Raw genomic sequence first — 288,358 nt, 5'->3', positions numbered from 1 at the left:
TGAACACTGATATACCCTGGAAACCCCGTAGGGTGAAAACTAGCAAACGCTTAATCTTATTATTAAACGCTCGTGAGGGTTTTCACCCCTCACTCAATTGCTTATAAGGGATTCCATCCCTTAAATATTGTTATAAAATTATTACAATGAATTATCATTAAGTTGTCACATAAATAGCTAAAAGCTAATACATTTTCCATGTAACCCTTTACTTACATACCTCCACATGCAATATTCCTTGTGGGATGATTGTTCTAGCAATGTATGATTCTGCAGCTCGTACTCATTTGCGTGGAGCACTAATCCTTTTCCTGCCACAATGTTAAACATCTCTTTCCTTTGGCACCAACCGCCTTCGTTTGCTGTCAATGTTGACGCCAACAAGCTTTGTTAACAAGATTAGATACAACATTAATCAATCAATACTCAACCTCTAAAAGTGATCTTTTAACATATACTCATGTGCATGAGAAAGCACGACATACTAATTAACTAGTACATATGTTCAAGTAAATACTTGTTTTACTTCCACAATGTTTATTCACATTAATGCATAATTCTCTTTAAGAGATCTAACCCATTAGTTCTACTAAAATGTATAACACAATAGTTATATCTTCATATATGTAATAAATTGTTGTTCCTATGTTTATGCACATGCGTTCTTTTCACATAGTTATTTTTCGAGAACTCGACATAGTTTCTCTAATATACAAAGAACATAACTCTATATCACAATGACTATTCTTTGTACATACAATAGCTTATCATAATAGCCCTTCTTTAATGTATGCAACACATGTTCCCTTCACTAGAATACTACCATCATTTCATGTAACATTTCACATACTTCTTTCTTAAAGGAAGTCTTTATAACCTCATCTCTCTATGTTCCTATATGTAAGTTTCTCATGCTTCCCTTTCAAGAAATTTTATTTCGTTTAGTTTGACCTATACCTATCACAGAGGATAGTTTGTGAAATGGAAATGGTGGTGCATTAATTCCTTTATGGATTGTGACTAGTGGAAAGAAATCCATATGGGGGTATCATGATCATGTGTTTCCCTGGCCTAATGACTAACTAAATGACACATTTATTACAATGATTTTTTATTTGTGTTATGGGTTATGTTGAATTGTATTGTTGTATAATGCATTGGTCCTTCACCTATTTAACTTCATCCTACCTAGAACTCACTTGAATATGAAAGAAATAATGTTAGATCTTAAGAGATTTACTTTTTTGATTGTAATTATTATGGCACACGTGCTGAGTTTTTACTAGCTCCATCACTGGAATTCACATGGTGTTCACATTCACCCACTCATGGTTCTGATCAATGGTGAGGGTGGCCTAGTTTGCATCGAAAGGTCGAGGTTATTTTTGGGGTTTCCATTTAACCCTAAATTTGTTTTCCTGAAGCTCCTTTCCCTCTATTCCATCCTTGTCATGTTGTAGAGCACTATTATAGGGAAGAAATGATTCCTTGCAGTTGTGATGTATTACAGAGGATATCCACTTCCCTACCACCTAGAGAGATAATGTTCTAGCACTTGGCACTCACCAAAACCATCGCACCACATATTCAAGTAGAAATTGTAAATTTCTCTCTGCATCAACTCTTTAAATTTGCAAAATGTGTCAGTTGGTACCCTACTCTAGCTAGTACTTTGGTTGTATTGCTTTCTTCCTCTTATTTTACCCCGTCCACTTGGGTTTGACTAGTTTCTCTGCTTTTGCTTCTATGTGTATTTTTTTTCATGGGGTTCACCTTGGGTTTCTGAGATTTACCTTTCTTGTTCCAGTGGAACCCAGGCTTCCTTGGCTTAAATGAATGGAGGTACTCTTCGGACATCCACTTTCATACTTAACATAATTTTTATCTTGGTATAACCATTTGCAGTTTCGCTTATAGAAAATATGGGTTTTCATTTTGGTGTTACCAAAAATATAGTGCACCCTCTCCCATTCATTTTAAGATATTTTCTCTTCATTTTCCCCCTATTCCTTTCCTAAATTATGGTAGCAGTTTCATACCTGCTTCTAAGGAAAAATGGAAATTCATTGTTTTTTGTTCCAATTCCTCATAGTGAGAAACAAACCCAACTATGTTGTTGCCATGGCAAGGCACCAACCTTTTTCATGCAATAGAGTGTACTCAACTATTTTACTCAGTTGTTTTCATTGAATAATAACCTGTTTTAATTAATTCAACTTGGCTCTACTTTTCAATTTTAATTTTTTTTCATGCCTACATATATATATTTGGCGTGAAAGTTATTGAACTCATTTTTTTCTTTCTATTTTGGTGCTACGGGCTCTTTGGATAGGATGCATTCATCTACATCCCATGCAATAAAATAACTTCTTACCTTTACGCACATACTAGTTCTTTTCTACATAGTTTAGTTTTCTTTAACCAGAACTCTTGCTTATTTTTTACTAGTATGAAATTTTTCATTAGCAAGGCACAAATAAAATGAAATTGTAAGAGCTTCCATATTCCCTCATGTATTGAAATAATTTCTCCATTCGTTTGGTTCCGAGGTCAGCCTACTATGTCGAGGTTATTTTTGTTTCAATAGTGCATTCAATACACTTGTTAGTTATTTTCGTATTACATCTATCCTAGCGGATTCAAAATGTTAGGAATGAGTTTCATTAAAGTGGGTTGTGTGTATAAAGTGTAATTATATTATTTAAATAAAATGGATGCTCCAATTCTGACGATAGTATTTAGACATGTATTTTGGAATATTTGAACAAAAGGGTTTTATAACCTAGTGAACAATTATACAATTTATGTTAAGTTTCATATTTAAATGAAATTACTAGTTTCTGTACTTTTTTCGCAACTAATGGCACTCGAAGGTAACTCACTCTTGATAAATATTATTGTTGGTAGTAAGTTCTTACTTGACTATAATATAAAATATATATTGTACGTATTTGGCGATACTTGTATATCTAGTATATTCACAGTTTGTTATACCATTTTCTTGTATCCACAGTTCTCAGAGCAACTAAGTATTGATAGTTTCAATGTTTTATTTTATATTCTATTTTATACAAAGTTAGCACACATTATTTACTGGTTATTTGCATCGCATATAAGTTATATGGTAGAATATGAGGAATGCTTATATTCAGTATGTTGGTAGTATGCCATAACTAGGATTTTGGATTTTGATTCTTTTGCTTACAGGCTGTAACAAATTGTGAACCTTTTTTTCTTATTTGATCACAAATTTCATAGTATTTATGGTTTGCATTGCATATAGGTTTTTTCGATATGATTTATCTTCATTTTCACAGCACACGGTCATGTAGTCCAATATTAAGTGTAGTATTAAATAAGATTTTTTTCTTAATTATCTCTTCCCCAAGCATTATTAAGGGTATAATGGGTTTGTCCTACATTGAATATTGAACACATAGTTTAGAATTCTTATGGGATTAATTTATCACCTGACCCTACTTCCTCTCTCAAGTCATACCTACTTCTAAAGGGGATAACATGTATTCTCATCAATCTTAAGTCCTAGTGGAGTTACAACCTGTATAAGTGATGTTAAATCTTTCAGACCTATTGTATGCATAAACAATAATTCTAGTTATGATCACATACAAATAATATTTCTCCAACTTATTTAATACCTCTAAAATTCTATAGAACCATTTAATCTTGAAAGCATGCACTTGCGTATGTAAGGAAATTAAGAAAATCCACAACGAGCAGTGAAATCTAACCCAGAACTACATAGTAGTCATCAAAACATATTAAGTAAGGTGTTTACCATGCATGCATCATTGATTGAGTACATATACGATTCTACTTCTAGAATACACATTCATTTATTGATGATCATCTAAAAAGAATAAATAAAACATATAAAATATGCCTAAAAATTGTCAAAGACTTTTAATAAAATAGTATAGCTAGAATTGTAACCATATTCACTACTTGAAAATTACCCAAGATTGAAACACGTTCCTCCTAGCCATGAACCACCTCCACCAATTTCCCCAAGCTATGTTATGTTCGCCAATGGAATCAACAAGCCACATTGATTCCTCAGTTATTTCTTTTATAATTTTCTTTTCGAGTAGATTTTCTTTTATCATTGTCTTGCCTTTTGGGTCTTTCAATTCATTTTCCTAGTCCTTTTTGTCTTTTTTTTTTTGAAAAAAGGTTAGTTTCCTTTTTCCTAAGGTCTACCTTTCTCTCCCACAACACTTTTTTCACCCCCAATTATTATCTTTCTCCAACTATGTCATTTAATAGATATTTCTTTTCCATCATATTAAATCCTGTCTATTTCTCCTAGGGATTTTTTTTTTGGAGATATTTAGGGAATATTTATCTTGAAATTTAACAACCAATAATTGTTTCCTTCTTGGAAAGAATCCTATAACTATAATTCTTACTTTCTGAGTAATTTCCATCATTTTATTTGTTGATAATAATCTATTAATTAGATCACAATAACATTATTGATCACCTCATTTCACAAGTCTATCATGCCTTCCTAGCCATTCAATCTAAAACAACCCATATCGAAAAATAGACAATCATTAACATAGAAAACTAAGGGGTGTTACATCTTCCCCACATTTTATTAAAAAATGACCTCAATGTTGGATGTTCAATTTCAGTCCTTTTATAATAGTTTTGGAAAGGCCTCCTACATTTTTCTCTCAATCTCTGAGGTGACCTCCTTAGGTGTAAAGTGTGTCCACTGCACTTTAACATGAGTGATGGCTCATTTCCATAGTAAGATCTATCTCCTATATAATATAAGAAGTGGTTCTATGAGGAAATATCCTTCAAGTTCCACCTTTATCAAGTTTCAATCAATTATAAGAGAATTATCATGGACATATTTTTTTTAGTAAAGATACATGAAGGACATTGTGTACTTTATGTGGCTAGGAAATGCGAGCTAATATGCTATTGGTCCAACCCTATCCAGAATCTCAAAAGACCCTCAAAACTGTGGTGCACATTTGGCAAAGGTTCCCATCCTTAAGGTTGTTTTTCCTTGGTTTAACTCTTCTGTATACATGCTCTCCAACCCTAAATTCCTTGTGGGTTCTCCTTCTATTAGTATAATTTTTTTGTCTACCATGTGCAGTTTTTATGTTCTACTTAACTTTTTTCACTACTTGTTCCATTTCTTGTAATGTGTCTAGTGCCAAAATTAATTTGTCCTCCAACTAAATCCAGTTGAAAGGTGTGTGACATTTTTTGTGGTATAAGGCCTCGAAGGGAATCATCATTATATAATCTTGATAAATGTTGTAGGAAAATTACACTAAGTGTATGAATTGCTCGTATTTACTCGGTGTGTCTGTTAAATACATTCTTAACATATCCTATAATATTTGATTGATCCTCTTCATCTGTCCATCAATTCAAGGGTGATAAGCAGTACTGAAATTAAGTTTTGTCCTCATTCCTCCAAACAAAGCCTTCCAAAGTTTGGAAGTAAATTTATCACCTGTATCAGATTTTACCATTTTTGGTATCTCATGTAGTCGAAAAATCTTATTCATAAGAATATTTGCAGTCTTAGTTATTTGACAGGTAGACTATAGAGATAAAAAGTGTGTTGCCTTCCTTATTGTGTCCGAAAACACCATGATGGAGTCATGTTGAAATCTAGTTTTTGGGAATCCTGTAATAAATTCTAACGAGATCACCTCCCATTTACATTCAAGGATGGGTAGTGGATTCAATAGTCTAGTTCGGTGTTTGTGTTCTACCTTCACCTAGTAACATTCTAAACATTTAGACAAATATTCTATTGTATCCCTTTTCATGTGAAGCCAATAAAAATCCTTCCTTAGTGTCCTTATCATCTTTTGACATTCATCTAGCGTAGTATTTCTTATGCTCATCTAATATCATTTATTTTAGAACACTTGCATCTAAAACAAACAATTTATTTTTCTAGGTTAACAAATTTTCTGAATTTTTAGTATAACCTGTAATTTCTACCAATTTCAATTCATGTTGAATTTGGTTATAGATTTGATCTTCCTGTATTGAATTTCGGATCTGTTCAGTGAAATTTGTAATGGCACTGCTAGCAAAAATTTCCATAATAGAATTTGCATGTCTACTTAAGATATTTTCTAGTTTATTTTCTATACCCTTAATGAGTTTTATATCAAATTCAAAATCACCTAGAAAATCCATCCACCTAGCTAGTCTAGAATTAAGACCTAGTCGATTGAAACAAATATTTTAAGCTAATGTGATATGTTATCAAGCTAAACTTTTTAGACAATAGGTAGTGCCTCCACATATTTTAAGCACATGCGAGAATAGCCAACTCTAAATTATACAACACTTAGTTCCTTTCACATGGTTTTAGTGCTATAGGGATTAACGGACAGTTAGTTGTGGCTAGAATACCATCAAGGATCTTCTTGGGATCCAAGGTAGACTATTTCAGATTAAGTGAAACTTTCACAAAGTAGTATAAATATATCTATACCAATCCATAATAATCAATAATAAGAAGTGATATTACCTCAGTCCTTGGTGCAACCCTACTCAAGAACACAATGTAGCAAAGCAGAAGATGCCTTTGTTATCTCCTAGAATAGCACCTACACATAAAAAAGATGGAGAGTAATCCTACAACATATAAACTCTCGTAATCAAGGCATTCATATATAAAAATATAAAACAACATGAATCTAAGCTAATTATAAATTATGGTATTTAATCAACATGTATATAAACACTACATTAACACCATCAAGTAGACAACACAATAAGAGATATATATTATTAGACTGAAGAATAATGATTACAAACAACTTGGCTGGATCAACCTTCCTCTAGTCCTAAAGCTTCTATGTCTCTGACTCTCTCTCTCTCTCTCTAAACCTCTTGGCATCATAACAACTATATCTCATACAAAGTTTTGACAATCATTTGACAACCATTCGACCTCCATCACAATGCTGAAGCCTCCAATATACAGATGATGAGAGACTTATCCTTGCTAATTGTCTCACAGGCTCCATTGAGTCAAAAGGTAGGATGTTTCCTCACTTTATTACTCTTTCCCTTTCCATGAGACTCCGTTAAAAATAACATTGTCCTTAGTTAGGTCAGAGGTAGATGTGTCCTACTTTCTGGGGCTGACATTTGAGTGAAAACCGGAGTTCTAATCAGTCAACTCATTCTTTGACCTACAGAATCTCACGAATCTTGGTTAACCCTGCCCTTTAGGCAAAAAAATGTTAAATCCTATGGACTAACTCCCTTGGCTAGTGCATGGGGAGCATCCTAACTCCTCTTTCCTGTTTCTGAAGGGCATTACCTTGGAAAATAGGCCTGTGAATTAGGTCATGTCTTTAACCAAACTTTATTTCTCCTCTAAGCTAATGAGGAGGTCATTTTCTTATATAACATATGCCCCCTAAAGTGTGAGGTTAGAGATGAAGACAATGGCTGAAATACTTTATAAATTTTGTTTGGAAAAAGATAGAAAGGATCAAAGATTTAGGACTGCGGGAAACCTGAAACAAACCACATATGACAAAAATATAGTATCTTGTCTTCAGTCAGGCATTCCCATGCTCAGTAGCTATTTCAAACTGATTTCTCAAAAGAGGTATGACAATCATGTCCACCGATAAGTATAATGTGGAACTGTTTCATAATATGATGATCCTGAGGAGCTGTCTCGGAAAACAATATACATAGCTTGGGAGTGGAAACAAGTTTGTGTGAAGCGAACCTCTACCCAAGGTCTTAGTCATGGATTTATTTGAACATCATATTTCGGCACATGTGAATAAAGGAGTTGATGTCGAACATGTGAGAAATTGTGTGATTAGCAGTAAATAATGAAAATTGTTAATAGACGCGAGGATGGACATTAGTAATGATGATGGTCTCCAAGATGTCCAATACAATCTGGTGAGTGTGAAGAATGATGTTTTCATCAAAAACTCATAGAATCATTCAATTGGGAGCCAATGATGAAAACCCCCAATAAAAAACAAGGTAACCTGTGACTAATAACTGTAATTTCCAAGGTAATTATATGTTTTTGGATCTGCTTCCTAGATAGAGTGTTTTAGTCGATAGGAAGAGACATGTTTAAAGGTAGGAAATAAGGTGTCCTACATCACTCGAAATGAAACAAGACAAGAATGATTTGTTTTGGAGATAAATTTTGAGAAATGGGTCAAACAGACATAGGGAATGATGGAAGTATATGATCGATGGTTGATATAGCAAGCAGAGGATAGGTGGATCCATTGAACAATACAAGGCATGACATAAAGGTTTACCATGAAGCATAAACTCATGAAGTATAAATAAATTATTTTGACCTCCATATAAAATAACATGATCTTTTTTACCAATTTTAGAGAGATGTAACATAATTAAAGTCAAAAAGTGTAAGAAATATGTATGTTACATTTAAAAAGTGTTTCACTATAGAATATTAAAAAACTATTTGAATGTTCCCATTACTAATTTATTCCAATATCAACTATAGATATAATTGAAAGTAAAAAAAATAAACTTAAGTGAAATGGCCGAGGGCGGAAATTGTCATGAAAAGAAAGGGAGAAAATGACATGCATAGGGACATGTATGAGATTTCAATGCTACCCACTATTGAAAATTGACAATGGATTAGCAAAGTTCATATTTTTTTTTACTCAAGTGGTATACAGATTAATATATTTCTTGTGGTAATCAGATAGCTCATTAGATAGCTCAATCGGCATTGGCCATAGAAATGAAGCCTTGGTGAAGAAGTCTTACGTTCAATTGTTGTGCTATCACCATGATTGGGTGAGAAGTTGGATATGATTAATATGTAGTCCTACCGAGCTTACAATATATATATATATATATATATATATATATATTTCTTGTGGTCAGTAGTTTCAACTTCTAATAAATCTTAAATCCCTGTGATGGTATTCTTCCACAACAACTCAAATATATTAGGTATCTAACATAAATGATTTGATTTATTATTTTGATTACTTTTTACTTCTATTACATTTCAAATGAAGTCGGCATTATATTTTATTATTTTTTTTTTTATGTAAATGTTGAAGTACATTAGCTAACATTATGTTGTTTTATTATTAGCTATTGATTTAATGCTTCATTGTTTCATGTCAAGTCCCACTACAACATATCCGTATATCACAATATTGAATTGTAAAGCACCTCTTGGTACAATAACATATTTTATTTTATGAAGTATTTTCTAATAGATTATTTCAATTTTTTTAAAGAAATATTTAACTTGAAAAATATTATCTTGAAGAATATTTCCTATTTTAGTTCATCTTCTTTCGTAAAAATGGATTAAATAGAAAATAAGTAATATTAATTATATTCTTTCTTTGTTAAGATAATGCACTAATATTACCAGACATCTAAAATACATGATGTTACATAGATATCCAAACAATATGTGGAGGATTCATGGATCTTGAGCAAAATCTCACAATCACCATTACCTGGGGAAGCTCAGAACCATAGAGACTAACACACCAAATCCTCATTTTTCGGGAGTCACTCAAATAAATAGGGATCATAATTTTTCTAAAGTCTCTTTTCGAAGTGGCCATACATACATACAAAAAAAACCCATAAAGTTCCATGCTTTAAGGTTAAAAGGGACATTCCTAAAGCTATGTCATTAAGCAAAAAGAAAATGAAAATTTTATACTGAACTAAACATCCAAAGCAAAACATAACCAATATTTTGCAAACTAAAAAGACTAGAAAATGAAATCAAAGGTAACTAGAGAGAACACCATGCAAACAAGAGTTGAATAGGCACACTAAATTCCCATCCTAACCCACTAGTATGTAGTGTGAAGATTCTCCATGCCACTGCTCAACCAAATGCATTTTCTCATCATTCTCAAATGAAGAAATAATAGCAAGAGGCCTTGCACTAGATCCAATAGGATCCATCAATTCCATGCCATCATATTCACATGGAATATGACTTTCAGTATGGGCGAGTTGAGACTTGAATATGTCTAAACAAAACCTATCATTCTTTAACATTCTCTTCATCTCATCCATAGAATTGAAGATGTAACATCTCTCGAATTGTTTATTCCTCAAGACTAGGCCAAGGAGGGTCTTCATTTGCCACAGGAGTGCCATCGAATTGAGGTATTACTTCTTCATGTCCTTGGAAAGCCTATGGTCGAGAACCCAAGTTGGCATGTCCTACATCATTTCTGAATTTGAAAGTGATTTTCTCTATGGTCACCTTTGTCTCAAACTTGCATATTCCTATGTAGGTTTCTCGTGGAACAATGTTAAAAATGGTGGAAAAAGCGTTGAGCACCATGTTGCCCATGCAAGGCACACCCACTAACACCCATTTTATCTCGGTTCCATGGTAGAAGCATGACCCAAGACTTAGCACCTTTTGTATGAGCCTCTACCTCCAGAGGGACAAAAAACTAGATTGGACCCAAAGATGGCCTAACCAATGAAACAAAAAGCTAAGTTGTCCCAATACCTCCATGTAATTGGACCCAACTCCAGACACACTTTGAATTTGACAGAGAAAGAGTTATGATCTCCTCCCTAGAATTAACTACATAGATCATTGAACCTCCAAATATAGAAGCCAAGACTCAGATCTTGTATTATCTGAAAAGACAAAACCACCCCACTACTACAAAACCCTTGATTTTAATCACCCAAGGACCGAATAAAATCCTAAAAAGCTCTAAGGAAAAATTTCAACCAATATTATAATTCTAAATCTATCCTCCACCTCTACAAATGCTTGTTCTAACTGTAAAGTGACAAGCTTCAAATTAGAAGAAACCTTTAAATCTCCATTATCAACGCATCAATTTATTTTTTATTTCAAATTCCTAATTTCTTTTCTTTTATTTGATTAAATAGAATCCAAATCCAACCAACATATATATTTAAATATATATTTCCTCCTATAGTTAGATTCTTTTGTAAATTTAAAATGGAGGGGCCTTTCACATCCATTAGGCAGGTCAAACAAATAACATAAAGAACAAAATTTCTATCCCATTCATTTATTCTACCATCCACGGAGGTGTAATTCCTTTTATGTACCACAGGGTAGAACGTTTGATGGGATAGGCGGGTTAGGTGGCTACCTCTACGTCGCTGATCTGCTAGGCAATCAATCCAATGGTTGTTGTTGATTCAAGGGAGGTGTAATTCTTTTTGTTCTCAATCATAAATAAAAAAGTCGTTAAGAACTATAATCTAAAAATAAAAATGAATATACAATTTTTATTAGCATTAATTATTATTTAAAAAAAATACTAATTTCATTCTTATAATGCTCAATGATAATATTAAAATTATGAAGAAAATGTCTTCTTTGACTCTTAAGTATAAACATAATATAGTTTTTTTTATCGATTTTAAATCAAGATAAAGTAATTAAAAATTAAACGATCTTATATTTTTTAGTTTTGAGTCTAAGAATATATATATATATATATATATATATATATATATATATATATATAAAAATATTTTTTAAAAAGTATTTCATACTTTTAAAATATGTTTTCTTATCGAACATAAATAAATTATTTGAATATTTATATTATTAATTTATTTCAATATAAAATATATATAAATCATAACAAATTATTTTAATAACTAAAAAGATATAATTTAAAGTGAAGAAGATGAACTTTAAAAATAATAGGAAGATATGTATAATTCATTTAATTATTAATAAAAATTTAATATGTAACATTTAAAAAGTATCAATTATAATAAAGAAACCAATGTAGGTTATAAATAAAATATTTTAATGTTATAGTTAAGTAATATTAATTTGTGTCTAAAAATATAATAATAATTAAAAAATTATTTTAGTCTCATCAATATAATGGGTGAATAAAATGTTTCAATGCTTATGTTAAGTAAAATATTCCAATGTCAATTATCTATATATTATATATTGTTAAAAGAGAACAACACAAATATTATATAATGTAACTAAAGAAATAGTTTATTAAGGTTAAAACATTTCAAATAGGTTAATTATTTTATAATTTTGCCAAATTTTAAGAGTTTTGAAAGCAATAAAAATTAGTTGGAATTATAAGTTTAAGACATATAGTCCATAATCCAAGTGTCCATGAAGATTTCAAGAAGTTTAATCCATTTATTTATTAAAATATATAATTTAAAAAATGAAAAATGGACAAAAGTGATCAAATCCCTGAATATGTAAACATTTTTTCAAGTTTTTCACTCTAAAAGATGTTCTTACCTAAAGAGATTCTACTCTTTTCAGGGTTTGCTAGATCCATAACCCTAGACCCGTAGCTAAAATCTATATACATAATTGGAAAAAAACAATATGTAAACTTGGAGAGATAGAATAATTATAGGTACTTACCTGGTGAATTTGAAGATGGTGTAATATAATGAAATATAAGAATATGAATTGAATTTCCAAATATGTAAATTTTATTTGTGGAAATTGCTTTTAACGATGAATTTTTTTATTTTTTGAACATTAGTATGTTAATTTTCATACAAAATATAATCCATATTATTTTGTTGATGCAATTTTGATTGTATAAATCATGGAATTTTAAACATAAACTTTTGTAATTGTAATTTTTTATTTTTATTTCAGATTATGAAAGGCATTATATATTTAAAGTTACAAAGATTTCAATCAATGCAACCTAGACACATCATACTCTTATCAAGCATTCTTTTTTGTTTTTGGATTTTACATTTTAATGTCCTCTCCTACATATTATAATTCTTTTCCAAATGATTAATTCCCCAAAAAATTATTGTGGAAATATGCTAGGGGTGTATTTTAATATTTTAACTCAAAAAAAAATGTATTAAAATAAGTGAAAACTATTTTTAAAATATTTTATATTTAGAATATGAAAAGTGGACATTATATGGAATTTTGATTGTATAAATGATGGAATTTTTAACATAAACTTTTGTGATTGTAATTTTTTATTTTTATTTCAAATTATGAAAGGCATTATATACTTAAAATTACAAAAATTTCAATCAACCCAAGCTAGAGAGGTCATACTATTATGAAACATTCATTTTTGTTTTTGGATTTTACATTTTAATGTCCTCTGCTACATATTATAATTATTTTCCGAATGATTAATTCCCCCAAAAATTATTGTGGAAATAGACTAAGGGTGTATTTTAATATTTTAACATATGTCAAAAGAAAAATGTATTAAAATAAGTGAAAATTATTTTTAAAATATTTTATATTTAGAATGTGAAAAGTAGACTTTATATGGAATATTGATTGTATAAATGATGAAATTTTTAACATAAACTTTTGTAATTGTAATATTTTTTTTTTTTTGATTTATTATTATTATTTTTTTTTTTTCAAATTATGAAAGGCATTATATACTTGAATTTACAAAAATTTCAATCAATGCAAGCTACAGAGGTCATACTATTATGAAACATTCATTTTGTTTTTGGATTTTACATTTTAATGTCCTCTACTATATATTATAATTCTTTTCCAAATGATTATTTCCTGAAAAGATTATTGGGGAAATAGATTAGGGATGTATTTAATATTTTAGCCTATGTAAAAAGAAAAATGTATTAAAATAAGTGAAAAATATTTTTAAAATATTTTATATTTAAAATGTGAAAAGTAGACTTTATATGGTTATATAGTTTGATAAATAACTAATTTCTCTAATTATTGTAAAAATAATGTAAAAAATAAAAATATGTATCCTTCAAAATTTGATGTTTTCACGTTGTGAGAGCCAAACCACTAGGTAAATAATCTCAAATCTACATGCGAAGAAACAAAGTCTCTGTGCACTTAGCATTTTTACTAGAAAAAATTAAATTAAAAAAAAAATGTGTCCATGTTATTGGTGTGTGTTTGTTAAGAGTGTGTGTATTCATCGCCTAAAAAATGCATGCGGATTTCTTGTTGTATGAATATGCACTTATTCGTTTACCTAGTGACTTTAAAAGATGGAAGATGGGTCATTTGGGTTTTGAGTAATGGGTAGCCTGAGTAGGATAGAGTAGCCGAGTAAAAGAGGGGAACGGTGGGGAAGAATGATGGATGAGTGACGAGAGAGTGAGTGATAATCTAAAAGTGATATGGAGGAAGAGAGAGATAAAGTTGGAGGGGATGTTGTGAATGTGTGATTGTGAGAGAGAGGGAGGATATGTTAGTGAGAGTAATGTATAGGATGATATAGAAAGAGAAAGAGACAGTGGAGTGAGGAGGGAGAGGAGGAGGAGGAGGAAGAGTTAAAGACAATGAAATGATATGGGGGAAGAGAATGAGAGAGAGTGAGAAAGGGAGAGGTATGGAAGGATAATGAGAGATAGAGAGTGAGTGTGTGAGAAAGGTAAAGGGAGAGATAGAGAGAGTTGTTTTCAAGAACATACTATGTGAGGGAGGGAGGGATATAGAAATAGAGGATGGGGAAGAGAGAATGACGAGATGGAGTGTGAGAGAGAGTGGGATGTGGAGAGAGTGTGTGTGCATGTATGAATGAGGAGGCAGGGGGTGGGGGTGGTTGGGATATAAACAATGTGGGAGGGGAGTGAGGGATATAGAAATAGAGGATGAGGGGGAGAGAGTAGGGGGGTGGTGAAGTGTGTGTGCGAGAGTGGTGGGGGGAGAGGGGGATAGAAACAAATTAGGAGGGGATGGAGTGTGTGAAAAAGTGAGACGAGGATGGAATAAGAGATAGAGAGAGATATGGAGAAAGAGAGAGTGGAGGTGATAGAAGAAATGTTGGTGGGGAGGTAGTGATGGAGGGGGAGGGAGTGATGGAGAGAGAGTGAGGGAGGGAAAGAGAGATATAAAGATAAAGATGGAAGGTGGAAAGAGTGAATAAGAGAGAGAGATGAAGAGATACAATGACAAAGAATGAGAGGTAGATAGAGAGAGAGTGATTGTGGAGAGAGGGAAATAGATAGTGATGGAGAGAGTGGGAGAGAGAAGGAGGGAGGGAGGGAGGGAGAGAAATACAGAGAGGATAGAAAAGACACATAGAAATTATATTAGTTGAAGTAGATAGATGGAGAGTGGGGGGAGAGAAAAAGAGAGTCAAGGAAGGAGATAGGGAGGGGAAGGAAATTTCTAGAAGGGATGGAGCTTGAGAGAGGGACGAGAGAGGGAGAGAGAGTGGAAGAAGAGAGAGACAAAGAGGGAAGAAGTGAGAGTGAGGTTGAGAGAAAGAGTAAGAGAAGGACGAATGGACAGAGTTGAGGGATAAGGAGAAACAAAGAGATAGAGACAAATAGAAAAAAGCGAAAGAACTAGGGTGGGAAAGAGAAAAGGGGACATAGAGAGAGATAAAAATGAGGAAGGGGAGAGAGAGAGATACACAAAAATATGTAAATGAAAATAGAGAGATAGCGAGTTGGGGGTGAAGAAAGAGAGAAATTGGGAACTCGATGAGGGGAAGGATAGACAAATAGGGATATAGCATGGAAGAAGAAAGGGATAGAGAAGGAAAATGAAAGAGAGAGAGAGATAGACCAAGAGATGGGAGGATATGGAGAGTGAGAGAGGAGAAAGGCAAGGATGGAGAGAGTGGAAGGTGAATAAAACATAGACAAATGAGAGAGGGAGGGGTAAATATATGGAGAGACAATGATGGCACATAGGGAGAGCGAGAGATATAGATATGGAGAGGATAATATATAAAGAAGAGGATAGGGGGGGATGATACATGGAGACAGAGATAATGAGAGTCATATAGTGAGATTGAAGGAATGAGGGAAAGAGATGGGGGCAGTGAAGGAGGGATATAGATAGATAGATGGAAGAAGAGATAAAGAGAAACACATGAATATGATAATGGAAATAGACAAATGGAGAGTACTGGACCAATAGAAATAGATAACGATATATGAATAATTGAAGGAAAGAAGGATGGTACAAATGGTACTAAGATTACAAAAGGAGTGATAGTGAGTGGGAGGGAGTGGAACAAGAGAGAAATAGAGAAGGAAAAAAGAAAGAAAGGTGAGCATAATGACAAAGGGAGACGGAGAGAGGGAGAGATGTCCAGAGAGTGGAGTGGGGAGAGGAAAGAGATAGAAAAAGAGTGGGAGATATGGAGAGACTTAGAGAGAGTGATGGGTGAGAAGGGAAGAGCCATAATGAGGGGGACAGAGAGAAGGAGATAGAGATAGACATGGAGGATGCATAGGGATGGATGACAAAGAGTGAGATGGAGAGAATAGGGTGAGAGGGAAAGGAGGGAGGATAGAGAGAAGAGAGGAGGGAGATTAAAAGAGAGAGATTTGTCTAGCCTACAAAAACATTGTATAGTTAGACACCCTTCTACTTCTACACATTCAGCAATTTCTTGAAATTTATCTGTCCGAAAAAACTAATGTATCTCTATTGGGGACAGAATTTGCAATGAAGTTCACTCTTTCAGGTCTAAATTGAAAGAACAGTCTTGATCATTCTTATCGAGGATATCCACTATAAAGCATAAATAATTCATTCGCTTTAAATCACAACAGTGAATCTAAATAGAGATTTATTTCTAATTGATTTGTCTAGTAGCCAAATTTCAATGCAAACGTTTTCAACGATAGAACAAGTGATTTTTCACAACATTACTCTGTTCATTCAGGGAGCTCTTTGGAGCCATAAAATTTACAGCATTTCTCTGGCAATGGGCATGGTTGTCATATGTCAAGGGCGGTTACCATGCCACCTCTTTCTGCACAAAATATTTCTAAGCGTGGAATGCAGCCATCCATTAAATCTCTTGGTTGAAATCCACATTCCATTGCTGGAGAACGACAATCTTACCCATGTTCGCATCCATGGTTGCTTCCATCACAGGAACGGCGTTGTTTCAATTCCTCTACCAAATGCACCCCTGAACTGAGACTTCGAGTCTAAGGTAGGCAGGCCAACACTGGTCACGAGTGCTACACCTAAAATTGCTGTTTGACAGACAGGTGTAGCACAAAGTTCGAGTTCTGCAGCAATTTGTTTAAAGCTTGACATAGCCTTTGCTTCTTCACTTCTTGATCACAATCAACAGATATGGTAGGATTCACCAATCTGAGAATAAGCAATCTAATTTTACCATAGATATACACTCAACTTGATCTTGTTTTCTGCCTTCGATTCATAATGACATGTGCATAGGATATCGCGGGTATTATTTGTATGCAAAACTTACTGCAAAGCATCCGTGACTCAATTTGTGCAACCGCATCAACCATTTAAAATTCTCAGCTTGACATAGGATATTAATATACATATGATATTCAAATACTAAGCTTCAAACATGAAACCAGCAGATGAATCAAATTATGGAACTATGAAATCAAACTTCCAAATAAAACCTATGATAAGATTTCTCATAGAAAAAGGAAAGATAACAAAACAAGAAAGATAAGATAATACCAGACACAATGTAATACCAGAGACAAGAAATTTGGGAAAAAGAACTCAACCCACAAGTTCTTACGCACTTTCTCTTTCATCTTTTAATGATACAAATATATGACTTAGTTGAGATAGGCGTTCTAAGCAACCTAATTGCAGGTGCTCATACGGCCTAGGGGTATCATAAAATTCAGATCCTCGAAGATTCTTTAAAATAAGAAATAACCAGTAACTGGATCCTATATTTCATTGGTGAGCGTATTCTTGAATACAGTGCAATTATGGACCTGGGTAACTACAACCGGGTTCATATCCGAAGCAATATTATTGAATCCCTCTATCTTTTGCCATGGCTTTCTTGAACCTCCCATCCGGATCCATCATCAATGCCGACAGTACTGATCATAACGTTCAAGAAAGCCGTGGAAAAATATAACAGGATTCTCGGCGTGAGTACTTCTTTATTTCATCTGTAACAATACAAAGAGTGAAATAATATTTAAGATAAGAAATAACCAACCAGTAGCCGGAGCCTATATTTCATCTGTGAGCATTGTGAGCCTTGAATACTGTGAAATTCTGGACCTGGGTAACCACAAACGGCGTTGATAACTAAAGCAATGTTATTGAATCCCTCTATATTTTGCCATGGCTTTCTTGAACCTCCCATCCAGATCCGTCATCAATGCCGCCAGTACTGATCGTGACGTTCAAGAAAGCCTGTGGAAAATTATAACAGGATTCTCAGCGTGGGTACGTCTATATTTTGCAACTGCGTATCCTGGGTTTGAAGGAGGGCCACCCAGTTATTATCTCTAACTTTTCTGGTCGTTAGTCTGGCTCCCGTCTAACTCCAGATAATCGAGAAATTATTGCGAGCAATATACCAACCCTGTTGCCCATCCGATTGGAATCATTGTGGCTGCAGGGCTGGAAGCAATACACCAGATGTGCAAGAAGATATTCAAGGATCAAACTGTCAAACTGATGATCAAAGGTCATGGAAGAAATGAAGAAATATGTTCCTCATTACTTGAAAAATAACCATCCATTATTCTTATTTATAATAGTGAAAATAAGTTTCACCATTATGAGAGGATGAGTTTTACAGTGTAGTTGAGAAGTTCGGTACCTAGACTTACAGCTTTTAATGATTTTTAATTAGAATTCTAATATTTTCGAAGGGTTTTATCATCATTTTCATAATTATAGTTTAAAAAGTTTTTGACTGATATATAAATAAACAAGATTATATTTATCTTAAATTTTCATTTACCAAGTTTTTAGAGGGATTAAACTTTTTTTACTTTAAAAATTGTTTTTATATTAGAATATTTGATCTTCGAGATGATAGGTAAATTTAGGGTTAAGATGGCTTTTGACTAATTTAACTATTAGTTATAATTATTAATTTTATTTTTTTTTTTTTTTAATAATTCGAAAGAATCAAAATGTTAGAGAAAGATTTCGGCGAAAATCAATCTCATTTGTCGACGCTTTTCGAACCAACCATTGTGTTCATCGTCACTACAACTTGTCCTCACGATGAACCACACACTTTGGTTCGAAACGCGTCGACAAATGAGATTCCATGTGATTTTCGCCGAAATCTTTCTCTAACTTGATATGGATCAGACAAGCCTAAACTCGATTATTGAATCAAAATTTTTTATTGGTAATTATTATTATTTATTTTTTTAGCATTTTTTTGTTTTTTGTTTTTTTAATGTAATTTGATGGAGTCAAAATATTTAACAAGACATTACATTACAGTATCTATATTTTACATCACAGAGGATAGGATTACTACGTCAACTTACAAGTTTGAAAAACCTTTTAGTAATAACGTGAAGATAAACTTTAGAACTCAACCAATAAGATTCGTACATTATTAATTTTATGTTTTTTATTTTGTTTTATTTATTTTTATGTAATTAGAAAGAGTCAAAATGTTTTATTGGTAATTACAATTATTATTTTTTTTTTGTTTTTATTTTTTAATGTAATTTGATGGAGTCAAAATATTTAACAAGATATTACATTACGGCATCTATATTTTACATCAAAGTAGATAGGATTACTACATCAACTTACAAGTTTGAAAAAACCTTTTAATAATAACCAAAAGATAAACTTTACAAATCAACCAATAAGATTCGTACATAAATTTACAATTTTAAATACATTTTTTTGGAACTCTAACATTTTCATGATCCTAGTCATCATCATCTTCATAAAAAAATCTCTTTGCTCGTATCTAGAAGATAAATTTTACAATACAACATGTAATATTACCATATAAACTCACAAGTTTTAATGACCATTCAACATCGGTCCCGTCACCTAATCTCAAGAAAAGAAAAAAATAACTACTTAAACATATAAATTTATTTATTATTGGAACTCAAACGTTTCCAAAATCTTTACGATTGTCATTTCTATTTTCTTGAAAATATTTTTATATTTTATAATATTCATTTCTTTTTCACACCTTTTTCTTTTCTTTTCATTTTATTACTTGTTTTATATGTGTGATGACCCCGGAGAATGTAAATATTGGAATTTTACTGTGGTAAAAGACAGAATTGGAAGACTTCTTTAAAAACTTTCATCGTATTTTTTTTATTTGTGAATTAAAATATATATTAAAAATATATACTTCTTGAAATGCTGGCAACTTCTGAAAGGAAGTTGGAAGAGGAAATCAGTTGTGAAAACTGCACAAAAACTACCTTCCCTAACTGGAAAGGCCTCTAGGGAAAAAGGGAAGGGAGAGACCAAATTATGGGCTGTAAGGACAGGAAGAAAGAAAAAGATTGGTTAAGTCTGGTAAGGATGATATAACCAGGCACAAGTTGCATGCATCTTGTTGAGGGCTTTGGGCCTGCAAGATAGCTCGGGGGGAGATCCCAGTCCTGGCGACGGATCTCATGGTTGGGTGGTCAAGTGTAAACAAAGGATACACGTGAACTTCTGTAGCGCATCTACAAACCCAGGTGGACCAGGTAAGTAGAAGCTTCTGGAGAAATTATTTTCAATAGTGAATATACTTCCATGATATTATTGTCAAATGAAAATTACAGTAGCCAAAATACAGTAGAATAGCAATGAAGTTATTTGAAAATATACATTTCTTTTATCGTTATTATGCATGCTGTGATGCTATCTGCTTAAAACAAATATTACAGAGGTACCAATAAATGACTGATAAGAAGGGCCTAATTCTGTTACAGTTATTAGTACTTCAAAACACAAAACAGAAATCAATCATCACTGTATAGAATACTGAAGAGTTAATTTACACATATAAAGAAAACAAAGAAGCAAGTTTTCGATGAAGATGAGTCTGTTAACTTTAGCAGAGGGTAAGGTAGCAGGTCCCGAGCCGGGATTACCAGAACTGTCGTAGAAAAAATCATCAGAACTAATAACCTTAACAACCATAGAGTGGATGTCCATTAAAAGAGTTCGGGAGCCCATACGAAATTTTATCATATATGGGAATATGCACAAACTGTAGAGCGGATATAAATAAAATAAACAAAAAATACATACCGCTAGATAAAGGTAACTGGTAGACAGCGAAGGGATGAGTAATCCTAAGGGGGAGGTTCGAGAAAGCAATGAACCAGACCCTAACTATATCATTATTTAATAAAACATCGAAGTTGCAAACTGCATGTTATCACCATAATCACAGTAGCAAAATGCGACAGCAGTATGGAAATCTACCATTCGAAACCAACTGTACATTTATTTTCAGTAATAAACATAACCCTTTCATCATAATTATTACATCTCAATAGTAAGGGACCCCAGCAGTTCGAAGAAGAAAATTAAGTCGAAACAGAACAGAAAGCCTACGTTTTTCTTAAAGACAATGGCAGTTCTGCTGTAACATAGAACTATGAGAAAATATACGACTCTAATGATATTATAAACACATAAATTACTTTCAGAAAGTCGAGTTCACAAAGTACCGGAGCCAAGGCTCTCAAGAGTAAAGTTTAGTCTGCTATTAAACTTTCCTGAAGAACCCCAGAAATAAATTTACATATACAGAGTTAAGTAATCATTCCAGGGAGCTGCGAATCCGAAATAAACAATAACATTCATTGGAAAACAGAGAGGTTCCATAATTCTCGACCCGCTCCAAGCTAGTAGTCTTTACTACTCAATTTCTTAAATAATTACAACTGGATAAATGATATATGAAACACAGAAAGGAAATTGAGATAACTTAAACTACTGGGACTTCCAAGGCACCTCCCGTTTGAAAGGAACTGACTAGTTCCTCACAACCCAATCAGGGCCAGTCGAGACAACAAAGTTTGAGAGTAATAAAAGCACGAGTAGCCTCGGAGGCAAACCCCAAGGACTCTTTCCTAGGTACTTCTGTCAAATTATGGAAATCTGAAAGCAGGCAAAGAAAAACGAGTATGTATAAATCCCGTAGCAGCAACAGTCAAAAAGGAAAACCCAAATACCTGCACCCAGGAATCAATTGAACAGGGATGCCTACCTAATATGCGGCGAGGTAGGCTAGGTTGCTGAGGACCTGTCGTTCTGCATATCGGAGAATTCCATGGTTGTAGCATCCACCTTCACACAACAAATAAATACGAAAACCATTAACATATACAAATTCATCGGTGTGACCTGTAGGGAAAGAGTATTCATAATAGAAACAACCGTGAAACTGACTGTGAAAGAATGCCATTACCTGCACAGGTAAATCCTGGGAAACAGTTGAATAACTCTTGCGTAGCGGATGGAGCCTCAGTGGATGAGTGAACGGGAGAATCCCCTGTGCGCAGAGAGACAAGCCAAACCTCGGAGCGATGCCAGGTCCAAGTGAGTTGAACGAAGACTCAGAACAACTTAATATGAACTCTAAAACCCTCTGGCAAACCTCCACCCTTGGATCCAGATCGGTTGATCCGCACCGTTGAATTGGAGTGGGAACCAAAAGCGCAGGGAATGAGGGTATGGGGCCATGTCCGTTCACATGGCTGAGCAGAAAAGGCAGGCCAGTTGTACTGAAGAGTAATAAACAACTATCCTTAAAATTTATTGCAGTTCAACAACTCAACATCGAATTATGACTTCGGTCACCATGTAAACAATCCAGCACATTTATCAAGTTGCCAAGTAACATATCCGATGCATACAAACAAAACCATAATTACAGATATTTGACTAGACTTTCGATGATCCGAATATTCCCTAACGATATTTGATGATCCGAGTAGATTGTTTGATGTGGCAAAGTGTGTGCGGATTAAAAGGGGTATGGTAAAGTTTATGAAGGTAAAGATTAATAATTTTCTTTATATATCTAGGGTAGGATCATGACAAATTGGTATCAGAGTGAGGTTACAATACTGTGACCTCTGGGACAACATGTAAAGAAGTTCAAACAAAAAAAAAACTGGAGGAAAAATAAACAAGCAATGTACAGTTAACCATCTTATTATATTTGTAAGAAAAACAACTAATATTGCTAACTCCTCTTCTGGTTCCATTTCTTAGGTTGAGACAAAAGAAAACAACAGCAATACAATAGACAATAGACAGTAACAGTAAGTATGTAGAGAGCTGGCAGCGCTCCGCACAGATCGATAGCAGGTCAGGAACCTGCAATAAATCCTAGGGATAACCCAAAGCTGTGGGTACATCTTAGCGAGGAGACACGTAGCACGAACCTTGCAATATAAGAGATGGTCCAGGAACTAAAGAATGAAATGGCACGATTACGAGAGGATAATGCACGACTGACGGTGGAGCAAGAAATAATTTTAAAGAGTTTGTCTGACAGGCAGAACCCACCACTAGCTAATCCCAGCGCGGAACAACAAACGATGTCAGAAGAAAAAACCTATCAAACAGAGCCTGGAAAATCAAAAGAGGGGGAGGACCATTCTGACAATGCATCCGAAGAGCAGACTTCAAAATGTCAAAGAGTGGAACTACAGGGAGAATTTTGAAAAATTAAACCCCCACACTTTGATGGGGAACAGGAGGAAGCGGCTGAAGCATGGCTAATTAACATGAACAAATATTTTGATCTGTATGAATATGACCACAACCTGAAGGCATGACTGGCCATCTTTTAGTTACAAGGAAAAGCAACCCTGTGGTGGGAGGAAAATCAAGTCCCTATTGATAGAAGATGATACAATGATAAAAGTTAACAATCATTATATTAGTGATTTTGTAGGAAAGAGGGATCATTGGCATCTCTATTGTCAGTGATATTCGGATAGATGAAAATAATACATATTTCATTAAAACTGGAAATATTTTATTATAAGGACATCACTAGAATTGAGTTTTTGGTTATTTTCAAATTCTAGATCCATTGTTTAATTCCAAATTTAATGAAATATGTGTTAAATGATGAACTTCCTATTTTCAGTGATTTTGAAACAGGTAGAAGAGAGATAATGATGACAATCAACCTGTCAGCGAAAGCTACAAAGAGAAAACCAGTAATGATAATAGCCATAGTATCAAAGTTTTTACCAAGAGGTTTGAAAGAAAGGAGGATGAACATAAAATAGGTTTCGTAGAAGTTTTGGACCTTTTCTCATAATGGAATGATTGGTACACTGATGGTGAAGTGGATAAAAAAAATGCATTTTTTTCCTCTTATTTAAACTCGTGCAAATGTAGCTCATAAGAAAAGATTCATTTCTTAAAAGTGTATTCCAAGGAAATTAAGATAGAGCTTGTAATATTAGAGGATCAACAAATTTTTCCATATCAAGATAATTCTTTTGGAATATCATCTCAACCACAATGAAAATACATATTTCTTCCATCTGTTATTGAGAGCGTGGAATTTTATGTTTTGGATTATGAATTTGAAATAGAAAACATTCATAAAATTTTCAACCATGATTATGAAATCATTCATTACCTTAAGGGTCATTAGATATATCATCATTTTTATGATGCCATAGTTGACTACATGGAGGGCTTTTTCAGTTTCCATTTTCAGCCATTTTTTCACTATGGATACAAATTACATCATGAGTTTCCTTCACCACTATACTGTCTAGTTTTGATCTTGATGAAGGACAGTAGTGTGGTAGGGTTGACAGGTTGTAGGGTTACAGATTGGGATCAAACCAATGGATCATGACTCTATTCTATGGGGTCTTTGCTTCTATCTATGATTGCCAACATCCCTATGAAGCTAACTGTTATCACATTAATTCTATTTTTTATTGTTTTTAGAAAATGCTGACAATTTTAGTATCGGTATTTTAGTTGTAATAATCAGGGAAATCATTGATAGTGGGGCTATAAGAGATTTTGTGTTCCAATAATGTTTTCTATATAAATTTGATGACAACATGATTATCAATGTTTTTCTATAAAAATGCTAGTTAAAAACTCTATTTTTCCTATACAACACGGTAATTTTGGGAATACTTTTTAGAGAAATGAAAAGGAATTTTACGAAACTGAAAAAGTTCTTTTCCCACAACAAAGCCATTTACAAAAAAATATCTCAGCTCTTTAACAGGAGTTACATTTTGAAATATTAGAACAAATAATTGAAGGTTGCTTTTCAGGATTTTGAAATCTTATTTTAGTATTTGTTTTCAAAATCATATCGCAGAAAAATGTCAAAAATATCTTTTTGTCCACAATGGACCCATTTAAAGAAATCTCTCTTTACTTACTAACACCTATCATGGTTTTGTATTTTCGAAGGGATCATTGGACCCTATTTTTTAGAATTGCGTGAGGAAAAAGCTCATGGATAATTGTTGACTTGGATGCCACCTCACCAAATTCGGCTTGTTGATCGTTATCTCTAGCCATGAATCTATAAACAACATGATATTTATTTGCAGATAAGATTAGGAACTTTTCTATATGAATGTATTTGATAAAGTACATTGTTATTTTTAGATTTTGTAATTAAAACTTTGTTAAAACTACTTTTTAGTTAGTATGTCTTTTCTATAAAGACATGGACTTCTTAATGAAGAGAGGTTGGACTTTATTGCAAAAACATTACCATTCTAGTGTCTTTGAGTAGATCTTAAATATATTACAGTTTGATGAACATTTCCAAAAAAATCATCTGTTGTAGTTCCATTTCTATTATTTCTCTGTCATGAAAATCTTCTTCATGTCTCAAAAATGTTAGTATCTAAGATTGGGAATCATTGATGGCCCTTTATAATATTTACCAATCATTAGTACTTGTTCTTCCTATCAACTACATTTATGTTTTATTTTCATCCTTCTTCTTCCAAATTCCTCAAATTGTTAGAGAATTTATTGCTACCCTACTTTTTGTGTTGTTCTCATTAGATCTGTAGCATCATTTGATAAAACTAGACTCCATGCCCAATGGTGTGTTTTATATACAGCCCAACCAATTTTCATCCTACAAAATAAATCTTGCCACATAACTCAATTGAAAAACCTACTACTACAGTGTCGTAGAGTAGTTCAGGTTTAGGGAGAGATCTCTCTAAGTTGAAGGGCCAACTTTCAACCTAAAAGAGGTTTGAGGTTACCTTCGAGGTTTTCTCCCAGCTAGGTTTCCTCTAAGTGATAATAAGTGGCATGATCAATACCATAAAAAAAAGCGCATGAAGGAGTAGGCTTTCACAGCTTAGGAGTAGTTGGAGTTGGTTTAGGTGCCTTGTCTTTGGTTCCATTCTTCTAGGATTTTCCCCACTCACCAAATAGTTTCGTAATAGGAGTAGGTTCCTCTTAAGGTTGTTGTGGAACTGAAGCAAATGAAGGGGAAGGAAAAAGAGGTTTAATCGTGGTCAAAGCAGTGTAAGGTTTGAGTTGATCAGGGGGAGGATTTTTGGAGGGATCAATGTACGAGACTAGGATCCCCCTGGTAATGTTAGCCATGACAGTTGTAGAATAAACTCCAGGGAGCAGGAATAAGAATGATACCTAAGAAGAATGGTAATGACCTAGGGGAACTACTCTCAGATGGTTCATACTTGGGAAATGGTTCTAGGTTAGAAAGGACTAGGCAAGAAACCAACAAAAGGAAATGGGCCCTTAGGAGTCATACCTGAAGATTGGTTTGAGTTGGGAACAACAGGTTACAAAGGTTCTAGTTGTTTTGAAGGCATACTAGACCACTTGTAGGTAGCCCATGATGCTTTAATCATGCAAACATTATAAGAGCTAGGATATGAGGTATTATGTGGTGGGACATAATAAGCACCAAAAAATGTCGAATCTTTGTAGAATCTAGGTGAGACATTGGTGAGGGACGAGACAATCCTATTGCCAGTGATCGATGAGATAGTGGACTAAGGGGAAGTATGATACTCAGGATCATATTAAGTCCATTGATTGGTAGTGATGATATTTCCATTATGAGGAAATAACATCTTTCAAAATACCATAGATGCGACAATGGACATGGCATATGTGTAACTATGACTCAAGATAATTTTATAATATAATCAGGCGTTGATGACCTTCATCTGAATCGAGACTGTCTAGCTGATAATAGTAATTCAATAGTTGCGATATAAGTCGGGGGCTATGAGGGATGACCATCCCAAGCATCGAGAGTGATGGTGGATAGGGACAGGTCAAGTGAACCAACTTGCTTCGAAACACTAGCAACCATCACATAGGTGTAGACACCTTCGTCTATAATACACCGCTGAATAGTGGTGTTTCTTATGGAGACTGGTATTTAAAAGGAAAAGAATGAAGGAAGGAGGGGATGTTCCACTTTGTCAACGTCAAATACAATCATATGATCATCAAAAGGATCCACAAGATAAAAATAAGATAGTATAGATTTTCGTTGGGATGGGCACGTCTGGAGGACCTCCAGCATTGACATGGAAATACGACACTATGCAAAGTAATTTACTATCCTATAGGTATGGGTAGCTTTAGAAGTTTAAGTGTTGGGGATCTTATTGATAAAATCTACCTTAGGCAAAGGGATCTGTAAGGTACCATTTGATGATGACAAAGGATCCATGGAAACATAAGGTTGGGAATCAATTTTTGACCTTGCAGGAGGCTCATCATATTGAGGTGACAGAGATTTAAGGTTGACTTGTTGCGTACAAAGTTTGCCAAAATTAATCATAAGAATCTGGTAATCATGGGGACCATATTGTAAAGGTGGAGGAGTTGTATGACCTTGTGCAAGTTAAGAAGCAATATATCCTTCATGAGGAAAAGGATTGGTAAGCACAACCAGTTGAGATGAAGCAAGAGGAGGAGGAGGTGGATCCATGGGATAAGGTCCTTTAGAAGAAGATTCCTGAGCTTCCCATACGTGGTGCATCTATGTTAAAAGGGGACATTCATGAATATAATGACCAAATACATCACAGTAGGAACAAGGATTGTTCATACGAAGGGCCTTGTTTTTCTTGGGTTTTCTACCTTGTTGTTGGGTGGTGGGATTATGCTGGTTTCATTTAGCGGAATTAGGCAGTAGACCCTAGTTACCTTGGCTACCATGAGATGGTTGGTTTTTGTTACCTTTCCCCTTGTTCCTTTTCTCAGGGTTAGGGGGATTTTTACGGTTTTTCTAAGCATACACTTGACAAAGGTGGAGGAAGCATGGGGGGCTAAATAGGAGGGGCTGGAGCATTAGGCAGTGCATATAGATAGTAAGGAGAGGGGGAAACATTGGGATAAATAAGTAGAGAAACAATTATCCCTAGCATTTTTATGAGAAGTATTGTGATGGGGATATGTGTAAGAGGAACTGGTATACCCCTAGGGTTGACCAGAACTCATCAGAGGTGGAGTGTATAGTGGAGGAGTAGGGTATGAAATGGATCTAACAATACCATCAATGACATGAGATTCCCCAGATGCATTAGAAGTACCAGGCTGAGGAAGACTGGGGATGACAGTATAAACATATCGTGATTGTGTATAGATCAAGGCATATTTCAGAGCTACTTGGAGTAGATCCTCCTCATAATAGGGGAAGTAGGAAGTGACATCCTTACCAATGGGGTCCAGAAGTGATCTAAGAAACAAATCCATATAGACACTATCTTTGAATTCATGAGCTTTACGTATGTTTCTCCTTCTATGCCATTCTTGAACCTAGTCAGATTGTGTTGGGCCGCCAAATTAGCATACACTTTGACTCCATTTTCACCTTTTTCCTCATTTTGTCACCTCATTTCATCACATTATCATTATATTTCCATTACCATATGGGTTCATATTTTCATTTTCCAAAGCTATTTATTTGATGTATTAAAAGTGAATTTATGATTAGAATCTAGAAAAATAACATGTTTTTGCTTATACCTGAAGGTGGAATGAGTTTTGTAACATGTGTAGGTGATTTGGAAGGTTCCAAGATAGTCTTATGTGGCCTCCAAGACTAAAATTCGAATTCTCTTGAAGATTTGAAGGAGATTTGGGATAGGGGTCAAGCACATCTCATGGAGAAAAATCATGTATAAAAGAATATGTGTCTCATATTGGTTGTAACCATATGAAGGATTTGTGGATCCAGGAGGGATTAGTACATCCCCATTAATGAGTTGGTTTCTTATGTTTTTGTATAAATAGGAGTACCTCTTCCATTCCAAAGGGAGGACTCTTGGAGCATGTATCCTAACTTATGATGGAATAGAATAAAGTTTTCTTTCTATAGCTTTAGATATAAATTGTCTTAATGTAGTATATGAATTTATGGAATAGTTTGTCACTTTCTTATTAAAAGAATTGATCTCACTCTAAAAGAAACAAAGAAACATTTTATTTTCATTTAATTACTTAGATGTTTGAAGATTTCTCATTATTAATGAATTAATTTTAGTTTAAATCTTATCAACATATGAAAGGACAAACAGGGGTTTAAGTTAGCCTCTCTTCCATTTGATATAAGTAATAACTGAAATTCATTCTCTTTTTCTAGTTTCAAGTGATTTTCTGAATTTCCAGTTTTCAAACAATGACATTAATGATGAATGAATTTGTAACGAAGAACAACAAGGAACTCATTAGTTAGGAGCCTCTTCTATTATTTGTTTATGCATATTATGCTATTGTCCATTAGTGGTTTTTTATTTCTGTTCATGAAGTAGTATTTTAGAAAAAAGACAAGTTTGGTTCTCCTAAGTTAGGAGCCACTTCTCCTGCTTATTACATAATCAATTAGAAACTTCTTAGTTAAATTTTATATTTGTAATATGCACTTCTAATTAGTTTATAATTTCAATGCCTTCAGTTTCCATAACCTATCTTCTAAAGTTGATTATAGTTGCATCTGAGGTCCCATATATTTTGGTTTGCATCTATGTTTTACGAAACCCCTGGGTTGAAAATTAAATCATAGGGATTTAATAGACAATTAAATCACCCAACATTTTGGCGTCGTTGCCGAGGAAGAAAACTTAGATGTAACTAAGTTAGGAGGATTGTTTAGGAAACATTTTCTTTTAAGGTCATTTTCATTTGGGGTTAGATTCATCTAGGAATTTTCATTTAAGTTTATTTGCATTTTCATATAGAAAACATAGACATTAAAATCAAGAATCCTGGTTCATTAAAAAAAATAATCCAATTTGCAAAATCAAGATCCAAAGAGCTTCATGCTATGACAGTTGAAGAAAACAAAAAAACTAAAGATCACATTCAAATTTGATTTCAACTACTTAGTCTTCATGATGGTGTCCAAGAACTCAATAGGGTTTACTTTTCAAACTTGGATATGAGTCTACTCATGATCTTGTTTGCAAATGGATGCATTGGAAATTCTCTTATGCTTAAGAAAATTTTTGATTTCTTTTTCAATAGAATAGGTCTAACAAATAGAAAAACCAGTTTTTGTGTTTTTTAAGACAAATTTGCAATTTTTTGGTGTAGTAAGAACCACCCATTTACTAACCCTTGGCAGGAAAAGTTTGCAATAAGAAAAATAGTTGTGAATGAAGGGCACAAGCGAAGTTTGAAGAGCGATAATTTCAGGTGTGAGATCGATTCTTTTCATTTTATTTTCTCCATCCAAAAAAAAATGATTAAAGAAATCTTGAGTATGCTCTCCTCCTAGGCTTTGTGTGACCTAGAGGATCAAACAATCAATTTTCATGTTAGTATATCTTTTGTTAAAAAATAAATAAAAATAAAAAATAAAAAATTTAATTATTCTCAATAAAAAATTGGTTCTTCTCTTTCATTATTTATTTCTTTTAATATATCTATATATATATATATATATATATATATATATATATATATATATATATATATATATATATAACTGAATGGAACACATGTAAATAAAAAATAAAAATAAAAGAGACTTTCTTATTTAAACAAAGAAATAATAAAAATAAATAAAAACACAAAAACGAAAATAGGAATAAAGAAAATTTAAACAAGTAAAAAAAATCATGGAAGACAAAACTAATTGCTACAAATGTTATTTGTGATTTTGAAGAGATTAAAGATAGCTGTGTATTCTCGTGATTTAAAAAAAAAAAGATAAAAAGAGAAAAAAGAAACCAATATTACCTAGTAATTACTTGAGCAGAGGCCAAATTCCCAGAGGTTAAAAACGCCATTTTTAAAACACATTTTCTGACCAAATGAAAACAAATCCCAAAAATATAAAACATGGGTTTTTCTTAGAATGGCATGAGTTATGTTTATCATGGAAGATTTTCTCAAAATTCATAACCATTTGAGAGAGTTTTTAGGGTTTTCTGGAGCATTTTTTGCGAGGTTACGTGAAAAAAAGTAGTTTTCAATTAAATGTAGCCAGCAGCCAAGGCGAAGGCCATGACCATCCAATGACCCAACCACAAAGTCATGGAAATCCACCCAGCAATGTTGGAAAACTGCAGCAAGAAAAGAAATAAAGCAATAAATTAAAAAAAAATAATAAAAATAAAAATTTTAATAATTAAATAACAAAAAGTTAATTATTAAAAAAAAAAAATCTTACTGCAGAAATTTTCAGAAATGATATTTTCTCCATGCTTAGAACCTAGAACAAAAATAAAAATAAAAAACTCTTAAACATTTCCCAAGCTTTTATAAAATAAAACTTGGTTAAAAAAATCCACTTTCTAGGCAAAAAAATGAGTTCAAAAGATATGAAAAATGATTTGGAAAATATTTTGGAATTCCATTTTCCTAAAATCTTGGAAATGATGAATTCAAAAGATATGAAAAATTATTGGAAAATATTTTGGAATCATAGTTTCAAAAAGATCTTGGATTTAGATTGGCCACTTGTCAAGTTGTTGTTTCAATTTTTATTTTCGGAATAATTAAAACTTCCAGAATTTGATTAAATTCATAAATTTGACTTGTGGTCTACTCGTAAAACATTCAAATTGCATAATGGAGATCATGAGTACAAATTTTGTGGGATTAGAATTTGTTAATTATTCTACAATTTTGACACAACATTAATTAAACAACAATTTTGCCACCACATGGCAGCACAACATTGGCTAATATTGTACATTCATCGCCACATCATCAGTAAAATAGTCAACATGTCACATCATCCATTTTCCATGTCACCTGCTGCCACATCACTATTACACAGTCACCCTCCATCTACCAGCTCATTTTTCAACACTGAAAATGGATTAAGAAGAAGAACGATAAGGGTGTTTCATCTATAGGATTATTGTTTTGCAAAATGCCTTGAAGAGAATCCTGTAGATTGAAGATTGAATCCTCTAGACTTGTGTTTTCGTTTCTTAAAGTATTTTTATATGATCATGTTTCTTTGAGTCTTGTAGGTATAGAAGCCAACAACATCACAAACTGGAAAATTTTATGTGATGGCTTAGTCAAAGAAGATAGGCAAGATTTATAGATGTAGGAAGGGCACAATCCTGCAACTGAGAAACCTTATGACAATCTTCACTGTTTCCCCCAAATTTCAAATAAGCACAACTTTCTCATACAACATTAGATTTCTACGATTCAAGCATCATTGGAAAGATCTCAATGAGATCTACATAATGAGAAAGAGATCATCAGAATTTGAAACATTTAAAGAATGAAGAAATTTCTGACAAGATATAACAAGTAAAATCAGGCAATAGTTTCGACATAGGTATAAATTCTTTCGGTTTTTCTTTCATGAATTTTTTTTATTAGTACCAATTCTTATTTTTTTTGTAAATGTAATAAATAAATAGATTGACCACCTCTCTCTTATGATAAACTTACAATTCATTTCTAAAAAAGACCTAAGTTTTTGCAGGTTCCAGGAAGATAAACAAATGACCACAAGCGAACATTATCTTTTAAAGGCCCCATTTCAAGCATAAGGACATGATTTTGTGTAAGCTAAGGGGGATAATGTCATCATATCTATCAAATAATTGAAAAGCCTCTCAAAGACCACATTTCTTTCACAAGAAAATGATCAAAGCCACAACAAAGATGAAACATCGATGCATGAGCACATTATGTCAGATCAGTTCCGTCACTTGTAAGCCTTTCAAATGCCAATGTCTCTACTGCATCCATTCTTCTTCAATCAATAAAACATTCACTTCAATTCCCTTTACATTCATCATTGTATTTCTCCTTTTTCAGTAAATAAAAGCTTCATTGCATTCTCACTTTTTTCAGTCAATAATTTTTTCATTCAATTTTTATTTTCATGTTTTCAAATAAAACCTTGATCAATTTTTCATTTTATTTCACCGTCATTTTCCTGCCTCACTTTCACTAACCTATAAGCCATCGATAAAAACATTCAGCTCCTCTACAAAGCTAATTCACTAGATTTCTTTTCATTTTTCTAAATAAACCTTGATCCACTTAAAATTTTCTCATTCATAATTCTTCAAAATTATTATTTCATGCCGGAGTTAGATGGTGGAGGATTCCTCAAGGCCTTCCTTCTAATAGGTCTTGGCCTATCGACATCAGCACATTATCTAGGTTCAAGTCTAGAGTCCTTAACAATACCTTGAGGCTTGTATGCCTTAATGAAAGGCTCTCTCGCTAGCAATAATTGGTATACACCAATATACATTGATCGTTGGATCTTGCAAGTGGCTCGATATTAGCTCATCCATTCACCCTTCGCAAGATGTACATAGGTACCTTAGCACTCATTGATATTAATGGTGAGTTGCATCGCATTTGTTAATGACATGCATCAATGGTCGGTAATGCAATGAATTCTCTTCATGCTCGACATTGACACAATTATTCACATGATTAGAATTGTACCATCAGGTGTTGTAATGATTGAAGACTATATCATTTTAACAGTTTGCAATAGATCAATTTGTTATAGTAGCAATAAAGATTCAAACCTTGTCATCAACAAAGATAACACATAAAAATATCCAAATTCCTTTGTTTACATACTCCATGATCCAACAACGTCAACAACCACACTCTTAAACATCCACAACTCATGTACATTGAGGGTAAGGGAAGGCATGTGGTCTTCTAATTTTTAGTCATGCAATTCCTTAATATGCTTAAAATTTTAACTTTAGAAATTTCCTCACTTCCTTTTCCACATTGTCATCTTTGTAGTTAGAGGGGGAATTCATGTTCATACCTCATATTCACATTTAGCGATAAATATAACATTCATATTCCATTATCACCTTTGATATGTCATATATTTCCTTTATACGCATGTCATCCTAACCAACATACTTCTCAAAACAACTACTATTGCATTATGGTTCAAAACGTTACGTGTTTTGCAAATGATGATCATATAATGAATGGTTGATTAAATTTTTTCAAAGTATTTTCATGCAACACAAAAATAACAAAAGAATTATTACACAAGAACCAATACTAATAAGATTTGGTTGCCACAGAAGATCCAACCTAAGTAATATGTTTCAATCAAATATTTTTCAAAATGACACTTTGCAAAACGAAAAAAATTATCAAATGATTATGTGAAGACGAAAGAAGAATTAACATTAACCAAAGTTCATATAAAAGGAAGACAATTCAAAAGATCAAATCATCATTAAAGTAAATCAATGTAATATATTGCATAAGGACATGCAATAACCTAAGTTGGGGGGTAATTGGTGTACACTTTCACTCCATTTTAACCTTTATCCTCATTTTTTCACCTCATTTCATCACATTATCATTATATTTCCATCACCATATGGGTTCATATTTTCATTTTCCAAAGTTATTTATTTTATGTATTTAAAGTGAATTTATGATTAAAAGTTAGAAAATAACATGTATTTTCTTACATCTAAAGGTGGAATGAGTTTTGTGACATGTGTAGGTGATTTGGAAGGTTCCAAGATAGTCTTATGTGGCCTCCAAGACTGAAATTCGAAATCTCATGAACATTTGAAGGAGATTTGGGATAGGGGTCAAGTGTATCTAATGGAGAAAAGTCATGGATAAAGGAATATGTGTCTCATATTGGTTGTAGCCATATGAAGGATTTGTGGATCTAGGAGGGATTAGTGGATCTCCATCAATGAGTTATTTTCTTATGCTTTTGTATAAATAGGAGTACCTCCTCCATTCCAAAGGGAGGACTCTTGGAGCATGTATCCTAACTTATGATGGAATAGAATAAAGTTTTCTTTCTATAGCTTTAGATATAAATAGTCTTGATGTAGTATATGAATTTATGGAATAGTTTGTCACTTTGTTCTTAAGAGAATTGAACTCACTCTAAAAGGATCAAAGAAGCACTTTATTTCATTATAGATTTATTTCATTATATATTTTATTTTCATTTAATTACTTACATGTCTGAAGATTTTTCATTATTAATGAATGAAATTTAGTTTAAATCTTATCAGCATATGAAAGGACAAACAAGGGTCTAAGTTAGGCTCTCTTCCATTTGATATGAATAATAATTGAAATTCATTCTCTTTTTCTAGTTTCAAGTGATTTTCTGAATTTTCAGTTTTCCAACAATGGCATTAACGATGAATGAATGTGTAATGAAGAACAACAAGGACCTCCTTAGTTAGGAGCCTCTTCTATTATTTGTTTACGTATCTTAAGCTATTTTCCATTAGTGGTTTTTGATTTATGTTCATGAAGTAGTATTCTAGAAGAAGGATAAATCTGGTTCTCTTAAGTTGGGAGCCTCTTCTCCTGCTTATTACATAATCAATTAGAAATTACTTACTTAAATTTTATATTTCTAATATGCACTTGTAATTAGTTTATAATTTTATTCCCTTCAGTTTCCATAATCTATATTCTAAAGCTGATTATAGTTGCATCCAAGGTCCCATATGTTTTGGTTTTCTTCTAAGTTTTATGAAACCCCTACGTTGACAATTAAATAATAGGGATTTAGCAGATAATTAAAAGACCCAACAGATGGGTGGGTGGCAGAATTTTGATGGAAATAGGTGAAGGGTTTGATACCAGTGTCATCAGAGAGGTAATTGGAAGTATGATAGGATTGTTTTGGCTAGAGTCACAAAGCTCGAATGAGAGGCATGCAGTTGTTACACATACCACTTGGAAGCATCTCCAGTAAGGTTGTGTTGGAACAAACAAAGATGAATGGAGTCTTTAGTAATGGAATTAGATGATTACTGAAATGAGAAAACATGACTTGTGGTATTTTCTCTAGGATTACCTTTGGAATTATGGGCGTCTGAAGGAAGCTTGGTAGGAATAGCAGGCCAACTAGGTTCATGAATAATATATTCATTGATGAGTTGGATGAAATAAGGGAGGATCAAGCCAACCAAAAAAGGAAGTAACGGAGTAAGAGTGAGCATATTGATAGATGTTCTACTTGTCGGGATGCCTGGGTTACCACCTGGGTTTCCCACACCCATGTTGGTGCATCACATGGTTGGGAAAATGTGCAATCAAACGAAGAAGTAGAAGAATCCATAAAACTAGAGTTAAAATGAGGACTTAATGGAGGACTAGGAGGATGAAATCTAATCTTGTGGGGAGGACTAATATGTCGTAAAGGAAACTTGGGGCGAACACCAAAAAATATCTGGGACAAATGCCTAGGCGGTACAATTATGTCAAGACAAATATGAATCAATAAACCAAAGGTTGATCATAGGACAAAAATAGAAGCAAACAATATGAAAAAACCTAGTGTAGTGTTTCCAAGTGTAAACTAACTATATTAAGATGCTACTCTAATTCAAGCAAACATGTCCTTTCAAAGAAAATGACCACTAACCTATAGTTGATCTAAATCCTCAAATAAATCTCAATCTTCACTTTTAGATGTCCTTCCAAAGAAATTACTACGTGATGAAATATGATCCCGACATGATCTGAATTTTTAGAAACCATGTTAATGCTATGCAAGATCAATATTAAAAAAATGTGTTTAGGGTCTTCTCCAATTAACCAAAATGTGAGGAATTATGTGTCAAGTATTGAGTGTCTTTTATGAACAATTTATGAGGTTAATTAGTTGTTTAAATCACATGTACAACAATTAAATTGCATATAAGTAAAACACATCAACTCATAACACAACATTGATAAAGGAGATCACCCCTCCTAGGCTACATCTCCTTAGACTTACTTCAATGGCTAGGCCCTCTTTAGATTAATGGTCAATTATATAATTACATGCATGCGTATTTCTCTAATGGCTTTGAAATATACTCCATTTGATTCAGAAGACACAAAGACCCAAAAATTGACCTCCTCTGATCTAGGCATGACCTCCTCTCCCAGTGGTTGTAGGCTTCCTTAAATTTCAATGTAGAAAAATCACATACAGAAGTGCCTTTCTAACTCTTCAACCTATTCCATTGTGTTCATAGCATCCAAATCATCTAGCAATGACTCTTTCTGAGCCAAAACTGGTTGAAAATTGAATAAATTATGGTCTCTTCAGTTTTCCCTAGGAAAACTCCACCAAATCTAGAGAAACTCCAGGTAACCCCACCAAAAATGAACCAATTGCCAAATTTATTGACATGTCAAACTTCTGCCAAGTTAAATCGAAATTAATTAATGGTTATTCATGGGTTGATTAATGCTAAAATCCACTTAGAACGTTAATGGCACAGTTAGCACTAAGTGGCAGACCCTGGTTTGTAGTGTTGGTCACATGCAGAGGGGTTTGGCCCTCTCCTCCCCCAATCCACCACGTTTCACTATTTAAATAGAAATCACACCCATAGATTGTTAAGTGACATGGTTGTGGAATAACGGTAGTGTGTGAGGCTTGTGTGGGCGAGGTCACGGGTTCAACTCCAGCAGCCTCCAAATAACATTTTAAATGACCTTTGAGAGGGCATGTGGCAACCTTTGGGCTTGCCACATGTCAACCTCTCATTGGTCGACCTCAAATGTTCTAGACCAATAATATGCCGAAAATTTTTGCAACCCAATTAAGACACCTATGGGAATGTTCTGGGATTATTCCAAGGAATATTACTTGCAATATTATTTTTGTTCATTGGGTTGTACGAATGCCTAGTCAGCATCCTATTTAGCCTATACCTAAAATTTTCCAGTTTGATAAACAATTACAAGGTGATATCTTTCTCATACGAGCTCCATTTTTAGTGACATGAGTTGCATTGGGATTGTATCACTGAGACGGACGTGGTCATTTAGGTTTTGAGCTATTCTGAGCACTTTTGTTTTTGAGAAAATTTTTGCCTTATCCAAATTCCAAGTATCAAAAGTTGATTTATCAAGAGAAAGGTAGGGTAGAGGACCAACTACTGCCCACAGCTAGTCCTGTAAAGTGTTTTCCTATGATCGATCACAATGGTTACCTTCATCCCACATGGGTGGTCGAGTCTTGAGCTTCTTGAAGATCAACCACTACATGTGATTTGCTACCATGGGTTGGGTAGCCTCAAGGATAACAACTCCCACGTTGACCTAGCCTAAACTCCCCTCTGAGATGGGTTTTTGATCTATTTTGGCTTTGTAACGTGGGACGATAAAGGATTTTAAGCTCCCTAATATGTCAACTTCTATGTCTCAATGTAAGTGATTGATCAATGTCATTGGAAACCCATCCCATCAATCCTACACCTAAACTACATAGATTATTTCGCCTTGGTGCCCAAGTGGGGTTAATCTATGTGTGTTGAATTATTAAGGTGTAATGTTTCAAGTCTAGGCATGGTGGTGTTAACCAAGCTCACATTGGCTTAGGGTGCGAGTGAGCGAAAATGATGTGTCAAGTGGATGAGTTAATTGAGCAGGTTTTATGATGTCATGTGCTGTTGAAAATAATGTGTTGAAATATTGTAAATAATTTTGGAAATGTATAGAGAAATAAACAACAAATCAAGCACAAAAAACCCCACCCAAGAAGTCTATCAAGCAGTTATGAAAGAGAAGGCAAATAAGCTACTCAAAGACACATAAATGGCTGAAACTATCTAATATCAAAGGGACCATGATCTAGAGGCACTAATATGTTGTAAATGGTGTAGACACAACAAAAATCATAGGTGAAAAATTTTGCAAAGGATAGGTAAGAAGCTCCAAAACCTAAGATACGCATGGGGATCCTAAGGGAGAGAAAGGGGGAATATACCTATCCTAAAGCATTGTGAAATAATGGATTAGTCCTTGCAAACTAGTGGTTGAAATTTTTTTACCATAGACTCGTCAACCCAGCCAATCTCTTCCTAAAACGTTGCAGGTGTAATTGAAACACTAGGGGTGTTTTTCCTTCCTAAAAGATAAAACTAAGATAATCTAGGCCTAGGGGAGACTCAGAAAGAGATAATAAGCCCTTCCTATTCCACACACAACACACAACACTCAACGAAATTAGGGTAATTATTTTCCCTCTCCCTTTCCGACGGTTTAATAATTTTCAGTGGCATGTTTGTGAAGAGAGACTCTACAACTATTAGACCCTAGCTCAAGGTTTCTACCATGCCTTGGCTCTACAAGAATATTTCTCTTTAAATTCTTTCTATGGCTTATTTACCTCTGAATATATCCATGGAAACTTCATCATTTCGATTTGTATTTCTAGGGCTTCCTTACAACATGCAAGGGGTGATGTTTTCATTCATTTTTGAACAGGGGCCCTATGAGGTAATTCCCCTCCAACTTCTTTTTCTTTAAAGAGTTGCCTCCTATCACATTGCTGAAATGACTTATTATATTCTATGCCCACATAATGGTGACATGCACCTTTTCAAAGATCTCACTAGTTCCAGGTAGTGTTATTACTCCACGATATTTTTATTTGGCTTCATGTTGTTTTTTAATTGCTATTTCCTTTAAAAATCCCTTTAATCTTTCTCTCTATGACATGTCTACATAGAGGGGGGATATTATAATTCCAGTTAGATTCTGCCTTTCAGCAACACCAAGTTTTTGTCTAAACTCAAAACTCTTGTTTTGATAGGTTTTATCATTTTGAAGGTTCGACCACGAGACTATAGGGTCTAGTTACAGCATAGCCTTTGGTTGATGTTTTCTATGCCTATTTATATACTCTCAAATGTTTTTTGGTGATGTTCCGACTAGTGTTTCCAACCTTTAGGTTGGGTGTTGCTTTAAAACTCTACTGCTTATATTTTGTATAATTCTGGTGCATTTATTGGACACCCTTTAATCTTAATACCCTAGCCAAGGGTTTGTATTGGAACTGTAAAGTAATCAGTTTTCCTTTATGAGCATATATTAATATTATCAGACCATCTTTTTCGAATATTGTTAACAACAATTTAGTTTTACAATATGATAATAATATTTCGTTACGGATTACGGTGTTATGTTGATATCCATTGTTAAAGGTTCTAATTATTTTATAACATAAGTTACTTCTTAGGTGACACAACCTACATGGGTGGGAAGTAAGTTTTCTTAGGTAGTTTTGTGACTGCAAACCTATTTTAAGTGACTGGCCCCCCGCACAATAATTATGAATATGTTTACATAGTAAGGGTTGTGTTTAGCCCCCTTTTTTATGTCATTATTTATTTACCAAGTATTGAAAATATTAATCATGTATTTCTTCATTTAATCTTCTGGGTTTGTTCCTGACTTTCTTGATTATGTCCCTTGTTGTCATTCTTGTGCTTTATTTTAAGTCATTATTTACTCATTAAAGCTTATATAATATATATATTTTTATGTTAAGAACAGTCTAGGTTTAACAACATTTGGTTCCTATTGGGACCTATTTCACTCGACTAGGTCAAATTATTCATCTAAGCAAAGGATTGTCCTTCTCATTAAATTTTGTTTTATAGGTGGACTAACTAGGCTTATTAATTTAGAAAATCAATAAAGGAATTTCCTCCTTCCTTAGCTTAGTCTCTTCACCTCTTACTTGAGCTTTAGTTTGTCATAGTGTACGAAGCCATTTATTTGATATGATATACAATCCTCAAAAAGGTTCTTTCTGTTATATCATAGGTCACTATATCCACTTTAACTTTACTTTCAATATAGTACAATTCAATAATATATGCTATATCATTTTACACATACAAAAAATAATAGTTTACACTAAAAATTTATTATTCAAGAATACATTTACTCTCTTATTGTCATTTCAATCAATTTTTCTATTAATTTCCTTCTTCTAAAGAGAATATCATAGCTTCATATGACAACAGAAGAACAATTCTTTTAAAAGTAGATGTATACTTATCTTTGTGTTACCAAGAATCATAGGAATTCAGCGAGGGAGAGACCTCAACTCCCAACCTCTGATTAAATTGATTACGTCCAATACTCCCCTGATCCCTTTCTATTCCAAGTCATTTATTAGACAATATTAAGTAAAATCTATCCCATATTATCAAAATGGTACAATCCAATGAAGAATTCTTCAGACACACAACTCTAGATCAAGGCTTCCACTGTATCATAGTCTAGCTTAAGAACACCTTTAGCATTGTACTTCCAAAACTTGTAGGTTGCTCCTTTCAAATTTCTCCCTTTTCTCCTCCACCAAGATGCCTCTAGTCGTTTTCCTTCTTGCCTTCCTAAACCTCTTTTCTACTGTATAATTTTATCTTTTCATGAGAGAAAACAATATTTGTATATAACTGTCTGATAGAAGGAATTTTTCATTTAGAGGCCCCTTGCTGTCAATCCCAGGATTTGTCAAATTTCCTTTTAGAAGTAAACTAAAAATTTATACAGAAAATGTTTCACAAATATTTTAACCTTAGCCTTTACAAATTTCTTCATAGTAAAATAAAGTAACACAAAATTTACAATAACTGGGGGTGTTACGTCTCCCACCCTTGAACGAAACAGCATCAAGGGTGTTTATTCATTCCCACAGTAGAACGTTGGGTAGATCTCTCGCATTAAGCCTTCATCCTCGTAGGTGGCCTCTTCTAGGCTAAATTGCTTTCACTACACTTTAGACTGGGTCATGGCTCACCTCTGTAGGATTATTTCTCTCTGATTGAGTATACATAGAGGATCTACAAGAAACTATCTGTCTAGTTCAACTTTTCATAGTAAAAAAAATGACATTAACTATCTTGTTCATTATCAAATTTGATACATATATATTTATATCAAAGAAATTTCTCATTTAAAAACATACCTACACATCCTACCAGTTAATAATATTCCTAGGGTCATACACTTACTTCTTTAATAGTGAAACGTGGAATGCATTATGAAATTGTAGATGACTAGGTAGTGCAAGCTTATAAGCTATAGGTATAATTCTTTCCAAGTTTTTGAAAGGGTCACAATACCAACGAGTTAGTTTGATATAACCACCCCATATAAACGTTCTTTTATTAGGTTTAACCCATACATAGGCCTGATCTCCCACTCAAAATTCTCTATGAGTCCTCTTTTTGTCAGTATATGATTTTTGTCGCTCTTGAGGATCTTTCATATTCTCGATAATGTTCTTTATTGTTTCTCCCATTTCGGCTAACATATCTGGTGCTAATATCAAAATCTCTTCTTAAATTCTCCAATTGGCCAGTGTCCTACATCTCCTTCCATATATGTTTTCAAAAGTGCTCATTTTTGGCAACTCATGATAGTTATTATTGTATGTCAATTCAACTAGGTGGAGATATTCTTCCCACTCGGTCCTCCACTACATAACCTACATTCTTAACATGTCTTCAAGTAACTGATTCACTCACTTGGTCTAGCCATCCATCTTTTGGTGATATGCAGTAATAAATTGGACCTTTGTGCCAAGTCCAATAAAAAGAGCTCTCCATGATGTAGGAGGGAATTTTACATCCCTCTTGAAGACAACTACTTTAGGTACCATGTGCAATCAAAATATTTCCTTCATAAAAATGTTAACAATTTAGACACTTTTATATGTAGATTGTACAAGGATAAAATGGTTTTCTTTACTTAACATGTCCACTACAACCATAATTGAGTCATTTTGTTTCTTAGACTTGGGAATACCTATGATAAAAGAAAATGTAATTGTGTCCCATTTCCATTCAGGTATTTTTAACAGATGGAGTAGTCCAGCTAGATGTTCGTGTTCAACTTGATCTTGTTGACACTCCACACATTTGGACAAATATTTTGCAATTTCTTTCCACATACCATGCCAGAAATAATCACTCTTTAGTGAAGAAATAATTTTATGATACCCTGAGTGGGAAGCATAAGGGCTCCTATAAAACACATTTAGAATTATTTGTCTAATATCCAACTGCTTAAAGACATACACTCTTCCTCTAAATATCATTAAATTATCCCTATTAATACCATAATCAAACTATTTTCCAAATACAATTGCTTCTTTGGTTTGTTTCCACAAAAGTTCATATTATGGCTCTTTTATTCTAGATGCTTTAATTTGATCCAAAAATTTAAATTACACTTGACTATAAGATATTTCATACGCACAATGTAATTTTCAGCTTAATGTGTCATCTAATCAGTTCTCCTTCCCCTTTATATGTTTGATTTCAAATTCAAACTCACTCAGAAAAACATTCCATCTAGCTTGACGAGCATTAAAATTAGGTTCTTTAGGAAGCTAGTGAGACTGTTATGATCAGTCATTAACACAAACCTTTTACCCAATAGGTGGTGCCTCCATAATTTTAATGCATGTTCCATATGTGTCAATTTGAAGTCATGATAATAGTACCTATGCTCGTTTCCTTTACAAACTAAGATTCATATGTGATCACCCTTCCTTCTTGCATCAAAACTCCTCCTACAACTTCATGACATGCATTTGTTCAGACAAAAATTAATTTCTCGGGGTCAACAATCCTTAATACCAGGGATACGGTTAAGAGGTTCTTCAATTGTTGAAAAATTTTCTAACACTCCATTCTCCACCTCAATTTTTTCCATTCCTTTTACAAGGAAGTCATTAGGTCAACAATTTTAGAAAATCCTTCTATAAACTGATAACAGTATCCAATTAGGCCCATAAAGGATTGAATTTCTAATACATTCATAGGGATAGGTCATTCCATAATAGCTCTAATTTTCTGAGGGTCTACTATTATTCATTTCGATGATATCACATGCCCCTTATATTGAATCTCGTCCTTATATAACTCACATTTTATATATTTAGCATATATCTTATGTTCCTACAAGGTTTATAGCACTATCCATAAATTCTCCTTATGTTCCTCGAAACGTTTCAAAATAAATAACCATATCATCTATGAAAATAAAAACAAATATATCTAAATATGAGTGAAAAACAAAATTCATTAGGGCAATGAATGTTGTAGGGTCTTGAGTCCTAATGGTAAAAAAAAAAATTCATAATTATCGTATAATATTTTGAATGTTGTTTTACAAATGTCTTCTTCCTTTGTTCTTATTTAGTAATAGCCCAAATGCAAGTCAATTTAAGAAAAAAATATAACAGTTTTGACTTCATCGAACAAGTCATCAAATATTGGCATTGAATACATGTTTTTTTATAGTTAATTTGTTTATATTCCAATAGTCAATACACTATTGCAAGGTCTCATCTTTATTTTTAACGAAAAACACAGTGGCTTCCTAAGGCGATACAGACAGGTGAATAAATCCTTTATCAAGTAGTGCCTATAGCTATCTCTTTAATTTAGTTATCTCAAGTACACTAATATGATAGGGGCCTTAGATGCTAGGGTAGCTCCTGAGACTAATTATATTGTGGAATCAATCTCCTGTTTAGGTGGAAATATTAATATCTCTTTTGGAAATACATCAACAAAGTCTTGTAGGAGAAGAATATTTTCTAACGTACTTGTTTTATCCTTATAGTTAGTGTACCCCACCTGTACAATATATATTTGAAAACCTTTCCTGCCACACTTGCCTAACTGTGACGATGTAATAGTGCTTAGCTTGATAGGCCTCTTTACCCCTTGAATTTATTCCCTACTACCTTCTTTATTAAGGAATTTAATGGTTTTCTCCTTACAATTAACTAAGGTCCAGTGTCCTTCTAACCAATCCATCCTAATTGGAATATCTTAAAATTATAGACAACATATTTAAATTCTCCCTAACTTGTTATGACACAATTTCAATAAAGTATTTTTCTACTTTCTCAGTAACATTTCTCTTGGCTCCAGTGGCCAACTGTACCTCACAGAGATTTTTAAACCTACAGGATTGTAAGTAACACTTAAATTCTACTATTTTAGGGTTCATATAACTCAAGCTAGCCCCAAGATCTACTAAAACAGACATAGGACAACCGAATAATGTAGAAAACTAAATCAACTAATAATAAAACACACAAAGAATAAATAGTAGAAATATACAAAAACCAGACATGGCAGAAAAGGCCTCAGCCTTACAACATTCCTCACATTCTCATTATTAATCAATCCAATCCAATGTACAAAGAATGACAATAGTACAAATAAATACATGAGGAAGTTGGTCTCAGGATAACACATCTATTTTGGATGCTATGGTTGAGAAACTATCTCAAAAACACACTAATCTAGGAGCCTAACTAGTTGGAGAGAATCTCTCAACCAACTAAGCCTAAACTGACCCCTAACCATGAGGAACAAACTGCATCTAGAAAGGTATCATTCAATCCTAACTTTCATGTTTTTAATTAATTTAGTTATTTGGACATAGAATTGTTTTTAATGTGAGAGTGAGGCTAAAAGATAACTTACATTAAAATTATATCATAGTAGGTTCATGTTCTACTTGATGGTCCTCCGTGGCAATATTGATCATTGGAATGTTTTTTTCCTTCTCAGAAACTGTAGAAGCTTCTTGAAGATTAGCCACCTATTTTTCCTGCCACAACGAGGACAATTTTTGTAGTAGTGGTGTTCTCCACAACCCCAACAGTGTAAAGTGGGTTTCGGACTTTGACTAAATTCTAGTTTACTAGATATGTACCCTAGTTTAGATTCACCTTGGACTAGAAATGTTTGTTGGCTCTTTCTAGGAAACTTAGTGTGTTGGTTTTATTCAAATTTTTATGACTACCAATTTTCATGCCCTTACTGTGATGGAAGTTCCTTTGCCCCTTCTTTCTAGACCCATTTCTACTTCCTTATCCTTTATACTTCATTTCATTGTAACAAACTCGAGCTCTTCGAATATCCTCATCCATTGTTTTGGAGTTACCAAATTGCAGTCACTCTTTCATAAATCTTGGTAAACTTTTGATAAATAATTTCACTTAATATTTTTGTTCATAAATGTAGGGAACATATCATAAAATTGATGTAAACTTGGTTATAGGTTCATCCATAGATAATTGTCCCAACCTTAAATCATAAAATTATTTCACCTTGTCGTCATAGAATCATTATGTCAAATATTTCTCCCTAAAATGTTTTTGGAAGTTTTCCCAAGTTGATTCTTCTATGATCCATATTAACTTTATGAGATATTTTTCGGCGTAAATCACAAGATATTTCATTTGTCTACGTGTTTTGAACCAACTAGTGTGGTTCATTGTCAGGACAAGTTGAATGAGCAGATTAGGCTTTGCATGTTAAATAGATACAACAGAAACTCCAACGGATATAAAACGGCTATATTGACAACGGCTAGATTTGATTGGATTAGTTAGTACCAGGTTAGGGGTATAACCATTATTTAATTAAAAGGTAACATTGGTTAGTTAGACTCATATTAGAAAAAAAAGTAAATGGTCCATTTTTATCCACTTATAATTATAAATATATATTAGAAAATAAATTATAACCAAAACTAATATACATTAATAGTTAGTTAGTTAAAAAAATTAATAAATATATAAATATACCTAAATATCTATATTCAAACATAAGTGTAAGGGGTTGTTCCATATATTAATATATAAATAAATATTAAATTAATTATGAACTAAATTAATATTAAATAATAGTTACTTATAGAAGTTTAACAAATATATATAAATAATAGAGTAATATATATATATATAAATTAATCTAAATTAATAGAAAGTAATCCAGGTTATTAAATCTAAATATAAGAGTAGTTAGTTATAAAAGTTATAAATATTAGGGTAATATATAAATAGTGGGTTATATAATTTTATTAAAAAAAGGGGGGGACAGATTATACCCTTAATATTCTAAAAATATATTAAGATAAATTAGTTAAAAATAAATTAATTTTAATTCAATAGTTATCTATGAAAGTTAGTTAAATATATAAATATTAGAGTAATTTAGGGGTTAGAAGGAAAATGCTAATATTTGAAATTAAAGGTTTATGTAAGGGTTAAAATAATCAAAGATTAATCTCAAGCTTATTTTCTTTAAGTTATATGCATGAATAAGAGCTACTACAAGAACTTCAAGGAACAAAGGTCCCAAGTAAGAGGAAACTAGGGGGAAAAAAATGTTAAAAGACAACAGGAAAAAACAAAAAAAAGGGAAGGGTAGGTAGGAAGACCATGACTAGGAGGAGAGGGCTGGGACCTAGCAACTACTGATCCCCAGCCATCCTCTCTATTGAGATTGTTCGACCTTTTTTCAATCTCAAGCGCTTCCCTAAATTTACGGTGATAGAATTAGGACACTCTAGCAATCACACTAGCCTCCTCGATGTAAAAATGATGATTGATTTTCTCAACATCCTCTGCTAAAGAAAAATACTTGGCTCTCCTATGCTCAAGGTCAACTGCGTGCTCACTAATCCTTTGATTAATGGAGCGACTAGTCTCACCAATATAGGGGGTCCCACATGAACAAGGAATAATATAAACCCCTTTCATCTCCTTGGGGTCGATGGGATCCTTCACAGATCTGAGAGACTTACGAATGGTGTTGAGAGGTCTAAAGGTCGAGGGGACATTATGCTTCTTAATAATCCTCGCAATTCTTTCCGTAGTCCCCTGAACAAACAGAAGATGGACATTGGGAATCCTCTCCTTCTTATCTCTTTTAGCAACTAAATTCTTAGCTGCTTTGAGGAAAGCCTTCTGACCCAAGTGCCTACTATAACCATTCTTAGCAAAGACACTAAGGAGACAAAATTTCTCCTCCTCGAAGTTCTTTTCATCAGAGATCCTTAAGTCACGAGTAGCAAGGGTGTTGAGAACCCCCAACTTCTGAGCTGGTGATGTGACCTAGGCCATGCTTCCACGTAACCTTGGTTATCCACCTGTCCAGGATTAATGATGTTGGTGGAGTCAGTTTGTTGTTTTGGTGGTTGATTGAAAATATGACTATTAGATAATTTTATTGGAGTTTGTAAACATTAATGGGGCGTTTAAATGCCAACCTACCAGTACCCAGCCTTAGGCTTTGTCCGCCTGTTTGATCTTTTACGCAAAATATTTATGCGTCCCGGTCTTTGTGAGGGTTCTGCTCTATTATGGAAACTTTGTGAGGGTTCCTGTAAAAGTGTTTGGTCTCATTCCTATGCTTATGGCAAACTCTGGCTTTGGGCATGGCTGTGAATGGATGCTGGTCTTCCGAACTTTCTTGTGCTATTTGCAAGGATTTTCCCTATTGAACGAACTTGTCTCGGCTCTGGAGGTTGGTCTGCTCGAACTCTCTTACAATGAGTTCTTTTTTGTTTAATCTGCAGCTACTTAGACTCGAAGTCTAGTCTCTCAGGCCACTGGTTGTTCTTTACTGTTGTTTTTGGTACTCTTTACTTCTGCTATGGTGTGAAAGTCAATTTAAGCTCAGGTCCCAATGTGCACAGGTGATCGCACAATGACTCTCTCAGCTACAAATCAGGTAACTTGTCCCTCTGTGCTTTATACTTGCCCTCTTTTGGTGTAGTAACTGACCAATGCCTCCTCCTCTTATCTTAGGCTTCTTTTGGTTGTCTGCAGGTCTATTCTATGATATTATTGGTCCGGTCATGCCAAGGTATGCTACGCTTTCCCTTTGCTTTTGTTATGTCTCGGTTCAGGTAACATTGAGCAATGTATGCTAACTATGACTCGTTTGGTTTATGCAGGTCAAGGGTTCAACCTAGATGCGAGGACTTAACACAGTTTGGTCTCCAAGCTAGACAACCCTTTGTTGGTAGGCTCTGTCTTCCACAGTTAGTAAACTTGCAGTTAGGGTTCTTGTTTCTGTAGTATTTGATCCTCACTATCTGGTTTCTATGTACAAACTGGGTCATTCTCATGACTTAGGCTTGAGACTGGTTTCAGTTACGGTTTTGGTTTGGTTGTCTGGTTGAGGTTGAGGGTTTCTTTGACATCAAACCCTGGACTAGGGTTTGTCCATTCTATCGGACGATGTGTAGTTGATTTGTTTTGGACAATGTAATACTTAATTTTCATGGAACAACAACAATGTAAATATAAATTAGTTGTCTCTATTTGCTTACGAAAAAGTGTGAAAGTTTGTCCAAAATTACCTCTGTTGCAATTTGTTTCTCAGGTGCTTTGATTCTGTATTCCCTTTTCGATCGATTCACTGTATGTCACTTTTCTAACTGTGAATTCAATTTGCTTTCCTGTTCGCTCTGGTTGTGGGATTTATATGCGTGTTACAATGTTTCTTTCTGTCAAGAGAGGAATAAAAAGCACAACCTATAGTAGTAGGCCCGTACTCTGTCTATTATGACTGAATTCAACTAGTTAATTGATAAAACGTAATGGCACAACATGTAGGCAATGATACCGATGGACGGTAGGAAAATTTACCTCCTATCTCTTTTTATTTCTCATATCTGGAAATGTTGAACCTTTTACATGTTTTCCATCTTTACGTTTATACATCTTCGTTTACAGTTAATGAAACTGTAGTTACTTTCAGTTATAGGCAGTATAGTTGTATAACTACTAAATTCTTAGTTTTGTTTTCATGACAAGGTTTACATTTAGACATTTTTGTCTTTTATTTTTAATTTGATAGAACAATTACTAATCTGTTGTTTATTAAGGTCAGATACATAACAACCCTAATCGGCCAACTAACTTTTCACTAATACAACAATTAAGAGGGAAAAAAAAATCCTACCTCCTACTCTGATAAACTAAACATGAAAGACAATCCAAGTGCTAAATCAACTTTCTAACCTAGCAGAGACATCAGCCACTCATGGTACCCTAGTTGGATGCTCATGTATCAGGCTCCCTGGGAAAAAAGAAATCATGGATCCAGTCCATGAGCTTCTTGATTGAAGAACTTGTCTGCTCAATCTGCCTAGCATCAAGCCATGAACTGTCCTCAATAGGACGGTTCTTCCACTTGACCAGGTATTGCAGATACTCCTTCCACCGAGTTCATTTAGCCACCTGAGTGTTGAGAATGCTCTCGATCTCAGGAGGTTGAACGTAAGGAATCTGTCTCTTCCAAGCTTCTCCTCCATCTTGGGTATTCCATGTAGGCTGCGTGGTTCCATCTTCTTCCTTTTCTTCTAGGTCAGCCGTGTAGAGGAACAGGTCTGCTACATTAAAGATAGGTGAAATGCCTATTCCGAGTGGCAACTATATCTCATAGGCATTCGCCGAAAATTTCTAGATGACTTTGCAGGGTCCTATCTTCTTATACTTTAACTTATTGTATGTACCCTTAGGGAAGCATTATTTGTGCAAATGCACGAGGACTTCATCCCCCACATTAAATGCTACTTCCCTTCTCTTCAAATCTGCTTGCTGTTTATAGTTTAGGTTGTTGTCCTTTAATTTAATTTTTACTTGTTCATTCAAATCTCCCATCGCGTTAGCAAAATCTTCTCGATCTGTGCTTTGCCTTTCCTGCAGTCCAAGATCCTCCAACTCATGCATTCCACGAGGATGCATGTTGTACATGATCTGAAATGGGCTGAAGCCTGTGCTATGGTTAGGCAAGTTGTTATAAGCGAACTCTACCTGTGCAAGCACTCGATCCCAATCCATAAATTCTCTCCAAACAAGTTTCATAGCAGGTTTCCTAGACTCTTGTTTACAAGCTCTGTTTGTCCGTCGATTTGCGGGTGATAAGCAGAACTACAACTCAGCTGTGTGTCCATTTTCTTCCACAGGGTACACCAAAAATGTCCCATGAACTTCACATCCCTGTGCAAAAAGATAGACTTAGGAAACCCATGTAACCTAACAATCTCTATGAAAAACAAGTGGGCCACATGAGTGGCATCACTGGTTTTTCTACAAGGGATAAAATGCGCCACTTTTGAGAATATGTCCACTACTACCATCACCGAGTTGTAACCTCACTATGTCTTAGGTAGACCTAAGACAAAGTCCAAGCTGACTGAGTCCCATAGTCTACGTGGAACAGGTAACGGTGTGTATAGTCCCATGTTTTGATTGTGACCCTTCGCCAACTGGAACACTTTACATCTAACCACAAATCATTGTACATCCCTTGACATCTTTGGCCAAAAGTAGAAATGACTGAGCTACTCAAGTGTCTTGTCCATGCCAACATGTCCAGCCAGGCCTCCACTATGCTTCTCCCGAATAATATTCTCTCTCATCGAGCAGTCAAGTATGCACAGTTGTCCTCCTTAAACAACAGTTTCTCTTGTAGGTTGTAGTCCAACCATGGGTTGTTATCTCTCACCAAGGGATTCTAACATGCCTCATATGCCTCCTTAAAGTTTGTATCAGCCTGGTATAAATTTTTTAAGTGCTCAAAACCCAACACTTGCACAATACTTTCTTGCAGAAGTAAAGCTCTCCTACTTAGTGCATCTGCCACCTTGTTGAGCCGCCCGCTGATATGTTTCAACACGAAGTTGAAACTATGCAAATACTCCACAAATTTTGTTGAAAATGAAACAAGATGATGGAGCTTAGTGAAAAGAATTCACCTTCACTAAGTGGGCCCCTGTAGGCTATTTTTGGCACAAAGTCTATTTTTAGACTATGTCTAAATTTAGACATATGGATCATGGTCTATGAGTTGCAGGATGCTATTTATGGATGATTGGTCATGTTGGTAAAAATAGATGGACCTATATCTTTAGACATATGAGCGGAGTTTATTTTTAGACTACCAGTCTAAAAATAGAATAATCGAACATTATTAACTCTTAATAATATTTGGACTATAAACATTATCTTATCCTCTTGCAGCACTTCAATTCGAGCTATGGATGTGGCACATGCAACTGCCAGAAGGAAATATGCTTTTATTATGGGTTATTTGAGCTATTGCATGATGGACTTTAGTTAGAACTCAAGTGATTGAGTTTGGTGGAGTTGATTGAGGAGTTGATGGAGTTGTGTTCAGTTTGACTTAGTTGAACTAGTTGTATTTAGTCTAACTGCCAAATACAGTAGTGATGAGTGATGTGAATTAATTAATAACTAATTCACTAATTATTAACTCATAAATCAACTAAATAATACATCAGTTAACTCAGTGCATGGACAGTTCAGTGGAGACAAGTGTTAGAGGTGGGTGAAAGAGTGAGACTACTATCAGTTGTGACTATAGCTGTGCATAAGATTTGCACAATCATTGATTGAGATTGCCAATGAGGATTCAATAGTACAAGCAAAGGAATTCGAACTGGGATCTGATCTATTCTCAACTTGGATTGCGCAGTAGAGGCAGGCAAATAGTGGAGGATATTTGAACCTTTGACTTGTTTAGATCTGAGCTAGTTTGCATGTAGCAGGTGGAGATAGTACTGAGTACTTGTGAGGAGTATTGTACTATGTATTGTTACATGTTCTCTATCATTATAATATATAGATAGTTGGGGGTTTTCATCTGTATGCTTTCCCATTACATACTGTGTTGATATGTGTGATTGATGTTTCAATGTGCGCATGCGATTGTTTTTAATTCCGCAAACTGATGATCAATAGTAGAGGATGTTATGTATTATGCATGCATTCCGCAAATAGTGTATAATCAGGATAATCTTTGTGAATAAGTATTATATTATTCAAAATTTCTACATGGTATCAGAGCAGAGTTGATCATCAGATCTATTATTCAGAAAGTGATTACATTTGATTTCTTCAGGCAGAGTTTGTAATCGGGCCAGGTAGCCTCTGGATTCATCCTTCTTTTGGAAGGTGAGATATTCAGTAAATGCCCATACAATCAATATCTGTACGAGAAATACTTTGTTCTCATGAATTTTAGATCGGAAGCGGTTGAGTTTTGAGCTGATGGAATTCGAATTTGGAACAGTGTTTTCCTGGTGACGAAGTTGAAATGTCTTTCAACGGATTGCGATTGGAGTATGCCCTTGAAGGCAGCTCGAATTATATTGCATGGAAAGACAGGATGGAGGGGGTGTTAGATGACAATGGGTTGAAGGAGTTCATAGATGCTGATGTCCCAAAGCCTACTGATGCTACTCACATTGAGGCTTGGCAAAAGATGACAGCAAAGTTTCGAAGGATTCTGTTGGAGGGCGTGAAGGATCACATTGTATCCAGCGTGCATGGAAAGGATTCTCTATACTTGATGTGGAAAGAATTGACAGATTTATTCCAAAGCAAGATCGACCAGAGGAACTTGACGCTCAAGGATAAACTCAGAAACATTAAGTGTGAGAAAGGAGACAGTATGCCCAAGTATCTCACGAAGTTCACCCAATGTCGGGATGAGCTGGGAAGTGTGGGGGTGACTGTCGATGATGAGGACTTGGTGAGCTTGTCTCTCCTTGGTCTTCCAAAGAGTTGGCATTCCTATTAGGACTCTGTCAATGGTCGGGAGAAATTTCCAGGATGGGAGAGACTTTGGTCAGATCTTGTGCAAGAGGAGATCAGGCAAAATACCAGGGACAGATCTTCATCAAAGGCATCTGATGAAGAAAATTGTGCTTTGGCTGCCAAAGAAAAGAAGGGGAAGAACAAGAAATATTCTCATTATGGTGCGAAAGGCAAGAATTAGGACACGTCCAAGGTGAAGTGCTTTCACTGTCATCAACACGGATATTATGCCACAAATTGTATGCAAAAGAAGAAAAAATAAGCAAGTTGCTGGATCTGCAGCGAGAGAGGCCTTAGCCTCGCAGTTTGAGCTGGATTTTTCGTTGATCGCATGCTTGGTATCAAGTGTTATGGGATCGGTATGGTTCTTGGACAGTGGTGCGTCCTTTCACATGATAGGAGATCGAGATTTGTTTTCTGATCTGGATGAGAAAGATCTTGGAGTGCACATCGTGATGGGCGATGATGGTAGATATAGTGCGACCAGTATCAGTACCATTTCCTTTGAGAGGGAGTCTGGTAAACCCTTTGTATTGAAGGAAGTGATGCATGTTCCAGGATTGAAGAAGAATCTTACCTCTATGGAAATGTTAGAAGACAAGGGATATGATGTTGTATTCAGTGAGGGAAAGGATTTCCTGCACAGTAAGACAACTTGAGAAACCCGGAAGATAGGGGTTTGAGTCAAGAACCTTTATCAATTGCATGTAGATGACTATGCAGCAATGGCATGCAAGGTAGGAGTGGTGAGTGGGGATGAGGGCGAGCTGTGGCACCGAAGATTGGGCCACCTTCACCATGGAGCTTTGAAGATATTACAGCAGATTTCTACTGGGCTTCGTAAAGGCACTCTTGCCCAGTCAGATCAGTGTAAGGGGTGTACTTTAGGAAAATTTGTGAAAGACACCTTTCACGAGAAGGATAGTCATGCCACAACAATCCTTGAGAGAATTCACACAGATGTGTGTGGACCTCTCTTAGTAGCTTCGACAGCAAAGCACAAGTACAATGTGATCTTTGTTGATGATTTCTCTCGAAAGTGCTGGATATTCTTCATGCATAAGAAGAGGGAGACATACTCAAAGTTCTGTGAGTTCAAAGCACTAGTTAAGAAGGAATTGGGGAAGAAGGTGAAGGCTCTTAGGAGCGACAATGGTGGTGAATTCATCTCTGGTGAGTTCAAGGACTTCTGTAGCACAGAAAGGATTCGATGAGAGCTCATAGCTCCCCATAACCCACAACAAAATGAGGTTGCTGAGCAGAAGAATAGAACGATCGTGGGTGCTACATGGGCGATGTTGCATGATCGGGGCCTACCCCTTCACTTGTAGGTGGAGGCATGAAATAATACACTATATGTGTAGAACCATTGTCCTCACAAGATACTTGGCATGAGTACACCTGAGGAGGCTTATTCTGGTAAGAGGCGTGATATTTCCCATTTGAGGATTTTTAGTTCTCTTGTTTACATGCATGTAACGAAGGATGCCAGGAAGAAGCTGGAGCTGACCGTAGAGATCGGGATATTTGTGGGGTACACTGATACACCCCACAACTATCATGTGTATTTTCCAGATAGTCACAAGACTGTTGTGTGACGGGATATCAAATTTCAGGAGGAGAAAGCCATGAAGTGTTCGCATGAGAGGGAGTTGTTGAGCCTCAAACCTGCACCTTCCTATACACCCTCTCAGCCTTCCTTTTCCACTTATTGCATCCACCCAGCTGTTAAATCATTGCATTGTAGTTTAAAAAGAGCTCTTTACATGGTTTTCTGACTATGCTTATGACTGTTGTTTGGTTTAGTTTTTTTGTTCATGCAGCTGCGGAAAATTGTCAGTTTCCGCAGCCAGCACAGGTTTCCGCAGCCAGCATAGGATTCCGCAGCTATTTTGTTAAAATCTGTGCTGCAGGTGTCCTATGAAGAAACGAGCCACATGGGCAAGCTCCAAGTGACGGATACATGGAACGTGTCCCTTCGAAGCAGCCAAATCATCCATGGAAGGTCACGGTCAACGAAGGTCAAAGGCAGAGCCAACTAAAGAGTTCAGCGGTGGCACGTCTCTGTTTTGAGCACGTGAATGTTACGTGGCACAGTCCTCAGCTCATGAAGACACCGTCACACCTGGAGATCACTTCTGTAACCAGAATCTAACATCTACCACTCTAGAGATTTAATAAGACATGATGACAGTTACGCTAGATCTCGGCTGAAGGGATCTACGTGTCTTTGGCAACACCGTCAATAGCGTAGGAGTTAGTTAGCAAGTTTCAACATTTTGTCATTATAAATAACGCGTCGATGAACGCTGTAAAAGAAGTTTTTTTGATATGTAATTCTGAACTGTTGTGTTATCACCCCACTTTTTATATATGTTGCTGTTTTAATATATGAGAAGACTTTTCTGAGCTTATTCGTGTGACAACTTGTTGACTGGCTGAAGTGGCAGAGGGCCCCTGCGCGCTGAAGCCTTGTAAAGTTTTCATTTGGCTTTATTATGTTCTTGTATCATTAGCTTGTACATAACCCACTGTTTGATGTTTCTTAACTCACTGCTGTTTATATTTTCACCTCTGTTTTCTTATAACTGTCAACTGATCAATGCTTTTCTGCAGGTTTTCTTAGGCAGCCCGGGCAAATTTTTATCTTTTTGATAACTATTGACATATGAGATCATCTTGTCCTTCCTTCTAACTTTCATTTTCTGAAGTTTAATTTTAGCACTGTCTTTTTCAAGTTGTGATTTGCTTACTTATTTTTTTTTGTTATTTAGATATCATACTGCTCAACAATTTATAGTTTCTTTCTATAGTGAAGTGACTCTATTAGCAAGCAATCAGAATATTACCAACTGTAGTGTGATTTAGCTATCATATTGCTTAAACTTATTCATGATTGCTTCCCACAAGGTAGATTGAGCTGAAGGGTAAAGGATCAGAAGAGTTGAAGTAGTGTGATTAGTTTCCTTTCTGCAATTTAATTTCTTGCAATTTAGTCATCATATTGCTTAAACTTATTCATGGTTGCTTCCCACAAGGTAGATTGAGCTGAAGGGTAAAGGACATAAGAGTTAAAGTAGTGTGACTAGTTTCTTTTATGCAATTTCATTTCTTGCCATTTAGATAGCATATTTCTTGACTTATTCATGATTACTTCCCACAAGGTAGATTGAGCTGAAGGGTAAAGGATCTGAAGAGTTTAAGTAGTGCGAAATAGTTGCTTTGTTTTTGGTTTGCTTTAAGTTTAGTTTTTACTTTCTTTTTATTCAGCAGCAAGGATACTGGGCCATTGTCATTAGTTCACTGTTTGATGCATTTACTTTCTCTTAAGAATTGATTTCAGTTTAGTTGTTTTGAAGCTTCCTTCTTGATCACTTTCAAGTTTCAGAAAATCACTGTAGAAACCACCATCACCATCCATACTTCATACTCCACTTTCACTTTCACCATCACACATTTGGGAAAGATAAATCCAAAAACAAACTAAAAAAAAAAACTCAAAAACGACAAAAGATTAAGGAAATGGTTATCTAGTACATATAGTACACTTCACTTAATCAGTTTACAAACCCCGGATTGACATTTTAAATAGCAATTTAGATCACACTAAATTGACCAAACATTTTGGCGCCGTTGTTGGGGAAGTGAAACTAGGTAGCCAATTTCTTAAAAAAAAAAAAAAAAATTCAAGGAAGGAAAATTGATAACCTCTCAAAGTATGCTCTGCTCTTGCACTTAGTGTGATCTGGAGGATCAGAAAGGAGAAATTTATTGGTTTAATAGTTTCTTGAGTATGCTCTCTTCTTGCACCTAGAGTGACCTGGAAGATCAGAAAGAGAATTATTAGCCCGACTTGAAGAAAAATAAAAAAAAATGACATGCATAGATCAAGAGATTCTAGGGGAAGGTTTTTAGCTAGAGCCAAGAGTTCGATTTTTACAACTCCATCTACTTCAAGGAATAGACAAGAGACACCTCCGTCATCTCCAACTTACACTCCTAGCCCTAGGATTCTTGGAATTCAAGAGGCAGTAGTTGACTCTCCCACACACAATTTCAGTTGGATTCTGACATTGAGTGTCTATCATCTAGACACATGTCTCTTTTCTCTATGGAAGAGTTTGGTAGTTCCACCATTGAGATTTTTCCAGGAAAAACATTGAATATCAACAAAAACTTGGAAAAATCACAACAGGAAGAGCTAACCAAAATCTTGCAAAAAAATTCTACTGCATTTGCATGGGAGTATACCGATATGAAAGGTATTGACCCTAAGACTTGCATTCATCACATCTACATTGACGAAAACAGTAGACCAATCAGACAACCTCAAAGAAGGATGAATCCAAACCTTAGGGAGATAGTGAAAGAAGAGCTCCAAAAGTTACTTAATGTAAACTTCATTTATCCAATTTCAGATAGCTGGTGGGTTTCTCCTTTGGTTATAGTACCTAAAAAGAATGGTAAATGGAGGGTTTTCATTGATTACAGAGAATTGAACAAATCAAATTTGAAGGATCACTTTCCTTTATCCTTTATTGATCAGGTATTAGATACTTTAGCACGCAAAAAGTATTTCTCATTTTTGGATGGTTTTAGTGGTTACAATCAAATTCAGGTAGCACCTGAAGATCAGGACAAGATCACATTTACTTGTCCATGGGGAACTTTTGCTTACTGAGTACTTCCTTTCGGATTATGTAATGCACCCGCAACATTTCAAAGGGAAGTACTAGGAATCTTTTCTAATCTAATTCATGATTGTGTAGAGGTTTATATGGATGATTTTACAGTTTATGGTAATTCATTTGAAGAGGCATTAGAGAACTTGGAAAAAGTCCTTATAAGATGTAAAGAAACAAACCTTTCATTAAGTCATGAGAAATGATTTATGATGTTTACTGAAGGGATTGTTTTAGGACATCATATTTCAGGGGATGGGATTAAAGTTGATAAATCAAAAGTTGAAGTCATCTCCAAGTTGCCTATTCCAAATTTTCAAAAAGATGTTAGAAGTTTTCTTGGATTTACTGGATATTATAGAAGATTTATTGAAAAATTCACCAAAATAGCACTCCACTCTTCAAATTACTTACAAAAAACTATGAATTCAAATGGGATCCTGATTGTCAATCTGCATTTGAAACTTTGAAAACAAGAATATCTGAAGCACCCGTTTTGAGAGGGCCAAATTGGAAACTTCCTTTCCATATTTCTACAGATGCTTCAGATACAGCTCTAGGAGCTGTGTTGGGTCAAAAGGATTTAGTTCCTTATGCCATTTACTACACCAATAAAAATTTGACTCCCACTAAGTTAAATTATACTGTAACTGAGAAAGAGATCTTAGCTGTCGTTCATGCAATCAACAAGCTTAGACATTATATAACGGGCTATGAAACTTTTGTCCATACTGATCATTCTGCAATTAGATATCTCATGAACAAACCTGTTACTAATGGCAGAGTTACAAGATGGCTTTTACTTTTACAAGAATTCAATATTACTGTGTTAGATAGACCAGGGAAACAAAATACAGTAGCTGATTTCTTGTCTAGAATCCAAAATACTAACGAAGATTCTCCTGTAGAGGATAAGTTTCCAGATGAATATTTGTTTGTAGTAACTACTAAGACTCCTTGGTATGCAGATATTGCTAACTATTTGGTTACAGGGAAGCTACCTCCACACTTATTTCCTAATGAGAAAAGGAAAATTATTCAGAAGAGTTCAAATTATTCATGGATTTCTAATGAATTGTTTAAGACAGGGCTAGATTGTGTGATCAGAAGATGTGTTCGGGAAGATGAAATACCTGACATCCTCAAGGCATGTCATGATGAACCATGCGGTGGACACTTTGCTGACAAGAGGACGACCTATAAAATCCTTTCTTTAGGATATTATTGGCCTTCTCTCTTCAAAGATGCAAAGCAATATGTCAGAAGGTGTGACAGCTGCCAGAGAGTTGGGAGACCGACTCTTTCAAATGAAATGCCATTACAGCAACAGGTACTCATCGAACCCTTTGAAAAATGGGCTTTAGATTTGATTGGACCCATTAATCCACCATCTAGACAAAAGAAATATATATTGGTTTGCATTGATTATGTCACTAAATGGGTAGAAGCCAAGGCATTGCCTTCTGCCACTGAAAATTCAGTTGTTCAATTTCTTTTTGAGGATATTTTTATTTGTTTTGGTGTCCCAAGAGAAATTGTGACAGATCAGGGAAGTCAATTCACATCTAATGTGATGGAGAAGCTGATGGAAGAATACAAAATCAAGCACAGAAAATCTACTCCTTACCATCCTCAAGAAAATGGTCAAGTGGAATGTACAAACAATGTTCTTGAGAGCATCATCACCAAAACTGTTCATCTCCACAGAAGAGATTGGGCAGAAAGGCTCCCTGAAGCCTTATGGGCCTATAGAACTACATGGAGGAACACAATAGGACATTCTCCCTATGAACTTGTTTATGGGAAAGAAGTCCTGCTCCCCATTGAGTTTCAAGTCAAGACTTTCAAGATGGCAGTTCAGTTGGGGATGAATCTATCAGAAGCCCAAAAGCACAGAATGGAGCAGCTGAATGAGCTAGATGAGATCAGACAAGATGCAATTTTAAGGACTGATCTAGTTCAACATCAAAGAGCTAAGTGGCATGACAGATATATTAAAGAGATAAAGTTTCAAGAGGGAGATTGGGCTTTACTGTTTGATTCCAAGTTTAAAGACTTCAAAGGGAAGTTTTAGACTCATTGGCTTGGGCCAAATGAGATTGATAAAGTCTTTAACAATGGAGCAGTAAGAATCAAGACCATTGATGAATTTCAGACTCCTCTTATTGTGAATGGCCACCGATTGAAAATTTATCATAAGCCACTTTCAAAAGAGGAGTTTGTCAAAATGTTCCAAGAGAATTCTGCAATAAGGCTGGTGGAGAAGAATCCTTCTCTCCCACCAGCCTAATCTTGTTTCTTTCAGTTTTTGAAAAAAAAAAAAAAAAAAGAGAGAGAAAAAAAAGAAGAAAAAATGTGTATAAGCCTGAAAACCAATCCCAGATTGGCATTCTTATGCAGAAAATATAGAGTGAAAATCAGGGACACCTGACACTCTATATTTTCCAAAAAGAAATCTCCTCTCCTTCTCTTTCCATCTTCACTTCATCTCACTTGTCATTTCACTTCACCTCCATCTCATTTTCATCTCCATTTCACCTCATTCCACTTCATTTTCACTTCATTCCACTCATTCCATTTCATTTCATTAATAAAAACCCCTTTGAGGACTATTTTCATTCAGTTAGTTCTTTTCTAACTATCTTTGTGCAGACAAGGGGGTGCTGTCTCAGTTTCCACAGCTGGGAACCGTTTCCGCAGCCAGAAGCAGTTTCCGCAACTAGAAACGATTTCCGCAGCCAGCATCACTCTGTTTTCAAAAATACAATCAACATTTAGTGCCATAATCATCAAATGCAGGTGTAATTGAGCTAAATACATCGGGCATCTCCAAGATATCAAAGAAGAGCAACTGGTTAGAAGCCTTGAGAAAAAAATTGACAAAGTTTCCAAAGGTATGATCAAAAATATTTATCAAATAACAATTCAAGTCATAATTACGTATAGTTATTAAACCATAACAGGCTCTCCTATGTGCAATGATTTTATAGATTAGCCCACTATCACTCTTATTGCGCGATATCACTCCACACACCTCGCATTCATCTCCCTAACGGTCTCATGATTACTCCGATTTTGAACTCAAGTATGACTGTACTTCTAGTTATTACCCGTACTCTTGAGATGTGACCTATTGTGTTATGGCTCTTCCCAGCTGTAATTTCCGCAGCCGCCTGTTGAGACGTGTAAAATCTCATACACAGTCATCTGACTCGAAAGAATCCTACCGTTACTCCACTCGCTTATCACTCCACTCATACTCCACTTATATCATACTCCTTACATGCGTCCACATTTCATTTTTTTGAACTCGTTTATCACTTCTCACCCACTGTTCCTCCCGTAATTCGGGTATTCCCATTCACTGTTGTCTATTTCCAACTGCAGTCACTACAGTTTGCTCTAAACCCTGACTACCGTCACTACCGTTTATCCTAAACCCTGTAATAGAGCTATTTTTTTGCCTTAACGCTCACACACAGAAGAACTCTCAGTGGAATTTAAAACAGAGGATGGGAAAATTACTAAGAGCTGAGCCGGAAGGACCGAAATACTTGGAGGGTTATCCTCAAGTTAAGGAATTGCTGAAGAAAGCCAGATGGCTATGATTTATCCAAAAGTTTAAAGGCTATAACAAGGAGGTGGCCAAAGCTTTTGCAAGGTCCTTTAATGGACAAACAGTGGAGGTTGGAGATTTAAAATTCACAGTGATCGAGGCCACAGTAGCAGCTGCCACAGGCCTACCTCAAGAGGGTGAAAGGTGGTTTAAAAATAGAAGTGTGGAAGATCAAATATGGAGAACCATGCTACAAAACCAAGGTATGGATACCACCGTATTCACAAGAGGCATCCCTGTTCATGTATTAAGAGAGGAATGGTCTAGTCTACTGTTAGTCATCCAGAAATTTATCACGTGTAAAGGTCATTTTGGCTCTATGTATACGTATCATGTTAGACTGATGATGAATTTCATAGATGGTCACACTCTTAATTTGCCTCATTTTCTGCTATCAAGTTTGAAAAAGATGAGTTTTACAGTTCAAAAAGATGTGGGCAATATTGAACCTCATCTTTACCATCATGGGCTCATCAAAATTCTTATTGAGGATCAGTTGAAGAAAACTAAAGATACTTGGGGGCAATTCTTGACAAGAAACTACTTCCAAGAGCCGTCTGAGGCCTCTGGAAGTAGTCCACTAAAGATTCCAAGGAAAAGTAGGAGGAAAGAAAAGAACATTACAATCCAAGACTCCCCTACAATAGAAATTCAAGAAACAATCCAAAAAGAAAAAGAAGATAGAGCTAGAAATAAGAAACAGAAGAAGGAAAAAGGCAAAAGAACCATCCAAGAAGTCTATCCATCCCCTGAGCAATCCATAGAAGAGGATTATCAACCTCTATCAGAAAGATTAATAGATCTTCAAGCCACTGCCATAGCCAAGAAAAAGCAAAAAGGAAAACAGAGTGCACAAGAGAAGAGTACAAGTTCATACTTAAGAAGGAGCACTAGGCTAAAAGGGAAGGGGAATAAAACCAAAGAAAAACAGTCTCACTTTATTGATTTAGATGAAGAGACACTTGAGAAATCTCCAACTCAGCCAAGCATTGAGTCAAGTCCTCCACGTGAGGAAATCCCTTTTCGGCCGGAAAGAGAGAGCAATTCTCCTCCACCAGATTTTGAGTTTAGGCCGAGAAAGACACCTGAGGTAGATTCTCATCAGCAAGAGGCATACAATTACCTGGAAACCTTAGAACAATCAGTTGCAAGACCAAGTACCTCTCTGCCACCTGATGCACAAGTTCAGTCTTTGAAACAAGAAATATTTGAGTTAGAAGTCCTAAATAGGCATATCATACAAGAAAATGAAGCACTCAAAGAGCAGAGTAAAGTAGACAAGATTATCCATGATAATACTATCCTCCATTTAGGATTGTGGCAAAAGAAAAACAAAAAACTGAAGAAGAAGTGCAAAAAGTTAAGCAGAGAATTGATTAACCTCAAGTTCAAATGCCTACTCAGGAAGCCAAGGATGATGTTAGCATCAAGGAAGAAGAAAAGAGGGCTAGATGTCCTTACAGAAGCATCAAAACATATGGATTAGAGGGAAATAACTCAATTTTGGTTGCATGACGACATGCAACACCTTCACAGTGGGGGTATGTTGAGCCTCAAACCTGCACCTTCCTATACACCCTCTCATCCTTCCTTTTCCACTTATTGCATCCACCCAGCTATTAAATCATTGCATTGTAGTTTAAAAAGAGCTCTTTACATGGTTTTCTGACTATGCTTATGACTATTGTTTGGTTTAGTTTTTTTGTTCATGTAGCTGCGAAAACTTGTCAGTTTCCACAGCCAGCACAGGTTTCCGCAGCCAGCACAGGATTCCACAGCTATTTTGTTAAAAGTTGTGCTACAGGTGTCCTATGAAGAAACGAGCCACATGGACAAGCTCCAGGTGACGGATACATGGAACGTGTCCCTTCAAAGCAGCCAAATCATCCATGGAAGATCACGGTCAACGAAGGTCAAAGGCAGAGCCAACTAAAGAGTTCAGCGGTGGCACGTCTCTGTTTTGAGAACGTGAACCTTATGTGGCACAGTCCTCAGCTCATGAAGACACTGACACACCTGGAGATCACTCTTGTGACCGGAATCTAACAGCTACCACTCCAGAGATTTAATAAGACATGATGACAGTTACGCCAGATCTCGGCTGAAGGGATCTACGTGTCTTTGGCAACACAGTCAATAGCGTAGGAGTTAGTTAGCTAGTTTCAGCATTTTGTCATTATAAATAACGCGTCGATGAACGTTGTAAAAGAAGTTTTTTTGATATGTAATTCTGAAATGTTTTGTTATCACCCCACTGTTTATATATGTTGCTGTTTTAATATATGAGAAGACTTTTCTGAGCTTATTCGTGTGACTACTTGTTGACCGGCTAAAGTGGCAGAGGGCCCCTGCGCGCTGAAGTCTTGTAAAGTTTTCATTTGGCTTTATTATGTTCTTGTATCATTAGCTTGTACATAACCCACTGTTTGATGTTTCTTAACTCACTACTGTTTATATTTTCACCTATGTTTTCTTATAACTGTCAACTGATCAGTGCTTTTCTGCAGGTTTTCTTAGGCAGCCCAGGCAAATTTTTATCTTTTTGATAACTATTGACATATGAGATCATCTTGTCCTTCCTGCTAACTTTCATTTTCTGATGTTTAATTTCAGCACTGTCTTTTTCAAGTTGTGATTTGCTTACTTATTTTTTTTTGTTATTTAGATATCATACTGCTCATCAATTTATGGTTTCTTTCTATAGTGAAGTGACTCTATTAGCAAGAAATCAGAATATTACTAACTGTAGTGTGATTTAGTTATCATATTGCTTAAACTTATTCGTGATTGCTTCCCACAAGGTAGATTGAGCTGAAGGGTAAAGGATCAGAAGAGTTGAAGTAGTGTGATTAGTTTCCTTTCTGCAATTTAATTTCTTGCAATTTAGTCATCATATTGCTTAAACTTATTCATGGTTGCTTCCCACAAGGTAGATTGAGCTGAAGGGTAAAGGACCAGAAGAGTTAAAGTACTATGACTAGTTTCTTTTATTCAATTTCATTTCTTACCATTTAGATAGCATATTGCTTGACTTATTCATGATTACTTCTGACAAGGTAGATTGAGTTGAAGGGTAAAGGATCTGAAGAGTTTAAGTAGTGCGAAATACTTTCTTTGTTTTTGGTTTGCTTTAAGTTCAATTTTTACTTTCTTTTTATTCAGCAGCAAGGATACTGGTCCATTTTCATTAGTTCATTGTTTGATGCATTTACTTTCTCCTAAGAATTGATTTCAGTTTAGTTGTTTTGAAGCTTTCTTCTTGAGCACTTTCAAGTTTGAGAAAATCACTGTAGAAACCACCATCACCATCCATACTTCATACTCCACTTTCACTTTCACCATCACACATTTGGGAAAGATAAATCCAAAAACAAACTAAAAAAAAAAAATCAAAAATGACAAAAGATTAAGGAAATGGTTATCTAGTACATATAGTAAACTTCACTTCGTCAGTTTACGAACCCCGGATTGAAATTTTAAATAGCAATTTAGATCACACTAAATTGACCAAACAGGAGCCACACTTGCATGCAGATGAGGAGCTATCAGTTCCTAAGGATGAGCTTCAGGACTTGGATCATCCACAAGATGAAGTTCAAGGAGTGGAAGAGACCACTCATGTAGCGCCAATCATCAGAGGGCGAAAGCGCACTACAGAAGCTGAGCGACTGGCTCAAGATGCAGAGAAGGTTGTAGGACCACCTACAACACAGCGTAGATAGAGACAGTCACTTGATTAGTACACTAGATACATGGCTCTTGTGAGAAATGTGTCGTGACTGAGCCATCCTCTTTTGAGGAAGCTGTGGAGGATCCCGCATGGGTAGATGCCATGGTGGAAAAGTATGATTCAATTTTCAGAAATAGTGCATGGGAGATTGTCCCAAGACCAAAGGGTAAGTTGTTGATCATTTTACTTTATGTAGATGATTTGATTTTGATGGGAGATGAGCTGTTGATACTTTCATGCAAGGAGGATCTTGCTAGATAGTTTGAGATGAAGGACTTGGGCCTCCATTATTTCCTGGGATTGGAAATTTTGCAGAGCAGTGATGGACTATTTGTTACTCAAGGTAAGTATGCCCGGGAGATACTGGAGAAGTTCAACATGCATGGCTGCAAGCCTGTTGATACTACTCTTCTTGGATGTTGGAGGAAGGAGGATGCTACTTCAGCGGAGCTAGTGGATGCCACTGTTTATCGACAGTTGGTGGGGTCGCTTATGTATTTGGTGAATACATGACCTGATATATGCTATGTTGTTAACCAGCTTTCACAAGCTATGGTTAAGCCAACCAAGCTCTTCTGGAAGGAAGGCAAGAATGTATTGGGTTATCTCAAAGGCACATCAGGATATGGATTGTGGTACAGACAGGAGGATGAGGTGAAGCTATGTGGCTTCAAGGATTCATATTGGGCAGGGAGACCAATGGACAGAAAGAGTACATCTAGAGGGATCTTCAGTATCAGGTCGACAATAGTTTCTTGGTACTGTAGGAGGCAGAGATCCGTGGCACTCAGTTCAGAAGAGGCCGAGTATATGGCAACAAGTTTGGCTGCATGCGAGGCTATATGGATGAGGAAGATCCTGGTCGGGTTGTTCGGGTCACACTTGGAGCCTACTGTGATTTATTGTGATAACCAGAGTTGCATTAAACTCTTGGCTAATCTAGTATTTCATGATAGATCCAAGCACATCGACATCATATGCCATCATATCAGAGATTGTGTGCAGCGGAGAATCATGTTTCATGCATTCCCATGGAGGATCAAGATGCTGATATCTTGACGAAGGCGCTCACCAGGAGCAAATTCGAATACCACAGAGGCAGGATAGGGGTTGCAGATAATCCATATCTTGTTGAGAGGGAGTGTTGAAAATGCAACAAGATGATGGAGCTTAGTGAAAAGAGGACACCTTCACTAAGTGGGCCCGCAGGCTACTTTTGGCGCAAAGTCTATTTTTAGACTATGTCTATTTTTAGACATATGGATCATGGTATATGAGTTGCAGGATGCTATTTATGGATGATTGGTCATGTTGGTAAAAATAGATGGACCTCTATTTTTAGACATATGGGTGGAGTCTATTTTTAGACTGCCAGTCTAAAAGTAGAACAATGAAATATTATTAGCTCTTAATAATATTTGGACTATAAACATTATCTTATCCTCTTGCAGCACTTCAGTGCAAGCTACGGATGTGGCACATGCAACTGCCAGAAGGAAATGCACTTTTCCTATGGGTTAGTTGAGCTATTGCATGATGGACTTCAGTTAGAACTCAAGTGATTGAGTTTGGTGGAGTTGACTGAGGAGTTGATGGAGTTGTGTTTAGTTTGACTTAGTTTAACTAGTTGTATTTAGTCTAACTGCCAAATACACTAGTGATGAGTGATGTGAATTAATTATTAATTAATTCACTGATTATTAATTCATAAATCAACTAAATAGTACATCAGTTAACTCAATGCATGGACAATTCAGTGGAGACAAGTGTTAGAGGTGGGTGAAAGGGTGAGACTACTATCAGTTGTGACTATAGCTATGCATGAGATTTGCACAATCATTGATTGAGATTCCCAATGAGGATTTCATAGTACAAGCCAAAGGAATTCGAACTGGGATCTAATCTATTCTCAACTTGGATTGCGCAGTAGAGGCAGGCAAATAGTGGAGGATACTTGAACCTGTGACTTGTTCAGATCTACGCTAGTTTGTGTGTAGCAAGTGGAGATAGTACTGAGTACTTGTGAGGAGTATTGTACTATGTATTGTTACATGTTTCTATCATTATAATATACAGACAGTTGGGGGTTTTCAGCTGTATGCTTTCCCCATTGCATACTGTGTTGATATGTGTGGTTGATGTTTCAATGTGCGCATGCGATTGTTTTTAATTCTGCAAACTGATGATCAATAGTAGACGAGGTTATGTATTATGCATGCATTCTGCAAATAGTGTATAATCAAGATAATCTCTGTGAATAAGTGTTATATTATTCAAAATTTCTACACATTTGGTGTGTTTGTGGTTCGACTTGTGCTGTTGCATAACATACTGTAGTGCAAAATTATCTGAAAATAGCACAAATTCGTTTCCCAACAGATAATGCCTCCATTGTTTTAATTCTTGTATAAAAACATAGAACTCCTTGTCATAAGAAGAATATTTATGTCTACTTTCATTTAGCTTCTCACTAAAGAATTCCATAGGATTATACTCCTAGCTGAGCACAGCTCCAATAGCCGTACCACTAGCATTACAGCGAACCTGAAAAATCTTCTTGAAATCTGACAATCTCAGGATTGGCCTCTCAGTGATCTTTCTCTTTAATAAGTGGAAACTTCTCTCCACTGCCTCTATCCATCAAAAAGGCTGACTGTCCTTCTTAATGGTATCCAACATAGGTGCACAAATTTCGCTAAAATTCCTTATGAATTTCCGATAAAAACTCGCTAGTCCATGCAAGCTACGTACCTCAAATAAATTTTTCGGAGATAGCCAATTTACTATTCCTGCAACCTTCTCTGGATCCATATTCAGTTCATTTTCTGCTACTACAAAGCCCAAATAGATCAACTCCTTCTGTAGAAAGATACATTTCTTCAAATTTATTAGCATTTTATTCTGCTGTAATTTTTCCAGCACTTTCCGTACGTGTTGAAGGTGCTCTTCCCTTGTCCTGCTAAAAATTACTATGTCGTCCAGGTACACTATCATAAATTTCCTGATGTACTCCTTCAGCATCTCATTCATTAACCTCATAAATGTACTAGGTGCATTGCTTAGTCCAAATGGCATGACCAACCATTCGTACAGTCCCTCATTCTTCTTAAAGGTTGTCTTCCATTCATCCCCTTCTCGTATCCGGATCTGATGATACCCACTCTTCAAGTCTATCTTAGAGAAATATGTTGCCCCGCTTAAACAATCCAGCATGTCATCCATCTGTGGCAATGGAAACCTATACTGGATGGTGATTTTGTTGATGGCCCTTGAGTCTGTGCACGTCCACCACTCTCCTCCCTTCTTGGGAGCGAGAACCGTTGGGACTATGCAAGGGCTCAAACTTTCCCTTATCAATCCCTTGTCTAGCAGTTCTTGCACCTGCTTCCTAATCTCTTCATTATCCTTGGGACTCATTTGGTATGCCCCTTTGTTCAGCAAACTGGCTCCGGGTATGAAGTCAATATGATGACTTATGCTTCATTTGGGGGTTAATTTGTCTGGCAAGTCATCCACCACTAAGTTTGTAAATTCCTGCAACATTTGCTAGATTCAGTAGGTAAATCTGATACCTCTATATGCAACAACATTGTTTTTCCTTTCTTTGCAATTGCATAACCCATCTCACTGTCCTCAACTTGTTTCAGAAACTGTTTTCTGCTAACCAACAATTCTCTTGGTTCACTTGTCCCTGTTGTCCCTTCCTCTTTGATGGGCACAAGTGTATGCTTGATTCCATCCTTGACAAACTTGTAACAGTTCATCAATCCATTATGTACCACGTTCCTATCATACTGCCAAGGCATGCCTAACAGTATGTGACATACATCCATCGGCATGATGTCACAAATGACTCGATCCTTATATATGACTATTTGAAACTCCACCTCGCACTGTTCATCCACCAGCAACTGATGGCCTTTTTGCAACCATGAGACTTTGTAAGGGGTTGGATGTTTCAAGCACTTCAATTCCAACTTTTCTACCATTTTGTGGACACCAAGTTATCTGTACTACCACTGTAAATAATTAACTTACAACACTTACCATGTGACTTACAAACTATTCTAAACAAAGCCTCCCGCCATGTCTATTCGGTGACCTCTTTGACTGGTTTTAACAACACCTTGTGCAGCACTAGGGCTTCCCCTGTCTCGAGCATTTTCTGCTTCTTCAGGAGGTGCCACTGCTTCCTTTGGTTGTGCAACATGTGCACCCCTCTGTCCAGCTTGATCTACCTCTGGAAATTCAAATGATCTGTGTCCCCATTTATGACACCTATAACACTGATAACCAGCCCCTCTACATTGGCCATTTCCCTGCCTCGCTGGGATGACCTACCGCCTCTCGCATTATCACCTCTGTGTGTTGAGCCGGGAGCTCTGGAACTGCTACCTTTCTCATTGCTATTAGTAGTCCACCCTCTGCCATATGACTAGACTTTTCCCCTGCCGGCTCCTCGTCCTCTCTGAGCACTCTGCCTTCTAGTAATTTTTTCTTCAGCTTTCATCGCACTCTGATATGCTTCTTCATTGTTTTTCGGAGATAAAATACTGATTTCATCTAAAATTTCTAATCTTAACCCATTTACATACCTGGCTGTTCTTTCCGCGGTATCCTCTATATATCTGGCTCTTAAGTTCACTCAATAGAACTCCTCTGTGTACTCCCTTAATGTCATTCCTTTTTGTCTCGGATTCTGCACTTGCCTGTGTAGTGTGTTAGCACCTAAATCTGCCCTAGGTTGAAGGAAGCCAAAACTAAGGGTAACCACAAACCATGCTTAGTCTGGTAGCTAGCCTACCAGAATAGGAGAGGGCTCTCTCCGAGTCACGCTCAGTGAATAGATAAGCAAAAAATGGTTTGAGATGACTTACAGTGAAGTATTGATCTTAGGCTAGTAAGTGAATAGGGATACAAGAAACAATTTCTATGAATGACTGAGCTTCTGGGATGGTATGGGACCAACAGTCAGCAAAGAACAGAGAACTTAATAAAAAGGCACAGATTACTTCGTGAGGCAAGGCACACAAAAAGTGTAGCAAGTTTGTTTGGAATAACACAAAATGGAGAGATTACTGAGGAGTGCACATAGGAACATGAATCCTTTTCAACAGAATAAGAACACTGAACATGAAATTTTCGCACAGCAAGAGCAATAAAATTGAATTCCACCTAATCTCACTCAGAAAATTTCACTGGAAATGAACATGAATTGAATTATGAAACATAACGAAATACATATGAAGACATAAGAGACACATTTGCTACACTCACAACCACAAGAATCTCATGAAACACAGATGTTTCCTTTCATTAATTCTTTGTCAAAAATACACAGTGAAGAAACAAAGTTTCTTTCCCACAGTCTCTTAGAAGTTACAAGCCAACCAACCCTTTGAAAATAGCTTACATACAATATATAGAATGTTCCATGAAGAGATATAACACCCAAGGGTTTGGGAGTTACTCGAATCATTACAAGATGGAGATGAAGAGCCAACCATCAGCTACAGGTGCAGCGCTACAAACATGACATTTGGCTTGGGTGACCGTTTGCCTTCCTTCGCCACTTGGAGAGAAGTCCATATGGAAAGAAAATGCTTTAAATGCCACCTTTGGTGCCAAAAAACTAAAGTGTAGATGAGCGGTCCCACTCGGAGAAGTCGGGAATCGAAAATTCGCGAAACGGAAGGAAATATGACAAATTTTCCTCTGTGCGCTGCGCCATTTTCTCTGTGCGCCGCACTACTTTGGGGCCCATTTTGGGGCACTTTAAGGTGTCCAAAATGTGCCCAAGTTGGCTTTTTAGAAAGCCTGTCCTGTCTACTTTCTAACCCAACTAGAATTTCTGAATTTGGTGCTCATTTGCCCCTCCAAATCTTCATTCTCCCAAGACTGCTTCCTGTGTGTCAAAAAAGGGGCACAAAGACCATTTTTTGGGTGTTTTTGACCTCCCGGAGACTCAGATCTTGCCCAAATTTCTTGTCCAAGCACCAGTAGTCGTGATTTTTCATAATGAATCCAAACATGCAAACCATTCCTCATTTGGAGCTCTAGATTTTTAGCGCTCGCACAGTGAGAAAAACCCTCTGTTTTGCCCAAAAATTTGTCATGTGACCAAAAATTCCCCAAATTTCTTGAAATTTGGGTTGGAGGTTCTCTATGGGGTGTTATGATGGGAAAAGGAAGCCTCAGCCAAGATTTGAAGCTGATCTTTCTATTTTGCCTCTTTTGCCTTTCTTGTTGTTTTCCTTAATTTTGCATTCAAGCTCCTTATTCGGGCCCTTGCACTCATATTTCGTGTCCTATAATGATAAGCCATGTGTCTCAACAAGGAAAGGTCTTGATCAGCCTTGTCCAGTAGCCTCTCCAAGTGCATGTTCATGCTCTCAAGATGGGCCTCCTGATCCTCATTGATCTCTTGCTCCAATGATGTGATCTCAACTCTTCTCCTTTGAGCAACTTGGCGATGCTCATGAATGTTTTGCAGCTCCATAATTGCTCACTGGTCCTCAAGCTACTTGTTTCTCTACTCCAGGTACTTCATGTTGGCCCTCTCCAATTCAAGGGATAAGGCCTTAATCACTGATTGCTACTCCTCGATGATATCTCCAAGCTCTGCATTTGTTGGTTCTATATCTGTCTCATCATCATTGAGGAGAACGAATTCGGTCTTGTGTTCACCTGATGGCCCTTCCTCCTGCACTAGCTCCTTACCTCTACCCTACTCATGTGATGTTGATGTCAGAGGCGAGGCCCCTTCCACCACGGGTGGAGATAACACTCTCTTTGCTGCTGCAAACAAGTGCCTATTGCCTCTCTGATAGGTGATGGATACTGGCATAGAAAGAGGGCATGCCTGCAATTCAGTGAGGGTGTTTGGATCATCCCTAACATGCTTTCCACTCCTGTGATATCTCCTGGGAGCCTGTTCTCCTAAAGCTATATCACTGTGAGTTTCCACCTAATACTTTGATGAATGGTGTGATGCCATGACTGCTGTGTGTACTGTACTTGGGCTGCCCTTTTGGTGATGGTGTGAAACTAGGTTTTATTGTGATATCTTCCACCGAGAGAAACAATGAAAAAGGGAGTATTAGGAGGGGAGTAATGTGATGGGAATAGGGGTTATGGGAATAAATTTGTTTAGGGATATGTAGGGGGTTTGGGTATTTGATAGGGTAGGGTTTTTGGGTTTTGACAAGGTAGGGTTTTGGGGCGTTATGTTGACAAATAAGAGGAGGGATAGGGGATAGGGTTTGGTAGTATTTTAGGGTAGGGATAATAGGAAAAATGAGAAAGGGAGGATAGGGATAAATGGTAGGAGAGGGAAAAATGGTAGGAAAACAGAACCTTCGCCTCAATACCTCAATTATGCAACCCTAGCCACCATGGTTTTGATGTTTTTTGAGTGGTTGGTCTTATGAGTTTTTTGGCAATTGAACATAGCAAAGAACCACCATATCATCCATAAAATTTGATGAGAAAGCCATGATTTAAACCCTACCTAGAAATTTGGAGGCAAATTTCAATGAAATTCAGGCATTTTAGCCCTGTGCGCCGCGCCAGTGTAAATTTACACTGGAAAATTTCTGCCAGTGCGTCGCGCTCTCTATGTGCATCGCGCCCTTTTCCAGGTGACTTTTGGAGGCTTTACCGGTGTCCAAATTGGGCATAGGATAGCTTGTTGGAAATTTATTTGAATCTACTTTCCAAACCAACTAGATTTTTTCAATTTAGAGTTCATTTTCCCTATCAAAAACTAAATCTCCCAAGACTGGTCAAAATGTGCCAAATGAGGTTGCCTAAAGGGAGAGTGTTGTTACAGTAAACTTTTGAATGCCTTCCTCAACTCCAAATTCAGCTCATGATAGCTCATTGGAAATATAGTTGTGTCTACCTATCATTTCACTCGTCAAGAAAGTCATTTTTCCAACTAAGCTAGGATAAAATTTGATTTTCCTAAGGTCAGTCCAGAAGTTCATCAATTCTCCCGAGGCAACTATATTTTTTTTAGTTTTCCAAAACCATGACACCTGTGTGGAAAGTGAAGGAGGTTTTTTGTCCTTGGCATGTTTTAGACAAAAACCGCTCTCAGTTGTCCCAAATTCATCTTTCATTTCTCAGAAACCTCATTTGAGTGAAACCTATCCCGATGTGTGGAACAAGGGATTTGTCGAAATGAAGCGAAATGAAGGGGATAGGGAGTTTCTAAATTATTGAGGAAATTTTGGGAAGTAGGGAGGGATGTTAGGAAGTAGGGGAAAGTGTAATCGCAAAGATCAAGTGATGTGAAGGGGTTTGTTGTGGGGAAAAGTATCCGACTCGGAATGACCCTATCCCTACTCTAAGGGTGATAGTTCCTTAGCAACAACTGAAAGTAAAGCTTTGATATTTTTCCTTTATGAAAGTACAGAGAAGGAAGAAAAGATTGACCAACCGATGTCTTTCGCTTTTGTCGATCCTGTCTTCTCTCTTTGCCTCTTGTTCCCAGCTCCTTGCTCCCTTTGCCGGCCCAGCTACACAAAGATCCTGCAAAAACAAGAGAGGGAAACTACAAGAAACATGTACTCATAACTGATGCATGGATTAGAATGGATCAAATATACAGATAAAAACAATACATCATTGCAATACAAGTATATAGGAGAACATCAAAAGCTTTATTGATAGAAGAAAAAGGTTCTGAGAAGGTTACAACCATAAATGGCTCCAATCCAGCAGCACCTCCCCAGCAGCAAGAAATCTCCTCTTCTCCTCTATAAAAGCAATCACCCAATAGTTCTAACTGTAAACCAACAGCACTTCCTTGCTTTGCACAAAATTCCAGCCTCCCTAGACCTCATAGAAGAGCTCTATATATAGGAGATTTGGAGAAAGGATGAGTCAGCTTGAGACTGACCTAAAGCTGCCTTGTGTCCTCTCCCTCTTCAGTTAAACTTCAGTTCTTGAGTCCACTTGGAGATCCTTGCTTCCACATGGAGATCAAGTACCTCTTACTCATCATAGGGCGAATTCCTTGAACCAAGTGTCAGTTTGGAAGCTTCCTGGGTAGTTGACACCTTGCAGAATGACTGTGCCACTTGGCCAATCTCGCCCAGCGCAGGTAGCCTTCATTGGTTTTGACTTTCAGTGCAGGTACAAGGAGGAGCAGTTGACATTCAGCGCAGATGCTCAGTGGAGCAGCTGACATGATCCAAAAATAGCCTATTTTTGAGTGTTTTCAGGTGGAGAACTGATAGGAAGTGCTGTGGTTTGCTGACCTTGTTCCTCTAGGGGTAAGAACAACATGTTTAGGGACTGAGGATCCCTGTAATTATTGACATTTCATGCTCCATGCTGCGAGGCACAAAAATGTCTATAACAGGGTCCAAAAAGGTAAAACACATGTCCAACCTAGAAAATTGCCAGGTTGTAGCAAGAAACTAGGGTTTGTGTGAAAATGAGGAATTTGGGGGATATCAGTGATGGGAAGTGTTTGATAAGGTAATTTAAAGATATGGGAAGGTGTATGAACATCAGGATATAAGTTTTACGGTGATTTGGCCGTCCAAAAGAAATTACCTTCAAAACCCTAGGAGAGGGAAATGACCTTACCTAGGCACAACTGAAGCATGAACAAGGTGTAAAATCACCCAGTGGGACTTAACATGATAATGAGAACTCTCTGAATGATGGTACACTCATCTGAATGGTGACATGGAATGTTATTTGGACAACTTTGACAAGGGTAAAATCAAACCCTAGACCTAATGCCTAGTGACCAAAGTTTACTTGAAGACTCACTGAAATGACAAAATTTGACCTTGACACCTTAAAACACTTTATAAGACCATGTTTGATCATTGGAGGAATGTTGAAAAGACTGACACTAACATTGGCTCCAATAAGGATGGCAGCTCCTGCTCCTTGGAGGTGCCAAGAACTGCAGATCTTTGGGTGAGAAGAGAGTGCCTTCGTACATTGGGCTATGGAGTCAAAACACAGAAACTGACATTATGCAGAAGAACTCTGACTGAAGACTGAAACTGAAAACCATAATAAAACCAGACATGACTAAATCGTAACTAACAAACTAAAAAGATTCTCATATTTGAGCTTATTCAACAAACCTACCCTAATTACTCTTTCCACCACTTGGTCAAGTGAGATGGAATAGCCAATGCAACCAGGTAAGAATTATGGCTGATATTTGATTTCTTCCCAAATGCTTTTTGATGCGCAGGAAAATGGAAGAATCGAAAGGCAGCTCCCATGGAATCTTGGAATCAAGTTCATTGCTGACAAACTTGCAAGCATGAATTGGCTAGATGACTTCAAGAATACTGCAAAAGGATCTTCTTAAGCATCACCATTGATTTCCATTAACACATTACTGCTCTCATCCAAGTAATCTTCATAGCTGGATATTAAAATTTTCCTCACATATGCACTGTCTTTCTCTGATGATTGCAGCGAGCGGTCAAAAGGATCCTAAATTTCGTGAAGAACCAAACTCTGTTGTTGATTCCAAACAGAACGAAAGCCTCCTTTATCAATCTCCTTATATGACTGCAAACTTTGGTATGGGCTATGAAATGAACAATCTGTTAAACAAGAAAATGAAGGTGCCCCTTGAAACAGATGATTATCAACATTGTCTTTTGTCTCCTGGTTGTCTGATGGAGAAGAAGTTTTACAGCAAACAAAATCTAACACATGAGTAAAAGGATCATCAAAAACTTGAGGAGACCACTGCGATGTATCTATTGAAACTGTATGACATCCTATTGGATGTTCATCCTTTTCTTTAGAGATATGACGAAGATTCTGCCTTATAAATTGAAATGCTTCATAACACAAGGGTACAAAATCCTCTTGCATCATTAAATCATGTATTTCAGCTGCCTCAGCTTCATCTGTAATCTGACCTTGAATTGTGTTTGGTGGCTGCAAATCTGGTTCTGTATCCAAAATGATTTCATCAATCATTTCAGGGGAAGATTTCTTATTAATGACCTACTAAAAAATTTCAACATCTGTCTCATCTTCAACATTAAAACTGAGACATTGTTGATTTCCTATAAGCTTTTAATTTGAAAATTTACTATTCAATTTACCCTGCAAAAACTGAAATGATTCAAAATAGAGAGGTAAGGAATCTTCTTGTGTCGTTTGATCATATAAGCCAGCTTCTATGTCTTCAAGTGAAACCTGACTATTAATGAAATTTGGGGGCTCGAACTCTAAATATAAGAAGTCTGGAACAAAGTTTTCATCTCCCTCAAGAGGATCCAAATCAAGATTTATCGATAGCTGATGTCTGATTGCATGGAAATTATCTCTGATGAAATGACATGAATCAAAGCACAAGGGCAAAGATCCTTCACTCACTTCAAAATCGGTTGCACTTTCCTCATCGTTTCCATAGCTGATATGCCTTGGTTGATCCCTGTACTCGAGTTGCTGTAAGCGAACTTCCTCATCCCATAAACTAGTTGCTGATTTGTCTGCAAGATTAGCTTCTGTTTAGAGAGCATAATCATCATCATCATACTGATCAAACTGAGGAAAATCGTCAGTATAAAACACGTCATCAAGCATACATGTCATATTAGCAGGTCTTTCTTCTCCAATATGATCTACAAAACAATCCTTATGGCTACTGAGATAAGAAACAAAATGTTTTGGATCAGCCACTTGTTCATGAACGTCATTTTCATCTTTTGCAATCATTTTCCTCACCATCTCTTCTACTGCACTCACCAAAATGTCAAGCTTTTCCTCTAAAGGTGTAGTTTTCTCTGGATCCACATTTGTCATCTCTTCTTCTTTCAACCTTGCCCTTCTGATCAGCAAATGAGCCTCTACATTTACTGCATTGTTCTACATCTCTTCAAGTGTTGCGACATTCTTTTCTCTCAGCTGAAACTCCATTTCCGGATCAAAGGCACCCGGGTAGTGAAAGAAAGCAGATCTAGGAGTGGGTCTTATATCAACTGGCATTGAATAATAAACTTGATTAAATCTGGCTGAAAACTGTTCTACTCTCTCCCCTGGCAGTCTTTTCAGCTGATTATACTCTTCTACGATAAGGAAAAAGTTTTGTTCAATCCTCCACCTGTCAAGAAAAACTTTGATGAACTGCTGGAAATCTGTGATGCTCAAATCAGGCAGGGCTCTGAACCAACTCTTGACTTTGCCTTGCAAAGAAAGAGAAAAAAGCCTTATACTGACATCTTCTTCATCAATTTCGAAAAGGTCTAGAAAAGTCTCAACATTCTACACATTTTGCTCAACATTGACACTCCTACATTCACCGTCAAATCTTGGCAAGTATAGATCATAGTTTTTGGGGAAAGCATGAAGAACAGAAGGTAAAACAAGAGGTTTATACCTATCTGGGATTATAATGGCTATAGGGATATGTACAAGAGCTATGGGATCAGTTTTGTTTTCTTTAGGCTCATCACTTTGCAGAGAATCATCATAAGATGTAGGAAAAGTAAGGAGGCTAGGATCAAAGGGAAACTCACTATTTACACTTTTTGAATAGACCGAGTGAAGATTTTGATCACCTTTATCATACAACAAGTTCTGAAAAACTTTTAGTGCAGCTCCAAGAATAGCGAAGAAGTAATTTACAAGAAAGTAGAGTAGAACCTAAATACCATTCCACTTTGGATACCCAAACTTTGTGTAAGATCCTTCCATTTTCATAGAGAAAGAGTTAGTCCTCCAGTGGAGTCACCATGAAGCACCGATTGCTGGGTTCTTCAGTGAATGGAGTCGCCAGGTGAATGGTTTCAACCGTATTCTATCTGATCATTGTCCACCATCAACCATCATATCTAAACCTGAGATATGTCCTGGCGCAAAAAAATCCTCAAGCAAACGATTTTCTTCCCCACTGGAGTCGACACTATGTTAGCTCACCTAAATCTACCCTAGGCTGAAGGAAGGCAAAACTCAGGGTAACCACAAACCACGCTGAGTCTGGTAGCTAGCCCTACCAAAATAGGAGAGGGCTCTCTCCGAGTCACGCTCAACTAATAGATTAGCAAAAAACGGTCTCAGATGACTTACAGTTAAGTATTGATCTTAGGCTAGTAAGTGAATAGGGATACAAGAAACAATTTCTATGAATGACTGAGCTTTTGGGATGGTATGGGACCAACGATTAGGAAAGAACAAAGAATTTAATACAAAGGCACATATTACTTCGTGAGGCAAGGCAGGCGGAAAGTGTAGCAAGTTAGTTTGGAATAACGCGGAACGAAGATTACTGAGGAGTGTGAAAAGGGCATAGGAACATGAATCCTTTTCAACAGAAGAAGAACATTGAACATGAGATTTTCCCATAGGCAGAGCAATAAAATTGAATTCTACCTAATCTCACTCCGAAAATTTCACTGGAAATGAACATGAATTGAATTATGAAACATAACGAAATACATATGAAAACATAAGAGACAGAGACTCACAACCACAAGAATCTCATGAAACAGAGCCACTGCCTTTCATTAATTCTCTGCCAAAAATACACAGTGAAGAAACTGAGTTTCTTTCCCACAGTATCCCAGAAGTTACAAGCCAACCAACCCTTTGCAAATAGCTTACATACAATATATAGAATGTGCCATGAAGAGATAGAATGCCCAAGGGTTAGGGAGTTACTCGAATCATTACAAAATGGAGATGAAGAGCCAACCATCAGCTACAGGTGTAGCGCTACAAACATGACATTTGGCTTGGGTGACTGTTTTCCTTCCTTCGCCACTTGGATAGAGGTCCATCTGGAAAGAAAATTATTTAAATGCCGCCTTTGGTGCCAAAAAACTGAAGTGTAGATGAGCGGACCCACTTGGAGAAGTCGCGAATCAAAAATTCGCCAAACGGAAGCAAATTTGGCAATTTTCCCTCTGTGCGCCACACCATTTTCTTTGTGCACCGCGCTACTTTGGGGCCTGTTTTGGGGCACTTGTAGCTGTCCAAAATGTGCCCAAGTGGGCTTGCTGGAAAGCCTTTCCCATCTACTTTATAACCCAACTAGAATTTCTTAATTTGGTGCTCATTTTCCGCTCCAAATATTCATTCTCCCAAGACTGCTTCGTGTGTGTCAAAAAAGGGGCACATAGGCCATTTTTTGGGTGTTTTTGACATCTTGGAGACTCTGATCTTACCCAAATTTCTTGTCCAAGCACCAGTAGTCGTGATTTTCCATGTTGAATCCAAAAATTCAAACCGTTCCTCATTTGGAGCTCTAGATTTTTAGCGCCGCGCCGTTGAGGGAGAAAAACCCTCTGTTTTGCCCAAAAATTTGTCATGTGACCAAAAATTCCCCAAATTTCTTGAAATTTGGACTGGAGATTCTCTATGGGGTGTTGTGATGGGCCAAGGAAGCCTCAGCCAATATCTAAAGTCGATCTTTCTCTTTTTCCTCTTTTTCGTTTCTTGTTGCATTCCTTAATTTTGCCTTCAAGCTCCTTATTCTGGCCCTTGCACTCATATTTCGTGTCCTGTAATGATAGGCCATGTGTCTCAGCAAGGAAAGGTCCCGATCAGCCTTGTCCAGTAGCCTCTCCAAGTGCATGTTCACGCTCTCAAGATGGGCATCCTGACCCTCATTGATCTCTTGCTCCAATGATGTGAGCTCAACTCTTCTCCTTTGAGCAACTTGGCGATGCTCACGAATGTTTTGCAGCTCCATAATCGCCCGCTGGTCCTCAAGCTGCTTGTTTCTCTACTCCAGGTACTTCATGTTCCACTTGGCCCTCTCGAAGTCAAGGGACAATGCCTCAATCACTGATTACTGCCCCTGGATGATCTCTCTAAGCTCTGCATTTGTTGGTTTTGTATCTGTCTCATCATCATTGAGGAGAATGAATTTGGTCTCTCGTTCACCTGATGGCCCTTCCTCCTACACTAGCTCCTTACCTCTGCCCTACTCATGTGATTCTGATGTCGGAAGCGAGGCCCCTTCCACCCTGGGTGGAGATAACACTTTCTTTTCTGCTGCAAACAAGTCCCTACTGCCTCTCTGATAGGTGATGGATACTGGTATAGAAAGAGGGCATGCCTGCAATTCAGTGAGGGTGTTTGGCTCATCCCTAACATGTTTGCCACTCCTGTGATGTCTTCTGAGAGTCTGTTCTCCTGAATATGTATCGCTATGAGTTTCCACCTCATACTCTGATGAATGTTGTGATGCCATGACTGCTATGTGTATTGTACTTGGGCTGCCCTTTTGGTGATCGTGTGAAACTAGGTTCTATTGTGATATCTGCCACCAAGGGGAACAATGAAAAAGGGAGTATTACGAGGGGAGTTATGTGATGGGAATAGGGGTTATGGGGATAGGTTTGTTTAGGGATATGTATGGGGTTTGGGTATTTGATAGGGTAGGGCTTTGGGTTTTGGCAAGGTAGGGTGGGGTGTTATGTTGACAAATAAGAGGAGGGATAGGGGATAGGGTTTGGTAGTATTTTAGGGTAGGGATAATAGGAAAAATGAGAAAGGGAGGATAGGGGAAAATGGTAGGAGAGGGAAAAATGGTAGGAAAACAGAACCTTGGCCTCAATACCTCAATTATGCAACCCCAGCCACCATGGTTTTGATGTTTTCTGAGTGGTTGGTCTTATGAGTTTTGTGGCAATTGAACATAGCCAAGAACCACCATATCACCCATAAAATTTGATGAGGAAGCCATGATTTAGACCCTATCTGGAAATTTGGAGGCAAATTTCAATGAAATTCAGGCCTTTTAGCCCTGTGCGCCATGCCTCCCATGTGCGTCACGCCAGTGTAAATTTACACTCGAAAATTTCTCCCAGTGAGCCGCGCTCCCTATGTGCGTCACGCCTTTTTCTAGGTGACTTTTGGAGGCCTTTCCGGTGTCCAAATTAGGAACAGGATAGCGCGTTGGAAAGGTCTTTTATTCTAAGTTCTAACCCAACTAGAATTTTTTGAATTTGGAGTTAATTTTCCCTATCAAAAATCAAATCTCCCGATAGTGGTCAAAATGTGCCAAATGAGGCTGCCTAAAGGTAGAGTGCTATTACAATCAACTTTTGCATGCCTTCCTCAACTCCAAATTGAGTTCATGATAGCTCATTGGAAATAGCTTTGTGTCTAGTTATCATTTCACTCATCAAGAAAGTCATTTGGCCAACTAAGCTAGGAGAAAATTTGATTTTCCCAAGGTCACTTCAAAGGTGCATCAATTCTCCCGAGGCAACTATATTTTTGACATTTCTCCAAAACCATGACACCTGTGTAGAAAGTGAAGGATTTGATTCTTCCTTGGCATGTTTTGGACAAAAACCTCTCTCAGATTTCCAAAAATCATCTTTTATTTCTCAGAAACCTCATTTGAGTGAAACCTATCCCGATGTGTGGACCAAGGGATTTGTCGAAATGAAGCGAAATGAAGGGGACAGGGAGTTTCTAAATTCTTGAGGAAATTTTGGGAAGTAGGGAGGGATGTTAGGAAGTATGGGAAAGTGTAATCTCAGATATTAAGTGAGGGGAAGGGGTCCAAAAAGGTAAAACACAGGTCCATCCTACAAAATTGCCACGTTGTAGCAAGAAACTAGGGTTTATGTGAAAATGAGGAATTTGGGGGATCTCAGTGATGGGAAGTGTTTAAAAAGGTACTTTAAGGATAGGGGAAGGTGTATGAACATCAGGATACAGGTTTTGCTGATAATTTGGCCGTCCAAGAGAAATTGCCTTCAATAACCTAGGAGAGGTAAATGACCTTACCTAGATGCAACTGAAGCATGAACAAGGTGTAAAATGACCCAGTGGGACTTGACATGATAATGATAACTCTCTGAATGATGGTACACTCAGTTGAATGGTGACATGGAACGTGATTTGGACAACTTTGACAAGGGTAAAATCAAACCCTAGACCTAATGCCTACTGACCAAATTTTGCTTGAAGACTCATTGAAATGACAAAATTTGACCTTGACACCATAAAATCACTTTGTAAGAGCATGTTTGATCATTGGAGGAAGGCTGCAAAGACTAACATTAACATAGTGCAATCTCATAGTCTTTCGGCAAAAATCTGCCCTTCAACTTGGCCACCATCCTTGACCAGATTTTAATCGACAACTTGTTCAATCTCTTCCTCTCTGTCTGGACACTATCCCACCATAGGGATGCATGTCCCTTCAATTTCGTCGCAGCAAACTTAACTCTCCGATCTTCGCTGACTTCCTCACACTCAAAATACTTATCCATCTCACTGATCCAATCCAATAAAACCTCTATGGACAGGGTGCCATCATAGTTTGCGAAATCTGGTTTTGGTTTACTGCTTGCCACTAAAATAGACCTCAACAATCTCACTTCTGGGGTCTCACATTCCGCTCCATCTATTTCTACTTCAGCTTCCTCTTCGCTATCATTGCCTATCTCTAGGTCTCTTCTTCTCCCTGCCTCTACTGCCTCCAAACGGGCAGTAAGAATTCTGATCTCCTCTCTCAGTCCTTCCTCTGCTATCCTTCGGGCACCTCTGCCATGACCCCGCCTTCCTCTCTCCATTTCTCTAACTAAATTTAAAAACTACTCTGATACCACTATGATGTGACCTAGCCCACACTTCCATGTAACCTTGGTTATCCACCTGTCCGGGATTAATGATGTTGGTGGAGTCAGTTTGTTGTTTTGGTGGTTGATTGCAAATATGAGTATTGAAAATTTTATTGGAGTTTGTAAACATTAATGGGGCACGTAAATGCCAACCTACTGGTACCCAGCCTCGGGCTATGTCCTCCTGTTTGATCTTTTACGTAAAATCTCTATGCTTCTCGGTCTTTATGAGGGTTCTGCTCTATTATGGAAACTCTGCGAGGGTTCCTGTCAAAGTGTTTGGTCTCGTTCCTGCGCTTATGGAAAACTCTGGCTTTGGGCGTCGCTCCAAATGGATGTAGGTCTTCCGAACTTGCTTGTGCCATTTGGAAGGATTTTCCCTATTGCATGAACTTGTCTCAACTCTGGAGGTGAGTCTGCTTGAATTCTTTTACAGTGAGTTCTTTTTTGTTTAATCTACTGCTACTTAGACTCGATGTTTTGTTTCTCAAGCCACTAGTTGTTCTTTATTTTTGTTGTTGGTACTCTTTACCTCTGCTATGGTGCGAAAGTCAATTTAAGTTCAGGTTCTGATGTGCACAGGTGAAGGGACAATGATTCTCTCGGCTACAAATTAGGTAACTTGTGCCTCTGTTCTTTATACTTGCCCTCTTCTGGTGTAGTAACTGAGCAATGCCCGCTCCTCTTATCTCAGGCTTCTTTTGGTTGCTTGTAGCTCTGTTATGTGATATTCTTGGTCCGGTTGTGCCCAGGTATGCTACGTTTTCCCTTTGCTTTTGTTATGTCTCGGTTCAGGTAACATTGATCAATGTATGCTAACTGTGACTCGTTTGGTTTGTGCAGGTCAAGGGTTCGACCTGGATGTGAGGACTTAACACAGTTCGGTCTCCAAGCTAGACAACCCTCTGCTGGTAGGCTCTATCTTCCACAGTTCGTCAACTTGCAGTTAGGGTTTCTTTTTGTTTCTATAGTATTTGACCCTCGCTAGCTGGTTGTTGTGTACAAACTGGGTCCTTCTCATGACTTAGGCTTGAGACTAGTTTCAGTTACAGTACTGGTCTGGTTATCTTGTTGAGGTTGAGGGTTTCCTTGACATCAAACCCTAGACTAGGGTTTGTCCGTTCCATCAGACGTTATGTAATTGATTTGTTTTGGACAATGTAATACTTAATTTTCAGGGAACAACAACAATGTAAATATAAATTATCTGTCTCTATTTGCTTACCTAAAACTGTGAAAGTTTGTCCAAAATTACCTCTATTGCAATTCGCTTCTCCGGCGCTTTGTTTTTGTATTCTCTTTTCGATCGATTCACTGTATGTCACTCTTCTGGCTATGAATTCAATTTGCTTGCCCGTTCGCTTTAGTTGTGGGATTTATATGCATGTTACAATGTTTCTTTCTATCAAGAGAGGAAGAAAAAGCACAACCTACAGTAGTAGGCCCATACTCTGTCTGTCATCATTGAATTCAACTAGTTAATTGATAAAACATAATGGCACAGCACGTAGGCAATGATACAAATGGACGATAGGAAAAAATTGCGTTCTGTCTCTTTTTATTTCTTGTATCTGGAAATGTTGAACCTTTTACATGTTTTCCATCGTTAAATTTATAGATCTTCGCTAATAATTAATGAAACTGTAGTCACTTTCGGTTATAGGCAGTATAGTTGTATAAGTACTAAATTCTCGGTTTTGTTTTCATGACAATATTTACATTTAGACATTTTTCTCTTTTCTTTTTAAGTTGACAGAACAATTACTAATATGTTGTTTATTATGGTTAGATACGTAACAACCCTAACTGACCAACTAACTTTTGACAAATACAGCAATTAAGAGGAAAAACAAAATCCTACCTCCTACTCTGATAAACTAAACATGAAAAACAATCCAAATGCTAAATCAACTTTCCAACCTGGCAAAGACATCACCCGATCATGGCACCCTAGTTGGATGCTCCTGCATCAGCTGGAAAATGGTGGGAACTAGCATGAAAATATTGCTTCGTATGAGTTTTCTTATGAAACACTCGGTGGGAGAGGGAACCATCACTATTCTTAAAGATAAGAATATCAAGGAAAGGGAGGCAGCCTTCGACTTCCTGCTCCTTTGTGAAGTTAATGGCCGAGGATTGACTATTGAGATGATCAAAGAAGAGGTCTAACTCCTCTTGTCCATGAGACTAGATGACATTAGTGTCATCTACATATCTCTTCCAAAGCTTAAGCAAGAGGCGGGTTGAGTTAAGAGCCTTGGATTCAAAATCCTCCATAAAACGATTCGTAACAACAGAGGAAAGGGGTGAGCCCATGGCAACCTCACAGGTTTGCTTAAAGAACTCACCTTCAAAAGAGAAAATGGTCGAAGTGAGGCAGATCTCAACCAACTAAGCAGTATCAAGATTGGTTAGACGGTAGATTATTTCCATGGCCTCATTTACAGGGATGCAAGTGTATAGGGAAACCACATCAAAACTGACTAGAATGTCCCCAGAGTCCAGCTTAATGTCTTTGAGCTCTTCGATAAAAGAAGCAGAGTCTTTAACGAAGGACCCTGTACGACCAACTAAGAGTTTAAGCTTCAAGGCAAGGAACTTTGCTAGAAGATAGGTAGGAACCCCAATGGTGTTGACTATGGGCCTAAGGGGAGATCCTTCCTTATGAATCTTAGGGAGACAATAGATCCTAGGAGTGATAGGGTTGTTGTCAATGAGCTTACTACGTATCGGACCCACCGAGCTACTGGATTTGATGGCAAGGGCCACATTCCTGGAGATCTTCTTTCACGGGTTTTTGGGAAGCTTCTTATAGCTCCCATTGTTATGCAGATGCTCCAACATTTTGCTGTGGTAGTCTTCCTTGTTAAGAATGATAGCAACCCCACCTTTATTAGCTTTCAGAACAATAATATCTTTGTTCTGATTCAAGGATTTTAGGGCTTCAAATTCGTCACTGTTAAGGTTGCTCTTAGGAGGCTTAGCTTTCCTAAGGACCATAGCACAATCCTGCCTAATAGTGTTTTTAATATTATTAGGTAAACTATGAATCTGAAACTCAATGTCACAAATAATGTCATCAACCGGGATCTTCTTAGGGGCCAAGGAAAAATTTAAACCTTTAACTAAAACCATAAAAACAGAAGGGGGAAAGGAGAAACTAAACAAATTGACAACCTTCTTATTACCATGAGAGGGAGGGGGAGGAGGATCAAACCTATCAATCTTCTTCTTAAACTTAGAATTACTGTACCTGTTAAGAACTTTTAACCTATCATTAAATATATTACTACTACTTTCCATAATATTATTCCTCAAACTACTACTACTACTACTATTATTATTATTATTATCATTATCAATGCCCACATTATTATTATAACTAATATTAATATTATTATTCATATTCTTAATATGCTTATTATTATTTATATATATTTTTTGAACTTCTATAAATAATTATTATTTAATATTAATTTAGTTCATAATTAATTGAATATTTATTTAGATATTAATATATGGAACAACCCCTTTGACTTATGTTTGAATCTAGATATTTAGGTATATTTATATATTTAATATTTTTTTTAACTAACTAACTATTAATGTATATTAGTTTTGGTTATAATTCATTTTCTAATATATATTTATAATTATAAGTGGATAAAAATGGACCATTTACTTTTGTTCTAGTATGAGTCTAACTAACCAATGTTACTTTTTAATTAAATAATGGTTATACCCCTAACCCGGTCCTAACTAATCCAGTCAAATCTAGCCATTGTCAATATAGTCGTTTTATAGCTGTTGGAGTTTCTGCTCTATCTATTTAACATGCAAAGCCTGATCTGCTCATTCAACTTGCCCTGATGATGAACCACACTAGTTGGTTCGAAACACATCGACAAATGAAATATCTTGTGATTTACGCCAAAAAATCTCTCATATAGTCTAAACTTCTTCCCACCATAGGATGGCTTTACCTTGCAGTTGGTAAATGGCCAATCTAGCCCTTAAGTTATCATCATATTTAGAATTATGGAATTATTTACTTGTTTTTATTAACCAAACTTATGCAGGCTCCTCATTTTCACCGTCAAACATTGCGGGCTTGATTATTTTAAAATGCCCTTGTCATTCAATTTTCTGTCTTTTGGTTTTCTTTTTCTTAGTATCATTATCCGATTTTCTCCATTATCGTTTCGACTTCCCTGCGTCTCTCAATTATTGTCTCCTTGCTGGTGTATCTTAGTTATGTATTCCCGTTCAATATTTTGTTTACGATTTCTATGGTTTTGTCTATCTAAAATAATTTTCATGATTCCTTCTTTCTCCCTCATTAGCCTTTCATTGTCTTCCCTAATATTTTCCATTTCTTCCATTAACTGTTGGACAATTTTGAGTAACATAGCATTTGTATTATGTGATTCTTCTCTTAGTTGGACCCATATTTCAAGATAGGCTTCAACAAATGACATATGCCCAAATTTCATGTTTGGTCTAACTGGAAATGTCTTTCCAACTCCTCTCCTCATCTTGATCCTCTCTATGCATCATGAAAACATTTGTTATTTCCATGTTTTCCCAATTGGCCAGAGTGTTAAAACTTAAGTTTTGATACCCCTTGTCATATCTCCTAGATTATTTTTCAACTATTGCATTTCACCATTATCATTTGTGAGCACTTACATCTAAGTTCAATAAAATAAATGCACTACTATTAATACTCATGTATAGCCATTATCTTTGGCTCAAATAATATTCATTACAACACATAACCCGCTTTCTTATAACCCACTAAGAATTCGACCATGGCATCTATTCAATTATGTGTAATGTGAAACAATTTACTTCAAAGAGGTGATATGGAGGTCAATCGCCCCTAGCTGGTGACATGGAGTGACAACCTCTATACAATAGTTAACATAAGGGGGAAAGGCTTTCACACAAATGGGATTGTTGTTATGAATAACCATAAATACTTTCATCGCTTTAAACTTTGGTATTGTTGTAAGTTTTCTATAAAGAATCCAGAAGCCTCTCTCGGTTGTCACGCACCAGAGGGTACAATGTTTGATGGTACAGGATGGCTAGGTGGATACCTCTATGCCATCGATTTTCTAGGTAATCAATCCAATGGTGGCTTCTCCTTCAAGGGAGTTAGGGTAGTTTCTTTTCCTCTCCCTCGCTAACAATGCGGTCATTTGTAGTGACACATTTGTTAAGAGAGGTTCTGTAACTATGAGACCCTAGCTTAGCGTTTCTACCATGGCTTGGATTTAAATGTATCTTTCTCTTTATATTATTTCTATATATTATTTGCATTAGAATCTAGACATCGAAACTTCATCGTTTGGCTTTGTATTGCTAGGGTTTCCTTACAACATGCAAGGGGTCAGTGCTTTATTCGTCTTTTAACCCAGGATGTACGAGGTAATTTCCCTAAAACTTTCTTTTTTCATGTAGTCCCCTCCTATCACATTTTTGTTGTAACTTATTATGTTCTCTGCTCACAGAATGGTGACATGCACCTGCTCAAAGAGCTCACCAGTTCCAGGTAGTGTTCTTACCCCACGTTATTCTTATTTGACTTCATAATGATTTTAATTAGGATTTACTTAAATTTTTTTCTAATATTTGTCTCTTCTACTATCTGTAGGTACGATCTATCTACTGCAAGGGCGGGACTTTCCAATTGTAATTACATTATGCCTTATGGCCCCACCAGCTTTCTTTTTAAACTCCTAATTCTTTTTTTTTAACCACATGGTGAATCGGTAACTTCCAGGCCTAATCTATGGGAGACCAAGGGTCAAACCTCATAGTTGCCACTATAACACCAAGAGCATAACCAACCACCTGCATGTTGGGTATGCTAAGTTCCTATGATTTTAGCAAGAGCAGACTCACGGGAAAGGGGAATCTGCCCCTCTAGCTGCCACCACAGCAGGTCATTGTACTCAATGAGTTTTTAACTTCGGTATGCCCAGGCTTCGCCCATGTGACTTACCATCAAACCACACATCACTGTACTTTAAACTCATAATTCTTGTTCTGACATGTTTTATTATTTTGAAGGTTCGACCTTGAGACTATAGGGTCTTGTTACATATCTCTCTTTGGCTAATGTTTTCTATACCAATTTCTATAGCCCTAACTATTTGTTGTCGACAACCAGACTAAGATTTCTAGCCTTCAAGTTGAGTGTTTTTTTACAATTGTATTGATTATATTTTATGTAATTCTGGTGGATTTATTGGACCACCTTTAATCTTAATAACCTAGCCAAGGGTTTGTACTAAGACTTTAAACTAATATGATTTCCTTTATGATTATATATTAATATTATCATTTTATCTTTCTCGAAGATTGTTAACAATGGTTCAACTTTACAATACTATAATAAAATTTCATTATGGATTGTGGTGTTATGTTTATATCTTTTCTTAACGGTTTTGATTGGTTTATAGCATAAATTACTTGTTGGGTGACACAACCTACACAAGTTCGAAGGAAGCCTTCGTAAGTATCTTTGTGGCTATGGAGCTGTTTGAGGTGAGTCGCTCCCTATCGGTCAGCCCAAAACTAAATCCACTACTCACAAATCCATAAGAACAATAATTGATAATATATTTTTTACACAGTGAGGGTTGCGTTTAACCCCTTTTTTTATATTCTTATTTATTTACCGAGTATTGAAAATATTAATCATGTATTTATGTAACAAATCTTCCTGTTTTGTTCTTGAAATTCTTGATTATGTCCCCTGTCATACTTATTGTCTTATACTTTAGGTTGTAATTGACTCGCTAAAGGTTATATAATAATTTTATTTTTTTAATTTAGGCACAATGCAGGGTTAGTAGCACTTGGTTCCTATTAGGACATGTTTCAAGTAGTTGGGTTGAATTATTCATCTGAGCAAGGACTCTCCTGCTCGTGTAACACCATTTGAGCAGGTGGACTATAAAAAATTATTTAATTATAAAATCAATAGAGGAATTTCTTCCTACCTTAGATTAGTATCATAGCCTCTTACTTTAGCTATGGTTTTTCATAGTGTAGGGACTCTTTTCTCTGATTTACAGTCCTAAAAATGGTTACTTTTATTCTATAATAGGTCATTGTATCCACTTTAACTTTCCTTTCAATATAATAAAATTGGACAATATATGTTACCTCATTAGACACAAACAACAGATAACATTTTACACTACGATTTTATTATCCCAGAGTACATTAACTCTCTTATTGTCATTTCAACTAGTTCTTCTATTCAAATTCCTTTTTCTAAAGAATATTTCAAAACTTCAAACGACAACAGAAGAACGATTTTTTCCCAAAGAGATGTATACTCGTACTTTTGTTCCAAACAATTTGGGGAATTCAACCAGTGAGAAACCTCTTCTCCTAACCTCTGGTATAGAGATTTTGTCCAATACTCCCCTCGAGCACTTTCTATTCCAACTTAGTTAGTGGACAACATTCAGTAAAATATATTCTTTGGCATCAACACTGCACAATAAATCCGTGAGTTCTTCAAACTCACAAGTACAGATCATGAATTCCACTCACTCATAATATGGATCACAATATGGATTAGGACTTCCACTAGCTCACATTCTAGCTCAAGAACACCCTTGGAAACATCCTACCCAACCTTCTAGGTTGTTCCTTTAAGATTTGTTTGCTTTCTCCTCCTCCAAAATGTCTCCAACATTTTTCCTTCTTACCTTCATCAACCTATTTTCCACTAAATACTTTTATCTATTGGAGAGAGCAAATAATAATTGTCTATAATTGTCTGGTAAAATAAAATTTTCATTTAGAAGCCCCTTCGTGTGAATCCTAATATTTGACAAATTTAATTTTAAAAGTAAACCAAAATTTATACGTAAAATGTTTCACTAGGATTTTTAACTTAGCCCAACATTTTCCAAAATCTTCGTAGTAAAAGGAAGAAAAATAAAATTTACATTAACAGGGGTGTTACATTCCTAGAGAAATAAACTCTTCAATTATATCTAGAAGGTAAGATCATTTTCATGGAAATATGTTCATGATATAGAGTATTCATTTCATGTTTAGTCATTCTCTTCTTTTGTTTTTTTTTTTTTTTTTGGTAGTTTCATTCATTTTTATTGAAATATTTTTATGACAAAGAGGATTCACATTTTGTATATTTTGTTTTTGTTAGTAATTCTAAATGTTTTATTAAATATTTGTATGTGATATGCATGTTTATTTTGGAATACGACTTTTAATTATCAATAATTATTAGGCTGATGGTAAGATGGGAGTTAATTTTATCTTTTTTAAGATGTGTTATTGACAAGATGTGTTATTGGTACATGGTATTATAACAAAACCTATTTCTAAAATAAAAAAGTGTGCTAAATGAACATTATAAAAGTGTGCTAAATGAACATGGAAAGAATTGTGTTCCATGTTTTTTCAAATGTATATAAGCTTAACTTATATATTAATTATTTGTATAGTTAATAATAATAATACAAAAAATTGGAATAAAGCTCTATTTAATTAGTTTTTAAAATTTTATAGTTTTAGCCATGTGAGATGTATCTTGATTTAAATTTTCTGGTGATTGTTAGTCTCTTCCAATGCAAAACCATTTTCTTGCTTACAATTTTTTGTTTAACATTAAATATTTATTTTCCAATATTATCTAAAAAAATAAATTTCAAACATTTGATTCATCCATAAATGGAAGGTATTATCGCAAAGCAACATTGGGGTACGATAATGTCATGTACATAACTACATCACATATTTTATGCCATAATTTATGGATATTGTTGCAATATTCATGCATTATTTCTACCTATTTGGGTTGTGATTTTTTAATCCTAAGCTTTGACGAAAGTATATAACATATTTAATATAATTTACTTCCCACCATAATCAAGCAAGTGTTTGCATGACAAATGAATAGGAATAAGATGTAAATATATATAATTTCCATGAGTTCCATCTCACTATTATCTATGTTTTCCTCAACACTTATGTAGGAGTAAATTGTAGTTGTGTAGACTTTGTAGTGGTTAATAACTACCAAAATTATTTTTATATATTAATTATTTTTATAATTAATGTAAATAATAAAAAAGAATGGAATAAAGTACTATTCTAATTAGTTTTCGAAATTTTATAGTTTTAGCCATGAGATGTATTCTGATTTAAATGTTTTGATGCTTGTTAGTCTTTGCCAATGCCACACCATTTTCTTGTTTACCTCTATTGGTTTAACATTAAATATTTATTAGAAAGCAACCTCCCCATATGATAATTCCATGTGCATAACTTCCTCACATATTTTATGTCATAGTTTATGGATATTGTGACAATATTCATGCATTTATTTCTAGATATTTGGATCTTCATTTTTTATTCTTAAGCTTTAAAGGAATATTTAATATAATTTAATATAACATATTTAATATAATTTACTTCCCACCATAATCAAGCAAGTATTTTCTTAAGAAAAGAATCGGAATAAGATGTAAATAAATATATTTACCATGGGTTACTTCACACTATTATCTACGTTTTCCTCAACACTTATGTGTGAGTAAAACTATAATTTTGTAGACTATAGTGGTTACTAACCACCAAAATTTGTGCAAGTCCAAACAATAAATTTATCCACTTCACATCTCAATTTCTTAGTTCATCTCAAAGAAAGACTATAAAATTACATTTGCCAATTAACCATAATTAATTTACAAATATAGATTATAATTTTGTGCAATTTTTCCTCCACCACTTATTATTATTACACTTATTATTACACTTATTATTATTACACTTGTATATTTCCAATGATCTAATAAAAACAATATAAAAACGTAAACAATATAAAACAATATACTAGCACTAATACGCTTTAAGTCATAAATCATACCAACTATATACTATATAGAACCTCGAATAATATCATAGAATAAATATCTGCAATAAATTTCAATAATATTAACAATATTTATAAAAATAAATGGGCTCCTTCGAATGAAGTCGATGGCGCTACACGGATCAAATAGAAAAGAGTGAAGAATACCTATAAGAAAATAGGAAATGCAATTGCGAAAAATAGTCCTATATGTTTTAAATTAAAGTTTATCTCTGTATTTATCAAAATTACTTTTATGAGAATCAAATTTTTATGTCCAGCGTGAAATCTGAAAAAAGATTTTAATTAGTTGACGCTTAAGAAAGATTAGAGATTTTTTTTAAATAATTTTTAATATCATATTAATATTAATAAGATGATTTTTTTTTAATCGTTAATATCATATTAATATTAATAAGATGAATTTTATATAGAAAGTGTTTAGGATTTTTTACAATCGTAAATATTTCATTTTTATATGGTTTTAATTAAATTTAAATATGAAATTTAATTTAATAGATATAATTAACTATTTTAATTTACATCTTATTATGGATTTTAATTTAGAAATGGTATTTATATTTTCTATATATTTTACATTTTATATTGATAAATTGTCTTATTTCAAATTATATGTTTATTATTTAAACATTAATTAATTATATGTTGTTAAATATCATATTCAATTATATGGATTATCATTATTTAAATTTGTTTAATATGATATGTTTGTTATGGTTTTTTTTCCTAATTTTTCTTATTATTTCATTAACTAAAAAGAGATTATAATATGAGAAGTTGAATTTTTTACGACCCTTACACAAATATTGAGTGGATTAGGTAAGGGAGCATCTTTTTATTACTCAAATGGGACACATATTAATAGATGTATTTGGACCATTAGGTTCAACATTCAAGGACTCTTGGACTCTCTATGATGGCTCACATTTGTAGGTTTTAACCTGTTATATAAATTACCTGCATACGAATTCTAAAACACATAAAATAAACAATGCAAGAGCATAACAAATAAAACACATATACACAGTGATTTTCCCATGGATCCCAAAACCCAGACTACTAGCTTGATCTTTCATTATGTTCCTTTCAATGTTACAATACATATATATACATTCTGAAGCATCCAATACCATCGATCGAAAACCATCGCGCCCAAAACCATGTGTGAAAGCCATGCACAAAACCATAGGTAGGTCTCCCTACCTAACATAGGGTCCCAAAAAAAAATTCACTATGGCACAGATCTGGATCCCATAGAGGGGGGCTGTTAGCCCCCTCATATACCCTATACGGGGGTGGCTTCCACCCCCCCTCTAACCCCCTGATTCAATGGGGGAGATAGTCGTGGAAAGAATATAACACAACCCAACATTCTCCCACTTGTTGTTTTTTTCCACATGAGAACTTAGTCATTTATCCAACCCTGCAATGCCCATTGTTTCTCTACACAAGGAGAACTTCTCAGAGCTCACTGATTTTTTCAATGCATCTTTATTATTCTTCAAAGTGCCCACCTTTACTAGAAACACATTTCTGTCTTCTGCCATATCCCTCACAAATTGATATTGAACATCAATGTGCTTTGTCTTTGACTGGTAAGTGTTATCACTCAGAAAATGATCGAGGTAACTACAAACCAACTTTTAGGCTTAGGTTCTAGCTAGCCTAAGTCCAGAGAGGGCTCTCTCTTTATGATTTAGCTTTGTTTGCTTGGATTTTAGGCTAGCTCTTAAAGTTCAGGTAATTTTTATTGAAGGTTGGATGGTGGAATCCTTAAAACAGGTGGATAGATTGATGTCTCTAGACCATTGGACTATGGAGTCAAAGGAGTCAAAGGAGGTCAGTAGAATTGGAATTAACTCACTAAAGGGAGCTTTCAAAGGGCAACCTAGCAGAATGAAGCACAGATCTTTGGGCCAGATGGTTGAAGTGATCTTAACCAGGGTGTGAGAGCACTTAAGAATTCTCAAACTGGGATTAAAATGAGGAAAAAAGGATAATCATGAGAAAAGGAAACTTAAGAATCCTTTGCTATAGATCAGAGGGAGACTACCTAGACTAAGGAGCAATCAAGAATTCCTTAACTTAGATAATTAGCAAAAAACATTAAAATGCATAATAGTTAAAATGGAGTGAAGTGAAGCAAATTCTGAGAGATCATTCTATATTATAGCATTCAAACTTCATATACATTAAATATTGTGGAAAAATGTTTCAAGAAAGATAAAAATACAAGAGAAAATACTTGTCTGTGCTTCGCACTACACATGAATCCAGTGAAATGTCTTGTCTTTATTCATCAATCCAGCTTACTGGCTCAGTCAATGCTCCATTGGCTTACAGCCTTTGGATCAAGAAGTCTATAGAAATGTCTAAGGATCCACACTACATACTTTGAATTGTGAAGTATTTATACAAAAAATAATTACAAAATATCTCAAAACAAACTTAAGATTTAATCTAGGAAATACAAATATCATCTTGCAAGAAGATAGAGACAATTATTGAACTATTTCATGTGGTCCCCTTTATTGTGGTACTGAGGGATTTTATGGTTCCTTTATGCTGGCTTGCAGTTGAGGTCTCTTACGCTGGAATCTTCTTTGTCTTTTATCTCTTACATGATACTCTTTGACACCGTTGTCCTGTTCTCATCTAATTACCTAGCTGCTCTATTTTTACTTTGTAGTGACTTTTTACTATAAATTTCTCACAGTAAATCAGTCATGTTTACCCACCATTTTGCATCACGTAATTTGGAATTCATCATCCTCCTATATATCTCATCAGCCTTGGTATACTTGGAAAAATTGGGCTTAGTGATGAACAAATGTTTAATCTCATGCTAGAGAAAAAACAAGTTCTCGAAGGTGTTATACAAAACTTTGCCTCTTGGCAGTGCTTTTTTAGATGAAGTGCTAGATTGTTCCTTAGCCAACTACCTTAATCTATCATCATAGTCTGGCTATGTCATACGTTTTTCATTGATGACCAATGCATTAGGTAATCCTTTCTCCCTTAAAATTTTGATTTTTGCCATGAACCTATCATTGGCCACCTACATGTTGTGGCACTTTTCTTCTAAGTTCAACATTTAGTTCCTCTTGGAAAGGACCTTCCTTATTTCCAATATGATTTCAGTCCTGTCTTCTATATTGAGCTCTTCAAGATCATATCTGTTTTTTTTGTTGAGGAAGTGGATGAGTCTATTGGAATCCTCTGGATTCTCACCCAATTCTTCTTTGACTTTTAGAATAGCTTCTGTAGCTACCTTTATCAATTTTGTCTGCTCAAACATAACCTAAATAGATGGCCAAATATCCTTGATGGAGTCAATGATATTGGCCCATAACAGTTCCTTGGCTTTCCCAAGGGGTTTCTCCAATGTTAGGTCCTTTTCCAAGGCTTTGACCTTTTCACTCATCTAGTTAGCTTTCTGTGCTTCTTCTTTTTGTATAATCTATGTAAATTTATAATCAGTCTCTAAACTGGCCACCTTTTCCTTCAGTTTATTCATTTTTGTAGCCTGAATTAACATCTCTTCCATGGCTCTAACTATTTCTACTGCCTTTTCTCCTGATGCACCTACTGCTAATCTAGAATCTATTGTAACTGGCAATGTTGTGACATGTGGAGTTGTTTGTGCAAGTGAACTTGCTATTGTAGAAGGGACTGTTGTAGATATAGTAGGGATGACGTTTGCAGAAGTTGATGCAATGTCAGTTTGGTTTAATTGGATCAAGCTATCCAATTCTTTCTCTATCTCCTTGAGTTGATTATTAAGTTTTAGGACCATGTCCATCAACTCTTCATGTTTGGTTTGGTTCTCTATGACTTCAAGTGTTTGAGAATGTTGCAGTTGTGGTATGATCCTCAATTGCTTCTTCAGTGCAACAATATCATCGTTCTTCTTCTTTATCAACTGTTGACTAGCTTTTATATCTTTGGGATCATGTCCCAACTCAATAATCAAGTCTTCTAACGACTTAATCCTTGTATCCTTGGCATGTGAGGAGGCCTTCTCCAATTGAAACTATGCTAAGATGTTGTTCAATGAATTTTGTAACTGATGGGAAGCTATGGCTTTACCTGTGAGGCTGCAGTATATCATCTCTCTACCATATTTATGCAATACTATCTGGTCTATTGGATGAATATCCCTTGCTAACACTTCAAAGTCAACCCTCTTGAAATCTAATGTTGTTTTGGGCTGCTCTGTTGTAGGTTTGATAAAGGATATTTGTAGCTTTCCCTCCTTTATGTCAAAGGCTAACATTAGCCTCACTTGATTTGTGGGAATGAGCTTTAGGTATTGAGCATATGTTTGGGCTCTAAGCTTCTCATTCCTTATTTTAATTTCCTTATATCTGTCTTTTATGTCCTGGTCTTTGTCAGCAGGCATATTGAAGGAAGACACTTCCACACTAAACTGCCTTTCAAACATCTGAGTCTATGATGAGGAAGGATCTTGTATGTCTTTAGATGGAGTTGTGGGCCTACCTCTGTCTATCTCTATGTTGGTCACCTGTGCTAGCCCTTCTTTGTATTTTGTTTAGAGGTCGGATTAAGCCTGTGCCTCTTGTTGTGACTTGTCTCCGACTGCAAATTATAGGTTTCCATTCCTGAAGTGGAAGTTCTCTTTCTATTTCCTTTTTTATTTTTCTCCTCATTCAGAGGAGTGTATGTGATTGGAGGGGTGCTCATGGCTCTTCCTTGCTTTTCTGGTACGTGGAAAAAAGAGCTCTCATCAAGCTACCTTTCCAAATCAATTAGAGAATTTTCTACATCTACCCTAGTGCTGTCACTATCTACTAAGGTATTTTCCACCCATTCTATTTCATTGGCATATGCCTCTATTTCTGGTATGGGGTGGTGAATAAAAGTTCCTAGCTTGGCCTTTTTCTTTTTCTTGGTAATGAATTCTAAAGGGTCATATCTCCATACAAAACTGCTTTGGAATTTCATTCTTTGCAGGATTAGGTCTTCCTCTTTCCCTGCCTCTCTAGAATTACATATGAAGGGAGCTAACTAGTCTTTGGCTTTGAAATTGGCCTTCTTCTTAGCATTAACGAAGTTGACTACATCTGCATTGATGATATGTATGTAATACTCTAAGGCAAACAACCTCATTGGGAGGTATCTTGGAAACTTATATAGCGCAAGCATGCAACCATATCGTCTAATTTTTGTGTGGTTCTAATAAAGGTACTAGTCACCCACTTTGGTCTTCTTGGACAGCTAAAGGACTCTCTTTATTTCTATCATTATCCTAGGTGGAGGATTCGTAGGGAGCATGGTCATGACTAGATGCACAAAAGAATCTATAATGTCTGAGTATGTATATGGGGATTTGTACTCATGGAAAAGTGGGGTCCATAAAATGACAGATCTGGGTTAACCCCTGGTGTCAAGCTTCTGGAAAGTAAAAGGAAACTTATCTGACTGATAGTACAAAAATAGATGGTATAATATAGAAGAGTATTTGAATAACCTCTCATCGCCCATTCTTGTGAACTTCTCATGCATTCTATTAGCTATAAAACTAGAAAAGTCATATATGATTCCAGGAGCCTGCCCTGGGGTATAGATGGACATGAAAGCAAGAATAAGCTCATCAACATATTCATTGGTAGAGTAACAAAAACATAGGATACCATGGCTATAATGTTCTGCCCCATGGAGAGAAAATCACTGATACATATGGAGGGGAGTCCTTGGGGATGTGTTTTTCCTCTCTAATGAAGGTTTGGAATAATTTGGCCAATTTTGCAAGGCTTAGCTTAGGATATTGGTCCAACAAGTCTCGAATTGAGAGTGGGGTTAGGTTTTTTCCTGGTTGGAACTGCAACATTTCATTAATGGACTCGGTTGTGATATTGAATAGGAACTTCTAGTCATGAGACATTATGGTTCTATGGCTAGGGACATATCATGCATAGCACATATGAAAAATTTCTAGAAATATATGAACTTGGGGGAACTGGTGTCTGGGTAAATTGGATTCCTAGAGGCCAATATCATCTGTATTGTTCAGGTGTCTATCTTTGCTTAAATAATGAATTTTAAGTAGGAGCTCTATTACAACAGTGTCTTTGATTTCGAAATCCCTATCAACGAGGGGAAGGTGGTTCATGTCTAGGTGTGCAGTAGTAATGGGTCTAACATCCATGGTGACAGGGGCAGCCATAATTCAGTTCGTGTGGATTTGAATTATGGGGGATAATTCAGAGTTTTTAGGGCAACGAAGGTCTTGCAGATGGTTATGGCTCAAAGTGTTAAAATTAAAGTAAATTTGATATTTTTTTACTTAATTAACAATGTTATGAGGGTGAATTTACTTGGAATTTGACGATGGAGTTGCCCTTCCATAGTTAAATACCTAGAATGGGGCGAAGTTGACTATAAATGGTGGTTGAGGGCGGTTACAGAGGTTCGTACAGTTCTGGTATGGATTGATGAATGAGTTGGGATGTTTGCAGTGTTTGTGGAGCAATGGAGGAGGTCTGTGAACAAATTCATTGTTTGCAGGGTTCGCAACGCCTTTCTAAGTTCTTAATAGGAAATATGAGAGAAGAGTGAAAACAGGGGTAATTGGGCTCATATAGAAAAAACGTTAATTTTGGTGGGTTTATTAATTGATGAACAATGGGTAATTTTTCAGTCATATCGGAAGGTGGTTTAATGGGGTCATCGCATTGCTTTTAAGAGGGAAGTGGTTTTGAGGGTGGCTCACTCGATCTAGTCGAGAGCATGACATGTAGCATTCTGGGGGTCGAGGAAAATAGCCTTATCAGGCGGGTAAAGGACAAACATTGGGCCAGACTGATATGGATGTGAGTCGTAGGATGAGGGGAAGGGATGATCAATAGGAGTCGGGTGATGGAGTTGCACGGTGATTTACACAAAAAGCTTTTCGGGGGGCCATGTTTCTAATCACCAATGGCATAGGATTAAATTAAAACTTAATTTCATCGGCAACACTTTAATATAGGATTAAGGATTTAGGGAAGGGTTTTAATATATTTTGTGGGATATGGGGTAGTCATATATTTTATAAATAAACTAAGTGGTGGGATTACTTTATATAAAGGAGTTAAACATATACAGGAAAATGGGTTTTTCGGGATTTTATGTAATAAATTTAGTTTAATTAATATGAAAGTGATGGTGAAGTGTATTTTCTTAAGGAAAAACGGGTTAAGTGTATGCGATTGCACGTTTTGATTTACACTTGGGATAAAACTTTTGATGGGTTTTTTGTGTCGAAGGATTTTACATGGAGATGAGTCACTTCTCCTAGGAAAAAGGTGTTTAAACCTTAGGAAAAGTGATTTTCTTAGGTTACTGAGGGGAAATGGATCTTATGAAGGGAGAATGTGTTTTTATGAAGGGTTTTCTAGTACTTGTTCCCCTAAGTCATTAAGCCGAGGGTCCGGTCCCTCCAAAAGTTAGAGAAATTCTCTAAGCATTTTTTACTTGTAGGTTTTAAGTACTAGAAATTATTGATCGGAAATTAGTGAAGTGAAGGGGTGAAATATGTGAGGGGGTGTTAAATAAACCATATTTTGAACCAATGTTTTTCGTTCGTCTACTACTTATGCATATTTGAAAATTGCATTTAAGATAATGACATAAGTGCTTTTATGTAATCACATGATATTTCTGCAACCTTTCTACTACTTATCCACTTACTCATCTTACCATTTTTTCTTTGCTTTATTAGGGTGCATTTAGACTAACAAACCCTTATCAATCTTTTTATTTTCTTTACAAATTAAACTATTTAATTCTAATCTTATATCATCCAAGGGCTCAGATTAAATTGATGATCTCCTTTTATTCACTCTACCTATCTAATAATCTACCAAGATTACACTATTTGGTCAGATTTTATTCTCTAACTATAAACATAAAATTTAAAACATGAAATGACCATGTTTAAACATTTTGACTATCATGGACTGTGGCATGAGTAACAAGGTGCACACAATCTTTTATTATGCATAAATGTAAATAGTAGTGGCATTTTGACTTGTTCACTTTCATGGTCTCTTTTTGTCTTTTGGTGTTCATATATTTTCATTTTTCTGACATTTTTATTATTCTTTTTGTCCTTTGGTTTATCTTTTAGGACATACCCTCTTTACATTTTTCAATTTTTATAATATGGAAAACATTTGCAGAAAGCAAAGGTATGTACAATATTACAAGGCTTAACCTTAGTCATTCAAAATTATGACTCCTATTGGTATAGGAACCTAACAACGGCTCCACATGGGGATGGAATTTCCTTGTGAAATGTCAAGAACTTTATAGATCATTAGCCTTTGAACTATTGTTGATGTTACCTTGAAAAATGTTCCTCTATGATTCTGCATTATTGATACTTATGACAGTGAATCTTTCAAAGCTTAGGGCTTCTCTTCAGGCTTCAACTTCAAAAATCGCCATCCAATCCAAACTAAGCTTTTGAAAATTGAATATGTAAAAATGGGGAATGAAAAATTAGTAACTAGGTTCAAAGTAATGTTTCAGCATTTGACCATTTACTGACCCACCCTATGCTCATGTACCATCAAGTTCTCTCAGGAAGAAAAAATTATTACCTCTAAAAGCATAAATGACATATGGGCCTTTCTAGAGGAAATCAAATTTCCCATGCTTTCCTTTATCCTCCCTCCTTGATTCCCACTTTAGCACTTTGTCACCAATGTAGAAATCATCAGCCTTGGTTTTCTTATAAAAAATCCTCTTTAAATTTTTTTGCACAACTTGACATTTGACATAAACCTCTTCTCTTATTTGTTGTAGATGTATAGTTTGGCTGATTCTTCTTTGGATACTATTTGGTTCAACCTATATTTCTTGAAGTATCTTCATCACTGGAACTCCCAAAGAGGATGGAAAGGTAGCTTCGTACCAATTGATTTCTTAGTAGTCAATATGTTTGCCCATAAGGCATTGACTAGCTTTCTATTCCAAGTTTTCTTATTGTCCTCTAGTAACTGCTTAATGATATTTACTAGGCTCTTGTTTGAGTATTCAGCCAATCCATTACCTTGAGGGTAATATGTTGTGGAATGGCGAAGGGTGATATGGTATTTATTTCCGAATTCTACCATTCTTTTGGATTTGAAGTCTGTTGCATTATCAGTAATGAGCTTCGTTGGAAATCCAAATCTAGATAGAATATTGTTTTCAAGGAAGGAAATGATAATAGTATCTATGGCTTGCCTTGAAGGTATGACCTCTATCCATTTTGTGAAGTAGCCAGTGGCAGTAAGGATCCATTTGTGTTGGGCAGAGGAGGGTGGGTGAATTTCACCAATGAAGTCTAGACCCCATTGTTGAAAAGGTATTTCGGCAGAGATTGGCTTGAGGGGTGTTGGTAAAATATTTTTATTTCCCTAAAATATTTTACACTTGTGATAGGTCACATATTTCTTGACATCAACAAACATGTTATGCCAGTAGAAACCAACCCTCAGAATTTATCTGTTGTAGCCTTCTAGTAAAGGTGTCCTCCACAGTCACCTACATGAAACTCTTATAATATGTTGTCAAAGTCTTCTTTTAATAACAAATTGAGAATAATGCCTTCATGATCTCTCCAAACAAAACATTATCTAATATACAGAATCTAGAGGATTTCATCTTTAAAAATCTGCTTTTAGTCCTAGATAATTGAGGAGAAGCTTGTAAATTAAGTAAAATATAAAAAATATCAGCATACCATGGTGATTCAAGAAAGGCCTGGCTTATTAGTGGAGTCTCCATCTCCTCTTCAATATCTATTACTGCAATAAAGTTAATATCCAAGGCCTGATAGTTTGATGTGGCCATGAGCTTGGCTAAACCTTAGCCCTTGATTAACTTGTTGGTTTAATTTCTATGTCATACTCTATTATGAAACCAGCTCACAAAAATATAGAAAAGATAGATCAACACCTTAGAATTCAGCCTCTTCGAGGGGGAAACCTCGTTTACATTACATAAATGAACAATTCTTCCGTGATACAAATGAAAAGACCTTCTTTCTATATATAGGAGTCTAAGGAGTCATAACATAATCAAAGCCGACATAGCAATAATAATGTAAGGGCACAATAATAACAATAGTGGGCTTCTATGGGGCACAATAGTAACAATATGGGCAGTACATGGGTACATCAATATAATAATTGGGTTGTACTAATAACAATAAGGGGTTACACTAGTAGTATAGGGGCCTAACATGCCCCTCTCCTTCAAAAAGCATTGTCCTCAATGCTTGAGTAGTTCTTGATGCTTCTGTATAAAATTCTTGTCCTCCCATGTGGAATCTTCATGGGTAAGTTCTTCTACTTAATGAGATACTCTGAAATTGACCAATTTCATAGCTTTCAAATTCTTGTTGTTGTGAGTGCTCCAGGTTACAATATGATTTTTCCTTCCTCTTCAATTTCTAGAAATATTGTTTGAATTGGGATCTTTTGCAACTTTTGAATAAGTGGCCATACTTCTTCATCCTTCTTCCATTCATCCCTTGCTTCGTTTATCCAATCTGGTTGGATAATAGGAATAGTACAAAACAATGCTTCCACATCCTCATCCTTGAAGAGTCTTCCCATTCGGTAAGGTCACCATTTTTTAAGTGCATGTAGTATTGCTAACATTTCCTTCTCATAAATAGCTTGCTTGAGATGTAGCAGTAAAAATATCCAATCACCTACATCAAAACATTTTTCACTAATGTTGATCTACCTCTTCTTTCGTTTGATTTTGCACTGAAGTGGCGGTATCTTTTAAAAGTTGGAGAACTTGTTGTTGATGTTCAATGTGATCTTTCACTGCTTGAACTTTTTTCTTCTTGATATGTCCTTCTACCTCTATAGTTTGAGGAGTGGTAATTTCTTCCAATCCTTTACAAGATATGGTCAGATTCATTTCTTGATGCTCGATGTGATCTTTCACTTCTTGAACATTTTTCTTCTTGATATGTCCTTCTATCTTGGTAGTTTGAGGAGTGGTAATTTCGACCAATGAATTACAAGATATGGTTGGATTCATTTCTTCTTTCTCGATGTGATATTTCACTTCTTGCACTTTTTTCTTCTTGATATGTCCTTCTATCTTGAGAGTTTGAGGAGTGGTAATTCTTGCCAATGCTTTACAAGATATGGTTTGATTCATTTCGTCTTTCTCTAGGGTGGGGTCCTGGCATATATCTTTTTCTTTTGATGTTTCGTGATCCTTTTCTTCCTTCTCTTCATATTGTATGTAAAATAATTTCTTCTCAGCACACTTATGACCTTTAGTGCATTTGTTATCACAATTGTAACAAAGCCCTTTTTCTCTTTTTTCTTCCAATTGTTGTGGTGTAACCCTTGTAGGTTGTGGAAGGCTAGGAGAAGCAACACTTCCATCTTTATAGTTGTGAGGGGTATGCTTCCTGGTTTCCATAATTTTGCTTTCCACTATGTCACAAAGCCCTTTTACCATTTCCAATTGTTGTGGTGTTGCTCAAAAGAAGGTGTTGCTCTTTGTATCCCCATAATGTGCAACCATTTCCTCTGTGAAAATTGACCATGTAACAAGTTGTTTACGAGAACAAAGCCCTTCATACCATAAAAATTGATCTGGTTCTAAATATGAAGATGTAATAAATACCCTTTGTAACAGTGGTACAACATGTAGATCAAAATATTGCTCCATCTGAAGTATCCAATTTACCGGATCCTTGCCATCAAACTTCCTCATCTTGCTTTTTTCTTGATTTTAGGAGCTCGATCTTGAAACGACTGTAACTCTATACTTTCAGATCTTTAAGTTCTGAAATTGTGACCTATAGTAGCCCTTTGTGTCCTCTTTCAAATGCCACCAGTTTGATCCAAATTCGATTCTCCAAGAAAGAGTTACGTACAATCTCCCAAGATGACCTAATTATAGAGCTTTCCAGAAGAGTGAAATTGTATGAAGTGCCACGTGTCACTGTTTCGACCTTTGGCTCTGAAAACATATACAAGAAACTACAGTCCATCCTCTCTATGTACCTTCTGATGAAATTTCAATCCGATGCTCAAAGAGAATGTTATGACGATTTTCCCTAGGTCAAGTGTTTGGAATGTAATTCAGGAGTCTGCAAAAAGACCAACTTCCTCAGATCATATCTCCGCAAATATAGCACGAAAACCTCTGAAATTTGGACCCAAGATTCAACGCGACTTCTTATCAAATGGGTTTTTCTTTTTAGCTTCTGAAACATCGCAGAAAAAATGTTATAGCGAAAATGCCACGATGACCTGTTTGGAGCAGCGAAACCCTAGAATACAAAGCTCTGATACCAAATGTTATGAAACCAACACACAAAAAGATAGAAAAGATAGATCAACGCCTTAGAATTCAGCCTCTTTGAGGGGGAAACCTCCTTTACATTACATAAATGAACAATTATTCCATGAGACAAATGAAAAGACCTCCTTTCTTTATATAGGAGTCTAAGGGGTCATAACATAATCAGAGCCAACGTAAAAATAATAATGTAAGGGCACAATAATAACAATAGTGGGCTTCTATGGGGCACAATAGTAACAATATGGGCACTACATGGGTACATCAATATAGTATGTGGGTTGTACTAATAACAATAAGGGGTTACACTAGTAGTATAGGGGCATAACATACTCTAACATAGTAGAAATCCACTTTCCTCTCTTTCCATCTAGACCATCCTAAGTTAGGATGTATACCCTAAAATATTTAATGGCTTTGACGAAATCCAAGGTCTCTTTCTCCATTATATTGTATTTCAAGGGGGCATCTCCCAGGGATTTGCTAAAGAAAGCAATGGGTTGTTCATAACCCTCATCATTTTTCTGTAATAGTGCTATAACTATTGTGTGATCTGAAGCAAAGTAAAATAAAATGAAATCTCTTTCAAACTTGGGAATGATTAGTACTGGTTTTTTAGTTAAGGCTAGTTTAATATCTTCAAAGGATTTCTTAGCCTCAGTGGTCCATTTTATGGTTGAACCTTTTTCATCATATTATTAAGTGATCTAATTAATTCTACTAAGTTATATATGGATCTTTCTCTATAGTAGGTAGTAAGATGAGGTTGATCCTTCTTATTTTCTATTTGAAAGGCTTTTTATTTCCTTTTATAGGAATATTGTGCTGGATGATATTGGTGTCATAGGATTTGAGGTCCTCATAACTACAAGCAAAAATATCCCTAAATTCTTTCAACAACTCATTGTATTTGTCTTTTTCAGTTGGAGGTAATGATTTTGAAATTTTGATCAATTTTGGACTTTCATCAATGCCTGTGTTGCATTCCTCAATGTCATATCTTAAGGGTTCCATCTTAGGTTTCTTAGGAACATCATTTGAATCAAATAAATCTTCTAGATGAGTTAATCCCTTTGGTAAGAAGTTATCCTTAAGATTGATTACCTCAGTTTCTTTGTTTATCATTTCATCAATTTCCATTAGCTCTAAGTTATCTACATCTTATTTGGTAAATATAGTTGAGTTAAGTCTATCTATTTTATCATCTTATATCTTATTTATTTCTATTTTATCCTTAGTGTTAAGATCTACGAATGTATCAGTATCTATGTTATTATTTACTAATTCTTCTTCTGAAAGTAAAAAGTTATATATATGTTTATCATTAGTGAATATCCACCAGTTCTTCAAATTATTGGGAATTTCAGGTCTATGCCTAACTTTAGTAGTGTATTGATACTTAGGTTGGAAGGGCAATTTACAAGTGCTAGCAAACATTGCTAAACTATGGGCTTGCATGTTATGTTTCCTAGGGATGACTATTGATGAGCCCCATAAATGGGTAATTATATGGGCTCATTTGGCCTCCTAACTCATCTTAATCCATCATTCTCATTAGTTTATTGCATTTTTTTGGTTATATTTATGCTAATGGAGTGAATTGGGTTAGTAATTATGCCATGAAGTCTAATGTGTGCTTTATGCAGATTTTTGGTTAATTTTGAGACAAAGTCAAAGGTTTAATGAGCATTTGGCAGCCAATATTCGAGGAAAACAAGGGAGAGGATTTGTAGGAGGGTATCGCCCTCATTTATGACCCCCTACCTTGAATCCTCCTTTAGAAGGCTCAGAGCACAAGCAGCCACATCAAAGCATCAAAAGGGCAGTCGAGAAAGTGAAGAAGAATTGTTGTCTATCTCTAGTCTTGGGAGCCAAGCCTCCTTGATTTTAGGAGAGTTGTTGGGGCTCCAGTTGTATAAATAGTCGGGCTTACGGCATCAATAGTTTAGCTAGATGTTCGTCAAATTTTTGCACTTTTTTTGCAGCTCCTACTCAGCTCATTTCGAGCTTACTTTTTGTGGACAGTGTTATGTAATGTGACTATTATTTTGATAATGGAGATGAAATATTTTCTGAGCCAGCACTGAGTCCTTCTAGAGGACTGAAGCTCTTACGTTAGGGCTGAATCCAAGCTTCCTAGCACCTTTTGTTTTGTATTTATATGTTTTTCTTCAGTTCATGAATTAGTTGTTGTTATATAGATTTCTTCCTTAGTAGAATAGGTTGCTTTTGGTGGTTTACATAGCTGTTTCCATTTTAGTTTTTGAAGTAGGTTAGATAGTGGTAAGAGAAAGATACAAAGAGGCTATCAATAGAGCCTGACCTCCTTTCCTCCTTTGGGGACCATGAATTGAGGTCAAGATCTGCTTGCTGCCATAAAAACACAGTTTTGCTTTCCCCATGCAATTTCTAGTGTTACAATTTGATTTAGAGGTTAATGCTTTGCTTCAGATCCAGTTTGTCATGCTTATTTTTGTTTCTGAAATAAATCTCTTTCCATGATTTCCTTTCCATATAGCACTGTTCAACATTTTATTTTCCTAGATCAGAGTTTAGGTTAACTTGAGATATAGTTATGCTTTTTTGGTCCAGCTAGTTCTTTTCTTGCTCAGATTCGGTGTTTTGATTTGCAGCTCCTTACAGTACATCTTTTCTCATAATAAATCAATAAATCAACCATCACCATCTCCTATGGTACATTTTCACAAGTCATGCATAGCCCTTCACAAATATGCCCTAATTTCTACACTTTTCTCATAAACTTTCCTCTCATCTCTTGAACAAATCCAACCATCATTTTCTTTCTGAAACCTCATTGGTGAACTTCAGACACCTTAACACATCCCTTTGGTCCTCATCTCCCCTTTCCCACCATTTTTCCACCTTTAAATCCCCTAAAACAGCCCTTAGCATCCTCTTGTAGATCCTCCTATAGAACCTCCTGTAGATCCCCTGCAACCTCCTATAGAATTTCCTGTGAGTGACTTTCTGAAGTCTGATTGTAGGGAAAGCCTCCAGAAGGTTTCCAGAGGCCTCTTAGGACCCCTCCACACCTTCCTACACTCTGCGGATCCCAAGGTCGCCCTCCATTGCCACCTAATCGCTGCCACATCCATAAACGAATAAATTACATGCACAACAATTTCACATAAAATACATAAAAATCCTAAAAAGACAATTTTTCCTCATTTTCTTCTAGAAATAGCTTGAATCGGTGTAGTTTACTTCCTCAGTAGGTAATGAAATTCATTGCATAGGTTTTCATCTCTCTTTCTGCAAAAGTAGGGTTAGTTGGTAAATTAGGGTTTGTTAGGTTTACTACACATTTCAGTCTTCTTTCACTTTTTGTGAGTAGAATAGCCTCTGTAGAGTTAGCTTTCTTTTATCACATTTAAATCTTCTTCTAGATTTCATAGAAGTTGGCTTGAGCTCCTAGTGATCTTGCACCAGCTGACCAAGTGACAGCCTACAGTAAGGACTAGTACTTGTGCATACAACACCATCACTTCCAAGTTTGTTACGAACTACCGGGTTGATAAAAGTAAAGTAGGGAGCCCCAGGAGTTGGAGCATTGTTGCTGCAATACTTTTGCTCACCACTTTTTAGTGTCGTTGCCGAGGAAGCATCAGAGTATTTTGTGATTACTGCTTTTCTTCTATTTTCTACTCCAACATTCTCCTAAATAGTTCATTTCAGCAAAAGTAGAGTAGTTGTTTCTCTCAATTTCTACATTTCCTTGCTTTCATTTCAATTCTGCAATTTCCATTTCAGCAAAAGTAGATTAGTATTTTCAATTTTGCAATTGACATTTTAGCAAAAGTAGATTAGTCCTTTCAATTCTACAATTTCCATTTCAGTAAAAGTAGATTAGTTCTTTCAATTCTGCAATTTTCATTCCAGATTATTCATTTCCTTGCTTTCATTTCAAATTTGCAATTTCCTTTTAGCAAGTTCATTTCAGTAGTTGCAATTTGTTGTTCAATCAATTTTAGTTTTCCAGGTACAAGCAAAAACAAAAATCACCCAATAAGAGATTTCCTTTCATGCCTCATAGGAACAGGGATAATTCAGGGAAATTCTTACCCAACACCCCCACCACATCACAAAGCCACCCCCTCTCTTCTTTGGTGGCAGTGATCCAGAAGAACATTTAGGAGAATAACCTGAGATATTTGAAGAACCTATAGGAGAATAAGAGAAAGAAAAAATCCCTCCTAAGACAATGGCTGAAAACAGAAATGCTAGGGGGAATGGAGAAAGAGTAAAGGGTAGCTTTCCCATCTGAGAGACCAATGGGGACACTAAAATGAAGAACATAAGCCCTTCTGCCCTACCTCACTTCCATCGATTGACTAAAAAAGATCTTGACACCTTCTTGTTTGAGTTTTCTGTTATCGGTTGAACCTATGACTATGCAAAAGATGAGAAGAAGTTGAAACTGTTTCCTTCTACACTCAAGGAAGCAGCATTGCACTGGTTCATGGGGTTACCTAGCAACAACATCACAACTTTGGCTTAGATGCAGTAAGCCTTTAATAACAAATATCGAGACTACTGTAGGTCAAAAGATACCAAGGAAGAAATCTTCTGAATGACCATGGGAAGTGATGAATCCTTGGAAGATTATGAAGAGAGGTTCCAGCTCAGTTATAAAAGGGCCAGGTGCACAGTTGACCCCGAACCTCTGAAGTTGCTCCTGCTCAGAGGAATTCTGGAAGACCTTCTAGACATGATCCATTTATTGGCTGGGGGAGACATCTACCAACTACCTTATGAAGACATAAAGACTATTTTTAGAAACCATTCTAGGGCAGCCAAAAACGGAGGTAGGCAGAGTCAACCCATAGCCAGTACCTCCTCAGCTAGTTCGTCCCTCAAAGGTGAACTTGGAAACATGCTGGAAGACTTCAAGAGTGAGATGTTGCAGACTATTGCCATGCAAATGGATACCTTTCACATCAAAAGGAAACAAGAGGAAGCGGAGAGGGCTTTTGACATTTTTTTTCCTAGGTGCACCAGAAGGTATAATAGGAATGAATGTCGATTAAGCTCTACAGATAAGTGCCCTTCCTTACCCAGACTTAAAGCTGTATATCAAGGGGCTGAAGGAGCCACTGAACCACTCTATTTCATGAACCAAAGGAGACCGCACGGACCTAGACCATACCAGCAGGGAATGCAAGGGACATATTAGGCATGCTACAACAAGAATCGAGCCACTTCCATACCTTCTTTGGGTCCCCCTTCTCATCCTTCCTGGTCCACACCTCCTCCTTGGTCCTATCCATCTCAATATCATGCCCAACCAGCCACTCATTCATTCCACTCCTATACTCAGCCATAACCTCAATGGAATGCATCTCATCAGGGGTGGAGGCCCTAGTACAACACTCCTCCCACTCTTTTGCCTCCACCACCTGCCCAACCGCAACCATTTCCTCCTACTCCACCAAGGCAACCCCAAATGCCTGCTCAACTGAACCTGAACCAGAATAATAGATAGGCTCAGCAAGTATACATTGGGGAACCATCATGCCTAACATATGCTATGGAGATTCAAGAGATTAACCTATGATATTAGAGGGTCCTTTCAGATAGCTAGCCTCCCCCTCAGGAGGTTGAGGAAGATAAAGAGGAAAGTGAACCAAAAGAAAATCTACCCTTTCCTGAGAGATTATCCAGAATAACACAACCTACCCCAGAAGAAGTTGAAATTTTAGGAGAATTGAAACATCTTTGTGTAAAGATACCACTTCTCCAAGCCATAAAGGATGTGCCTATATACAATAATATGATCAAAGAGAAGTGATTCAGGCATCCAGGAAGGTGCAAGAGAGATGCCCCAACTATCAATGTCATAGGACAACTATCCGAGCTGATGTTGGGGTAGGTAATTTATCTGAAATATCTAGATCTTGGAAGCCCAGTAGTTGATGTCCACATCAATGGCACCATGATCCCACATACCTTGATTGATCTGAGAGTTGCCATTAATGTGATAACCAAGGATATCATGCTCAAGCTCAAACTCCAGGGCTCCTTGAGAAAGACCATAATAGTACTGTAGCTATCAGACCACTCCACTGTGACCCTTGAGGGAATTGTGGAGGATGTGATGGTCTCAATTGATTCTTGGGAGAACCCTACTGATTTCCTAGTTCTCCAGCTAAAAGCAAAGCTCACTAGGTATCCTTTCATACTGGTAAGACCCTAGTTGGCTACTGTAGATGCCTACATCAGCTGTCGAGTTGGGAAAATGACAATAAAGAATGGGCATATGTCCAAGAAGAAAATCCTATACCCTCCTGCCCAACCCTAGCTAGAACATGATCTATCTCTCCGTTTGGAGGAGGACGATGAGGATGAAGTATATTCTGCACCACTATGTGCAGTAGAAACTGTTATGAGGGGGCAACCACAAAACGAGGACGATATCATTGAAAATCTAATTCAGAATCTCGCCCCTAGTATTTTTCCATTAGAAGATCTAGTGAAAGACACCCAAGACAACCCCTTAATTGATCTTTGTGTGGTCGAACCAACCTCTCTCCGTGTTAAGAATATAGAGTTCAGCCCTGAAAGAACCTTGAAAATCAACTCATCCCTATCCACCTTCCAGGAGAAGGAACTGTGTAGCCTATTGAGAAAACATTTAGATGCCTTCACTTGGAGCTATAAGGAGATGAAGGGACTGCACCCTTTAGTCTATACTTAGCACATTTACATGAAGGAAGATTGAAAACCAGTTAGGCAGCTTGAAAGGAGGATGAATCGAGCCCTTAAGGACACTGTCAAGGAAGAATTGTAAAAGTTACTGGATGGAGGATTCATCTACCCCATCTCCGACAGTGAATCGGTCTCTCCTTTGCTGCTAGTGCCAAAGAAAAATGGTAAGTGGAGGATCTGTGTCGATTATCAGGAACTAAACAAGGCCACTAAAAAGGACCATTTTCCTTTTCCTTTCATAGATCAAGTGTTAGATGGTCTGGCGGGAAAAAGATTTTCTCCTTCCTAGATGCGTTTAGTAGGTACAATCAGATTCAAATCTGTCGAGAAGACCAAGATAAGACCACTTTCACTTTTCCTTGGGGTACCTTTTCGTATCGGGTCCTTCTTTTTGGTTTGTGCAATGCTCCCTCCACTTTCTAGAGAGTAGTATTGAGTATATTTTCTGAACTGGTTCATGATGCAGTGGAAATATATATGGATGATTTTACTCCTTATGGTTCTAACTTTTAGGAAGCTTTATCTAACCTGGGAAATGTCTTGGACAAGTGTATTTAAATGAACCTGTCCCTATGTCCTGAAAAATGTGAATTCTTGATGACTGAAGGAACCATGCTAGATCATGCAATATCTCAACAAGGATTACACATGAACCTTAGCAAAATTTCCATCATTCAAAGGGTCGCAACTCCTCAAAAGGTGAGAGATGTCTAAAGTTTCCTAGGATTAGCGAGATATTATAGAAGATTCATTAAATATTTCATTAAGTTAGCATCTCCATTGTCTGGTCTTTTCGGAAAAGATGTTGAGTTCATATGGACTGAAACCTGTCGAGAAGCACTAGATACCTTGAAAAATAAACTTGTGACCACCCCGGTTTTGAGAGGCCCAAATTGGGCCCTACCTTTCCACATTCACAGAGATGCCTCGAACAAAGCAATAGGTGTAGCCCTGGGGAAAATTGATGAAAAGTTACCTTATGCCACATACTTTATAAGTAAAAATTTGTCCAAGGTAGAGTTAAACTATGCGGTCACCGAGAAGGAACTCCTAGCTGTAGTGCATTCCTTAAATAAGTTCAGACATTACATCATAGGCTATCAAACCTTTGTACACACCGATCATGCTGCAATTAGGTATTTAATGAATAAACCAAATGTAAATGCTCCCATTATTAGATGGTTTCTTTTATTGCAGCTGTTTGACTTAACCATTGTTGATTGGGGGCAATCTCTTCAAACTTGGCCCAAATCAGATTTTGAGAAGATGTGTGAGGGAGGAGGAAGTTTTTTACATCCTCCTGACCTATCATGATGGGCCTTGTGGAGGCCATTTTGTAGCAAAGAGGACTGCCTTCAAAATTCTGCAAGAAGGTTACTATTGGCCCACTCTTCATCAAGATGTGAAGAGATATATCAACCATTGTGATCGATGCCAAAGGATGGGGAAACCTACTCCAAAGGATGTGATGCCCATGCAGCCTCAAGCGACTTTTGAGCCATTTGAGAAGTGGGTCATGGACTTTTTGGGTCCTATCCACCCTCCTTCAAAACATAAACACTACATCATTGTGTGCACCAATTATCTGACAAAATGGGCAGAGACAAAGGCAATCAAGGCAGCAACAGAAGAAAAAGTAACTGAGTTTCTAAGAGATAACATCTTCTATAAGTTCAGGTATCCAAGAGAACTGGTTACAGATCAAGGGAATCAGTTCACTTCCAATCTGGTTGAAGACTTGCTCACACATTATAAAGTCAAGCACAAAAATTCCACCCCATACCATCCACAAGCAAATGGACAGGTGGAAGTCACTAACAGAGCTTTGGAAGGAACTTTGACCAAGGTAGTGAGCAGCGGTAGAAGAGATTGGGTAGATATATTGTTTGAGGCCACCTGGGCCTACAACACGACATGGAAGACCACCACAGGGTTCACACCCTATGAACTAGTCTATGGGAGGAAGGCTTTGTTGTGAATAGAATTTAAATACAATACACTAAGGTTGGCAACTCAGCTGGACCTAGATCTCATCCATGCACAGAGGGAAAGGCTAATCCAGCTCAATGGATTGGATGAACAAACATTGTAGGCCCTTCTTCACACAGAGGTAATCTAGTTTTAGAGGAAAATATGGCACGAGAAAAATATCAAGGAGAAGAAATTTCAAGAAGGAGATTGGACACTGCTCTATGACTCAAGGTATAAAGATTTCAAAGGCAGGCTGAGGACAAGATGGCTAGGACCCTACACTATAGAAAAATGCAATGACAATGGTTCAACTCTGATCAGAACCATTGATGAGGAAGCCATCCCCATGCTTGTCAATGGGCATAGATTAAAAATTTACAAGAAGCACCTCTCCAAGTTAGAGTTCATTGAAGATATGAATAAAACAGTGTTGGTAGTGGAGCAAGTGTCAGCCTCCACTCCACCCACTCACTGAAAAAAAATAATGACTCAGGTGAAAACCTCTATGAGGCGCTTGAGTCACATCATTGGGTTGAAAACCTCTTTTGAGGCGGCCTAGTGATGACAAAAAGAAAAGAGAAAAGGGCAACCATTAATGTATTTCAGGGCACGGAAAAGTACAAGAATAAAAACAAGGAAGCCAAAACCACCCTCAAAAGAGCCTATCATCATTGAAGATTCCCCTACTATCAAAGGAGAAGAATCACCTTCCAAACCCCCATCACTTATGAAAGAGGCAGCCCTAGATCTTCCACTTGGAAGGAGAGAACAAAACTACAGGACTCAAAAACAGTGCTACAGGAGGCACAAACTTCTCTACAAGAGACCCTAACAAAGCTACAAGAGGCTGAGAAACTTGAGAAAAGTGTAGTAGAGTAGACCAAAGGGAAGGGTGAAATAAAAAATATTCTAGAACCTGACCCCCAACCTAGTTTAGGCTCTTATTACAACCTTCTTGAAGGGGAAAAAATTATTCCACAGAAATTTGTTGTCCCACATTTCTTTGAACTGGGAAAAGAAAGGGTAAGGAGACATAGATGGATGCAGATTGCCAAGTCCAAAGGGGTGGAGGAAACTGGACACATGGAGAACAAGCTGAGAGAGATGGGTAAGGAATTGAGCACTATAAGACATACAAACGAAATTAGAAGATCTCACTTGGAAGTAGAAAATGAAATGTTAAGGAAACAACTGCAAGAAAGGAAACCACAACTAGCATGCATGGCCAACTGGGCTATGGAGGCACTATAGTGTAGACAACTAACCAAATCATATGGAGTATACCTCAAAGACTAGTGGCTACAGTTCAAAATCAAGACTCTGGCACAGAGCACCACCATGCCCTTCCAGGATTATAGACAATCCATGGATGTTATAGACATATTTGGGCACTGTAACCCCAATCTCATAGGTCCATAAACCAAGGGCTTCTAAGTCCCTAAAAGTGTTGTTTTATACCCTAAAGGAACAAGGCCAGCTGATTACATCATCTCCCAGGAGTTCTCCCTGAAAAACTACTCAAAACTGGTCAAAATTGGACCATAAAGACTGCTCAGTGCTAAGGGTGTGATCCATCTCACCTGTCACATTCAAAAAGTGTGATGCATACTGGAAATCCCTTCTGTAGGATGCGATGAGCGAGAGTAGACAAATGGCAGAAGAAGTTTTCTAGGTGGAAACCCAAAGAATCTTCTAGAAACTGCTCATTTGACACTTGCCTCTCTGAATTCTCCCAGGGATGAGTAAGAGATCATGAAATCTTCAAGTGGAACCAAGAACTATCAGAGAGAGGACACTAATCAAAATCCCAGAAGCTGACTCACCCACCTGCAAACATCTATATATAGATCCCTCATCCTAGAGATACAAAGGCTGGAATTTTGTATTTTGTAAGGAAGTGTTGTTGGCTTCTTTGTGCAACATTGTATTGTTGGGTGATCGAAGCTTTTCATGAGGTGAAGAGGGCTTTCATGCTAGGAGGATGGCACTGGGTCAGACCAATGGGTTGTAATCCTCTCTTCTACTACTTCTATCAATAAAGCTATTTGAGTTTTCCTCCATATTCTTGTATATCTCTAAATCTTGTATTGATATGCATTTGTATGGTTAATATACATCTGGTCCTATATTGTTTATGGTTATAGATCTCTATGCTTTGATGGTATTATGCTGCTTTGACTCTACAAGTGTTCTTTGAAGCAGGACAAGTGAGGAAGGATTAGCAAATCTCTATCAAAGGAGGGAGGAAACAAGTAAGGAGAGAATCAAAAGACTAGGGTTGGTACTCCCCTCTTCTTTCTCATCTATCTCTCATAAAGGAAAACACAAGTAACTTTAGTTTGTTTGTTTCTAAGATAGCTACCCTTCTTAGTGGGACTAGCGGCTCTGAATGGACACTAATTTTCCCAATAACAAAATGGTGACTCCACTGGGGAGCGAATAACTTGTTTGCTTTTTTCTATTTGTTTTCTTTATAAACTATAGACGAGGCCTGAAGTTAAGCCAGCTAGCCTTCGAACTGCATTTGCTATGTAAGTGAAAATTATATCAACGCTACTTCAGTCAATCTCCAAGTTTGTTTATGAACTAAACAACCGACTTGCAAACATCCTAAGAGCCCTTGTGGTAGCTCGAGTAACCTCATTAGATTAACCCCTATACTTTGTGTATTCTGACTATCATTAGCTCAGCCTAAACCCCTGAACTTAGCTACAAACTATGAGCGAAAACCAAGCTCAGTCTCATCCCTCGACCATCGCACTATCTCTCATTAGAAATCTGGATGCATCGCACCTCACGTGTGCTGTAGGTGAGATGAATCATTGTTTCCCTGTGTTACAGGTGCGATGATCAAATAAGACTGTTTCTGCCTCTATATTTTGGTTTCTTTCTACATTGTCTTCAACTTTATTTAGGAGTTTTGTTGTTTGTGATCAGTATATCACTGTTGAAAATCCCTTCCTTTACATTATTCAGCCTCCATTGATAAAGAATTGTGAATTTTTTTATGTATTTCTCGTCATTTGTAATTCTCCTTTGCAAACAGTAGCTTAATCGAACTGTCATTTGTTGATTTGAAAGTGTCGCAAGTGTCATTTTCAGTCAAAGAAAAGAGTATTGCTCTTGTTGATAGTCGATTAAACTTTTGCCATTGTATTTGATTTGAATTACTAGTATTTCAAGTGTTGAAAGTAATTTTAGTTCAAAATCGCAAAGTGTCATCATAGTCTTCCTTTTGTTTTTTGAAAAGAAAATTGTTAGTATTGTTGCTTTGAAATAAAAACAATTCAAATCTGTACTTAGCATTCTTTTTGCCATTCACAAATTAAGAAAGCAGAAAACAAATACATAAATGTGCATTTGCATTTAGACTACTTGTGAAGTTGATTTAGGAAAAGTGCATCTAGTGTGTGCTCTTTGCTCTATGTTGTAAGATTTCTATTTCTCTTTCCTTAGTAGCTAGGATTTTCATTGCAAAAGGAGAGTAAACGACTGTTTATCATCTTAGATTGCATATTTAAGAATTGTATATCTACATCACATGGTGAACCTTAAAGGAAAACTTCTTAAGAAAGATCAACTGTAAAATAAATCTTAATGAACATAAAAACGCTTTGGAACCTAATGCACAACATTTAGAAGTCTAGGCTAGAGACATATTTCGGCGTCATAAAGCCTGGTAACTATCGCTTTCATTGTAGGTTGGGTGATTCCTCCCCTTTGAGATGACAAGTGCCAGTATGGACTTGTGCTTCCATATAGTGTCGAGTATATATTGGGAGACCACAATAGGCTATATCCTTTATCCTTATGAAACCGTGTCTGCCACCTTATCGATTGCAATGCACTGAACATAGCATTCAGAAAAATTGACTGCCAGACCGTAAAAAGTATTCTGCAGTTTTTGCGATTGGTTTCATAATCCCTCTGTCTAGATTTCCAGAGTAGTCACTTTCATTCCTTTTCAGACTCCTTAAAAGAAAAGGTCCATCTGAGGACTTGTCACTTCAAGCTCATTAAAAGTCGAAGGTGACTAGAGTCATCTTTAGCTTTTTCTCGACTCTTAAAAATTGAAAAAGTGAGTTGTGTCAAAGCGTCATAAAATTTATTTTAATCTGAATAACATCACTATTCCCTTGTTGGTCTTAGGTTGAGAAAATGGAGTCCACCAATCAAGGATTTCCCCTTGGGGGAAATTCTGGTCCCTTCTCCTCTTGGGGGGATGTTGGTGCACCTCATATGGCTACATTGTCCCTTCCAGGGCTTGCAATTGGCCTGCCGGTATGGCTTTTCTTGACCTCTGTTGTTCAAAACATCGTGATTCTTGAGCAATCAAATCAGCAACCAGATGATACTGGAGTTCCCCCCCAACCTTCTACTTCATTTATTTCTCCCTCTCCTTCTTCCTCTTTTCTTGGTAAAGCTAGTAAAACTAAAAACCAACTGAGAAGAAGAAGAAAGAGAAGGAGAAGAAGAAGAAGAAGCCAATGAGAAAAGGGGGAAATCATGCATCATCTAGCGAAAATCCACACATTGCACTGTTTAAACCTAAATCTCCATGTGTCATTTGCAAAGGGGACTACTATCATCGAGATTGTCCTTGCATCCCAAGGAACTTAAGGGACTGGTCTCCCCGCTTTCAATATCTGGTGTCCTCAACCTCTGATGATCATGTTGAAAGTACACCTTCAACTAGTGAAAATGAAGTTAGTGGAAAAAAAGGAAGATCTAAATTTCCTTGTAGACTGTGTCAAGGCGATCATGCCATCCACCATTGTCCTCTCTTGGACAAAGCTAAAAGAGTCTTGGATAACCGTCCTGCGTCACCCCAACGATTTCCTCCTGGATACAAGAAGCTCTTACCGAGTCCATCGCTAGTTGAAAATCTAACTGACACACCTTTGTTGTTGGTTGAAGCACCTATCATTGAAGATAAACCCTCTGAGTCCACACCAAACCAAAGTCAACAGGTCGAGACAGTAGTCAACCCAGCCTTGTCTTCAGAACGTCCACCTTTAGATGATAAAGTCTCCAAAGAGAATGAGGACGACACCATTCAAATTATTTTTGTTAACATAGAATCCGATGAACACGGGGGCAATCTACCCATTCCTTTAACACATGAAGGAAGTTGATCAAAGATTTATCTGGCCGTTTATTTGGTCCCACCTCCAAGGAATCTAGTCGTTTCCTTCAATTAGAATCTACTAGGCAGATCCCGCCTACCATCTAATGTACCATTTTGAATCATAGTACAAGCTTACAGAATGATCATGGTTGGTACTATTATAGATGAAGTGGCTTCTGTGAGTATCCTTTCCTCAACTACTTGGAAAGCGCTTGGTTCGCCATCACTTCTGCCTGAGATTTAAAATATTACAGGCTTCAATGAAGGAACTAGTCGACCATTAGGGATCCTTCCAAATTTGCCTATAAATTTGAGAAGGAAAACCATTCATCTAAACGTCATGGTAGTCCAAGGTCCTTTAGATTACAATCTACTCCTTGGGTGTGACTACATTTATAGCATGGGAGCTATTGCTTCCTCACTCTTTCGAGTGATGTGCTTTCCGCATGAAGGTAGAGTGGTCCAGCTCGTAGACCAGCTTTTGTTCCCCGGTTCACACATAGCTACTAGTCAAGTGCCATCCCTAATTGGTATTTTTTCACAAGGAATGTCTCATCAATCTTTAATCCATCCACTTGTTGAGCGCGAGTGATTCAGGGATTGTGACTGAAACCTAGGGGGGCATGTTCCCTGGTCTTCTTTGGCAGGAAAACCTTAGGTATAGGGTATGTTTCCACAGAGGATATATGACTAGTATGACACACCCATCCATTTAGGAAAGTGGGATTAGACTAGAATAAGATTCCCCTGTCAAAGTTATGTGAGTGATGTATCCCACCATTCACCTCTATATATTTTGATGGACAGAGCTAAGGAAGCGTTTTGTCTCCAAATGTGGATGGAGCAATGTTGCAAATGCGAGAACTTTCATATGGTAACCTGGAAACTCTACTTTTCTTTATACCTGGGGGCATGCAAACCTATTGTACGCAAGTGAAAAGTGATCACCGTAACTCTAACCCTGTAGTTTTTACTAACTTCAACCACTTAAGTTAGGTGATTGGTCTGATCAACCATCACCTTTGCTAGGACAAACAGAAACAGCAAAGTAAAGGAGATGTTTCTCACCGAGAAGCTATCCCACCTAACCTTAGTAGTTCTTTAACCCCTAGGACAACAGTTGGTCATTCCTAGCTTGCATACAAAAGGCTTTGGAGCAAATTTTCGAAATGGGCAAGCTCTTTAAAAATTAAACCTATCGATGAGACATCCTTATTATACGACTGGCATGAGTAGTTTTACGCGAATTTCAAGCTCATTAAAAAATAAACCTAGCAATGAGCATATGTTCCACCAGATTTTAAGCTCATTAAGAAATGAACCCACCTTTAGTAAATAACCATTGCGATCACATAATTATCAGCTTTTGAACCTTGGTCGTGTTCTTACCATCACCTCCACTCTTTTTTAGCCGATCATACGCCTCCATTTGATTGTTTACCCCTTTTGAGGAACAACTGCGATGAGTGATTCTATTAGCCACCTTCTTTACACTTCCATGATTGAAAATGTTCCAAACCTTACCTGCAACTAGCTTCTATCTGAAAACATCACTCATTCCTCAAAAAATGAGTCTCCTTTAAGCTCTTTTCATATGATTTGTAAAATATGAAAATATTGTCGAGTGATTGGCCTCTCCAGCTTGTTAAAGTGATTGGAAGTGTTACCTGTCCTCTAGATTTTAATATTTTTGGACCTGAGGGATCATTACACAAAAAGATCAAGCGTTTTTCTTGTTGCGCTCGTTAAAACTATTGAAAAGTCATCCCTTTCATATTTTTTTATACCTTTTCGGACTTAAGGGATTATATTATGAAAAAGGAATACTGGAGTTTCCTTTCCGTCTCTTTATAAACTCTCTAAAACTGAAAAGGACCGAGTTATCTTTGTCATTAAACTCGTTAAAATGATAGCGGTAAACTTCTCCATGTAGACAAGAGTGAGTTTCATTGTCGCTAGGCTCATTAAAACATAGCGATAAGTTTGCCCGAAGGGCAAATTATAGAACAAGCATATGTTATCCTACTCAAGCTTGACAAAAATAAAGAGGTGATGGTCATCAATGACTGGGGAAAAATTGTGAAGAAAACTTAAAGAAACTTTATTGGTAGCAGGTCGCTCTAGAACATGACACTTTCAATCTGTCACCATGATTGAGTCGGGTTGGGTTATTCCATTCATCAGTCATATCGCCATTGGTCCTCCGTACCATCCATCTTAGGGTTAATGCTACCAATCCATTTCAATGTCACCGATATGTTCAAGATAAGTCACTCAGAGAATTCACCAACCCAGCTTGTGTCTCATCCGTTGCAATACCTTCATTCTTTAATGACCGCCACCCTAAACCTTGTATTATTAGATCGTTTTCACCTCCATAGAATAATTTGCTCCTTTTCATGTCGTAGATGTGGGATTCATTAAGGCCCTCCTACGACGGGTCACTTCTTGTTGACATCAACTCATTATCCAAGAAGTCAACTTAGGAACAACCCTTTCAGTACTTTGAAGCTTGCATGCCTCAATGGCAAGTTTCTCACTTCCGACGATAGGTTTACATCAATGACCTTCGACCAAAAGATTTTGCATGGTGTTCGACATCGACTCATGTATTCACACCACGTGAATTGTACTACAATACCTTGAGGGTCATTATCATTATTGGTGATTCCTCTCGCGCTTGTTAACAACTTACAACATTGGCTGCTAATCAGAGAATGTCTTTCCATGTTCAATGCTAGAGCATCTTTTTACATGGATCAACTTGTACTTCGGGTGAAGACTGAATGAGTTTGAAGACTCGGGATTTAGTTTCCTCCATCTGGGCTGCCATATATTTAGGAGAATGGAGACATAAAATGTACATCATTGCTGCACAGATAATCATCCAAGCCAAAGGATGATGGCTCTACCAGAATCATCAGTCTGCCACACACACAATTGTCTGTCCTATGTACATGAAAATGAATTTATAAAGCTAAGCATGGGAATGCCCGCCTCAGCAAAACCATGAAAATATTATGAAGATAACGTATTGTATTGTATCTTATTACAAGTCACCTTCCAGTTCGAAAAACCTCACATATTCATGATAGAACATTTCACCCGACATCAAAAGATTTACGAACTCATGCTTTAGGGGCAATTGTTATAGACATATTTGGGCACTGCAACCCCAACCTCATATGTCCATAAACCAAGGGCTTCTAAGTCCCTAAAAGTGTTTTTTTATACCCTAAAGGAATAAGGTCAACTAATTACATCATCTCCCAGAAGTTCTCCCTGAAAAACTACTCAAAACTCGTCAAAACTGGACCATACAGAATGCTCAGTGCTAAGGGTGCGATGCATCTCACCTGTCACATGCAAAAGGTGTGATGCATACTGGAAAGCCCTTCTATAGGGTAAGATGAGTGAGTGCAGACAAATGGCAGAAGAAGTTTGCTAGGTGGAAACCCAGAGAATCTTCTAGAAACTGCTCATTGGACACTTGCCTCTTTGAATTCGCCCAGGGATGAGTAAGAGATCATGAAATCTCCAAGTGGAACCAACAACTATCAGAGAGAGGAGACTAGTCAAAATCCCAAAAGGTGACTCACCCACCTGCAAACATCTATATATGAATCCCTCATCCTAGAGATCCAAAGCCTGGAATTTTGCATTTTGTAAGGAAGTGTTGTTGGTTTCTCTATGCAACATTGTATTGTTGGGTGATCTAACATTTTCATGAGGTGAAAAGGGCTTTCATGCTTGGAGGATGGCGCTGGGTCAGACCAATGGGTTGTAATCCTCTCTTCTATTACTTCTATCAATAAAGTTATCTGAGTTTTCCTCCATATTCTTGTATATCTCTGAATCTTGTATTGATATATGCATTTGTATGGTTCATATACATCTGATCCTATATTATTTATGGTTATAAATCTCTATGCTTTGATGGTATTATGTTTCTTTGACTCTACAGATGTTCTTTGAAGCAGGAAAAGTGAGGAAGGAGTGGTAAAGCTCTATAAAAGGACGGAGGAAACAAGCAAGGAGCCAAGTGAAAGACTGAGGTTGGTACTCCATGCTTCTCTCTCATCTATCTCTCATAAAGGAAAACACAAGTAACTTTAGTTTCTTTGTTTCTAAGATAGCTACCCTTCTTAGTGGGACTAACAACTTTGAATGGAAACTAGTTTTCCTGGTAACAATGGATCTATGTGATCACAGTTCAACAGAGAACAAGGCAAAGTTGGTAGAGTATTATTTGCATAACATGGCCCTTACTAATATGAACCTATGGGACCACAATGCTGGATTAGGGGACTTGCAGTTGATGGCTATGGCATCTTGGATGGGTCATGAGGAGAGAAGGACCACAGAAATCAAGAAGTTGATGGAAAAACAACAAAATGAGCCCCTGATGCTTAGGGAAAAGCCATTAGACCCTATGGCTCTCATTGGCACACACCAAAACTTGCAGCTGATCCTCAAAGTTCCCATAAGTACATCAATGATCAAGCCTAGGCGCACATTTTGATGACATGGAGAGATTGCTTGGAGATGACTGCATTCATGCATGTATGAGAAGGTGGAACACATTGCCACATAGCCTATAGATCTAGGAGTATCACTCTCCAAACAGGATGCAAGAAGCATTGAGTAGAGTGCCACCTTACAAGCACTCTATGCAAAGTTTGAAGGTCAATTTTATTGGCTCAAGTTGAGTCCTCCACTGCTGCTAGGATTGCTAGAGGGCACAAATGAAGAAGAAGAAAGACAACAGTGGAAAGAGGTGGAAAACAAGGCTAGATTCCATGATAGGGAAGAGGATCTCACGTCAAAGGCATGGGATGTTAGGGGGGCCATCAGGGCCATCAAAGATGAAGAGATGGACTAGTTGCTCAGAGGATGAGCAACACATTCAGTAGGTGGGTGATGATGAGCCCCATAAATCGGTAATTATATGGGCTCATTTGGCCTCCTAACTCAACTTAATCCACCATTTTCATTATTTTATTGCCTGTTTTTGGTTATATCTGGTTGAAGGGAAAATACCCCTAGGGTCCTTTGGGCTAAGACTCTACCAGACTGAAAATTGCTTATTCAAAGAAACACACACACACAACCATCATTTTTACTTTTAAGCAAATGCTAACGTTAAGGGTACGTACCTAAGGTCCTACGTTCGAGAAGGCCTTTAGGGTCCAAACCCTTCTTGGAGTTCCTTTCTTCTTTCATTGACCTGCAAGACAAACAAATCAAAGAACACAACAGTACATGTACAGATACTTATGTATAAATCATCTTTATGTTATAAAGTTAGTTATAAAAAATCTTTAAGTAACCACTTTCATAAGAATTCAACACAAGAATCTCATAAGCATAAAGAAAGATTATTCGGGAACAAAGACGTGTTTCTTTATATATAAACGCAAATAAAGTACATATATCGGAAAGATATCACCTGAACACCTTCAGCAGGCTCCAAGCAAGCTTCCTCCCGGATTCGTTCCAGCCTCAAGCCTCCAACAAGAGCTCCTTCCAAGTCTTACTCAATGATGATATCAAGGATGAATGATCACCAATACACATGGAAACAAGGGTTTCCTATGCAAAATGGGGGAAGTGCAGAATGCACCAAGGACTTCAGACCTGGTCTAAGGGGAAAATCTCAGCATAATAATCTTGCTCTCCTTTTTCTCTCTCCTTGGCCTTCCCTTTGATGTCTTTTTATACCCTCTCCAAAGTAGTTTTTTAGTTAGGAGTTGGTTGGGAACAGTTGGGCCACGGGCACTAACAGGTGATCCAGCAGGTAAACCCGCGATCCCCGCCCGAAAAAGAGGAATTTATTATTTTTTTTAAGTGTTTTAATAGATACACGTGGGTTGGGTATGACAGACCCGCGTGTACACGCGTTTAACTCGGGCAATGTCGCGTATAGGGAATAAAACACTGTTTTTTAAATTTTTGGACCAGGTCTGGAAGGAGGGGTTGCCCTAGGCCATAAGTGCAGCATCACAAACCATAAGAGTGAGATTTGGAGCTATAACAGATGCCCCCTAATGTATGAGGTCAGAAGGGGAACATGATGGCCGAAATATATTAAGTAAGTACAAGGAAAGGAACTCTGCCGAAAAACCGAGGAGGACTTCACCAGAATTCAGCCTGCCAAGCCACCAAAAGGGGGATCAGAAAGAAACACTGTCTGAGGCGGGCATACCCATGCTCAGGAAAAGTAAAGCATGTCTACATATCAAGTACAAGCGGATCCACTAAGTATACAAGTATAAATGACTGGAAAATACATAATGGATCATCTGATCATAACGAGTAAGTACATGTCTGAATATCACATATAAGACTGTCAATGATGCTAAAAGATGCAATGGATCACTGATATCAAAGACTGATCCGAAAAAGGTACCAACTGAACATGATGGAATAGGATGGTACTACACTGCAAACTCAGGTGCCAGCATATAGAATGTCGCCGTGACTGACTGCAACATATAAGGTGGAGTGGTATCAACTAGCAGCAACAGGAGCAACTGTCAAGTGAACTAATGAATGATGATACAACCTGAGGTCTTCACCGACCGCCGTGGTACATTTCTACACCATGGGAATAAATGATCTGAAGTCGACCATGTGAGAAATCGTTTGATTACCTGTCATTTATGTATACCGTTAACAAACGCGAGACTACTCACCGATAATGATAATGAGTGTTAAGGTACCCAGTACAATCTAACAAGTGTGAATAGATGAGCTGAAGTCGAACACCTGTAAGAATCTATCAATCAGGAGACAATGATGGTTTCCCACTGTCGATAGCGAGGAATCTACCACTAATGACTGCAAACCCCAAGGTACTGCCAAATGGACTCTAGATCTTTGCCCCAGAGCAATGAGTCGGAGTCGATAGGGAAAGATCCGCTAGAAGGAAGGCATTAAGGCATCCTCCATCAATCTAGCGCGAGTGTAACCCGTAGGCCAATAATGTGGAAGGAATCGGATGAAAAAGATGTAGTAACCCAACCAAAGTACGTTTCCGGCGTACACAAGATGTGGCTAGCGCACGGCAGAAACCCTCTGAACCAACCAATAATGAAAGCCGACACAGAGGCGAGGTATCCACCAATAGGGTCAAATGGAAACCAAGGTACTGCATGAATCCCAATGTGTGATAATGTATGCTGATGTCGAACACAAGGGAAACCGCTCAGTCAAAGACCCATGATACTGATCGATGCTGAGCACAAGATGACCTATCAATAATGAAAATAGGGCCAGGGTGCGGCTCTAGGCCTGTCCTCAGAGCAAGGTTTCGTCGTCGATAAGGACAAGACCCGCCAGCAAGAAGTCAATGAGGACCTTCTCAAACCGGCACGAGTAAAGGACCAATATAACTGATGTGATGATAGACATGACACTGACAACCAGGGATGGCCGACTGAAAAATGAGTCAAGAGACACCGCAGAAAGGCCGACTCAGGCTAACTTCCCTTGAACAAAAGCACGACTCAATGTGACTACGTGGCAGCATATGATGAATCTGTATAAGTCCGTCATGCAGGAGGCACGAACGAACCCTCCATATGATTGGAAGAGATAACCAATCGGGGGAGAACTGACTCGATAACAAGGTTATGGCGTACCTAAGTCAAACTAAATCCCACCCATGCGGAGGAGACTTTGTTTTGAGTGCTTTGTTCAAGGGCGACACGACTGACTCTAGCTGCCAACAATAAATGGAAATAATGTCCCTGTTCCCGCTCTTTTTGGAATATTTAATTTTTTTTTTTTTTTTCTTTTTCTGATAAGCCGGAAAAAGAATAAAAGAATGCTATAGTACAGTGGAAAGAACGAGTGTCGGTGAAACAGATGATCTAGTTCTCGGGAAAGGAACGTTCCTATGCTCAATGCAGGGAGGTGAAAAACTGGTCAGTGACACTCAGAGGTAAGTTCCTTCCACGGATTTGGGTATGTCAAGCTGCAGAAGTCAAGGGTATGCAAGGTTGATTTTGCAGACGTCATGGTCAAAAGTTGGCTTAAACACGAGTCCAAGTGAAGCCGGATATAGGCCAAAAGGTGCAAATGGTCAACATGCAATGCAGAAGTACAACTCAACACACATAGGAGCCTCTAGGGTATAAGGCCAGAACGAAGCGAAGAAGCACAGAGGAATGAGTCTTCAACGCATAAGTCGTGGCGGGACTACAGAGGACTCCCGAGCCTACTCAAAACGAAGCAGCATGGGCAACAAATGTCAGTGATGTGCTAACTAGGATGCCCATGTAAAAGGATGGCTCTACCATCATGTCATGATTTAAAGAATCGGCGAGTGAAAATGACTTGCGAACCATAACATGATGGGGTCGACCCTACGGCAGATGTATCGGTCAAATGGAGGCTAGTATGCATAGTGCAACGGAAAAAATGGTGTCCCTAACCTATATGCCAGTGAGAACACGATACCTGCCATGACGGGTCAGCAGTCATGGAACCGTCTCGAACCGTCGAAAAATGTCCAAAATGTCCTGAAAAACAACTCAATCTCGACATTCCAAGCTCCCAAGTTAAAAGTGACATGAAACCAATCAAAATAAAATTTTGAAAAAATTTTGCATTTTCAAAACTTATAAAAAGAAATTTTGGACTTACCATTTTCACCATTTGACTTGGAGAGAAAAAATTGTGGAGCAAAAGGAGCAAACTTCCCCGTGACTTATTCAACCGTTCAAACTTGCCGAAAACTTCCAGGTAAGCACTAAACTTGTCTTGCAATCAATTGTGATAGTTTTTAGGAAGTTTAATTAATGTTTCACCGTTAGACTTTTGCAAAAAATCGTTCTGCGGCGTACACGCGGGTTGGATGTATATAAATCGCGTATACGACAACTCTACACGCGACTATGTATAGGGTAACCCGCGTGTGCGCAGCGAAAATTTTTTATACATAAAACTAATGGATGAAAATGATTTTTTCTTCTAGGATGACTCTCACATGGCGTGAAAGAGAGCAATCAACCGTAGATAATGAAGTTATGAACAATGATGAGGCATTAGATGCCCTACGGGGATGCGGATTGCTAAAATTCTTCAAGTTGCCAAATATGAAAGCAAACGTGTGTCTGCTTGAGAGACTCATTGATTATTGGGATGTCGAGGAAGAAGCTTTTGTGATTGATCAGATGCCACTCAGGGTAGAAGTGGAAGATATATATTTCATCACGGGCCTTTCCCGAAGAGGAGAGGTAGTACACTGCTGGGGCAGGACCCGGAATAGTCTCAGTGTAGACGACTATGTTCAAATTTACTGCCCAGGTCATCGGAAGGTCGGGAGCCAGATCTCTATCCCACACGTGGCGAGTTTGTCACTGCGGATAATCTTGTTCACCATAGCTCGAGTGAACGGATCATCCTCGCTACATCAGGCATCACGGGTAAACATGAGCATAGCAGTGGACTGTCTCACCACGGTGTTTGACTGGTGTACTCCTCTACTTGCCAACATGAAGGAATAGCTTGCTTCTATCAAGAGGGGACAGACCAAGAACTTTGGGTATGGAACCATTTTATGCACTTTCTTCTTCGAGAAGGCCTTTAGGGTCCAAACCCTTCTTGGAGTTCCCTTCTTCTTTCTTTGACCTACAAGACAAACAAATCAAAGAACACAACAGTACATGTACAGATACTTATGTATAAATCATCTTTATGTTATAAAGTTAGTTATAAAAAATCTTTAAGTAACCACTTTCATAAGAATTCAACACAAGAATCTCATAAGCATAAAGAAAGATTATTCGGGAACAAAGACGTGTTTCTTTATATATAAAGGCAAATAAAGTACATATATCAGAAAGATATCACCTGAACACCTTCATCAGGCTCCAAGCAAGCTTCCTCCCGGATTCATTCCAGCCTCAAGCCTCCAACAAGAGCTCCTTCCAAGTCTTACTCAATGATGATATCAAGGATGAATGATCACCAATACACATGGAAACAAGGGTTTCCTATGCAAAATGGGGGAAGTGCAGAATGCACCAAGGACTTCAGACCTGGTCTAAGGGGAAAATCTCAGCATAATAATCTTGCTCTCCTTTTTCTCTCTCCTTGGCCTTCCCTTTGATGTCTTTTTATACCCTCTCCAAAGTATTTTTTTAGTTAGGAGTTGGTTGGGAACAGTTGGGCCACGGGCACTAACAGGTGATCCAGCAGGTAAACCCGCGATCCCCACCCGAAAAAGAGGAATTTATTATTTTTTTTAAGTGTTATAATAGATACACGCGGGTTGGGTATGACAGACCCGCGTGTACACGCGTTTAACTCGGGCAATGTCGCGTATAGGGAATAAAACACTGTTTTTTAAATTTTTGGACCAGGTCTGGAAGGAGAGGTTGCCCTAGGCCATAAGTGCAGCATCACAAACCATAAGAGTGAGATTTGGAGCTATAACAATATCTATGCTAATGGAGTGAATTGGGTTAGTCATTATGCCATGAAGTCTAATGTGTGCTTTATGCAGATTTTCGGTCAATTTTGAGACAAAGTCAAAGGTTTAATGAGCATTTGGCAGCCAATATCTGAGGAAAACAAGGGAGAGGATTTGTAGGATGGTTTCCCCCTCATTTATGACTCCCTACTTTGAATCCTCCTTCAGAAGGCTCAGAGCACGAGCAGCCACATCAGTGCATCAAAAGGGTAGCCAAGCAAGTGAAGAAGAAGTGTTGTCTATCTCTAGTATTAGGAGCCAAGCCTCCTTGATTTTAGGAGATTTGTTTGGGATCTACTTCTATAAATAGGGGGGCTTAGGGCCTCAGTATTTTAGTTGGATGTTTGTCAAATTTTCACACTTTTGTTGCAGATCTTTCTCAGCTCGTTTCGAGCTTACTTTTTGTGGACAGTTTTATGTAATGTGACTATTATTTTAATAATGGAGATGAAATATTTTCTTAGCCAGCACTGAGTCCTTCAAAAGGGCTGAACCTCTTGGGTTGGAGCCCAACCCAAGCTACCCAACACCTCTTGTTTTGTATTTATATGTTTTGCTTCAGTTCATGAATTAGTTGTTATTAGATAGATTTTTTCCTTAGTAGAATAAGTTGCTTTTGGTGGTTTACATAGCTGTTTCCATTTCAGTTGCTGAAGCAGGTTAAGTAGTGGTAAGAGAAAGATACAAAGAGGACATCAATGGAGCTTTACCTCTCTTCCTCCTTTGGGGACCATGAATTGAGGTCAAGATTTGATTGTTCCTATAAAAACACAGTTTTGCTTTCCCCATGCAATTTCTAGTGTTATAATTTGATTTCGAGGTTAATCCTTTGCTTTAGATCCAATTTGTCATGCTCATTTCTATTTCTGCAATAAATCTCTTTCCATGATTTCCTTTCCATATAGTAGTGTTCAACATTTTATTTTCCTAGATCAGAGTTTAGGTTAACTTGAGATATAGTTCTATTTTTTTGGTGCAGCTAGTTCTTTTCTTGCTCAGTTTGAGTGTTTTGATTTGCAGCTCTATTACAGTACGCCTTTGCTCATAATAAATCAATAAATCATCCATCACCATCACCTCTGCTACATGTTCACAGGTCATGCACAACCCTTCGTAAATATGCCCTAATATCTGTACTTTTCTCATAAACTTTCCTCTTGTCTCTTGAACAAATCCAACCATCATTTTCCTTCCTAAATGTCCTTGGTGAACTTCAGACACCTTAACACATCCCTCTAGTCCTAAACTCCCCTTTCCCACCATTTTTCCACCTTTAAAACCTCTAAAACAGTCCTCGGCATCCTCTTGTAGATCCTCCTGTAGAACCTCCTATAGATCCCCTGCAGCCTCCTGTATAATTTCCCATGAGTGACTTTTTGAAGTCTGATTGTAGGGAAAGCCTCCAGAAGGTTGCCAGAGGCCTCTTGGGACCCCTCCACACCTTCCTACACCTATGTAGATCCCAAGGTCACCCTCCATCGCCACCTAATTGTTGCCACATCCATAAACGAATAAACTACATGCACAACAATTTCACATAAAATACATAAAAGTCCAAAAAAGAAAGTTTTTCCTCATATCTTTGTAGAAATAGCTTGAATCAGTGTATTTTACTTCCTCATTAGGTAATGACATTCATTGCATATGTTTTCATCTCTCTTTCTGCAAAAGTAGGGTTAGTTGGTAATTTAGGGTTTGCTAGGTTTACTGCACATTTCAGTCTTATTTCTCTTTCTGCAAGTAGAATAGCCTCTGCAGAGTTAGCTTTCTTTCATCACATTTAAATCTTCTTATGGATTTCATAGAAGTTGGCTTGAGCTCCTAGTCATCTTGCGCCAGCTAACAAAGTGACAGCCTACAATAACAACTAGTACTTGCGCATATAGCACTCTCGCTTCCAAGTTTGTTATGAACTACTAGGTTGATAAAAGTAAAGTAGGAAGCCCCAAGAGTTGCAGCATTATTGCTACAATACTGGTGTTCACCAACTGCAAACTTGGTTTCTAAGAAAGTATTTAATATTTGTACAATAGTATCTCTATGGCAACTTAATCTAGGGTTTTTAGTCATATATACAACATCTATTTGTTTCACAATTAAGTCAGAGTCTCCCATAATAGAAACTCTTTTGGCTCCTAAATTCCTAACTAACTTAAGACCTAAAATTAATGCTTCATATTCAACTATATTATTTGTACATTTAAAATTTAGTCTATAGGCATGGCCTTATGAATAATTATTCTCTAAGTTATATATCCATACTCCTGCTCCTGCTCATAACCTATTTACTCATCCATCAAACTCTAAATGCCATAAGATTTCATGATCATAATTTTCACTATCTGGTGGAATAAACTATTTATCATTCACAACAATTAGACCTTCTTCTTCATTGAATATCTCTATGGTGTAATTAGTCTCATCTGATGTAGAAACTGTAACTTCTTTTGGTTCTGTATCAGTGTTGTCTAAAAGTGTTTCCTGTGTCTGATCAACATTATAAAAAATAAAATATTCAATGTATGAGTATATGGAGTAAACGGGAAAGTTTTGAGGCCAATCTTGGCCACTTACCATATATTTGATTAAGGTTTCTCGGTATAGTTTCTTAGGTTGTCCAAAAACAGAAATTCTTGCATAAGATATATCCAGTTGAAGAGATCCCTGCAATTTGGCTCCCCATTATCTAGATAAAATCATGCCATAGTTCGGTGGGATGTCAACAACTACAATGTCCATTAGGATGCTCTTGGCAGGATATTGGACTAAAGTAACACATAGGTCTTTTATTCATCCTAGACACTTTACATGAGTAGATTCAAAATAAAATAAGTCTTTGTAGAACCTTGTTATATCTAGGTTTAGTTTTTCCATTACTGATTTGGGCATTAAATTGTGAGAAGCCCCAGAATCCAACATCACATTGGGTAAAATCTTGTTATGGATATGTTGTGCTCTACAACAACCCCCCATTTCATATCATTTTTATTTACAAAGATTAACATATGGAATGGGTCCCTTTTAAAGTTTGATTGGCATCAATACTTCTGTTGTTCAAAAAGGTCTGATAATCAAATGAGTTTATGTATTTAAGCCTTTCGAACAATAGTTTTTCAATAATAAAACAATCTTTTGTTATTGCGATAAAGCGATCGCAAGATCGCATATCGCAATGACATGGGAAACACATTAAAGTGGTACCTTGCCCTCCGCCGATGCGATTTCGCTATCGGCGATCGGCGATACTCCATGCACACCTTATAAACGCGCATAACATAAGCCCCGACGCGACGCGATATCGGCGATCGGCTATTGGCGATGCCTCATATGTGGTCAAAACACTTTAAGTTATAAACTCCGATCCGATGCAATTTCGCAATCGGCAGTCTGTAACATCCCATGCACCCTAATAAGGCGCCCAGGTCTTACCCCCGATGCGATGCGATATCGGCGATCGGGAAATTCGCAAATCACTTTAAATGCACCCTGTTATGTTTCTTCGCACTAATCCGATGCAATGTCGCAATCGGCGATCGGCAGAATCCTTCGCTCATGATTGTATAACATCTATTATCTGAAGCGATGCGATCAACTATCGGCAATCGGTGTTTCAAAAAGCCATGACATGCAGATCTAAAAGTATTATTGATATCCGATTGATAAAGCACGGATTTCAAAAAACCGTTAAATGCAGGGATAAGGTGATGTGTTTGTATTTAAAGTTTTGCCCCTTCGATTAACGATCACCTGCGCTCAACCGCCAAAATATCTATTGCACGCTTAAGGGGGTCATTCAGCCGGATAACGGTGTAATAATCATTTAATGAGTAGCAAGCCTTAAACGACCATTAATGCATCTGCAATATCCTCCCAGTGATTGGATCCGCAACCACTTTTGAGAATTAATCTCAGCACGCTTCAATTGATATATCTTTCCCGCTATGGATTGTCATGGTTATATTTCCTTGTTACGATTTTTCTTGCATTTGTGTAGAATTCATCTGTCGAGAGAAGCCTGAGCAAGATGGGCAAGAAATCCAAAAGGACCGCGGGTTCCGCTGCTACGACAGTTGCAGGGCAAACTGCTGTAGATAAGAAGAAAGGCTTAATTTCAGACACCACATGCACTGGTCTCACTAGAACTACATGGCAAGGCACTTATAATCTGTTAGAGGCCGAGCAACCAAAAGTAACAGTGACGGAAGCTAGTGTGGATGTGCTCAAAAAGTCCGATGCTACTCTCAAAGATTTGGCCGACTCTTTCCTTCACAGGATAGCGGCCAAAGAACAAATTCTTCCCTACATAGATGTAGTGCGATGGGCAATTGAGGAAATTCCAATCCTCGATAGAACGTTTAACACCAGGGATGGGAGGATTTTCGGGTCATTCAAGCCAGAGCATCTAAGGCAAATGTATCATTTGCCTGAGCCGGAGAAGGTCTACAACAAGACTTTCCTGGAGAAATTTGCAGCTGACAATGAAGTGGAATCCGAGCCCATCCGAGATTGGAGGCAGAATCCAGCCAAACACAAGCACGAAACTTCTGGTAAGTACTCAGTCGATTCTTTGGCTTCTCCCTATTGTTATGCGGGGATAATGATGTGTAGGCTATGGGGATTACACGACTCTGCTAATTTTACCATAGAGATGGTTCCCCTAATGGAAGCAGCTGTAAATAGTATAATCATGGATTGGGCCACTATTCTCTCTGATAAGTTGGCCGTAGCTGTTCGTGACTTTAGAGCCAATTCCGTAGTCACCGAAAGGAAAATTCCCCCGTTTTATTATAGTGCTTACATTTTAGATACATTATGTTTCAATTCTGAGTTTCCCGTCCTCGGTTGGAGGTGGACCGCCCAAGACCCCTCACCCATTCATCTATACCACCAGAAGTTGTGGAAGTCCTCTTACAAGGACCATTTGTATCAAATCTGCAATGGTTTTATGGTTCCCATTCATTATTCTATTTTTGATAGGCCCATTCCCAAAATCTCCTATCTAGCTTCCTTCGATTTACCAGCGGTAGCAAGTTGGTTCGGAGAAGAGCAATTTACCTATGTTAGGGTTTTCGGGAGCCAAGACAATCCGCATGTTCTCCCTTTATATATTCCAGACAAACTGTTAGCATGAGAAATCTCCTATCAGATTATGGCCGAGAGTGTTACACAGACTCTCAAGAAAGAAAAGAAGAGGGGCTGGCCCTCTTTTCCCTTAAGAATTGGTGTCTTTACTTTGCATGATCTCAAGCATGCAGAAAAGGAAGAAACAAAGATGCAAGCTTTAGCCCTGGCCACTATCCCAAATAGACTCTATGATCCAAAGAAAACTGCTTACACTGCATTAGAACAGGCCAAATTGACAAAAATTGACCATCAAGAGGATATGTTTGATGACCTGTTTGTTTCCTCCGAAACAATAGGTCATGCTAAAGAGCTTGCTAGGATGAAATACAATGATGAGGGGTTAACTGAGTTCAATAAACTTAGGGAGCAGAGGTTGCAAACTCTGCCTCTAGATTTACTGTCAACAACCCCGACGACTTCTTCAAGCGAGCCTGGTCGGCAACAGACAAGCCAACCTCCTGTTACAACGAAAGAAAAAAAGAAGCAACAGGAGGAAAGGCAAAAGAAGCTGCAGGCAGAAAGGCAAAGAAAAGAGCAAGCAGAGAGGCAAAAGAAAGAACAAATAGAAAAACAGCAGAAAGCACAAGTGGAACAAGAACAGAGAAAGAAGAAAGAGATAGAGGAATAGTGGAAGAGGGAAGAAGAGGAGAAACAAGAAAAAGAACTGGAAGATAGGCAGAAAAAGGAATTGGCAGATAGGCAGAAAAGGGAACAGGAAGAGCAGCAGAGGAAAGAACTAGAGGAGCAGCAGAGGAAAGAACTAGAGGAGCAGCAAAGGAAAGAATAGGAAAAAGAGCGGAGCGAGTCCCAAACCGAGCAGCATAAACAGACCACCATTGATCCCGAATTGCTTAAGCAATGGAAGCAATTCGATTCCATTATCAGTGGAAAGGAAGGCTCCAAAGATACGAACACCTCCAAAACAAGTGATACACCAGATATCACTTCTTCTCAGGTTCTAAGTGGAACCAGCGGCCCACCCATTTCCAAGGATGTTGAGGTAATTCCTAAAGACCCTTCCGATCAAATTGCTCTCCAGGTGGAAGATATTCCTCCCCTGGATGTTTTCTACAGCCCAAGGCATAGAGCAGTTGTTAAGCGATCAAGAAAGAGACGAAAGCTTGATCAACCTTCTATCTTTCCTGAGCAAACAGTCACGGGCAATGTAGTATGGAAGGAAGAATTGGACCCCTCCGATGACCTAACAAAGCTGTCGCAGTATGCAGGAGCTTATTCTGCAGCGACTATTGATAAGGCATCGGAGGTAAGTCTTCTATTGAAGACTAAGGACCAGGAAATTTTTGCATTACAGGCAGAAGTGACCGAGGCAAAGCAAAAGGCAGCGCAAGCAGAAGAACAGTTGCTGGAACAACGGCAAGCTAACAGTTTATTAACCCAGCAATTGCAAACCGAGAAGCAGAGGATCGACCAAAGCGCGATCCAGAAACAAAAAGAATTATCGGAGGCATTGGCACAGTTGAGAACAGCGAATGAGCTAATGATGAAATCAAAGGACGAGCAAATAGCTCAACTGTTAGCGCAGCTCGAAGACATCAAGGGCACCCAAAAAGTGGAGGATTTCAGAGCCGAGGCATCTCAAATAAACAGCGCATTAATATCTCAGATTAGGCTCCTATGCCGACAACTCACTGAGGCGGAACCATTGTGCGAGCTAACTACATCAGTATGTCAGCAGGTAGAGAAGGCCAGAAATGAGCTAGATCAAGCTGAAGAAACCATAGTCGCATATCTTGACTGGCAAGATTCTGATGTGGGAAAAGCAGCAAATTTGCCCAGAATCCATGAGACATACAAGGACATACTTTTCACGGAATGGCACACTCAAGTGATGAAAGCGGAAAGGGCAGCTTCGAGGTGTAAATTAACTGCCAGCAATATGGTTGATTTGGTCAACAACACACTCTACTTGGCAAACATGATCTCCCAGTGTACACCTGGAAGCATAACAACAGCAAACATGATTGAGCAAACAAGTTATCATGACTTGGAGGAGAAGGGAAGGTTAATCGCTGGAGTAAATACTTTGACTTCCGAGGCATATTGGCTCTTTCTGATCAAGCCACACACACAAAGGTCGACCCTCAAGTGTTTAACAGATGCTCTCGGATGCATAATCCCAGATATTCAAGATGCCACATATGGTGCCCAGCTCAGTTCGCGCCTCAACAAACTGCCTGAAGTAGAGCCAATGCTAGCGATATGTCAGCTCAGGTTTAAAGGCAAAGAGCCTACCTGATGAATCATTGCCGCCAATTGCCAGATCGCCAAGGAAGATGGGAGAAATATTAATTGATGCCAACTTAATAGCATTTCAGTTTCTTAGATATTTAGATTAGCTTAGTATTTATAGACCCTTTCATGTTTTTAGAAAGGGTCGTAAAATTTTGTAACAGACTTAAAGACTGAAGTTTGCACTACTGTGCTTCAGCCTATATTCTTTTATGAAACTCGACCAATTGTTCTTAATTTAACGGGAAAGCTGTTTTATGCAATTGCGCACTATTGTCTATTGTTTGGGATGCTTTCCGAGTTGAAGGAAGGACTGCGACGTAGCGATTAATATATGGGAGTGTTAAGCAGCTTACATGGTACTTTTATCTGCATCTGTATTCATTCCTTTTATATGAATTGTTGTGTTATTATTTCTTGCTATTGTTGAATACATGTATGTGCTGTAACAACAAATCTCCATTTCATTCCACTATTGGATGTTTTGTGATATTCCTTTTCCTTTAATCATGCATGTAACAATGATATGAATGACAAAGTGTAGTAATTCGCTGTTATCGCTCTGCATAACTATTTATGCAGAGCAATCTTGAATGATTTAAATATCTATGTTTTAGTGATAGAGTCATCTATATGCCTGTCTTGAAGCACAGATTATCAAACGCTACGCTTTAGAAATCGATAAGTCCCGGGATTAGATTATAGTTATTATATTTTGCTGATAGTTTTAGTCATCCGCTTATCACCATCATATTCTATAAGTCACTCATCCATCCCGTTTACTTATATTTTTTGGGAAACTGGTCCCATTATCCCCAGTCGGAGCCACTATTCCAAACGGAAAAGGAGCTGTACTAAGGTCCGGACCGGGTGGTTTCCCCAATGTTGTTGCAGCGATTTTCGGGGCATCAACATTTTTGGTGCTAGAAGGAGGGCCCGACTGTGAATGGCAAGCAAACCTAAATCTGCAAGCCATTCTGAGAGTAATTCTCCCTCCAAATCCCCTCAGACTTCCCATTCGCATGCTGGTTCGCCAGTATCCGAACAAGAAGAAGAGGAATCAACTACCACTGCTCAAGCCCATCATACTTCAGAACAATTAAGTCTTGAATCACCTGAAGTTCAGTCTCTTATCCATAAACTTCAGAGTTTCTCGATTTCGCCACAGAGATCTGAGGTATCTCACAGCAGTGCGACTTCGCAGTTTAAATTACCTCACCCTCTCACCAGACTTCAGAGCGAAAAACTCGGTATTGAACCTACTGAGTTCCCTTTACCGAAAAGGAAAAAGGCAAAGAAAATTACTGAAGGATCTGATAGTGAGGGGCTTTCATCCATATCCTCCATCTCAACTTCTCATCTGCAAAGTCAACCACCCACTCCTCCATTACATACCAATGTTCACCAGGGACTAAGTGCTGTAACATCCCAACCTGCTCACTCCTCAATATTGTTTCCTTCCCAGGCATCTGGAATTTCAGCGGTAGTATCCTCTACTACTGCTGTTATAATGGCAGATCCATGGTCAAGACCTGGTGCAGTCAATATGCCTGCACCATTGCATCCATTACCAGATCTTCCTGAAAAATGGCTACCCAAGTTTAATCCAGATAATGGGACTCAAGCTGAGGAACATATCAACAATTTCATGTTGGCAGTCAACTTGAAAGGAGTAACAGAAGAAGATGTTGTTGTTAGGCTTTTCCCTTATACCTTGCAAGGATCAGCAGGATCCTGGTATTTTTCTCTACCCTCTGGTTCCATTACCAGTTGGAATACTTGCCAAGAGCAGTTTCTGACCAAATATGGAGATGATCGGTCTTTGGCTACTTTAATAAACGATCTCTCCAATCTGAGAATAGAGCATAGGGAACCAATAAAGGAATTTAATGCTAGATTCAATAAGCTCCTGAACAAAATCCCCACAGCTTCCAAACCAAGTGAACAAATTCGGAGCGAATGGTATATAACCGCTTTGCCTGCCAATATAGCCATTTTTGTAGACAGGGCTGGGAAACCAACCTTAGCCGAAAACATGAAAGAAGCACTTGCTGTGGAAAAGCGCATTAATGCTTTAGAAAAGAAAGCTGCTCTAGAGGACAGAAAAGCCAAAAAAGTCTCCTTTAAAGAAGATTCTAAGAAGAAAACCCCAAAAGACCCATACGACATGGAGGGTTTGCAAAAAGTCCTGAAGACTTTGTCCAACGAAATGGTTGATATAAAGAAGCAGGTAGCCGAAACCTCAAACAAAAGACCATTTAGGACCTATAAGAGAACTGAATCAAAGCCACCGAATGTTATATCTAATGCGGATTCAGAGCAAGAGGAAGAAGAGGAGGAAACAACTTCACAAACAGATGATGAAGAAGAAGTAGCTGAATGCCATGGAATGTGGGATTTTATACTCCCTAACTCTGATACTGATAACGAAGAAGAAGCCTTCCCTGTCACTACAAGAAGTAGAAGTACTCCTGACCCTATCCAAGCCACTTCAAAGAAAAGGAGTGCAGGTGCTGCCACAACAAAGGAAAAAGTACCTCCAAAGAAATCACCTGCAGTTAGTCCCCAAAACCAGCCTTCAACTTCTAATTCTCCTTCAACATCTAAAACATTGGTGGTATCCGATTCAATGGAGTACAATATTGTTGATGACATGAAGAAAACTAAAGCAAACATAACCATGTTCGAACTTAGTAAATTAAAGCATCAGCAAAAGTTGCTTCTTAAAGAGTTGAATGTTGTTCCTTCTACACCTCTTCCCAGCGCTAAAGCTGCTAATGATTCAGGCCAACCCCCTCCGAGTATGGTTGAAGCTACCGATTCAGTTCTGATCGGAGATAGATCAAACTCTCATACTCCACCATTCCTTCTAACCTATGAGATTTATAATCGAAACCTGCACAACTGTTTAATTGACTCAGGGGCATCATCTAATATAATGCCTGCTTCAGTCTGCTCAAAACTGAACATTGAACCCCAGAAGTCCGCCATTCATATTGTACAGTTGGACAGAACTAAAGTACAGGTTGTGGGAGAAATTAATTCCGTAACTATCAGATTGTCAGCTGATCCCAGGATAGTACAAAGAATTGATATCTTAATAGCTGATATACCTGAGTTTTATGGTTTAATTTTAAGTAGGGATTGGTCCGAAAAATTACATGGGTATATTTCAACCGACTGGTCACACATGTGGCTTCCCTATAAGGGAAAGCCAAATCAGATAAGGATCGATCGGGAAAAACATATGACCCACACAGTAACTGAATTTGAACAAGAAAATCCGCCTGTGGCATTCAATAATAACATTTTGGGGAATTATTCATCAGAATCATTCTTTGGCAACTTTGTTGCCCAAACCTCACCTTTCTCAGTTAATCATTTGTCATCGCAGATTGAAAATTTCTCACAAACAGATAAATCTAGATGTTTCAATGATGATGAGAAAGCTGTAAATATGATCTCTAATTTTCCTTCATTTTGGTCTTTGTATTTTGATGGCTCCAAGTCAAGCGAAGGCTCAGGTGCAGGATGTGTTCTGGTTAGCCCACATGGGGAGAAAACAATGTTGTCTTGTAGATTAGAATTTGAATGCACTAACAATACGGCCGAATATGAAGCCTTAATCCAGGGGTTATATAAAGCGATCGACTTGAAGGTAAAATACCTTAAAGTGTTTGGCGATTCTGAAATAATTGTTAAACAGGTACGAAATGCAATTCATTGTCTCTCAACTCACCTCAAGCATTACCAATCGCTAGTGCAGGATCTTACATCACATTTCTCAGCATTCAACATTTCCTCAATTCCTAGGTCTCAGAACTCAGCAGCTGACCTACTAGCCAATGTAGCTTCTAAGCTTTTGCCTTCTGAAGACTACAACCTTGATAGATTTTCTGTAGAATTGATTTTTAGGCCTTTAGTTCCTGATAATGTGACTAATTGGAGAGTGTTCAACCATGATGAGGATATTTTACAATTCTTAACCTCTGAGAAATCCTATGATAACCAAATCATTGAAGAAAATGAGCATGACTCACAAATGAAAGAATCACCTCAAGAGAATGCAATTCCTAAGCCTGTAGTAAAGCTAGAAGATCTTTATGATATTAAAGACAGGTTTAGACCTGTGATTAATGCAAAGCTCCAAAGCTCTACTCTAAGGTTCGAATTGATAAATTTAGGTACTGAGCAAGCTCCTCAAAATATCAATTTAGGATTAGGACTTTCTTCAAGTGAAAAGGAGGCATTCATTAGGTTGTTAAAGAAAAACAAACAAATTTTTGCTTGGAAATATGATGATTTGAAGACTTATGACACATCTATTATTCAACACACCATTCCCATGCTTCCCGATCAAAAACCAATCCAGCAGAAGTTAAGAAAAATACACCCAAATCTAGAAAGCCAAATAAAGTCAGAACTTAACAAGCTCCTGAAGGCCAAGATTATTTTTCCAGTTCGACATTCAAACTGGGTTTCTAATATGGTGCCAGTCAGAAAGAAAAACGGCGACATCCGAATTTGTATTGATTTCAGAAACCTCAACAAAGCAAGCTTAAAAGACAATTTCCCATTACCCACTATGGAGCAAATACTTCAATCTGTGGCAGGTTCTGAATTGATGTCCTTTCTGGATGGTTTCTCAGGATACAACCAAGTTCTGGTTCATCCTGATGACCAACTCAAAACCACATTTAGGACAAAATGGGGAACATATGCATATCAGAAAATGCCTTTTGGACTTATAAATGCAGGAGCGACGTTCCAGAGAGCTATGGATACAGCTTTTAAAGGGTTGATTAATAGAACAGTGGTCGTCTATTTAGATGATATAACTGTATTCTCTAAAGAGAGGTCTAATCATTTGCATGACTTAAATCAAATTTTTCAGCGATGCAAAAGGTACGGTATTTCTCTGAACCCTAAAAAGTCATTCTTCGCTCTTGATCAAGGGAAGCTCTTGGGCTTTATTGTATCCAAACATGGCATTTATATTGATCCCGATCGAATCAAAGAAATCTCTGAAATCCCATTTCCTCACAATAAAAAATCAATGCAGTCATTTTTAGGCCAGATCAATTTCGTTAAAAGATTTGTTCCAGATTTTTCCCAAGTTGTTTTGCCACTTCAAGCAATGATTAAGAAGAATTCAGTCTTTAAGTGGGGATCAGCGGAGAAGGAAGCTTTCGATCTAATCAAGCAATCAATAATCAATGCCCCGGCCTTAAGTACTCCAAATTTCTCCAATCACTTTACATTGTACACCATGGCATCCGACTTATCTTATGCTGCAGTACTCACGCAATTAAATGATGACAACTTGGAAGCACCTATCTCATTCTTTAGCTCTAATCTTCAGGGTGCTGAATTGAATTACTCTGACGTAGAAAAACAAGCCTTTGCAGTTTTTAAAGTGGTCAAACATTACAGACCCTTCCTTTTGAAAACCCACACAAAAGTTATAGTCCCTTTTCCAGCAGTCAGGAAATTATTAATCCAAAGGGAATTGGGTGAAAAAAGAGCAAATTGGGTCACAGCGCTTCAAGAATATGACTTAGAAATTAAACCAGCAAAGATTGTTAGAGGTCAAGGTTTTTGCAGGATATTGGCAGGAGCATCCAACATTCCAGAATCAGGAGATACAAGCCAAACTGAAGAAGTCAATCAGCTAAGTGCCACTGATTCTCAATCACAATATGCAGATTTAATCTTTTTCTTAAAGAATGGCTATGCCCCCACACATTTGTCTTACAAAAATAAAAGGGCCATAAGGTTAAAAGCAAAGAATTTCACTCTTATTGATGATGTGCTGTTTAGACGGAATTATGATTCTATTCTGTTAAGATGCCTTGAGAAACCTGAAGCTAAAAAAGTTTTGCAGGAGCTTCATGAGGGACTAGCAGGAGGACATTTTGGAGCAGACACAACAGCTCACAAAGTTATTCATGCCGGGTATTATTGGCCTACTCTGTTTAGAGATGCCCATGAATATGTAAGGAAATGTTTTAACTGCCAAACTTCTAGTGGAAGACAACGTAAATCAGCCTTCCCTCTGCAACCAGTCAACATTGAACAACCATTTGAGCAATGGGGATTGGATATCATTGGGGAAATTACTCCACCATCTTCCAAACAACATAGGTATATCCTCACTGCTACCGATTATTTTACTAAATGGGTGGAGGCTATTCCTTTGAAAACAGCAAATTCAGAGGCAATCATTGAATTCATAGATCAATTCATCATTACCAGGTTTGGTGTCCCTAATGCTCTTGTTTTTTATAATGCTTCCTATTTCTCAGGCAATGCTATATATGATTTCGCTATTAAGAGGGGGTTTAAACTGAAATATTCTGCTAATTATTATCCCCAGGGAAATGGTTTAGCCGAATCTACTAATAAGAACCTGATCAAAATCATTAAACGAACTATTGAACAAAATCATAGGAACTGGCACAAATCTTTGATGTTTGCATTATGGGCTGATAGAATAACACAAAAGGCTTCTATAGGATCCTCCCCATTTAATCTGGTATATGGAAAAGAAGCAGTATTACCTACAAATCTCGTTCTTCCCTCTTTGGCCCTAGTACAGTACATTGAGGAGACTCCTTCTTCTTCTATCCAGCTTAGACATGACCAAATTCTCAAATTAGAAGAAGAGAGAGAAAAAGCTAGAATCACTCATGCCAAGCATCAACAAATCATCAAAGCATCTTTTGACTCAGCCTCATCCGGTTCAAAACAGTTTCAAGTAGGCGACTTAGTTCTGAAATGGGACAAGGCCCATGAAGATAAAGGGAAGCACACCAAGTTCCAGAAGATGTGGCTTGGACCATTTCAGATCTGTGAAAAGATAGGCCATTCAACCTTTGTATTGCAAGACTTATCAGGGTTGAGAGATTCTCTCCCTGTTAATGGCCTGATCTTGAAGAAATTCTTTAATTGAGAAGGTAATCCCTTCTCCTCTTTGTAGATTTGTGTAGTTTGTAGGATTTGCAGGAAATAAAATTGTAGAATATCCTCCATTGACCTTTTGTTGTGTTTGAAGAAGTTGTCTCACAAGAATAATATGAATATTTGCTTTTAGATAATAGAACCCTCAACCAAAAGGGATAATTTCTAGGAAATTAGATATCTTTGTATTCTGAAACCACAATCTAACTTTTGAAGACTCCTCTCAAAATGTAAAAGTTCTGTGAATCATTTTCTGTTTTCAAAATTGGTCTCCAAAGGTTATCCATTTTAAGATAGAAGCTAACCCATTTTCAGCACTTTCAACTCTTCACCTGTCATCCATTTGCTCTTAAGGAGAAGATTGTTCACCCCATTCACTAAAGTTTATGATTACTCAGAGTGTAATTCTAAAATATAAAAGATTAAAGATAAGAGGTCTTATTACAAGCCTGCTTACCATGTTCATAGGAAAATAGTTTGACTGACATTACCAATGCTGCATATCAAAACAGGGTAATGGCTTGAAATTACAAGACAAGGGGTCTCATCACGAGCCAGCTTGTTCAGTTAGATTACTACCAGTGAATGGCATTGTCACCAGCTGGCCACCAAACCAGGACAATGGCTTTTATCTTATCAATGACAAAGAAGAAAAAGGAGATGAAATACAAAATATGAAAAAATGTTTTGGATTCATTCTGTTAGTCACACTCTTATGTGAATGGAACAGTGGACAATAGTATGGTTAAAAGGTATCCCTGTCGAGACTATAAACGTTTGCTGGCAACAGAGGCTCTACCTATGACAGAGGGGTTAATTTTAAAAGCTGATTTGGGAAAATTTTCTGTTTTATCATTATAAACCAACAAAGGCCATTTTAAAAAACTTAGAATGTATTTATTTTCTTTAAAAAGGGGGAGGAAGTTAACAAAATAATTTCACTTTGTTCAGAATGCACAGATATCCAGTTATATTAGAATTTTCCCCTTCTGATTGAGACTCTATTTGAAAAAGCTTAAGTGTTTGTATCAATTTCAGAGATAACTGGTTCTTCCAGCGAATCGCCAATTGTTGTGCTCTACAACAACCCCCCATTTCATATCATTTTTATTTACAAAGATTAACATATGGAATGGGTCCCTTTTAAAGTTTGATTGGCATCAATACTTCTGTTGTTCAAAAAGGTCTGATAATCAAATGAGTTTATGTATTTAAGCCTTTCGAACAATAGTTTTTCAATAATAAAACAATCTTTTGTTATTGCGATAAAGCGATCGCAAGATCGCATATCGCAATGACATGGGAAACACATTAAAGTGGTACCTTGCCCTCCGCCGATGCGATTTCGCTATCGGCGATCGGCGATACTCCATGCACACCTTATAAACGCGCATAACATAAGCCCCGACGCGACGCGATATCGGCGATCGGCTATCGGCGATGCCTCATATGTGGTCAAAACACTTTAAGTTATAAACTCCGATCCGATGCGATTTCGCAATCGGCAGTCGGCAACATCCCATGCACCCTAATAAGGCGCCCAGGTCTTACCCCCGATGCGATGCGATATCGGCGATCGGGAAATCGGCAAATCACTTTAAATGCACCCTGTTATGTTTCTTCGCGCTAATCCGATGCGATGTCGCAATCGGCGATCGGCAGGATCCTTCGCTCATGATTGTATAACATCTATTCTCCGAAGCGATGCGATCAACTATCGGCAATCGGCGTTTCAAAAAGCCATGACTTGAAGATCTAAAAGTATTATTGATATCCGATTGATAAAGCGCGGATTTCAAAAAAGCCGTTAAATGCAGGGATAAGGTGATGTGTTTGTATTTAAAGTTTTGCCCCTTCGATTAACGATCACCTGCGCTCAACCGCCAAAATATCTATTGCACGCTTAAGGGGGTCATTCAGCCGGATAACGGTGTAATAATCATTTAATGAGTAGCAGGCCTTAAACGACCATTAATGCATCTGCAATATCCTCCCAGTGATTGGATCCGCAGCCACTTTTGAGAATTAATCTCAGCACGCTTCAATTGATATATCTTTCCCGCTATGGATTGTCATTGTTATATTTCCTTGTTACGATTTTTCTTGCATTTGTGTAGAATTCATCTGTCGAGAGAAGCCTGAGCAAGATGGGAAAGAAATCCAAAAGGACTGCGGGTTCTGCTGCTACGACAGTTGCAGGGCAAACTGCTGTAGATAAGAAGAAAGGCTTAATTTCAGACACCACATGCACTGGTCTCACTAGAACTACATGGCAAGGCACTTATAATCTGTTAGAGGCCAAGCAACCAAAAGTAACAGTGACGGAAGCTAGTGTGGATGTGCTCAAAAAGTCCGATGCTACTCTCAAAGATTTGGCTGACTCTTTCCTTCACAGGATAGCGGCCAGAGAACAAATTCTTCCCTACACAGATGTAGTGCGATGGGCAATTGAGGAAATTCCAATCCTCGATAGAACGTTTAACACCAGGGATGGGAGGATTTTCGGGTCGTTCAAGCCAGAGTATCTAAGGCAAATGTATCATTTGCCTGAGCTGGAGAAGGTCTACAACAAGACTTTCCTGGAGAAATTTGCAGCTGACAATGAAGTGGAATCCGAGCCCATCCAGGATTGGAGGCAGAATCCAGCCAAACACAAGCACGAAACTTTTGGTAAGTACTCAGTCGATTCTTTGGCTTCTCCCTATTGTTATGCGGGGATAATGATGTGTAGGCTATGGGGATTACACGACTCTACTAATTTTACCATAGAGATGGTTCCCCTAATGGAACCAGCTGTAAATAGTATAATCATGGATTGGGCCACTATTCTCTCTGATAAGTTGGCCGTAGCTGTTCATGACTTTAGAGCCAATTCCGTAGTCACCGAAAGGAAAATTCCCCCGTTTTATTATAGTGCTTACATTTTAGATACATTACGTTTCAATTCTGAGTTTCCCGTCCTCGGCTGGAGGTGGACCGCCCAAGACCCCTCACCCATTCATCTATACCACCAGAAGTTGTGGAAGTCCTCTTACAAGGACCATTTGTATCAAATCTACAATGGTTTTATGGTTCCCATTCATTATTCTATTTTTGATAGGCCCATTCCCAAAATCTCCTATCTAGCTTCCTTTGATTTACCAGCGGTAGCAAGTTGGTTCAGAGAAGAGCGATTTACCTATGTTAGGGTTTTCGGGAGCCAAGCCAATCCGCATGTTCTCCCTTTATATATTCCAGACAAACTGTTAGCACGAGAAATCTCCTATCAGATTATGGCCGAGAGTGTTACACAGACTCTCAAGAAAGAAAAGAAGAGGGGCTGGCCCTCTTTTCCCTTAAGAATTGGTGTCTTTACTCTGCATGATCTCAAGCATGGAGAAAAGGAAGCAACAAAGATGCAAGCTTTAGCCCTGGCCACTATCCCAAATAGACTCTATGATCCAAAGAAAACTACTTACACTGCATTAGAACAAGCCAAATTGACAAAAATTGACCATCAAGAGGATATGTTTGATGACCTGTTCGTTGCCTCCGAAACAGTAGGTCATGCTAAAGAGCTTGCTAGGATGAAATACAATGATGAGGGGTTAACTAAGTTCAATAAACTTCGGGAGCAGAGGTTGCAAACTCTGCCTCTAGATTTACTGTCAACAACCCCGGCGACTTCTTCAAGTGAGCCTGGTCAGCAACAGACAAGCCAACCTCCTGTTACAACGAAAGAACAAAAGAAGCAACAAGACGAAAGGCAAAAGAAGCTGCAGGTAGAAAGGCAAAGAAAAGAGCAAGCAGAGAGGCAAAAGAAAGAATAGATAGAAAAATAGCAGAAATCACAAATGGAACAAGAACAGAGAAAGAAGAAAGAGATAGAGGAGCAACGGAAGAGGGAAGAAGAGGAGAAACAAAAAAAAGAACTGGCAGATAGGCAGAAAAAGGAATTGGCAGATAGGCAGAAAAGGGAATAGGAAGAGCAGCAGAGGAAAGAACTAGAGGAGCAGCAGAGGAAAGAACAGGAAAAAGAGCGGAGCGAGTCCCAAACCGAGCAGCATAAACAGACCACCATTGATCCCGAATTGCTTAAGCAATGGAAGCAATTCGATTCCATTATCAGTGGAAAGGAAGGCTCCAAAGATACGGACACCTCCAAAACAAGTGATACACCAGATATCACTTCTTCTCAGGTTCTAAGTGGAACCAGCGGCCCACCCATTTCCAAGGATGTTGAGGTAATTCCTAAAGACCCTTCCGATCAAATTGTTCTCCAGGTGGAAGATATTCCTCCCCTGGATGTTTTCTACAGCCCAAGGCATAGAGCAGTTGTTAAGCGATCAAGAAAGAGATGAAAGCTTGATCAACCTTCTATCTTTCCTGAGCAAACAGTCACGGGCAATGTAGTATGGAAGGAAGAATTGGACCCCTCCGATGACCTAACAAAGCTGTCGCAGTATGCAGGAGCTTATTCTGCAGCGACTATTGATAAGGCATCGGAGGTAAGTCTTCTATTGAAGACTAAGGACCATGAAATTTTTGCATTACAGGCAGAAGTGACCGAGGCAAAGCAAAAGGCAGCGCAAGCAGAAGAACAGTTGTTGGAACAATGTCAAGCTAACAGTTTATTAACCCAGAAATTGCAAACCGAGAATCAGAGGATCGACCAAAGCGCGATCCAGAAACAAAAAGAATTATCGATGGCATTGGCACAGTTGAGAACAATGAATGAGCTAATGATGAAATCGAAGGACGAGCAAATAGCTCAACTGTTAGCGCAGCTCGAAGACATCAAGGGCACCCAAAAAGTGGAGGATTTCAGAGCCGAGGCATCTCAAATAAACAGCGCATTAATATCTCAGATTAGGCTCCTATGCCGACAACTCACTGAGGCGGAACCATTGTGCGAGCTAACTACATCAGTATGTCAGCAGGTAGAGAAGGCCAGAAATGAGCTAGATCAAGCTGAAGAAACCATAGTCGCATATCTTGACTGGCAAGATTCTGATGTGGGAAAAGCAGCAAATTTGCCCAGAATCCATGAGACATACAAGGACATACTTTTCACGGAATGGCACACTCAAGTGATGAAAGCAGAAAGGGCAGCTTCGAGGTGTAAATTAACTGCCAGCAATATGGTTGATTTGGTCAGCAACACACTCTACTTGGCAAACATGATCTCCCATTGTACACTTGGAAGCATAACAACAGCAAACATGATTGAGCAAACAAGTTATCATGACTTGGAGGAGAAGGGAAGGTTAATCGCTGGAGTAAATACTTTGACTTCCGAGGCATATTGGCTCTTTCTAATCAAGCCACACACACAAAGGTCGGCCCTCAAGTGTTTAACAGATGCTCTCGGATGCATAATCCCCGATATTCAAGATGCCACATATGGTGCCCAGCTCAGTTCGCGCCTCAACAAACCGCCTGAAGTAGAGCCAATGCTGGCGATATGTCAGCTCAGGTTTAAAGGCAAAGAGCCTACCTGATGAATCATTGCTGCCAATTGCCAGATCGCCAACGAAGATGGGAGAAATATTAATTGATGCCAACTTAATAGCATTTCAGTTTCTTAGATATTTAGATTAGCTTAGTATTTATAGACCCTTTCATGTTTTTAGAAAGGGTCGTAAAATTTTGTAACAGACTTAAAGACTGAAGTTTGCACTACTGTGCTTTAGCCTATATTCTTTTATGAAACTCGACCAATTGTTCTTAATTTAACGGGAAAGCTGTTTTATGCAATTGCGCACTATTGTCTGTTGTTTGGGATGCTTTCCGAGTTGAAGGAAGGACTGCGACGTAGCGATTAATATATGGGAGTGTTAAGCAGCTTACATGGTACTTTTATCTGCATCTGTATTCATTCCTTTTATATGAATTGTTGTGTTATTATTTCTTGCTATTGTTGAATACATGTATGCGCTGTAACAGCAAATCTCCATTTCATTCCACTATTGGATGTTTTGTGATATGCCTTTTCCTTTAATCATGCATGTAACAATGATATGAATGACAAAGTGTAGTAATTCGTTGTTATCGCTCTGCATAACTATTTATGCAGAGCAATCTTGAATGATTTAAATATCTATGTTTTAGCGATAGAGTCATCTATATGCCTGTCTTGAAGCACAGATTATCAAACGCTACGCTTTAGAAATCGATAAGTCCCGGGATTAGATTATAGTTATTATATTTTGCTGATAGTTTTAGTTATCCGCTTATCACCATCATATTCTATAAGTCGCTCATCCATCCCGTTTACTTATATTTTTTGGGAAACTGGTCCCATTATCCCCAGTCGGAGCCACTATTCCAAACGGAAAAGGAGCTGTACTAAGGTCCGGACCGGGTGGTTTCCCCAATGTTGTTGCAGCGATTTTCGGGGCATCAACAGGATACTAAGGTTTATATAAAAAGGTGGAATTCCTCCTTCTAATGGTTTTCCATTAACATCAGGACCGAATATAAGTTCTGGTTTATCGTCAAACAAGTTAACTAAATCTTTTTTTCCAACAAAGTTTAAGGTCTAATTTATATGAGATTTGTAAGGTTGATTCTTAATTAGTTCTGTTAAAGGGACTGGAATATTCAACTTAGCTATCTCTGCTCCCAAATTGAAAGGTAAAGAAGCCTTTTCTGATTGAAGGATTGGAGTTTTAGTAGCAGGGATTTGAGTAGGATTGTTTTCTTTTTATTTATTGGGGATTTCGTTTTGTGGATTTATAGGTGGAATTGAAGTGGATGGCTGATCATCAGAAGGTTGATCACGGGTTATATCTATAATTGTGGGCCTAGAAGGATTTGGGTTCTACCTAGGGAGAATTTGAAGTACCTTTGAGACAGGGGCTTCTTTTATCTTGTTAAACTGATTATGTGTTGTTTTCTTTGTTTGGTTAGGAACATCTTAATTCTTTTTATTTCTTAGATTATATTGTTTGTGGACTTTGAAAATAGTAGAGTCATACCCTTATTTATAGTCAAATGATTCACCAGGTTGTACCTGTAATTGCTGCAGCATATACAGTTCCTGCTCATCTTGAATTAGAGAAATAGTGTCTTCCATTTACTCCCGTTAGGTTAATTTGTGTGTCATGCTCTGGATTTTCTGGATTGGATGTTTCTACATAATTTTCTTGAAAGGGAGGCCTTATGTTATGATCTGGTACATTTTTCCCTGTGTTTTGGTTATTTCCGAAATTTGGGTTTCTAATTGGAGGTGCTTGTTGGTTATCCCATTGGGGTTTCCTTTCCATGTTACCTATTCTCTCCATTAGTATTTCCATGTTTTTAGCCAAGTTATCTATTTTTATATCAGATGGTGAATTTTCTTCCTTAGCAGTTCTTTTTTCATTTCTTACTATAGCCCCCTTAGCTAACAAGTTTTCTTCTACACTAACAGCTACACTTTGTATCTCTTCTAAAGTAGGGGGCTTTCTTTCCCTAAGCCGGTATGACATATCAGTATGAAAACCATCAGGGAACTTTGTTAAGGCTATGTCAGGTGGCGGTCTAAGGTTAACTGGGATTACATTATATATACCATTAAATCTAGTGCAGTAATCTTGAACTGTTGTGTTAGGTCCTCTCCTAATATTTTCATATTTTGAAAGGATTTGTAAAGGATTCTTTTTCTTTTCCCACCTATCAGTAAACAAACTTCAGAAGTTTGCTAGGTGTGCTATGTGATTGGCTGGGAAGGCTTCAAACCACTTCTTGACATCTCCAGTCAAAGATTGGGCAAATAGTCTCATCTGAACATCGGCTTCATCTAATTTGTGTAGTTCAAAGAATTCAGACATCCTCTTTACATGTTGTTGGCTCGTATACTAACCAATAGCATAAAACAAGGGAAACTCACTCTGATAATTTGCATGCATAGCATGAAGTTGGACAAGTAAAAATAGAGGAGCATATCTGTTTGTCATTGTTGTTGATTGGGATGGGATAAATTTTGGGGTTGATATAATTGGGACTAATATAGTAGTAGATGAAGAATCAAGACTAGTTGGTGGCGAATGAGTAATGATATGCTAGCGAGGGAGTGAAGGTGTGAATGGTGGTGTAGAATGGGATTCTAAAGGTATTGAAGTTGAAGGGAATAATGGTGAACTTAAAGTAGTGGAGATCTGTTCAGACAACTCAGGGGTAGTAGCGGTAACTGATGATGTGGAGATTTCAAAATATACTTGTCAATGGATCTGTTGGCCTATTGGACTTCAAGGAGTGCAATGAACTCAGGGTCTAGAACAGTATTGTATATTTCACTTTCAGACTTTTATTTAAATAATGATAGACTAAATTGCTCATCAAAGGGTAAATCTTCTAAAAACAACCACTCATTAGGACATGAATTAGCTTTAACTAAAGGTGTGTGACTAGCTGAACTTTCTTCCTTTTTGGATTTTCTTGAAATCAGGTTGGGATTATCAACTACTAGTGGAGGATTGGGATCTGGATTAGCCCTAGTAAAATGAGTCTTCCTAGAAGCCAGAATTTCAAATTTTCAATTGTTTTTATAAGAATTTCCAATATAACTTCTAACAAATGACTTTAAGAGGCTTAAAATATAGAATGAGAATTTTCTTAAAGCTTTATTAGGTTTGAGGAATTGTTGTTTCCCCAGTAAAGTCACCAGCTTAGGTTCCAACCAACCTAAGTCCACATAGGGCTCTCTCTTTATGATTTAGCTTTGTTTGTTGGGATTTAGGCTAGTTTTTAAAGTTTAGGTAATTTGTGTTGAAGGTTGGATGGTGGAATTCTTAAAACAGATGGATAGATTGATGTCTCTAGACCATTGGGCTATGGAGTCAAATAAGGGTAGTAGAACTGGAATTAACTCACTAAAGGGAGCGTTGAAAGGGAAAGCTAGCAAAATGAAGCATAGGTCTTTGGGTCGGATGGTTGAAGTGATCTTAACCAGGGTGAGAGAGCACTTAAGAATTCTCAAACCGGGATTAAAATGAGGAACAGAGGATAATCATGAGAAAAGGGCAATTAAGAATCCTTTGCTATAGATCAAAGGGAGAGAACCTAAACTAACGAGTGATCAGGAATTCCATAACTTAGATAATTAGTAGAAAACATTAAAATGCATGATAATTAAAACAGAGTGCAATGAAGAAAATTCTAAGATATCATTCCATATTATAGGATTCAAATTTCAGATACATGAAAGATTGTGGAATTTTTTTTCAAGAAAGATAAGAAAACAAGATAAAATACTTTTCTGTACTTCACACTACACATGAATCCAGTGAAATGTCTTGTCTTTATTCATCAATCCAGCTTGATGGCTCAGTCAATGCTCCAATGTCTTACAAGATTTTGATTAATAAGTTTATAGAAATGTCTAAGAATCCACACTACATACTTCGAATTGTGAAATATTTATACAAAAAATTATTAAAATATCTCAAAACAAAATTAAGATTTCACCTAGGAAATACAAATATATTCTTGCAAGAAGATAGAGACAGCTACTGAACTATTTCATGTTGTCCCTTTTGTTGTGGTACTGCTGGCTTTTATGGTTCCTTTATGCTGGCTAGCAGTTGAGGTCTCTTACATTGGCATCTTCTTTGTCTTTTATCTCTTACCTGATACTCTTTGACCCTGATACTATTTGACCCCGTTGTCCTCCTTTCATCTAATTACATGGCTGCTCTATTTTTACTGGGTAGTGACTTTTTATTGTAAATTTATCACAGTAAATCTGTCATGATTACCCACCATTTTGCATTAGGTAATTTGACATTCATCATCCTCCTATATATCTTATCAGCCTCAGTATACTTGGAAAAATTGGGCTTAGTGATGAACAAATTTTTAATCTCATGCTGGAGAAAAAACAAGTTCTCGAAGGTGTTATACAAAACTTTGCCTGTTAGTAGTGCTTTTATAGATGAAGTGCTAGTTTGTTCCTTAGCCAACTGCCTTAATCTATCATCATGGTCCGACTGTGTCATAAGTTTGTCATTGATGACCAATGGATTAGGCAATCATTTCTCCATTAAAATTTGGAATTTGGCCATGAATCTATCAATGGACACCTACATGTTGTGGCACTTTTCTTCTAAGTTCAGCGTTAGGTTCCTCTTGGAAAGGAACTTCCTTATTTCAAAGTGGTTTCAGTCCTATCTTCTTTATTGAGCTCCTGAAGATCATATATAATTTGTTGTTGAGGAGGTGGATGAGTCTATTGTCATCCTCTGGCTTTTCACCCAATTCTTCTTTGACTTTCTAAATAGCTTCTGTAGCTATCTTTATCAATTTTGTTTACTCAAACATAACCTGAATAGAGAGCCAAATATCCTAGAGGGAGTCAATGATATTGGCCCATAACAGTTCCTTGGCTTGCCCAAGGGGTTTCTTCAATGTTAGGTCCTTTTCCAAGGCTTTGACATTTTCACTCATCTGGTTGGCGTTCTGTGCTTCTTCTTTTTGCATAATCTGTGCAAGTTTATAATCAGTCTCTAAACTCAGCACCTTTTCCTTCATTTTATTCATTTTTGTAGCCTGAATTGACATCTCTTCCATGATCTAACTAATTCTTCTACCTTTTCTCCTGATGCACATGTTTTTGTTGTAGACTCTGTTGTAATTGGCAATGATGTGACAGGTGGAATTGTTTGTGCAAGTGAAGTTTCCAGTGTAGAATGGACTGTTGTAGATATAGTAGGGATGACGTTTGCAGAAGTTGAGGCAATGTCAGTTTGTTTCAATTGCATTGAGTTATCAAATTCTTTCTTTGTCTCCCTAAGTTGATTATTGAGTTTTAGGACTAAGTCCATCAACTCTTCATGTTTGGTTTGGTTCTCTATGACTTAAAGTATTTGAGGATGTTGTAGCTATGGTATCTCCAACTGCTTCTTCAATGCAACAATATCATCGTTCTTCTTCTTTATTAGCTTCTCAGTAGCTTTTATATCTTTGGGATAATGTCCCAACTCAATAATCAAGTATTCTAACGACTTAATACTAATATCCTTGGCCTATGAGGAGGCCTTCTCTAATTGAAACTATGTTGAGATGTTGTTCAATGAATTTTGTAGCTGATGGGCAGTTATGGCATTACCTGTGAGGGTGGAGTATATCATCTCTGAAGCCTATTTAGGCACTTCTATCTGGTCTATGGGATGAATATCCATTGCTATTACTTTAAAGTCAACCTTCTTGAAATCTGATGTTGTTTTGTGCTGCTCTATTGTAGGTTTGATGAAGGAAATTTGTAGCTTTCCCTTCTTTATGTCAAAGGTTGACATTGGCCTTGTTTGGTTTGTGGGAGTGAGCTTTAGGTATTGAGCATATGTTTGGGATTTAAGCTTCTCATTCCTTATTTTAATTTCCTTATATTTGTCTTTTATGTCCTAGTCTTTGTTAGTAGGCCTACTGAAGGAAGACACTTCCACACTAAACAACCTTTCCAACATCTGAGTCTGTGATGAGGAAGGCTCTTGTATGTTTTCATATGGAATTGTGGGCCTGCTTCTATCTATCTATGTGTTGGTAACTAGTGCTAACCCTTCTCTGTATTCCTGTTCAGAGGCTGGATTAAGCCTTTTCCTCTTGTTGTAACTTGTTTCCTACTACAAATTAGAGGTGTCCATTCCTAACGTGGAAGTTCCCTCTCTATTTTTTTTTGGATTTTTCTCCTCATTCTGAGGAGTTTATGTGACTCGAGGGGTGCTCATAACTCTTCCTTGCTCTTTCGGTAGCTGCAGAAAGGAGCTCTCATCAAGCTGCTTTTCCAAATATATTAGAGCATTTTATACATCTACCCTGGTGTTGTCACTGTCTACTAAGGTATTATCCACCCATTCTATTTGATTGGCATATGTCTCTATTTCTAGTATGGGGTGGTGAATAAAAGGTCCTAGCTTGAACTTTTTCCTTTTCTTGGTAATAAATTCTAAAGGTTCATACCTCCATTGAAAACTCCTTTGGACTTTCATTCTTTGCATGATTAGGTCTTCCCCTTTCCCTGCTTCTCTAGAATTGCATATGAATGGACGTAATTGGTCTTTCATTTTGAAATTGGCCTTCTCCTTCGCATTGACAAAGTTGACTTCATCTGCATTGATGATCTGTCTATAATACTCTAAGGAAAACCACCTCATGGGGAGGTATCTTGGCAACTTATATAGTGCAAGCATGCAAACATATATTTTGATTTCTGTGTGGTTCTGATAAAGGTACCAGTCACCCGAATGCAACTTTACCTTCATTAGCCCGAGCCACGAAGAACAAGGAAGAGAGCTTCAGAGCGAAGGCGCGGCGACTTAGGGTTTCTGGGCTCGGCTGCTGCCTGTGCCTGCGGCGGCAGGGCCTTACGAGGGTGGGGATCTGGTCGCCCTCCAGCCTATCATCTCCTGCTCCTCGCCGGGGCTACTGCATCTGGTCGGTTCAGAGGATCCGGAAGCTCGGCACTTGGGCGGCGGCGGAGTGAGACAATCTCGGCGGCTTTCGGCGCATCCTCTGAGTTTCTGTATTTGCATATTATAAAACAGAGCTCCGGTTATTAGTACTCTGTTTTTGGGCGGCGGCGGAGCTGCTTTCATCCCCTTCGGGTCTTCGGGGTTTTCGACTCTCTTCGGACCTGTATTTTGAGGGCTCCTCCTAACCAGTGTTGATCCTTGGAGCGGGAGAGGGGGCTTGCTTGGCCTATGGGGGCGAGGTGGCTGCCCCAGCCGCCTCTGCCCCCGGATCCGAATCTCCATGGCTCCTGTTGGGCCCTGATGGGTTCACTTGCTGAGCTATGGGGTACTATTTTTGGTTTTTAGCTGGCTTACCTGGACAGTTATTGGAAGCGTTGAGGGATTGTGGTGTGGATCTGTCTCTACACCGATTCGTGTCGTCTCTTCAATGGCTTTACTGGACGGCCATGTCTTATGGCTTCTTTGGACATGGGCGGTATCTTCCTCTGGCTACCCACAGCAGGAGAGTTGAGGGGGTGGGGGGTGTGGCTACCTGGCTGGCCTCTTTCCATTTCGTGCCTCTCCTCTGTCTTGGCGGTCATTCGAATTTTCTGCTCTATCTACAGGAGCCTTTGTTATTTTTCTGTTTTTAGATTGAGATGGGTTGTGGTATCCTCCTGTTTGAGGTTTACTGATCCATTCTTCTTGCTGCCCCGTTTTGAGGGTTTTTGAGTCAACGTTTATTTACTGTTATTAATAGTAATTAGCTTGTTGGGTTGGAGTACACTCCTGTTGGGGTTTACATACCCTGTTTCTGGATGCCCTGTCCGAGGGCTTTATCTGCATACTTCTCTGAAGTATTGGTTATTGTAAGTGGTTATATACCACACTTCTGCATATGCCTTGGCATCAACATCATGTAATCTCTATTATCTCTTTTTTAATAGAAATTACGAACTCGATTTTCCCTGGAAAAAAGGTACCAGTCACCCACTTTGGTCTACTTGGACAGCTGGAGGACTCTCTTTATTTGTGGGATTATCCTAGGTGGAGGATTCCTAGTGAGCACGGTCATGACTAGATGCACAAAAGAATCTATAAAGTCTAAGTATGTATATGGGGTTCTGTACTCATGGAAAAGTGGGGTCCAAAAAATGACAAATCTGGTTTGGCCCCCAGTGTCAAGCTTCTAGAGATTAGAAGGAAACTTATCTGACTGATAGTACAAAAATAGATGGTATAATACAAAAGAGTATTTGAATGCACTCTCATTGCCCATTCTTGTGAACTACTCATGAATTCTATCATCTATAAAACTGGAAAAGTCATATATGATTGCAGAAGGCTGCCCTCCGGTGTAGATGGACATGAAAGCAAGAATAAGCTCATCAACATATTCACTGGTAGAGTAACCCAAAACACAGGATATCACCGTCACAATGTTCTGGCCCCATGGAGAGAAAATGATTGATATATATGATGGGGAGTCCTTGGGGATGTGTTTTTCCTCTCTAATGAAGGTTTGGAATACCTCGGCCAATTTTGCAGGGCTTAGCTTATGATACTAGTCCAACAGGTCTCCAATTGAGAGTGGGGTTAGGTTTGGCCCCGGATGGAACTATTACATTTCATTAATGGACTCAACTCTGATAGTGAATAGGACCTTCTGGTCGTGAGACATTATGGTTATATGGTTGGGGACATAGCATGCATAACACATATGAACAATTTTTGGTAAGCTATAAACTTGGGGGAACTGGTATCTAGGTAAATTGGATCCCCAAAGGCCAATATCATCTATATGGTTCAGGTGTCTATCTTTTCTTTAATAATGAATTTTAACTAGGAGCTCTATTGCAGTTGTGTCTTTGATTTGGAAATCCCCTATTAGCTAGGTGAAGGTGGTCCAGGTCTAGGTGTGGAGTAGTAATGGGTCTAACGTCCATGGCAACAAGCGCATCCATAATTCACTTCTTGTGGATTTGACTTACAGGGGGTCATTCAAATTTTTTAGGGCAACGGAGGTCTTGCAGATGGTTATTGCTCAAAGCATTAAAATTAAAGTAAATTTGATATTTTTTTACTTAATTAACAATGTTATGAGGGTGAATTACTTGGAATTTAACATTGGATTTGGCAGTCCATCGCTAAATACCTGGAATGGGGCGAAGTTGACTGTAAATGGTGATCGATGGCTACGACAAAGGTTCATATGGTTCTGGTATAGGCTGATGAATGAGTTGGGCTATCTGTAGCATCTGTGGAGCAATGGTAGAGGTGTTTGAGCAAATTCCTTGTTTATAGGGATGCGTAAAAACAGTGAAAAGAGGGGTAATTGGGCTCATATAGAAAAAATGTTAATTGTGGTGGGTTAATTAATTGATGAATAATGGGAAATTTTTCATTTATACAGGAAGGTGGTTTAATAGGGTCAAGACAGAGCTTTTGAGAGGGAAGTGTTTTTGACGGAGGCTCACCCAATCTAGTCGAGCACGTGATACGTAGCATTTGTGGGGTCAGGGAAAACTGCCTTATTGGGCGGGTAAAGGATGGACATCAGTTTGGATCGATATGGACGTGAGTCGTAAGATGAGGGGAAGGGATGATCAACAGGATTCGGGCAATTGAGTAGCATGGCGATTTACACAAAAAGTTTTTTTGGGGGGGGGCGGGGGGTATGGGTCTAGTCACTGGCGGTATAGGATTAAATTAAAACTTATGCTCATCGGGGGCACTTTAATATAGGATAAACAAGTAAGAGTGCGGTTTTAATATATTTTGTGGGATATGGGGTTGTCATATAGTTTATGAATAAACTAAGGGGTGGAACTACTTTATATAAAGGAGTTAAACATATATGGGCCAATGGGTTTTAGGGGAATTTATATAATAAAGTTAGTTTCATTAGTATGAAAGTGATGGAAAAGTTGATTTTCTTAAGGAGAAAGGGGTTAAGTGTATGCGATTGTGCATTTTGATTTACACTTGGGATAAAACTTTTGATGGGTCTTTTGTGTGGAAGTGTTTTACATGGGGGTGAGTCACTTTTCCTAGGAAAAAGGTGTTTAAACCTTAGGAAAAGGGATTTTCTTAGGATATTGAGGGGAAATTGATCTTATGAAGGGGGAATGTGTTTTTATAAAGGGGGTTATAGTACTTGCCCCCCTAAGTCATTAAGCCGAGTGTCTGTTTCCTCCAAAAGTGAGAGAAATGCTTTGAGCCTTTTTGACTTGTAGGTTTTATGTACTAGTATTTATGGGAAATTAGTGAAGTGAAGGGGTGAAATAAGTGAGGGGGTGTTTAATAAACCATATTGTGAACCAATGTTTTTTCTTTGCCTACCACTGATGCATATTTGAAAATTGGATTTTAGATAATGACATAAGTGCTTTTATGTAATCACATGATATTTCTGCAACCTTTCTACTACTTACCCACTTACTCATCCTACCATTTTTCTTCACTTTATTAGGGTGCATTTAGACTAGAAAACCCTTATCAATCTTTTTATTTTCTTTACAAAGTATGATATCTAATTCTAACCTTATGTCATCCAAAGGCTCAGATTAAACTGATGAGCTCCTTTTATTCACTCTACCTATCTAATAATCTGCCAAGATTACACTGTTTGGTTAGATTTTACTCTCTAACTAAAAACATAAAATTTAAAACAAGAAATAGCCAAGTTTAAGCATTTTGACTATCATGGATTGTGGCATGAGTAACAAGCTGCACAAAATCGTTTATTATGCATAAAAGTAAATAGTAGTGGCATTTTGACTTGCTCACTTTCATGGTCTCTTTTTGTCTTTTGGGGTTCATATATTTTCATTTTTTTACCTTTTTCTTATTATTTTTATCTTTTGATTTATCTTTTAAGACATACCCTCTTTGCAAGGTTCTTTGCCAAGAAAATTCCACTTTGGCTATCACAATCTATCCTTATAGCTCCCTATACTAACCCCATAATTCAACACAATCTCTGCAACCAAACTGCTTCGTTTCTTGCATGAGTGGTTGCCATGTATTATGCCTCTGTAGTCGATAGAGTGACTACAGATTGTTTCTTACTCCAAAAATGTTATACACATACCCACTTGTGGATCTTTCCAGCCCAGTTTACATCAACAAAGCCACAAATATCCAACACTCTATCCAATCATGGTCTTCCTTGGTAGCACAAACCATAATCACTAGTGCCATGCAAATACTTGAAAACCTGCTTCACTTTTGTCCAATGCTCCTTCCCTGGTTTTTACATAAACTTGCTCAATACTCCCACTTCATGTGCAATGTATAGTCTAGTACAGATCATTTCATACATCAAGCTATCAATTGTACTTTCATATGGAACACGGGACATGTCATCTTCGTCTTCTTGTGTCTTGGGACATTGTTCAACAGATAACTTCATACCTACATGAGTAGGTACCTTCACTAATTTACTATCCTACATATTAAACCTCTACAATATTGTCTTAACATGCTTCCTTTGGTTTAACCAGAGCTTCCTCTTTGCCCGATCTCACTTGATTTCCATGCCCAAAATATGGTTTGCAGCACCAAGATATCTCATGTCGAATTCAGAGGATAACTGGGTCTTCAAATCCAGGATAATTTCTTTGTCATTTCCAACCAGCAACATATCATCCACATACAATACTAGATAAATAACATGGTCAACAATTAATTTGAAATGCACACAATGATCTGTTTTGCTTCTGGTGAAGCCAAGTCCCCGTATAAATGTATCAAATTTCTGATACCACATCCTCGGTGACTGTTTTAACCCATACAGAGACTTTTTTGACTTGCATACCAATTCTTTCTTACCTTTCACCACAAAGCCTTCAGGTTTCTTCATGTAGATCTCCTCTTCCAGATCCCCATGAAGAAATGTTATCTTCACGTCCATCTATTCTACCTCAAAATCAAAAGAAACAACAATAGATAAAAGTAATCTAGTAGAAGCTACCTTGAAAACACGGGAAAAAATATCACCAAAATCAATTCCCTCTACCTGGGAATAACCTTTTTCTACCAATTGAGCTTTGTATTTCTCCACCTTTCCTTCTTCATTATTTGTCTTCATCTTTGTCTTCTTCTTGTGTCTTCTCATAATCAAATTTTGTGGCTCTTCATATTCTGATTCCTCTTCTGCTATAGAGCCCAATTCTTCCTCCTTTGGCTAAAACTCTATCTTCTCAAGTTCCCTTGATGGGACTTCATGTTTAATAACATTTGTCACGTCTCTAAACACCACATCTCGATTGTACATAACCTTCCTTGTCCTTAGGTTCCAAAGCTTAAAACCCTTTAAACCATTATTATACCCAATAAATATGCACTTTTCATATTTACTATCCAACTTTGTTATTTTCTCCTTTCGAACATGTACATATGCATCACATCCAAATACCATCAGATGTGAAAGAGGGGTTTTCATACTAGTCCATACCTCTTGTAGAATCTTATCCTCCAACAGTGATGAAGGTGATCTGTTGACCAGGTAACATGCAGTCTCTATCGCCTCTGCCCAGAATTCCTGTCCTAACCTGGTACCACTAAGCATGCTTCTTTCCCTTTCCATCAACATCTTCTTCATTCTTCCATTTTTCTTAGGTCCGTATGGAATAATCTTCCGTCATGTTATACCACACTTCTTATAAAATTCTTCAAATTCCTTTATGCAAAACTCTCCACCATTCTCTGTCCTCAGCACATTTATCTTCTTCTCTGTCTGGTTTTCCTCATGATCTACATGTGTAATTGAGGATGACGGGTACACATCCCCACCTTCATCTAAGGTGGTTTTCACCTCTGCAGAATGAGCATCATCAGATCCCTTTCCTTTGTCAGTAGCTTTAGATTTACAATCCCTTTTTTTAGTGCCTTTCCTTCCCGCATTTCCAGCACACCATTAAAGGTTTTCCGGGAGATTTAGATCTCCCACTCGATGACTTATTTTTGTTTTTGTTTTGGGACCTTCCTCGTACAGACAAGGCATCACCATTCTAGCTCTCCATTTTTTTTCATCTTGTCTCCTCCACCAATAAGGATGAGACTATTTCATCAAAATGCGAGGCAGTTGCATTGCTACCTATTACAATAACTAGACTATCCGATAAATCTGGTAGATAAGACAACAAACTGATGCACTTATCCTTAATTGAAAATTGAATATAAAAAGATAATAAATAACTTACCACAGTATTAAATGCGTTCATATGCTCTGTCACTGAGTCTCCATATTTCATCCTCAAGCTATACATATTTTTCCATAGGAACAGTTTACTCACCAGAGACTTAGATTGGTACAAATTCCCTAACTTGTCCCACATAGCCTTAGCCGTAGCTTCCACTGATCAATTCAATAATACTGACTCTGAGACACAATCGTATTATCCTCTTTGCCTTCTGTTCCAACTTCTTCCATTCTTTATTAAACACTCCTGTTGGTTTAGTACCCAAAGCTACCACGATCCACTGATCTTTATCTACCAACAGATCCTTCATATTGAGTTTCCATAGCTAAAAAATCTAACCATTAAATCTCTTTATCCCTATCTTTCCACTTCTTGCCATCTACTTTCACCACCAGAATTGATCCCACATATCTCCCACTGAACAGGGTCTACCATAGGCCTGAGCGAAACCCTCAAGCAACAAAGGCATCCCCTTGAAGCCAAAACAACTCTGATACTAAATGTAGGTTTTAACCCCGTACAAAAATTACCTATATACGAATTCTAAAACACAAAAAGTAAAAAATGCAAGCATAACACATAAAACACATATACATAGACATTTTCCCTTGGATCCCAAAACCGGGACTACCAACTTGATTTTTCATTATGTTCCTTTCAATGTTTACATATATATACATTTTGAAGCATATAATACCATGGACCGAAAACCATTGCACCCAAAACCATGTGCGTAAACCATGCACAAAACCATAGGTAGGTCTACCTACCTAATATAAGGCCCAAAAAAAAAAATTCCCTGGGGCGATCTCGTCGACCCTGTAGACGGGGGCTAACCACCCCCCTCAAATCCCCCATATAGGGGAGGTTTCTTCCCCCCCTCCCCGTATGACTCGCCCCGCTACGCAGTCGGCAAAACGAAGGGGGGACTCGCAGCCCCACCCCACCCCCCCCCCTCCGCCAACCCCCGATTAACTAGGGAAGCTAGTCTTAGAAAGAATATAACACAACCCAAAAACATTCCTCTGCACCATCCCTAATGGATTAGCTGTCAAACATTCACCCCTTTAGTATGAACTGGCGTATATGAGTCCAAGAAGATAGATGAAAGATACAGGTGTATAGTAAGCAATGGCTAAATGTCCTCACTAAAATGGTTGTTCAAGGAAGACAACAAACCAAATGAGGTAGAAAATCTATAATTCTTCTACTAGTGGTGGTTTAAGGCTAAACACCAACTCTAGAGCTTGGATCAAAGCAATATGTGGAACAATTTAGAATCTAGCTAGACACTAAATACCTCTACAAAATGGAAGTCCTTCCTAATGATGTTTTGAAGATATCCAAAAAATGGGTAGTATAAGTTGAAGTCCTATATCGATGGAGCTATAAGGCTAGCCACAACTATGAATCTATGTTTGGAAAATTGTGGGTTTAGGTTCTCGTACATGTCTCTCACCCAAGCTATGGTGTAGGCTCAATTGATATAACTTCGAATCTAGAAGTTGACTATCAATTCCATTCCTATTAGATAAAATGTGATAATATGACAATCTCTCCAATGCAAGATGTTTGAAATCTCAAGAATAAAACCTATGGTATGCTTGATATATCTTCTTGGTTGTTGAAGATGATTTCCAAGAAGAAATGCATTTGACATGAAATTTTTTCTTACAGGAATCATATGTCTAGAACCTCTACCTGAATGGTGATTATATTTTCGATAATTATCACAAGAGTGAATAATAAAATATTGATCTCTGAGGTGGCTAACTTGATCACAATATTTTCATTTGAGAGTATTAAGTGAATGTTGATGTCGATTTTGATGTTAAACAGGAGAAAGTGAATATGATTTTCCTTAAAGAAAGCTAACACTCTAAATCTTTATCGGTATAGAGTAGTCTAAAATGCAAAAGTGCAATTCCTTTTATATCACAAACTAGTTTTGTGATTTTTATTAATGCCTTCTTCCCAAGGTCTAATGATGGGCTTAGAAAGTGCAAGGAGAGTCTCTGTATGTTCATGTGAATATAATTTTGACATGGCATCATTGGTTTGATCAAGTAGTGACTTCTAATGGGAATGCATTTAAAACTAAGAATTGTTCTAAACGATATGTACTTTACAACTCTCATTCCCTCGCTATAATTCAGATCATTGTAGCCATGACTAAAGTTGAACAAACTCAATTTTTACTTGTGAATTTTTTAATTACATTTGAATATCTATGAGAATGAATATTCCAATTTTGACTATATTCTCTACAATATCGACTATTAATGTTTCTAGTAACTTTAATAACTCATAAATTTGATATGGAGTGGTAATCCCCTCCCAACTATGGAGTTCCATATCAATCAACATACGAATTCAAAAAACCTCTTGAGTGCTATTTGGGAAGAAATATTCATCAATAAGGAGAATATTTGGACAAGTAGTAGAAATTTCCATAAATGTTTCATTAGTATGATAAGATCAATTAGAAGTGTTTGAAGATATTAATAATGAACATGATGTTTCCACAACATGCACCAATGCATCTGAAATATCATGACAATATCCCACATAAATTTCATGGATTTGAGGGAATTGAAACATGGAAGAAGCCATGCATGGGAATATAAGGGACAAAGTTTCAAATTGTGAAAACCTAAAAAAGGTTCAAATTACACAATAAAATTTGATCAATGTTCCACCATGTGCCTCATCTTCTAGAGAACCAACAATCATCAAAAACTCATATGCATATAAATATATTCTCTTTAACATAACAAATTATAATAGAAAATATGAGATTCATAACAAATATATATTTTCAGGAGTATTCTCTCCCCTAGGTATGAAAATACATGTTAGCACAACCATTTTTTGAAATCCTTGGGTGAGATTCTATATAGTCAACAAAGAAGTCATCTTCATCTTGTGAAAACTTTTGAACATAAAATTTAAGAGTAGGATCAACAAGTTGTGCCTTATTCGATGGAAACTAATGCAAGCCTTTGTTCTCTCTAGTAAGAATCTCCATGCAATAATGTTTGTCAAATATAAGAGGGTTAGAGGTTCATGTTGTTTTAAACACAGATGACATCTCCCGAAGTTGTGGAAACTAGATAAGTTCATCATTTCCCTATCATTCATCTCTGTGTGATCAAAATCCTTCTCTTAGATAATTAGGTCCATTAGTAGCATGATGAAGATAACCTCTTCTATGCTTAGGATTCTCTTCTATATGAGGATTGAATTAAATTTTAGGTCATTTGGTCACATCAAAATTTCCCCATAATGACATATGTGAGCCATTCCTAGTTTGATGTTGTGGTCATATATCATTTCATGATTGGCTCCTGAATCACAGTGATAATTTATAGATCATTGCTAGCACCATGGGAAAGCTTAGTGACTCAAACTTGCAATCAAATTTCTTGAGATGGAAAAGAGCACTATAATCAATTCCTAAACTTATCCTCATAAATCATTTTGTCTCTTTTCTTGGCCTCACCATGATATTTTAACATCAAAACTCCACAATAATACTCCCTTGAATATTTCATTGTAGACTTTGCCCAATTGAGTAGATATTTAATGTAATTAAAATGGTTGGTATTATTAATTATTTTTTAGATGTGAATCCATTGAGGTAGATTGTCATATATACTTCTAAGTAATGAAAATTTGAAATATTCCAGGAATTTATATCTCATACTATCATGCTATCCTTGTAATTTCCACCAAATTATTACAAGACAAATAATGCAAAAGGAAAACACAATATGTGATATAGAACATTAAAATTGAGGAATGTTGTGTTGGGCGACCTAGTCAAATACTTTGGAATACTTCTTCCTATTCCTTATATAGGATTTTCAGAAATGAGAATGGCATTGATGACTAATACATATTTTGATGCAATGCGAATTATTTATTTTCAATTCAAGATATGAATACATAAAGCAAAATAGAGAGGTTTTTTGTGGATGGCGTGCAGAGCTAATAGGACATAAAAAGCATATGCTCACTATTAGACATATGATTCTTAATGGTTATTGCAATGCATGGATATATCTTTGACCAAAATCAAAGACTACAATAGGCTTAATAGGGTAAGATATGTTATGGAGTAAGGTACTCACTAATGAAACAATTAGATGCCATGTGAAAGGCATGAAATAAGAAAATAGATGGGAAAATGGTGAAATGGTTGAGGGTGGAAATTCTTATTAGAAGAAAAGGAAAAAATTGACAAGCATAGGGACATGTCTAAGTTATCAATGTTTCCATACCACTATTAGGACCTGATGAAAATAGGTAGTGGATTAAAAAAATGCATTTGTTTTTTTAACTCAAGCGGTGCATAAATTAATACATTTCTTTTGGTCATTGGATTCAACATCCAAGGCCTCTTAAACTCCATGTGATGGTTCATATTCCTCCATAACAACAATAATATATATTAGGTGTCGAAAATAATTAAATTGATTTATTATTTTTATTACTTTTTACTTCTATTACATTTTTTATGAATTCGGCCCTATATTTTATTATTATCATTTTTTGATCTAAATGTTTGAGTACATGAGATGACATTATGTTTTATTATTAATATCATTTGATTTAATGCTTCATGTAATGTGCCATATCCCATATCTCGCAATATTGGGTTGTAAAGCGTCGCTTGATAAAATATCATATTTGATTTCATGAAGTATTTTTTAATCAATTATTTCAAAAATTTTAAAGATATATTTAAGTTGAGAAATATTATCTTAAACAATATCGTATCCTCTTTTAGCTTACCTTCCTTCATTTTTTTTTTTTGTAAATAATGATTGAATAGAAACTAATGGAAATACCTAATATTAATAATAATTCGTTTGCATACACTAATGCATTTATAGTGCCAGAAATCTAAAATACATGAGGTTACATAAATATCCAAACTACATGTGGAGTATTCATGGATCCTCAGTAAAATATCCAAAGCACCTTTACCTAGGTAATCTTAGAACCATAGAGACTATCGCACCAAATCCCCATATTTTTTGAGTCAGAGACATAATCTGGCATACTAAATTTTCTAAAGTACCATGCTCAGGTAGCCATAAATACAAACAAATAATAACCCGTAGAATTCCAGGCTCTAAGGTTGAAAGGGAAATTCCTATAGCTATCTACTCAAAAATTGAGACATAAGTTAATACCTAACTACATATACAAAGAAAAATATAACCAATACTTTGGAAATGAAAAAGGTTCGAGAAGGAACTAAAACCTAACTAGAGAAACCATAATGAAAATAAGTGGTGAAGGTGCACACTAAGTGCCCAGATCGACCCACTTGTATATAGTGTGAAGCGTCCGCCTGCCACCACTAAAACTACTTCATTTTCTCATCATTGTTAGATGAAGAAATATTAGCGAGAGACCTTGAACTAGTTCGAGGAGGATCCATCAGGTCCATGCCATCATATTCACATAGAATATCAATTTTATTATGGGCCAGCCTAAATTCCATTATGTCTAAACCAAACCTATGATTTATTAACATTCTCATGACATATTCTATAGAGGAAAAGATGTTATACCCTTCCACTTTTTTATCCCTCAATGTTAGGCCAAGGAGGGTCTTCATTTTCCAATGGAGAGTTATTGAATTCAGATATCTCTTCTTCCTACCCTTGGTAAGCCAAGGGTAAGGAACCCAAGTTGACATTTCCTTGATCAATTTGAAATTTTAAATTGATTGTCTCTCTATGTTTGCCTATGTTTCGAATTTGTTGATTTCTCTACAAGTTTCGAGTGGAACAATGTTAAAAAGGGCACCGACTGGGTGGTGGGAAAAAAGTTGAGCACCACTCTACCCATGTAGGGCATGCCCACCATCTCACATTCTTTCCTTGCCCCTTTATCTTGGTTTCATGTTGGAAGCATGACCAAGCCACAACACCTTCTATGCGAGCCTCTACTTGCAAAGGGAAGAAAAGCTAAACTAGACCAAAATTTGACACAACCAATAAAACAATAACCTAGGTGATTACAATAATTCCATGTAATTTAACCCAACTAGAGACTAACTATGAATTGGATAGAGAAATAGCTATGTTCTCCTATCTAGAAACAAGTGCATACACCGTTAAACCTCCAAATACACAAGCTAGGACTAAGACCTTGCAGTATCTCAAATGATGGAACGACCCAACTACTATGAAACCCTAGATTTTAATCACCCAAGGACTAAGGAAAACCCTATAAAGCTCCAATGAGAAAGATCAAAAAATATTTACAATTCCATATTTATATCTAGCACAGAAACACTTGACACAAACTCAAGAGAAATTATACTCAATAGATTGAGGTATTAGTCCCACCCAACAACTATAGAAAACCATAGAATGACAACCAAAATACACGAGACCAACCACAAGTACATCCCAAAAGACATATGCCAGGAAAAACTTATAATTCTCCTAAAGTTTAACTCTTTGAATTTCGCTAAGAATTTCCGTCAGCCCTCGAGCAAATAAATCCTTCAACGACCCCATATAAATTCAAGCCCTAAATTCAAATCCTCTCAACTTATTCGAAACAGAATATAGATGGTCCAAGTTTACAACTACATATACCCACCACAAACCAACATCATTTAAATGCTCAATTATAGACACACAACAGAACCAAGAGGCCAATGTCTGATCCTTGGCTTTCCTTCTGTCATAAAAGTTGTTTTCCTTCTCATGCTATCGACATAAATAAACCTTTTTCACCCATTGTTCGCTACATGTGCATGTATCCAAAGGAGGATATACCCCACCTCCATAAATACACAACGTAACTATAAGGTGGGAGATTTGACATCCACATACACCCTTAAACCCCCATTATCACCCAATCATTATCATCGCATCAGGGGAATGTTAATAATATTTATTTCATATTTCTTTAATATTATTAAAACAAATTAACTTTAATTTATGTTTTAGCTCAATTTCCTAGTTTTTAACATAGTTATTAGTATTAACAATATTTATTTATTGCATGATCTCTTCAATATTATAAAAAATAACTTTTTCTTAACTTTAGTTTTATCTCAATTTCCTAGTTTCCTCAATTTGATTGAAGAAAATCCAAATCAAGAAAACATACATATTTAAACGTATATTATATTTTATTATTAGTTACATATATAAACTTAAAATGGAGCTTTTCACCTCCATTAGGTGGGCCAATGAAATAACATAAAGAACAAAATATCTATCTCGTTCATTCATTATACAATCTAGTATGAGGGAGATGTGTAATTTGTCTTATGCCCAATATTGAAATGAAACCCATACTGAAAATAAATTATTTTCTAAAAGAAATGCAATATGGACTATAATAGAAAAATAAAAACGCATATATATCGTTGGTGAGTTTTAGTTATAAGAAATATAATAAATTACTAATTTCATTCTTATTATGTTGGATAATAATATAAAAATTATGAAGAAAATGTCTACTTTTACTCCCAAGCATAAATAAATTATTTTGACCTCCATATAAAATAACATGATCTTTTTTACCAATTTTAGAGAGATGTAACTTAATTAAAGTCAAAAAGTCTAAGAAATATGTATGATACATTTTAAAAACTGTTTCACTATAGAATATTAAAAAACTATTTGAATGTTCCCATTACTAATTTATTCCAATATCAACTATAGATATAATGGAAAGTAAAAAAAAAACTTAAGTGAAATGGCCGAGGGCTGAAATTCTCATGAAAAGAAAGGGAGAAAATGACATGCATAGGGAGATGTATGAGATTTGAATGCTACCCACTATTGAAAATTGACAATGGATTAGCAAAGTTCATCTTTCGTCAAGTGGTATACAAATTAATATATTTCTTGTGGTAATTAGATAGCTCAATTAGATAGCTCAATCGGCATTGGCCGTAGAAATGAAGTCTCGGTCAAGAAGTCTTACATTTAAATCTTGTACTATCATTGTGATCAGGTGAGAAGTTGGATATGATTAATATGTAGTCCTACCGAGCTTACAATATATATATATATATTTCTTGTGGTCATTAGTTTCAACTTCTAATGAATCTTAAATCCCTGTGATGGTTCACATTCTTCCACAACAACTCAAATATATTAGGTATCTAACATAAATGATTTGATTTATTATTTTGATTACCTTTTACTTCTATTACATTTCAAATGAAGTTGGCATTATATTTTATTATTATTTTTTTATGTAAATGTTGAAGTATATTAGCTGACATTATGTTGTTTTATTATTAGCTATTGATTTAATGCTTCATTGTTTCATGTCAAGTGCCACTACAACATATCCGTATATCACAATATTGAATTGTAAAGCACCTCTTGGTACGATAACATATTTTATTTTATGAAGTATTTTCTAATAAATTATTTCAATTTTTTTAAAGAAATATTTAACTTGAAAAATATTGAATTGAGGCTTCTGTGATCCATAATAGTTGAAAGAATAACTTCGGCATAAATCACATGTAGACAGACATTTGTCTACGGTTACTAAATTGACTAACGGCTAATTTTGACCTCAGGACCCACGTCTAATTAATATTTATTAATTTAATATTATTATTATATATCTTAATATTATTTATGGAAATAAGTTAAATTAGGTAAAAATACATAAATAAATTAATATTAATGGTTGGTTTAAGGAGACATTTAATTATTTATTTAAATTATATATATATATATATATATATATATATATATATATATATATATATATAAATTAACGTTATAATATTAGGTTAATAAGATAAAAGTTAGGATTAATAAGTAAAATAATTTCAATGGTTAGTTAAAAAATAATAATAATAATAATTTATTTATTTATTTAAATTAATTCATAATTATATATATTTATATATTTTAATTAAAATCATAATATTAGGTTGTTAAGTGACGAGTATTATAATGGTTAGTTTATTTTTAATTATTATTATTTATGGAAATTAGTTAAAAATATATAAAATAATTTTAATGGTTGGTTAAAGAAGTAATTTATTTTTATTTAAATTATTATATATATATATATATATATATATATATATATATATATATATAATTAAAGTTATAATATTAGGTTATTAAGATCAAAATTAGGATTAATAAAATAATTTTAATGGTTAGATTAAAAAGATAATTTATTTATTTACTTAAATTATTTATTATATATATATATATATATATATATATATATATATATATATATATATATATATATAGGTTGAGACTTTTCATTTATTAATTTAACAATAATTTATAATGGTTAGTTTGAAAAGTAATTTAATATTTTATTTATTAATAATCAATATATATATATATATATATATATATATAAAATTTATATATATTATAATAAAAATTATAAAGTTGGATAAAATACTATATAAATAAATAGAATAATTCAAAGGTTAGTTTAAAAAGGTAATTAATTTATTTAATTAAATTATTTATTAAATATTGTTAATGTTACATACATACATATATATTCTAATTAAAAATTAGGAAAAAAAAAAAGGAGGGGCAGAAAAATCGACTAAGAAGAGAATCCAACACCTACCGATTTTCCAACCATCATCTCTTTTGAGATTGTTCGGCTTCTTTTCAATCTCAATAGCTTCCCTCAATTTAGGGTGGTGGAACTGAGCAACTTTGGAAACAACTTTGGAGAATATTTCCTATTTTAGTTCATCTTCTTTCGTAAAAATGGATTAAATAGAAAATAAGTAATATTAATTATATTCTTTCTTTGTTAAGATAATGCACTTATATTACCAGACATCTAAAATAGATGATGTTACATAGATATCCAAAGAATATGTGGAGGATTCATGGATCTTGAGCAAAATCTCACAATCACCATTACGTGGGGAAGCTCAGAACCATAGAGACTAACACACCAAATCCTCATTTTTCGGTAGTCACTCAAATAAATAGGGATAATATTTTTTCTAAAGTCTCTTGTCGAAGTGGCCATATATACATACAAAAAAAAAACCATAAAGTTCCATGCTTTAAGGTTAAAAGGGACATTCCTAAATCTATGTCATTAAGCAAAAAGAAAAAGAAAAGTTTATACTGAACTAAATATCCAAAGCAAAACATAACCAATATTTTGCAATCTAAAAGGACTAGAAAATGAACTCAAAGGTAACTAGAGAGAACACCATGCAAACAAGAGTTGAATAGGCACAGTAAATTCCCATCCTAACCCACTAGTATGTAGTGCGAAGATTCCCCATGCCACCACTCAACCAAATGCATTTTCTCATCATTCTCAAATGAAGAAATAATAGCAAGAGGCCTTGCACTAGATCTAATAGGATCCATCAAGTCCATGCCATCATATTCACATGGAATATGACTTTCAGTATGGGCGATTTGAGACTTGAATATGTCTAAACAAAACCTATCATTCTTTAACGTTCTCTTCATCTCGTCCATAGAATTGAAGATGTCATATCTCTCGAATTATTTATTCCTCAAGACTAGGCCAAGGAGGGTCTTCATTTACCATAGGAGTGCCATCGAATTGAGGTATTACTTCTTCATGTCCTTGGAAAGCCTATGGTCGAGAACCCAAGTTGGCATGTCCTACATCATTTCTGAATTTGAAAGTGATTTTCTCTATGTTGGCCTTTGTCTCAAACTTGCATATTCCTATGCAGGTTTCTGGTGGAAAAATTTAAAAATGGTGGAAAAAACGTTGAGCACCATCTTGCCCATGCAAGGCACACCCACTAACTCCCATTTTATCTCAGTTCCATGGTAGAAGCATGACCCAAGACTTAGCACCTTCTGTATGAGCCTCTACCTCCAAAGGACAAAAAACTAGATTGGACCCAAAGATGACATAACCAATGAAACAAAAAGCTAGGTCATCCCAATACCTCCATGTAATTGGACCCAACTCCAGACACACTTTGAATTTTACAGAGAAAGAGTTATGATCTCCTCCCTAGAATTAACTACATACATCATTGAACCTCCAAATACAGAAGCCAAGACTCGGATCTTGTATTATCTGAAAAGACAAAACCACCCCACTACTATAAAACCCTTGATTTTAATCACCCAAGGACCGAATAAAATCCTAGAAAGCTCTAAGGAAAAATTTCAACCAATATTTATAATTCTAAATCTATCCTCCACCTCTATAAATGCTTGTTCTGTAAAGTGACAAGCTTCAAATTAGAAGAAACCTATAAATCTCCATTATCAACGCATCAAAAAATTATTAATAATATTTATTTATCTCTTTAATAGTATTAACAAAAAATTTAAGTTAATTTATTTTTTATTTCAAATTCTTAATTTCTTTTCTTTTATGTGGTTAAATAGAATCCAAATCCAACCAACATATATATTTAAATATATATTTCCTCCTATAGTTAGATTCTTTTGTAAATTTAAAACGGAGGGGCCTTTCACATCCATTAGGCGGGTCAAACAAATAACATAAAGAACAAAATTTCTATCCCATTCATTTATTCTACCATCCACGGAGGTGTAATTACATTTATGTACCATAGGGTAGAACGTTTTATGGGATAGGCGGGCTAGGTGGCTACCTCTACTTCGCTCATCTGCTAGGCAATCGATCCAATGGTTGTTGGTGATTCAAGGGAGGTGTAATTCGTTTTGTTCTCAATCATGAAATGACACTTATCTAAATAAAAAAGCCATTAAGAACTATAATCGGAAAATAAAAATGAATATATAATTTTTATTAGCATTAATTATTAGTAAAAAAAATACTAATTTCATTCTTATAATGCTGAATGATAATATTAAAATTATGAAGAAAATGTCTACTTTGACTCTTAATTATAAACATAATATAGTCTTTTTTATAGATTTTAAATCAAGATATAGTAATTAAAAATAAAATGATCTTATATTTTTTAGTTTTGAGTTTAAATATATATATATATATATATATAATATTTTTTTTAAAGTATTTCATACTTTTAAAATATGTTTTCTTATCCACATAAATAAATTATTTGAATATTTATGTATTAATTTATTTCAATATAAAATATATTTAAATCTTAACAAATTATTTTAATAACTAAAAAGATATAATTGAAAGTAAAGAAGATTAACTTTAAAAATAATAAGAAGATATGTATAATTCATTTAATTATTAATAAAAATTTAATATGTAAGAGTTAAAAATTATCAATTATAATAAAGAAACCAAATCAATGTAGGTTATAAATAAAATATTTTAATGTTATAGTTAAGTAATATTAATTTGTGTCTAAAAATATAATAATAATTAAAAAATTATTTTAGTCTGGTGAATAAAATGTTTCAATGCTTATGTTAAGTAAAATCTTCCAATGTCAATTATCTATATATTATATATTGTTAAAAGAGAAAAACACATATATTATATAATGTAACTAAAGAAATAGTTTATTAAGGTTAAACATTTCAAATAGATTAATTATTTTATAATTTTTCAAATTTTAAGAGTTTTGAAAGCAATAAAAATTAGTTGGAATTGTAAGTTTAAGACATATAGTCCACAATCCAAGTGTCCATGAAGATTTCAAGAAGTTTAATCCATTTATTTATTAAAATATATAATTTAAACAATGAAAAATTGACAAAAGTGATCAAATCCCTGAATATGTAAACTTTTTTCAAGTTTTTCACTCTAAAAGATGTTCTCACCTAAAGAGATTCTACTCTTTTCAGGGTTTGCTAGATCCATAACCGTAGACCCGTAGCTAAAATCTATATACAAAACAGGAAAAAAACAATTTGTAAACTTGGAGAGATAGAATAATTATAGGTACTTACGTGGTGAATTTGAAGATGATGCAATATAATGAAATATAAGAATATGAATTGACTTTCCAAATATGTAAATTTTATTTGTGGAAATTGCTTTTAACTATGAAATTTTTTATTTTTTGAACATTAATATGTTAATTTTCATACAAAATATAATCCATATTATTTTGTTGATGCAATTTTGATTGTATAAATCATGGAATTTTAAACATAAACTTTTGTAATTGTAATTTTTTATTTTTATTTCAAATTATGAAAGGCATTATATACTTAAAGTAAGTTACAAAGATTTCAATCAATGCAACCTAGACACATCATACTCTTATCAAGCATTCATTTTTGTTTTTGGATTTTACATTTTAATGTCCTCTGCTACATATTATAATTGTTTTCCAAATGATTAATTCCCCAAAAAATTATTGTGGAAATATGCTAGGGGTGTATTTTAATATTTTAACATATATCAAAAAAAATGTATTAAAATAAGTGAAAACTATTTTTAAAATATTTTATATTTAGAATATGAAAAGTAAACATTATACAGAATTTTGATTGTATAAATGATGGAATTTTTAACATAAACTTTTGTAATTGTAATTTTTTGTCTTTATTTCAAATTATGAAAGGCATTATATACTTAAAATTACAAAAATTTCAATCAACCCAAGCTAGAGAGGTAATACTATTATGAAACATTCATTTTTGTTTTTGGATTTTACAGTTTAATGTCCTATGCTACATATTATAATTCTTTTCCGAATGATTAATTCCCCCAAGAATTATTGTGGAAATAGACTAGGGGTGTATTTTAATATTTTGATATATGTCAAAAGAAAAATGTATTAAAATAAGTGAAAATTATTTTTAAAATATTTTATATTTAGAGTGTGAAAAGTAGAGTTTATATGGAATTTTGATTGTATAAATGATGGAATTTTTAACATAAACTTTTGTAATTGTAATATTTTTTTTTTTTTTATTTATTTTTTTATTTATTTATTTTCAAATTATGAAAAGCATTATATACTTGAATTTACAAAAATTTCAATCAATGCAAACTAGAGAGGTCATACTATTATGAAACATTTATTTTGTCATTGTATTTTACTTTTTAATGTCTTCTACTACAAATTATAATTCTTTCCAAATGATTAATTCCTCAAAAGATTATTGTGCAAATAGATTAGGGATGTATTTAATATTTTAATCTATTTAAAAAGAAAAATGTATTAAAATAAGTGAAAATTATTTTTAAAATATTTTATATTTAGAATGTGAAAAGTAGACTTTATATGGTTATATAGTTTGATAAATAACAAATTTCTCTAACTCTTGGAAAAATAATGTAAAAAATAAAAATATGTATGCTTCAAAATTTGATGTTTTCACGTCGTGAGAGCCAAACCACGAGGAAATAATCTCAAATCTATATGTGAAGAAACAAAGTCTTTGTGCACGTAGCATTTTTACTCAAAAAAATTAAATTAAAAAAAAAATGTGTCCATGTTAGTGGTGTGTGTTTGTTAAGAGTGTGTGTATTCTTCGCCTAAAAAATGCATGCGGATTTCTTGTTGTATGAATATGCACTTATTCGTTTACATAGTGACTTTAAAAGATGGAAAATGGGTCATTTGGGTTTTGAGTGATGGGTAGCGTGAGTGGGATAGAGGGGCTGAGTAAGAGAGGGAAGGGTGGGGAAGAATGATTGGGTGAGTGAGGAGAGAGTGAGTGATTATCTAAAAGTGATATGGAGGAAGAAAGAGATAAAGTTGGAGGGGATCTTATGAATGCGTGATTGTGAGAGAGAGGGAGGATATGTTAGTGATAGTAATGCATAGGATGATATAGAAAGAGAAAGAGAGAGTGGAGTGGGGAGGGAGAGGAGGAGGAGGAGGAAGAGTTAAAGACAATGAAATGATATGGGAGAAGAGAATGAGAGAGAGTGAGAAAGGGAGAGGTAGGGAAGGATAATGAGAGATAGAGAGAGAGTGTGTGAGAAAGGGAAAGGGAGAGAGAGAGAGTCGTTTTCTAGAACATACTATGTGAGGGAGGGAGAGATATAGAAATAGAGGATGGGGAAGAGAGAATGATGAGATGGACTGTGAGAGAGAGTGGGATGAGGAGAGTGTGTGTGTGCATGTATGAATGAGGAGGCAGGGGGTGGGGGTGGTTGGGATATAAACAATGTCGGAGGGGAGTGAGGGATATATAAATAGAGGATGATGGGGAGAGAGTACGGGGGTGGTGAAGTGTGTGTGCGAGAGTGGTGGGGGGAGAGGGGGATAGAAACAAATTAGGAGGGGATGGAGTGTGTGAAAAAGTGAGACAAGGATGGAATAAGAGATAGAGAGAGATATGGAGAAAGAGAGAGAGGAGGCGATAGAAGAAATGTTGATGAGGAGGTAGTGATGGAGGGGGAGGGAGTGATGGAGAGAGAGTGAGGGAGGGAAAGAGAGATATAAAGATAAAGATAGAAGGTGGAGAGAGCGAATACGAGAGAGAGATGAAGAGATACAATGAAAAGAATGAGAGGTAGATAGAGAGAGAGTGATTACAGAGAGAGGGAAATAGATGGTGATGGAGAGAGTGGGAGAGAAGGAGGGAGGGAGGGAGAGAAATACAGAGAGGATAGAAAAGACGGATAGAAATTATATTAGTTGAAGTAGATAGATGGAGAGTGGGGGGAGAGAAAAAGAGAGTCAAGGAAGGAGATAGGGAGGGGAAGGAAATTTCTAGAAGGGAGGGAGCTTGAGAGAGGGACGAGAGAGGGAGAGAGAGTGGAAGAAGAGAGAGAAAAAGAGGGAAGAAGTGAGAGTGAGGTTGAGAGAAAGAGTAAGAGAAGGACGAATGGACAAAGTTGAGGGATAAGGAGAAACAAAGAGATAGAGACAAATAGAAAAAAGTGAAAGAACTAGGGTGGGAAAGAGAAAAGGGGACATGGAGAGAGATAAAAATGAGGAAGGGGAGAGAGAGAGAGATACACAAAAATACATAAATGAAAATAGAGAGATATCGAGTTGGGGGTGAAGAAAGAGAGAAATTGGGAACTGGATGGGGGAAAGGATAGACAAATAGAGATATAGCATGGAAGAAGAAAGGGATAGAGAAGGAAAACGAGCGAGCGAGAGAGAGAGAGAGAGAGAGAGAGAGAGAGAGAGAGAGAGATGGGAGGATATGGAGAGTGAGAGAGGAGAAAGGCAAGGATGGAGAGAGTGGAAGGTGAATAAAACATATACAAATGAGAGATGGAGGGGTAAATATACGGAGAGACAATGATGGCACATAGGGAGAGCGAGAGATATAGATATGGAGAGGATAATATATAAAGAAGAGGAGAGGGGGGGATGATACATGGAGAGAGAGATCATGAGAGTCATATAGTGAGATTTAAGGAATGAGGGAAAGAGATGGGGGGAGTGAAGGAGGGATATAGATAGATAGATGGAAGAAGAGATAAAGAGAAACACATGAATATGATAATGGAAATAGACAAATGGAGAGTACTCGACCAATAGAAACAAACAACGATATATGAATAAATGAAGGAAAGAAGGATGGTACAAATGGTACTAAGATTATGAAAGGAGTGATAGTGAGTGGGAGGGAGTGGAAGAAGAGAGAAATAGAGAAGGAAAAAGGAAAGAAAGGTGGGCATAAAGACAAAGGGAGAGGGAGAGAGGGATGGATGTCGAGAGAGTGGAGTGGGGAGAGGAAAGAGATAGAAAAAGAGTGGGAGATATGGAGAGACGTAGAGAGAGTGATGGGCGAGAAGGGAAGAGCCATAATGAGGGGGACAGAGAGAAGGAGATAGAGATAGACATGGAGGATGCATAGGGATGGATGACAAAGAGTGAGATGGAGAGAAGATAGAGGAATGAAGATAGAGATGGGTATAGGGTGAGAGGGAAAGGAGGGAGGATAGAGAGAAGAGAGAAGGGAGATTAAGAGAGTATGGATAGAGAAAGAGAGATCCCTGAAAAGAGAGATATTTGTCCAGTCTACAAAAACATTGTATAGTTAGACACCCTTCTACTTCTACACATTCAGCAATTTCTTGGAATTTATCTGTCCAGAAAAACTAATATATCTCTATTGGGGACAAAATTTGCAATAAAATTCTCTTTCAAAGTCTAAATTGAAAGAACAGTCTTGATCATTCTCATCCAGGATATCCACTATAAAGCATGAATAATTCATTCGCTTTAAATCATGTCGGGAATTTCTGGTTATTCCAAACAAAATACAGTGGAAAAATCCTCGATTTCCACTGTTGAGAATTTTCTGATAAATTCCGAAACAACAAAAATATGAATAGAGAGTAATACTCTGTTTTCTGATAATTCAAAAACACAAGAACATAGCATAAAATAATACTCTACTTTGGCTCAGGATCAAAAACTGATCAAAATAATACTCTATTTTTGACACAGAAAAATACTCTGTTTTTAACTCAGAAAAACAGAAAAATTCGTTCTCTGGAAACGGTGTTGTAGCAACACAGTTTTTTTTCAGTTGCTGTAACTTGTGTTGCAGCAACGCTGTTCGTGGTGTTGCAACAACGTAAATTTTTTACGTCAAGTATTTTTTGAGTTACGGTGTAACAGCAACAGGGATTTTTTACGTCAAGTATTTTCGACTTACGGTGTAACAGCGACAGGCAAAAAGAAACTTCTATTTATGAACGATAAACTAACTGATAAAATAAGTCTTCCTCACGTAGAGGGATATTCATAAAATATTATGCTAAAGAGCATCTTCCTCTTGACAGAGGGATTACAATAGGAACACTTCAGTTCCACAAAACAACTATCTCAGAAAATTTCAGCACTGCTGTGCAATACAAAAAAAAACTCTCTTGTTTTACACTGTTGTGTGTTACAAAAGGACTTTCAATCTATGTTTTTCTACACTGCTGTGTCTGCATTTTATAGTGCGGGAAAGGGTCTTCACCGCTTTAACTTGCTGATGAAGTCTCTGCTGCTCATGATTAACAGATTTGATCTTTTGCTGTATTTCTTGAGTCGGTGGTGATGAAATCTATGACTGATAAATGCTACGACGGCTCGAGGCTGGTTCTTTTTCTATTTCAACCATTCTGCTCATTAATACAGTTGTTGAGAAGTAATGGTGTAGCGCTGGATCTGATCTTCTTCTTTTTGAAACACAAAAATAATTAAAGAGTGAAAAGATGGTAATGGAGGTGATTTAAAAGATCGGGAAAAAATGTGGGGCGCCGGATCACGACAAATGAATAAAGTAGCTGTTGTTGTTCTGTTCACTGCAGTTGAAATTATAATTTCAACACTCCCCTTTAATTTCAACTGCTGGGTTATCAGTCATACCCAGAAGTTTCCTTAAAAACTCAAAACTTTTCTGATCCAATGGCTTTGTCAGAATATCTGCAACCTGTTCCTGAGTCCTGCAATGTTGTAAAATGATTTCTCCATTGTTCACCAATTCTTTGATGTAGTGAAACTTTGTGTCTATGTGTTTCATTCTCTTGTGGAATACAGAGTTCTTGGATAATGTAATAGCTGAGCTATTGTCACAAAAAATAACTGTTGTTGTTGCCTGCTCCTGGCATAGACTTCTCAACATTCTCCTCCTCCAAACCGCTTGACATGCTGCTGCTGTAGCTGCCACATACTCTGCTTCTGCTGTAGACAATGCCACAATTGGTTGTTTCTTGGAAGCCCATGAAATGGATCCTAAACCTATGTGAAAAATGTAACCAGATGTGCTTTTCCGGTCATCTACACTTCCAGCCCAATCACTATCTGTGTATCCAACTAAATATGAACATTCTGAAACAGTATAAAATATGCCATACCTTTTTGTACCTTTAACATACCTCAGAATTCTCTTTGCTGCCTGCCAATGTGTTTCTTTTGGCTTCTCCATGAATCTAGAAATTAAACTAACACCATACATTATGTCTGGCCTAGTTGCAGTCAAATACATGAGGCTGCCAACTATGCTCTTGTACACACTAGGGTCAAAATCTTTGCTGCTGTCCTCTTTGCTGAGTTTTAATCCCATCACTGTGAGAGTGATTGCTGCCTTGCTGTCCCGCATGTTAAATCTTCTCAACACTTCATTTACATATTTTTCCTGTGAAATAAAAATTACATTTTCATTTTGATCTGCTTCTATTCCTAAGAAGTATCTCAGCAAACCCATGTCAGTCATCTCAAATTCTTCTTTCATGACTGATTTGAAATTTTCAATGAGGTAGTCATCATTACCTGTAAAAATCACATCATCAACATATAACACAACAATTAAAATTTTATAGTCCTTTTGTTTAATGTAAACAGTGGATTCTCCGTCACACTTCTCAAATCCGTTCTCCAGTAGATAGGAATCTATCCTACTGTACCATGCTCTTGGCGCTTGCTTCAGCCCATAAAGAGCTTTCTTCAATCTGCAGACTTTGTGCTCTTGGCCTTTCTTCTCATAGCCTAGAGGTTGCTCGATATAAACCTCTTCCATTAATACTCCATTCAAGAATGTTGACGTCACGTCCATTTGGTAAACTTTCCATTTGTTTTGTGTTGCTATGGACAACACTGTTCTTACTGTTTCCATTCTTGCAACCGGTGCGAAAGTTTCCTCATAATCTCTCCCATACTGCTGCTTGTATCCCTTGACAACAAGTCTTGCCTTATGACTTTCTATCTTTCCTTTAGCATTACTCTTGGTCTTGTAGACCCATTTAACTCCAATGACTTCTTTACCTTTTGGTAGCTCAACTAAATCCCATGTCTTATTTCTTTCTATTGCATTCATCTCCTCATCCATAGCTTCTATCCATTTCTTATCTTTAATTGCATCTTCGAAATGAACAGGGTCATCAACAGTACAATACAAAGCAAACAAAGAATTCATTCCTTCATCGTAAATATCACTTAAATTTATGAATTTATTACCTCTTTCATTCGGTGTGCAAGTGCTTGTAGATGCACTTGAATTTCCTCCTTGTGGTGTGCTTGGAGAAGCACTCTCATTTCTCCTCAAGGGTGTCTTTTGTTGTTCTGTTGTTGGTGCTGCTGTTTAGGGATGTGTTTCAACCAACTCCTCATCATCATCATCATGAGACAAACAGTTTTTAACATTAACTGTTTTCTCTATGCTTCCATCCCAAGCTTCCTCTTCAATAAATTGAACATCTCTACTTACAAAAAACTTCTTGGTGGATGGGATATATAACCTGTAAGCTTTGGATTCTTCACTGTATCCAATGAAAATACATTTCTCCCCTTTGCTGTTCAATTTCTTCCTTAGCTGATCTGGAATGTGTGCATAAGCCACACAACCAAACACTTTGATGTGGGTGACTCCTTGCTTTCTCCTACTCCATGCTTCTTCTGGCACTTTGTTCATCACTGCTTTTGTAGGACATCTATTCAAAATATATACTGCACATTGTACAACTTCAGCCCAATAATCATTTGGCAAATGCTTTTCCTTCAACATGCTCCTCGCCATATCCATGATTCTTCTGTTTTTCCTTTCAGCAACTCCATTTTGCTGCGGGGTGTACCTTGCTGTAAATTGCTTATGAATTCCATTTTCTCTGCATAAACATAAAAATTCTTTGGAGATATACTCACCTCCTCTGTCAGTTCTCAAAACCTTGATACGCAGCCCACTTTGATTTTCTACAAGTGCTTTGAAATTTTTCAAACACTTCACTCTTATTCTTCAGAAAATAAACCCAAGTCTTTCTGGTAAAGTCATCAATAAATGTTAGAAAATATTGGCTGCCTACAAGTGATGGAGCTTGCATCGGTCCACATAAATCTGAGTGGATAATTTCTAAGGGTGCTTTTGCCCTTATGCTTTTTCCGGTTGGAAAACTTTCTCTGTGTTGTTTCCCCAATATACAACCTTCACAAAGGCTGTCTAGCTTTTCTATCAATGGTAATCCTCTTACCATTCCCTTTCTACTCAACAAATTAAGACCTCCAAAGTTGAGATGTCCAAATCTCAAATGCCACAACCAATTTTCATCCTTTGGTACGCTTTGGAGAGCCTCTTGTGTCACTGCTGCAACTACTTCTTTATTTTTCAAATCTGCTCTTATTCTGAGAGGGAACATCCTGTTCCTTGTCATCTTCACTTCAGCAATACAACGTTTGCTGGGTAATCTGTCCATGATGGTGCATACATCATTCTTACATAAAACATTGTAACCCTTCTGAACAAGCTGTCCAATACTCAAGAGATTACACTTCATTCCAGGAACATAATAAACATCTGCTATGGTTTTCTTTTCACCTTTCTTTGTAAATATTTTAACTTCTCCTTTTCCCATAACAAAAATTTTACTATCAGTCCCAAGTGTGACTTGTGACTGCACACTCTGATCTAAAGCAGAAAACAGGGCTATGTTTCCTGTCATATGGTTGCTGCAACCAGAATCTAGAAACCATATATCTTCACTGTTTGTTTCAGCCATATTACAAACTATCAACACATTATCTTGACTGATATTTTCTCTAGTGATATTTGCACTAGACCTATTACTCATATCATGCTGCTTCTTCCTAGATTCATTTGCACAGTGCCCATATTTTTTACAATAATAACATTGGACATTGGATTTTTCATACCTTTGTCCTTGAGCATGATGTTGTCCACTTTGTTGACTGCTGCCATGGCCTTGGTTCTGATTTGGATTGCTGCCTCTTCCTTAAACATTTGCTGGACTGTTTTTTCCGCCTCTGTATTGGGTTCTGCCTCTTCCGCTCTTGTTTCCTCTGCCTTGACCTCTTCCTCTTCCAAATGACATCTGCGTCTTGAATGCTTGCTCTAGAGATGAGTTTTCATTTCTACTTAACCTCTGCTCATGTGTTATCAGTGATGCATGAAGTTCATCAACTGAAAAATTTGAGAGATCCTTTGTCTCTTCTATGGTGGTGACAATCACATCAAACTTTGAGGGTAGGCACCTCAATAGCTTCTCCACAATCCTCCTTTCTTCAAGAGTTTCTCCATGAGACCTTATCTGTGTGACCAAACCAATTGCTTGTGTGAAGAATGAGTCAATATTGTCTGACTCATTCATGCGCAGGTTCTCAAAATCTTTCCTCAACAACTGTAGTTTTGCTGTCTTCACTCTCTCCATACCTTGATAGGTTGTCTTGAGAGTTTTCCATGCTTCTCTGGATGTCTTGGATGCCGTTATCCTCGGAAACACATTCTCATGCACTGCTTGATATAAAAGTACAAAGGCTTTTGAGTCCTTCTTCTTATTGCTCTTCAACAACTCTTTCTCTGCCTGAGTTAATCCAATAAACTCTTCTTCATTTGCTGGTTCTTCAAATCCATATTCAACAAGTTCCCATAAATCTTGTGAGGCAAACACGACTCTCATGGTTATTGCCGAGTAGTCATAATTTTTCCCATTGAACTGTGGGAGCTGGGTATTAAACATACCCACGCTGGTGCTAGCCATTCTTACAATACTTGACTAAAAAAAATCACTTAATTGTCTTCAGCAGCTACACAAAAAACTAATCTGAAAAATACCTTGACAACTTTTTCGCTCTGCAGGATAATCTGCTGCAGCAACAAATCTTCTTTCAACATCTTTGATGTCTTCAAAGAGCCTGGACAAGCTCTGATACCATGTCGGGAATTTCTGGTTATTCCAAACAAAATACAGTGGAAAAATCCTCGGTTTCCACTGTTGAGAATTTTCTGATAAATTCTGAAACAACAAAAATATGAACAGAGAGTAATACTCTGTTTTTTGATAATTCAAAAACACAAGAACAGAGCATAAAATAATACTCTACTTTGCCTCAGGATCAAAAACTGATCAAAATAATACTATGTTTTTGACACAGAAAAATACTCTGTTTTTAACTCAGAAAAACAGAAAAATTCGTTCTCTGGAAACGGTGTTGCAGCAACACAGTTTTTTTTTCAGTTGCTGTAACTTGTGTTGCAGCAACGTTGTTCGTGGTGTTGCAACAACGTAAATTTTCGACGTCAATTATTTTTTGAGTTAGGGTGTAACAGCAACAGGGATTTTTGACGTCAAGTATTTTCGACTTACGGTGTAACAGCAACAGGCAAAAAGAAACTTCTATTTATGAACGATAAACTAACTGATAAAATAAGTCTTCCTCACGTAGAGGGATCTTCATAAAATATTATGCTAAAGAGCATCTTCCTCTTAACAGAGGGATTACAACAGGAACGCTTCAGTTCCACAAAACAACTATCTCAGAAAATTTCAGCACTGCTGTGCAATACAAAAAAAGACTCTCTTGTTCTACACTGCTGTGTGTTACAAAAGGACTTTCAATCTATGTTTTTCTACACTGCTGTGTCTGCATTTTATAGTGCGGGAAAGGGTCTTCACTGCTTTAACTTGCTGATGAAGTCTCTGCTGCTCATGATTAACAGATTTGATCTTTTGCTGCATTTCTTGAGTCGGTGGTGATGAAATCTATGACTGATAAATGCTACGACAGCTCGAGGCTGGTTCTTTTTCTGTTTCAGCCGTTCTGCTCATTAATACTGTTGTTGAGATGTAATGGTGTAGCGCTGGATCTGATCTTCTTCTTTTTGAAACAAAAAAATAATTAAAGAGTGAAAAGATGGTAATGGCGGTGATTTAAAAGATCGGGAAAAAATGTGGGGCGCCGGATCACGACGAATGAATAAAGTAGCTGCTGTTGTTCTGTTCACTGCAGTTGAAATTATAATTTCAACAAATCACAACAGTGAATCTAAATAGAGATTTATTTCTAATTGATTTGTCCAGTAGCCAAATTTCAATGCAAACGTTTTCAACGATAGAACAAGTGATTTTTCACAACATTACTTTGTTCATTCGGGGAGCTCTTTGTAGCCATAAAATTTACAACGTTTCTCTGGAAATGGGCATGGTTCTCATATGTCAAGGGCGGTTACCATGCCACCTCTTTCTACACAAAATATTTCTAACCGTGGAATGCAGCCATCCATTAAATCTCTTGGTTGAAATCCACATTCCATTGCTCGAGAACGAAAATCTTACCCATATTCGCTTCCATCACAGGAACGGCGTTGTTTCTATTCCTCTACCAAATGCACCCCTGAACTGAGACTTTGAGTCTAAGGTAGGCAGGCCAGCACTGGTCACCAGTGCTACACCTAAAATTGCTGTTTGACAGACAGGTGTAGCACAAAGTTCGAGTTCTGCAGAAATTTGTTTAAAGCTTGACATAGCCATTGCTTCTTCACTTCTTGATCAAAATCAAGAGACATGGTAGGATTCACCAATCTGAGAATAAGCAATCTAATTTTAGCATAGATATACACTCAACTTGATCTTGTTTTCTGCCTTCGATTCATAATGAGATGTGCATAGGATATCGCGGGTATTATTTGTATGCAAAACTTACAGCAAAACATTCGTGACTCAATTTGTGCAACCCCGTCAACCATTTAAAATTCTCAACTTCACATAGGATATTAATATACATATGATATTCAGATACTAAGCTTCAAACATGAAACCAGCAGATGAATCAAATTATGGAACTATGACATCAAACTTCAAAATAAAAGCTATTATAAGATTTCTCATAGAAAAAGGAAAGATAAGAAAACAAGAAAGATAAGATAATACCAGACACAATGTAATACCAGAGACAAGAAATTTGGGAAAAAGAACTCAACCCACAAGTTCTTACGCACTTTCTCTTTCATCTTTTAATGATACAAATATATGACTTAGTTGAGATAGGCGTTCTAAGCAACCTAATTGCAGGTGCTCATACGGCCTAGGGGGCATCATAAAATTCAGATCCTCAGAGTGACAGAAAAACCTATGATGCATCTGCGTTAACAAGTATTTTTTAACTGACCACAAGTTTGCACCTGATATTTCATCAATCCGCCTAGATGCTTAATAAAGCAAGCACATGTTATTATAGATCTATGCCACAGCATGACAAGGAGAAATACAAAGAGTCGAAGATTCTTTAAAATAAGAAATAACCAGTAACTGGAGCCTATATTTCATCGGTGAGGGTATTCTTGAATACAGTGCAATTATGGACTTGGGTAACTACAAACCGGGTTCATATATGAAGCAATATTATTGAATCCCTCTATCTTTTGCCACGGCTTTCTTGACCCTCCCATCCGGATCCGCCATCAATGCAGACAATACTGATCATGACGTTCAAGAAAGCCGTGGAAAAATATAACAGGATTCTCGGCATGAGTACTTCTTTATTTCATCTCTAACAATACAAAGAGTGAAATAATATTTAAGATAAGAAATAACCAACCAGTAGTCGGAGCCTATATTACATCTGTGAGCATTGTGAGCCCTGAATACTGTGAAATTCTGGACCTGGGTAACCACAAACGGCGTTGATAACTGAAGCAATGTTATTGAATCCCTCTGTAGTTTGCCATGGCTTTCTTGAACCTCCCATCCAGATCTGTCATCAATGCCGACAGTACTGATCATGACGTTCAAGAAAGCCTGTGGAAAAATATAATAGGATTCTCAGCGTGGGTACGTCTATATTTTGCAACTGCGTATCCTTGGTTTGAAGGAGGGCAACCCAGTTATTATCTCTAACTTTTCTGGTCGTTAGTCTGCCTCTCATCTAACTCCAGATAATCGAGAAATTATTGCGAGCAATATACCAACCCTGTTGCCCATCCAATTGGAATCATTGTGGCTGCAGGGCTGGAAGCAATACACCAGATGTGCAAGAAGATATTCAAGGATCAAACTGATGATCAATAGTCATGGAAGAAATGAAGAAATATCTTCCTCATTACTTGAAAAATAACCATCCATTATTCTTATTTACAATAGTGAAAATAAGTTTCACCATTATGAGAGGATGAGTTTTACAGTGTAGTTGAGAAGTTCGGTACGTAGACTTACAACTTTTAATGATTTTTTATTAGAATTCTAATATTTTCAAGGGTTTTATCATCATTTTGATAATTATATTTTAAAAAGTTTTTGACTGATATATAAATAAACAAGATTATATTTATCTTAAATTTTCATTTACCAAGTTTTTAGAGGGATTAAATTTTTCTTACTTTAAAAATTGTTTTTATATTAAAATATTTGATCTTCCAGATGATAGGTAAATTTAGGGTTAAGATGGCTTTTGAGTAATTTAACTATTAGTTATAATTATTAATTTTATGTTTTTTTATTTTGTTTTATTTTATTTTAATATAATTCGAAAGAATCAAAATGTTTTATTGGCAATTATAATTATTAATTTTTTTAGCATTTTTTTGTTTTTTGTTTTTTAATGTAGTTTGATGGAGTCAAAATATTTAACAAGACATTACATTACGGTATTTGTATTTTACATCACAAAGGATAGGATTACTACGTCAACTTACAAGTTTGAAAAACCTTTTAGTAATAACCTGAAGATTCGTACATTACTAATTTTATGTTTTTTTATTTGTTTTATTTTATTTTTATCTAATTAGAAAAGTCAAAATGTTTTATTGGTAATTACAATTATTATTTTTTTTTAGTTTTTAATTTTTAATGTAATTTGATGGAGTCAAAATATTTAACAAGACATTACATTACGACATCTATATTTTACATCACAGTAGATAGGATTACTACATAAACTTACAGGTTTGAAAAAACCTTTTAGTAATAACCAAAAGATAAACTTTACGACTCAACCAATAAGATTCGTACATAAATTTACAATTTTAAATACATTTTTTTGGAACTCTAACATTTTCATGATCCTAGTCATCATCATCTTCATAAAAAAATCTCTTGGCTGGCATCTAGAAGATAAATTTTACAATACAACATGTAATATTACAATATAAACTCACAAGTTTTAATGACCATTCAACATTGGTCCTAACCGTCACCTAATCTCAAGAAAAGCAAAAAATAACTACTCAAACATATAAATTTATTTATTTATTTATTATTGGAACTCAAACATTTCCAAAATCTTTAAGATTGTCATTTCTATTTTCTTGAAAATATTTTTATATTTTATAAGATTCATTTCCTTTTCACACCTTTTTCTTTTCTTTTCATTTTATTACTTGTTTTATATGTTTTGAAAAAAGATTTTATATTTTGGATGGATGTTATAAAAACAAAAACTAAGATGCTTTAAAACCAATGTTATACTTCATACTAAGTACTTACCATGTGGAGCTTTTAATAATACAATAAAATTTAGTAATATTTATAAAAATAATTTTGTTCCTTAAAATCGATTAATGAGAGATTTAAAACTAGCATTTGCACTAGATGTTGTAAAGGAAATAGCATAAGCCCCACAAGTAATTATCCAAATCACAACTCCACATTCCTCATTAACCATTAGATATAATGTTCATTAGTACATAAAATAATTACAATAGAGCGTCAGTAAGATACATAACCATTAACAACCACTGTTGTAGTGTAATAACATAAACTGTGTCATGAACCTTGCATCCATTTCATGATTTCCTTGACCATATTAATTAATCACTTACTTGGACATTATGATTATCACATCAAATAAAGAATCATCATCATCAAGGATTCAACATCATTAACTGACAAAATAAGCAATCACAACATTGAACACTGATATACCCTAGAAACCCCGTAGGGTGAAAACTAGCAAACGCTTAATCTTATTATTAAATGCTCGTGAGGGTTTTCACCCCTCACTCAATGGCTTATAAGGGATTCCATCCCTTAACCATTGTTATAAAATTATTACAATGAATTATCATTAAGTTGTCACATAAATAGCTAAAAGCTAATACATTTTCCATGTAACCCTTTACTTACATACCACCACATGCAATGTTCCTTGTGGGATGATTTTTCTATCAATGTATGATTCTATAGCTCGTACTCATCTGCATGCAGCACTAATCCTTTTCCTACCACATTGTTAAACATCTCTTTCCTTTGGCACCAACCGCCTTCGTTTGCTGTCAATGTTGACGCCAACAAGCTTTGTTAACAAGATTAGATACAACATTAATCAATCAATATTCAACCTCTAAAAGTGATCTTTTAACATATACTCATGTGCATGAGCAAGCATGACATACTAATTAACTAGTACATATGTTCAAGTAAATAGTTGTTTTACTTCCACAATGTTTATTCACATTAATGCATAATTCTCTTTAAGAGATCTAACCCATTAGTTCTACTAAAATGTATAACACAATAGTTATATCTTCATATTTGTGATAAACTATTGTTCCTATGTTTATGCACATGTGTTCTTTTCACATAGTTATTTTTCGAGAACTCAACATAGTTTCTCTAATATACAAAGAACATAACTCTATATCACAATGACTATTCTTTGTGCATACAATAGCTTATCATAATAGCCTTTCTTTAATGTATGCAACACATGTTCCCTTCACTAGAATACTACCATCATTTCATGTAACATTTCACATACTTCTTTATTAAAGGAAGTATTTATAACCTCATCTCTCTATCTTCCTCTATGTAAGTTTCTCATGCTTCCCTTTCAAGAAATTTTATAGATGCCCATCTTTATGTTTAAAAAAATCAAGAAACAATAACAATGTTAACTTAACCCTTTATGCACAAAAATCAAGAAATCGATCCAAATCATCTAGCAAGACAATATTTTCAAGGGATTAATATTTCCAAGAATGTTAACATCAATTATCATTATTTACAAGAAAGTCAACATAATTCTCATCTAGCAAGACAATCTTTTCAAGAGATTAATGTTTCCAAGAATGTCAACATCAATTATCATTATTTACAAGAAAGTCAACATAATACTTTCTCTACGTACACACCAAATCATATTCCCAATGTCATAATAGCTACCCTTATGTGCATGTAACATTTGTTTTTCCTAACACAATTACTTTTACTTCAATGCACATAATATTTTCATGAAACAAGTATGGATTCTTCTTCTTGTATGAACACTATTCATATGTGTCTTTTAAGAAAAGAATCCCTATTTTTGTTTCAAGAGATCTCTCATAAAAGCCATTATTTTCATACATAAAGAATGCACTCTTTTCCTAAAAAGAAACTATATTTATGTGTACATAAAACATACTCTTTCTTCAAGAAAGTTAGTATGATTACCTATGTGCCTAGAAGCACATCATTAGCAATTTCTATTATGCATGCAATGCTTAACTATTTCGCAAAAACTTTGAAATTAGCTAATATCCCAATGCAATAAAGCATATATCCCTTCTCAATAAAATCCAACTTAACTGCTATTTCTTTTATATACATTCATTAAAATACTTTCTTTACCAAGAAAACATATAAAATATTCAACCTTTTATTGCATGCATTAACATATTTTCTTTACCAAGAAAACATATAAAATAATCGTCTTTTACTGCATGCATTAAAATACTTTTCTTTACCAAGAAAACATATAAAATATTCAATCTTTTACTGCATGCATTAACATAATATTTTCTACCAATCCAAAAAACAACTTATTCTTCTCTATAAGGAATGCAGCTACTTATCTAATGGTGTAAAAACATGTGCCTTACAATAGTCTTAGGTTTCTTCGGTTCCGATGGAAGAAGCTTGGGAACTATAACAGTCAGCACCCCATCTTGATAAGTAGTAGAAATGGGCTCTACATTGCAATCAGTAGGCACAGTGAATTCTCTCATGAATTTATACTCGTGTGCCAGGCTAGCATGAAACCCCCGGCCCCATCATGCCCACAGATTGTGTTCCCCTCTTTGTAAGAGATCCTGTACAACAGTGTTCGAACCATCATGAACTCTCATGGAGTTAAGCTGTCTATCCTTGACATGATCAGTGAGATAATCCAGAGCTTTGTTCTGTTGTGTCATATATTTGGAATATGTCATTCACGCAACCTCATTCAACTCTTCTGCTGCCATTTTCACTTACCCATTCAGCTTTTTCCCATGCGTTTTGCCTCCACCTCTATTATATTATAAAATAGATGTGATATGTTATGTGATCTAACTATAGATGAATTTGAGTCACAAATAAATCTTAATGTTAAATGTAATACAATCAAACAATCTACTCAAAATAGAGGCATGTGCAACTTCCTTCCCAAGTGCTCAATCGAATAGCTTATTTTCCTTGAGAGTTACATCCCAGACCAGGCCTTTGTCTTTCATCGCTTCAACCATACTAAACCCTTCACCCTCATATTATAATATCCCCATTCTTCACAATCTTTTTTTGTTTGTTTCTTTTAGTTTGACCTATACCTATCATAGAGGATAGCTTGTGAAATGGAAATGGTGGTGCATTAATTCCTTTATGGTTTGTGACTAGTGGAAAGAAATCCATATGGGGGTATCATGATCATGTGTTTCCCTCACCTAATGACTAACTAAATGACAAATTTATTACAATGATTTTTTATTTTTGTTATGGGTTATGTTGAACTGTATTGTTGTATAATGTATTGGTCATTCACCTATTTAACTTCATCCTACCTAGAACTCAGTTGAATATGAAAGAAATAATGTTAGATCTTTAGAGATTTACTTTTTTAATTGTATTTATAATATTATTATGGCACACATGCTGATTTTTTACTAGCTCCATCACTGGAATTCACATGGTGTTCACATTCCCCCACTCATGGTTCTGATCAACGGTGAGGGTGGCCTAGTTTGCATCGAAAGGTCGAGGTTATTTTTGGGGTTTTCATCTAACCCTAAATTTGTTTTCCTGAAGCTCCTTTCCCTCTATTCCATCCTTGTCACGTTGTAGAGCACTATTATAGGGAAGAAAGGATTCCTTGCAGTTGTGATGTATTACAGAGGATATCCACTTCCCTACCACCTGGAGAGATAATGTTCGAGCACTTGGCACTCACCAAAAGAATCGCACCACATATTCAAGTAGAAATTGTAAATTTCTCTCTGCATCAGCTCTTTAAATTTGCAAAATGTGTGAGTTGGTACCCTACTCTAGCTAGTACTTTCGTTGTATTGCTCTCTTCCCCTTATTTTACCCCTTCCACCTGGGTTTGACTAGTTTCTCTGCTTTTGCTTCTACGTGTATTTTTTTCATGGGGTTCACCTTGGGTTTCTAAGATTTACCTTTCTCGTTCCAGTGGAACGCAGGCTTCCTTGGCTTAAATGAATGGAGGTACTCTTTGGACTTCCACTTTCGTACTTAACATAATTTTTATCTTGGTATAACAATTTGCAGTTTCACTTATAGAAATTATGGGTTTTCATTTTGGTGTTACCAAAAATATAGTGCATCCTCTCCCATTCATTTAAAGATATTTTCTCTTCATTTTCCCCCTATTCCTTTCCTAAATTATGGTAGCAGTTCCATACCTGCTTCTAAGGAAAAATGGAAATTCATTGTTTTTGTTGCAATTCCTCATAGTGAGAAACAAACCCAACTATGTTGTTGCCATGGCAGGGCACCAACCTTTCTCATGCAATAGAGTGTACTCAACTGTTTTACTCAGTTGTTTTCGTTGAATAATAACCTGTTGTGATTAATTCAACTTGGCTCTACTTTTCAATTTTAATTTTTTTTCATGCCTACATATATATATTTGGCGTGAAAGTTATTGAACTCATTTTTTCCTTTCTATTTTTGTGCTACAGGCTCTTTGGCTAGGATGCATTCATCTACATCCCATGTAATAAAATAACTTCTTACCTTTACGCACATACTAGTTCTTTTCTACATAGTTTAGTTTTCTTTAACCAAAACTCTTGCTTATTTTTTACTAGTATGAAATTTTTCATTACCAAGGCACAAAAAAAAATGAAATTGTAAGAGCTTCCATATTCCCTCCTGTATTGAAATAATTTCTCCATTCGTTTGGTCCTGAGGTCAGCCTACTATGTCGAGGTTCTTTTTGTTTCAATAGTGCATTCAATAAACCTGTTAGTTATTTTCGTATTACATCTATCCTAGGGGATTCAAAATGTTAGGAATGGGTTTCATTAAAGTGGGTTGTGTGTATAAAGTATAATTATATTATTTAAATAAAATTGATGCTCCAATTGTAATGATAGTATTTAGGCATGTATTTTGGAATATTTGAACAAAGGGGTTTTATAACCTAGTGAACAATTATACAATTTGTGTTAAGTTTCGTATTTAAATGAAATTACTAGTTTCCTTACTTTTTTCGCAACTAATGGCACTAGAAGGTAACTCACTCTTGATAAATATTATTGTTGATATCAAGTTCTTACTTGACTATAATATAAAATATATATTGTACGTATTTGGCGGTACTTGTATATCTAGTATATTCACAGTTTGTTATACCATTTTCTTGTATCCACAGTTCTCAGAGAAACTAAGTATTGATAGTTTCAATGTTTTCTTTTATATTCTCTTTTATACAAATTTAGCACACATTATTTACTAGTTATTTGCATCACATATGAGTTATATGGTAGAATATGAGGAATGCTTATATTCAGTATGTTGGTAGTATGCCACAACTAGGATTTTGAATTTTGATTCTTTTGCTTACATGTTGTAACAAATTGTGAACCTCTTTTTCTTATTTGATCACAAATTCCATAGTATTTATGGTTTGCATTGCATATAGGTCTTGTCGATATGATTTATCATCATTTTCACAGCACGCGGTCATGTAGTCCAATATTAAGTGTAGTATTAAATAATATTTTTTTCTTAATTATCTCTTCCCCAAGCATTATTAAGGGTATGATGGGTTTGTCCTACATTGAATATTGAACACATAGTTTAGAATTCTTATGGGATTAATTTATCACCTGACCCTACTTCCTCTCTCAAGTCATACCTACTTCTAAAGGGGATAACATGTATTCTCATCAATCTTAAGTCCTAGTGGAGTTACAACCTGTATAAGTGATGTTAAATCTTTTAGACCTATTGTATGCATAAACAATAATTCTAGGCATGATCACATACTAATAATATTTCTCCAACTTATTTAATACCTCTGAAATTCTATAGAACCATTTAATCTTGAATGCATGCACTTGCGTATGTAAGGAAATTAAGAAAATCCATAACGAGCAGTGAAATCTAACCCAGAACTACATAGTAGTCATCAAAACATATTAAGGTGTTTACCATGCATGCATCATTGATTGAGTACATATACGATTGTACTTCTAGAATACACATTCATTTATTGATGATCATCTAAAAAGAATAAATAAAACATATAAAATATGCCTAACAATTGTCAAAGACTTCTAATAAAATAGTATAGCTAGAATTGTAACCATATTCACTACTTGAAAATTACCCAAGATTGAAACACATTCCTCCTAGCCATGAACCACCTCCACCAATTTCCCCAAGCTATGTTATGTTTGCCAATGGAATCAACAAGCCACATTGATTCCTCAGTTATTTCTTTTATAATTTTCTTTTCGAGTAGATTTTCTTTTATCATTGTCTTGCCTTTTGGGTCTTTCAATGCATTTTCCTAGTCCTTTTTGTCTTTTTTTTTTTTGAAAAAAGGTTATTTTCCTTTTTCCTAAGGTCTACCTTTCTCTCCCACAACACTTTTTTCACCCCCAATTATTATCTTTCTCCAACTATGTCATTTAATAGATATTTCTTTCCCATCATATTAAATCTCGTCTATTTCTCCTAGGGATTTTTTTTTGGAGATATTTAGGGGAATATTTATCTTGAAATTTAACAACCAATAATTGCTTCCTTCTTGGAAAGAATCCTATAACTATAATTCTTACTTTCTGAGTAATTTCCAGCATTATATTTGTTGATAATAATCTATTAATTAGATCACAATAACATTATTGATCACCTCATTTCACAAGTCTATAATGCCTTCCTAGCCATTCAATCTAAAACAACCCATATCGAAAAATAGACAATCATTAACATAGAAAACTAAGGGGTGTTACATCTTCCCCCCCTTTTATTAAAAAATGTCCTCAATGTTGGATGTTCAATTTCATTCCTTTTATAATAGTTTTGGAAAGACCTCCTACATTTTTCTCTCAATCTCTTAGGTGGCCTCCTTAGGTGTAAAGTGTGTCCACTGCACTTTAACATGAGTGATGGCTCATTTCCATAGTAAGATCTATCTCCTATATAATATAAGAAGTGGTTCTACGAGGAAATATCCTTCAAGTTCCACCTTTAACAAGTTTCAATCAATTATATGAGAATTATCATGGACATATTTTTTTAGTAAAGATGCATGAAAGACGTTAATATGTACTTTATATGGCTAGGAAATGCCAGCTAATATGCTATTGGTCCAACCCTATCCAGAATCTCAAAAGACCCTCAAAACTATGGTGCAAATTTGGCAGAGGTTCCCATCCTTAAGGTTGTTTTTCCTTGGTTTAACTCTTCTGTATACATGTTCTCCAACCTTAAATTCCTTGTGGGTTCTCCTTCTATTAGTATAATTTTTTTGTCTACCATGTGCAGTTTTTATGTTCTACTTAATTTTTTTCACTACTTGTTCCATTTCTTATAATGTGTCTAGTGCCAAAATTAACTTGTCCTCCAACTAAATCCAGTTGAAAGGTGTGTGACATTTTTTGTGGTATAAGGCCTCGAAGGGAATCATGATTATATAGTCCTGATAAATGTTGTAGGAAAATCAGACTAAGTGTATGAATTGTTCGTATTTACTTGGTGTGTCCATTAAATACATTCTTAACATATCCTATAATATTTGATTGATCCTCTTCATCTGTCCATCAATTCAAGGGTGATAAGCAGTACTAAAATTAAGTTGTTTCCTCATTCCTCCAAACAAAGCCTTCCAAAATTTGGAAGTAAATTTATCACCTGTATCAGATTTTACCATTTTTGGTATCTCATGTAGTCGAAAAATCTTATTCATAAGAATATTTGCAGTCTAAGTTATTTGACAGGTAGACTATAGAGATAAAAAGTGTGTTGCCTTCCTTAGTGTGTCCAAAAACACCATGATGGAGTCATGTTGAAATCTAGTTTTTGGGAATCCTGTAATAAATTCTAACGAGATCACCTCCCATTTACATTCATGGATGGGTAGTGGATTCAATAGTCTAGTTCAGTGTTTGTGTTCTACCTTCACCTAGTAACATTCTAAACATTTAGACAAATATTCTATTGTATCCCTTTTCATGCGAAGCCAATAAAAATCCTTCCTTAGTGTCCTTATCATCTTTTGACATTCATCTAGCGTAGTATTTCTTATGCTCATCTAATATCATTTATTTTAGAACACTTGCATCTAAAACAAACAATTTATTTTTCTAGGTTAACAAATTTTCTGAATTTTTAGTATAACCTGTAATTTCTACCAATTTCAATTCATGTTGAATTTGTTGATAGATTTGATCTTCCTGTATTGAATTTCAGATCTGTTCAGTGAAATTTGTAATGGCACTGCTAGCAAAAATTTCCATAATAGCATTTGCATGTCTACGTAAGATATTTTCTAGTTTATTTTCTATACCCTTAATGTGTTTTATATCAAATTCAAAATCACCCAGAAAATCCATCCACCTAGCTAGTCTAGAATTAAGACCTAGTTGATTGAAACAAATATTTTAAGCTAATGTGATATGTTATCAAGCTAAACTTTTTAGACAATAGGTAGTGCCTCCACATATTTTAAGCACATACCAGAATAGCCAACTCTAAATTATACAACACTTAGTTCCTTTCACATGGTTTTAGTGCTATAGGGATTAACGGATAGTTAGTTGTGGCTAGAATACCATCAAGGATCTTCTTGGGATCCAAGGTAGACTATTTCAGATTAAGTGAAACTTTCACAAAGTAGTATAAATATATCTATATAATTGCTTAATAATAAAAAATAAGAAGTGATATTACCTCAGTCCTTGGTGCAACCCTACTGAAGAACACAATGTAGCAAAGCAGAAGATGCCTTTGCTATCTCCTAGAACAACACCTACACATAAAACAGATGGAGAGTAATCCTACAACATATAAAATCTGGTAATCAAGGCATTCATATATAAAAATATAAAACAATATGCATCTAAGCTACTTATAAGTTATGGTATTTAATCAACATGTATATAAACACTAGATTAACACCATCAAGTAGACAACACAATAAGAGATATATATTATTAGACTGAAGAATAATGATTACAAACATCTTGGCTGGATCAACCTTCCTCTAGTCCTCAAGCTTCTCTCTCTCTCTCTCTCTCTCTCTCTCTCTCTCTCTCTCTCTCTCTCTCTCTCTCTCTCTAAACCTCTTGGCATCATAACAACTATATCTCATACATAGTTTTGACAATCATTTGACAACCATTCGACCTCCATCACAATGCTCAAGCCTCCAAATTACAGATGATGAGAGACTTATCCTTGCTAATTGTCTCACAGGCTCCATTGAGTCAAAAGGTAGGATGTTTCCTCACTTTGTTACTCTTTCCCTTTCCATGAGACTCCGTTAGAAATAACATTGTCCTTAGTTAGGTCGGAGGTAGATGTGTCCTACTTTCTGGGGCTGACATTTGAGTGCAAACTGGAGTTCTAGTCAGTCAACTCATTCTTTGACCTACAGAATCTCACGAATCTTGGTTAACCCTGCCCTTTAGGCAAGACAATGATTAAACTTATGGACTAACTCCCTTGGCTAGTGCATGGCGAGCATCCAAACTCCTCTTTCCTGCTTCTGAAGGGTGTTACCTTGGAAAATAGGCCTGTGAATTAGGTCATGTATTTAACCAAACTTTATTTCTCCTCTAAGCTAACGAGGAGGTCATTTTCCTATATAACATATGCCCCCTAAAGTGTGAGGTTAGAGATGAAGACAATGGCTGAAATACTTTATAATTTTTTTTTGGAAACAGATAGAGAGGATTAGAGCTTTAGGACTGCGGGAAACCTGAAACAAACCACATATGACAAAAATATAGTATCATGTCTTCAGTCAGGCATTCCCATGCTCAATAGCTATTTCAAACTGATTTCTCAAAAGAGGTATGACAATCATGTCCACCGATAAGTATAATGTGGAACTGTTTCATAATATGATGATCCTAAGGAGCTGTCTCAGAAAACAATATACACAGCTTGGGAGTGGAAACAAGTTTGTGTGAAGCGATCCTCTACCCAAGGTCTTAGTCATGGATTTATTTGAAAATCATATTTCGGCACATGTGAATAAAGGAGTTGATGTCGAACATGTGAGAAATTGTTTGATTAGCAGTAAATAATGAAAATTGTTAACAAACACGAGGATGGACATTGGTAATGATGATGGTCTCCAAGATGTGCAATACAATCTGGCGAGTGTGAAGAATGATGTTTTCATCAAACACTCATAGAATCATTCAATTGGGAGCCAATGATGAAAACCCCCAATAAAAAACAAGGTAACCTGCGACTAATAACTGTAATTTCCAAGGTAATTATATGTTTTTGGATCTGCTTCCTAGATAGAGTGTTTAAGTCGATAGGAAGAGACATGTTTAAAGGTAGGAAATAAGGTGTCCTACATCACTCGAAATGAAACAAGACAAGAATGATTTGTTTTGGAGATAAATTTTGAGAAATGGGTCAAACAGACATAGGGAATGATGGAAGTATATGATCGATGGTTGATATAGCACGCAGAGGATAGGTGGATCCATTGAACAATAGAAGGCATGACATAAAGGTTTACTGTGAAGCATAGACTCATGAAGTATAAATAAATTATTTTGACCTCCATATAAAATAACATGATCTTTTTTACCAATTTTAGAGAGATGTAACATAATTAATGTCAAAAAGTCTAAGAAATATGTATGATACATTTAAAATGTGTTTCACTATAGAATATTAAAAACTATTTGAATGTTCCCATTACTAATTTATTCCAATATCAACTATAGATATAATTGAAAGTAAAAAAAAAAAACTTAAGTGAAATGGCCGAGGGCGGAAATTCTCATGAAAAGAAAGGGAGAAAATGACATGCATAGGGACATGTATGAGATTTCAATGCTACCCACTATTGAAAATTGACAATGGATTAGCAAAGTTCATATTTCGTTTTTTACTCAAGTGGTATACAAATTAATATATTTCTTGTGGTAATCAGATAGCTCAATTAGATAGCTCAATCGGCATTGGCCGTAGAAATGAAGCCTTGGTGAAGAAGTCTTACATTCAAATCTTGTGCTATCATCATGATCGGGTGAGAAGTTGGATATGATTAATATGTAGTCCTACCGAGCTTACAATATATATATATATATATATATATATATATATATATATATATATATATATATATATATATATATATATATATATATATATATATATATATATATATATATATTTCTTGTGTTCATTAGTTTCAACTTCTAATGAATCTTAAATCCCTGTGATGGTTCACATTCTTCCACAACAACTCAAATATATTAGGTATCTAACATAAATGATTTGATTTATTATTTTGATTACTTTTTACTTCTATTACATTTCAAATGTAGTCGGCATTATATTTTATTATTATTTTTTTATGTAAATGTTGAAGTACATTAGCTCACATTATGTTGTTTTATTATTAGCTATTGATTTAATGCTTCATTGTTTCATGTCCAATGCCACTACAACATATCCTTATATCACAATATTGAATTGTAAAGCAACTCTTGGTACAATAACATATTTTATTTTATGAAGTATTTTCTAATAAATTATTTCAATTTTTTTAAAGAAAAATTTAACTTGAAAAATATTATCTTGAAGAATATTTCCTATTTTAGTTCATCTTCTTTCGTAAAAATGGATTAAGTAGAAAATAAGTAATATTAATTATATTCTTTCTTTGTTAAGATAATGCACTTATATTACCAGACATCTAAAATACATGATGTTACATAGATATCCAAACAATATGTGGGGGATTCATGGATCTTGAGCAAAATCTCACAATCACCATTACCTGGGGAAGCTCAGAACCATAGAGACTAACACACCAAATCCTCATTTTTCAGGAGTCGCTCAAATAAATAGGGATAATAATTTTCTAAAGTCTCTTGTCGAAGTGGCCATACATACATACAAAAAAAAACCCATAAGGTTCCATGCTTTAAGGTTAAAAGGGACATTCCTAAAGCTATGTCATTAAGCAAAAAGAAAAAGAAAAGTTTATACTGAACTAAATATCCAAAGCAAAACATAACCAATATTTTGCGAACTAAAAAGACTAGAAAATGAACTCAAAGGTAACTAGAGAGAACACCATGCAAACAAGAGTTGAATAGGCACACTAAATTCCCATCCTAACCCACTAGTATGTAGTGCGAAGATTCCCCATGCCACCGCTCAACCAAATGCATTTTCTCATCATTCTCAAATGAAGAAATAATAGCAAGGGGCCTTGCACTAGATCCAATAGGATCCATCAAGTCCATGCCATCATATTCACATGGAATATGACTTTCAGTATGGGCGAGTTGAGACTTGAATATGTCTAAACAAAACCTATCATTCTTTAAAATTCTCTTCATCTCGTCCATAGAATTGAAGATGTCATATCTCTCGAATTGTTTATTCCTCAAGACTAGGCCAAGGAGGGTCTTCATTTGCCACAGGAGTGCCATCGAATTGAGGTATTACTTCTTCATGTCCTTGGAAAGCCTATGGTCAAGAACCCAAGTTGGCATGTCCTACATCATTTCTGAATTTAAAAGTGATTTTCTCTATGTTGGCCTTTGTCTCAAACTTGCATATTCCTATGCAGGTTTCTGGTGGAAAATGTTAAAAATGGTGGAAAAAACGTTGAGCACCATGTTTCCCATGCAAGGCACACCCACTAACTCCCATTTTATCTCGGTTCCATGGTAGGAGCGTGACCCAAGACTTAGCACCTTCTGTATGAGCCTCTACCTCCAGAGGGACAAAAAACTAGATTGCACCCAAAGATGGCATAACCAATGAAACAACAAGCTAGGTCATCCCAACACCTCCATGTAATTGGACCCAACTCCAGACACACTTTGAATTTGACAAAGAAAGAGTTATTATCTCCTCCTTAGAATTAACTACATACATCATTGAACCTCCAAATACAGAAGCCAAGACTCGGATCTTGTATTATCTGAAAAGACAAAACCACCCCACTACTGCAAAACCCTTGATTTTAATCACCCAAGGACCGAATAAAATCCTAGAAAGCTCTAAGGAAAAATTTCAACCAATATTTATAATTCTAAATCTATCCTCCACCTCTATAAATGCTTGTTCTAACTGTAAAGTGACAAGCTTCAAATTAGAAGAAACTTTTAAATCTCCATTATCAACGCATCAAAAAATTATTAATAATATTTATTTATCTCTTTAATAGTATTAACAAAAAAATTAAGTTAATTTATTTTTTATTTCAAATTCCTAATTTCTTTTCTTTTATTTGATTAAATAGAATCCAAATCCAACTAACATATATATTTAAATATATATTTCCTCCTATAGTTAGATTCTTTTGTAAATTTAAAATGGAGGGGCCTTTCACATCCATTAGGCGGGGCAAACAAAATAAGATAAAAAACAAAATTTCTATCCCATTCATTTATTCTACCATCCATGGAGGTGTAATTCCTTTTATGTACCATAGGATAGAATGTTTGATGGGATAGGCGGGCTAGGTGGCTACCTCTTCTTCGCTGATTTGCTAGGCAATCGATCCAATGGTTGTTGTTGATGCAAGGGAGGTGTAATTTGTTTTGTTCTCAATCATAAATAAAAAAGTCGTTAAGAACTATAATCGAAAAATAAAAATGAATATACAATTTTTATTAGCATTAATTATTAGTACAAAAAAATACTAATTTCATTCTTATAATGCTGAATGATAATATTAAAATTATGAAGAAAATGTCTACTTTGACTTTTAAGTATAAATATAATATAGTTTTTTTTATCGATTTTAAATCAAGATAAAGTAATTAAAAATAAAACGATCGTATATTTTTTAGTTTTGAGTCTAAATATATATATATATATATATATATATATATATATATATATATAAAATACTTTTTTTAAAGTATTTCATACTTTTAAAATATGTTTTCTTATCAAACATAAATAAATTATTTGAATATTTATATTATTAATTTATTTCAATATAAAATGTATATAAATCTTAACAAATTATTTTAATAACTAAAAAGATATAATTGAATGTAAAGAAGATTAACTTTAAAAATAATAGGAAGATATGTATAATTCATTTAATTATTAATAAAAATTTAATATGTAACATTTAAAAAGTATCAATTATAATAAAGAAACCAATGTAGGTTATAAATAAAATATTTTAATGTTATAGTTAAGTAATATTAATTTGTGTCTAAAAATATAAGAATAATTAAAAAATTATTTTAGTCTGGTCAATATAATCCATGAATAAAATGTTTCAATGCTTATGTTAAGTAAAATATTCCAATGTCAATTATCCATATATTATATATTGTTAAAAGAGAACAACACGTATATTATATAATGTAATTAAAGAAATAGTTTATTAAGGTAAAAACATTTCAAATAGGTTAATTATTTTATAATTTTGTCAAATTTTAAGAGTTTTGAAAGCAATAAAAATTAGTTGGAATTGTAAGTTTAAGACATATAGTCCACAATCCAAGTGTCCATGAAGATTTCAAGAAGTTTAATCCATTTATTTATTAAAATATATAATTTAAACAATGAAAAATGGACAAAAGTGATCAAATCCCTAAATATGTAAACATTTTTTCAAGTTTTTCATTCTAAAAGATGTTCTCACCTAAAGAGATTCTACTCTTTTTAGGGTTTGCTAGATCCATAACCCTAGACCCGTAGCTAAAATCTATATACAAAATTGGAAAAAAACAATATGTAAACTTGGAGAGATAGAATAATTATAGGTACTTATCTTGTGAATTTTAAGATGGTGTAATATAATGAAATATAAGAATATGAATTGACTTTCCAAATATGTAAATTTTATTTGTGGAAATTGCTTTTAACTATGAAAAGTTTTATTTTTTGAACATTAGTATGTTAATTTTCATAGAAAATATAATCCATATTATTTTGTTGATGCAATTTTGATTGTATAAATCATGGAATTTTAAACATAAACTTTTGTAATTGTAATTTTTTTTTTTATTTCAAATTATGAAAGGCATTATATACTTAAAGTTACAAATATTTCAATCAATACAACCTAGACACATCATACTCTTATCAAGCATTCATTTTTTTTTTTATTTTACATTTTAATGTCCTCTGCTACATATTATAATTCTTTTCCAAATGATTAATTCCTCAAAAAATTATTGTGGAAATATGCTAGGGGTGTATTTTAATATTTTAACATATGTCAAAGAAAAATGTATTAAAATAAGTGAAAACTATTTTTAAAATATTTTATATTTAGAATATGAAAAGTAGACATTATATGGAATTTTGATTGTATAAATGATGGAATTTTTAACATAAACTTTTGTAATTGTAATTTTTTATTTTTATTTCAAATTATGAAAGGCATTATATACTTAAAATTACAAAAATTTCAATCAACCCAAGCTAGAGAGGTCATACTATTATGAAACATTCATTTTTGTTTTTGGATTTTACGTTTTAATGTCCTCTGCTACATATTATAATTCTTTTTAGAATGATTAATTCCCCCAAAAATTATTGTGGAAATAGACTAGGGGAGTATTTTAATATTTTAACATATGTCAAAAGAAAAATGTATTAAAATAAGTGAAAATTATTTTTAAAATATTTTATATTTAGAATGTGAAAAGTAGACATTATATAGAATTTTGATTATATAAATGATCGAATTTTTAACATAAACTTTTGTAATTGTAATATTTTTATTTATTTATTTATATTTTTTTTCAAATTATGAAAGGCATTATATACTTGAATTTACAAAAATTTCAATCAATGCAAGCTAGAGAGATCATACTATTATGAAACATTCATTTTGTTTTTGGATTTTACATTTTAATGTTCTCTACTATATATTATAATTCTTTTCCAAATGATTAATTCCTCAAAAGATTATTGTGGAAATAGATTAGGGGTGTATTTAATATTTTAACCTATGTAAAAAGAAAAATGTATTAAAATAAGTGAAAATTATTTTTAAAATATTTTATATTTAGAATGCGAAAAGTAGACTTTATATGGTTATATAGTTTGATAAATAACTACTTTCTCTAACTCTTGCAAAAATGATGTGAAAAATAAAAATATGTATGTTTCAAAATTTGATGATTTCACGTTGTGAGAACCAAACCACGAGGTAAATAATCTCAAATCTATATGCGAAGAAACAAAGTCTCTGTGCACGTAGCATTTTTACTCGAAAAAATTAAATTAAAAAAAAATGTGTCCATGTTAGTGGTGTGTGTGTTTGTTAAGAGTGTGTATTCTTCGCCTAAAAAATTCATGCGGATTTCTTGTTGTATGAATATGCACTTATTCGTTTACCTGGTGACTTTAAAAGATGGAAAATGGGTCATTTGGGTTTTGAGTGATTGGTAGCGTGAGTAGGATAGAGGGGTCGAGTAAGAGAGGGGAAGGGTGGGGAAGAATGATGGGGTGAGTGAGGAGAGAGTGAGTGATAATCTAAAAGTGATATGGAGGAAGGGAGAGATAAAGTTGGAGGGGATGTTGTGAATGCATGATTGTGAGAGAGAGGGAGGATATGTTAGTGAGAGTAATGCATAGGATGATATAGAAAGAGAAAGAGAGAGTGGAGTGGGGAGGGAGAGGAGGAGGAGGAGGAAGTGTTAAAGACAATGAAATGATATGGGGCAAGAGAATGTGAGAGAGTGAGAAAGGGAGAGGTAGGGAAGGATAATGAGAGATAGAGAGTGAGTGTGTGAGAAAGGAAAAGGGAGAGAGAGAGAGTTGTTTTCAAGAACATACTATGTGAGGGAGGGAGGGATATAGAAATAGAGGATGGGGAAGAGAGAATGACGAGATGGACTGTGAGCGAGAGTGGGATGAGGAGAGAGTGTGTGTGCATGTATGAATGAGGAGGCAAGGGGTGGGGGTGGTTGGGATATAAACAATGTGGTAGGGGAGTGAGGGATATAGAGATAGAGGATGAGGGGGAGAGAGTAGGGGGATGGTGAAGTGTGTGTGCGAGAGTGGTGGGGGGAGAGGGGGATAGAAACAAATTAGGAGGGGATGGAGTGTGTGAAAAAGTGAGACGAGGACGGAATAAGAGATAGAGAGAGATATGGAGAAAGAGAGAGAGGAGGGGATAGAAGAAATGTTGGTGGGTAGTTAGTGATGGAGGGGGAGGGAGTGATGGAGAGAGAGTGAGGGAGGGAAAGAGAGATATAAAGATAAAGATTGAAGGTGGAGAGAGCGAATAAGAGAGAGAGATGAAGAGATACAATGACAAAGAATGAGAGGTAGATAGAGAGAGAATGATTGTGGAGAGAGGGAAATAGATGGTGATGGAGAGAGTGGGAGAGAGAAGGAGGGAGGGAGGGAGAGAAATACAGAGAGGATAGAAAAGACACATGGAAATTATATTAGTTGAATTAGATAGATGGAGAGTGGGGGGAGAGAAAAAGAGAGTCAAGGAAGGAGATAGGGAGGGGAAGGAAATTTCTAGAAGGGAGGGAGCTTGAGAGAGGGACGAGAGAGGGAGAGAGAGTGGAAGAAGAGAGAGACAAAGAGGGAAGAAGTGAGAGTGAGGTTGAGAGAAAGAGTAAGAGAAGGACGAATGGACAGAGTTGAGGGATAAGGAGAAACAAAGAGATAGAGACAAATAGAAAAAGGTGAAAGAACTAGGGTGGGAAAGAGAAAAGGGGACATGGAGAGAGATAAAAATGAGGAAGGGGAAAGAGAGAGAGATACACAAAAATATTTAAATGAAAATAGAGAGATAGCGAGTTGGGGGTGAAGAAAGAGACAAATTGGGAACTCGATGGGGGCAAGGATAGACAAATAGGGATATAGCATGGAAGAAGAAAGGGATAGAGAAGGAAAAAGAGAGAGAGAGAGAGAGAGAGAGAGAGAGAGAGAGACCAGAAGATGGGAGGATATGGAGAGTGAGAGAGGACAAAGGCAAGGATGGAGAGAGTGGAAGGTGAATAAAACATAGACAAATGAGAGAGGGAGGGGTAAATATATGGAGAGACAATGATGGCACATAGGGAGAGCGAGAGATATAGATATGGAGAGGATAATATATAACGAAGAGGATGGGGGGATGATACATGGAGAGAGATATAATGAGAGTCATATAGTGAGATTGAAGGAATGAGGGAAAGAGATGGGGGCAGTGAAGGAGGGATATAGATAGATAGATGGAAGAAGAGATAAAGAGAAACACATGAATATGATAATGGAAATAGACAAATGGAGAGTACTGGACCAATAGAAATAGACAACGATATATGAATAAATGAAGGAAAGAAGGATGGTACAAATGGTACTAAGATTACTAAAGGAGTGATAGTGAGTGGGAGGGAGTGGAAAAAGAGAGAAATAGAGAAGGAAAAAAGAAAGAAAGGTGGGCATAAAGACAAAGGGAGAGGGAGAGAGGGAGGGATGTCGAGAGAGTGGAGTGGGGAGAGGAAAGAGATAGAAAAAGAGTGGGAGATATGGAGAGACGTAGAGAGAGTGATGGGCTAGAAGGGAAGAGCCATAATGAGGGGGAAATAGAGAAGGAGATAGAGATAGACATGGAGGATGCATAGGGATGGATGAGAAAGAGTGAGATGGAGATAATATAGAGGAATGAAGATAGAGATGGATATAGGGTGAGAGGGAAAGGAGGGAGGATAGAGAGAAGAGAAGAGGGAGATTAAGAGAGTATGGATAGAGAAAGAGAGATCCGGGAAAAGGGAGATATTTGTCTAGTCTACAAAAACATTGTATTGTTAGAGACCCTTCTACTTCTACACATTCAGCAATTTCTTGGAATTTATCTGTCCGGAAAAACTAATGTATCTCTATTGGGGACAGAATTTGCAATGAAATTCACTCTTTCTGGTCCAAATTGAAAGCACAGTCTTAGATCATTCTCATCTAGGATATCCACTATAAAGCATGAATAATTCATTCGCTTTAAATCAAAACAACAGTGAATCTAAATAGAGATTTATTTCTAATTGATTTGTCCAGTAGCCAAATTTCAATGCAAATGTTTTCAACGATAGAACAAGTGATTTTTCACAACATTACTCTGTTCATTCGGGGAGCTTTTTGGAGCCATAAAATTTACAGAATTTCTCTGGCAATGGGCATGGTTGTCATATGTCAAGGGCGGTTACCATGCCACCTCTTTCTGCACAAAATATTTCTAAGCGTGGAATGCAGCCATCCATTAAATCTCTTGGTTGAAATCCACATTCCATTGCTGGAGAACGACAATCTTACCCATATTCGCATCCATGGCGGCTTCCATCACAGGAACGGCGTTGTTTCAATTCCTCTACCAAATGCACCCCTGAACTGAGACTTCGAGTCTAAGGTAGGCAGGCCAACACTGGTCACCAGTGCTACACCTAAAATTGCTGTTTGACAGACAGGTGTAGCACAAAGTTCGAGTTCTGCAGCAATTTGTTTAAAGCTTGACATAGCCTTTGCTTCTTCACTTCTTGATCACAATCAAGAGACATGGTAGGATTCACCGATCTGAGAATAAGCAATCTAATTTTACCATAGATATACACTCAACTTGATCTTGTTTTCTGCCTTCGATTCATAATGAGATGTGCATAGGATATCGCGGGTATTATTTGTATGCAAAACTTACTGCAAAGCATCCGTGACTCAATTTGTGCAACCCCATCAACCATTTAAAATTCTCAGCTTCACATAGTATATTAATATACATATGATATTCAGATACTAAGCTTCAAACATGAAACCAGCAGATGAATCAAATTATGGAACTATGAAATCAAACTTCCAAATAAAACCTATGATAAGATTTCTCATAGAAAAGGAAAGATAAGAAAGCAAGAAAGATAAGATAATACCAGAGACAATGTAGCCAACAAAAAAGATATTACCAGAGACAAGAAATTTGGGAAAAATAACTCAACCCACAAGTTCTTACGCACTCTCTTTCATCCTTTAATGATACAAATATATGACTTAGTTGAGATAGGCGTTCTAAGCAACCTAATTGCAGGTGCTCATACGGCCTAGGGGGCATCATAAAATTCAGATCCTCGGGGTGACAGAAAAACCTATGATGCATCTGCGTTAACAAGTATCTTTTAACTGGCCACAAGTTTGCACCTGATATTTCATCAATCCGCCTAGATGCTTAATAAAGCAAGCACATGTTATTATAGATCTATGCCACAGCATGACAAGGAGCAATACAAAGAGTCGAAGATTCTTTAAAATAAGAAATAACCAGTAACTGGAGCCTGTATTTCATCGGTGAGCGTATTCTTGAATACAGTGCAATTATGGACTTGGGTAACTACAAACCGGGTTCATATCCGAAGCAATATTATTGAATCCCTCTATTTTTTGTCATGGCTTTCTTCAACCTCCCATCCGGATCCGTCATCAATGCCGACAGTACTGATCATGACGTTCAAGAAAGCCGTGGAAAAATATAACAGGATTCTCGGCGTGAGTACTTCTTTATTTCATCTGTAACAATACAAAGAGTGAAATAATATTTAAGATAAGAAATAACCAACCAGTAGCCGGAGCCTATATTTCATCTGTGAGCATTGTGAGCCTTGAATACTGTGAAATTCTGGACATGGGTAACGACAAACGGCGTTGATAACTAAAGAAATGTTATTGAATCCCTCTATATTTTGCCATGGCTTTCTTGAACCTCCCATCCAGATCCGTCATCAATGCCGACAGTACTGATCATGACGTTCAAGAAAGCCTGTGGAAAAATATAACAGGATTCTCAGCGTGGGTACGTCTATATTTTGCAACTGCGTATCCTGGGTTTGAAGGAGGGCCAACCAGTTATTATCTCTAACTTTTCTGGTCGTTAGTCTGCCTCCCGTCTAACTCCAGATAATCGAGAAATTATTGCGAGCAATATAACAACCCTGTTGCCCATCCGGTTGGAATCATTGTGGCTGCAGGGCTGGAAGCAATACAGGAGATGTGCAAGAAGATATTCAAGGATCAAACTGATGATCAAAGGTCATGGAAGAAATGAAGAAATATGTTCCTCATTACTTGAAAAATGACCATCCATTATTCTTATTTATAATAGTGAAAATAAGTTTCACCATTATGAGGGGATGAGTTTTACAGTGTAGTAGAGAAGTTCGGTACGTAGACTTACAGCTTTTAATGATTTTTAATTAGAATTCTAATATTTTCAAGGGTTTTATCATCATTTTCATAATTATAGTTTAAAAAGTTTTTGACTGATATATAAATAAACAAGATTATATTTATCTTAAATTTTCATTTACCAAGTTTTTAGTGGGATTAAACTTTTTTAACTTTAAAAATTGTTTTTATATTAAAATATTTGATCTTCTAGAGGAGAAGTAAATTTAGGGTTAAGATGGTTTTTGACTAATTTAACTATTATTAGTTATAATTATTAATTTTATGTTTTTTTATTTTGTTTTATTTTATTTTTATATAATTCCAAAGAATCAAAATGTTTTATTGGTAATTATAATTATTAATTTTTTTAGCATTTTTTTGTTTTTTGTTTTCTTAATGTAATTTGATGGAGTCAAAGTATTTAACAAGACATTACATTACGGTATCTATATTTTACATCACATAGGATAGGATTACTAGGTCAACTTACAAGTTTGAAAAAACCTTTTAGTAATAATTTGAAGATAAACTTTAGAACTCAACCAATAAGATTAGTACATTATTAATTTTATGTTTTTTTATTTTATTTTTATCTAATTAGAAAGAGTCAAAATGTTTTATTGGTAATTACAATTATTATTTTTTTTAGTTTTTATTTTTTAATGTAATTTGATGGAGTCAAAATATTTAACAAGACATTACATTACGACATCTATATTTTACATCACAGTAGATAGGATTACTACATCAACTTACAAGTTTGAAAAAACATTTTAATAATAACGAAAAGATAAACTTTACTACTCAACCAATAAGATTCGTACATAAATTTAGAATTTTAAATACATTTTTTTTGGAACTCTAATATTTTCATGATCCTAGTCATCATCATCTTCATAAAAAAATCTCTTGGCTGGCATCTAGAAGATAAATTTTACAATACAACATGTAATATTACCATATAAACTCACAAGTTTTAATGACCATTCAACATTGGTCCTAACCGTCACCTAATCTCAAGAAAAGGAAAAAATAACTACTCAAACATATAATCTCAAGAAAACGAATAAATAACTACTCAAACATATAAATTTATTTTATTTATTTATTTATCTATTTCCTTTTCACACCTTTTTCTTTTCTTTTCGTTTTATTACTTGTTTTATATGTTTTGATAAAAGATTTTATATTTTGGATGGATGTTACAAAAACAAAAACTGAGATGCTTTAAAACCAATGTTACACTTCATACTAAGTACTTACCATGTGGAGCTTTTAATAATACAATAAAATAATTCTTTACAATAAAATTTAGTAATATTTATAAAAATAATTTTGTTCGTTAAAATCGATTAATGAGAGATTTAAAACTAGCATTTGCACTAGATGTTGTAAAGGAAATAGCATAAGTCCCACAAGTAATTATCCAAATCACAACAACACATTCCTCATTAACCATTAGATATAATGTTCATTAGTACATAAAATAATTACAATAGAGCGTCAGTAAGATACATAACCATTAATAACCACTGTTGTAGTGTAATAACATAAACTATCTCATGAACCTTGCATCCATTTCATGATTTCCTTAACCATATTAATTAATCACTTACTTGGACATTATGATTATCACATCGAATAAGGAATCATCATCATCAAGGATTCAACATCATCATCTGACACAATAAGCAATCACAACATTGAACACTGATATACCCTGGAAACCCCGTAGGGTGAAAGCTAGCAAATGCTTAATCTTATTATTAAACGCTCTTGAGGGTTTTCACCCCTCACTCAATGGCTTATAAGGGATTCCATCCCTTAACCATTGTTATAAAATTATTACAATGAATTATCATTAAGTTGTCACATAACTAGCTAAAATTTAATACATTTTCCATGTAACCCTTTACTTACATACCACCACATGCAATATTCCTTGTGGTATGATTGTTCTAGCAATGTATGATTCTGGAGCTCATACTCATCTGCATGGAACATTAATCCTTTTCCTGCCACAATGTTAAACATCTCTTTCCTTTGGCACCAACCGCCTTCGTTTCCTGTCAATGTTGACGTCAACAAGCTTTGTTAACAAGATTAGATACAACATTAATCAATCAATACTCAACCTCTAAAAGTGATCTTTTAACATATACTCGTGTGCATGAACAAGCATGACATACTAATTAACTAGTACATATGTTCAAGTAAATACTTGTTTTACTTCCACAATGTTTATTCACATTAATGCATAATTCTCTTTAAGAGATCTAACCCATTAGTTCTACTAAAATGTATAACACAATAGTTATATCTTCATATATGTAATAAATTGTTGTTCCTATGTTTATGCACATTTGTTCTTTTCACATAGTTATTTTTCGAGAACTCAACATAGTTTCTCTAATATACAAAGAACATAACTCTATATCACAATGACTATTCTTTGTGCATACAATAGCTTATCATAATAGCCCTTCTTTAATGTATGCAACACATGTTCCCTTCACTAGAATACTACCATCATTTCATGTAACATTTCACATACTTCTTTCTTAAAGGAAGACTTTATAACCTCATCTCTCTATCTTCCTATATGTAAGTTTCTCATGCTTCCCTTCCAAGAAATTTTATAGATGCCCATCTTTCTGTTTAAAAAAATCAAGAAACAATAACAATGTTAACTTAACCCTTTATGCGCCAAAATCAAGAAATCGATCCAACTCATCTAGCAAGACAATATTTTCAAGGGATTAATATTTCCAAGAATTTTAACATCAATTATCATTATTTACAAGAAAGTCAACATAATTCTCATCTAGCAAGACAATCTTTTCAAGAGATTAATATTTCCAAGAATGTTAACATCAATTATCATTATTTACAATAAAGTCAACATAATACTTTTGGGAGGGGAAATTTTGTAGTACATCAAGTGTCTACATAGCGAACAGCGATTGGGTTAGGAACAATGTTAAAAATGGTGGAAAAAATGTTGAGGACCATGTTGCCCATGCAACGCACACCCACTAACTCCCATTTTATCTCAGTTCCATTGCGGAAGCATGACCCAAGACTTAGCACCTTCTCTATGAGCCTCTACCTCCAGAGGGACAAAAAACTAGATTGGACCCAAAGATGGCATAACCAATGAAACAACAAGCTAGGTCATCCCAATACCTCCATGTAATTGGTCCCAACTCCAAACACACTTTGAATTTGACAAAGAAAGAGTTATGATCTCCTCGCGAGAATTAACTACATACATCATTGAACCTCTAAATACACAAACCAAGACTCATATCTTGTATTATCTCAAAGGACAAAACCACCCCACTACTGCAAAACCCTTGATTTTAATCACCCAAGGACCGAATAAAATCCTAGAAAGCTCTAAGGAAAAATTTCAACCAATATTTATAATTCTAAACCTATCCTCCACCTCTATAAATGCTTGTTCTAATTGTAAAGTGACAAGCTTCAAATTAGAAGAAACCTTTAAATCTCCATTATCAATGCATCAAGAAAATATTAATAATATTTAATTATAAACAAAAACTTTAAGATACTTTATTTTTTATTTCAAATTCCTAATTTCTTTTCTTTTTTTGATTAAATAGAATCCAAATCCAACCATCATATATATTTAAATATATATTTCCTCCTATAGTTAGATTCTTTTGTAAATTTAAAATGGAGGGGTCTTTCACATACATTAGGCGGGCCAAACAAATAACATAAAGAAAAAAATTTCTATCCCATTCATTTATTCTACCATCCACGGAGGTGTAATTCCTTTTATGTACCATAGGGTAGAACATTTGATGGGATAGGCGGGCTAGGTGGCTACCTCTACGTCGCTGATCCTCTAGGCAATCAATCCAATGGTTGTTGCTGATTCAAGGGAGGTGTAATTCGTTTTGTTCTCAATCATGAAATGACATTTATCTTAAAAAAAAAACTTTAAGAACTATAATCTAAAAATAAAAATGAATATACAATTTTTATTAGCATTAATTATTAGTAAAAAAATACTAATTAATATTAAAATTATAAAGAAAATGTCTACTTTCACTCTTAAGTATAAATCTAATATAATTTTTTTTATCGATTTTAAATCAAGATAAAGTAATTAAAAATAAAACAATCTTATATTTTTTAGTTTTGAGTCTAATATATATATATATATATATATATAATATTTTTAAAAAGTATTTCATACTCTTAAATATATGTTTTCTTATAGAACATAAATAAATTATTTGAATATTTATATTATTAATCTATTTCAATGTAAAATATAAATAAATCTTAACAAAATATTTTAATAACTAAAAAGATATAATTGAAAGTAAAAAAGATTAACTTTAAAAATAATAGGAAGATATGCATAATTCTTTTAATTATTAATAAAAATTTAATATCAATATTTAAAAAGTATTAATTATAATAAAGAAACCATTGTAGGTTATAAATATAATATTTTAATGTTATAGTTAAGTAATATTAATTTATGTCTAAAAATATAATAATAATAAAAAAAAATTTAGCGTGGTCAATATAATATAATCCGTGAATAAAATGTTTCAATGCTTATGTTAATTAAAATATTCCAATGTCAATTATCTATATATTATATATTGTTAAAAGAGAACAACACATATATTATATAATGTAACTAAAGAAATAGTTTATTAAGGTTAAAACATTTCAAATAGGTTAATTATTTTATAATTTTGTCAAATTTTAATATTTTTGAAAGCAATAAAAATTAGTTAGAATTGTAAGTTTAAGACATATAGTCCACAATCCAAGTGTCCATGAAGATTTCAAGAAGTTTAATCCATTTATTTATTAAAATATATAATTTAAACAATGAAAACTGGACAAAAGTGATCAAATCCCTAAATATGTAAACATTTTTTCAAGTTTTTCACTCTAAAAGATATTCTCACCTAAATAGATTTTACTCTTTTCAGGGTTTGTTAGATCCATAACCCTAGACCCGTAGCTAAAATCTATACACAAAATTGGAAAAAAAACAATATGTAAACTTGGAGAGATAGAATAATTATAGGTACTTACCTAGGGAATTTGAAGATAGTGTAATATAATGAAATATAAGAATATGAATTGACTTTCCAAATATGTAAATTTTATTTGTGGAAATTGCTTTTAACTATGACAATTTTTATTTTTTGAACACTGGTATGTTAATTTTCATACAATATATAATCCATATTATTTTGTTAATCTAATTTTGATTGTATAAATCATGGAATTTTAAACATAAACTTTTGTAATTGTAATTTTTTATTTTTATTTCAAATTATGAAAGGCATTATATACTTAAAGCTACAAAGATTTCAATTAATGCAACCTAGAGACATCAGACTCTTATCAAACATTCATATTTGTTTTTGGATTTTATATTTTAATGTCCTCTCCTACATATTATAATTCTTTTCTAAATGATTAATTTCCCAAAAAATTATTGTGGAAATATGCTATGGGTGTATTTTAGTATTTTAACATATGTCAAAAAAAATGTATTAAAATAAGTGAAAACTATTTTTAAAATATTTTATATTTAGAATATGAAAAGTAGACATTATATGGAATTTTGATTGTATAAATGATTGAATTTTTAACATAAACTTTTGTAATTGTAATTTTTTAATTTTATTTCAAATCATGAAAGGCATTATGTTATCGGGAAATCTAGTGTCCACTCGGAGCTGCTAGTCCCACTGAGACTGGTAGCTATCTTATAAAAAAACAAACTAAAACTACTTTTGTTTTCCTTTATGAGAAGTAGATAAGAGGGGAATGAAGGACACCAACCTCAGTCTTACGCTTGGTTCCTTTCTCGGTTCCTCTCCCTTCTAACAGATCCTTGCCGCTTCTCCTTCGTCTACCCAGCTTCAAAGAGCACCTGTGGAATCAAAGCAGCATAATACTATCGAAGAACAGAGATCTACAATCATAAACAATATACGACCAGATATATATTGACCACACAAATGCATATATCATCAAACATACAATAATGTGGAGGAAAACTTGTATAGATTTATTAATATCAACAATAGAAAAGAGGATTACAACCAATTTTTCTAACCCAACATCATCCTCCAGCGTGAAAGCCCTTATTTCACCTCATGAAAAGCTTAGATCACCCAACACTCTGATATTCCACCAAGAAACCAACAACACTTCCTTACAAGATACAAAATTCCAGCCTCTCGATCTCTGGGATGAGGGATCCATATATAGATGATTGCAGGGGGGTGAGTCAGCTTCTGGGAATTTGAGTAGTGTCCTGGGCGAATTCAGAGAGGCAAGTGTCATAGGAGAAGTTTCTGGAAGATTCTATGATCATCCACCTCACAAACTGTCTCTTCCATTTGTCCACTCTCGCCCATCACACCCTACAGAAGGGCTTTCCAGTATGCATCGCACCATTTACACTGGGCAGGTGGGATGCATCGCACCCTTAGCATTGAGCAACCTGTATGGTCTAGATTTGACAAGTTCTGAGCAGTTTCCTGTGGAGAACTTCTGGGAGATGATGTAATCAGCTAATCTTGTCCTTTTACGGTATGGATCAACACTTTTAGGGACATAGGAACCCTTGGTTTATGGACATGTAGGATTGGGATTGAAGTGTCCAAAAATGTATATAACAGTTGCCCCCTAAAGCATGAGGTCGTTAATCTTTTGATGTTAGGTGAAATGCTTTATCATGAGGATCCAAAGTTTTTTCGAGCTGGAAGGTGGCTTGTAATAAGATACAATACAATACATTATCTTCTAAATATTTTTCATGATCTAGCTCAGGTAGGCATTCCCATGCTCATCTTTATAAATTCGTTTTCATGTACATAAGACAAACAATTGTCTGTGTGGGAGACTGATGATTCTGATAGAGTCATCATCCTTTGATTCAGATGATCATCTGTGTAGCAACAATGTACATTTGATGTCTTTATTTTCCTGAATATATCGCATCCCAGATGGATGAAACTAGATCCAGGGTCTTCAAACTCGTCCAATATTCACTCAGAGTACAAGTCGATCCATGTGAAAGATGTTCTGGAGTCGAACATGGAAAGACATCATCTAATTACCAACCAATGATGTAAGTTGTTAACAAGCACGAGAGGAATCACCTATAATGATGATGACCCTCAAGGTACTACAATACAGTTCACATGATGTGAAAAAGGACTTGGTGTCGAACACCATGCAAAATCTTTTAGTCGAAGGCCATTGGTGTAAACCTGTCGCCGAAAGTGAGAAACTTTCCATTGAGGCATGCAAGCTTCAAAGTACTGAAAGGGTTGTTCCTAAGTCGACTTCTCGGATAATGAGCTGATGTCGACAAGAAGTGACCCATCATAGGAAGGCCTCAATGAATCCCACATCTACGACACGGAACGGAGTAAATGATTTTTCGAGGTGAAAACGATCTGATGATACAGGATTCAGGGTGGCGGTCATGAAAGAATGGAGCGTGAATGTATTCCAGCGGATGAGACACGGGTGAATTCTCTGAGCGACTTCCCTTGAACATACTAGCGACACTGACATGGATTGGTAGCGTTAACCCCAAATATGGATGGCGCGGTGGACCAATGGTGATATGACCAGTGAATGGAACAACCCAACCCGACTCGGATGTGGAGTGAGAGTGTCATGTTCAAGAGCGACTTGCTACCAATAAAGTTTCTTCAAGTTTTCTTCCTAATTTTTCCCCAGTGATTGTTGACCACTACCTCTTTATTTTTTTCAAGCTTGACGAGGATAACATATGCTTTTTCTATAATTTACCCTTCGGGCAAACCCGTCGCTATGTTTTAATGAGCTTAGCGACCATGAAACTCGTTTTTTCTCTGATGGACAAGTTTGTCGCTATTTGGTTTTAATGAGTTTAACGACAAAGATAACTCTGTCCTTTTCAATTTTAGAGAGTCTGAAGGGACGTAAAGGAAACTCCAATAATGCTTTTTCTTCATATAATCCCTTAAGTCCGAAATAGTATAAAATAATAAGAAAGGGATGAATTTTCGGTAATTTTAACGAGCCGAACAAAACTAGCACTTGAACCTTTTGTGTAATAATCCCTCAGGTGCAAAAAGATTAAAATCTAGAGGAGGGATAGCACTTCTGGTAACTTTAACGAGCTGGAGAGGCCAATTTCTTGGCAATCTTTTCATAGTTTACGAGCCAGATGAAAAGTGATTAAAGGAGACTCGTTTTTAGAGGAACGAGTGATAATTTCAGGTAGCAGCTGATTCTAGGTAAGGTTTGTAATTTCCAATCATGACAGTGTCACAAGGATGGCCAACAGGATCACTCTTCGTAGTTGTTCCTCAAAAGGGGTAAACAATCAAATGGAGGTGAATGATCGACTAAAACATAGTGGAGGTGATGGTAAGAACACGACTAGGGCTCAAAAGCTGATGATAATGTACTCACAATGGTTATTTACCATAAATTGGTTCATTTTTTAATGAGCTTAAACTCTGGGGGAACATTTGCTCATTGCTAAGGTTTAATTTTTAATGAGCTTGAACTTCGCATAAAAACCAGTCGTGATAATGATCATCTATTTAATTTCACCTCTAATCACTTTGTTCCTTCAAAGGTCGTACTGTTTGTTCAATTGCTTCATCAAACCAATTAGAAATGAATAATATATGTTTTAAAAATGAGTTAAAACACTAATATTTTACTCGAATTATGTGAAGAGTAATTTAAAAGTGGATTTTTACCCCTAATTTTACCATTTCGTTTGAACTTTGTTTTTTTGGAGCTCTGGAGGTGCTTTTCCCCCTTGATTTTCACCATCTAATTCGGGGAGATTATGTGGATGATTCTCGGCACCGTCTAGACCAGGCAGGAGCTAAACCTAAGCTCTTCAGTTGCATTCCTTCCTTTTTGAATTCTGTGCATGTTTCCATGTTTTTCTGAGCCTCTAGGGTTTGAAAAATTCACCCTGGTTCCATCGCATCCTTCCTATATCGAAAGGTGAGATGCATACTAGCTTTGCCATTGGCCAGTCAGTATGCATCTCACCCATTACACTGTTGGGGGTGTGATGGGCGCAAGAAGGGAAATTTTTGCACTGTTTTCTCATGGAATTTTTTCCTGTTTTTTGCCAAATCAGGACCCTGACTCTTCTCCTGCTTGTTTTGCAGAGATTCATCAGAGCAAAATGGTTGTTACATGGTGAGAACGCGCGCATGAAGAAGAGGACATGCTTGCTTTACATGATCCGATTATGGTAACTGCACTTCAGAACTGTGGCCTGTTCAAGTTTTTCCGCATTTCTAGCATGAGGCAAAAAATCAACTTGTTGCAATATCTTCTTGATGCATCGGATCCTACCAACTAGGTGTTTCAGATCAGAGGAAAATCTATTGCCTTGACAGTTGCGGACATCTATTTTTTGACCGGTTTAACAAGGTTTGGTGCCCCTCCTTCATTATCAGGTTTCGTCTGTCGGGGAGAATCCGTGAGAGATTATATTCACCGGTATTCAAAGAGGGATCTCAGCCGAGTAGGGATGGAAAGATCATCATCTGAGATGTCAATGATCGGTCCTTGAGGACTGTTCTGTTCACTTTTGCTAGACTGGCTGGTAGTGCGGCTATTCACGTGGCTAACAGGTCCTATATGCAGTATGCCTTGGAATGCCTTGAACTAAAGGTGTTCAACTGGTGTGACGCAGTACTCCCTGTAATGAAAGAACAAATGACCAAGGTAAAAGGTGGAAAATCCAAGGAATTAAGCTATGGTTCTATTTTGACCACTTTCGCCTTGGAAAAGATCCCACTGATGCAGCCGTACTACATTTCACTTGGCTTACCTCCACCGACTGAGCCATAGATGCAGAGATGGGTCGACCTTATGGCCTGACATGCTGGTCAGTCCTAGGTTTCCTTTTTTGATACCTTCTTCGAGTGCTTCAACCATCAGGAGATGGCTTTTTCTAAGTATCCATATGTTGGTATGGATTTCCAGGGTGACCCAGATTTGGTGTTGTCAGCTGGTGAGTAGTGGGGTGCTATTGGTAAATTTTCCGACCATATCTCTGTTTATTGTTTCTTTTTATAATGTTCTTGTGCTTTCTTCTATCAGGACTAATCAAAACTCATGTGCTCATGCAGATATTGGACTAGTTCGGCCAGTAGCACATTTGAGAGTACCAGCTGCCGCTCCACCACGAGAGGCTGTGGGGAGGGCTATCCTTCGCGAACTTGATGTGGTCGAGACTCTCTCAACATTGCAGGATCAGATTGAAGGCCTCACTCTCGGTACTCCAGACGTGAGAACCAACGAGCTACCTCTGTGGTTGTAGCGACATACTATTGGCGTGCCGAGTCGATGGACTAGGCTTTTACGCATGATTGCACAGGTGGTGACTTGTTATCACCATCATCATTAGACTAGGGTGCCCACTGCATTTTGATTTTTGGGTCATTTGACCAATTTTTTCCTGGTTACATAACATTATGTATGAACCATAGACAGTTATATATATATTTTTGATTTTCAGAGCTTTATTTTGGTTGAGTTATGTGATATTGATGCATATATTTTATGAAATGCTTCTTTTATAAATGTTTCAAATGTCTATCTAACCCATAATTTTCCAATGAGTGTGTTAATGTGTTTATGTTTCTGGAAATATGTTGATATTTAATAGAATCAAATCTCCTTTCCAAAATCTTGACCCTTAGGAGCATGCGATAGATGGCTAGATTTCATACGAAGTAGATACAAGTGAGTTGTAGGATGACGAGTTGTGAGTCTAGCCTGATGATGAGTCAGAGTATGCCATGCGTAATGGCATTGGAGAGGAGCTCTATCAACGCGCTATATTCAACAATATTATTCGTTGACCGACTAATACATACCCCTCTGAAACTTACTAACTCGTCGCTTGGATCGAAGATGGCCCAGGCCACAGAAGATAGGTTCCGCAAACTACAACTCGCTCCATCGGCATATCCAACAAATGATTTCGATAGGTCTGACATCTGCAACAAATGTAAAAGTGGATCACTTAACCAAAACAATTACCCTTAGCAAAAACAAAAATGTAACAAAATCATAGGGGTCACTATCTTCAGTCAAGCATAGTAACACTTAAGGTACAACCCGTTACGAGGTTGTGAGAGTGGAATCCCATCATAATCTACTAACTCGTAGGCTCCTTTTTCTAATACACGTTTAACAATATAGGGTCCCACCCATAAAGACTTGAAATTACCTGCTCCCAATTTATCGGATTCCTGGTCGTAAAGTAAGACAAGGTACCTTTTGAGAAGACACAGGGTTTGACATTCTTGTTGAACTATGCCTTGACTCATTTCTTATGGGCTTCATTAGCCAAAGAGGCATCACGACGGGTTTCATCCAATTGGATTAGTTCCAAGAAATGAGCCTCCTCTTTTGAAGTTCCGGGGATAAGGTCGACCGCGCGTTTGAGGGACGAGATTTCACACTGAACCGGTAAGATTGCTTCCAGGCCGTACACTAGTTGAAAGGGTGTAAACATGGTTGCATTCCTCACCAATGTCCGGTATGCCCACAGGGCTGAGTACAAGATCAGGTGCCAACTTCTTTTGTGGACTCCAATCATCCATTGCAACATCTGCTTCAAGACCTTGTTGATTGCCTCAACTTGTTCGTTAACCTGTGGATAATATGAAGTAGAGTTGTCATGGGACAACCCTAACTTAGAAGCCAACTCAACCATCATGTGATTGCAAAAATGCGATCCATGATCTGTGACTATGGCCTGTGGAACGCCGAATCTGGAGACTACATGATTGAAAAAGACGAGGGTAGTCATTTCGCCGCTGTTGTTTAATGTAGGCACCGCCTCGGCCCATTTGGTAAAATAGTCTACTGCGACTATGATATACCCATGCCCCCCAGCCGAGGTGGGGTTACATGTCATGAAATATATGCCCTATTTGGCAAAATGGCCCAATAGCAACTACTGGTTGCAGCGGTGCGGGTGGTATTCTGGTTTCTCGATCAAAGATTTGACATGAATGGCAACTTCTGACTACGGTTATGTAATCTTTGAACATTGTTGGCTAGAAGTATCCTGCTCGTAAAATATTTTACGTCGTAGCATAACCAGATTGATGCCCCCCACACGCGCCTAAATGGCACTCATTCAGTACTTTTTTGGCCTCCTCGTGGGTGAGGCACCTCCTCAAAACTGTATCAACACCACAATGGTAAAGTGTATCACCGACGATCATGTAGTCTTTTACATGGTATCGAATGCGTCGTTGTTCTGATCGAGAGGTATTAGACCTATATGTTTGGGTTTGGAGATAGATTATTATGTCTCTATACTACGGATTTCTTGAAGATATCAGAAACAAAGATTCGTCCATGATCGCTTCTTCTGATGTTACATCCTTGGACGACGATGCGAGATCGCATAGTAACTCCGCGAAAACTAGGGATTTCTTCAATTTGGATTTTATAAATTCCAAATCAAACTCTTGTAGAATTGCTATCCATTTTGAATATTTCCCCCCAGCAACTGTCGCGACAATATATAAGTCATGGGGTTCCAATCTGACAGAATGGTAGTTTTTCGAAAGAGGACATAGTGTTGAAATCTCTGTATCGCTTGAACAGCTGCGAGAGCTAGCTTTTCAACATAGGAGTACATGCTTTCTGTATCATTTAAGTTTCTACTTAAATAGTATATAGGATGTTGAATTCCATTGTCTTCTTGAACTAAAACCATTGCGGTTGATGTATCCGCTGCAGCCAGATACAGGTTAAAGTCCTTCTGATAATTAGGAGCGTACATTAATGATGCTTTTATTAAGGATTCCTTTAGAGATTCAAAGGAAGCTTGTGCGACCTGATCCTAGACGAAGGGTACTTCTTTTTTCAATAGACGAGTATAACCTTTAGCAAGTTCTGCGTAATTTGGAATGAACCTCCTCAGAAAGTTTTCTTTCCCTTGGAATTTCTAAATCTGAAGAAAATTTGAAGGCAGAGGCAAATTAATGATTGCCTGAACCTTACATGGGTCGAGATGATCCCATCCTTTGAGACCACAAAGTCAAGTAAATGACTATAACTGACACAGAACACACATTTTTGTGGATTGAGTCGTATCTTGTAGTGTCGGCAATGTAGAAATATTACTCTCAAATCCTGCGGATGATCGGTTCGCTTTTGCGAATGAGCGAGAGGATCATCGAGATATGGTTGAACGATGTTTTTTATGTCATGGAAGGCATAATTCATTGCCCTCTGAAATGTTTCCCCTACGTTCTTTAAACCAAAGGGTAGTTTGTGATACGCAGATGTGCCCCACGGACAAATAAATGCAGTCTTTGACTGGTCTTGTGCGCGGATATTTATTTGATTATACCCGGAAAATCCATTCATAAATGAAAAGATTTGACATCCAGTGCATTCATCAATTATCTGGTCAATGAAGGGTGTAGGGTAGTTATCTTTGAGACAAGCTTGATTTACACCCCTATAATCGATGCACACTCTAATCATTCCTTGATTTTTTATTACAGGAACAATATTCAATACCCAATCAGTTAGAGAAACCAGGTAAATAAAACCAGCATGGAGAAGTTTTTCAACTTCTGCCTTGATGGCAGTAGCTTTCTTGGGGTGCACCTACTGTAGCCGTTGTCGTACTAGTTTGACATCTGGATAAATCTTAATTTCATGTTCAACTATGCTCGAGTCAATGCCTAGCATTTCATCATATGACCAAGAAAATACATCTCTGAATTCGTGGAAAAGAGCGTGATGTATTTCCAGTTCTAAAGGAGAACAATATTTGACGACATGAATATTCTCTACAACATCTGTTTTGGTTGAGATATTCATGGCAATCGTCTCTTCAATATTGGACAACTTTTACTCAGAATCCACCATGTTTACAGTATTTGATAGAAAATAAAAAACCGAGGGATGATTAAGGTCACTAGGAGTATCTTCATTGTAATCCAGAAGATGGGAACGATGGTGGTAATCTTCCCATTGTGCCCCGTCAATCATCATTGACTGAACAATTCCTTCCTCCGTATAACGTACTTGTGACCAAGGATCTGAAGGGGTACCATATTCCTTAGACCTATCTATCTAAATGCTTGATGAGCATTGATTTGGGTTTGCCTCCCATGCCGAAAACATTGATTGCTAAAAGATTTCTATTGGATTTGGAGGCAATACCTGTAGACGAACCATGTTAATATCGTTTTCAAAGATGTTTTGAATATAAGATATCATATTGCAGGTTCCCACGGTTGCCACTTCCACCAGATTGATTGGAGGCGGTAGGGCAAAAGTCCCCATTAATATAGGGTCTTTTAGTAGGCCTACTCCGATATTTTGAAGCGAGTGAGAGCTTCCATGGATCATCAAAATGCTTCCCATAACTTGTGAACTATTAGGGAGAAATGTTTGTTGGTTGACGATTGTAATTCCTCCTTGAAAGGGAAATGCAATCTTCCTGAAATAGGTCAACACAACGGCTGCCATAGCATATATCCAGGGCCTTCCCAGTAGGATGTTGTAATCGAGGTTTCTGTCAATTACTTCAACATCTATTTCTATTTTTTTGCCCCCAGTTCGACTTGCAAGTTACTTTAAATCTCGTATGGGGTGTATGTTCATCCATCAAATGCTTTTAATGTCATCGAAGATTGCAACAAGGGTGGAGATCCTAAAGTTTTCTAGCAACTCATCGACATAATACATGTAGATTCCCCCTCATCAATAATTGTTCGGTGAACAGTTTTGTTGAGGGAATTCACTTGAATGAGGAAAGCTAGTTAAGCTGGTAACTGAGGTTCATATCCTTTGTGATTAAAGGACACAATATTGGAATCCGTTGGGTCAATCCCACCTATTGCTGATAATAAAGCCTGCTTTTGGGCTGGGGAATTTTGCAGTACCTCAAGTGTCGACAAAGCAGATGGAAATTGGGCTAGATCTTGCACTATATTGTAATGTTGTGCTGCTCTGGCACAAGGACTAAATGTTGATAGGTGGCACAACATTGGTCGAAGTCGTTGTCGAACTACTAGGTTGATCATTAGCCTTGTTTTATGACATCTGTGCATTGCCATAATCTTTATTCCTTGTTGATATCAAAGCATCATTTTGATGTTTCGAAACCGACAACATTAGCACTTGGGACGGGGAAGCATTGTCACTAGTAACTATATTTGTTCCTGGATTCAGAAACGGATCAGTCAATATTGTCGAGGTTTTTGAATTCCTGAAGAATTTTCTAAGCTCAAATTTATATGGACACTCTCTTGTCCAATGATCCTCATCACATATAACGCATGGAAAATTTGGTTTCCTATATCTAGAAGGGTTTGCAGAAGCTTTTTTAGTGGACGACTCCTCCTGTTTCTTCTTCTTCCCTTTCTTTTTCTTCTTGCCTCCTGGTTGCTTGTTTTCTTTGCCTTTGTCAGTCGACGTACAACATTTACTTCCGAGGCGAGAAGTTCTTCATTTTAATTTTGACCTGAAACTATACGGGCCTTCTTTGACTTAGCCTTTACGGTTTTCATGTTGGTCGTTCCTATCACGTTGTCCCCGGCATGAGAGTATTTGTTTGATTTAGGAGAGGGAGGAATGGAAAATTCCGGTCTAGGAGCATCAAGGATTTTATCATAGAGCGTGCTAGACTGAGTATAGATCAAGTCTAAATATTGCGCATGAGAAATTACTTACTCTTCAGTGACGACTCCTCCCTTTGCCACATCTTCCGTAATAGAAGGTAACAGAGACTTAATAAACCATTCAGCCAACAGCTGATCAGGAACATATGTTTTCACCATTCTACGACGACGTCGCCACTCATGAATATGATCGAATATGTGAGTGGTCGTAGTTTGCTTAAAATCGGTAAGAAGCTCTGTTCCCATTTCGTACCTTATGGGTAACTGAAAATGGGTTAAAAAGGTTGTGGCTAGGGTAATGAAATTATCAAATGAAGCTCTAGGCAATTCGATATACCATTTTGCTGCCGGACCAGTTAAAGTTTGCTGAAAAAGGCGAAGCCTGATTGAATCATCGTTTGGAGTGTTAGATGAACACCATAGATGAAATTTCATCACATGATTCGACGGATCTTCACCCGGATTTCAATTAAATTTAGGAATATCTGATGGAAGTTTATGAGGAATAACTGGACACCAAGGAGCATAAGCGATTGGATCGTTTGTTAGCTAGTTTAGATCTGGAAACTCTAAAGTTGCCACGAAAGGCAACTGTTGATTCAGGTTCAACGAAGCATACCTAGGATAAGATGGGATTGCCTGATCAGTGGGTCTTTTCATACCAGCATAGTGCATTTGATGTTGATAACTTTGATAAGGTTGATGGGTGTAACCATTATGAAATGGTTGATGTTGACTGTTTTGAATATACAGCTGCCTGTTACTTGCAAAGACTTGGTGTTCAGATCCTTGGTAAACTTGGTGGAATTGTGGTTGTTGATATTGCACCAGCCATGGTTGTGAGACCATGTGTTGTTGTCCAATACTGGCTGTTTGACCAAGATGACGGGTAATGTTACCTGTTTGAGCCTGGGTCACTCCAGTTAAGGAGCCACTAATCGATGATTGTAGTGGTGTCGCAGGGACAAGGGGCTATTAGATTGCGACCTGAGAGACTTGAGGTTGACATACAACAGGTAACGCTTGTACTTGTGACACTGTCACAATAGCCGATGTAGTGGGGATATTTGACATAGGCAAACTTTGTTGCATTGAGTATACAACTCTTGGTTGTTGAGGAAGTATTGGCATCCAACCACTGGATGTAATTCCAGCATAACCTGAATTTTGTTGTGAACTCTCATATGTTTGACCTCCTGGAGGTGACAATGAAAGAGCATATTGCCCCCCATACGATGGTAATCCAGTGCTTAAGGGAATTATTTTCCTTTGAGCACTGGACTGCCCAAATTGACATTGCGAAGGATCAATTTGCTAAGACTCAACATGAGAGATTCTAGATATTATTCTGGACGAACAAACACGAACAGACCATACCATCGAAACAGCCTCTGGATGGATTCCATCCAGTGATTGAGAGCTAGTTGCGACAGATGGTACACCGTCGAACATTGTTTGAGTGGCAGCAGGAAGTTCTGCCGCTGCTGTGTCAGATGACATAGTCCTAGATGTCGACGGTTGTTCAGACATATCTAGTCTATCCCAAAGATTTCCTAGCGATTCTACAGGAACTTCCCATAACAATAAACTAATTTCGGACGAAGAAGGATATAGGGTGATCCCAACTCCAAAATGCGATGTAGTAGTAAATGGGGGATCGTCCACAATCTCTTCAATAGCAATCAAACCAGGTGGAAGAGGTAGACCGTTAGGTCCGTAAAATATTTCCGGTGCTGAGGAAGGTATAGTCTCTGCAGCGACTGATGTTTGGGGAACAACACCTTCCGAATCAGCTATAGGTGGAGCCGGTTTAGGAATAGAAGTGTTTACCCTCACACTAAGATCAGTTCTACTATCCTTGAATGGTTGCAGAACTTCTTCTGTAAAGGCAAGGGTACCATAAATGTTTGGAGTAACCAGAGTCTCCGAGTGTGTCGGAACACTTGTTCCATTCTGACCACGGGACTTTGAGCCGATTAAATGAGTTTGCTTTGTCCAGAATAGTTTTGATTCTGGAGACAAAGACGATTGACTCGTAAGTCTTCGCGAACAATAGGGTTTTAATTGAATTTCCTCCACGAATGCAAATTATTTGATCAACTAAAAATAAATGGGAAAAATGTTTCTGAATTAAATGAATTTTAGATGCTTTGACACAACTTGTTTTCTCAACTTTTAAGAATTGAGAAAAAACAAAAGATGACTCTAGTTGCCTTCGATTTTTAATGAGCCTAAAGTGACAAGTGCTCAAATGGAACTTTTCCTTTAAGGAGTCTGAAAAGGAATGAAAGAGACTACTTTGGAAATCTAGACAGAGGGATTACCAAACCAATCGCAAAACTGCAGAATACTTTTTATGGTACGACAGTCAATCTTCCCGAATGTCGTGTTTAGTGTATTACGATCGATAGGGCGGCAGACACGGCTTCCTATGGATAATGGATATAGGCTATTGTGGTCTCCAAATATATACTTGACGGTACGTGGGAGCACAAGTCTGCACTGGCACATGTCCTCTCAAAGAGGAGGAATCACCCAACCAACAGTGAAAGCAATAGTTACCAGGCTTTACGACACCGGAATATGTCTCTAGCCTAGACTTCTAGATGTTGTGCATTAGGTTCCAAAGAGTTTTTAGATTCATTAAATTTATTTTACAGTTGATCTTTCTTAAGAAATTTGCCTTTCAGGTTCACCGCGTGATGTAGATATAGTTCCTAAAATGCAATCTAAGATGATAAACAATTGTTTAATTTTCTTTTTGCAATGAAAATCCTAGCTACTAAGGAAAGAGAGATGATATTCTTTCAACATAGAGCAGAGAGCACACACTAGATGCACTGTCGTAAATCAAACCAGAAAGTAGTCTAAATGCAAATGCACATGCATGTATTTGTTTTCATATTTCTTAATGTGTGAATGATAAGAAGAATGCTAAGTACAGATCTGAATTATCTTTTCAAAGTGACAGTTCTAACAAATTTCTCTTCAGAAATGAAAGGGAGATAATGACGACACTTTGCTATTTTGAATTGAAAACTGCTTTCGACACTTGAAAAATTACTAATTCAAATCAAATACAAGAGTAACTGTATAATCGATCATCAAGAACAATAGAATTCTTTTCTATGAGTGAAAACAACACTTGCGACACTTTCAAATCAAGAAATCACAGTTTGATTATGCTACTACTTTGTAAAAGAGAACTGAAAATGGCACAAAATACCTAAAAAAATTCACAGTTCTTTGTACAATGGAGGTAGAATGATGGGAAGGAAGGGATTTTCCACAGTGGTATACTGATCACAGATATCAAAACTCCTAAATAAAGCTGAAGAGAGTGAACACAGAAACCAAAATCTGGGAGCAGAAGAGGTCTTGTCTAATCAGCGCACCTGCAACACAGGGAAAGCACGATGCAGCGCACCTACTTCACATGGGAGGTGTGATGCATCCAGATTCCCAGGAGTAGAAGGTGCGATGGTTTAGGGATGAGACTTCAACTGGGTTCCGGGTCACAATTTGTAGCTTAGTTCAGGGATTTAGGCTGAGCAAGTGATATACAGTAAATATAAATCACACGGGTTGATCTAATGGGGTTACTAGAGCCACCACTAGGGCAATTAGAGGGTTTGCAAATCGATTATTCAGTTTATAAACAAAACCCGGAGATAGACTGAAGCAGCATTGATCTACTTTGCACTTGAATATCAAATGCAGTTCGAAGGCTAGCTGGCTTGACTTCAGGCTCTGTCTATAAGTTTATAAAACAAACAAATATAGACAAACAAACAATATATTTGCTTCCCATCGGAGTCACCATTTTGTTATCGGGAAATCTACTGTTCACTTGGAGCTGCTAGTCCCACTAAGACTAGTAGCTATATTAGAAACAAACAAACTAAAACTACCTTTGTTTTCCTTTATGAGAAGTAGATAAGAGGGGAATGAAGGACACCAACCTCAGTCTTGCACTTGGTTCCTTGCTCGGTTCCTCTCCCTCCTTACAGATCCTTACCGCTTCTCCTTCTTCTACCCAGCTTCAAAGAGCACCTGTGGAATCAAAGCAACATAATACTATCGAAGAACAGAGATCTACAATCATAAACAACATAGGACCAGATATATATTGACCACACAAATGCATATATCATCAAACATACAAGAATGTGGAGGAAAACTTGAATAGCTTTATTAATATCAAGAATAGCAAAGAGGATTACAACCAATTGTTCTAACCCAACATCATCCTCTAGCATGAAAGCCCTTGTTTCACCTCATGAAAAGCTTAGATCACCCAACACTATGATATTCCACCAAGAAACCAACAACACTTCCTTACAAGATACAAAATTCCAGCCTTTGGATCTCTGGGATGAGGGATCCATATATAGATGATTGCAGGGGATGAGTTAGCTTCTAGGATTTTTATTAGTGTCCTCTCTGATAGTTCTTAATTCCACTTAGAGATTGATGATCTCTTACTCATCCCTGGGGAAATTCAGAGAGGCAAGTGTCATAGGAGAAGTTTCTGGAAGATTATATGATCATCCACCTCGCAAATTATCTCTGCCATTTTTCCACTCTCGCCCATCACACCCTAGAGAAGGGTATTTCAGTATGCATCACACCCTTTACACTGGGCAGGTGAGATGCATCGCACCCATAGCACTGAGTAACCTGTATGGTCTAGATTTGACAAGTTCTAAGTAATTTCCTGTGGAGAACTTCTGGGAGATGATGTAATCATCTGATCTTGTTCTTTTAGGGTATGGAACAAAATTTTTAGGGACTTAGGATCCCTTGGTTTATGGACATGTATGATTGGGGTTGCAGTGCCCAAAAATGTATTAAGATAACTGAAAATTGTTTTTAAAATATTTTATATTTAGAATGTGAAAAGTAGACTTTATATGGAATTTTGATTGTAAAAATGATGGAATTTTTAACATAAACTTTTGTAATTGTAATTTTTATTTTTTATTTTTTAGTTTTATTTCAAATTATGAAAGGCATTATATACTTGAAATTACAAAAATTTCAATCAATGCAAGCTAGAGAGGTCATACTATTATGAAACATTCATTTTTGTTATTGGATTTTACATTTTAATGTCCTCTACTACATATTATAATTCTTTTCCAAATGATTAATTCCCCAAAAGATTATTGTGGAAATAGACTAGGGGTGTATTTTAATATTTTAACCTTTATCCAAAGAAAAATGTATTAAAATAAGTAAAAATTATTTTTAAAATATTTTATATTTAGAATGTGAAAAGTAGACTTTATATGGTTATATAGTTTGATAAATAACTAATTTCTCTAACTCTTGGAAAAATAATGTAAAAAATAAAAATATGTATGTGTTTTTTTCAAAATTTGATGCTTTCACGTCGTAAGAGCCAAACAACGAGGTAAATAATCTCAAATCTATATGCGAAGAAACAAAGTCTCTGTCCATGTAGCATTTTTACTTGAAAAAATTAAATTAAAAACAAAAAATTTCCATGTTAGTGGTGTGTGCGTTTGTTAAGAGTGTGTGTATTCTTCGCCTAAAAAATGCATGCAGATTTCTTGTTTTATGAATATGCACTTATTCATTTACCTAGTGACTTTAAAATATGGAAAATGGATCATTTGGGATTTGAGTGATGGGTAGTGTGAGTAGGGTAAGGGTGGGGAAGAATGATTGGGTGAGTGAGGAGAGAGTGAGTGATAATCCAAAAGTGAAAGAGATAAGGAAAGAGGGTGAGGAGGGGTGGCAAGGGGAGATATTTGTTATTGAAATAGGGAGGAAGAGAGCGATAAAGTTGGAGGGGATGTTGTGAATGAGTGATTGTGAGAGAGAGGGAGGATATGTTAGTAAGAGTAATGCATAGGATGATATAGAAAGAGAAAGAGAGAGTGGAGTGGGGAGGGAGAGGAAGAGGAGGAAGAGTTAGAGACAATGAAATGATATGGGGGAAGAGAATGAGAGAGAGTGAGAAAGGGAGAGGTAGGGAAGGTTAATGAGAGATAGAGAGTGATTGTGTGAGAAAGGGAAGGGGGGAGAGAGAGAGAGTTGTTTTCAAGAACATACTATGTGAGGGAGGGAGGGATATAGAAATGAAGGATGGGGAAGAGAGAATGACGAGATGGACTGTTAGAGAGAGTGGGATGAGGAGAGAGTGTGTATGCATGTATGAGTGAGGAGGCAGGGGGTGGGGGTGGTTGGGATATAAACAATGTGGGAGGGGAGTGAGGGATATAGAAATAGAGGATGAGGGGGAGAGAGTAGGGGTGCGGCGAAGTGTGTGTGTGAGAGTGGTGGGGGGAGAGGGGGATAGAAACAAATTAGGAGGGGATGGAGTGTGCGAAAAAGTTAGATGAGGATGGAATGAGAGATAGAGAGAGATATGGAGAAAGAGAGAGAGGAGGCGATAGAAGAAATGTTGGTGGGGAGGTAGTGATGGAGGGGGAGGGAGTGATGGAGAGAGAGCGAGGGAGGGAAAGAGAAAGAAAAAGATAGAGATGGAAGGTGGAGAGAGTGAATAAGAGAGAGAGATGAAGAGATACAATGACAAAGAATGAGAGGTAGATAGAGATAGAGTGATTGCGGAGAGAGGGAAATAGATGGTGATGGAGAGAGTGGGAGAGAGGAGAGAGGGAGGGAGAGAAATATAGAGAGGATAGAAAAGACACATAGAAATTATATTAGTTGAAGTATATAGATGGAGAGTGGGGGGAGAGAATAAGAGAGTCAAGGAAGGAGATAGGGAGGGGAAGGAAATTTGTAGAAGGGAGGGAGCTTGAGAGAGGGCTGAGAGAGGGAGAGAGAGTGGAAGAAGAGAGAAACAAAGAGGGAAGAAGTGAGAGTGAGGTTGAGAGAAAGAGTAAGAGAAGGACGAATGGATAGAGTTGAGGGATAAGGAGAAACAAAGAGATAGAGACAAATAGACAAAAAGTGATTGAACTAAGGTGGGAAAGAGAAAAGGGGACATGGAGAGAGATAAAAATGACGAAGGGGAGAGAGAGAGAGATACACAAAAATATGTAAATGGAAATAGAGAGATAGCGAGTTGGGGGTGAAGAAAGAGAGAAATTGGGAACTGGATGGGGGAGGAAGGATAGACAAATAGGGATATAGTATGGAAGAAGAAAGGGATAGAGAAGGAAAACGAGAGAGAGAGAGAGAGAGAGAGAGAGACCAAGAGATGGGAGGATATGAAGAGTGAGAGAGGAGAAAGGGAAGGATGGAGAGAGTGGAAGGTGAGTAAAACATAGAAAAATGAAAGAGGGAGGGGTAAATATATGGAGAGAAAATGATGGCACATAGGGAGAGAGAGAGATATAGATATGGAGAGGATACTATATAAAGAAGAGGAGAGGGAGGGATGATACATGGAGAGAGAGAGAGAATTAGAGTCATATAGTGAGATTGAAGGAATGAGGGAAAGAGATGGGGGCAGTGAAGGAGGGATATAGATAGATTGATGGAATAAGAGATAAAGGGAAACACATGAATATGATAATGAAAATAGACAAATGGAGAGTACTAGACCAATAGAAATAGACAATGATATATGAATAAATGAAGGAGAGAAGGATGGTACAAATGGTATGAAGAATACGAAAGGAGTGATAGTGAGTGGAAGGGAGTGGAATAATAGAGAAATAGAGAAGGAAAAAAGAAAGAAAGGTGGACATAAAAACAAAGGGAGAGGGAGAGAGGGAGGGATGTCCAAAGAGTGGAGTGGGGAGAGGAGAGAGATAGAAAAAGAGTGGGAGATATGGAGAGATGTAGAGAGAGTGATGGGTGAGAAGGGAAGAGCCATAATGAGGGGGAGAGAGAGAAGGAGATAGAGATAGACATGGAGGATGCATAGGGATGGATGACATAGAGTGAGATGGAGAGAATATAGAGGAATGAAGATAGAGATGGGTATAGGGTGAGAGGGAAAGGAGGGAGGATAGAGAGAAGAGAGGAGGGGGATTAAGAGAGTATGCATAGAGAAAGAGAGATCCCGAAAAAAGAGAGATATTTGTCTAGTCTACAAAAACATTGTATAGTTAGACACCCTTCTACTTCTATACATTCAGCAATTTCTTGGAATTTATCTGTCCGGAAAAACTAATGTATCTCTATTGGGGACAGAATTTGCAATGAAATTCACTCTTTCATGTCTAAATTCAAAGAAGAGTCTTGATCATTCTCATCCAGGATATCCACTATAAAGAATGAATAAATCATTAGCTTTAAATCATAGCAGTGAATCTAAGTAGAGTTTATTTCTAATTGATTTGTCCAATAGCCAAATTTCAATGCAAACGTTTTCAACGATAGAACAAGTGATTTTTCACAGCATTCCTCATTTCATTCGGGGAGCTCTTTGGAGCCATAAAATTTACGGCATTTCTCTGGCAATGGGCATGGTTGTCATATGTCAAGGGCGGTTACCATGCCACCTCTTTCTGCACAAAATATTTCTAAGAGTGGAATGCAGCCATCCATTAAATCTCTTGGTTGAAATCCACATTCCATTGCTGGAGAACGACAATCTTACCCATATTCGCATCCATGGCGGCTTCCATCACAGGAACGACGTTGTTTCAATTTCTCTACAAAATGCACCCTTGAACTGAGACTTCGAGTCTAAGGTAGGAAGGCCAACACTGGTCACAAGTGCTACACCTAAAATTGCTGTTTGACAGACAGGTGTAGCCCAAAGTTCGAGTTCTGCAGCAATTTGTTTAACGCTTGACAGAGCCTTTGCTTCTTCACTTCTTGATCATAGAATCAACAATCTAATTTTACCATAGATATACACTCAACCTGATGTTGTTTTCTGCCTTCGATTCATAATGAGATGTGCATAGGATATCGCGGGTATTATTTGTATGCAAAACTTACTGCAAAGCATCCGTGACTCAATTTGTGCAACCCCATCAACCATTTAAAATGCTCAGCTTCACATATGACATTAATATTGTTGGAAATAATACTGAGAGGGGGGGGTGAATCAGTATTATCTAGCAATTTAATAAATCTTCCTTATTTGATCTTTGAATTATTTTTGCATGTCAGTACCATAAAATAATGAGCATGAACAAAGAAAACAGATAGTCACACCAAAGAACACAAGATGTAAGGTGGAAACCCAATGTGGGTGAAAACCACCTGCTACAATATGTCTCTATCTTCTTTCAAATTAGAAACTCCTTTTACAATGATTTTGTACTGGTGCAGTCCTTTACCAGTACGCAGGCTGCAACCTGCAGAGAGCTACAACTCTCTCTCTCGTTTTCCAGTCTTCTCCTGAAAGGGAGCTACAACCCCCTACTTCTTTTCATAAAGCATCAAACGATCATCAAGTACATAACAGTTACAGTCCACTACAGTTATCAGATCAGTAATAACAGAACTAACGCCTTATCAACAGAGAAATTCAATCAACAGAACATCTTAAGACAGAGACGCAGTTTTCCCTTCTGTGGCCTGCGACCAGACGCAGTTAACCTTCTGCTCCCCTGCGTCCACACGCAAAGATCCTTCTGCTGCGCTGCTTGCCCACGCATTGTTCCTTGAATTGCACTGCGTCCTGTTGCTGCAGGGACGCACCCAGAAACACTATCGCGTTGCGTACTTTGCTGCAGAGACGCACTCAGAAATGGTATCGCGCCGCGTCCTTTTGCTCCAAGGACGCACCTGAACCTCAGTCGCTATGCGTCCCCACGCAGATCTCCTGTAACTGTACTGCGTCCCGGACGCACCTGAACCCTTCTGCGCCTGCGTCCCGCTGCACCGGAACCCTTCTGCGCCTGCGTCCCGGTGCACCTGAACCCTTCTGCGCCTGCGTCCCGGCACACCTGAACCCTTACTGCACCTGCGTACCTCCGGGCATAGATGATTTCAAGACTTCAAGAGTAACCCAAACAGTCAGATCTACAGATCTGATCATGCGCCAAAGAGATCTCAGTCTTTCAGAAGATTCGCCTTTTTAGATCTAGACCAGATCTAGCCTCATAAGATATTCAACCAAAGACATACACAAACCAAATGATCTCCTTTGCTTTATATAGGCAAGCTCCTCCTCAAATCATGGAACAATACCACGAGCCGACACCATAGTAACACAATACCGTCGGCTAGATACCAAGAGTAAAACACAAGAAACCCTCACGTGTGCTTTTATCTGCCTTAAAATGTGTGCACTGGGTGGACGCACCTCCTGAATGGCTGGCCTGCGTCTCTGGACGCGGCTTCTGCATGGTGTACCTGCGGGTACGCATCTTTTGAACTGATTTCCTGTGTCCTTCTTTATTTTCAATAAAATGAGAGCCTTGTCATGGGAGTTGCCATCAAGTACAACATCTGTAACATATAGCCATACCAGAGAACATAATGCCAACAATCTCCCCCTTTGGACTTGATGGCAACCTTACAATCTTCAGCTTCATTCTCCCCCTTTGACATCAAGGGCAAAAGGGTATGCTCCCCCTAAGATCATGCTCCCCCGGAAAAAGAACCAGATCTGTAACAAAGAACCATAATCCACCATGAAAGAGATAGAGACATATTGCAGCTATTTCCAAGATCTCCTTCTGACCATCCTCCATAATGCCAACAATGCATTATGTGCTCCCCCTGAACCTGTACCATCAATCAGAAAAGGTTCAACAATAAGATGATGCATCAACAACCCCCAGCTTTTGCCTGAGGTATTCAAAAGTGTCCCTGGGCAATGGTTTGGTGAGAATATCAGCAACTTGTTCCTTAGAAGGAACATACTCCAACTTGACCTTCTGTTCAAGCACTTGTTCCCGGAGAAAATGATACTTCATTGGTATGTGCTTGGTTTTTGAATGCATAACCGGATTCTTTGAGATGCTGATTGCACTTGTGTTATCACATAAGATGGGGATAGGTGGTGTACAAGTGATTTGAAAATCCTGCAAAGTCTGCATCATCCGAAGGAGTTGGGTGCAACAAGATGCAGCAGCAACATATTCCGCTTCAGCTGTAGACAAGGCAATCGAACTTTGTTTCTTGCTGAACCAAGATACCAGTCTGGAACCCATAAAGAATGCACCACCACTTGTGCTTTTCCTGTCATCCACGCTTCCAGCCCAATATGCATCTGTATAAGCATGAAGTGTGAGATCTGTATCTCTAGGATACCATAAGCCATAATTTTGAGTCCCTTGAAGATATTTGAAAATTCTCTTCACTCCCTGTAGATGAGTCTCCTTCGGATTTGCCTGAAATCTTCCAACTATTCCAACTGCATGCATGATATCCGGTCGGGTACCTGTCAAATAAAGTAAACTTCCAATCATAGATCTGTAGGTTGGTTGATGTACTGCTGCAGATTCATCATTTGCACTGAGGCTACATCTTGTGACCATGGGTGTACATACTGGTTTTGCATCTTCCATACCATATTTCTTCAAAATTTGTTTGAGATACTTGGTTTGAGATAAAAAGATTCCTCCTTCTTTTTGTTGGATTTGCAAACCAAGAAAATATGTCAGTTCTCCTAGTAAAGACATTTCAAATTCTTTCTGCATGACCGAGGCAAAGCTTTGAATCATAGCTTCTTCATTGCTCCCAAAAATAATGTCATCTACATACACAACAAGTATTAGCAATTTGTCATTTTCAACTTTTATATAAAGATTGCTATCTGCTGATCCTTTTGAAAAACCCTGTTGATGAAGATATTTGTCCAAACGGTAGTACCAAGCCCTTGGAGCTTGTTTGAGACCACAGAGAGCCTTTTTCAATCTGCATACAAGATTTGGATCATTTCCAAGAATGAACCCATCTGGCTGTTCAATGTACACTTCTTCTTCCAAGTCTCCATTCAGAAAGGCTGATTTCACGTCCATTTGAAATACTTTGAAGTTTTGAAAACTTGAGAGAGCAAGGAACATTCGGATGGCCTCAAGTCTTGCAACAGGAGCAAATGTTTCTTCAAAGTCTATTCCTTCTTGCTGCGCATACCCTTTACAAACAAGTCTGGCTTTGTTTCTAATTACTTCTCCATTTTCATTTAGTTTATTTTTGAAGACCCATTTTGTTCCGATTACATTCTTATCCTTTGGTCTAGGAACCAGCTCCCAAGTGTTGTTCTTTTCGATTTGCTCAAGTTCTTCATCCATTGCTTTCACCTAACATTCATCTTTGCATGCTTCTTTCACATTTTGTGGTTCAGTAGAGGAGAGTAATGCCAAATAGCTTGAGGCTTCTGCAACTGTTCTTCTTGTTTGTACACCTGCTTCTTTCTGCCCTACAATCTAATATTCTGGATGATTCTTCTGAACATATCTGGATGGGGTTTTCTCTTCTATTCTTGTCTGCTCCTCTGGTTCTTCTTGAGGTTCTGCTTGAGGTTCTTCTTCTTCATCATTCTGTCTTTGAGGGTAGCCTTCATCTTCTTCTATGTCTTCATGATGTACTTGCCTAGGAATGTATCCCTTCTCATCAACCACTACATCAATACTGTCAACAATTCTGCCAAGTCTTTTATTGTAGCACTTGTGCGCTTTGCTATATGGAGAGTAACCAAGAAGAATGCCTTCATCTGCCCTAGGTTCAAGTTTGCCAAGCTGCTTTGTGACCAAAGTTATGGCAAGAAAAGCATTGTCCATTGAAGAAACTTCTGCGGTTATCAAATCTACCAGCCAAATGATTGTAATTTCTATTGTCATCCATTCTTGAACCAAATTGAGAAGATTTTACCTGTGGCTGGTTGTAGCTTTTGTTCACCCTTAAGATGGATTGCCCCTGATAGTTTATGTTTGTAATTCGTCCTTGCTTTACCTGATGATCTTCATTTTTCTTTTGCTCATTTCTTCTTGCTGCATCAAGATAACTTTTTGAGGTGGATGCTTGAGAAGTTTCTCCATTATAGCCCAGACCTGTCTTGTTTAGAGGAGATCACTGCACATTGATAATCTCATCCAAAGTTTCAGATCCTTTGACAAACTTGAGATTAATAGCTTTTGTTTTCTCAATCTCTTTTCTAAGACCAACAATTTCACCTTCTAATTTTTCAAGATGTTTTTCCTTTTCATCAATTTGAAATTGTAGAGTATCAATGATCATGTTCTTTTCTTCTATACATCTCTTGAGTCTAGTAATTTCATCATAAAGGTTATCCACATCTACAACATCCATATAATCATCATCTTCAAATGCCATTAACAACTTATATTCATTACCTTGTTCATCTTCATCACTATTTGATAGTCCATCACTATCTTCATGAGTGTAGTAGCTTTTCTTATTTGTGTTCTGTTTCTTGTTCCATCTAGCAGGTTCCTTTCCTTTATCCTTATAAGGGCATTTTGCAGCATAATGACCTACTCTTCCACAAGCAAAGCATTTAAAAGGTAACTTACCTCTGAACCTTCCAGAACCCTTTTGAAGATTTCTGACAAAATTTGATTCTTCTTCCTCTTCTTCTGGGACGTGGCTTGCTTCATAATAATCTCCTTTGCCTGATGCCTTGAAAGCAGCTTCTCTTCTGTCTGAAGGACCTCCCTTTCTCATTTCATAAGCAGTTAGAATTCCATGTAGCTGAGACATAGTAAGAATTCGTAGATTTTCCTTTTCTTCTATAGCAGATACTTTAGATTCAAACTTGGGAGACAAAGATCTTAGAACCTTTTCAACCACTATAGCCTCTCTTATTTCTTCACCCAAATTTTTCATACAATTAACAATCTCATCTACCCGAAGAAAATAGTTAGCCACACTTTCATCATTATACATCTTGAGAGTCTCATACTGAATCCTGAGAGTTTGAAGTTTAGCACGCTTTACCTGTTCATCTCCTTCATAGCTTGTGACAATTTTGTCCCATATTTCTTTTGTGGATTTGTAGTGCATTACCTTCATGAATTCCGTTTGGGATATACATCCTAACAGAGTACTGACTGCTTTTGCATTTGTTTCATACTTCTTTTTCTCAGCTGGATCTGTAGGAGTAGCTGAAGGAAAAGTATAGCATGTTTCTACAATGTCCCAAACTTCTGTACCGAGAGATTGAAGATATGCAGTAACTCTTACCTTCCAATAATTGAAGTTTGTCCCATCAAAAACCGGTGGCCTGATTGATGCTTCTCTCTCGTAGTTGCTCATGATGAACGATCTACCTTCAAGCGATCAAGCTTCTCTGAAGGACCTGCTCTGATACCAATTGTTGGAAATAATACTGAGAGGGGGGGGTGAATCAGTATTATCTAGCAATTTAATAAATCTTCCTTATTTGATCTTTGAATTATTTTTGCATGTCAGTACCATAAAATAATGAGCATGAACAAAGAAAACAGATAGTCACACCAAAGAACACAAGATGTAAGGTGGAAACCCAATGTGGGTGAAAACCACCTGCTGCAATATGTCTCTATCTTCTTTCAAATTAGAAACTCCTTTTACAATGATTTTGTACTGGTGCAGTCCTTTACCAGTACGCAGGCTGCAACCTGCAGAGAGCTACAACTCTCTCTCTCGTTCTCCAGTCTTCTCCTGAAATGGAGCTACAACCCCCTACTTATTTTCATAAAGCATCAAATGATCATCAAGTACATAACAGTTACAGTCCACTACAGTTATCAGATCAGTAATAACAGAACTAACCCAGAACACCTTATCAACAGAGAAATTCAATCAACAGAACATCTTAAGACAGAGACGCAGTTTTCCCTTCTGTGGCCTGCGACCAGACGCAGTTAACCTTCTGCTCCCCTGCATCCACACGCAGAGATCCTTCTGCTGCGCTGCGTGCCCACGCACTGTTCCTTGAACTGCACTGCATCCTGTTGCTGCAGGGACGCACCCAGAAACACTATCGCGCTATGTACTTTGCTGCAGAGACGCACTCAGAAATGGTATCGTGCCGCGTCCTTTTGCTCCAAGGACGCACCTGAACCTCAGTCGCTATGCGTCCCCACGCAGATCTCCTGTAACTGTACTGCGTCCCGGACCCACCTGAACCCTTCTGCGCCTGCGTCCCGCCGCACCGGAACCCTTCTGCGCCTGCGTCCCGGCGCACCTAAACCCTTCTGCGCCTGCGTCCCGGCGCACCTGAACCCTTACTGCACCTGCGTACCTCCAGGCATAGATGATTTCAAGACTTCAAGAGTAACCCAAACAGTCAGATCTACAGATCTGATCATGCGCCAAAGAGATCTCAGTCTTTCAGAAGATTCGCCTCTTTAGATCTAGACCAGATCTAGCCTCATAAGATATTCAACCCAAGACATACACAAACCAAATGATCTCCTTTGCTTTATATAGGCAAGCTCCTCCTCAAATCATGGAACAATACCACGAGCCGACACCATAGTAACACAATACCGTCGGCTAGATACCAAGAGTAAAACACAAGAAACCCCCACGTGTGCTTTTATCTGCCTTAAAATGTGTGCACTGGGTGGACGCACCTCCTGAACGGCTGGCCTGCGTCTCTGGACGCGGCTTCTGCATGGTGTACCTGTGGGTACGCATCTTTTGAACTGATTTCCTGCGTCCTTCTTTATTTTCAATAAAATGAGAGCCTTGTCATGGGAGTTGCCATCAAGTACAACATCTGTAACATATAGCCATACCAGAGAACATAATGCCAACAAATATACATACGATATTCAGATACTAAGCTTCAAACATGAAACCAGCAGATGAATCCAATTATGGAACTATGAAATCAAACTTCCAAATAAAACCTATGATAAGATTTCTCATAGAAAAAGGAAAGATAAGAAAGCAAGAAAGATAAGATAATACCAGAGACAATGTAGCCAACAAAAAAGATATTACCAGAGACAAGAAATTTGGGAAAAATAACTCAACCCACAAGTTCTTACGCACTCTCTTTCATCCTTTAATGATACAAATATATGACTTAGTTGAGATAGGCGTTCTAAGGAACCTCATTGCAGGTGCTCATACGGCCTAGGGGGCATCATAAAATTCAGATCCTCGGGGTGACAGAAAAACCTATGATGCATCTGCGTTAACAAGTATTTTTTAACTGGCCACAAGTTTGCACCTGATATTTCATCAATCCGCCTAGATGCTTAATAAAGCAAGCACATGTTATTATAGATCTATGCCACAGCATGACAAGGAGCAATACAAAGAGTCGAAGATTCTTTAAAATAAGAAATAACCAATAACTGGAGCCTGTATTTCATCGGTGAGCGTATTCTTGAATACAGTGCAATTATGGACTTGGGTAACTACAAACCGGGTTCATATCCGAAGCAATATTATTGAATCCCTCTATTTTTTGCCATGTCTTTCTTCAACCTCCGTCATCAATGCCGACAGTACTGATCATGACGTTCAAGAAAGTCGTGGAAAAATATAACAGGATTCTCGGCGTGAGTACTTCTTTATTTCATCTGTAACAACACAAAGAGTGAAATAATATTTAAGATAAGAAATAACCAACCAGTAGCCGGAGCCTATATTTCATCTGTGAGCATTGTGAGCCTTGAATACTGTGAAATTCTGGACATGGGTAACGACAAACGGCGTTGATAACTAAAGAAATGTTATTGAATCCCTCTATATTTTGCCATGGCTTTCTTGAACCTCCCATCCAGATTCATCATCAATGCCGACAGTACTGATCATGACGTTCAAGAAAGCCTGTGGAAAAATATAACAGGATTCTCAGCGTGGGTACATCTATATTTTGCAACTGCGTATCCTGGGTTTGAAGGAGGGCCAACCAGCTATTATCTCTAACTTTTCTGGTCGTTAGTCTGCCTCCCGTCTAACTCCAGATAATCCAGAAATTATTGCAAGCAATATAACAACCCTGTTGCCCATCCGATTGGAATCATTGTGGCTGCAGGGCTGGAAGCAATACAGGAGATGTGCAAGAAGATATTCAAGGATCAAACTGATGATCAAAGGTCATGGAAGAAATGAAGAAATATGTTCCTCATTACTTGAAAAATGACCATCCATTATTCTTATTTATAATAGTGAAAATAAGTTTCACCATTATGAGGGGATGAGTTTTACAGTGTAGTAGAGAAGTTCGGTACGTAGACTTACAGCTTTTAATGATTTTTAATTAGAATTCTAATATTTTCAAGGGTTTTATCATCATTTTCATAATTATAGTTTAAAAGGTTTTTGACTGATATATAAATAAACAAGATTATATTTATCTTAAATTTTCATTTACCAAGTTTTTAGTGGGATTAAACTTTTTTTACTTTAAAAATTGTTTTTATATTAAAATATTTGATCTTCTAGAAGAGAGGTAAATTTAGGGTTAAGATGGTTTTTGACTAATTTAACTATTATTAGTTATAATTATTAATTTTATGTTTTTTTATTTTGTTTTATTTTATTTTTATATAATTCCAAAGAATCAAAATGTTTTATTGGTAATTATAATTATTGATTTTTTTAGCATTTTTTTGTTTTTTGTTTTCTTAATGTAATTTGATGGAGTCAAAGTATTTAACAAGACATTACATTACGGTATCTATATTTTACATCACATAGGATAGGATTACTAGGTCAACTTACAAGTTTGAAAAAACCTTTTAGTAATAATTTGAAGATAAACTTTAGAACTCAACCAATAAGATTAGTACATTATTAATTTTATGTTTTTTTATTTTGTTTTATGTTATTTTTATCTAATTAGAAAGAGTCAGAATGTTTTATTTGTAATTACAATTATTATTTTTTTTAGTTTTTATTTTTTAATGTAATTTGATGGAGTCAAAATATTTAACAAGACATTACATTACGACATCTATATTTTACATCACAGTAGATAGGATTACTACATCAACTTACAAGTTTGAAAAAACATTTTAATAATAACGAAAAGATAAACTTTACTACTCAACCAATAAGATTCGTACATAAATTTAGAATTTTAAATATATTTTTTTGGAACTCTAATATTTTCATGATCCTAGTCATCATCATCTTCATAAAAAACTCAACCAATAAGATTCGTACATAAATTTAGAATTTTAAATACATTTTTTTTGGAACTCTAATATTTTCATGATCCTAGTCATCATCATCTTCATAAAAAAATCTCTTGGTTGGCATCTAGAATATAAATTTTACAATACAACATGTAATATTAGCATATAAACTCACAAGTTTTAATGACCATTCAACATTGGTCCTAAACGTCACCTAATCTCAAGAAAAGGAAAAAATAACTACTCAAACATATAATCTCAAGAAAACGAATAAATAACTACTCAAACATATAAATTTATTTATTTATCTATTATTGGAACTCAAACATTTCCAAAATCTTTATGATTGTCATTTCTATTTTCTTGAAAATATTTTTATATTTTATAAGATTCATTTCCTTTTCACACCTTTTTCTTTTCTTTTCGTTTTATTACTTGTTTTATATGTTTTGATAAAAGATTTTATATTTTGGATGGATGTTACAAAAACAAAAACTGAGATGCTTTAAAACCAATGTTATACTTCATACTAAGTACTTACCATGTGGAGCTGTTAATAATACAATAAAATAATTCTTTACAATAAAATTTACTAATATTTATAAAAATAATTTTGTTTGTTAAAATCGATTAATGAGAGATTTAAAACTAGCATTTGCACTAGATGTTGTAAAGGAAATAGCATAAGTCCCACAAGTAATTATCCAAATCACAACTCCACATTCCTAATTAACCATTACATATAATGTTCATTAGTACATAAAATAATTACAATAGAGCGTCTGTAAGATACATAACCATTAATAACCAGTGTAATAACATAAACTATCTCATGAACCTTGCATCAATTTCATGATTTCCTTAACCATATTAATTAATCACTTACTTGGACATTATGATTATCACATTGAATAAAGAATCATCATCATCAAGGATTCAACATCATCAACTGACACAATAAGCAATCACAACATTGAACACTGATATACCCTGGAAACCCCGTAGGGTGAAAGCTAGAAAATGCTTAATCTTATTATTAAACGCTCGTGAGGGTTTTCACCCCTCACTCAATGGCTTATAAGGGATTCCATCCCTTAACCATTGTTATAAAATTATTACAATGAATTATCATTAAGTTGTCACATAACTAGCTAAAATTTAATACATTTTCCATGTAACCCTTTACTTACATACCACCACATGCAATATTCCTTGTGGTATGATTGTTCTAGCAATGTATGATTCTGGAGCTCGTACTCATCTGCATGGACCATTAATCCTTTTCCTGCCACAATGTTAAACATCTCTTTCCTTTGGCACCAACCGCCTTCGTTTGCTGTCAATGTTGACGGCAACAAGCTTTGTTAACAAGATTAGATACAACATTAATCAATCAATACTCAACCTCTAAAAGTTATCTTTTAACATATACTCGTGTGCATGAACAAGCGTGACATACTAATTAACTAGTACATATGTTCAAGTAAATACTTGTTTTACTTCCACAATGTTTATTCACATTAATGCATAATTCTCTCTAAGAGATCTAACCCATTAGTTCTACTAAAATGTATAACACAATAGCTATATCTTCATATATGTAATAAATTGTTGTTCCTATGTTTATGCACATTTGTTCTTTTCACATAGTTATTTTTCGAGAACTCAACATAGTTTCTGTAATATACAAAGAACATAACTCTATATCACAATGACTATTCTTTGTGCATACAATAGCTTATCATAATAGCCCTTCTTTAATGTATGCAACACATGTTCCCTTCACTAGAATACTACCATCATTTCATGTAACATTTCCCATACTTCTTTCTTAAAGGAAGTCTTTATAACCTCATCTCTCTATCTTCCTATATGTAAGTTTCTCATGCTTCTCTTTCAAGAAATTTTATAGATGCCCATCTTTCTGTTTAAAAAAATCAAGAAACAATAACAATGTTAAATTAACCCTTTATGCGCCAAAATCAAGAAATTGATCCAACTCATCTAGCAAGACAATATTTTCAAGGGATTAATATTTCCAAGAACTTTAACATCAATTATCATTATTTACAAGAAAGTCAACATAATTCTCATCTAGCAAGACAATCTTTTCAAGAGATTAATATTTCCAAGAATGTTAACATCAATTATCATTATTTACAATAAAGTCAACATAATACTTTTGGGAGGGGAAATTTTGTAGTACATCAAGTGTCGACATAGTGAACGGCGATTGGGTTAGGAACAATGTTAAAAATGGTGGAAAAAACATTGAGGACCATGTTGCCCATGCAACGCACACCCACTAACTCCCATTTTATCTCAGTTCCATTGCGGAAGCATGACCAAAGACTTAGCACCTTCTGTATGAGCCTCTACCTCTAGAGGGACAAAAAACTAGATTGGACCCAAAGATGGCATAACCAATGAAACAACAAGCTAGGTCATCCCAATACCTCCATGTAATTGGTCCCAACTCCAAACACACTTTGAATTTGACAAAGAAAGAGTTATGATCTCCTCGCGAGAATTAACTACATACATCATTGAACCTCCAAATACCCAAACCAAGACTCATATCTTGTATTATCTCAAAGGACAAAACCACCCCACTACTGCAAAACCCTTGATTTTAATCACCCAAGGACCGAATAAAATCCTAGAAAGCTCTAAGGAAAAATTTCAACCAATATTTATAATTCTAAACCTATCCTCCACCTCTATAAATGCTTGTTCTAATTGTAAAGTGACAAGCTTCAAATTAGAAGAAACCTTTAAATCTCCATTATCAATGCATCAAGAAAATATTAATAATATTTAATTATAAACAAAAACTTTAAGATAATTTATTTTTTATTTCAAATTCCTAATTTCTTTTCTTTTTTTGATTAAATAGAATCCAAATCCAACCATCATATATATTTAAATATATATTTCCTCCTATAGTTAGATTCTTTTGTAAATTTAAAATGGAGGGGTCTTTCACATCCATTAGGCGGGCCAAACAAATAACATAAAGAAAAAAATTTCTATCCCATTCATTTATTCTACCATCCACGGAGGTGTAATTCCTTTTATGTACCATAGGGTAGAACGTTTGATGGGATAGGCGGGCTAGGTGGCTACCTCTACGTCGCTGATCCTCTAGGCAATCAATCCAATGGTTGTTGTTGATCCTCTAGGCAATCAATCCAAATTTTAATATTTTTGAAAGCAATAAAAATTAGTTAGAATTGTAAGTTTAAGACATATAGTCCACAATCCAAGTGTCCATGAAGATTTCAATAAGTTTAATCCATTTATTTATTAAAATATATAATTTAAACAATGAAAACTGGACAAAAGTGATCAAATCCCTGAATATGTAAACATTTTTTCAAGTTTTTCACTCTAAAAGATATTCTCACCTAAATAGATTTTACTCTTTTAAGGGTTTGTTAGATCCATAACCCTAGACCCGTAGCTAAAATCTATACACAAAATTGGAAAAAAAACAATATGTAAACTTGGAGAGGTAGAATAATTATAGGTACTTACCTAGGGAATTTGAAGATAGTGTAATATAATGAAATATAAGAATATGAATTGACTTTCCAAATATGTAAATTTTATTTGTGGAAATTGCTTTTAACTATGACAATTTTTATTTTTTGAACATTAGTATGTTAATTTTCATACAATATATAATCCATATTATTTTGTTAATGCAATTTTGATTGTATAAATCATGGAATTTTAAACATAAACTTTTGTAATTGTAATTTTTTATTTTTATTTGAAATTATGAAAGGCATTATATACTTAAAGCTACAAAGATTTCAATTAATGCAACCTAGAGACATCAGACTCTTATAAAACATTCATATTTGTTTTTGGATTTTATATTTTAATGTCCTCTCCTACATATTATAATTCTTTTCTAAATGATTAATTTCCCAAAAAAATATTGTGGAAACATGCTATGGGTGTATTTTAGTATTTTAACATATGTCAAAAAAATGTATTAAAATAAGTGAAAACTATTTTTAAAATATTTTATATTTAGAATATGAAAAGTAGACATTATATGGAATTTTGATTGTATAAATGATTGAATTTTTAACATAAACTTTTGTAATTGTAATTTTTTAATTTTATTTCAAATCATGAAAGGCATTATGTTATCGGGAAATCTGGTGTCCACTCGGAGCTGCTAGTCCCACTAAGGCTGGTAGCTATCTTAGAAAAAACCAAACTAAAACTACTTTCGTTTTCCTTTATGAGAAGTAGATAAGAGGGGAATGAAGGACACCAACCTCAGTCTTGCGCTTGGTTCCTTTCTCGGTTCCTCTCCCTTCTAACAGATCCTTGCCGCTTCTCCTTCGTCTACCCAGCTTCAAAGAGCACATGTGGAATCAAAGCAGCATAATACTATCGAAGAACAGAGATCTACAATCATAAACAATATAGGACCAGATATATATTGACCACACAAATGCATATATCACCAAACATACAAGAATGTGGAGGAAAACCTGTATAGATTTATTAATATCAAGAATAGAAAAGAGGATTACAACCAATTGTTCTAACCCAACATCATCCTCCAGCGTGAAAGCCCTTCTTTCACCTCATGAAAAGCTTAGATCACCCAACACTCTGATATTCCACCAAGAAACCAACAACACTTCCTTACAAGATACAAAATTCCAGCCTCTCGATCTCTTGGATGAGGGATCCATATATAGATGATTGCAGGGGGGTGAGTCAGCTTCTGGGAATTTGAGTAGTGTCCTGGGCGAATTCAGAGAGGCAAGTGTCATAGGAGAAGTTTCTGGAAGATTCTATGATCATCCACCTCACAAACTGTCTCTTCCATTTGTCCACTCTCGCCCATCACAACCTACAGAAGGGCTTTCCAGTATGCATCGCACCATTTACACTGGGCAGGTGGGATGCATCGCACCCTTAGCATTGAGCAACCTGTATGGTCTAGATTTGACAAGTTTTGAGCAGTTTCCTGTGGAGAACTTCTGGGAGATGATGTAATCAGCTAATCTTGTCCTTTTACGGTATGGATCAACACTTTTAGGGACATAGGAACCCTTGGTTTATGGACATGTATGATTGGGGTTGAAGTGTCCAAAAATGTATATAACAGTTGCCCCCTAAAGCATGAGGTTGTTAATCTTTTGATGTCAGGTGAAATGCTTTATCATGAGGATCCAAAGTTTTTTCGAGCTGGAAGGTGGCTTGTAATAAGATACAATACAATACATTATCTTCTAAATATTTTTCATGATCTAGCTCAGGTAGGCATTCCCATGCTCAGCTTTATAAATTCATTTTCATGTACATAAGACAGACAATTGTCTGTGTGGGAGACTAATGATTCTGATAGAGTCATCATCCTTTGATTCGGATGATCATCTGTGTAGCAACAATGTACATTTGATGTCTTTATTTCCCTGAATATATCGCATCCCAGATGGATGAAACTAGATCCAGGGTCTTCAAACTCATCCAATATTCACTCAGAGTACAAGTCGATCCATGTGAAAGATGTTCTGGAGTCGAACATGGAAAGACATCATCTGATTACCAACCAATGATGTAAGTTGTTAACAAGCACGAGAGGAATCACCTATAATGATGATGACCCTCAAGGTACTACAATACAGTTCACGTGATGTGAAAAAGGACTTGGTGTCGAACACCATGCAAAATCTTTCAGTCGAAGGCCATTGGTGTAAACCTGTCGCTGAAAGTGAGAAACTTTCCATTGAGGCATGTAAGCTTCAAAGTACTGAAAGGGTTGTTCCTAAGTCGACTTCTCGGATAATGAGCTGATGTCGACAAGAAGTGACCCATCATAGGAAGGCCTCAATGAATCCCACATCTACGACATGGAACGGAGTAAATGATTTTTCCAGGTGAAAACGATCTGATGATACAGGATTCAGGGTGGCGGTCATGAAAGAACGGAGCGTGAATGTATTCCAGTGGATGAGACACGGGTGAATTCTCTGAGCGACTTCTCTTGAACATACCAGCGACACTGACATGGATTGGTAGCGTTAACCCCAAATATGGATGGCGCAGTGGACCAATGGTCATATGGCCAGTGAATGGAACAACCCAACCCGACTCGGATGTGGAGTGAGAGTGTCATGTTCAAGAGCGACTTGCTACCAATAAAGTTTCTTCAAGTTTTCTTCCTAATTTTTCCCCAGTGATTGCTGACCACTACCTCTTTATTTTTTTCAAGCTTGACGAGGATAACATATGCTTTTTCTATAATTTTCCCTTCGGGCAAACCCGTCGCTATGTTTTAATGAGCTTAGCGACCATGAAACTCGTTTTTTCTCTGATGGACAAGTTTGTCGCTATTTGGTTTTAATGAGTTTAACGACAAAGATAACTCTGTCCTTTTCAATTTTAGAGAGTCTGAAGGGATGTAAAGGAAACTCCAATAATGCTTTTTCTTCATATAATCCCTTAAGTCCGAAATAGTATAAAATAATAAGAAAGGGATGAATTTTCGGTAATTTTAACGAGTCGAACAAAACAAGCACTTGAACCTTTTATGTAATAATCCCTCATGTGCAAAAAGATTAAAATCTAGAGGAGGGATAACACTTCTAGTAACTTTAACGAGCTGGAGAGGCCAATTTCTTGGCAATCTTTTCATAGTTTACGAGCCAGATGAAAAGTGATTAAAGGAGACTCGTTTTTTGAGGAACGAGTGATAATTTCAAGTAGCAGCTGATTCCAGGTAAGGTTTGTAATTTCCAATCATGACAGTGTCACAAGGATGGCCAACAGGATCACTCTTCGTAGTTGTTCCTCAAAAGGGGTAAACAATCAAATGGAGGTGAATGATCGGCTAAAACATAGTGGAGGTGATGGTAAGAACACGACTAGGGCTCAAAAGCTGATGATAATGTACTCACAATGGTTATTTACCATAAATTGGTTCATTTTTTAATGAGCTTAAACTCTGGGGGAACATTTGCTCATTGCTAAGGTTTAATTTTTAACGAGCTTGAACTTCGCATAAAAACCAGTCGTGATAATGGTCATCTATTTAATTTCACCTCTAATCACTTTGTTCCTTCAAAGGTCGTACTGTTTGTTCAATTGCTTCATCAAACCAATTAGAAATGAATAATATATGTTTTAAAAATGAGTTAAAACACTAATATTTTACTCGAATTATGTGAAGAGTAATTTAAAAGTGGTTTTTTACCCCTAATTTTACCATTTCGTTTGAACTTTGTTTTTTTGGAGCTCTGGAGGTGCTTTTCCCTCTTCATTTTCACCATCTAATTCGCAGAGATTATGTGGATGATTCTCGGCACCGTCTAGACCACGTAGGAGCTAAACCTAAGCTCTTCAGTTGCATTCCTTCCTTTTTGAATTCTGTGCATGTTTCCATGTTTTTCTGAGCCTCTAGGGTTTGAAAAATTCACCCTGGTTCCATCGCGTCCTTCCTATATCGAAAGGTGAGATGCATACTAGCTTGGCCATTGGCCAGTCAGTATGCATCTCACCCATTACACTGTTGGGGGTGTGATGGGCGCAAGAAGGGAAATTTTTGCACTGTTTTCTCATGGAATTTTTGCCTGTTTTTTGCCAAATCAGTACCCTGACTCTTCTCCTGCTTGTTTTGCAGAGATTCATCAGAGAAAAATGGTTGTTACATGGTGAGAACGCGTGCATGAAGAAGAGGACATGCTTGCTTTACATGATCCGATTATGGTAACTGCACTTCGGAACTGTGGCCTGTTCAAGTTTTTCCGCATTTCTAGCATGAGGCAAAAAATCAACTTGTTGCAATATCTTCTCGATGCATGGGATCCTACCAACTAGGTGTTTTAGATCAGAGGCAAATCTATTGCCTTGACTGTTGCGGACATCTATTTTTTGACCGGTTTAACAATGTGTGGTGCCCCTTCTTCATTATCAGGTTTCGTCTGTCGGGGAGAATCCGTGAGAGATTATATTCACCGGTATTCAAAGAGGGATCTCAGCCGAGTAGGGATGGCAAGATCATCATCTGAGATGTCAATGATCGGTCCTTGAGGACCGTTCTGTTCACTTTTGCTGGACTGGCTGGTAGTGCGGCTATTCACGTGGCGAACAGGTCCTATATGCAGTATGCCTTGGAATGCCTTGAACCAAAGGTGTTCAACTGGTGTGACGCAGTACTCCCTGTAATGAAAGAACAAATGACCAAGGTAAAAAGCGGAAAATCCAAGGAATTCGGCTATGGTTCTATTTTGACCGCTTTCGCCTTGGAAAAGATCCCACTGATGCAGCCGTACTACATTTCACTTGGCTTACCTCCATCGACTGAGCCATAGATGCAGAGATGGGTCGACCTTATGGCCTGACATGCTGGTCAGTCCTAGGTTTCCTTTTCTGATACCTTCTTCGAGTGGTTCAACCATCAGGAGATGGCTTTTTCTAAGTATCCATATGTTGGTATGGATTTCTAGGGTGACCCAGATTTGGTGTTGTCAGCTGGTGAGTAGTGGGGTGCTATTGGTAAATTTTCTGACCATATCTCTGTTTAATGTTTCTTTTTATAATGTTCTTGTGCTTTCTTCTATCAGGACTAATCAAAACTCATGTGCTCATGCAGATATTGGACTAGTTCGGCCAGTAGCACATTTGAGAGTACCAGCTGCCGCTCCAGCACGAGAGGCTGTGGGGAGGGCTATCCTTCGCGAACTTGATGTGGTCGAGACTCTCTCAACATTGCAGGATCAGATCGAAGGCCTCACTCTCGGTACTCCAGACGTGAGAACCAACGAGCTACCTCTGTGGTTGTAGCGACATACTACTGGCATGTCGAGTCGATGGACTAGGCTTTTACGCATGATTGCACAGGTGGTGACTTGTTATCACCAGCATGATTAGACTAGGGTGCCCACCGCATTTTGAGTTTTGGGTCATTTGACCAATTTTTTCCTGGTTACATAACATTATGTATGAACCATAGACAGTTATATATATATTTTTGATTTTCAGAGCTTTATTTTGGTTGAGTTACGTGATATTGATGCAAATATTTGATGAAATGCTTCTTTTATAAATGTTTCAAATGTCTATCTAACCCATAATTTGCCAATGAGTGTGTTAATGTGTTTATGTTTATGGAAATATGCTGATATTGAATACAATCAAATTTCCTTTCCAAAATCTTGACCCTTAGGAACATGCGATAGATGGCTAGATTTCATACGAAGTAGATACCAGTGAGTTGTAGGATGACGAGTTGTGAGTCTAGCCTGATGATGAGTCAGAGTATGCCATGCGTAATGGCATTGGAGAGGAACTCTATCAACGCGCTATATTCAACAATATTCTTCGTTGACCGACTAATACATACCCCTCTAAAACTTACTAACTCGTCGCTTGGATCGAAGATGGCCCAGGCCACAAAAGATAGGTTCCGCAAGCTACAACTCGCTCCGTCGGCATATCCAACAAATGATTTTGATAGGTCCGACATCTGCAACAAATGTAAAAGTGGATCACTTAACCAAAACAATTACCCTTAGCAAAAACAAAAATGTAACAAAATCATAGGGGTCACTATCTTCAGTCAAGCATAGTAACACTTAAGGTACAACCCGTTACGAGGTTGTGCGAGTGGAATCCCATCATAATCTACTAACTCGTAGGCTCCTTCTTCTAATACACGTTTAACAATATAGGGTCCCATCCATAAAGACTTGAAATTACCTGCTCCCAATTTATCGGATTCCTGGTCGTAAAGTAAGACAAGGTACCTTCTGAGAAGACACAGGGTTTGACATTCTTGTCGAACTATGCCTCGACTCATTTCTTATGGGCTTCATTAGCCAAAGAGGCATCATGACGGGTTTCATCCAATTGGATTAGTTCCAAGAAACGAGCCTCCTCTTTTGAAGTTCCGGGGATAAGGTCGACCGCGAGTTTGAGGGACGAGATTTCACACTGAACCGGTAAGATTGCTTCCAGGCCGTACACTAGTTGAAAGGGTGTAAACATGGTTGCATTCCTCACCAATTTCCGGTATGCCCACAAGGCTGAGTACAAGATCAGGTGCCAACTTCTTTTGTGGACTCCAATCATCCTTTGCAGCATCTGCTTCAAGACCTTGTTGATTGCCTCAACTTGTTCATTAACCCGCGGATAATATGAAGTAGAGTTGTCATGGGACAGCCCTAACTTAGAAGCCAACTCAACCATCATGTGATTGCGAAAATGCGATCCATGATCTGTGACTATGGCCTGTGGAACGCCGAATCTGGAGACTACATGATTGAAAAAGAGGAGGGTAGTCATTTCGCCGCTGTTGTTTAATGTAGGCACCGCCTCGGCCCATTTGGTAAAATAGTCTACTGCGACTATGATATACCCATGCCCCCCAGTCGAGGTGGGGTTACATGTCATGAAATATATGCCCTATTTGGAAAAATGGCCCAATAGCAACTACTGGTTGCAGCGGTGCGGGTGGTATTCTGGTTTTTCGATCAAAGATTTGACATGAATGACAACTTCTGACTACGGTTATGCAATCTTTGAACATTGTTGGCTAGAAGTATCCTGCTCGTAAAATATTTTACGTCATAGCATAACCAGTTTGATGCCCCCCACACGCGCCTAAATGGCACTCATTCAGTACTTTTTTGGCCTCCTCGTGGGTGAGGCACCTCCTCAAAACTGTATCAACACCACAATGGTAAAGTGTATCACCGACAATCATGTAGTCTTTTACATGGTATCGAATGCGTCATTGTTCCGATCGAGAGGTATTAGACCTATATGTTTGGGTTTGGAGATAGATTATTATGTCTCTATACTACGGATTTCTTGAAGATATCAGAAACAAAGATTCGTCCATGATCGCTTCTTCTGATGTTACATCCTTGGACGACGATGCGAGATCGCATAGTAACTCCGCGAAAACTAGGGATTTCTTCAATTTGGATTTTATAAATTCCAAATCAAACTCTTGTAGAATTGCTATCCATTTTGAATATTTCCCCCCAGCAACTGTCGCGACAATATATAAGTCATGGGGTTCCAATCTGACAGAATGGTAGTTTTTCGAAAGAGGACATAGTGTTGAAATCTCTGTATCGCTTGAACAGCTGCGAGAGCTAGCTTTTCAACATAGGAGTACATGCTTTCTGTATCATTTAAGTTTCTACTTAAATAGTATATAGGATGTTGAATTCCATTGTCTTCTTGAACTAAAACCATTGTGGTTGATGTATCTGCTGCAGCCAGATACAGGTTAAAGTCCTTCTGATAATTAGGAGCGTACGTTAATGATGCTTTTATTAAGGATTCCTTTAGAGATTCAAAGGAAGCTTGTGTGACCTTATCCTAGATGAAGGGTACTTCTTTTTTCAATAGACGAGTATAACCTTTAGCAAGTTCTGCGTAATTTGGAATGAACCTCCTCAGAAAGTTTTCTTTCCCTTAGAATTTCTAAATCTGAAGCAAATTTGAAGGTAGAGGCAAATTAATGATTGCCTGAACCTTACATGGGTCGAGATGATCCCATCTTTTGAGACCACAAAGTCAAGTAAATGACCAGAACTGACACGGAACACACATTTTTGTGGATTGAGTCGTATCTTGTAGTGTCGGCAATGTAGAAATATTACTCTCAAATCCTGCGGATGATCGGTTCGCTTTTACGAATGAGTGAGAGGATCATTGAGATATGGTTGAATGATGTTTTTTATGTCATGGAAGGCATAATTCATTGCCCTCTGAAATGTTGCCCCTACGTTCTTTAAACCAAAGGGTAGTTTGTGATACGCAAATGTGCCCCACGGACAAATAAATGCAGTCTTTGACTGGTCTTGTGGGTGGATATTTATTTGATTATACCCGGAAAATCCATTCATAAATGAAAAGATTTCACATCCAGTGCATTCATCAATTATCTGGTCAATGAAGCGTGTAGGGTAGTTATCTTTCAGAAAAGCTTGATTTACACCCCTATAATCGATGCACACTCTAATCGTTCCTTGATTTTTTATTACAGGAACAGTATTCAATACCCAATCAGTTAGAGAAACCAGGTAAATAAAACCAGCATGGAGAAGTTTTTCAACTTCTGCCTTGATGGCAGCAGCTTTCCTGGGGTGCACCTACTATAGCCGTTGTCGTACTAGTTTGACATCTGGATAAATCTTAATTTCATGTTCAACTATGCTCGAGTCAATTCCTGGCATTTCATCATATGACCAAGAGAATACATCTCTGAATTCGTGGAAAAGAGCGTGATGTATTTCCAGTTCTAAAGGAGAACAATATTTGACGACATGAATATTCTCTACAACATCTGTTTTGGTTGAGATATTCATGGCGATCGTCTCTTCAATATTGGACAACTTTCACTCAGAATCCACCATGTTTACAATATTTGATAGAAAATAAAAAATCGAGGGATGATGAAGGTCACTAGGAGTATCTTCTTTGTAATCCAGAAGATGGGAACGATGGTGGTAATCTTCCCATGGTGCCCCATCAATCATCATTGACTGAACAATTCCTTCCTCTGTATAACGTACTTGCGACCAAGGATCTGAAGGGGTACCATATTCCTTAGACCTATCTATCTAAATGCTTGATGAGCATTGATTTGGGTTTGCCTCCCATGCCGAAAACATTGATTGCTAAAAGATTTCTATTGGATTTGGAGGCAATACCTGTAGACGAACCATGTTAATATCGTTTTCAAAGATGTTTTGAATATAAGATATCATATTGCAGGTTCCCACGGTTGCCACTTCCACCAGATTGATTGGAGGCGGTAGGGAAAATGTCCCCATTAATATAGGGTCTTTTAGTAGGCCTACTCCGATATTTTGAAGCGAGTGAGAGCTTCCATGGATCATCAAAATGCTTCCCGTAACTTGTGAACTATTAGGGAGAAATGTTTGTTGGTTGATGATTGTAATTCCTCCTTGAAAGGGAAATGCAATCTTCCTGAAATAGGTCAACACAACGGCTGCCATAGCATATATCCAGGGCCTTCCGAGTAGGATGTTGTAATCGAGGTTTCTGTCAATTACTTCAACATCTATTTCTATTTTTTTGCCCCCAGTTCGACTTGCAATTTACTTTAAATCTCGTATGGGGTGTATGTTCATCCATCAAATGATTTTAATGTCATCGAAGATTGCAACAAGGGTGGAGATCCTAAAGTTTTCTAGCAACTCATCAACATAATACATGTAGATTCCCCCTCATCAATAATTATTCGGTGAACAGTTTTGTTGAGGGAATTCACTTGAATGAGGAAAGCTAGTTAAGCTGGTAACTGAGGTTCATATCCTTTGTGATTAAAGGACACGATATTGGAATCCATTGGGTCAATCCCACCTATTGCTGATAATAAAGCCTGCTTTTGGGCTGGGCAATTTTGTAGTACCTCAAGTGTCGACAAAGCAGATTGAAATTGGGCTAGATCTTGCACTATATTGTAATGTTGTGCTGCTCTGGCACAAGGACTAAATGTTGATAGGTGGCACAACATTGGTCGAAGTCATTGTCGAACTACTAGGTTGATCATTAGCCTTGTTTTATGACATCTGTGCATTGCCATAATCTTTATTCCTTGTTGATATCAAAGCATCATTTTGATGTTTCGAAACCGACAACATTAGCACTTGGGACGGGAAGCATTGTCACTAGTAACTATATTTGTTCCTGGATTCAGAAACGGATGAGTCAATATTGTCGAGATTTTTGAATTCCTAAAGAATTTTCTAAGCTCAAATTTATATGGACACTCTCTTGTCCAATGATCCTCATCACATATAACGCATGGAAAATTTGGTTTCCTATATCTAGAAGGGTTTGCAGAAGCTTTTTCAGTGGACGACTCGTCCTGTTTCTTCTTCTTCCCTTTCGTTTTCTTCTTGCCTCCTGGTTGCTTGTTTTCTTTACCTTTGTCAGTCGACGTACAACATTTACTTCCGAGGCGAGAAGTTCTTCATTTTAATTTTGACCTGAAACTATACGGGCCTTCTTTGACTTAGCCTTTACGGTTTTCGTGTTGGTCGTTCCTATCACGCTGTCCCCGGCATGAGAGTATTTGTTTGATTTAGGAGAGGGAGGAACGGAAAATTCCGGTCTAGGAGCATCAAGGATTTTATCATAGAGCGTGCGAGACTGAGTATAGATCAAGTCTAAATATTGCGCATGAGAAATTACTTACTCTTCAGTGACGACTCCTCCCTTTGCCACATCTTCCGTAATAGAAGGTAACAAAGACTTAATAAACCATTCAGCCAACAGCTGATCAGGAACATATGTTTTCACCATTCTACGACGACGTCGCCACTCATGAATATGATCGAATATGTGAGTGGCCGTAGTTTGCTTAAAATTGGTAAGAAGCTCTGTTCCCATTTTGTACCTTATGGGTAACTGAAAATGGGTTAAAAAGGTTGTGGCTAGGGTAATGAAATTATCAAATGAAGCTCTAGGCAATTCGATATACCATTTTGCTGCTGGACCAGTTAACGTTTGCTGAAAAAGGCGAAGCCTGATTGAATCATCGTTTGGAGTGTTAGATGAACACCATAGATGAAAGTTCATCACATGATTCGACGGATCTTCACCCGGATTTCAATTAAATTTAGGAATATCTGATGGAAGTTTATGAGGATCACTGGCCACCAAGGAGCATAAGCGATTGGATCGTTTGTTAGCTAGTTTAGATCTGGAAACTCTAAAGTTGCCACGAAAGGCAACTGTTGATTCAGGTTCAATGAAGCATACCTAGGATAAGATGGGATTGCCTGAGCAGTGGGTCTTTGCATACCAGCATAGTGCATTTGATGTTGATAACTTTGATAAGGTTGATGGGTGTAACCATTATGAAATGGTTGATGTTGACTGTTTTGAATATACGGTTGCCCATTACTTGCAAAGACTTGGTGTTCATATCCTTGGTAAACTTGGTGGAATTGTGGTTGTTGATATTGCACCAGCCATGGTTGTGAGACCATGTGTTGTTGTCCAATACTGGCTGTTTGACCAAGATGACGGGTAATGTTACCTGTTTGAGCCTGGGTCACTCCAGTTAAGGAGCCACTAATCGATGATTGTGGTGGTGTCGCAGGGACAAGGGGCTATTAGATTGCGACCTGAGAGACTTGAGGTTGACATACAACAGGTAACGCTTGTACTTGTGACACTGTCACAATAGCCGATGTAGTGGGGATATTTGACATAGGCAAACTTTGTTGCATTGAGTATACAACTCTTGGTTGTTGAGGCAGTATTGGCATCCAACCACTGGATGTAATTCCGGCATAACCTGAATTCTGTTGCGAACTCTCGTATGTTTGACCTCCTGGAGGTGACAATGAAAGAGCATATTGCCCCCCATACGATGGTAATCCAGTGCTTAAGGGAATTATTTTCCTTTGAGCACTGGACTACCCAAATTGACATTGCGAAGGATCAATTTGCTAAGACTCAACATGAGAGATTCCAGATATTATTCTGGACGAACAAACAGGAACAGACCATACCATCGAAACAGCCTCTGGATGGATTCCATCCAGTGATTGAGAGCTAGTTGTGACAGATGGTACGCCGGCGAACATTGTTTGAGTGGTAGTAGGAATTTCTGCCGTTGCTGTGTCAGATGACATAGTCCTAGATGTCGACGGTTGTTCAGACATATCTAGTCTATCCCAAAGATTTCCTAGCGATTCTACAGGAACTTCCCATAACAATAAACTAATTCCTGACGAAGAAGGATATAGGGTGATCCCAACTCCAAAATGTGATGTAGTAGTAAATGGGGGATCGTCCACAATCTCTTCTATAGCAATCAAACCAGGTGGAAGAGGTAGACCGTTAGGTCTGTAAAATATTTCCGGTGCTGAGGAAGGTATAGTCTCTGCAGCGACTGATGTTTGGGGAACAACACCTTCCGAATCAGCTATAGATGGAGCCGGTTTAGGAATAGAAGTGTTTACCCTCACACTAAGATCAGTTCTACTATCCTCAAATGGTTGCGGAACTTCTTCTGTAAAGGCAAGGGTACCATAAATGTTTGGAGTAACCAGAGTCTCTGAGCGTGTCGGAACACTTGTTCCATTCTGACCACGGGACTTTGAGCCGATTAAATGAGTTTTCTTTGTCCATAATAGTTTTGATTCTGGAGACAAAGACGATTGACTCGTAAGTCTCCGTGAATGATAGGGTTTTAATTGAATTTCCTCCACGATTGCAAATTATTTGATCAACTAAAAATAAATGGGAAAAATGTTTCCGAATTAAATGAATTTTAGATGCTTTGACACAACTTGTTTTTTCAACTTTTAAGAATTGAGAAAAAACAAAAGATGACTCTAGTTGCCTTCGATTTTTAATGAGCCTGAAGTGACAAGTGCTCAAATGGAACTTTTCCTTTAAGGAGTCTGAAAAGGAATGAAAGAGACTACTTTGGAAATCCAGACAGAGGGATTACCAAACCAATCGCAAAACTGCAGAATACTTTTTATGGTACGACAATCAATCTTCCCGAATGTCGTGTTCAGTGTATTACGATCGATAGGGCGACATACATGGCTTCCTATGGATAAAGGATATAGGCTATTGTGGTCTCCAAATATATACTTGACGGTACGTGGGAGCACAAGTCTGCACTGGCACATGTCCTCTCAAAGAGGAGGAATCACCCAACCAACAGTGAAAGCAATAGTTACCAGGCTTTACGACACCGGAATACGTCTCTAGCCTAGACTTCTAGATGTTGTGCATTAGGTTCCAAAGAGTTTTTAGATTCATTAAATTTATTTTACAGTTGATCTTTCTTAAGAAATTTACCTTTCAGGTTCACCGCGTGATGTAGATATAGTTCCTAAAATGCAATCTAAGATGATAAACAATTGTTTAATTTTCTTTTTGCAATGAAAATCCTAGCTACTAAGGAAAGAGAGATGATATTCTTTCAACATAGAGTAGAGAGCACACACTATATGCAATGTCCTAAATCAAACCAAAAAGTAGTCTAAATGCAAATGCACATGCATGTATTTGTTTTCATATTTCTTAATGTGTGAATGATAAGAAGAATGCTAAGTACAGATCTGAATTATCTTTTCAAAGTGACAGTTCTAACAAATTTCTCTTCAGAAATGAAAGGGAGATAATGACGACACTTTGCTATTTTGAATTGAAAACTGCTTTCGACACTTGAAAAATTACTAATTCAAATCAAATACAAGAGTAACTGTATAATCGATCATCAAGAACAATAGAATTCTTTTCTATGAGTGAAAACAACACTTGCGACACTTTCAAATCAAGAAATGACAGTTTGATTATGCTACTACTTTGTAAAAGAGAACTGAAAATGGCACAAAATACCTAAAAAAATTCACAGTTCTTTGTACAATGGAGGTAGAATGATGGGAAGGAAGGGATTTTCCACAGTGGTGTACTGATCACAGATATCAAAACTCCTGAATAAAGCTGAAGAGAGTGAACACAGAAACCAAAATCTGAGAGCAGAAGAGGTCTTGTCTGATCAGCGCACCTGCAACACAGGGAAAGCGTGATGCAGCGCACCTACTTCACATGGGAGGTGTGATGCATCCAGATTCCCAGGAGTAGAAGGTGTGATCGTTTAGGGATGAGACTTCAACTGGGTTCCAGGTCACAATTTGTAGCTTAGTTTAGGGATTTAGGCCGAGCAAGTGATATACAGTAAATATAAATCACACGGGTTGATCTAATGGGGTTACTAGAGCCACCACTAGGGCAATTAGAGGGTTTGTAAATCGATTATTCAGTTTATAAACAAAACCCAGAGATAGACTGAAGTAGCATTGATCTACTTTGCACTTGCATATCAAATGCAGTTCGAAGGCTAGCTGGCTTGACTTCAGGCTCCGTCTATAAGTTTATAAAACAAACAAATATAGACAAACAAACAATATATTCGCTTCCCAGCGGAGTCACCATTTTGTTATCGAGAAATCTACTGTTCACTTGGAGCTGCTAGTCCCACTAAGACTAGTAGCTATATTAGAAACAAACAAACTAAAACTACCTTCGTTTTCCTTTATGAGAAGTAGATAAGAGGGGAATGAAGGACACCAACCTCAGTCTTGCACTTGGTTCCTTGCTCGGTTCCTCTCCCTTCTTACAGATCCTTACCGCTTCTCCTTCTTCTACCCAGCTTCAAAGAGCACCTGTGGAATCAAAGCAACATAATACTATCGAAGAACAGAGATCTACAATCATAAACAATATAGGACCAGATATATATTGACCACACAAATGCATATATCATCAAACATACAAGAATGTGGAGGAAAACTTGAATAGCTTTATTAATATCAAGAATAGCAAAGAGGATTACAACCAATTGTTCTAACCCAACATCATCCTCTAGCATGAAAGCCCTTGTTTCACCTCATGAAAAGCTTAGATCACCCAACACTATGATATTCCACCAAGAAACCAACAACACTTCCTTACAAGATACAAAATTCCAGCCTTTGGATCTCTGGGATGAGGGATCCATATATAGATGATTGCAGGGGATGAGTCAGCTTCTAGGATTTTTATTAGTGTCCTCTCTGATAGTTCTTAATTCCACTTGGAGATTGATGATCTCTTACTCGTCCCTGGGGAAATTCAGAGAGGCAAGTGTCATAGGAGAAGTTTCTGGAAGATTATATGATCATCCACCTCGCAAATTATCTCTGCCATTTTTCCACTCTCGCCCATCGCACCCTAGAGAAGGGTCTTTCAGTATGCATCACACCCTTTACACTGGGCAGGTGAGATGCATCGCACCCATAGCACTAAGTAACCTGTATGGTCCATATTTGACAAGTTCTAAGTAATTTCCTGTGGGGAACTTCTGGGAGATGATGTAATCAGCTCATCTTGTTCTTTTAGGGTATGGAACAAAACTTTTAGGGACTTAGGATCCCTTGGTTTATGGACATGTATGATTGGGGTTGCAGTGCCCAAAAATGTCTATAACAAATTATATACTTGAAATTACAAAAATTTCAATCAATGCAAGCTAGAGAGGTCATGCTATTATGAAACATTAATTTTTACTTTTGGATTTTACATTTTAATATCCTCTACTACATATTATAATTCTTTTCAAAATGATTAATTCCCCCAAAAATTATTCTGGAAATAGACTAGGGGTTTATTTTAATATTTTAACATATGTCAAAAGAAAAATGTATTAAGATAAGTGAAAATTATTTTTAAAATATTTTATATTTAGAATGTGAAAAGTAGACTTTATATGGAATTTTGATTGTAAAAGTGATGGAATTTTTAACATAAACTTTTGTAATTGTAATTTTTATTTTTTATTTTTTAGTTTTATTTCAAATTATGAAAGGCATTATATACTTGAAATTACAAAAATTTCAATCAGTGCAAGCTAGAGAGGTCATACTATTATGAAACATTCATTTTTGTTATTGGATTTTACATTTTAATGTCCTCTACTACATATTATAATTCTTTTCCAAATGATTAATTCCCCAAAAGATTATTGTGGAAATAGACTAGGGGTGTATTTTAATATTTTAACCTATATCAAAAGAAAAATGTATTAAAATAAGTAAAAATTATTTTTAAAATATTTTATATTTAGAATGTGAAAAGTAGACTTTATATGGTTATATAGTTTGATAAATAACTAATTTCTCTAACTCTTGGAAAAATAATGTAAAAAATAAAAATATGTATGTGTTTTTTTCAAAATTTGATGCTTTCACGTCGTAAGAGCCAAACAACGAGGTAAATAATCTCAAATCTATATGCGAAGAAACAAAGTCTCTGTCCACGTAGCATTTTTACTCGAAAAAATTAAATTAAAAACAAAAAATTTCCATGTTAGTGGTGTGTGCGTTTGTTAAGAGTGTGTGTATTCTTCGCCTAAAAAATGCATGCAGATTTCTTGTTTTATGAATATGCACTTATTCATTTACCTAGTGACTTTAAAATATGGAAAATGGTTCATTTGGGATTTGAGTGATGGGTAGTGTGAGTAGGGGAAGGGTGGGGAAGAATGATTGGGTGAGTGAGGAGAGAGTGAGTGATAATCTAAAAGTGAAAGAGATAAGGAAAGAGGGTGAGGAGGGGTGGCAAGGGGAGATATTTGTTATTGAAATAGGGAGGAAGAGAGCGATAAAGTTGGAGGGGATGTTGTGAATGAGTGATTGTGAGAGAGAGGGAGGATATGTTAGTAAGAGTAATGCATAGGATGATATAGAAAGAGAAAGAGAGAGTGGAGTGGGAGGGAGAGGAAGAGGAGGAAGAGTTAGAGACAATGAAATGATATGGGGGAAGAGAATGAGAGAGAGTGAGAAAGGGAGAGGTAGGGAAGGATAATGAGAGATAGAGAGTGAGTGTGTGAGAAAGGGAAAGGGGGAGAGAGAGAGAGTTGTTTTCAAGAACATACTATGTGAGGGAGGGAGGGATATAGAAATGAAGGATGGGGAAGAGAGAATGACGAGATGGACTGTGAGAGAGAGTGGGATGAGGAGAGAGTGTGTATGCATGTATGAGTGAGGAGGCAGGGGGTGGGGGTGGTTGGGATATAAACAATGTGGGAGGGGAGTGAGGGATATAGAAATAGAGGATGAGGGGGAGAGAGTAGGGGTGTGGCGAAGTGTGTGTGTGAGAGTGGTGGGGGAGAGGGGGATAGAAACAAATTAGGAGGGGATGGAGTGTGCGAAAAAGTTAGATGAGGATGGAATGAGAGATAGAGAGAGATATGGAGAAAGAGAGAGAGGAGGCGATAGAAGAAATGTTGGTGGGGAGGTAGTGATGGAGGGGGAGGGAGTGATGGAGAGAGAGCGAGGGAGGGAAAGAGAAAGAAAAAGATAGAGATGGAAGGTGGAGAGAGCGAATAAGAGAGAGAGATGAAGAGATACAATGACAAAGAATGAGAGGTAGATAGAGATAGAGTGATTGCGGAGAGAGGGAAATAGATGGTGATGGAGAGAGTGGGAGAGAGGAGAGAGGGAGGGAGAGAAATATAGAGAGGATAGAAAAGACACATAGAAATTATATTAGTTGAAGTAGATAGATGGAGAGTGGGGGGAGAGAATAAGAGAGTCAAGGAAGGAGATAGGGAGGGGAAGGAAATTTGTAGAAGGGAGGGAGCTTGAGAGAGGGCTGAGAGAGGGAGAGAGAGTGGAAGAAGAGAGAGACAAAGAGGGAAGAAGTGAGAGTGAGGTTGAGAGAAAGAGTAAGAGAAGGACGAATGGACAGAGTTGAGGGATAAGGAGAAACAAAGAGATAGAGACAAATAGACAAAAAGTGATTGAACTAAGGTGGGAAAGAGAAAAGGGGACATGGAGAGAGATAAAAATGACGAAGGGGAGAGAGAGAGAGATACACAAAAATATGTAAATGGAAATAGAGAGATAGCGAGTTGGGGGTGAAGAAAGAGAGAAATTGGGAACTGGATGGGGGAGGAAGGATAGACAAATAGGGATATAGCATGGAAGAAGAAAGGGATAGAGAAGGAAAACGAGAGAGAGAGAGACCAAGAGATGGGAGGATATGAAGAGTGAGAGAGGAGAAAGGGAAGGATGGAGAGAGTGGAAGGTGAGTAAAACATAGAAAAATGAGAGAGGGAGGGGTAAATATATGGAGAGAAAATGATGGCACATAGGGAGAGAGAGAGATATAGATATGGAGAGGATACTATATAAAGAAGAGGAGAGGGAGGGATGATACATGGAGAGAGAGAGAGAATGAGAGTCATATAGTGAGATTGAAGGAATGAGGGAAAGAGATGGGGGCAGTGAAGGAGGGATATAGATAGATAGATGGAATAAGAGATAAAGAGAAACACATGAATATGATAATGGAAATAGACAAATGGAGAGTACTAGACCAATAGAAATAGACAACGATATATGAATAAATGAAGGAGAGAAGGATGGTACAAATGGTATGAAGAATACGAAAGGAGTGATAGTGAGTGGAAGGGAGTGGAATAATAGAGAAATAGAGAAGGAAAAAAGAAAGAAAGGTGGACATAAAAACAAAGGGAGAGGGAGAGAGGGAGGGATGTCCAAAGAGTGGAGTGGGGAGAGGAGAGAGATAGAAAAAGAGTGGGAGATATGGAGAGATGTAGAGAGAGTGATGGGCGAGAAGGGAAGAGCCATAATGAGGGGGAGAGAGAGAAGGAGATAGAGATAGACATGGAGGATGCATAGGGATGGATGACATAGAGTGAGATGGAGAGAATATAGAGGAATGAAGATAGAGATGGGTATAGGGTGAGAGGGAAAGGAGGGAGGATAGAGAGAAGAGAGGAGGGGGATTAAGAGAGTATGCATAGAGAAAGAGAGATCCCGAAAAAAGAGAGATATTTGTCTAGTCTACAAAAACATTGTATAGTTAGACACCCTTCTACTTCTATACATTCAGCAATTTCTTGGAATTTATCTGTCCGGAAAAACTAATGTATCTCTATTGGGGACAGAATTTGCAATGAAATTCACTCTTTCATGTCTAAATTCAAAGAAGAGTCTTGATCATTCTCATCCAGGATATCCACTATAAAGAATGAATAAATCATTAGCTTTAAATCACAGCAGTGAATCTAAGTAGAGTTTATTTCTAATTGATTTGTCCAGTAGCCAAATTTCAACGCAAACGTTTTCAACGATAGAACAAGTGATTTTTCACAGCATTCCTCATTTCATTCGGGGAGCTCTTTGGAGCCATAAAATTTACGGCATTTCTCTGGCAATGGGCATGGTTGTCATATGTCAAGGGCGGTTACCATGCCACCTCTTTCTGCACAAAATATTTCTAAGAGTGGAATGCAGCCATCCATTAAATCTCTTGGTTGAAATCCACATTCCATTGCTGGAGAACGACAATCTTACCCATATTCGCATCCATGGCGGCTTCCATCACAGGAACGGCGTTGTTTCAATTGCTCTACAAAATGCACCCCTGAACTGAGACTTCGAGTCTAAGGTAGGCAGGCCAACACTGGTCACAAGTGCTACACCTAAAATTGCTGTTTGACAGACAGGTGTAGCGCAAAGTTCGAGTTCTGCAGCAATTTGTTTAACGCTTGACAGAGCCTTTGCTTCTTCACTTCTTGATCACAATCAACAGACATGGTAGGATTCACCAATCTGAGAATCAGCAATCTAATTTTACCATAGATATACACTCAACCTGATGTTGTTTTCTGCCTTCGATTCATAATGAGATGTGCATAGGATATCGCGGGTATTATTTGTATGCAAAACTTACTGCAAAGCATCCGTGACTCAATTTGTGCAACCCCATCAACCATTTAAAATGCTCAGCTTCACATATGATATTAATATACATACGATATTCAGATATTAAGCTTCAAACATGAAACCAGCAGATGAATCCAATTATGGAACTATGAAATCAAACTTCCAAATAAAACCTATGATAAGATTTCTCATAGAAAAATGAAAGATAAGAAAACAAGAAAGATAAGATAATACCAGAGACAATGTAGCCAACAAAAAAGATAATACCAGAGACAAGAAATTTGGGAAAAATAACTCAACCCACAAGTTCTTACGCACTCTCTTTCATCCTTTAATGATACAAATATATGACTTAGTTGAGATAGGCGTTCTAAGCAACCTAATTGCAGGTGCTCATACGGCCTAGGGGGCATCATAAAATTCAGATCGTGGTGGTGACAGAAAAACCTATGATGCATCTGCGTTAACAAGTATTTTTTAATTGGCCACAAGTTTGCACCTGATATTTCATCAATCCGCCTAGATGCTTAATAAAGCAAGCACATGTTATTATAGATCTATGCCACAGCATGACAAGGAGCAATACAAAGAGTCGAAGATTCTTTAAAATAAGAAATAACCAGTAACTGGAGCCTGTATTTCATCGGTGAGCGTATTCTTGAATACAGTGCAATTATGGACCGGGTTCATATCCGAAGCAATATTATTGAATCCCTCTATCTTTTGCCATGGCTTTCTTCAACCTCCCATCCGGATCCGTCATCAATGCCGACAGTACTGATCATGACGTTCAAGAAAGCCGTGGAAAAATATAACAGGATTCTCGGCGTGAGTACTTCTTTATTTCATCTGTAACAATACAAAGAGTGAAATAATATTTAAGATAAGAAATAACCAACCAGTAGCTGGAGCCTATATTTCATCTGTGAGCATTGTGAGCCTTGAATACTGTGAAATTCTGGACATGGGTAACGACAAACGGCGTTGATAACTAAAGAAATGTTATTGAATCCCTCTATATTTTGCCATGGCTCTCATGAACCTCCCATCCAGATCCGTCATCAATGCCGACAGTACTGATCATGACGTTCAAGAAAGCCTGTGGAAAAATATAACAGGATTCTCAGCGTGGGTACGTCTATATTTTGCAACTGCGTATCCTGGGTTTGAAGGAGGGCCACCCAGTTATTATCTCTAACTTTTCTGGTCGTTAGTCTGCCTCCCGTCTAACTCCAGATAATCGAGAAATTATTGCGAGCAATATAACAACCCTGTTGCCCATCCGATTGGAATCATTGTGGCTGCAGGGCTGGAAGCAATACAGGAGATGTGCAAGAAGATATTCAAGGATCAAACTGATGATCAAAGGTCATGGAAGAAATGAAGAAATATGTTCCTCATTACTTGAAAAATGACCATCCATTATTCTTATTTATAATAGTGAAAATAAGTTTCACCATTATGAGGGGATGAGTTTTACAGTGTAGTAGAGAAGTTCGGTAGACTTACAGCTTTTAATGATTTTTAATTAGAATTCTAATATTTTCAAGGGTTTTATCATCATTTTCATAATTATAGTTTAAAAATTTTTTGACTGATATATAAATAAACAAGATTATATTTATCTTAAATTTTCATTTACCAAGTTTTTAGTGGGATTAAACTTTTTTTACTTTAAAAATTGTTTTTATATTAAAATATTTGATCTTCTAGAGGAGAGGTAAATTTAGGGTTAAGATGGTTTTTGACTAATTTAACTATTATTAGTTATAATTATTAATTTTATGTTTTTTTATTTTGTTTTATTTTATTTTTATATAATTCCAAAGAATCAAAATGTTTTATTGGTAATTATAATTATTAATTTTTTTAGCATTTTTTTGTTTTTTGTTTTCTTAATGTAATTTGATAGAGTCAAAGTATTTAACAAGACATTACATTACGGTATCTATATTTTACATCACATAGGATAGGATTACTAGGTCAACTTACAAGTTTGAAAAAACCTTTTAGTAATAATTTGAAGATAAACTTTAGAACTCAACCAATAAGATTAGTACATTATTAATTTTATGTTTTTTTATTTTGTTTTATTTTATTTTTATCTAATTAGAAAGAGTCAAAATGTTTTATTGGTAATTACAATTATTATTTTTTTTAGTTTTTATTTTTTAATGTAATTTGATGGAGTCAAAATATTTAACAAGACATTACATTACGGCATCTATATTTTACATCACAGTAGATAGGATTACTACATCAAATTACAAGTTTGAAAAACCCTTTTAATAATAACCAAAAGATAAACTTTACTACTCAACCAATAAGATTCGTACATAAATTTAGAATTTTAAATACATTTTTTTTGGAACTCTAATATTTTCATGATCCTAGTCATCATCATCTTCATAAAAAAATCTCTTGGCTGGCATCTAGGAGATAAATTTTACAATACAACATGTAATATTGTTATAGACATTTTTGTGCCTTACAGCATGAAGCATGAAATGTCCATAATCAAAGGGATCCAAAGTCCCTAAACATGTTGTTCTTACCCCTAGAGGAACAAGGTCAGCAAACCACAGCACTTCAAATCAGTTCTCCACCTGAAAACGCTCAAAAACAAGGCAATTCTGGATCATGTCAACTGCTACACTGGCTACCTGCACTGAATGTCAACTGCTACACTGGCTACCTGCACTGAATGTCAACTGCTACACTGGCTACCTGCGCTGAATGTCAACTCCAACACTAGCTACCTGCGCTGAACGTGTTTGGACAAGTGGCAGGCTCATTTCTCAAGGTGTCAATGCCCAGGAAGCTTCCAAAATGACACTTGGTTCATGAGATTCGCCCTGTGATGAGTAAGAGGTACTTGATCACCATGTGTAAGCAAGGATCTCCAAGTGGACACACGAACTGAAGATGGAGAGGACACTAGTCAGCTATATGCCAGCCTCCAGCTGACTCATCCTTTCCTCTTCCCTCCTATATATAGAGCTCTTCTATGAGGTCTAAGGAGGCTGGAATTTTGTTTAAGCAAGGAAGTGCTGTTGGTATACTGTCAGGATTATTGGGTGATTTTTTTACTAGAGGTGAAGAAGAGAGTTCTTGCTGCCGAGGAGGTGCTGCTGGATTGGGGCCAACATCATTGGTTGTAACTTCCTCTGGAACCCTGTTACTTTCTATCAATAAAGTTTGCATGTTCTTCTATATACTTTTACATAGATGCTTTTGTGTTTACATGTATATTTGATGCAACCTAATCCATGCTTCAATTATATTGCTTGTATCTCGTAGTTTGCTCCCTTTGTTGTGCAGATTCTGTGTGTAGCTGGATCGCTTGGAGAGTAAAGAGCTAACGGGATACAAAGCGAGAAGGACAAGATCGACTAAGCGCAAGACACCAGGTTGGTTGATCCTCTTTCTATTCTCTCTGTGCTTTCATAAAGATGAACATGAAAACTTTGTCATTCAGTTGTTGCTAAAGTCTGTCACCTTTAGAAAGGGTTAGTGTCATCCGCATCGGATACTTTTCCCCACAACAAATATTACCATATAAACTCACAAGTTTTAATGACCATTCAACATTGGTCCTAACCGTCACCTAATCTCAAGAAAAGGAAAAAATAACTACTCAAACATATAATCTCAAGAAAACGAATAAATAACTACTCAAACATATAAATTTATTTATTTATCTATTATTGGAACTCAAACATTTCCAAAATCTTTATGATTGTCATTTCTATTTTCTTGAAAATATTTTTATATTTTATAAGATTCATTTCCTTTTCACACCTTTTTCTTTTCTTTTCATTTTATTACTTGTTTTATATGTTTTGATAAAAGATTTTATATTTTGGATTGATGTTACAAAAACAAAAACTGAAATGCTTTAAAACCAATGTTATACTTCATACTAAGTACTTACCATGTGGAGCTTTTAATAATACAATAAAATAATTCTTTACAATAAAATTTAGTAATATTTATAAAAATAATTTTGTTCGTTAAAATTGATTAATGAGAGATTTAAAACTAGCATTTGCACTAGATGTTGTAAAGGAAATAGCATAAGTCCCACAAGTAATTATCCAAATCACAACTCCACATTCCTCATTAACCATTAGATATAATGTTCATTAGTACATAAAATAATTATAATAGAGAGTCAGTAAGATACATAACCATTAATAACCACTGTTGTAGTGTAATAACATAAACTATCTCATGAACCTTGCATCCATTTCATGATTTCCTTAACCATATTAATTAATCACTTACTTGGACATTATGATTATCACATCGAATAAAGAATCATCATCATCAAGGATTCAACATCATCAACTGACACAATAAGCAATCACAACATTGAACACTGATATACCCTGGAAACCCCATAGGGCGAAAGCTAGCAAATGCTTAATCTTATTATTAAACGCTCGTGAAGGTTTTCACCCCTCACTCAATGGCTTATAAGGGATTCCATCCCTTAACCATTCTTATAAAATTATTACAATGAATTATCATTAAGTTGTCACATAACTAGCTAAAATTTAATACATTTTCCATGTAACCCTTTACTTACATACCACCACATGCAATAGTCCTTGTGGTATGATTGTTCTAGCAATGTATGATTCTGGAGCTCGTACTCATCTGCATGGACCATTAATCCTTTTCCTGCCACAATGTTAAACATCTCTTTCCTTTGGCACCAACCGCCTTCGTTTCCTGTCAATGTTGACGTCAACAAGCTTTGTTAACAAGATTAGATACAACATTAATCAATCAATACTCAACCTCTAAAAGTGATCTTTTAACATATACTCGTGTGCATGAACAATCATGACATACTAATTAACTAGTACATATGTTCAAGTAAATACATGTTTTACTTCCACAATGTTTATTCACATTAATGCATAATTCTCTTTAAGAGATATAACCCATTATTTCTACTAAAATGTATAACACAATAGTTATATCTTCATATATGTAATAAATTGTTGTTCCTATGTTTATGCACATGTGTTCTTTTCACATAGTTATTTTTCGAGAACTCAACATAGTTTCTCTAATATACAAAGAACATAACTCTATATCAGAATGACTATTCTTTGTGCATACAATAGCTTATCATAATAGCCCTTCTTTAATGTATGCAACACATGTTCCCTTCACTAGAATACTACCTTCATTTCATGTAACATTTCACATACTTCTTTCTTAAAGGAAGTCTTTATAACCTCATCTCTCTATCTTCCTATATGTGAGTTTCTCATGCTTCCCTTTCAAGAAATTTTATAGATGCCCATCTTTCTGTTTAAAAAAATCAAGAAACAATAACAATGTTAACTTAACCCTTTATGCGCCAAAATCAAGAAATCGATCCAACTCATCTAGCAAGACAATATTTTCAAGGGATTAATATTTCCAAGAATTTTAACATCAATTATCATTATTTACAAGAAAGTCAACATAATTCTCATCTAGCAAGACAATCTTTTCAAGAGATTAATATTTCCAAGAATGTTAACATCAATTATCATTATTTACAATAAACTCAACATAATACTTTCTCTACGTACACACCAAATCATATTCCCAATGTCACAATAGCTACCCTTATGTGCATGCAACATGTGTTTTTCCTAACACAATTACTTTTAATTCAATGCACATAATATTTTCATGAAACAAGTATGGATTCTTCTTCTTGTATGAACACTATTCATATGTGTCTTTTAAGAAAATAATCCCTATTTTTGTTTCAAGAGACCTCTCATAAAAGCCATTATTTTCATACATGAAGAATGCATTCTTTTCCTAAAAAGAAACTATATTTATGTGTACATAAAATTTACTCTTTCTTCAAGAAAGTTAGTATGATTACCTATGTGCCTAGAAGCACATCATTAGCAATTTCTATTATGCATGCAATGCATAACTATTTCACAAAAACTTTGAAATTAGCTAATATCCCAATGCAATAAAACATATATCCCTTCTCAATAAAATCCAACTTAACTGATATTTCTTTTATATGCATTCATTAAAATACTTTCTTTACCAAGAAAACATATAAAATATTCAATCTTTTACTGCATGCACTAACATATTTTCTTTACCAAGAAAACATATAAAATAATCATCTTTTACTGCATGCATTAAAATACTTTTATTTACCATGAAAACATACAAAATATTCAATCTTTTACTGCATGCATTAGCATAATATTTTCTAACAATCCAAAAAACAACTTATTCTTCTCTATAAGGAATGCAGCTACTTATCTAATGGTGTAAAAACACGTGCCTTACAATAGTCTTAGGTTTCTTCGGTTCTGGTGGAAGAAGCTTGGGAACTATAACAGTCAGCACCCCATCTTGATAGGTAGTAGAAATGGGCTCTACATTGCAGTCAGTAGGCACAGTGAATTCTCTCATGAATTTATACTCGTGTGCCAGGCTAGCATGAAACCCCCGGACCCATCATGCCCATAGATTGTGTTCCCCTCTTCGTAAGAGATCCCGTACAGTAGTGTTCAAACCATCGTGAACTCTCATGGAGTTAAGTTGTCTATCCTCGACATGATCAGTGAGATAATGGAAAGCGTTGTTCTGTTGTGTCATATATTTGGAATATGTCATTCGCGCAACCTCATTCAACTATTCTGCTGCCATTTTCACTTACCCATTCAGCTTTTTCCCATGCGTTTTTCCTCCGCCTCTATTATATTATAAAATAGATGTGATATGTTATGTGATCTAACTATAGATGAATTTGAGTCAGAAATAAATCTTAATGTTAAATGTAATATAATCAAACAATCTACTCAAAATAGAGGCATGTGCAACTTCCTTCCCAAGTGCTCAATCGAATAGCTTATTTTCCTTGAGAGTTGCATCCCAGACCAGGCCTTTGTCTTTCATCGCTTCAACCATACTAAACCCTTCACCCTCATATTGTAATGTCCCCATTCTCCACAATATTTTTTTGTTTATTTCTTTTAGTTTGACCTATACCTATCACAGAGGATAGTTTGTGAAATGGAAATGGTGGTGCATTAATTCCTTTATGGTTTGTGAGTACTGGAAAGAAATCCATATGGGGGTATCATGTTCATGTGTTTCCCTGGCCTAATGACTAACTAAATGACAAATTTATTAAAATGATTTTTTATTTGTGTTATGGGTTATGTTAAATTGTATTGTTGTATAATGTATTGGTCATTCACCTATTTAACTTCATCCTACCTAGAACTCACTTGAATATGAAATAAATAATGTTAGATCTTAAGAGATTTACTTTTTTAATTGTATTTATAATATTATTATGGCACACGTGCTGATTTTTTACTAGCTCCATCACTGGAATTCACGTGGTGTTCACATTCCCCCACTCATGGTTCTGATCAACGGTGAGGGTGGCCTAGTTTGCATCGAAATGTCGAGGTTATTTTTGGGGTTTCCATCTAGCCCTAAATTTGTTTTCCTGAAGCTCCTTTCCCTCTATTCCATCCTTGTCATGTTGTAGAGCACTATTATAGGGAAGAAAGGATTCCTTGCAATTGTGATGTATTACAGAGGATATCCACTTCCCTACCACCTGGAGAGATAATGTTCCAGCACTTGGCACTCATCAAAACCATCACACCACATATTCAAGTAGAAACTGTAAATTTCTCTCTGCATCAGCTATTTAAATTTGCAAAATGTGTCAGTTGGTACCCTACTCTAGCTAGTACTTTGGTTGTATTGCTTTCTTCCCCTTATTTTACCCCTTCCACCTCGGTTTGACTAGTTTCTCTGCTTTTGCTTCTACGTATTTTTTTTTTCATGGGGTTCACCTTGGGTTTCTGAGATTTACCTTTCTTGTTCCAGTGGAACGCAGGCTTCCTTGGCTTAAATGAATGGAGGTACTCTTCGGAATTCCACTTTCGTACTTAACATAATTTTTATCTTGGTTTAACAATTTGCAGTTTCGCTTATAGAAATTATGGGTTTTCATTTTGGTGTTACCAAAAATATAGTGCATCCTCTCCCATTCATTTTAAGATATTTTCTCTTCATTTTCCCCCTATTCCTTTCCTACATTATGGTAGCAGTTTCATACTTGCTTCTAAGGAAAAATGGAAATTCATTGTTTTTGTTCCAATTCTTCATAGTGAGAAACAAACCCAATTATGTTGTTGCCATGGCGGGGCAACAAACTTTTTCATGCAATAGAGTGTACTCAACTATTTTACTCAGTTGTTTTCACTGAATAGTAACCTGTTGTAATTAATTCAACTTGGATTTACTTTTCAATTTTAATTTTTTTTCATGCCTACATATATATATTTGGCGCGAAAGTTATTGAAGTCATTTTTTTCTTTCTATTTTAGTGCTACAGGCTCTTTGGATAGGATGCATTCATCTACATCCCATGTAATAAAATAGCTTCTTACCTTTACGCATATACTAGTTCTTTTGTACATATTTTAGTTTTCTTTAACCAGAACTCTTGCTTATTTTTTACTAGTATGAAATTTTTCATTATCAAGGCACAAATAAAATTAAATTGTAAAAGCTTCCATATTCCCTCCTGTATTGAAATAATTTCTCCATTCGTTTGGTTCCAAGCTCAGCCTACTATGTCGAGGTTCTTTTTGTTTCAATAGTGCATTCACTACACCTGTTAGTTATTTTCGTATTGCATCTATCCTAGGGGATTCAAAATGTTAGGAATGAGTTTCATTAAAGTGGGTTGTGTGTATAAAGTGTAATTCTATTATTTAAATAAAATGGATGCTCCAATTTTGACGATAGTATTTAGACATGTATTTTGGAATATTTGAACAAAGGGGTTTTATAACCTAGTGAACAATTATACAATTTGTGTTAAGTTTCGTATTTAAATGAAATTACTAGTTTCCTTACTTTTTTCGCAACTAATGGCACTAGAAGGTAACTCACTCTTGATAAATATTATTTTTTATAGTAAGTTCTTACTTGACTATAATATAAAATATATATTGTACGTATTTGGTGGTACCTGTATATCTAGTATATTCATAGTTTGTTATACCATTTTCTTGTAGCCACAGTTCTCAAAGCAACTAAGTATTGATAGTTTCAATGTTTTCTTTTATATTCTCTTTTATACAAAGTTAGCACAAATTATTTACTGGTTATTTGCATCGCATATGAGTTATATGGTAGAATATGAGGAATGCTTATATTCAGTATGTTGGTAGTATGCCACAACTAGGACTTTGGATTTTGATACTTTTGCTTACATGTTGTAACAAATTGTGAACCTCTTTTTCTTATTTGATCACAAATTTCATAGTATTTATGGTTTGGATTGCATATAGGTTTTGTCGATATGATTTATCTTAATTTTCACAGCACACGATCATGTAGTCCAATATTAAGTGTAGTATTAAATAAGATTTTTTTCTTAATTATCTCTTCCCCAAGCATTATTAAGGGTATGATGGGTTTGTCCTACATTGAATATTGAACACATAGTTTAGAATTCTTATGGGATTAATTTATCACGTGACCCTACTTCCTCTCTCAAGTCATACCTACTTCTAAAGGGGATAACATGTATTCTCATCAATCTTAAGTCCTAGTGGAGTTACAACCTGTATAAGTGATGTTAAATTTTTCAGACCTATTGTATGCATAAACAATAATTCTAGGCATGATCACATACTAATAATATTTCTCCAACTTATTTAATACCTCTGAAATTCTATAGAACGATTTAATCTTGAATATATGCACTTGCATATGTAAGGAAATTAAGAAAATCCACAACGAGCAGTGAAATCTAACCCAGAACTACATAGTAGTCATCAAAACATATTAAGTAAGGTGTTTACCATGCATGCATCATTGATTGAGTACATATATGATTCTACTTCTAGAATACACATTCATTTATTGATGATCATCTAAAAAGAATAAATAAAACATATAAAATATGCCTAACAATTGTCAAAGACTTTTCATAAAATAGTATAGCTAGAAATGTAACCATATTCACTACTTGAAAATTACCCAAGATTGAAACACGTTCCTCCTAGCCATGAACCACCTCCACCAATTTCCCCAAGCTATGTTATGTTTGCCAATGGAATCAACAAGCCACATTGATTCCTCAGTTATTTCTTTCATAATTTTCTTTTCGACTAGATTTTCTTTTATCATTGTCTTGCCTTTTGGGTCTTTCAATACATTTTCCTAGTCCTTTTGTTCTCTTTTTTTTGAAAAGGGGTTATTTTCCTTTTTCCTAAGGTCTACCTTTCTCTCCCACAACACTTTTTTCACCCCCAATTATTATCTTTCTCCAACTATGTCATTTAATAGATATTTCTTTCCCATCATATTAAATCCTGTCTATTTCTCCTAGGGATTTTTTTTTGGAGATATTTAGGGGAATATTTATCTCGAAATTTAACAACCAATAATTGTTTCCTTCTTGGAAAGAATCCTATAATTATAATTCTTACTTTCTGAGTAATTTCCAGCATTTTATTTGTTGATAATAATCTATTAATTAGATCACAATAACATTATTGATCACCTCATTTCACAAGTCTATCATGCCTTCCTAGCCAATCAATCTAAAACAACCCATATCGAAAAATAGACAATCATTAACATAGAAAACTAAGGGGTGTTACATCTTCCCCCGCTTTTATTCAAAAATGTCCTCAATGTTGGATGTTCAATTTCATTCCTTTTATAATAGTTTTGGGAAGGCCTCCTAAATTTCTCCCTCAATCTCTCACGTGGCCTCCTTAGGTGTAAAGTGTGTCCACTGCACTTTAACATGAGTGATGGCACATTTCCATAGTAAGATCTATCTCCTATATAATATAAGAAGTGGTTCTATGAGGAAATATCCTTCAAGTTCCAACTTTATCAAGTTTCAATCAATTATATGAGAATTATCATGGACATATTTTTTTAGTAAAGATACATGAAAGACATTGTCTACTTTATATGGCTAGGAAATGCCAGCTAATATGCTATTGGTCCAACCCTATCCAGAATCTCAAAAGACCCTCAAAACTATGGTGCAAATTTGGCAGAGGTTCCCATCCTTAAGGTTGTTTTTACTTGGTTTAACTCTTCTGTAAACATGTTCTCCAACCTTAAACTCCTTGTGGGTTCTCCTTCTATTAGTATAATTTTTTTGTCTACCATGTGCAGTTTTTATGTTCTACTTACTTTTTTTCACTACTTGTTCCGTTTCTTGTAATATGTCTAGTGTCAAAATCAACTTGTCCTCCAACTAAATCCAGTTGAAAGGTGTGTGAAATTTTATGTGGTATAAGGCCTCGAAGGGAATCATCATTATATAATTCTGATAAATGTCATAGGAAAATCAGACTAAGTGTATGAATTGTTCCTATTTACTTGGTGTGTCCATTAAATACATTCTTAACATATCCTATAATATTTTATTGATCCTCTTCACCTGTCCACCAATTCAAGGGTGATAAGCGGTACTAAAATTAAGTTGTCTCCTCATTCCTCCAAACAAAGCGTTCCAAAATGTGGAAGTAAATTTATCACCTGTATCAGATTTTACAATTTTTGGTATCTCATGTAGTCGAAAAATCTTATTCATAAGAATATTTGCAGTCTGAGTTATTTGACAGGTAAACTATAGAGATAAAAAGTGTGTTTCCTTCCTTAGTATGTCCAAAAACACCATGATGGAGTCATGTTGAAATCTAGTTTTTGGGAATCCTGTAATAAATTCTAACGAGATCACCTCCCATTTACATTCATGGATGGGTAGTGGATTCAATAGTCTAGTTCAGTGTTTGTGTTCTACCTTCACCTACTAACATTCTAAACATTTAGACAAATATTCTATTGTATCCCTTTTCATGCGAAGCCAATAAAAATCCTTCCTTAGTGTCCTTATCATCTTTTGACATTCATATAGCATAGTATTTCTTATTCTCATCTAATATCATTTATTTTAGAACACTTGCATCTAAAACAAACAATTTATTTTTCTAGGTTAACAAATTTTCTGAATTTTTAGTATAACCTGTAATTTCTACCAATTTCAATTCATGTTGAATTTGTTGATAGATTTGATCTTCCTGTATTGAATTTCAGATCTGTTCAGTGAAGTTTGTAATGGCACTGCTTGAAAAAATTTCCATAATAGCATTTGCATGTCTACTTAAGATATTTTCTAGTTTATTTTCTATACCCTTAATGTGTTTTATATCAAATTCAAAATCACCCAGAAAATCCATCCACCTAGCTAGTCTAGAATTAAGACCTAGTTGATTGAAACAAATATTTTAAGCTAATGTGATATGTTATCAAGCTGAACTTTTTAGACAATAGGTAGTGCCTCCACATATTTTAAGCACATACCAAAATAGCCAACTCTAAATTATACAAAACTTAGTTCATTTCACATGGTTTTAGTGCTATAGGGATTAACAATAGTTAGTTGTAGCTGGAATACCCTCAAGGATCTTCTTGGGATCCAAGGTAGACTATTTCAGATTAAGTGAAAATTTCACAAAGTAGTATAAATATATCTATATCTATGAATAATAATAAAAAATAAGAAGTGATATTACCTTAGTCCTTGGTGCAACCCTACTGAAGAACACAATGTAGCAAAGTAGAAGATGCCTTTGCTATTTCCTAGAACAACACCTACACATAAAAAAGATGGAGAGTAATCCTACAACATATAAACTCTGGCAATCAAGGCATTCATATATAAAAATATAAAACAACATGCATCTAAGCTACTTATAAATTATGGTATTTAATCAACATGTATATAAACAGTACATTAACACCATCAAGTAGACAACACAACAACAGATATATATTATTAGATTGAAGAATAATGATTATAAACATCTTGGCTGGATCAACCTTCCTCTAGTCCTCAAGCTTCTCTCTCTCTCTCTCTCTCTCTCTCTCTCTCTCTCTCTCTCTCTCTCTCTCTCTCTCTCTAAACCTCTTGGCATCATAACAACTATATCTCATACAAAGTTTTGACAACCACTCGACATCCATACCAATGCTCAAGCCTCCAATATACAGATGATGAGAGACTTGTCCTTGCTAATTGTCTCACGGGCTCCATTAAGTCAAAAGGTAGGATGTTTCCTCACTTTATTACTCTTTCCCTTTCCATGATACTCCGTTAGAAATAACATTGTCCTTAGTTAGGTCGGAGGTAGATGTGTCCTACTTTCTGGAGCTGACATTTGAGTGAAAACGAGAGTTCTAGTCAGTCAACTCATTCTTTGACCTACAGAATCTCACGAATCTTGGTTAACCCTACCCTTTAGGGAAAAAAATGATTAAACCAATGGACTAACTCCCTTGGCTAGTGCATGGGGATCATCCTAACTCCTCTTTCCTATTTCTGAAGGGCTTTACGTTGGAAAATTGGCCTGTGAATAAGGTCATGTCTTTAACCAAACTTTATTTCTCCTCTAAGCTAACGAGGAGGTCATTTTCCTATATAACAGATGCCCCCTAATGTGTGAGGTTAGAGATGAAGACAAAGGCTGAAATACTTTATAAATTTTGTTTGGAAAATTATAGAGAGGATCAGAGCTTTAGGACTGTGGGAAACCTGAAACAAACCACATATGACAAAAATATAGTATCATGTCTTCAGTCAGGCATTCCCATGCTCAGTAGCTATTTCAAACTGATTTCTAAAAAGAGGTATGACAATCATGTCCACCGATAAGTATAATGTGGAACTGTTTCATAATATGATGATCTTGAGGAGCTGTCTCCGAAAACAATATACGCAGCTGGGGAGTGGAGACAAGTTTGTGTGAAGCAAACCTCTACCCAAGGTCTTAGTCATGGATTTATTTGAACATCATATTTCGGCACATGTGAATAAAGGAGTTGATGTCGAATATGTGAGATTGTCTGATTAGTAGTAAATAATGAAAATTGTTAACAGACGTGAGGATGGAAATTGGTAATGATGATGGTCTCCAAGATGTGCAATAAAATCTAGCGAGTGTGAAGAATGATGTTTTCATCAAACACTCATAGAATCATTCAACTGGGAGCCAATGATGAAAACCCCCAATAAAAAACAAGGTAACATGTGACTAATAACTGTAATTTCCAAGGTAATTATATGTTTTTGGATCTGCTTCCTAGATAGAGTGTTTAAGTCGATAGGAAGAGACATGTTTAAAGGTAGGAAATAAGGTGTCCTACATCTCTCGAAATGAAACAAGACAAGAATGATTTGTTTTGGAGAGCAATGGGTCAAACAAACATAGGGAATGATGGAAGTATATGATCGATGGTTGATATAGCAAGCAAAGGATAGGTGGATCCATTGAACAATAGAAGGCATGACATAAAGGTTTACCATGAAGCATAGACTCATGAAGTATAAATAAATTATTTTCACCTCCATATAAAATAACAGGATCTTTTTTACCAATTTTAGAGAGATGTAACGTAATTAAATTAAAAAAGTCTAAGAAATATGTATGATACATTTAAAAAGTGTTTCACTATAGAGTATTAAAAAACTATTTGAATGTTCCCATTACTAATTTATTCCAATATCAACTATAGATATAATTGAAAGTTAGAAAAATAAACTTAAGTGAAATGGCCGAGGGCGGAAATTCTAATGAAAAGAAAGGGAGAAAATGACATGCATAGGGACATGTATGAGATTTCAATGCTACCCACTATTGAGAATTGACAATGGATTAGCAAAGTTCATATTTCGTTTTTTACTCAAGTGGTATACAAATTAATATATTTCTTGTGGTAATCAGATAGCTCAATTAGATAGCTCAATCGGCATTGGCCGTAGAAATGAAGCCTCGGTGAAGAAGTCTTATGTTCAAATCTTGTGCTATCATCGTGATTGGGTGAGAAGTTGGATATGATTAATATGTAGTCCTATCAAGCTTACAATATATATATATATATATATATAAATATATATATATATATATATATATATATATATATATATATATATATATATATATATATATATATATATATATATATATATATATATATATATATATATATATATATATATATATATATATATATATATATATATTTCTTGTGGTCAATAGTTTCAACTTATAATGAATCTTAAATCCCTGTGATGGCTCACATTCTTCCACAACAACTCAAATATATTAGGTATCTAACATAAATGATTTTATTTATTATTTTGATTACTTTTTACTTCTATTACATTTCAAATGAAGTCGGCATTATATTTTATTATTATTTTTTATGTAACTGTTGAAGTACATTAGCTAACATTATGTTGTTTTATTATTAGCTATTGATTTAATGCTTCATTGTTTCATGTCAAGTGCCACTACAACATATCCGTATATCACAATATTGAATTGTAAAGCACCTCTTGGTACAATAACATATTTTATTTTATGAAGTATTTTCTAATAAATTATTTCTATTTTTTTAAAGAAATATTTAACTTGAAAAATATTATCTTGAAGAATATTTCCTATTTTAGTTCATCTTCTTTCGTAAAAATGGATTAAATAGAAAATAAGTAATATTAATTATATTCTTTCTTTGTTAAGATAATGCACTTATATTACCAAACATCTAAAATACGCGATGTTAGATAGATATCGAAACAATATGTGGAGGATTCATGGATCTTGAGCAAAATCTCACAATCACGATTACCTAGGGAAGCTCAGAACCATAGAGACTAACACACCAAATCCTCATTTTTCGGGAGTCACTCAAATAAATAGGGATGATAACTTTTCTAAAGTCTCTTGTCAAAGTGGCCATACATACATACAAAAAAAAACCCATAAAGTTCCATGCTTTAAGGTTAAAAGGGACATTCCTAAAGCTATGTCATTAAGCAAAAAGAAAAAGAAAAGTTTATACCGAACTAAATATCCAAAGCAAAACATAACCAATATTTTGAAAACTAAAAAGACTAGAAAATGAACTCAAAGGTAACTAGAGAGAACACCATGTAAACAAGAGTTGAATAGGCACACTAAATTCCCATCCTAACCCACTAGTATGTAGTGCGAAGATTCCCCATGCCACCGCTCAACCAAATGCATTTTCTCGTCATTCTCAAATGAAGAAATAATAGCAAGAGGCCTTGCACTAGATCCAATAGGATCCATCAAGTCCATGCCATCATATTCACATGGAATATAACTTTCAGTATGGGCGATTTGAGACTTGAATATGTCTAAACAAAACCTATCATTCTTTAACATTCACTTCATCTTGTCCATAGAATTGAAGATGTCATATCTCTCGAATTGTTTATTCCTCAAGACTAGGGCAAGGAGGGTATTCATTTGCCACACGAGTGACATCGAATTGAGGTATTACTTCTTCATGTCCTTGGAAAGCTTATGGTCGAGAACCCAAGTTGGCATGTCCTACATCATTTCTGAATTTGAAAGTGATTCTCTCTATGTTGGCCTTTGTCTCAAACTTGCATATTCCTATGCAAGTTTCTGGTGGAACAATGTTAAAAATGGTGGAAAAGACGTTGAGCACCATGTTGCCCATGCAAGGCACACCCACTAACTCCCATTTTATCTCTGTTCTATGGTAGAAGCATGACCCAAGACATATAATAGTGAAAATAAGTTTCACCATTATGAGGGGATGAGTTTTACAGTGTAGTAGAGAAGTTCGGTACGTAGACTTACAGCTTTTAATGATTTTTAATTAGAATTCTAATATTTTCAAGGGTTTATCATCATTTTCATAATTATAGTTTAAAATGTTTGTGACTGATATATAAGTAAACAAGATTATATTTATCTTAAATTTTCATTTACCAAGTTTTTAGAGGGATTAAACTTTTTTTACTTTAAAAATTGTTTTTATATTAAAATATTTGATCTTCTAGATGGTAGGTAAATTTAGGGTTAAGATGGCTTTTGACTAATTTAACTATTAGTTATAATTATTAATTTTATGTTTTTTTATTTTGTTTTATTTTATTTTTATATAATTCCAAAGAATCAAAATGTTTTATTGGTAATTATAATTATTAATTTTTTTAGCATTTTTTTGTTTTTTGTTTTTTTAATGTAATTTGATGGAGTCAAAATATTTAACAAGACATTACATTACTGTATCTATATTTTACATCACAGAGGATAGGATTACTACGTCAACTTACAAGTTTGAAAAAAACTTTTAGTAATAACCTGAAGATAAACTTTAGAACTCAACCAATAAGATTGGTACATTATTAATTTTATGTTTTTTTATTTTGTTTTATTTTATTTTCATCTAATTAGAAAGAGTCAAAATGTTTTATTGGTAATTACAATTATTATTTTTTTTAGTTTTTTAGTTTTTATTTTTTAATGTAATTTGATGGAGTCAAAATATTTAACAAGACATTACATTACGACATCTATATTTTAGATCACAGTAGATAGGATTACTACATCAACTTATAAGTTTGAAAAAACCTTTTAATAATAACCAAAAGATAAACTTTACGAGTCAACCAATAAGATTCGTACATAAATTTAAAATTTTAAATACATTTTTTTGGAACTGTAACATTTTCATGATCCTAGTCATCATCATCTTCGTAAAAAAATCTCAATTTTAAATAAATTTTTTTGGAACTCTAACATTTTCATGATCCTATTCATCATCATCTTCATAAAAAAAGCTCTTTGCTAGCATCTAGAAGATAAATTTTACAATACAACATGTAATACTACCATATAAACTCACAAGTTTTAATGACCATTCAACACTGCTCCTAACCATTACCTAATCTCAAGAAAAGCAAAAAATAACTACTCAAACATATAAATTTATTTATATTGGAACTCAAACATTTCCAAAATCTTTATGATTATCATTTCTATTTTCTTGAAAATATTTTTATATTTTATAAGATTCATTTCCTTTTCACACCTTTTTCTTTTCTTTTCATTTTATTACTTGTTTTATATGTTTTGGTAAAACATATAAAAGATTTTATATTTTGGATGGATGTTATAAAAACAAAAACTAAGATGCTTTAAAACCAATGTTATAGTTCATACTAAGTACTTACCATGTGAAGCTTTTAATAATACAATAAAATAATTCTCTACAATAAGATTTAGTAATATTTATAAAAATAATTTTGTTCCTTAAAATCGATTAATGAGAGATTTAAAACTAGCATTTGCACTAGATGTTGTAAAGGAAATAGCATATGTCCCACAAGTAATTATCCAAATCACAACTCCACATTCCTCATTAACCATTAGATATGATGTTCATTAGTACATAAAATAATTACAATAGAGTGTCACTAAGATACATAACCATTAACAACCACTATTGTAGTGTAATAACATAAATTGTCTCATGAACCTTGCATCCATTTCATGATTTCCTTAACCATATTAATTAATCACTTACTTGGACATTATGATTATCACATCAATAAAGAATCATCATCATCAAGGATTCAACATCATCAACTGACACAATAAGCAATCACAACATTGAACACTGATATACCCTAGAAACCCCGTAGGGTGAAAGCTAACAAATGCTTAATCTTATTATTAAATGCTCGTGATGGTTTTCACCCCTCACTCAATGGCTTATAAGGGGTTCCATCCCTTAACCATTTTTATAAAATTATTACAATGAATTATCAAAAAGTTGTCACATAACTAGCTAAAAGCTAATACATTTTCCATGTAACCCTTTACTTACATACCACCACATGCAATATTCCTTGTCGCATGATTGTTCTAGCAATGTATGATTCTGCAGCTCATACTCATCTGCATGGAGCATTAATCCTTTTCCTGCCACAATGTTAAACATCTCTTTCCTTTGGCACCAACCGCCTTTGTCTCCTGTCAATGTTGACGTCAACAAGCTTTGTTAACAAGATTAGATACAACATTAATCAATCAATACTCAACCTCTAAAAGTGATCTTTTAACATATACTCATGTGCATGAGCAAGCATGACATACTAATTAACTAGTACATATGTTCAAGTAAATACTTGTTTTACTTCCACAATGTTTATTCACATTAATGCATAATTCTCTTTAAGAGATCTAAACCATTAGTTCTACTAAAATGTATAACACAATAGTTATATCTTCATATATGTAATAAACTTTTGTTCCTATGTTTATGCACATGTGTTCTTTTCACATAGTTATTTTTCGAGAACTCAATATAGTTTCTCTAATATACAAAGAACATAACTCTATATCACAATGACTATTCTTTGTGCATACAATAGCTTATCATAATAGCCCTTCTTTAATATATGAAACACATGCTCCCTTCACTAGAATACTACCATCATTTCATGTAACATTTCATGTAACATTTCACATACTTCTTTCTTAAAGGAAGTATTTATAACCTCATCTCTCTGTCTTCCTATATGTAAGTTTCTCATGCTTCCCTTTCATGAAATTTTATAGATGCCCATCTTTATGTTTAAAAAAATAAAGAAACAATAACAATGTTAACTTAACCCTTTATGCACCAAAATCAAGAAATCAATCAAACTCATCTAGCAAGACAATATTTTCAAGGGATTAATATTTCCAAGAATGTTAACATCAATTATCATTATTTACAAGAAAGTCAACATAATTCTCATCTAGCAAGACAATATTTTCAGGAGATTAATATTTCGAAGAATGTTAACATCAATTATCATTATTTACAATAAATTCAACATAATGCTTTCTCTATGTACACACCAAATCATATTCCCAATGTCACAATAGCTACCCTTATGTGCATGCAACATGTGTTTTTCCTAACACAATTACTTTTACTTCAATGCACATAATATTTTCATGAAACAAGTATGGATTCTTCTTTTTGTATGAACACTATTCATGTGTGTCTTTTAAGAAAAGAATCCCTATTTTTGTTTCAAGAGATCTCTCATAAAAGCCATTATTTTCATACATGAAGAATGCACTCTTTTCCTAAAAAGAAACTATATTTATGTGTACATAAAACATACTCTTTCTTCAAGAAATTTACTATGATTACCTATGTGCCTAGAAGCACATCATTAGCAATTTCTATTATGCATGCAATGCATAACTATTTCACAAAAACTTTGAAATTAGCTAATATCCTGATGCAATAAAGCATATATCCCTTCTCAATAAAATCCAACTTAACTGCTATTTCTTTTATATGCATTCATTAAAATACTTTCTTTACCAAGAAAACGTATAAAATATTCAATCTTTTACTGCATGCATTAACGTATTTTCTTTACCAAGAAAACATATAAAATAATCGTCTTTTACTACATGCATTAAAATAATTTTCTTTACCAAGAAAACATATAAAATATTCAATATTTTATTGCATGCATTAACATAATATTTTCTAACAATCCAAAAAACAACTTATTCTTCTTTATAAGTAACGCAGCCACTTATCTAATGGTGTAAAAACACGTGCCTTACAATAGTCTTAGGTTTCTTCGATTCTGGTGGAAGAAGCTTGGGAACTATAACAGTCAACACCCCATCTTGATAAGTAGTAGAAATGGGCTCTACATTGCAGTCAGTAGGCACAGTGAATTCTCTCATGAATTTATACTCGTGTGCTAGGCTAGCATGAAACCCCCGGCTCCATCATGCCCACAGAT

The sequence above is a fragment of the Pinus tabuliformis genome, chromosome 2_2 (genome assembly GCF_031772625.1).
Source record: "Pinus tabuliformis cultivar Carrire ecotype Pingquan chromosome 2_2, CPIR1, whole genome shotgun sequence".
Taxonomy (NCBI): Eukaryota; Viridiplantae; Streptophyta; class Pinopsida; order Pinales; family Pinaceae; genus Pinus; species Pinus tabuliformis.
Note: the sequence above shows the minus strand (reverse complement) of the source record.